The 260,524-nt window shown below is 30.9% G+C and overlaps 20 protein-coding genes, 3 long non-coding RNA genes, 1 other non-coding gene and 1 pseudogene across 73 annotated transcripts in view; 12 read left to right on the top strand and 13 right to left on the bottom strand.

Annotated features, from left to right (window-relative positions):
* The window catches only part of LOC127066066 (inhibin beta chain), a 37,829-nt gene extending 548 nt beyond the window's left edge, over positions 1-37,281 (bottom strand). Inside the window, exons 1-5 of the mRNA XM_050999323.1 lie at positions 34,681-37,281; positions 5,684-5,904; positions 4,755-4,989; positions 2,780-2,957; positions 1-1,962 (exon numbers count right to left, since the gene is read on the bottom strand). The exon at positions 1-1,962 is cut by the window's left edge and continues 548 nt beyond it. Of these exons, the coding sequence (XP_050855280.1) occupies positions 1,722-1,962; positions 2,780-2,957; positions 4,755-4,989; positions 5,684-5,904; positions 34,681-35,575 (1,770 nt within the window). The 5' untranslated portion in view covers positions 35,576-37,281 and the 3' untranslated portion in view covers positions 1-1,721. The remainder of the gene's footprint in view (positions 1,963-2,779; positions 2,958-4,754; positions 4,990-5,683; positions 5,905-34,680) is intronic.
* A 10,507-nt stretch (positions 37,282-47,788) lies between these two features.
* Positions 47,789-65,009, bottom strand: LOC127066310 (growth/differentiation factor 8). Its single transcript, XM_050999872.1, has 3 exons — positions 64,260-65,009; positions 50,872-51,487; positions 47,789-50,665 (listed from the first exon to the last, which is right to left on the bottom strand). The coding sequence occupies exons 1-3, from the start codon at positions 64,630-64,632 to the stop codon at positions 50,446-50,448; spliced, it is 1,209 nt and encodes a 402-aa protein (XP_050855829.1). The 5' UTR covers positions 64,633-65,009; the 3' UTR covers positions 47,789-50,445.
* Positions 65,010-65,698: 689 nt separating this feature from the next.
* Positions 65,699-72,194, bottom strand: LOC127066069 (uncharacterized). Its single transcript, XR_007782265.1, has 2 exons — positions 71,782-72,194; positions 65,699-71,706 (listed from the first exon to the last, which is right to left on the bottom strand). It is a non-coding gene; the product is annotated as an uncharacterized LOC127066069 (long non-coding RNA).
* Positions 72,195-74,343: 2,149 nt separating this feature from the next.
* Positions 74,344-75,800, top strand: LOC127066377 (uncharacterized). Its single transcript, XM_051000035.1, has 4 exons — positions 74,344-74,460; positions 74,562-74,782; positions 74,941-75,206; positions 75,393-75,800. Exons 1-4 carry the CDS (start codon positions 74,346-74,348, stop codon positions 75,658-75,660), a joined length of 870 nt encoding a protein of 289 aa, XP_050855992.1. The 5' UTR covers positions 74,344-74,345; the 3' UTR covers positions 75,661-75,800.
* A 253-nt stretch (positions 75,801-76,053) lies between these two features.
* On the bottom strand, positions 76,054-89,431 carry LOC127066368 (endothelin-converting enzyme homolog). Of its 5 annotated transcripts, none has more exons than XM_051000006.1 (13): positions 88,455-89,431; positions 83,484-83,597; positions 82,771-82,924; positions 82,328-82,537; positions 81,966-82,246; positions 81,772-81,870; positions 81,530-81,700; positions 81,309-81,457; positions 80,867-81,089; positions 80,194-80,653; positions 79,875-80,021; positions 79,595-79,734; positions 76,054-78,872 (listed from the first exon to the last, which is right to left on the bottom strand). In XM_051000006.1, the coding sequence occupies exons 1-13, from the start codon at positions 88,464-88,466 to the stop codon at positions 78,696-78,698; spliced, it is 2,337 nt and encodes a 778-aa protein (XP_050855963.1). In that variant the 5' UTR covers positions 88,467-89,431; the 3' UTR covers positions 76,054-78,695. The 5 variants fall into 5 exon arrangements, with proteins under 5 accessions (XP_050855963.1, XP_050855962.1, XP_050855964.1 ...); XM_051000005.1 differs by lacking the exon at positions 88,455-89,431 and adding an exon at positions 86,690-86,807; XM_051000007.1 differs by lacking the exon at positions 88,455-89,431 and adding an exon at positions 86,507-86,655.
* A 149-nt stretch (positions 89,432-89,580) lies between these two features.
* Positions 89,581-95,685, bottom strand: LOC127066371 (uncharacterized). 2 transcript variants are annotated; one of them, XM_051000026.1, is made up of 5 exons: positions 95,253-95,685; positions 94,908-94,956; positions 94,585-94,665; positions 94,279-94,499; positions 89,581-93,973 (listed from the first exon to the last, which is right to left on the bottom strand). In XM_051000026.1, exons 2-5 carry the CDS (start codon positions 94,931-94,933, stop codon positions 92,763-92,765), a joined length of 1,539 nt encoding a protein of 512 aa, XP_050855983.1. In that variant the 5' UTR covers positions 94,934-94,956; positions 95,253-95,685; the 3' UTR covers positions 89,581-92,762. The 2 variants fall into 2 exon arrangements, with proteins under 2 accessions (XP_050855983.1, XP_050855982.1); XM_051000025.1 differs by having other exon boundaries at positions 94,908-94,960; positions 95,253-95,678.
* Positions 95,686-100,614: 4,929 nt separating this feature from the next.
* On the top strand, positions 100,615-102,900 carry LOC127066375 (transaldolase). The gene is made up of 6 exons (XM_051000033.1): positions 100,615-100,793; positions 101,524-101,647; positions 101,707-101,946; positions 102,030-102,155; positions 102,219-102,355; positions 102,421-102,900. Exons 1-6 carry the CDS (start codon positions 100,697-100,699, stop codon positions 102,693-102,695), a joined length of 999 nt encoding a protein of 332 aa, XP_050855990.1. The 5' UTR covers positions 100,615-100,696; the 3' UTR covers positions 102,696-102,900.
* Positions 102,901-105,026: 2,126 nt separating this feature from the next.
* Positions 105,027-107,786, top strand: LOC127066373 (ester hydrolase C11orf54 homolog). Of its 2 annotated transcripts, XM_051000030.1 has the most exons (7): positions 105,027-105,326; positions 105,837-105,936; positions 106,022-106,120; positions 106,250-106,428; positions 106,529-106,790; positions 106,898-107,064; positions 107,279-107,786. In XM_051000030.1, the coding sequence occupies exons 1-7, from the start codon at positions 105,180-105,182 to the stop codon at positions 107,450-107,452; spliced, it is 1,128 nt and encodes a 375-aa protein (XP_050855987.1). In that variant the 5' UTR covers positions 105,027-105,179; the 3' UTR covers positions 107,453-107,786. The 2 variants fall into 2 exon arrangements, with proteins under 2 accessions (XP_050855987.1, XP_050855988.1); XM_051000031.1 differs by lacking the exon at positions 105,027-105,326 and having other exon boundaries at positions 105,710-105,936.
* A 152-nt stretch (positions 107,787-107,938) lies between these two features.
* LOC127066374 (solute carrier family 35 member G1-like) lies at positions 107,939-109,578 on the top strand. The gene is made up of 3 exons (XM_051000032.1): positions 107,939-108,356; positions 108,607-108,822; positions 109,075-109,578. Exons 1-3 carry the CDS (start codon positions 108,045-108,047, stop codon positions 109,555-109,557), a joined length of 1,011 nt encoding a protein of 336 aa, XP_050855989.1. The 5' UTR covers positions 107,939-108,044; the 3' UTR covers positions 109,558-109,578.
* A 2,733-nt stretch (positions 109,579-112,311) lies between these two features.
* Positions 112,312-120,210, bottom strand: LOC127066366 (zinc finger protein 91). Its single transcript, XM_051000002.1, has 7 exons — positions 119,989-120,210; positions 119,014-119,379; positions 116,447-117,367; positions 115,973-116,095; positions 115,367-115,603; positions 114,957-115,284; positions 112,312-114,810 (listed from the first exon to the last, which is right to left on the bottom strand). Exons 2-7 carry the CDS (start codon positions 119,340-119,342, stop codon positions 113,464-113,466), a joined length of 3,285 nt encoding a protein of 1,094 aa, XP_050855959.1. The 5' UTR covers positions 119,343-119,379; positions 119,989-120,210; the 3' UTR covers positions 112,312-113,463.
* A 605-nt stretch (positions 120,211-120,815) lies between these two features.
* On the top strand, positions 120,816-131,520 carry LOC127066369 (ARF GTPase-activating protein GIT1). 13 transcript variants are annotated; one of them, XM_051000015.1, is made up of 14 exons: positions 124,756-124,944; positions 125,288-125,350; positions 125,653-125,795; positions 125,959-126,071; positions 126,204-126,390; positions 126,494-126,624; positions 126,743-126,932; positions 127,022-127,094; positions 127,678-127,875; positions 127,955-128,121; positions 128,975-129,145; positions 129,268-129,450; positions 129,530-129,760; positions 129,848-131,520. In XM_051000015.1, the coding sequence occupies exons 2-14, from the start codon at positions 125,293-125,295 to the stop codon at positions 130,046-130,048; spliced, it is 2,046 nt and encodes a 681-aa protein (XP_050855972.1). In that variant the 5' UTR covers positions 124,756-124,944; positions 125,288-125,292; the 3' UTR covers positions 130,049-131,520. The 13 variants fall into 13 exon arrangements, 12 of the variants coding, with proteins under 12 accessions (XP_050855972.1, XP_050855971.1, XP_050855978.1 ...); XM_051000014.1 differs by having other exon boundaries at positions 124,756-125,037; XM_051000021.1 differs by having other exon boundaries at positions 124,757-124,944; positions 125,662-125,795.
* Positions 131,521-132,869: 1,349 nt separating this feature from the next.
* LOC127066367 (cytosolic carboxypeptidase-like protein 5) lies at positions 132,870-141,370 on the top strand. 2 transcript variants are annotated; one of them, XM_051000004.1, is made up of 14 exons: positions 132,870-133,109; positions 133,194-133,408; positions 133,650-133,807; positions 134,057-134,349; positions 134,515-134,853; positions 134,937-135,208; positions 135,321-135,474; positions 135,581-135,677; positions 135,772-136,078; positions 136,168-136,375; positions 136,530-136,691; positions 140,127-140,270; positions 140,424-140,673; positions 140,873-141,370. In XM_051000004.1, exons 3-14 carry the CDS (start codon positions 133,702-133,704, stop codon positions 141,133-141,135), a joined length of 2,595 nt encoding a protein of 864 aa, XP_050855961.1. In that variant the 5' UTR covers positions 132,870-133,109; positions 133,194-133,408; positions 133,650-133,701; the 3' UTR covers positions 141,136-141,370. The 2 variants fall into 2 exon arrangements, with proteins under 2 accessions (XP_050855961.1, XP_050855960.1); XM_051000003.1 differs by having other exon boundaries at positions 132,870-133,408.
* A 1,436-nt stretch (positions 141,371-142,806) lies between these two features.
* Trnad-guc (transfer RNA aspartic acid (anticodon GUC)) lies at positions 142,807-142,878 on the bottom strand. Its single transcript has one exon. It is a non-coding gene; the product is annotated as a tRNA-Asp (tRNA).
* A 4,609-nt stretch (positions 142,879-147,487) lies between these two features.
* LOC127066378 (ubiquitin-40S ribosomal protein S27a-like) lies at positions 147,488-149,766 on the bottom strand (annotated as a pseudogene).
* A 5,172-nt stretch (positions 149,767-154,938) lies between these two features.
* Positions 154,939-156,825, top strand: LOC127066376 (transcriptional adapter 1-like). The gene is made up of 6 exons (XM_051000034.1): positions 154,939-155,444; positions 155,538-155,574; positions 155,642-155,851; positions 155,948-156,300; positions 156,402-156,561; positions 156,663-156,825. Exons 1-6 carry the CDS (start codon positions 155,374-155,376, stop codon positions 156,792-156,794), a joined length of 963 nt encoding a protein of 320 aa, XP_050855991.1. The 5' UTR covers positions 154,939-155,373; the 3' UTR covers positions 156,795-156,825.
* LOC127066372 (AP-3 complex subunit mu-1) lies at positions 156,583-160,534 on the bottom strand. The gene is made up of 9 exons (XM_051000029.1): positions 159,831-160,534; positions 159,511-159,695; positions 159,195-159,429; positions 158,828-158,987; positions 158,650-158,763; positions 158,328-158,507; positions 158,114-158,272; positions 157,266-157,316; positions 156,583-157,201 (listed from the first exon to the last, which is right to left on the bottom strand). The coding sequence occupies exons 1-9, from the start codon at positions 159,863-159,865 to the stop codon at positions 157,067-157,069; spliced, it is 1,254 nt and encodes a 417-aa protein (XP_050855986.1). The 5' UTR covers positions 159,866-160,534; the 3' UTR covers positions 156,583-157,066.
* Positions 160,535-162,789: 2,255 nt separating this feature from the next.
* On the bottom strand, positions 162,790-165,979 carry LOC127066370 (protein-associating with the carboxyl-terminal domain of ezrin). Its single transcript, XM_051000024.1, has 5 exons — positions 165,396-165,979; positions 164,689-165,139; positions 164,437-164,626; positions 164,233-164,369; positions 162,790-163,955 (listed from the first exon to the last, which is right to left on the bottom strand). The coding sequence occupies exons 1-5, from the start codon at positions 165,588-165,590 to the stop codon at positions 163,015-163,017; spliced, it is 1,914 nt and encodes a 637-aa protein (XP_050855981.1). The 5' UTR covers positions 165,591-165,979; the 3' UTR covers positions 162,790-163,014.
* An 18,635-nt stretch (positions 165,980-184,614) lies between these two features.
* LOC127066123 (homeobox protein OTX1-like) lies at positions 184,615-189,296 on the top strand. Of its 4 annotated transcripts, none has more exons than XM_050999471.1 (5): positions 184,659-184,731; positions 184,812-184,901; positions 185,898-186,032; positions 186,921-187,240; positions 187,561-189,296. In XM_050999471.1, the coding sequence occupies exons 2-5, from the start codon at positions 184,824-184,826 to the stop codon at positions 187,844-187,846; spliced, it is 819 nt and encodes a 272-aa protein (XP_050855428.1). In that variant the 5' UTR covers positions 184,659-184,731; positions 184,812-184,823; the 3' UTR covers positions 187,847-189,296. The 4 variants fall into 4 exon arrangements, with proteins under 4 accessions (XP_050855427.1, XP_050855425.1, XP_050855428.1 ...); XM_050999469.1 differs by having other exon boundaries at positions 184,660-184,731; positions 184,812-184,907; XM_050999470.1 differs by having other exon boundaries at positions 184,615-184,901.
* A 5,452-nt stretch (positions 189,297-194,748) lies between these two features.
* LOC127066575 (splicing factor 3B subunit 1) lies at positions 194,749-204,677 on the top strand. 5 transcript variants are annotated; one of them, XM_051000468.1, is made up of 19 exons: positions 194,749-194,984; positions 195,306-195,484; positions 195,557-195,643; positions 195,745-195,871; positions 199,251-199,330; positions 199,651-199,818; positions 199,923-200,139; positions 200,226-200,630; positions 200,753-201,216; positions 201,302-201,659; positions 201,845-202,137; positions 202,229-202,354; positions 202,476-202,697; positions 202,788-202,970; positions 203,057-203,245; positions 203,308-203,483; positions 203,569-203,841; positions 203,944-204,160; positions 204,286-204,677. In XM_051000468.1, the coding sequence occupies exons 1-19, from the start codon at positions 194,957-194,959 to the stop codon at positions 204,442-204,444; spliced, it is 3,951 nt and encodes a 1,316-aa protein (XP_050856425.1). In that variant the 5' UTR covers positions 194,749-194,956; the 3' UTR covers positions 204,445-204,677. The 5 variants fall into 5 exon arrangements, with proteins under 5 accessions (XP_050856425.1, XP_050856429.1, XP_050856430.1 ...); XM_051000472.1 differs by lacking the exons at positions 194,749-194,984; positions 195,306-195,484; positions 195,557-195,643; positions 195,745-195,871 and adding exons at positions 197,501-198,934; positions 199,067-199,150; XM_051000473.1 differs by lacking the exons at positions 194,749-194,984; positions 195,306-195,484; positions 195,557-195,643; positions 195,745-195,871 and adding an exon at positions 197,501-198,934.
* A 699-nt stretch (positions 204,678-205,376) lies between these two features.
* LOC127066557 (bromodomain adjacent to zinc finger domain protein 1A) lies at positions 205,377-214,742 on the top strand. Of its 8 annotated transcripts, none has more exons than XM_051000439.1 (15): positions 205,389-205,487; positions 205,587-205,688; positions 205,777-205,956; positions 206,267-206,405; positions 206,596-207,081; positions 207,157-207,386; positions 207,466-208,139; positions 208,203-208,673; positions 208,788-209,281; positions 209,344-210,120; positions 210,208-210,434; positions 210,502-210,677; positions 210,899-211,012; positions 213,171-213,513; positions 214,130-214,742. In XM_051000439.1, the coding sequence occupies exons 3-15, from the start codon at positions 205,844-205,846 to the stop codon at positions 214,311-214,313; spliced, it is 4,428 nt and encodes a 1,475-aa protein (XP_050856396.1). In that variant the 5' UTR covers positions 205,389-205,487; positions 205,587-205,688; positions 205,777-205,843; the 3' UTR covers positions 214,314-214,742. The 8 variants fall into 8 exon arrangements, with proteins under 8 accessions (XP_050856395.1, XP_050856401.1, XP_050856400.1 ...); XM_051000440.1 differs by having other exon boundaries at positions 205,397-205,482; XM_051000438.1 differs by having other exon boundaries at positions 205,377-205,688.
* Positions 214,743-214,767: 25 nt separating this feature from the next.
* Positions 214,768-215,674, bottom strand: LOC127066561 (uncharacterized). 4 transcript variants are annotated; one of them, XM_051000453.1, is made up of 3 exons: positions 215,544-215,674; positions 215,002-215,176; positions 214,768-214,916 (listed from the first exon to the last, which is right to left on the bottom strand). In XM_051000453.1, exons 2-3 carry the CDS (start codon positions 215,168-215,170, stop codon positions 214,846-214,848), a joined length of 240 nt encoding a protein of 79 aa, XP_050856410.1. In that variant the 5' UTR covers positions 215,171-215,176; positions 215,544-215,674; the 3' UTR covers positions 214,768-214,845. The 4 variants fall into 4 exon arrangements, with proteins under 4 accessions (XP_050856410.1, XP_050856408.1, XP_050856411.1 ...); XM_051000451.1 differs by having other exon boundaries at positions 215,498-215,660; XM_051000454.1 differs by lacking the exon at positions 215,544-215,674 and adding an exon at positions 215,352-215,497.
* A 1,749-nt stretch (positions 215,675-217,423) lies between these two features.
* On the top strand, positions 217,424-219,481 carry LOC127066560 (probable glucosamine 6-phosphate N-acetyltransferase). Of its 3 annotated transcripts, none has more exons than XM_051000450.1 (6): positions 217,424-217,789; positions 217,941-218,199; positions 218,429-218,549; positions 218,654-218,716; positions 218,796-218,923; positions 219,011-219,481. In XM_051000450.1, the coding sequence occupies exons 2-6, from the start codon at positions 218,185-218,187 to the stop codon at positions 219,251-219,253; spliced, it is 570 nt and encodes a 189-aa protein (XP_050856407.1). In that variant the 5' UTR covers positions 217,424-217,789; positions 217,941-218,184; the 3' UTR covers positions 219,254-219,481. The 3 variants fall into 3 exon arrangements, with proteins under 3 accessions (XP_050856407.1, XP_050856406.1, XP_050856405.1); XM_051000449.1 differs by having other exon boundaries at positions 217,938-218,199; XM_051000448.1 differs by having other exon boundaries at positions 217,424-218,199.
* A 950-nt stretch (positions 219,482-220,431) lies between these two features.
* Positions 220,432-224,244, bottom strand: LOC127066559 (N-terminal kinase-like protein). Of its 2 annotated transcripts, XM_051000446.1 has the most exons (12): positions 223,909-224,244; positions 223,688-223,834; positions 223,416-223,544; positions 223,119-223,330; positions 222,644-222,734; positions 222,092-222,574; positions 221,809-222,030; positions 221,472-221,724; positions 221,229-221,399; positions 220,871-221,145; positions 220,662-220,770; positions 220,432-220,578 (listed from the first exon to the last, which is right to left on the bottom strand). In XM_051000446.1, exons 1-12 carry the CDS (start codon positions 224,020-224,022, stop codon positions 220,445-220,447), a joined length of 2,340 nt encoding a protein of 779 aa, XP_050856403.1. In that variant the 5' UTR covers positions 224,023-224,244; the 3' UTR covers positions 220,432-220,444. The 2 variants fall into 2 exon arrangements, with proteins under 2 accessions (XP_050856403.1, XP_050856404.1); XM_051000447.1 differs by lacking the exon at positions 223,909-224,244 and having other exon boundaries at positions 223,416-223,540; positions 223,688-223,830.
* Positions 224,245-224,962: 718 nt separating this feature from the next.
* Positions 224,963-229,155, top strand: LOC127066563 (uncharacterized). The gene is made up of 3 exons (XR_007782423.1): positions 224,963-225,225; positions 225,320-227,630; positions 227,778-229,155. It is a non-coding gene; the product is annotated as an uncharacterized LOC127066563 (long non-coding RNA).
* Positions 229,156-249,367: 20,212 nt separating this feature from the next.
* LOC127066016 (uncharacterized) lies at positions 249,368-259,264 on the bottom strand. 11 transcript variants are annotated; one of them, XR_007782250.1, is made up of 5 exons: positions 258,806-259,264; positions 258,518-258,581; positions 257,777-258,446; positions 252,639-257,221; positions 249,370-252,382 (listed from the first exon to the last, which is right to left on the bottom strand). It is a non-coding gene; the product is annotated as an uncharacterized LOC127066016 (long non-coding RNA). The 11 variants fall into 11 exon arrangements; XR_007782249.1 differs by having other exon boundaries at positions 258,518-258,578; XR_007782253.1 differs by having other exon boundaries at positions 249,368-252,382; positions 252,639-253,255; positions 254,666-257,221; positions 257,777-259,264.
* Positions 259,265-260,524: the final 1,260 nt, after the last annotated feature.

Raw genomic sequence — 260,524 nt, 5'->3', positions numbered from 1 at the left:
TTCATAAAGAAAAAGGAAAAAAAACGAAGAAAAAGAGAATTTAAAAAACATTTCTGATCTTTTTTCTCATTAAATCTCTTCTTTCTTTGAAATTGTTACGTTCATGCTACGTAAATTATAACATATCGATTAGCAAAAATATTTTTCGAAACTCGTACTCGTTGCGATCTAATGTCCGAGGTATCATTGTAATTAAATAAGATTTACGGCAATAATAATAATAATCATGAAAGCAATAATGACATATAATGATATAATAATAATGATGGTAATAATAATGATAATGATAATAATTATAATAATAGTAATAATAAAAATAAAAATAACAACAACAACAAGAACAACAACAACAACAACAACAACAACAATAACAATGACGAGAGAAATAAAAAACTGACAAAAAGAACTAAAACGATAATATTAATGATATAATAATAATGAAAATAATAATAATAATAGTAGTAATAAGAATAATAATTTTGCTTCCTTAGCCTTTTTGAACTCTTAATAAACGTTTCCCTTCCCAATTCGGTCCTTCCAGAAAACCCCGCCTCCCCGCCCTTGACTTGCTAAGTTTATCGTTTTACGCGCGTTCAATTATATTTATATATATAGTATTTATAATATATATATATATATAGATTTTTAATAATATTTTTTTACTTTGTTAAATTGTTACTCGATACTTTCATACGTTTCGCATAAAAAACAAGGCAATTAGATTGAGTTGTATTGTTTACACTTAGAGTTTACGCCCGTATCGTTCTTTTTTTTTTTTATTTGTTATATCTTTAAATACTTATACTCGGTTTTGAATCACCTCGCATAATTTAACGCGCGCGCGCATGTATATCTGTGCTTTCCGTGTATACGTGTACGTGTACATGTGTATGGCGTGTGCGCGTATGCGGAGTCGCGTAGATGCGCGAAATGCGGGGGCAAAAGTCAGAAATATTTTATTTAAACCCTTTACCACCGTTTTATCGCAACTAATAGAAATGATTAAGCTCACCATAAGAATTCGCACGCGGTGACTTCGTTTCCGGTACGATTAAATCACCAGGAAACGAATCGGTTGCGTGTATGTAAGTGTAAGTGTAAGGTACGTTTATATATATATATATATATATATATATATATATACATATATATATACATAATATATCTGTATGTATTCGTCTGTCACGTGTATTCGCTTATGTATAGGTATCGTCTGTATATATGTATGTATATTATTTATAATATATTATACCTCAAAAATGGCGGACACACCCGAGAGACCGACCGAGGAGGTATTCGTTTTTTTGTCTATTTTTTTTTTTTTTTTTTATTTCATTTCATTCTGTTCCATTTCGTTTCGTTCCGTCCTCCTCTAACTTCTCCTTTCTCTCATTTTCACTCCTCCTCGCTCTTCATTATGCTCTGTAATAGCGAGCACGATCGCATTTTCGAGAACAATTTTATTGACTTCGGCGAAATCTCGATCGCGCTCGCTCGTTTCGATTCCTCTCGATTCTTCTCGAAAATTTTTCGAGGAATCTCGATGGTTGAAAACGGAGAACGTAGGAAGTTCCAAACAAAATCCCTCGTGGTTGAAGGCTCCCGAATAAATCGCGATAAAGAGCAGGAGGAGGATCTTTCGCAGGGGAGGTGCCGATTTCTTTCTTTGTTTTTTATTATTCCTTTCTTTTCTTCCTTCTTTCTTAAATCGGAGATTCGAATTAAGGGCAGCCACACTCGTCGACCACCATCTTTGGGAGATCCCTCTTGATGATGTTTGAGTCTGGTCCATAGTATATTAACGACATCGGCGAAAACTTGAGGGGTGCACAACACGGTTGCATACCGGCGAGCCGATCCATCTTCCTGTACTCTTCGATCACGTGCGTGTAATAGTTTAGGAACGTGTCCGGCGTTCTGTGACCCGCCGCGCAGTCGCCTCTGCAGTAATTCGCGTAATATCTGGGACCAACAAACATTTTAAATCATTATGATGAAAATATTATTTAACGGATTTGAATTATTTTGAATTACGTCATTAGAATGTATCAAAGTGTACAAGTTACAATTTATGTAGAAACGTTTATTTCGATCATATTTCTTTTTTAAATAAACAGCGAACGTGCCGACGGGAATAATAAGAAAGAGAGAGAGACAGAAAGAGAAATTTTCAAGTATCGGAGTAATCGATGTTGTTAATTGAGAATAGCCATCGATTGGTATTTTTTAATTCTGGCACGCGGATTACGCTATCCCTTTCTCTTTCTTTCTCTCTACTCCATTCGCGCCGTGGGATTCTGTTTATAACAATTGCCTAGGATTTAAGGGCTTTCTCATGATACCTTACGAATGACTACGTGTACCGAGCGATGGCGAGCTCTCTGCAAAACTACTGTCGGCCCTGTGAAGCACAGCGACCGTCTTTCCCGACGTCTATAGTGTAGACTCTATACGATTGCCAGACGATAAGTCAACGTTGATCGCGAATATCGATCGTTACTATTATCGGATTGAAAACGAAAATCCTCTCTTTCTTTTTCTCCTTCTCTCTCTCTCTCTCTCTCTCTCTCTCTCTCTCTCCCTCTCTCCCCCAACGTTCCTGCTTATCGTGTTAATCGCTACTTGACTAGTATCGTCCAACCAGCACTAGTATCGACTAGCAATGTAAATATATTTCTCTTTTTTTTTTCTTTTTTAATCCTTTATTCGTTTGGATACTTTTGACACTCTTTAAACTCATAGTAATTTATAATTTTGCGGAAGAGATCTGATTCATTACCCTTGAGGAGCGATTATCCAATCATCCCATCCGAGCTGAGAAAAGCTCACGTAGAATCTCTGTTTGCAGCATTGGCCCTTTATCGCGCCGCTGCATTCGATCGCTCGTCTTCTTACGCGTTTCACAGCTGCGGGATCCGTACGTACAACGAGGAAAGGCCTATCTGGATCTTGAGCACCTGCAACGTATGAAAATCAATGTTCAATTTTGTTATTTATTCGTTTCATTGATAACAGATAGGGACAAGATCTACATGTCGACGAATCTTCGATAACTCTTGTCCTCCACGACAAACTTCTCGATACGCATCGCCCGAATTTTGGAGTTATCTACTTTATGCCCGAGAAACAGCTTATTGGTTAAGGAAAGCAATCTTGGGAAAGTTTATCGGGGAGTTATCGGAATAGGAGGAGAGATCGAGCGTAAGTTGGAAAAAGCACACTGACATTCGAACTCGGAACGGTTCGCATACGATATGTATGTACTTTACGTATATATGTATTTTTGTGAAAGGAATTTTTGACGAGTATGAGGAAATTCGATAGCGATACGATATACCTATCTAAGAAATTTATGATCATTGAGAAGTGCTAAAAATCATGAGTAATCTGATACATACGTTCTGCTTCAGAATCTAACTGCGGGATGTTTCTATATTCCATTAGAAAAAAAATATTCATTTCCATCTTAATTTCTACGGACATTTTTTTGTTGGTTTGTCCGTTCAAAACAGAAAACTCTTTAATGATATTGATCGAAATACTCGATCGTGGGAGTGTCGTGTAATGGAAGCAAAAAATTTTAATCGTTCGCGGTTATACGTCGGTGAGAAGTAAGCCGATTAGGTAAGCTGATAAAGGGAACCAGAGAAATAAAGCTGATTATATTGGAGCGTGCTCGGTTTGTCACATTCCACGTGTATGTATATATGCATGTATGTATGTATGTATGTATGTATAAAATATCCGAGACTTTCTTGCTTTAATTAACGATTACATAAGAAGTTTGCCGTTCTATGCCAAATGAATTTCAATTCGAAGCTTTTAACGAAGATTAAGAAACAAAAAAAGATACATCTTATACAATAACGCATGTATAAAATTCTTAATATAAAATGGAGAAATATCTTTTAATATAAATGGACAAATAAAACGTAAAAAGTATTCAACAAATTAATCGTCTGTAGTTTTACAAATATTGAAGTACGATGAACAATGTAAATTATTGATCCTGGTTGAACGAACATTTCTGTCTAATTGGTCGTATTTCAATTGAAATTAGATGTCATGTGGATCAGAGAAAAGAAATCATAGAAATTAGAATTCAAAATTATTTCCAAGTCGAAGTATTGGTGCAAGACAATCGATAATGCATACACGTAATATCCGAATAATCTCGAACGTTATATACCCCACCATCTCGTACGTACATACAATATCTCGGAAGTGTAACAACCTAGAATACTAATGCTACGAAAGGGATTGAAATAGCGGCGTGGGAACAGGAGAAAGACAACCATGTTCGATCCCAGCGAATCCATGGAATCAAATTATCATATTGAAAGAATTGTTCGTTAACCTCAATATGCCTTCTCAAATTAGTTAGCAGCGATACGAATGTAGGCTAAACGTTATTTCCATCGTATCACCTCCCAACTTTATGTGACTAGTCTTTATACTATGGAAGCCATATTAACCGGTACGACTTCGCAGTATCTCTGTGTTATGATACGGAATCGAAATAAGGTTATCTCCTGTAGATGTTTGCGATTGAATTTCATTTATTTTTGATATACTTTTCCTTTTGATATTTCTTTCCCTTCGTGTCGATAAAATTATTAAAGAATATCATTTTCGTTGTCGCGATGCTTAATTAAGACATGGAGTTATCTATCGTACTGAGAAGATTCGATTTTTATCAAGTTGAACGTTCCCGAATCGCGTGTTCTAAGCATCAGATATACAGTTCTGCTTGCCTTTTGGATTTAACGAGGACTCGATCACGTGCGGTGAGTGTCCGCCAAAGGTCGACACGTGAACGTGCGTGCCGCATCCTGTGCAATCCACCAAGAGCGTCAGTTTATCCCTCGGTGAATTCGTGTTCGCTGTGTACCAATTGCTGACGACCTTTGTTACGTCGAACTTCTGCCAGCCCAATTGACCAACGTTTACGCCTAGGAACGTCACCATTTCGAGATGCTCTCCGAGTTCCTAAAAATTGAACGATCTTTAGATTTGTGTCGTTACTTTTTTTTTTACTTCGAAAGATCACGTGATCGTTGCGACGATAAAATCTATCCTAACAAATTGATCTATTATAAGGTAATACTTTGCTTACGATTAGATAAATATTGTATGTATCGATCGATTGATCAAAGATACCTATGTATATATTTTTGAGTGTGCGCGAGCGTAAACAAGAAAATATTATTTTTCAAGCGATATCGCGGAAGCTGTACGCTCGACCGAAACCTCACGACCGCTGCGTATAATATTGGAGGGATTATTATAAATACAGCTTGAGATAGTAGATGGGATTAGTGTCGGAAAAATCCGATAAAAAGAAGTAGAAAGCTTTTCTCGTCGTATTGTATCGATATCTTGCCAGTGAAACAAACGAGGGTAGTTCTAAAGGTAGGCAGGCTTGTCAGACGTGTTAAAGTATAACACGCTTAACCCTGCTTTCATTGGTTAACATTACGATCTTAAAACGTCAAATTTTATCTGCGATTCGGTAATTTTTCTTTTATTCTTTTTTTGTCTTTTTCTAGAAGTCGAGTAATTTTTTCGGTAAACTTATTATTACTTTTTTTCTACATCGTTGTAAATTTCATTGAATATTAGAAAGAAGCAAAATATAATAAGCATCTTGGAAAAAATGTCTTTCATCGTAAAATGTAATTACCTTGCCGCGCAAATGCGTTGTGTTGCCGCAACGCACCCTAAATACCCAGAGAGTGATGTTCCTTTGATTGCTTTGACCCTGACGATGATGTTGATAGTGATGGGCTTGTCTGAATTCTACTCGTGTCCAAAGGGTTGCCCGTTTGATCCTGAGAGGTTCTAATGCCGGTTCGCCGCTGGACATTGGAAATTCCAGTAATGGTTGTCCGTTTAGCGTACGCCCTAGAACCATCAACGTAATTGATTATTATAGTAATAACGATACATTAGACGTTGAGAAACGATCGTCGGTTCGTTTTCATATAGGAAAGAGAATGTACTTTGTTAAAGCTATGCAGGTAGATATCATGCTACGATGTAAAAATGTACGTAACATAATTTTTGAATCGATCCTTTAATACGCGATTGATTACTTTAGAAATTTTTAGTAAAACGAAAAGAATTATAACCAGCTATTCAAGTGAAAATAAAGTACAATGTCATAATCTTTTTTACGAAATTAACTAAAAAATTTTAACGTTACGTCGTATACGTTCAATTATGCATTAAATTAGATTAAACGTTGTTACTCTGTAATCACATGTATTTTTAACGATTAATTATATTTATTGTTTGAGGTCAATCGAATAAATGATGTCAGAAGATTGACGTTGAAATTTATTGAGATCGTCGCTTCTCTCTCTCTCTCTCTTCCTCTTTTCATTCATTCATTTGCGGACAATTACGAAGATTCAGCGACCTCGTAATTTACGCGAATTTTAATTACGCGCTCGTCCGTGCGAATAAAAACGCCGCCATCGTTGACGTCGTCGTCTAGGCAGCAGCGTCGTCGCGGTCACGGTGATTTTTCTGGACGCTACCAGTCCTGACTATCTCTCTCTTTCTCTCTCTCTCTCTTTCTTTCTCTTTTGCTCTTCTTTTTTTCTTTCTTTTTTTTTCGTTTATTCCCTCCGGCATGTTCACCCTCGCACACGTTCACCCCACCCAATTGCAGTACGCTGCCGGGTCGGAGTGGGCTCGTGTCGTGTATTGCGTTACAATCCCTTCCCACCATCACCAACGTCGTGTTCGTAAGTGCGTTCGTATACTAGACACGCGAGAGAGAGAGAGAGAGAGAGAGAGAGAGAGAAAAGACAGAAACGAAAGAGCGCGAGTACTTCATGTTCAAGGACCGAAACTCTATACATATACGTATTATGTACCTATATATAATATATATATGTATGCATATATATATATATATACATATGTATATAGATATATAAGAGCTGACGTTGATGCTTGAAATAATTACGAGTTACGAAAGAGAAACATTTTTGTCGTTGCGTAAAGAAGAGTCCATGGGTGTTGGAGTGGGTGTTGGAACCGCCAACGAGCATGGTTTAAATGAAAAGTCTCAAAAGGGGTTGAAGAGATCGTACACGCGGTTAGAAGCTCGACCGAGAGCTCAGTGCCACGTTCGTTCGTTCGTACGTAGGAACATATGTAGGTATATTTTTTCACACCCGTTTCATTGTCTATAGACATATAAATAGAAGTGTATATCGTCAACACGTACGTGTAGATAGTATATACGTGTGTATAGTAGACGAGGGTATAGGATAGGTAGAAAAGGGAAGGATTACACGAGACACGATGCAGCGGTAAAATACTTGTGGTAGAGATCCGTGTAGCGAAAGAGAGAAAGGGAGAGAAAGAGAAAGAGAAAGATATATGCTCGTTACACGTGTGTGCGCGTAGAGTAAAAGCAGGGCGGCTTCATCCCTTAACGGTTTGGTGAGTCACGGACCGGTGGGGCTGCTCGTTCGGTGGGGATAAGCACGGGTTTGTCTGCCGCCCGTCTGCCTTCCGCCTTCCACCCCCGCCAACCAGTCAGTACTCTCTTTTTAACCCCTCTCGGTCGCTTGCTCGAGCGCGCCCGCGCGCGCGCACCCACACACCCCACCACCGAGCTGCGCTCAGCCATCGCGACTCGTTGCTGTCGCTGGACGCCAGCAGCTGCGAGATATTCAACCTGCCGGCCTCCCGACTACGCGCTTAACCTTTTAAGTGCGCCAGACTGAACGAGTGCGAGAGAGAGAAAGAGTGTGCACTTATACCGTCCGTCTTTGCGAGAATCCAAAGACGCGACACGTCTGCTTTTACTCTCTCTCTCTCTCTCTCTCTCGCTCTCTCTCTTTCTCTTTATACACACATGGAGCCCACCCGCCTGCCTGCCTGCCTGCCTGCTTTGCTTGCCTGTTGTGTCTCTCGAAGCCCTCCGCCGAGACTTCGAGTTTCCCTTACACACGTCGTCGTCTTCGCCGTCATCGTCGGCGGCCTATATACGACTCCTTTACCTCGTCTTGAACAAAGAAAAAGAAAATAGAAAACGCTTAATGCCAGCCACGAATCGCGTACCAACGCTATTCGCTATGCAAGATAAAGAAAGGTGAGGCAGACAGAGACAGAGACAGAGATAGAGACAGTGAGAGAGAGAGAGAGAGAGAGAAAGAAAGAGAGAAATAAGGAAATGGAAAGAACAAGATACGACTTTCCGTACGCGTTTCCGGTGTTCTGTTTTCTCTTTCCTTCTTTTTTATTCCTTTCATTTGTCTCTCTTTCTCTCTCTCTTTCCTCTCTTTATCTCTGTCTCTTTTTCTTTTTTGGATGCTATGCGGTCTTGCATACGAAAGTTCACTTTGGTTACGGTATCCGTGTCCGGTATGAAAGCATATTTTTGTCGAGGGACAAAGATTTAAAATTGTTGATAAAAGAGAAAAAGAAGCAATGGCGAAAGATTCTTTTTTTTATTTCTTATTTTTTCCTCGCTATTGAATGCTTCACATACGCTTGAGCCCAAAGGATATATGTGAACTGTTCTTAGGCATTTTTTTAGAATTTATTTATGTCATCTACTCTTAGGAGTGACTCGTTCGTAATCGAGTGATGGCGAAAAGCGAAACTGCGGTAAAATTAGAAAAAAAAGAAAATTGCTCGAAGTACGATAAGAGATTTTTCAATCGAAACGAAAAGTAAGTACCGATGAGAAAGAAGATGATGGAAAAAACGTTTTATACCCGTAACAGTTGATCTTATGATCTTACTATCGAAGAGAGGCAGAAAAAGAGGTCCTCTTTCTAGTCTAAACACAGGGAAGCATCAAGTGGAAAACACTGTTTATACGAAGTTGGTTTACACGAAAAGTGGCCCAGTAAGTGCGATTCAAATGGAAAGAGAAAGAAGAAGAAAAAAAGAGAAAGAGAGAGAAGATAAAAGTGTATGTGTGTGTGTATGTATCAATGGGGTGTATCGAAGAACGTACGTACGAGGAATATAATACGTAGAATACGTAACATTCATAAAACGGTTTAAGTGCTTCTCTTTCTCTCTCTCTCTCTCTCTCTCTCTCTCCCTTTCCCCCTCTCTCTCCCTCCCTCTCACTGTTATTCGGTCGCTGTACCATAAGGACGTCTCACTGGAAAAGGTCAGAACGGGCGATATTTGCTTTTAATTCATTCTGATTTATGTCTTCGATCGTTTCAATATCGTCGTATCACCATTATCGTAGAAAAAGACGATAACTGTCCGGTGAACGTGAAGTACGGTATCGGGATACAATAGCCGTAAGAAGAATCATTCTCGATCTCGTGCTTTCGAGAAGCGTTCTCGCAAAAAAACCGAGGATCGATGAGACATTAATGCTCCGTGGTTATGTCGTCTCGCATGGCGAAGCAGTGATACTGAAAATGCGGCAAGGACTATGTACTTATGTGTTTCGTTCTTCCACGTTTCTCATTTTTTCTTTTCTCATTTTATTTTTATTCTCGCTCGTTTCTACAAGAGATCATTCTTCCAATGCATCCAATGGGATCTCAACTCATTTTCATTTACGTACAGATGAAAACACATAATGTCGGTAAGTACGCACATATATTTTATATTTTTCGTCCTGATAGCATATCAAGAAATTGTGTTAAAATAAAAGTAAAATGCGAGGAGATTTATTTTCTAATAATATTTTTTTTTTTTCATTTGCTTGCTAATCTCTACGACAAAAATTTAGGTTACATTTAATATAATATTTATATGGTTTTTTTTTAAATCGATGAGGCAATTCTATCGTTTTTTCTTGTTCTTTTTTAAGTTTAAACATTCGATTAAATTTTATAATTTCAATGATAATTACTTTCAATTATTTTTAATCCTTAAATTTTCACCTTTATCCTACGTATCTTAATCATCTAACTTCCTTTATTTCATTCTTATGAAACGGTGAGGAAAACAAGATAATTTGTACGCGAGAACACGTATCCTTCGATTTTGAAATTTCTCTTAGACTTCGTAACGATAATCGATAAAGACGAGAAGAGTTACGGTCGGTATGGAATGAAATAATAGAATTCTTCTTCTTCCAAGCAATCTCACGAGACTGGAACGAGCGTACGGATATCAACGAAAGAGGACAAAGATGAAATATTGGTGGACGGTGGCTTTGCGCGTCCTTGGCGCCTGATCGACAACCGTTGATCCTCGAGTTTTAGTGGTAGAATATTCTTGCTGTTATTTCGACGTACCAAGTATATACATCCATACGTACATATAGTATACATACACACATCATACTTATCATACATACATTAATATATACATACACATACATACATACATACATACATATATATACATACATACGTATATAGGTACCTATGTACATACCATACACGCACGTGAACACATACACATATACATACATACACATACGTAACTACGTACGCGCGCGGATATGATGTTATATGTGTGAGTTTACACAGCACTGTGAGCAAGAAAAAGAGAGAAAACGAAAAGAAAAAGAAAAAGAAAAAGAAAAAGATAAAGAGACAGAGAGAGAGAGAGAGAGAGAGAGAGAGAGAGAGACAGACAGACAGACAGACAGACAGACAGACAGAGAGAGAGAGAGAGTCATCTGCCATTTCGTACGTTTTATTTTTCCCCCACCCCATCCCCCTTCATTCTCATCCCTTACACGACATAGTATCACCCTTATCCCTTTCGAAACGGTTTCGAATTTCGAAGGAACGGAGAAAACAACGACACTCGTCCGATGTAAAAAACATAATGGAGTGTGATGTATGGGCTCTTAGCGACGGTTTCCAGTATCGGTTAGTCTTGTTAGTCTACATGTATCTATGTACCAGTTTTAAGTTTGAGCAAAATAATGCATAATAACAGTTACGATTTTATGATTGTGCTTCATTAATTGACATTATTCACGACTTTATTTTTACTTTCGGATTGAAAAAAAGAAAAGAACAATACACTCGTTACTATCGTTGAATTATCAAAGAGAAAAGAAGAGAGAGAGAAAATGGGATGGAAGGTCACATTCTTAATAATTTTTTGCGAACACGAAAATGCGTTTTTTTTTATCGATGCAATTTGTTCATTTAAAAAATTACAAGACTTAATAATCGTCTTGAAAATCAAATCATGATAATATGGTGCAGTAGAACACTAAATTTTAGTTGGTCTAAATTTGTGTTTGACAGAATAATTCTTCGTTAATTCGTATTACTTTTGCTGTTTCATGCGAAATAATCTTCATTATTTTGTCATTAATATTTTATTTTATATATAGGTAATATTTTAATTTTATCACGTATATATTATAGATAATAATTTTATCTTATGTAGATAATTAATTTAAGAAATATTTATTGTTTGTGATTTTAAATTAAATATCAAACTTGATATCTTTAATAATTTGTTAAAAAAGTTTACATTGAAATTTCTGAAACAAGTTATCCAATTCGATTCGATATATGTAAATCTGTAAATAATTAAAATAATACTTCTTCACTTTTTTAAAGTTTTCTATGAAACAAGTTTCAAGAAACTATTCAAGAAATATGCAGGATTAATTTTTTGAAATTATTATAAATTATTCTTAAGCTTCTTAATTTAATTTTGTAAATAATAAATAAATAAATAAATGATTAATGTAAATTAAAATAAAAATCAATTTTTTTTAACTTTTCAAAAATATAATCATTTTATTTATTTATATTAACATCTTTGCTAAGAAAAAAAGTTCATTAAAATAAAATTTATTGATATTTACAATAATTAAAACAACATAGGCTATTAATTATTTTTCTATCAATTATACTTTCAATTTTTTATTACAACTTAATTTTTATTAATCTTAAAATAAAAAAAGGATATTACTAATAAAGTATCACTGTTTCCTTCCTCGCGAGATTATCCCTGTGCAATTAGCAGAGAAGATATATCGAAATAAGCCGAGTCACGTTAATGCATGAGTAACAATGATAAAAAGAAAAAAGGTTTCATCGTCTACAACGATTACTTTAATATACTTCAAAGATTAAAATAAATGGAAAAGACTTGCTTCGACGTAAGTGACAATTCATGATGTTGATGATGATAAGAAAAGAAGAATACTATAGAAAGGAGAAATGAAACATATATATACATACATTTACACATATACACACATACATATATATATATATATATATATTATATATATAAATATATATATACATACATACACACACACACACACACATATATATACACAGAGCGGGTAATAAAATTCGTTCGTCTCGCGGATAATCATCGATGGAATGTAGGATGAGAGAGGATGGGTTGGATGCATTCGGAATTCTCAGCCAGAATTCTCTTTCATGGTTTAATGGTCGAGGAGAGGTAGTGCCTGGCCGGAGCCGAAGACGCGTCGTCGTCATCGTTGTCGTCGTCGTCGTCGTCGTCGTCGTCGTCGTCGTTGCGAGTGGCCCGAAGAGGCGTCGTTCGACTTTCGAACGGCCTCGCTCGAGTTTCGAGTGCGTCGTGTGTCGCACTTTTCGAGGTCGGTACGTTTAATACTTTTGCCTTTCTCTCTTTCTGTCTCTCTCTCTCTCTCTCTCTCTCTCTCTCTCTCTCTTTTTCAATGTCTATCTTTCGCTATCTTTCTCTCTCTCTCTCTCTTTCTCTCTCTTTCTGTCTCTTTCTCATTCTCTCTCTATCTCTCTCCCTCTCTTCGGCAGATCCCCTTACGCCGCAATGCGACACCAACGGATTCCGCACCGGCGAACGACGCCTGGAAGAGAATACCACGATTTCAGGAAGTACCATTTTTAGGAAAAGGAAAAGCAAATTGTACCAGGAGAACGAAGATTTAGACTTTTACGCGATATAATCCTACCGATCTCTACCGGAAGAAAGATGAGTGAGAGAGAAAGAGAGAAAGAGAGAGGGAGAGACTGAGAGAAAAAAATCGCGAGAGAGAGAGAGAGAGAGACTAAAAGAGAAAAAGAGACCGAAAGAGAGAGAGAGAGAGAGAGAGAGAAACTGAAAGAATGAAAAAGATCGAGAGAGAGAAAGAGAGAGCAAAAGAATCTGTGAAAAAGAGAAAGAAAGCAAGAAAGAAAGAGAGAGGACACGATTATCGATTCGTGTTCGTCTCTCTACGACTTCATCGTTAGTCGTTTCCTGCGGCGAGAAAAGTATTTTTGCTGCCGAATAAGTTCCCATAACTTACTTTTACTAAGTGTTCATTTCATTCTTACAACCACGATGATCAGATTTCTTTGCGTAAAACTTTCCTTTAATTAAATTTTTTAATTTTCCATCTCTTCCGTTTCTTTCTTCTTTTCCTTCGAACAATCCAGTATCATCGACGTGGATACCAACGACGATCGATAAAATAAATTAATTTTTCTTTTTCTACGAAAAAAGAAACGAGAAGGAGATATAAAACATCGAGACTTTACAATAACGTTATAGTTAGGTAAGATCATGCCTTTTATCAACGGTCGACGACGATCATCTTCAGCCTCCATGCTTCTACGAATACATTAGTACGTTCTGAATAGTTGGCAAACTATCCAACTTTTCTCTATGTATTCTATTGTAAAGCAATCACTGAATTTTTCTTTCTCTCTTACGTTTAACAATAAATGTTTATGCTTGTTATAAGTTTTCGTATCATTGATGATTTTCATTGAATATCGACGAAATTTTTATTTCGAGATACATTGAATTTTATAAGAGATTGTTTAAGGGATAGTGATTATCACATTCAGAGAGACGAATGTAAGCGTAATTTATTGTCCTTCCTGTATCCTATATCCTTTGTATATATGTATATGTGTGTATGTGTGTGTGTATAATATATATATACATATACATATACGTATATATCCACTTTGTTTCTTTATTGTGTTTATCACTATCGATAAATTCTCGCTAGGATGTTTTACAGTCTAACATCGAACGAACACGATCATTTTCTACTTGCGGGCTTTTCCAAAAATGTTAAGACCTCGCGGAGAAATCTAATCTCGGATACTTGGCAAGATACGCTGAGTTTCCCTCGCCCATAATTTCTCTTCTCGTCGTAACGTAAATCTTCGACTATTCGTTCGCAACTAGATGAAAAATAATTTTCTAAAGCAACAATGTGCCGTTTATTTTACTATCATGACTCTTGTCACGGATTTAGATGGTAAAATGATCGTGGTTAATGATCGAAATCTATTATCGAGCTCGATGAAACTATAACTGTATAAATGAGAAATTATTTTTTTGGTTTTAAAAGAAGAATAAAGAAACGTTGCATGTATAGGAACACGGAAAGTAACGATGAAGAGGGTATTCATTGAATTTGTTGATTATAATTTAATATCAGGGTCTACGGTAACTTTAAAAGGTAATTAAAGGGATATTTCCTTCTCTTCTATCACTCCGATAATCCGACATTATTCATTCGCCACTTTTACGTGAACTCTAACTTCTGTAATGTCATTCTGACTATTGACTTTTTTACTTTTTCAATGCATTGTACTCGATAGACTGTTGTATGAACATATCACGAGTTACGATCATTTTATCAAAGTCTTTTCCACAAAAATTTACATGGTTTTTAACATCGCGTGTAAAGAGTGAATCGTGTAGATTGTCACGAATCAGTCTTCGCCGAGTAGAAAATATATCGAAAAAAATCGTTAATGCGGTTGAACGATTTGATAAATGATTCCATGTAAATTTGACAAAAGTTACATGCAAACTTGTAAGAAATCACGGTGACTCGGTTTGCATAGTAAACTATTCTTGAAATATATCGTCCATCAGAACGAGAAAAAAGAAAAAAACAAAAAATAAGACAAAAATACATTTACCCAAAATAATCTGTAAGAAATAATATTTAAAAGAAATATCAATTACTAATAATTATTGTTATTGATAACAGAATTTTTCAATGACGTAATTAACACTAGCAGGTAGGTATACGAACGGTTATGGGCTGATCAACCACAGCAACAGCAGAGTTGCAGTTTCCGTTAGAACGGAAAGTGGCGAGGCAACATTGAGCGATCAATCTATTAGCACGGCCAAGGTTCGAAAGTTATAGGCTTTGCAATCTTGGTTCACATCGAACGAAGTGCGATTCCCAAGGATACGTGCGATCGTTCAACCAAACGTTCGCTATCGATCACCGTCAGGGTCTCTAAGCGAAACGCTTTCTTGAGTTTGTAAAATGTCTACGATAAGAGTAAAGCAGTATTCAAAAGGGAAAACGTTTCCCTTTCCCTTTCGACTTGTCTCATAAAGCTCGTCGACTTTATTGAGCTGAGCATAAAGAGAGAAGAAAAAAAGAAAGAAAGAAGGAAAGAAAGAAAGAAAGAAAGAAAGAAAAGAAGTCATCCAAACTCGAGGCGACGTTGCGTATTAAATCGGCGAGGGAAGGAGAGAGAGAGAGAGAGAGAGAGAGAGAGAGAGAGAGAGAGAGATGATGAGGGGAAGAGAGAGAGAGAAAGAGCGAGAGATTTATGATCTCGCGAACTTTTCCGAACGTTTTCCCGGAGCACAAAGTGAAACGTTTTAATTCGAATCAATTAACGGAGTTCAAATGCATCGTATTCAAAACTGATCGTTTTGACATTCGATCGTTCCTTTTCTTTTTGTTTGTTTGGTTTTGTTTCTGTTTTCTTTTTGTCTTGTTTCTTCTTCTTAAAGTCATCGTAGAAACAACAAAGATATCATAGTCATGATTTCTCATCAGTACATATCACGGAGTTAACGGAGTTGGCAATATGAACGTAACGTTCGCATATGCCTATACTTTCTCAGGTCTTAAGCGAACACGTATGAACGGACGGAACGAAGAAACTCGTCGTCTTTGCCAACCGTTTCTATGATTTATAACGTCATTCAGTCCCTTTAAGGGTGCATCCGCGTGTACCTAAGGCGAACTCGTTGGAACGTTGCGTACGTGATAGACACTTATCTAACTTCTCATCAATCGACCTGAGTAACAATTCCATTCAAGATTCGCAATGATTTCAATCAGGATTCTTCAATTTTCTTCTTCTTTTTTTTCGCGCAATGATTTTGGTAACGCAATCACTTTTTCATTCTCAAAAAACTATAAATAATTTTCCAGTCCATACGATGTTTATAAAAATGGTAGACTTTGTGTTTATCGATTAATAATCGATCGTTAATTCGTGCGAAAACGTTTTGCGAACGGATTGTGCAGATATATCGATCCTCGAAGATAGGAAAGGAAATAAATTCAAAAAGAGAAATCTTTGGAAGGTAGAAAGGGGAAAGGTCTTTTAGTAGATTGGTATAAACGCTTTGAAACAACCTATACGTCGTTGTATCATCCGACGAGTAAGATTTACGTGCCGTTGACTTTACTGAAGAAACTTGGCTTGTATTATGTGGACAGCCAATGGCGTCGTTCTATATCATAATAATGTTGTATTTCCTCCTTCGTTTGAAAAGAAGAAGGAAAATAGAAAAAGAAAAAAGAAGGAAAGAAAAAAAAGAAAAAGGATAACAGAAAGGAAGAAAAAAAAGAAAACAAAAAGAAAAGAAAAGAAAAGAAAAGAAAAGTATAACGTAATGAGGTCAACGATTAACCAACCCATTGTCCGTCTTCGCTGATCGCCTTAATCGATCGTCTGATATAATCGAAAAAACCTATTTGGAACGAACGTCTCGGATTATTTGCGAAAAGATGCGATATACTCTCCTCCTCTTCTTCTTCTTCTTCTTCTTATCTTAACAGGAGACGTAATCGCGCGATGTTATTCCTTAAGGGAAAAGAAGTTCTTTATTTTGAAAGGACGTTTTCAAAACCGGTGAAAATATCAATTTCTCGTATCTCTACCGTTTCCCTTCCTTTTCTCCCTTTACACTGCGTTCTGTTGTTCTCACCATTTTCGCCCTGTCTCCTCGTAATCGGGGTTAGCGCGAATGCGGCTAGAACGTATCGTAAATTTTGTGCAAGCGCACGTCACGAAGGAAAAGAGAGATCTTCTCGTCGCCAAGTCGTCCATTTAAGACGCGGTATCGCGGTATAGAGATGTCGGAGGAAAGGGCGAGAAAAAGGGGGAGGTGGTGGAATGAGGTGGTAGAGGGCAATGGTGGAATAGTGGGGGTGGAGCGGTGGATAAATGAAGGAGGAATTACGAAGAGTGAAAGAAATAGATACAGGATGTTAAAGAGCAAATGTTTTTTTTTTTTTTTCATTCCGTTCGCACACGTTTATCCATCCATTTATCTAATATCCATCCATTTGTCCATTCATTTACCTATTTTATCAAATAAAAATCTACATCTACCATGATACCGACTAAGATGCAACCCTACGTTATCGACAATACCGATTCATCATAATATCGACCGAGCAAACCGCGATATAGGGTCTAATATGTTTCGGATCGATAAAAAGAAGATAGCAAAGGCCAACCGGAATTAATGAAACCAACAACGTTTCTTTAGTGACGTGGTAAAAGCGAGGAATTTTCTTTTCTTGTTCTTTTTTCGTTTTTTTTTTTCGAGAATACAAATTTTCTGTGATTTTCTTAAGCAGTAATCAATTCAATTGCGTCGCTGTAAAATCTGTGTGATGCGGTAAAAGGGATTTGTTCTTTCGACGGGCACATGTCCAATTCGCAATACTTGTACTCATCGAACTACCCGTTATGATTTTTTTGAAGATTTCTATGTCATGCCGATACGTAAATCGTTGGATCTACTCAATAGATTTGTCTAGAGGAGGCTATAGACACCTTTAATGACGAAGGGTTTTGTAAAAGTTCGATGAAATTATGATTGTTACGATGATTATAGTAGCAGTATAGAACAACTATGTGTGGTAATAAATTATACAGAGATGCATGTATACAAACTCGTAACATTTTTATATATACATAGAACTATACCAGAAAGTGGTAGATTCGTAATGTCCACGTGATCTGGTCAAGGATATGTTCATTATATGGAAATCTGCGAGTGGCACATCGCTATCGCTTTAAAATTCAATCGATCGCAGTTCAACAAACGTTGTTTTGCAAACGATGCTTAATTTGACCTATTGATTCGATTTATATATGAACGTTTTATTAGAAAAATTGACAAATGTTATATCGCTATAAAAATTGGAAGATTTTCTTTACGAGAGCAATTTTCTGGAAGAAGTTTAACAGATTTTATTTTCTCTCTCTATCTCCTTTTTATTTTTTTTTCTTTCCTTTACTTACTGAGAGCGATAAAGACGGAATTAATAAGACATTGACTACAAATTGTATGTACTATTTCATAGTGATAGAAATGCTGGGAGCTTTTCGTCGATCGTAGCTAGAAATAGAAGAGATCGAAAAAAAAAAACGCTGAACGGTAGAAGGTCGGAAGATCGAGAATTCGACCTTCCCATGAATTGTTATCGTTGGACGAACGAACGAACGAACGAAGGAATGGATGAAGAAATACTGTCAATGTTTCGTCCGAAGGGAAAGAAAAAGCTCGCTTCACAGTTTTCCAAATGAGTTAGCTTGGTAAGAAGCACTATGGCAACTTAGAGAAAGACAGATAAAGAAAGGAGAAGTATAGAGATAATGGCTTAGCTTCGGTCTATTTCACGAATTTTTATCGTTCCGATGAACGAACGAACGTACGAAGAGAATTGAAAAAATGGACGTTCGGTCTGATATCTCAATTTGCAAGATTTCATTGGATTTTTTCTTTTCTTATTTTTTTTCTATTTTTTTTTTACTTTTCATGGACATTGCTTTAAGTATTTCTACATTTTAGAATCATCGAGTTGTTTCGGCCTCGGGCCAACTCGCGAACGAAAGTACACGAATAAATAACATTGTTAAGAGTAAAATTTTATCATCATACCCACGCGATACGATCTAAAATCTTATAGAGAGGAAATAGATCTCTATTATTTAAAATACATTTAAAAAAGAAATAGAATTCTCTACTGCTTAAAATGCATTTAGAGAAGAAATATAAATTTCTCTATTGCTTATATATATGTATATATATAAATATATATATCAATAAAAAAAGAAACAAAGATATTTTCATCAGAATGGTTTTGGAAATACATATCACGAAATATAAGTTGGAAAATTTTGATTTTTCGTTCTTTTTCGTTTCTTTTCTCTTCATCAGTAGTTTCGTATTCTTTTTGAGAAATTCGCAATTCTAAACGATCTGATCTTACTTTTCTTATTTCAAGAATAATCTTATCATACAATTTCCTTTTCCATTGTTCGGAATAATCTTTTCCCGCCGTTTATTCCACTTTGTATTATGATGTTCGTTTTCGTTTTATCAATTTCTTCATATATTAATATTTTCGATAAAGAAGATTTTTACATCGATAAAAAAGTATTCTACATCGATTCAGTCAGAAAAGTTTCTTTTACGGATAAAGTAATATTAAGGAATAATTCGTAACGTTTCTGTTACTACCTACCTAAATCGTTACAAAAATCCTTTATTTGATTTAATCTAATTGTTAATTTTCTTCAATGAAATTAACATCTGAATTAAAGATTAGATTTCGACGTTAGAATCAAATCGAGACTGGTAAAAAGTACTGATCGAGTTGTCTTTATAATTTATATCGTTGTATTTCCACTTCCGGATATCGCGATATCGCGTTCTTACCAATTTTGTGGAACTTCGTATGATAAAGACATAATCCTCACGCACTATTTGATTTTTCATATGTCAGGATTAACAATGGCTGCGCGCGTTGTTTTTAATGATAAGTTGATGCTCACGATGTATTACAATCGAAGTGAAGGAAGCAGAAAAACATGATCTATGATCAACACTTCTATGATGTTAACGTCATAGATGCTAATTGATACTGCTTCGCTCGAGTCGATCGAATAACCGTGAACTTTTAAATCGCTCTACCTTGTCCTTGTGTTTTCGCTCGAAGAATGAAAAATACTCTTGTCCTGAATGAGCCAATCGAAGCTTTTCAACTGTATTTAAATTTTTCGATTGTTACTAACGAATTACATATTTTATACGTTGCATACAATAATTACTAGATGAAATTACAGACTATAAAGTAATTAAACTCTGTGATTTAATAATAAATTCCTTCTTAATTTGCATATTCTTTTTCTTTATGGGATCTATTTATATTTTTAGTATAATAAATTATGTTCTTCGATCAATATAATAAATCAGTATAATAAATTTCGTTTTCGATTAAAATTTTCAAACTATATATATATACATACATACATACATACATACACATGTATGATATATAATAATATAATATAATAACAATCGAATTTATATTGTATTAATTCTATAAGAAATTTTATTAAAATAATTTTCATAAGTAACCAATCGAAGACAATATCGTTTGTTCATTAAATTTCTAATTTTATTCCATCTTCCAACGCTCTCTTCTATTAATATCAAAAATCCAGGTATAATAAATCCAGTATAATAAATCTGTATTTGTAATGTGAATGTAAGATGGATCGAAGAAAAAAATATATTAGTAACTAACAAAGAAACGAGGGTTCGAAAAGGTGAAATAAAAAGGAGGGATGTTATATCGTGCAAGCTAAGGTCTCATCGATAAATCCGTTTAAAGTTATTACAGGTTACTCGTTGAAAAAAGACAGCGAATTTTCCTAACTCTTTCACACAGACTACACGCTCGAGGAAGGGTATATATACGTTCGAGATTCGCAAGAGGGTGTACAAATCCAATTAGAGGGCGATACGTTGACTGACGCGTGTTCAAGACAAGGTAGTACATTGATATGAACGCACAGAGACGACGTATCTCTTCATATCCAGTTTCTCAGCCCAAAGACGTAGTTCATAGGGCCGAGACGATTGACCGTAATACGCTCGGTCAAATAAGAGGGTCAGATATACCCGGTTGGTAACCCTGATCGAGATCTATCGCCACGTGGTCGCCACGTACACTCGCGACGTGTGGCATGAATCGCGTAAAATAAAGCACGTGCACGAGTCTAACAATAAGATTAGTTAAGATAACGTTGATAATTTTTACATTCAAATTCATTTTTATACTGTGTTTACGAATCATCGAAATTTATACAACTCAAAATTTGAGATTATCGTCATAGTAAAAATCAATAGGATGTATAATTAATTAAATAAATAAAAAACTTGTTTGACATTATTCATTCTTTTGTTCATTTTGATAGACAGATTTGATATCGCTCCTAATCGGGTGTATTCTACTCACAGATTATATTTATAAATGTCAAATCGTTATTGTCAATTATCAATGTGTCTAATTTTTGCTTTTTATCGATGTGTCTGAATTTATAGAATAGACAGACGTGAGTCGAAATGTCAAAGAGATTGAAGTTACGGATTTTTCTAACGAGAATAAACATTCAATGATATCCTTTGATTATTACGAAAAAGGATTATAGTTTACCACTTAGGGATTCGATAACGTAAATACACAAAAGCGATTTGTTCTAAAGAAGAAAATAGGATTTGTTCGAAAAAGGAAATAGTTTTTCAGTTAGCTAAGTGTCTCATCGCGAGACAAGGATTACGTTTTCTATCCGTATAAGAAGCCGAAAAAAAAAGAAAAGAAAAAAGAACAGAATCGTTGGGATTCTCGGATAGTACGAGACACGAGAATAGGATTGGAGATAGAGAGAGGGAAAAAGAATAGGCAGAGTGAGTCGCATCGCGGTGACGTGCTAGTTCGGTGCGCAACGTACATAAATGGCCGCGACAAGTCGTGATGCGATCTGTGGATCTTTGAGATGGTTTCTTCGAAGGAAAAGAGAGAGAGAGAAAGAAAAAGACAGAGAAAGACAGACAGAGAGAGAGGGAGGGAGAGAGAGGAAGAGAGAGAAAGAGAAAGACAGAGAAAGACAGAAAGAGAGAGAGAAAGACAGAGAAAGAGAGAAAGAGAAAGAGAGAGAGAGAGAAAGAGAAAGACAGAGAGAGAGAGAGAGAGAGAGAGAGAATAAAGAGAAAGAAGGAAGGAAGGAAGGAAAAGAGGTTTGCTGAGGAGAGAGTAACGCAACGAGAGAGAGAGAAAGAGAAAGAGAGAGAGAAGGAGAATAAAATAGTTGTAACGTTGTACGGTATGGTAGAATGTACGTGTACGCGCGTAGCGAGATACGTAAGGGATGAGGAGGATGAGGCTGAGGATAACGGAGGAGTCGGGGTGGCGGCAGTGATACTTGGATAGGAGAAAGAGAGATAACGAGAAAGAGGGAAACGAGGAGAAAGAAAGAGAGAGGGAGAGAGAGAGAGAGAATGGGTACGACGCGCTTCGGAATGGGAGAGTCAAGAGGGAATAAAGGGGGTGTAGGAGATGTACCAAGAGCGGCGCCCAGCTGGAGCCACGTGCATCGATCTGACTACAGGCGCCAGCCGTCCTATCCGTCGGCTCGTTCGTCCATGAGTTCGACCCTGCCCCACTCCAAGCCCATCTCGAACCGTTCCACCCCCATCTCGAACCACCGCCGTCAGCCTCCCAGTCCCGTTGATGCCCGGAACGAGCGAGCGAGACAGAGAGGGAGGGAAGAAGAGAGAGGAAGAGAGGGAAAGAGATAGAGAAAGAGAGAGACAGACAGATAGACAGACAGAGACAGATAAAAGAGTAGGAGAGAGAAAGAGAGGGAAGCAGCGAGGGGAGAGACTCCCTTCTTGCCACCGCCTAGAAGGTCGAGTCTTAACCCCTGCGCGCCGTGTCTGACCGGCTTGTCCCTGGGATTCCCTCAGGTTGAACGAACTCGATCCTCCTATCGCCACTCGCGGTATGCATCGATTTCGGCAGAAGGAGACGAATCCTCCAAAGCGTTAACTCTCCAATTCGTCGACCATTCTCGCCCAATATCAAAAGGGAAAAGACCTTTCGTCCTTCCTCTCTCTCTCTCCCTCTCCCTCTCTTTCTCGCTCTCTCTTTTTTCTTTTAGTATCTACGCGTCGCCATCTGATAGAACGTATTTTTGTCCTATGTGAAACTGAATTTGCCAACTAAAGTACGTCCCGATCTTTTTATTTCTGTCTTTTTCTTTTTTTTTTTTGGTAAAATGCTTGTATTACTTTTGCGAAAGAGAGAGAGGTAGATAGAGAGAGACAATTCGCTACCTGAGCAACTACCTAACACCTTATTCCTCAACAACATTACTCATTGATCATCTTTTTGTTCGGCAACATCGTAACAATTGAATGCGAGCGTTACGCAATGAGGGGTTGATGTTTAATCAGGCAAAGAGAGTAGATCGTAACATAACTTGTTCGTGCTCTCTTATTGGATTTTTTTTTATATCGAACTCTATAAGATCTATTTTATTTTTCGTCCTCTAATAAGAAAACGAAAAAAATAAAACTGGCTTTTCTCTTGACGAGCTACGTTGATAACTTTTGACAATATATTCTATCATTTCGTTAAAAATATTGCTATCGAGTTGAAAGTGAATTTCTACTCTAATAGAGTGTTTGCAAACTCACGGAGGGTTCTTTATCCTCGAAAAGAGATACTTCAATCCGCTTAGTATTAAACAATTTATTTGTAATTATCTTCTTTGGGATAACTTCCTTCCTAGAAGAGTATACGTGATCGATCTGCTAAAGGTTTCTTGAGTATCCAGAGTGAAGGAGTTCGACCCTGCCCCCCGCTTGAAACTGTCTCCAACTAGTTCATTTCGTCCTGGTTCGTCAGCCTCGATGTCGTGACCTTCTAAGACTTTTCAATACTTAACATCCATGCACGTGGATCAGCAGGATTCTTTAAGATTCGAGATTACAAAAGAATAAAATTTATAAATTTATTCCAAATTAAATTCAAAAATCGAATTCGAGAATCATAATTGCTTTTCCATATGTTTCTTGATTTTTTACAATATAATAAAGAATATTTTATTAGCCCGAGAATTTATTGACATTGAAACCATATTTGTACTCAAAACTGACAAAATTAAACTTTACTATCCACAATTTAATCCTACGTTATCATTATCATTATCATTATCATCATCATCATGCCAATTTGAAACAAATATCATCCTATTAATACTTTTCTCTCTTATAAATATAATTGATCAATCTGTAGAATTTATCGTTTGAAATTATATATAATCAAATCTCTTTATTACTTTATATCCTTTAGTGATATCGTAGTTTCCAACTATGTTTCTTCCGCATATAAAAAAGCGAGCAAACGGAGACACCAAGACGTCCTTTATTTCGTAATCCTTCACGCGAGATGACCTTGAGTACTCTATTATCGTTAAAAGCATTTAGTTGGAAGAGACTAAGGGACAGAGGAATATGAACGGGATCTTAAATTTATCCATCGCCGTTAACCAAAACAGTTCACGAGCAACGTAAGTAGTTACGTACACCGACATATCGCTTGTAATGCATTTGGAAGATTAGAATTAAGATTCTTGTGAATGTCATCGTTGTCACTAGGATACGATGGAATTCTAAGTGATTAGTTTCTAAGCTTTTCAAATGTTTTCTAAGTCATAGATCATCGACGATTTTCTCGAAATACGAAAGTTTATAGCATCGAGTAAATAACTAATGAAATTTATGTTGTAGATGGACTGTATCTTGGTGGATTAGAAAAACCTTTTTATTGTCGATATAACCTCAAGCAAGAATACGATACGTAACTATATCGATGTTTATTCGTCGTTTATTTTCTTTTACGTTAAGAAAAAAGAAGAAAAAAAATAAAAAAAGGAAAAAAAATATATGAAAAAGAACCTTTAACGTTCGTTCGCTAAATGTCTAGGATTAATTCGCGATTGAGGAAGATGCGATAATGGAAACTCACAAGAAAGTAACGGCGTTCTTTCGATGTTAAAACGGAGAACGGTCGGAAGGAGTTCTCGAGAGCCAATTCTTACATCGGTAAGAAACGAACGGGATTGCTAGTGGTGGTGGCAATGGTTGGGTTGGAGAAAAGAGGAGAGAGAGAGAGAGAGAGAGAGAGAGAAAGATAGAAAAGGATTTCTGTTCACTACGAGTCGCGAGTTATGAGCCACAGGCGCTCGAGTTTTCATAAAGAATCGCGTTGGGGAGAGTCATCGCCAAGTCCTTTTAAAAGAGAACAGTCGTCGAAGACGCATAATGGCCGGCCTCTACGACAGGAATCTCTCTCTGTTTCTCTCTCTCTCTCTCTCTCTCTCTCTCTCTCTGTCTACCTATTTATCTATACATCTATCTCTTTTTTTCATTCTTTCTCCTGCAAACGACGGATGCTTGTAAGGGAATAATGCTATTTATGTCCTCGATTTTCAAAATCCTTTTTACAGTGATTTCGTTAATAGGAACGAAATAATTTTAACGATTCTACCGTAGAAAAAAAAAGAATTTTTCAAATACAATGAAATTTTTCTTTCGAAAATCGATCGAATTACAAAAGTCATCTCTTTTCCATTTCCTTAAATTTCAATAAATACATTTAAAGAAAATCTCAAAGTAAACATAAGCTCTTGCGTCCTCTTCCCCTCCCTCCCAGTACCACTTATTTGTTAAAAAGTTGACAATTCTTTTTTGTTTGAGAGTCTGATCGTATAACAGCATATATTCATTCAAATGCTATGAAGAAAGTAAATTTTATATAGTTATATTTATATTCTTTATATAGGTGTCTTTTTCTTTGTAGTAACTATTTCGCCATGATGATTTGTTGTTTCCTGCGAAAATGGAAAATATTACATTATTTATAGGATGACCCAATAGATACGTGTATACGTGTATAGTCCATAAAAGCCTTTTATGAATGGATCGTGAAAGCGTCATAGTAACGTAGCATAGAAGCTATACTCGTAAGACGATCGTTATCGTCGGAGTCACACCGCGAAAAAACGATGCGCCTAAAGGCATCGATCGTGGCGAAATCGCGACATAATCATCTTCCGGATATATATACGTAGAATATGCACCCAAAAATATTCTTACGTTCCTTGAGATGGAATAAAAATATTTCTTTTTTTTTCGGCAACGAACTGTGTCTCGCAAATCATAAAAACTACCTTGAAATAATTAAATTAGCTACGTGGCGGTTCTCGTAAATATAAACTAAGCAGAAACAAATTGGAAGCACAAAAAATGATATAATTTATTTATATCATTTATAAAATGCGGTATTGCATACTGTCGCAGAGAAAGAAAAAGAGAGAAACAGAGAGAGAGAGAGAGAGAGAGAGAGAAAGAGAGAGAGAAAGTCCATTTTTGTTCACGGAGAAGGTATAATCGCAAGGACTCAAATGCGAATCTTTTTTGTCTTTTATTCTCTCTCTCTCTCTCTCTCCCTCTTTCACTCTCTCTCTCTCTCTCTCTCTCTCTCTCTCTCTCTCTCTCTGTTTCTCTCTACTACTACTATTTCTCTCTCTCTCTCTCTCTCTTTTCCACGTGCAAACATACTTGCAAGGCTAGAAGCAAAGAACTGCTGACCTGAAGGATCAATCATAAGTTTTGTTAAGGGTAGAAGAGGTGGCTTGCCTTGTGTAATCTATCAAGCCACCCTTCGATCTGCCCTATCTGCTGTGTTCTCTATCTATCTATCTATCTATCTATCTATCTATCTATCTATCTATCTCTATCTATCTATCTATCTATCTATCTATCTATCTATCTATCTATCTATCTATCTATCTCTATCTATCTATCTATCTATCTATCTATCTATCTATCTATCTATCTATCTATCTCTATCCATCTATCTGTTTCTCTATCTCTTTCTCTTACGCACACATAGACGCAAACAATTAAATTTTATAACATGCATTGTCGTAGAAAATTCGACAAAATTACTCCGTTACAGAGTGTGCACTTAACGATTATTATGAATTATTGCTTGGGACGATATCATTCGGCGTATAAGCGACATCGTAATGACTAACTGAAAAAGGGAAAAGAACGCAAGTTATAAGAAAATTGCCACATTATGCAGAGCTAACAGACCATCGTATACATGCCAGTGAGAAAAGCATAATCGATAAAATGAACAATCTCTATGCATTAATGAAGTTTTAACGCGCGACGAGGACAAGGAAATTTTCTGGTCATTCGTGTAACACAAAAAGAACGAGAACTTCATTCGGTATTTCATTTCCCAAAGTTACGAATCGCTCTTGTAAAACTCCATTTCCAATTCCTCATAGCACTTCCCTCTCCCCTTCTAGTCCCTCTCCTCCTCACCCTTCTTCTCGCCATTATAGTCAGCATTGGCGACGTTTACGGCAACTGTGCGTACCCGTGGCTACTTCATTAAATGGACAAACTAGAATACTGAAGTGACGCTAGAGACGAGATAATTAAAAATTTAATCGTCTTTCCGCGATCCGTTGGCGGTTGTTTCTTTTTTCTCTGTCTCCGTCTCCGTCTCTGTCTGCTGCCCGTTCGTCTGTCTGTCCCTCCCCATCCGTCTCTTCATCTCTCTCTCTCTCTCTCTCTCTCTTTCTTTCTCTTTATCTTTATTTCGTTCTCTTTCTATCGTCATATCTATCTTTCTCGCAAGATATTCAATCTTCGACGTTAATTAGCTTGAATTTGATATTAATCGATCCTCTCACTCTAGTATCTCATGCTTATAGGCTCGTCGTTTATGTGCAGCTTTCTATTCAAGAGTAACGAGAATCGTTTAATCTCGATATTGATAAATGTCGTTCTCTTTCGCGATGCAAAGCGAAGCGATACTTACTCGATATATCGAATCGTCATCTCAATGATTCATAGGACGATTTGATCGAAACTATTTATTGAAACTATCAAAGAAAATTATGAGAAGGAAAAAGTATTTATAAGAATGATTTTCAACGATGTTGATGTTGCTTCTTGTAAAAATAATTATGATGTTCATATATTGAAATGTATTTCATTTGTCACAGTGATTATGTGACTTAATGATATTTGATAAAAGTTCGTTATATGAATTGTAACGATGCATATTGTTTTTGTATAAAAATTGTAAAAGAACAAATGTCGATTGAAACAATACTTTTCTTATTTCGCAAAATTCGACAAAATCAAAATTTAACGAACATTATTTCTTTTCTCTATTCTTTCGAAGTTTTCTATTTCAATTTAATAAAAAATTAATAAAAATATAAACATCAGAAAATAAACAAAATATATCGTTTAATAAAATTCAATATTATAAAAATCGAGGATTAAGAGTTGGACGGGTTAGCTTTACGCACCAACTCAACTAATTAATCGAGGCAAATGATTCTTGGCAGGACGAGATGGTGAACGCTGTTTGGTTGTACAAGCCAGCGTACTAGCATGCGGAGAAGACTAGCTGGTCGTCTGTCTCCAGGCGCGACTGATAATACACTTCTCTTGCGCAATTCGCTGTCAGGAGTAATGGTTTCCTCTTGAACATGAAAAACTCGAGGCACAATAAACCGCCAAAATTATGACTGCAGGCTTACGGCGTCGGCATCGGCATCGTTCGGCAATGCCGTTGGAATGGGCGCCATCGTCGTCGACGTCGTTGTCGTTGTCGGGAGAAGTAGACGAAGAGAAAGAGAGAGAAAGAGAGAAAGAGAGAGAGAGAGAGAGAGAAGAAAGAGAGAGAGAGAGAAAGAGATGCTAGTCTAAAAGAGGGAACGACATGGAGAAAAGAAGACGAGAAAAGCAAATGGACAAGCATAACTATCGTGAGAGATCGAGATATATCCCAGACTCAAATTACGGACTCCGGCGACTTACTAAATTTGTGATTTCGATATGCGATACGATATAGTGGTCAAGGTAACGCGTCCTGTCGTCCGTCCTTTTACAATGCGACCGATTCGAGATTTATCACTGGCGATATTACCCAGACAAACTTTTTCCCTTTCTTTCCTCTTCCTCTCTCTTGTTCTTTCTTCTTCTTCAATTTTCCAACCCTCTTTTTGAGATTAATATCGTCTTTAATTTGCCACGCCGGGCCCACTAAAAACAAATCCGTTGTAAATTTAATGAGCTTGTATCGCGCGTTCTCGCGTGCATGTACGTATGAATGAATTAAATAACACGAACGAGTAAACGTTCTTTTCTTCTTCTTACTATTATTATTATAACAAACTTTGGAATCGGCGTTGAATTTAGCTCAAATTCTTTCCCGAATCTATATTATTTTTCATATTTCTCTTCTAATTCAGATCAGGTTGTTAGTGATTTTTTTTTTTATCAATCTTGAAACATTCTGCATTTCGTTTGAAATGAAACAAGAAATTACATGTGATCGATAGATCCGATCGATATTCTTGCCAACTTTTTTGAAAAAACAGATATATAAGAATTTATTTATTATGCTAGTTGAAATAAATTATGATGATTAGACGACTTTATTGATGAACTCCACAATTTTGTATTTAATTAATGATTATTACTATTATTAATTATTATTTATTATCTATAACTAATTTATCTATTTTCTTATATTTTCATTAATTTTCGTCACTCGCCCCTCGTGTTTTCAAAGTTTAATTAATTTCTACGTACTTATTAAACGAACATTCGCAACCAAAAATAAAAGAAAAGAAACATATATGGTCAAAAATAATCTCCAGCTCTATTTCAGTACTAATAATCTTCAGTACTATTATCTGATACCGCAATTGATAAAAGATATATTCGTATTCTCTTTTTCTCTTTTTATCTCTTCGTCGTAACGTTATAAAAATCATCTCCTCAGACAACGTAACAACACCCCCTAGGATAGTTAACCGAAGACGCATAAATTCTTACGATGTCTTATAGTTTGAGAGCTTGCAAATGGCCGAGAAAGAATGGCGAGAATAACGCAGACATTGTTTTTGCACGACTTTCAAATCTCTTACATTTAACGAATTGACAAGGAACGACGGAAAATACGCTTGATGTGTTCTCTCTCTCTCTCTCTCTCTCTCTCTCTCTCTCTCTCTATTTCTCACTTTTTTTCTCTCTCTCTTTCTCTCTCTTGCTCTCTTTGGCACGTGTGCGCGCGCGCTCAACCTGCACGCGAGCTCGCGATGTTGGTTATGGTAGTTTGTATCGATTGTAAGTACCGTTGGCTCGTCGTAACCGTTGGTGGTCGAGTGTCTCGTCAGGTAACTTTTTAAATACCGTTTATTCACTCTAGCTCGGTGCTTTACCGGCAGAGGTCCTATGATATATCAACGCCAACGTGCTCCTTCCTCGTCTTTACTCTCGCTTATTCAATCTTTCTTTTTCCTTCTCTCTCTCTCTCTCTCTCTCTCTCTCTCTCTCTCTCCCTCTCTCTCCATCTCTCCCATCTCTTTCGCTTTGATAATGAAATTAACTTATCCATTCTTTCATGCTTTTTTCTCTCTCTTTCTCTCACACTATTGCTTCTTCTCCCCTTTTTTCTTCCTACTCCCTCTTTCTCTCGTCTCTTTCTCTTCTCTCTCTCTCTCTCTCTCTCTCTTCTCTCTCTCTCTCTCTCTCTCTCTCTCTCTCTCCCTCTCTCTCTCTCTCTTATCCGTTCGATACCCTGTATAACGCGGAGTCTCTCTAGAAAGAATGCATACATCGCGGTGTTCCTCGTTAATCGAATAACATCGGGCAACGTGAACGTATCAAGCCGTCGATAGATGTTGATCCGGATTATTAAATGTATTATGGTAATGTGATAAGAGACGAATGGACAAGGAAATAAACGATAGCGATCGATAATAAATATGTAATATGATTTTTCGTTATCATTGAGGTCTGAACGAACGATGGGAATCATTTGCAGGATTGCTAAATAATTATTTTTTATATACATGTATCTATCCTTCTCTCACATGTGATCGAGTTATGTATCTACTCTTTTCCCTTTTATGATTCAGTGATAGTAATCGTGTCTCTTAGAGAGAGAGAAAATCCCGTAAAATCGTTTAGCATTTCCTTTTTCCGACGAGTTATGGCGTCGTGTAATAACATCAATTAAAAGATCGTTATTAATGACACGCATCAGGCCTGTGATGTAATTCGAGTTTCTCTTATGCGTGCAATTGGTGCACATTGTTTAAAGGGAAGGACGATTATAAGGGTATTCTTATGGCACACGACTAGCATTTTCATGTTTCTTCATCTGCATTATCTTTCATTTTTTTCTTTATTTTTCTTTCACTTCCCTCTTTCTCTCTTTCTTTTCTTGTCTCATGAATGACGAAGTGACGTATTCGACGATTGAATTAAAAAAAAGTCAATGACGTTATGAGATGAAGTCGATATGTAAAATAAGATGTATTAGCTTTTAAACATTAATTTTATTATATTTTATCGTAAAATGTCCAAAACAATTCAAAGTATCTTAACGACGAATGAAGTATAACGATACATTTCGAAATGTTAACAATTATTAATTGTACGTTGTATCAGAATACAATTAGTAGTACAGTAATAACTGAAGAGATGGTAATGAAATTTATTAATCGTCGTTATTAGATCCGTTTAATATTGTTGTTTTACAATTTCAAAGCCATTGCTCCAATAATAATAATTAAGCACAAGCATAAGAATATCGCATAAAGACGAATTCAATTACAATTAGGACGACGTTAACGATTTGTAAAATCCACGTTTCATTAAATTTCTTTCGTGTTCTTGATTTTCGATAAAGAAAGAGAGAGAGAAAGAAAGAAATAAAGAGAGAGAGAGAGAGAGAAGTAAAAAGAAATAGAGTGCGATCGAGAAAGATAGAGAAAGATACAGAGAGAGATAGTAAAAATGTTTGAAAATGTGAAAATCCTCGATCGTTTCACTTAGGTTGCTCGAGTTAAGGATATAAAAGAGGTTTATCGGTGTTACATAGAAATGTTTGATTTAAATCGCGCGTCACGATAGGTGAAATATAATAAAAGCTCTGAGAGAAGGACGATTCTTACCAACGCGATTTATGGATACGGAATAAGAGAAAAATCAATAATCGACGCGACGGCTCTCCGTACATATATGTATACATATCTAGATGCGAGCCAGCCGAACGATTTGCTAATACCGCTGAAGGGTCTGTCGCCATCGAGTGAATTGGAACTTTCATTTTTCGAAGGACGAAAACTTTTACGGTAAGAAACGATCACAATCGACCGAGACCAATCGTCCTTTTTTTTATCCACCCGAAAACTTAGCTCGGAATACATCTCGTATTTTTTTTCTTTCTTTTTTTCTTTCTTCCTCCAGTCTCAATTTATATTGGATTGAGAGGAGATAAAGATAAAGATAAAGAAAGAGAAGCAGACAGAGAGAGAAAGAGAGAGAGAGAGAGAGAGAGAGAAGAAAAGAAAAAACAAGATAGAATAAATTATTTTATTACTCTTCGGGTTCCGTTTCTATCTTCATACATGAAGAAGAGTGGTTCGGAAGAACCAAAAAGGAAGAAATTAATTTCATGAGAAATTTAAGAAGAGTCTTGAAACAATCGATTGTTATTGAGATCGACATTTTTCTTTGCTCTCTTATTATCGAGGGGAAGACTTAAAAAAATCATCTCTAAAGGGAAATCCTATTTCCTTCTCTCTCTCTCTCTCTCTCCCTCTTTGAACAAAGTATAAAAGCGGAGAGGAGGAGTAGCTTTGAAGTTTCGTAATTAAAGGACAAAGGCGATGGTGGGAATACATTATCAGGAGTCGTCGTTGGCCCAATATCGCCACGTACCACTATCATAGGCGTAACAAAGAGGAAATAAACTATTGAACGATCGAACGTCAATATTATCGAGCCGGTCGGCATTCTGGAAGACAGGGAGAGAAGGACGAGGAGGAGGGGGAGGAAGAACAGAAGAAAAAGGAAAAGGAGAACACTGAGCGTGTAATAAATGAATAACAATGTAAAATCTTAATGATTGTTGAACGAAACGCTCCCTCGAATCGTGTTTCCTTTCTTCCTACCATCCAATGTGACATTTCGAACGGTGTTTGAACCAAGTCGGACGTAATAGAAAACTCGATGACCGGCTCGCTTTCCCAAGCGAGAGTTCGTGGAATTTTCGTCTTTTCCACGTGTATGTGTGCGCGTGTGTATATATATATATATATATATATATATATATATATATTTAAAAAAGAAAAAAACGCGGTTATATGGAACGAAAAGTTTTTTCCCGGGCACCTCCTTTCAGTGTTCCTCTTCCAACCACCTCTGAACCCACGCAACCCTCTACACACCCCCTTCCCCGCCCACGACTAACGGCCGATGCACGTCGACGTTGGCGAAGCGAAGCCGGCTCGTAGTTTCTTTAGTTTCTTCAAAAAGAATGACGTGTTCCGTTGTTCCCCGTGTGTTCTATAGTGAGAGGCCGACATTAACGTTAAAGTAACACACACGTAAACGCATCGATGATGTACCAAGAGAAGGGGAATCCACGGGGCCAACGACCACAAATTCGTCTCATATTAAATCACGCTTAACTCTTCTTTTCCCTGACACCTGTGAGTTATTTCACGGGAACGCTTTTCATCAAAGTCGCAATTCGATCGAAAGGAAATATCAAACGTAACGTTTGTCGATGTTAATGGAATTTATTTCGTTATGCATATCGAATTATCTAATATTATATAAATGTCTATAATTATATAAAGTAATAGGTTATTAAAAATAAGAAACAATAAAATTCTATCGATATAAATTCTATGTACGTAATCGAACGAATATACGCATTATATCATCATAAAAATATTTCGAGGTAGGATAATGAATTTAATGATTTGATTTGATCAAAGAGAAGGAAAAACGATTCTAAAAGCTTCAGATTTTTAGTGGATGACGATGAAGAGGTGATCAAATGAAAGCATGGAAGTGTTTCGATTTAAGGAGGAGGCACGGAAAAAAGAAAAAAAAGATGAAACACGAATGGCTGATTAATTTGAGCGCGTAACGCTCAACTCGGCGCCAGCGCGAAAAGATAACACCAGGCCGTAGTGGCCCGCCACCGTCCCGGCACTATTGGCACAAGTAACATTAACGTCTCTACCTTGGGGTTCTATTACCCTTATTGTTATACTTAGAGTTAGCGAACTATAGACTGCCGCCGCGACATCGACGACCGCGGGCCACGTGGCTCCAAGCGTGTGGCCACGCATGTATTCGAGCAACTCCGACAGTCGCTACTTGCCTCTCCAAATAGAGAGGTGTCGACGTTTAATCTGATTCCGATTATTATCGAATATCTTTTATTTTCTTCCTTCGAAAGATCTCTTTGATTTCAATGCAGATAATAATAAGCTTTTTAAATTAATCGTATCTTTGGACGATTCGGAGAAAAAAGAGAAAGAGAAAGAGATAGATAGATAGAGAAAGAGAGAGAGGGTTTTTCTATCAGATCGAAAGCAACGTAATATCAATAAGTAAGAAAATTCAACGCTACTCGAAATTGTTCGAGGACGAGTACGCAACTTATTAATATTCATTTATCGAGAAATGGAAAAGAATTTGCTTTTATCATTGATTCTTTCTCTGTTAATTAACGAAAAGCAAAAGAGATAAAATCAAGCGGCAGTAGCGTACCGACTTATGATCCCTCATCCGTTTCATATCCATGTAATGTGATATTCAAACATTTTACGCGAATTCCAATGATTAGTTGCTATACTTCTTCAAAGATTTCTCAAGTCGGTATCCGACTACAGTTTGAAATCTTATAGTTTACGTTAGAGTGGACTAACATTGAAGGAGAGAAATTGTTGCTAATGAAAAGAGGATAGATGATATACGTACCGGGTTCGGCAAAAGTGATAATCTCCGATGTTCTCGCGTAAAAATCATCCATCTCCTCCTGAGGTTCGTATCCCGGCCTAGTGTCGTAATCCCCGTATCCCTGATAGGGCGTGGTGGTCTTGGAATTACCATCCGTTGTCGTCTCCTCGTTTTGCTGATCGAGATTCTTGTAAGAATACTCGTCGCCACCGTAAAGAAATTCACCGGAGTATTCAGCTCCGTGATCGTTCCGCGTTCTCTCTGGATACTGCGGCGATGCTTGAGCTTCGGCTCTGTATAGAGTCTCCAAAGCGAGGTGTCTCGGGACAGCAGCCAAGGTCCTGTTCACGTCGGGCCGTGTCCTTAATCCCAATTTCGTTAATATCTGATGTTTGATAGCTTCCAATCTGAGGTCATCGGGACTCGGCGCAGTTCCATGCTTGCTGCCACCTCGATGGATCTCGTGAAGGTGCTGATGTTGCTGCTGCTGATGAGGACAGCCAGGACAGGTCTGATGATGGTTCTGTCTCGGTTGGACGGGTGGTAAGGTCAGGTAACAGAGGAACAGTCCGATAATAAGCAAATTGGAAGGTATCAGGAGTCCGCCTCCGTATCCGGAGAACAGTTTAGGCGATCGCACGTGTAGGCGTCGTGTACTTTCGTCTCTTCTTTCGGTATACTCGAAGACTCGACTCGGTCGTTCGCAAACGTCGGCGTTGTCACCTTTGTCCCGTTGACGAGGCCGGCAACGAGATCGTTGTTGTTGCTGTTGCCGATGTTGGTATTGTTGTTGATGCCGTTGCCGTTGCCGTTGTTGGTGATGGTGCCATCGCCGGCAACATTGGCTCTCCTCTCCGAACTTGGCGATTCGACCTTCGTTCGAGGTGAGTCCCACTCCGTACGGCACCTGGTGCATCTCGGCGGCGAGTCACCTCCTCCTCCCCCACCACCTCCTCCACTTTCCTCTCTTTTCCTCTCCCTCTCGAGCGGCCGATCCAAGGAGCAACTTATCTCCTTCCTTCTTTTTTCTCTCCGAGGCGAAGATTCTATGACTACGAACGGTCCCGCTTTCGCTACTATCGCTACTATCGATGCTACCGATCCTCTTTGTCTCCGTCTTAGCAGTCTTCTTTTTCTCGCTGCTACGGAAAAGAAGGACGAAGACCGTAAGGAGAAAGGATCCCAGAAGGTGCCTATCCGCGGTGAGAGCTTTCCTTGGCTTAGACAGCTGCGAGGCGAGACTGCGATGACGACGGCGACGACGACAAAAACGCGGACGCGACGATAACGCGACGACAGCGTGCAACGACGGTGACGACGACGACGATGACGATGACGACGACGAGAAGAAGGCATCCTCGCCTAAACCCCCCATTACCAACGATCCGGTGCCGGTGCTTCGGGATCGATCTGACCGTCACGCTGGACCGCCGTAATCGGGTACACCCTGCTCGTTTTCTCGGCCATTCGCGCTCCCTTCGAATACACGCAAGGCACACGCACGATCGAGCTTCGCGATCCCACCTCTTTACGATTCGCCGAATCTCCACCAACCTGCTGAATATCGATCTTGATCTTTTTCAGTCTTCTTATTCTACTTTCTCTTCCTTAAAGAATCGTAATAATCTTATTCTTCCAAGTCAAGGACACTTGTCGTTCTTCGCATACTATGGTCGCTTTTTTTTTACTGATCCTGGTCGATTCTCTCTCTCTCTCTCTCTCTCTCTCCCTCTCTCGCTCTCTCCTCTCTCTCTCTCTCTCTCTCTCTCTCTCTCTCTCACTCTCTTTATCTCTACTAAACACGAAAGTAAACAAAAGTTTTGCGTTCTAAGGTCTCCGCGACTTTCTTGGACACTTTCTATGCGTACCTAATGCTTCACTACGACTAAGCCCTTCGGAGAAGTGCACCATTTAAAAGTTTGGCGCGGCCCAACAAGCAAGAATATCCGACGACATCAGCCGACTCAAGATCTCTCGTCTAAAGAAGGCGTCGCGACGATCTATCGCGCCTCTCTTGTGTTCTTATCCCTCGCGATAGCACGTCGTCGTCGTCGTCGTCGTCGTCGTCGTCGTCGTCGTCGTTATTGTCCGTCGTAGTGCGTCCCTTCGAAAAATTTTCGATGAGCCGGCGAGGAGCTCTAATATGCTCTCGAACGATGAATCCAATCGCATCTCCTTTTTTCTTTATATGAAAATTAAGGAGAAAAAAACTTTCGCTCTTGCTGTTATTGCTGTTGTTTTTTTGTGCTGGTATTATCGTTGGTATCGTTGTTTCTTCGAAAACGGTTTTTGAAAAATCTCGAAAATCCGTATGAACATTCGAGTGACTCCAGCCGTTCTGAGATATTTTCTACAGATCCTTGATCCTTCCCGGTTTTCGTCGCTTACGACCTTTCCCGACTTCGGTCCACTTGATTTCGCGAGGACACGGATAGACTAGCATCGACGAAGGAGGACGAAACGCCGCAGGATCTCCGTAACGAGCGAAGCACGCTTGTCGGAGGCGCGCCGGACACTGAGGGGCATCCACCACCACTACCAACACACACAGGAACACCACCACCGTTCTACGATCAGCGCTACTAACAGTAGTGGCAGCAGCACCGGCACCGGCATCACCACCGCCACCACTATCACCACCCACCAACGAGACACTATCTACCCATCCACCCACCTACCCACGACGATATAGCTACTCTACGACGCTCGGCTAAACTCTTCATAAACTCTTTATATAGGTGGTCCCCCGTATAACGCGATGGTATACCGTTCGAGATGCGCTAATACATTTAAACCTTTAGTCGTTTACGTGCCATGGAGTTTCTGCGAACACGGAAATATAGTCATGTAACATAGCCATCTCAGGGTCGGATGGTGATCTGTTCAGATCAAGAAGAGATAAATAGACAGATGGATAGATAGATAGATAAATAAAAATAAATAATTCTTTTCTTCTTTCCACCGGCACCACCTTCGCTATATAACGACCAGCAGTAGCAACCCCGCCGCCGACATCGGCGCCACCCCGGTATGAAAAGGGGAGGGCGAGAGAAGATCCGTTCGACTAGCAAACACGTGGTTCACGCGTGGTACTCTGATCCTAATTGATCATCATCCTCCTCTTCGTCCTCTACGTTCTTTTTTCGAACTCCACCAATTGAACGAAAAGCAAATTTTTGAGAAATTAAAATTCCAAGAAAGGATCTTTTCTTTTCGCCAAATCTTTTCACTTCCTCTTGTAATGGAAACGTTTCGACGTCGTCGCTGATGTTCTCGGCGTCGGCTCTCAGGATGGTGGTTAACGTGTAAAACGAACGTGGAACGTAGAAGGAGATAAAAAGAATAGGAAGAAGAAAGAAAGAGAAGCGAGTTAGCTGTAAGCATATTGATCAGGAGACAGTAGTTGGCCGCATGCCACGTGGTGATGCTGAGGCGCCGGTCTCTCCTCCTATTATGAGCCAAGACTCCTATCTTCGTCTTTTCCTTTCCCTAGGACTTTCTCATTCCTTCCGTAATAGTACTTTCCAGAGGATCCACTCCTTTCTCTCTCTCTCTCTCTCTTTGTAATTCTCTTCTTTCCATTTTCTTAATCTCTATCCTTTCTCTTTTTTCTTTCCGACCTCTCCTGTGTTTCTTTACGAAAGAAAAAAAGAGAGACAGAGAAATAACGTAATATGTCCACATAAAAATGCGTTTCTCCGAGATACGTAGATCTGTACCAATGTTACTGTATATAATTCTTCTCTATCTCTCTCGCGTCTTCTCATTCTGGATGATTTTATATCTTTTCCTTGCATTGATTCGATTCAACCGAACCTGCGTGCTCGAAAGCGTTTAAATTGAGACGTCAAGTTAACAAGCTCACCCGCGTTGCCGAGGTGCAAAAGACCTCTCTTTCCCTCTCTTTCTCTCTCTCATCTCGTATGTTCACCATAGGCTGAGACAACCTTGAAGGCAAAAGGTACGAAAAAAAGCAAAGAAGACCGCGTTGAACGCGGTCGACTTCAGAAAGAAAGGGAACCGCCTTCTTGGGTGGCTACCGGTTCCTTCCTCAATCCCTTACCGCTACGTTGCATTTCACTTATCTTTCTTCTTCTTTCTTCCCTTTCTTTTTTCCTTCTTTCCTTTTCTTTTTGTCTTTGTCTTTTTCTTTTTCTTTTTCTTTCTCTTTTTCTTTTTCTTTTTCTTTTTTTTTCCTTTCAATTTCTCCTTTTCCCTCGAGAAATTATGTCGATACTTTAGAAATCTTCCCGTTGGATCATGTTCATTCTAATAGGACAATTTCAATGATAATTACGATACCTTATCTTATGTTCGAAGAGATTTCTTTTTTATTTGCAATCGGTAAAAACAATATTTTCGCAGAATATCGATCTAAGATTATTGTATTATCTTTTGAACAGAAGTTGTCTTTCCAACAAGAGCAACAGTCGGGGCAAACGTTTTTATCATAGCAAGATAGCATAACATCAAAATTGATTTTTTAGCTAAACTTCTCCTTCTTTCACGACAGCCGCTCTGTTTTACCTTCGATCGACAATCTCGGTATTTTCTTACTTGCGACGGTTTATGTTAAGAATTAACATGGCTACCGTTGTCGCTATTCGACGTTTAATTTTATGTAATTTTATTGTTCTTTTGTTTCTTTTTCCGTTTTTTTTTTCTTTTTTATCGTTTTATCGTACTAAGATCAAGAACGAATTGATCGATAATTTGAAATCGAGTTGGGAAGATTTTCTGTCTTTAGAACGTCGTTAATTCGATCATTAGAAAAAGATAGACATTTAGAGGTCAGTTCCTAAGCAACAAATTGTTATTTTGTCAGTGGTCACGGTCGAGTTCGAGTAGGCATCGGTTCTCTAGCAGCGTGACTCTTTTAGAACGTCAAAGGTGTGACGGGGATAAACGAAAAAGAAAGAAATAGAAATACAAAGAGTAACGAATAAAGAAAGAACAGAGAATGTGACGCACGACACGCGTCTACCCATGCAAATTAGATTGATCTATCATTGTCTTGTCTGGCTGTCGTCTCGACCGTTGATTGCCAACGAGGCGAATATCATCTTCCTAGAATTCTAGGGTATCACTGGTTTCATTTACTCTCTTGCCATTTATCATTGTATTTCGCAGACGACCACGCATATTTAACAATAAAGAAAAATCACGAAGGACTTCGACAATCCGTAATTCCCACTATTATTTTTTCCATACGATTATGAAAAGATTAAAATCGAAGAGGTTGGATAAAGAATTCCTGAAAGAGTTCTTTAAGATTTGAAAATAAAAGACTGGCTGTTCCTTCAATTACATATAAAAAGGAGCAATCGAATTGTTATATCGTTGGTTGGGCATTCATTGAGAAAACGAAATCAGAAGAATTCAGGTGAGAAAATGAAATTAAGAAAGTCCAAGGCCTCACAAAGTTTGACGACATCCAACTGGAAATGGAATAGACGTGATAACAGAGGAGAGAAATGAGGAAGAAAGAGAGAAAAAAGAAAAAAAGAAGGAAGAAAAGAAGGAAAGAAAGAAAGAAAGAATTAACTTCGCCTTCGCGGTAGGTTTGATTGAATGCGGATGTGCGTGCAGCCAGTGGTGCCGTTGGTCGACAGCCACGAATCGGGGGAAAATTATAGGTAGTCCTCTTTCGTACGTCGGGTAGTTCGATGTTATCTACCTTCTTCTTCCGGGAATTTCGCAGTATAAATAGGAAGGTTGGTGGTCGTCGGGAGCGAATAAGTACTCGCGAACACTTGCGACTACTCGCGACTTTCTCGCACGTTCGCTTGCACTTTGGCACGTTAAACCGAATATTCGGCAATCGACCTTCGTACAGCCCTTCAACGAGTATACACACCCACCCACCCACACACACACACAGACACACACATCGAACGTAAGCATTTTGTCACGAAATGCTGACGTGGTTAGTGTGACCACCCCCAATCTTAGAACGCAATGATGTCCGATGTTTTTTTTTTCATTGCCATGAGACACCACCCTATTCAGTACCTCGTATTATTTTTCGAAATGATAGATCATTTTAAGAATAAAGTTTTTCCTCGTCGTGTCCATTCTATGTACTATACTTGATCTTCTCGTCGATAAAAATTTTGAAACTCTGAGGAAATTGGGAAAAAACGAATTCGTAGATTTAGATGAGATCTTTATTGGATCAAAGTCATTCGATTGGTATATATATTCGATCAAGATTTCAACATCATCGAGTATCATCGCAGACTGTCCGTCGGTTGAGTGATACCGTCTCACCAGGACAATGGGGCGGTCTAGGCGTTCGATAAATCGTGACATATCCGTGAGATAACGCCATCCCTTTTCACGTTGTTCCCCTCAGACCTTTAATCTCGGTGTAACACGGTCGAAAGAGGACAAAGGAGGTGAAGGAAGAGGCGAAGAAGAGGAGGTGGTGTCGCAGAGAAGGAGGAGGAGGAGAGGAGTTGGCTTGGCTACTTTATACTCGGAGCCTACCTGCCTGCTTGAAAGGGGAGGTATTACGGGGTTACTAAAGTATTGTATGGCCTCCCCAAGCCCCATAAGGATAGCCCTCAGGCACGCACCCCTGTTATCGTATGCGTATGCAGTTTTTTCGCTGGTGCGTGCGCGGGGACGCAGCCCTTATATGTGCAGTGAAGGTGAAGGGGGCATCGGGTAACACGGGCAGGCAGCCACCCAAACGACCGAAACCTGAATGCTCAGCCGGAAAGCGACTTCTCGCCGTGCTAAAGGTGTGCTCGATGCTTACCTCTTCTCCTTCTCATTCTTATTCTTGTTCTTATTCTTCCTCTTCTTCATCTTCTTCCTCATCCTCACTTGTCATCCAACGTACTCGAATCATCGTGATCAATAGGGGCCAACGTACGAAAACAGGTGATTTCGATGTCAAGTCAGAATATTTAGAATATTTGGAATCTTATTGTTTCCTGTAAGTTATATTTTTTTCATTTTTTAAATACTGCAACGATGATACGACTTTCAGGTTGGTAGATAACTGCTTTTCTTAATTCTCAAGATAGAGCTTTAAATCTATTCAAATTGATAGTCGAACATTTTGATTCGAGAAGCTAAGAGTGTTCAAGTTTCATCTCTTTTACGCACTCTCTTCTACTTTAATCGGATAATCACGTTTCAAGAAAGAAGACTATCTTTTCGTATCGTAAACGAGTCAATCCTCTCTGCTTTTTACTGTGTTGTCTTTCTTCCTTCATCTTTCTCTCTTCTTTCCTTGGCCCCTTAGAGCTCGTGAAACCTCGATGTTCCCCCACGTTGTGAATGCCGATACTTCATCATCGTACGGCTCCTCGAACGAGGGTCTCTCTTTTGCAACCGGAGTATTATACCGATTGTCACATTGCTTTCTTTGCGAACTTAAAGAGTCGTGCTACTGATAAGCGTGCGCGCGCGTATACAAAGAAAAAAAGAGAGAGAAAGAGAGAAAATGAAAGAGCATGCCTCAACCTACGCAACATAGTCTCGCACGATACTAGAAGATTTATATACATAGATACATATATTCATATACGTATGTATAATAATGCACAAACAAATTTGTTGGTACAATAGTTTATAAATGTTAACTGTACTATAGAATCTATCTCTCTCTCTCTCTCTCTTTTTATTTTCAGTTGATTTCGTAATTCTACTTTATCAGAATCACTTTCGATATTAATATCATTTTTTTTTTTTCGTCAAAAGATCAGAACGGAAATCAATTTAAAAGTTCGAAACATTACGAACGACTTTTTCTGATTGATAAAAGAATATTTCTTGACGATTTCTCTTGAAATATATATTTTAATTTATTAGAGTAGATATTTTGCATATTTTCATATGTAAATGAAATGAATTGACTTATCCTTTAATTTTCTACGTGGAGAAATAAGAAAAAAAAGACTTCCTATTTCAAATTGAGCTTTCAGTTTTCGTTATTGGGAAAGGGAAGGGGTCGAAGGAGATTCGATCAGGTTTCATTAGATTCGATTAGGTTCGATTTAATTCGACAACCGGATCGAGCTTCCGGTGGTGACGGAGACGCGTGCGTCCTATCTTCTTTTCTCCTACACCTACTACTTTTCTTCCTCTTTCTAATCCATCGTTCACCTCTGACTGTTCACTCGTAAAATGCAAATCCAAGTAACGGGTGTGCTTGGCCGCTTTAAGCCTACTCGTAATTGAATGGCTCGTAAAACACAACTGCGGACTACCACCGACGTTATCCGTGATAATTATGTCAAAGCCCGTGACTTCGAGAAATAATATTACCACTCGACTCTCGAAAGTATCCTCCTTAATGGTCACGCCAAGAGAGACCTTTTGTCTCTCTCTCTCTTTCTTTTCCTTCTATATTCTCCTCTCCTATATTTTCAACCCTTCTTCGATACGATCTCGACAACGCGCAATGACTCTCACAATCTTTAGCCTCTTTCCAAGACGATCGACAATTTTTTAGAATAATAAGTAGGTACCACGAGTCCACCAATGATCGATCGATATTTCTCTATAAATATGGTTTGTTGTTTTTTAAAAGCATTAATATTTATAAGTTTAATAAAAAAAAATAAATAAATCAAAGTAGAACTAACTGTAAAAGTTAGTTTTCTACGAATATAATTAACACTACGGATTCGTATCTTCTTTTCGTTATTTATAAACAAAAAATGAACTTCATTCATCTTTGATCTTTTTTTTTTAATAACAAAATTGTTCTTTCCAATCTCTTAGTAAATACGATTGAAGCGAATAATAAAGCAGCATTCAAATGTTCTGTAATAAATTTAACGATTTATTTACCAAATATTTATGTGCTTTATGATGTACTTTGAAATCGACAAAAATTTTTCGTAGTCTGCTCTAAAACGATTTTGCCGAGCGTTTAGTCGCATTGTCTTTCGGAGTGCATGTTTATTAAGGCACAGTCTCGTCGACGAGTACGTGCCGTTCACATTAGATTGAACTTCTGGCCGCTGTCATCGAGAATTCATTGCCATCGACGAGAAGCAAAACTTCGTTTCGGATTACTTAACGTTCCGTCCTTGTATAGGAAATTGACCCTCGATCCGTTCGGTCAGTTCCAAGCAGTAGAGCAAACGCGAAAATATGATTTCGTATTTTACGTTGCCCTCGTCAATATTTTTATATATCTATTGTTTTTTTTATGATCCTACGATATTCAAATACTTTTTAAAAAATGAGAGATCTAACACGAGATCTACTTAAGCTTTTAAAATAAAAATCTACAAAGATTTCAATTACTATGATATTTGTTGATGTGTTCGAACGATAACGTATTTAATTTTTTTTTGTTTTCAACAAAAGAAAGTATATAAGGCAAGGTCGACCTTACGAATTCACGTTTTGGCAAAAGGAGATCAGTAACCCGTGCAAGGACGAGCTCTTCGTAAGACCGCCGAAGAGGAACAATGAGACCGAGAATTGGAACGTCTGGCGAAACAGTTGACTGCCGTAAAGTCAACTGGTTGATTCGTACGGCCCATGCATCTACGATCGCATTATGAGCGAGTAGACTTTCGTCGTGCAGTTCGCGAAGATTCGTGACTTCTTCTAGCGCGCGCAAACTCTCGATGACCGTTCAACTAATCGTGAGGTCATCGTTCTCATACGAAACAAGTAGATATATTGTACGTAATTATATTAAATGCGAATTTTTAAATGTACAGGAGCAACCAAAAGTTTATAAACTATTTGACAATTTTTATTATATAATTATAAATATCCCAAATATATGCATACGATTACTTGTAATTTTAAATTAATAATGTTGAGTTAATAGTAAGATAGGCATGTTAATAATATGGATAATTAATATTTTTAGAGTGATCTAAATTTAGAAAATATATTTTTATAATAAGTAGGTATATATCTATAAATTATATAAAATAATATACGTTAAACATATTTGTGCAACATTTGCTATGCAATTTTTTGGAAATTACCTATATATATAGGAAAGGTTATTTTTACAATAATTTAGATAAGGACAAATCTTAGACGAATTTAATTATCTATTTATAAATATAATATACGTACGTTTGTTAATATACTACATTATATATTTTTTTTTCTATCGAAGCAAAACATCTTATCAAGTTTGCTAAAAAAAGTCAAAGTATCGATCGAAATCGAAGAAAAACTTTACGTAAAAGTATAGGTTTGTGCCTGATATCGTAAATATGCGATTGGTATGCTATAATGTTAAATCGCCATTGATGATTTATTAATGAATAAGCTAAAAACATTACCGTGTAATCAAACTCTATCTAATAACAACAACGGTATCTATCAATAACGATAACCTTACCATTTTGACATCTATTTTCGTATGTCGTCATAATCTATTTTTGACTAGGGTTTTTAATCTTCCAATCTTTTAAACTATTTTAATCCGTAACGAAAGGAAAAAAAGAGGAAACGATCGATGAATCGAAATAGAAAAGCTGTTCGAAAAGCGAATCGCGTCTCGTCGATACGGAAGCGATCGTTCTCATCGAATAATTTATCACGAATTTACTGTTACAATATCTTGTAAATGCTATCAGTAAGGAACAAAAAAGATAAATGAACTATAGATTAACGTAGTTTTATCATCGATCAATGGAATTACATGGAGATGAAATACATATTTCGAAACATCGTTCTCAATCGTCGGAAACAAAATGACTTTGTTATATGCGGGAATTGATTATTAATAATTTGTTTATTAATTATTATTAACTATCAATTTATGATTATTGATTAATTCGATATATGTTAAGAAAAGTAGCACCTTTCATTTTTCTTATGAAAATTAGTATTCTTTGCGATCACAAAAAACAGTAGTTCCCGATTTTTTTCGGAAATAGTATGTTTTTGTTTATAACAAACAAAGAATGGATGTTGAAGAATAGAGTTTTAGCTACGAAGGGTATTACTAGTAACAAGTTTCATTAGTGTGTCATGAAAGAAAACACGTTTCGATTTTGTTCGCTAAAAGTAGCATGTTTACTTCTGAAATGTGCTAGTCTCTTCATAAGACAAATGAATTGAATGCAATGAACTGAACGTAATAAATTGAACGTAATATAGACAAATTAAACGTGCTACTTTTTACAGTAGTGTTCAAAATATGTTCAAATACTATTGTTCAACAAAATCGTAACGTGCTTCTTTTCTTGATAAACTGATATGTATTCATAAGCTAATGAAAGGTATTACTTTTCAATAGTAGGTATGCAGCAATCCAACAATTGTTGATTATTAAAGGCTATTATTAAAATCTTTCTTTCACTCGATATTCAGAAAGAAAGCAAAATAATAGATTTAACGAAAATGTTTACGTTGATCAAGCACGTTATTGTCGGTTTGATAAACAAAAAGAAATAACACAGCTTGGTATTCTTTTAAATGCGCATTTACATACTTTTTAATGGAGACGTGAAGGTGTACTTGTGTAAACAAAGATACGCGTGTATATATAAATAAATATATTAGTATATGTATACGTATATAGAGACTCAACGCGTACATATCTTTCTCGCAGAGTGGCAGCTCGCTTGTAATCGGGTGCTGCACTCTGATTAATGACTCGTTAAAATGAAGCCGTATATTGTAGATAAATTGACAAATGCGCGAGACACATGCGAGGGGCAATAGTTCTTGGTCAAACATGCCAGACAAACAAGTACTCATGCATTCCACACATGTAACGGGTGGTTTGATAAAAAGGTGATGCTTCGTTGATCCAGGTGCGATCGTACTTCTATCTAACGGTCTTCAATGCATATTTGTAATGTTCTTTAAACCTTCCATTCTTTGGAATATCACAGATTAGAAATATTATTAATATTTTTTTTCTGAATTCTCCACTCGATATACTTTGACATTTTATCTATTATCTTTAAAAAGAATTAATAATTTCTTTTTCGTGGAATTGATTAGATTGTACAAGAACTTAAATAAAAAAGGATACATAAAATTGTCCAAGATTATTCGATAAGGTAATTATACTCACCTTTAGACCTGTCAAACTGGTAATTAAATTTGCCGATAGTAAAAACGAATAAATCACTACTTTAAAAGTTGTTTCTAGCTGGTTCCAAATTTAAGATAAGTACAAAGTATGTCGGTAAGTGATAGATTATGTAAATTTATTATTATTTATACCACGATATGTACTATCAATAAAAGTAAAAGTTTTTAATTCGAGCTTATCGATGATCAATAATATCGCCGTAATGTACTCGTAAGATTATAAAAATAAATCTATTCGATTAGAGTTAGAATTCAAGAAGCTCGGTAGGAAATTCTTTTGATCGTCGTTTAATCGAGAAATTGAGAAGTAAACAATTTTGAATGCAACTGATTCGATATATTCGCGGGTCAAGTTCTATCGAGTTCGATAAAAAATCATCGGTGCTTTTGACTCCGAGTTGAGGATAATGAAAATTTGATTTTCATTATTTTTTTACGTTTCTTCTTCTAACAATGTCGTTAAGATTAAGAGACCCTCGAACGACGAAAGAAATTTATCATGGAAAATTCAGCTGATCTACGATATCTTCATAACCGTTGCGAAAAATATTTGCTTCCTTCGTATTTATTTGTACTGAGATCACTCTCTCTCTCTCTCTCTCTCCGTTTCACTCTTTCTTACTTTCTGAACAAAATGCATTCAGTTTAATACTTGTAGACAAAAAAGCGGTCATCAAACAATCGCGGCCGCCTCTTTTGCCCCGAAAGTTTATCGCATTGAACGTCGCGAAATGAAACGTGGCCGCTCCATCGATTTCGATTTCGCCCTCCGACTTACAGAAAGAGGAAAGCGATTTCGTCTGAAAAATAAAAATATCAAAAGTGGCAATGAACAAAGAAAATGCAATTCAAATTTAACGTGAATTTTAATCTCGACTAAAGTTCTTCGCGAATTCAAGGAACATGCGTAAATTTATTCTTAACAAGTTAACACAACAGCCATTATATATCTTTTCGTTAAAAAAAAAGCAATATCGATGTGAACAACCGAAATTGCGGTATTCTTTTAATTGTGATAATGTACGTCGACGTATTAATACAAAAATTAAAGTAAACATAAATGAAGATAAAGAAAATAAAGACACTTGTTTCTCGAAAAAACCATTTATTTTATCGAATAAATATTTTTCTATCTATGCTTTCTACCTAAGAAGTACACATTATACATATAAGTATGCATTTTTTTTTCTTTGTCGTTCTCGTTCGGATACTGGAGAGTACACAATTCCATTACTTTTAATAATAGATACACTGACAAACAAACGAAGAGCGAAAAAGAAGACAAAGATAAAAGGACAACAAAAATAGAAAAAAAAAGAATATAAAAGAGGTGGTTGCCTTTTCGTTCGAAAGACCTTAATTCTAAACGATAGTAAGGAAAAGAGAGTAGCCTCGATAAGAAATAGTATCGAAATATTAGATCTACGAATGAATAATCCAATCTTTTTTTTTTAACAAAGCTCAAGGTTTATTTTGAAATCAAATGAAGCAAGTTTTTCACTCGAATTATTCGTTGTTGCTTTCTATAAATTTAAGCCATTTTTGAAGCAAGTGATGAATTCTGTCTTAAAAATATACAATATATCTTTGGATGCAATTAAATCGTTAAGCCATTTTTATATCTCTCATTCACTGATTGGAAGTGTATATTGGATAAGGATATGTTGCATCGTTCGGAATAAGCGGTAATCCAACAAAGTAATATCTGGTAAATATATTAGACGCCCCGGGACATCCCGCCAAAACTCATGATATCTTTAGAAGCAACGTGTGGTCTGACGTTGTCATTGCAACAATTTCACAGGACGTTCTTCTTTCCCAGTATACGGACTTTATCGTTCCAATTCTTGGCTCAAGCTGATTAGCTGACGTCGATAACAGTCCGCAGTACTGTTTTACCCGGTTTCAACTTTTATATTCCGCCAAATGCAGGGCAATAACTGTTTTTCGAACCAGTTAAATTTTCCAACCGATTTTACTGCTTCCTCAGGAATTTTCCCATCATTTTTTCGTCTCAGATTAATTGTCCGCAAGAAAGATTTTCTATACTGCTTATTAAATATAGGAAGACACTCTCACACGTTGTCAGATGTGCATTTTATCCGTCGCCATGTTCGATTTTACCAAACTGAATACAATTTGAGATTATTACATTCAGTTTTGTGTCAAATCGATTTTCACTTCTAACAACTATATGCCAACACAATATAATTGCAAAAGAAAGAGAAAATCAATCAACTTTGATATTTATTTTTTAACCACTCATAAAAATTTGGATTATTCATTTGTACACCTAATATATTTTTATACACTTTCCTCACATAATTATTTGTTGTAAATTTTGAGACGGTGCAAAGTCAATTATCTATTTTAGAAAAGTTCACTACGGTGCACATAACTTGAAAATTCGAAGCCGTAAAGAATAAAAAGAAAGGAAATAGATGAAGAGAGCGAGAGAGAGAGAGAGAGAGAGAGAGAGAGAGAGAGAGGAAAAAAGAAGGCTGAATGTATTCAGATGTATCAAAAATTTTAACGAGTAATTCGTTAAATCGTATTCGCGAATTATCATAAAATGGCGTAGGAAGGAAACCTTCATTATTGTACGATAAAATTTAATAAAAGACGCATGCCCGGGTCAGTTACATTTTTTATCTACAACTTAACCTATTAGATATTCACGTTAAAAAAGAGACGGAGCTTCGCTAATTAAATGGCTCCTCTACGAATTCTTCGATACGAATCGAAAAATTTGACAAAAGTTATGCCACACTTGCTTGGATTACTTTATGTACACATTCACGGTTCATACGCATTCTCTCACAATCACTCGTAATATCGATTTAAAACCAGAAATAAAAGAAAAGGAAAGGAAAGGAAAGGAAAGGAAAGAAAACAAAAACGAATAGATAGGAAAAAGATTATTAAATTTCGAAAAGATTGGGGGAAGAAGAATGTTAAAAAAAAAACAATGTTATTTCACTGTACACCGAGATCTTCTGGCCAGTACGTCCTCACCGATCAACAATGATCGTTGCTACGTATATCATAAATGTAAGACGAACGATGTCATCATTTTTGTTATCGTAGCAAACGCTGTAGTATTACAAATCGCTAATAGCACGAGAGAGAGAGAGAGAGAGAGAGAGAGAGGGAAAGAGAAAGAGAGAGAGAGAGAGAAATTTCAATAATCGAAAAAAAGGGACGGGATCAGTGTGCTCGAACTTCGTCGTTAACGTCTCTACGTCCGAAACGAAGGAAAGGAGAAATCGAATTAAAAATAAGAGAAGAGATGTATGGGGAACACGTAACGAGGAAGAAATCAAAATGCCTTATAAAGGTCGTTCTCTTGAATCAGGAGCAAACGCATTGGCGCCTTAAAAATAATACCGTGACTCTAGGAACTATTCGCCTTGCTGTGGATTCATCATCGAGGTTGCCCGCTCGAATTTTTTCCTCTTCCATTGATTCCTTTCTATTCTCTTATTTCCATTTTCTCATTTTTTGTTCATTCCTTTCTCTCGGCCGCCATTTTCTACGCATCAAGCGTTCAAGCGCGCGGCACCTAACACTTCCGAACAAGGCACTTTCAGTCTATCGGATGAAGAATTTTTTCTTTATTTTTTCCCATGTTTTTCTTTTTTCCTTTTTTTATTTTTTCTTCTTCATGGAGAATTCACCAGCAACGAACCAACGACACACATCTTCCTCGTTCTCGCTTCTCCAGAATGGAAGTAATGGGGACTATGAGCATCCGCATCTTTCAACGACCATGCCTGGTAGCCGCGAGAAAACTATTTGATACTCGTTGTCAAAGTAGAGCATCGTGATCTCCGAAAGCTTTCTCGGAGCACAACATGGACCCGTGTTGTTCGGCGGTTCCGCCAAGCTAACTATGTGGGTATTCGGATAGGCTGGCAGAAAAGCCATCGGACAATCGCCCGAACAGTAATTCGCGTCGTATCTGAAACAAGGAACATGAAACAGAGTTGTTTTTATACCAATCATTGTATTTCTTACGTTGCTTTTGCTTTCTTTTTTTTTCCCGCCCGCGTTGATTTGAAAAAAATTCTGACAAACGCGTTTAATCATTTTGTTAAGGTATATGTTAAATTCGAAATTACATACACGCACACATACGCACACACAGACAGACACACACAAACTCACTTTTTAGGCGCGATTATCCAATCCCAGCCGAATTTCTCGAAATCCACCGTGAGCTTGTACCGGCAGCACCTCGTCTCTTGGCTAGCCTCGTCGCAATTAAGGCCGACGTTTCTCTTAATCCTACCTCCTCTTCTCGTGTCCAATTCTTGTGTTTGCACTTCGAGATACGGAGCAAACTCAGCCCCGGGATTCGTCTCGACAAGTCTCGAATTCCTACGATGATTTCCACCAGGACCAGAAATTTTTAAAGCGACACCTAAGTTATCTCTAGGATGCTTGAACCATTCGGCCACCATTCTTCTTAATTCGATCGTGATCCAAGCACCTCTGCGACCGGTCGGTCGAGGATGTTTCGTCGTTAACGGTGGGCCCAACAGCGGGCCACCCGACTCTGTGACACCACGAAGGATCCTTTGAAGAGTGATCGTCATAGGACCTTCGTGATGAATCTCCAAATTATCCATATCAACTGAGTCGCTCGGCTCATCGTTATCCTGATTGGTACCCCAAACCCAAAGAGACAATTCTGCTCTCGTCACTCGATGCTGAATTACCTTGTCGGAGAACTTGAAGTACAACACGTCTAGACTTCCTTTTGAATGCCTTAGCCTTTGATCTGTCAACAGAAAATTAGCGTTTTTTCGTTATTTAGTTAGACATATTCTAAAAATAATGAGAAGTTATTTCAATGTATTCTCTGATGTGTGTGACTTTTTGACGAATGCATTTAAAAGTATCCTGACATTAGAAAATTCATCGCGTACTTGTTAGAAATACTTGTTATTATGAAACACGTTGAAGAACCACATTACTCTGATGTAACGCTCACGATCGTCGAAGCTGTTAAACTGGCTTGATATAATCACTTGTATACATATATACAATTACCTATTACATGCAAGAATGATTAGAGGAAAATGCAGACTGAATATATGATTTCAATCGGAACATAATCGTTCCGTTCAAACATTAATGATTTCCACTAACGTAGTGAGAATCTACACAAGGATCGTTGCTTGTCACGAGGTTATCGGGATAGAAAAGATTTGCGATAATCGATGATGTATATGCGCACACGCCAATGATTAAAATGCGAGTCTCTTGCGATTATTACGAAAAGATTCTTTCGTTATCATACGTTACTAATCAGAACAGTGTACCGTATTAATAGAAGAAAGTCGTTTGCCGACATTAAAGAAAATCGTTTCGCGTAATAATACAAAGTAAAAAAAACCTGATTTTAATCTACCAGACCCGATCTTCGTTCGCAACAATAAAAAAGTAAATGTCTAGAGCGTATTGGTAATTATTTCTAATCGACAAATAAGTTGCTGCAAAAGTATTTCATGCGATAAGATGCATTAGAAACTTTGTAACTAATTGCCGTTGAAAATAATAACTCTAAGTGATTAACGTGTTTGTAGCGTGTTTATCGTTAAATCGCGACGCATTAAAGTTTTTCTTAATTCGAAAGGAATGATTAGAGTGGAGTAGATGAATCTAAATATCGTATTAGCGAGTGAAATCAAATGGAACATTGATCATTTTAACGCTAAAAATTAGACGCTATTTTTCGTTAACATTTATTTAATGATTAAGATTTCAGAAGATATTACGAAGGAACGGATCTAATGTCAAATAGTTATACTGTAATCTTGTAGAGATGAAATAAGAAACGCTATTAAAGTTTACAAAGTGTCTAAATTATCATCTTGTTCTTCTTCTTTTTCTTCTTCTTCAAAAGAAATGACAAAAAAGTAATTGCGAGTTAATCGGTAAGGCTAAATCCAACGGAGAAACGAGTGTCGATTCAAGTCATCCGGTCAAAGGGTTAAAATCTTTGAGTGTCGTTCGTTCACAGTAGCGTTTCAACTTGGCTTGTTCGCCTAGAAATGACAAGAAAAGGCAAACTGTCGTGGAGAGAGAGAGAGAGAGAGAGAGAGAGAGAGAGAGAGAGAGAGAGAGAGAGAGAGACTGCGAGAAAAGTCACCATCCTGATTGATCGTCGTGAGAAAAACGATGCTCCGCGTAACGGTAAGACTCGCGAGGCGGGCTTTACCCTTCATGGAAGCGGTCTTGGATGGCCCGAATAGAAGTCATCACTACCGTCACCGTTTGCAGGTTTAACGGTCCTAAGAAATTTTCCGGCACTCGACCAAGAACATATCTTTCGCTTTAGTGCGTCGCACCGTCCATTAATCCTTTCGCTCCTAACAAATTGGACACCGTACGTGCGATCTTCGCGATGAGTTTGTCCTAGGCCAATGACCAACAGACAAGTGTTAAACACTCGCGAGTGTTCTCGACCGAACAAATGTTTCACGTCAACTACGTTCATGTAAATATTACTCGCGATGAAATTTTATTAACTGCTAAATTAATTTTCTCGATCGATTCAATTAATTTACCACGAATTTATTTATTTTTTTCTTTATTTTATCGGAAACATTCTCTATCTCTTTCACTCCTTCTCCCTCTCCTCATCCTCTTCTCAATCACGGTCGCGTTCGAAAAACAATTTCGAACCGGATTCCATTCTCTCGTTCGTATAATTGTATTCTAAGATTGACACTTAATCGAAGGAAAATGATTATGTCTAGGGGAAGCATCTACGTTTTATCAAATAATACACACCATGACTACTTCTTGCACGATCATAATCTCGAGTAATTATAGATTCAACATACGCTGTCGTACTCGACATTTATAAACTAATTTCTAACGACTAATTGCGTTAATCTTACAGATAGCAAGATCTTCTTATCCCCTTCGCTGGCGACGTCTTTCGGAAACTTCAGACGATCAGAATGAAGGTGGATCAAGTTTTCCCTTCCCGTCCGGTATAATCGACTTAAGGAAGACAAACCTAATCTCTTTACTGTGACTTCACCTTCGAAGTGCCAAGGATTCGTAGACGTGCACCTAGACGTCCTCTTACTCTCTCTCTCTCTCTCTCTCTTTCCCCCTCCCCCTCTCTTCCTCTTCTTTCTCTCGTTCTTGCGAATACCAACAAAGCGACATTTGTCTTCCTTTATCCATGAAATCGTGCATCACGGATTTAATCGAATAACCATTGTTACACTACTACACTTCAGCCCTCGTAAATTTGACTTCTCCCTCGCTAAACATGCATGAACCGTGTAAAACGACAAAATTCGTTCCATTGTATCCGCAATAAGTGCATATATCTGTCGTTTTTGAACAAATAAACTACGGCTATTTCATTTCGTTAAATATTTGTTTATTGGTTGCTGATCACAGGTTATAGGATAGTCCGAAAGAAAGAAACATATGAATTCGATGATTCTTAGAGTTTCAATCCGAAGAGAATTTTAAATCGGACTGTCTGGAGGTTGTCTGAAGGTTCTTGGAGTGTCTGATTTTAAACAGGAAAACGTGCGTCATAACTGAGGTGAAGAGTCGCGCTTTGACGAGCGAGAAAGAAAAAAAAGAAGAAAAAAGGGGGAAGAAAATGGCGAAAGAAGAAGCGAAAAGGAAGGAGGAACAACAAGACGGAAAGATGGGTGACTTATTTTGGTCCAGACGAACTACCGACCGTCTGGCTTGGCAAGTTCGAAGACTAAATTTAAAGTTACGCGAAAAAGGGGAAGAATTGTGTCTGGAGAAAAAGTCAAAGCAAAGTGAACGCGATTACTGAAAGGGAAACGACTGGGATCTTAAAACGTCTAAGGCACCCTTGAAAACGCTCGAAATATTCTCGACATTCGTACGTTCTTAACGCTTCGGCGATTCGATTCAGAAAAAAAGCTGAGAAACTTGGAACCGTGACATCCCCTTATATATGTACATATAAATAAATCAGATTTCTTAGATCTCAAACGAGAGTAAAAGCATGAATGAAAGAAAGAACGAACGAATTTGCTGATATCGTTTAAATAGTGGACGACCTTTTGATATTTTTTATTAGAAAATTATGTAAACTTCCTTTGTATCCCTACAAATGAGAAATACAAAGAACGATTAATTCGAAGCATCGAAAGAAACAAAGATTTTTGAAACGAACATTGATCGTTTTAGTTTTTAATTGATCTGAATATGAAATATATGAGAAATGAGGAAAACTAAAAGAAGGAAAGATAAAAAGAGAAAAAAAGAGATGATTCTGCACGTCTAAGAGATACATCTTCGTGGTTATGTTTTCGCTTAAGGCTGTCACACGACGTTTAAAGTCCGCTCAACGCCGGCACACGTGATGGTGCTTGGCGCGGATTTTAAATTTGGCGGCGCGCAGACATAAATAAATGTGTGGAACGTACACCAGCGAAAGTGACAGAGAGAGAAAGAGAGAAAAACAGAGGGGGGAGAGAGGAGGAGAGAGAGAGAGAGAGAGATAGTTAATGGGAGAGGGGAAACGAAAGAAAAACAAAAATAAGAAAAGGACAGAAGAAAGACAATAAAGCTAAAGCGCTAAGTACATCGACGTTGTGCTTTAGCTCTCTCGAGATAAATATAGTGTCCGCAAACGGAGGTCACTCGCATCGCTGGACCAGCCGGTGAAAACGTTCTCTTCTATCCTAATCGAAATCCCTTACTTTCTTGATGAGTTGATGACAACGTGATCGAGATCGAAATTAATATATGACAACTTGTTCACACTTTAAGATTAAATCAGTAAAATGATGATAAATTCTTTACATTTTATCTTTCCAACACGTGCAAAATTTAACGTATATATTTATCTATTTATATTATAGCTATAATCAACTATATAGATTAATTACAAAATTACTTAGTTGATCCTTGAAAATGTTTATATCACGCACAAAATAAGATATAATCTATAAATTTGTTCTCTAATTAACCTATAAATCTAATTTATTTTATATATTCATTATTACGAGTAGTTTACACACGCGCGCGCCCGCACGCACGCACGCACACACACACACACACAGAGAGCGATAACAAATAGATTGATTGTATACAATTCATATAAATTTATAGGAATCATTTTATCTTTACCACGAGACAATCTTATCTCATTTTTCTCTTGAGCGAGCACGTCATAACGTTCAAAACCCAAATAACGTGGGAATTTTAGTTATAAAAAAAGATAGATAAATAGATAGATACAGAGATAAATAGATAAAGATAGATAGATAAATAGATAGTGAGATTGAGACAGAAAGAGAGAGAGGGGGGAGGGAGAGAGAGAGGGACAGAGAGAGAAAAGACAGATAGACAGAAACACAGCGACACAGAGAATCAGTGGAAACTATGGAAAACAACGGTGATACCGCGATGTCGTGGCCCTGCCTATAAATAAACGAAGAAATAATTGATACGGAACGACCTCTCCTCCTCTCTCCTAGTACTCGATCGTGGAGCGCGAGTTCTCACTGCTATCGGCCAGTTCTTTAACTCTTCGGCGTTGCGGAACGCGTAAGGGCGACGACGTTTAAAAATATCATGCGACAAATCGTCTACGTGCAGCGCATGGCCACGTACCAAAGCGCGAGAGCGGATCGTATGACTCGTCGAAATTTAATACCAACCTTGCTGTTGGCGGATAGGATAGTCCGGTAGTCGAGTACACACTCGCACACCAACCAAGCTTTCGAACGTCTAACCAAACGTCTATTTCTCAACCTCCCTCAACTCAAAAATGATCATGTTAGCATTAGTCAACATCCAATCGATTCTTCTTTTTCTTCCTTCATTTTAAACGAGTGTTCAAAACTGCCTAAGAGAGATCTCGTTTCTCTATCCAAAGATTTTAATAGATCTTCTTATACAACATATTTTTCATTGATTGGGTATACATTCAAGTGTCAAAAAAAAGCATTTTATATGAACACTAAGTGTCAACAAATGTTGTGTCTATATTATTTTAGTGTTGAACCGTTTCAAAATGTTTTATCTTCATTTATAGTTTTCCAACTGAAAAGAGGAAACGCATTTAACAAGTTATGTTTATTTTATTATTCTTACGATCGTTAAGTAAGTCGTTTACGTAAGTATCTATATTAAATAGTGCATAACATTGTATTCTTGCTGGAAAATGTAAAGCAAAAGCGAAGGATTTTAGCCATCGGGTACATTTTACGAAATCAACGGGAATTCCAATTACAAATGAACGACGAGACAGGTAGGTGGTGGAAATTAGCGAAGAACGAAATTGAGGGTCGACTGGAATTCCAAAGAGTGAGAAAAAAAAAGAAAGAGGAGGAGAAGAAGAAAGTTTTCGAGAACGTTGATTCGTCGATGCAATCGGCCCGAAGCGAGAGAGCTTCGCGTGAATCTAACGAAACGATCGTACCCACCTCACCTATATGTGAGACGAAAAACATTGAACGCCAAAATTTATGTTGTAACCCTACCCTCTTACCTCTTCCCTTCATTCCTCGCTCCATCACTCCAAGCAAAAAAAAATTATCTCATCTTTCCCTCGGAGAAAGTTATCCCGTACGATCTAAAAACGCTTGATAACGTTCTCTCCAAGCTCCCAGGAGTTCTAATCGTAGCTAATCGCATGAACCATGATGTTGGCCAAAGTAAATAGTTCGCGGATTTACACGAGAAAATTATAGTACCAACTCACTGAAAACGCATTGAACGACGATCTGCGAAATGTCTACTTGGAAGATCTCCAAAATCCTTTTCGCGATGCTATGGAAAATATTGAGATTGCAAATTTTTCGTTCTCTTCTTCTTCTTTCTCCTTTCTTCGAAAAAGAAGAAAGAAAGACCGTCTCACACTCTCTTTCGCAAAATCTAGCAAACGAACGAAAGGTCGATTCGTTCCTTCTCACGAATGTGGTTGTAGTCCCTTTTCTTCGCTTTTGCCAGAGGGTCATTTATGTCGAACTGTGTACATGAAAGAGCGATGGGGTGCAAAAAGAGGCGTTCCTGCGTTTTTCTCTCGTCATTTCTTCCCTCGTGCGCGCCCACCTGTCGTTTCGAAGGGGGTGATGCGAGAGCTGTCACGAACGCACGCGATGTCGATGAAAAGACCCTGCGTCTATATGCATATGGACGAGCGAGCGAGCGAGCGAGCGAGAGAGAGAGAGAGAGAGAGAAAATGAGAGAAACAGAGAAAAAGAGAGAAAGAAAGAGAGGGTGAGTGGTAAGAGAAACGCGTGACCCAAATGTGAATTTTATCGAGTTACGCCGTTATACTGTCGAACTGTAATCGCAATTGCGAACTACCTTCATCACGCAATGGCTAATTATTTGTAGGCTCATTCCTTTTTACGTCCAGCTTTGGTCTAAACATCAAAACTGCTTCGAACGATATGATTCCTTTAAAATAATCAATCCCAGAATAATCTTCGTATCACTTATAACCGATACTTTTCGAAAAATGAAAGCGAAAAGATATCGAATTCGTAGTTTTTTCTTTTCAATATAAGAACACAGATCAAACGTGATTCTATCCAAATCACAATTTTTTTTCATGAACCGAGTTATAGGAAATCGTCCGGCATTCATTCATTTGCAAAAATGTGACGAATGTTGTACTTTTCTAATTGGAAAAAAAGATGAAAGAAAAAAGTACGAAATTTGCTCGATAATTAATTTGATACATGGAAGAGATCAATGGATCTCCTATCTACGTATCTAATACGTTTAAAAAAAAAGAGAGAAAGAGAAAAGGATAGAAAAAACGAACGAATCTGCTTGATAATTAATGTGATACGTGGAAGAGATCAATGGATCTCCTATCTACGTATCTAATATATATATAAGAAAAACGTCGAGAAGGGAGATCTCAATCGGGATTTAACGAAGATATCGGATCTATATAAATTTGGGTATAGCTCGTTAAGCAAACCGTATTACGAAAGCCATGCGTAACGAAAATATAAATAAATAACGTACGGCGATGGTAACGCGATATGCGAATCTAACTCTGTCTAATGTCGTAAACGTCGATGGAGCGGTAATACACGTTGAATTGTTATGTAATCCAAGTAGCCCTTAAACGCATTCGCGTTGCTGCGTGTCAGTGATATTTGCACTCTTAATATCTCCGAGTGAGCCGGGAACACGACAAACTGGTTTTCTGCATCGATCTATTCCGCCGCCACAGTGGATCGGTCAGAACGCGTATCGTTAGTACAAGAGAGCGCCGTTTCGATCGGGACCATCTCGGCGTTAGAATGTTAGATCTCGATTGCGCACGCAGAGTATTCAGGCGATTTCGACCGCATCTTACTATATCAAAGAGTAAGGAGGATTGGCCAATCCGATAATCCGAAAAATGACATTAATCTTAAATCTTTTCGTGCAAATCGAAATCGGAGCATGACGTAATAAATTTCGATAAATAATCTTTCACAAAGAAAAAGAATATAATTGTTTGCAATGATAAAAGAAAAAGTCGAATTCGAAGTCCGTATTATCTGTTACAGAAAAAGCATAAGCGAGCACGCGTATTCCTCGAAGGAAAAGCGTGATCATTCGGATGTCAGTAAATAATATTGAGAACCACTAAAAGTGCGGCGCCTGTCTGCGAGTATGCTGACCGCAAGTGCCGCTATCAGAACTGTCATTATTATGTATCTGTTTCAGAGTTATTCATTTTGCGAAAGCGGGTGGATTTGAGGCTGCACGCGCGCTACAAGGTTTGGAGATGAAAAGATCGGAAAGAGATCGCTCGATAGATAGACAAATATATTTTTACTTAATTATAAGTTGGGTGACCTTTACTTAATTATAGATTGGAAACTGTACTCGTACTGTTGTACTATCGTAAATCAAGTGAATACGTAATCGAAATAGAAAATAGAAACGCTGTACCAACGATAAACAACATTTAACCAAAAGTCATTGTCAACGTATCGTAACTTGTACGTCTGTATATATCAAGTATGTTTGAAGTATACATATGTGAAAAAAAAATCCGCGATAGCGATAGCATGTACTGAAAATGAGTGTTTATGTGGACGACTATCGCGATACTCGATTCTTTTAATAACTCTTCACACATGAGATTTTGATTATTCTCGGTAATCAACGAATTACGTTCAAACATTGAAAATTATTATCAGTTAATAAAAATATTATTTTTTTCTAACCCACGTGTTTCTTTTTCTATGAGCGATCATTACAGTCGAATAAATCTCGATAAGTTTAAATATTTCAATATTTCAATAAAATTACCAAATTACATGACGCAATAACGACCTAAAAATCAAATATTAAAGGGTATAAAAAGAAAAAAGATAACGTCAGTTAAACCATTCGAATATTCACTTTTCCGGCTCTTCTTGATGAAAGTTTCGTTCTCTTAAGCGCAGGACTTTACGGGTCATTGAATGACACGCATTAAATCCATCCAACGAGTTCTTAATAAGAATTATTTCATTTACATGTCATAAGATATGACGACTAAAAATATTACGAAGTATCATACGTCCCTGGAATCTCGGATACGTCTGTAAATTTGCATGAAATCGCGTTGAAAAAGACTCGTCTTTTCGGTCATCTAATAAAATTACGATAAATATAATTTGGCGTGCTAAAGATAAATTGAGGATACCGCAAAAGTATATTATCATGACGAGTCAGCAGTTATAACGAACTTTTATAAAAAATAAACAAATAAAATACTCACAAAGATGAAAGTTCGAAGTATGAGGAGAAATCGATTCTAAACTAGAAGAGTCCTAACAGCGACCTGTCACCTACTACAGACAGCTTTAACGCGATAATGAGCGATGGGCCTGACCTAGGCTGTGCATCGGCCGTGACCTTCGTTACGAATCGAGGCCAGTTCGTCGTTCGTACTTGAAAATTCGTACACGCCCGTTTCAACTTGGACTATAACCTTATCTCAACAGGTTGATGTCTCTCTCTCCCTCTCTCTCTCTCTCTCTCTCTCTCTCTCTCTCTCTCTCTCTCTCTCTCTCTCTCTCTCTGTTTCTCTCTCTCTCTGTTTCTCGCTCTCTCTGTCTCTCTCTCTCTCTCTCTCTCTGTCTTCTCCCTCTGTCTTCTCTCTCTTCCTCTCTCTGTCCCTTTCTCTCTGAGCGGCATAAAGTTTGAAATAAATTTGTCGAGAAATATCAATCGAATTTATACACTCGGAAAAAGAAACAGAAATTTGATTTATCGAGAATGTTGGAACAGATTCGATGGTATTCACATTTTTACGTTCCAGAAAATGAAAAAAATTTCCCTCACTTCCGCCGACCGCAAGCACCCCTCAAAAAAGATAGAAAATCAATGGCGAGAATTAAATAGGAAAACAATTCGTTTTTGCTATTTGTACGAAACTCCTTCCACCGAAATGATAATGTAAACGTTCGAAAGTAGCTCGTTCAGAGTCAAGAAGAACAAAGAAGTTATTTCGGTTGAATAAACGCAGGCCAGACGACAAAAACACTGTAAGGAAGTGACTAATTCGTTAACCACAAATCGCGCATATGACAGATCGTTGTTAGAATGCTTACAATTCAATTCCAAGGAATATATGTATATATCGTACGTACGTCGAAATTATTTCGCTTGCTCGTTTCGAATTATTTCTTTGCGTACACCTACATGTATATATAGATACGTATAGCGTGGTAAAAATCGAAAGAGAACAATCTGGAAAATGGAAACATCTTGTAAGTATAATATATATAGATGCGTGCGTGCGTATGTGTATGTGTGTGCACATATACATATATATGTGTGTGTATATATGTGTGTACATATGTATGTATATAAAAATTGTTGATGTTCACGCACGCACATTTGATCAACCTGCGACCGAGCGACCAAGATCGATCGATCTCTCGAGGACGTACAACAAAAAACTAACTGCCGTTTCGCCGAAGGAAATCGAGATGCAAGAATGAGGAATAAGAAGGAAAGAGAGAAAGAAATAAAGAAATAAGGAAAGAACGGATAAAGAAAGAAAGAAAGAAAATAAGAACAAATTTGTAAGATCGAGATCCAGAGATCGCGTCCTATAACAGTTGCAAAGCACTCGTAGAGTGATGTGGGTCACCCGAAGCGATAACCCCTCACGAATTTGATATTCCGTTCGCCATCGTCCTGTTCTCTAAAGATATTATCTGACTATCTTCTTCCTTCGGTGTGTAAAGCCCGTTTTCGATGTAATTAAGAAAGTAAAGAGCTTCTGTCTCATACTGACATAAACAAATCGAAGAGAGCGCACGGTATCCGTTGTATTTTTTGTAAACTGATAACAGCAAACAAAATAAAAATGTACATATGTAAAAATATAAAATATACAATAATATAAAAAGTATGAAGCAACAATTGACTTTTACACTTGTTCTTTTTTTATTATTAATATAAATAATATAATGAAGATGATAAATAATAATGAAAAAAATATACTTCTCTCTCTCTCTCTCTCTCTCTCTCTCTCTCTCTCTCTCTCTCTCTCTCTCTCTCTCTCTCTCTCTTTCTCTTGCTTGTTTTCATTTTCTTATGTTTCATTTTCTTACTTCAGTAAAAAAAATGATATTATGCTCTTTTGTGATCAATTTGCAATGTCCTATGATCGACGCGAACAAGAACAAAAACGCATGTAAAACAAATAAGCGAATAATAAGGCATGTAAAACCGCATTAACAGTTGAAAAGGATTCGTCATCGGTTCGGAAAACGTGTCTCTAAATGCTATTCGCAAGAACTTTGCCTTATTCTACTAAGACAGAAGGATTACATATTCGTTCAAGCAGTTTGCGATATGTTAATGCGCGAATAGAATAGAACATTTAATCATCGATTCTCGAAATTCGCAGAGTAGAAGACAAATCGAGCTCTATATGCAATATTTTTTCGTTTATTGCACACCTAAACAACTTTTCTCATCTACTTCATTAATTCAAAAATTTCGATATTATTCTTTTGTATATAATCTTATTGTTAATTTATTCTACGTAATACAACCTTTCTATGTTTTCGATTAGCATCACCCATCTTTGAATGACTTTGCGAACATAAAGAAGATACTGCGTTTCATTTTGCAAAACATACGTGAACGAAAGAATCTCCGAGCGAAGCTTTATCTTTTTCAAAACAAAGCGCACAAATTTCAGAGAGTAATTAGTTATCGTTGATTTGTGGCTCACGTTGACTTTTATACGTTTCCACAGACAGCTTGGACTACGTTCGCGGGTGATTCATTCTCGTAAATGTGCAACATTGTCAACGATTTAAATGTAAATCTAGAAAAAAATATTTAAAACAGTATATATGTATGTATGTGTATATATGTATATTCATATGTCTACGTGTACGTGTACGTGTACGTGTACGTATACGTGTATGTGTATGTATTTACATATGCATTTATATATTTATGTATTTACGTATGTATCTACGTACGTGCGCATGCATATGTGTATCTGTTCACCTATTACCTGTTACCTGTTACCTACGTACATGGAAATCTTTAAAATTATATATTTTTTAAAGGTTCGACGCGAAAATTGTTCCCAGCATTACGAACATGAAAAGACAACTTTCGTGAAAAGATCAAAAGAACACGTTGAATAAATGCCGTTTCGTGGAACGAGTTATACGTAATTATCAGTTACGCTATCGAGATTGATCTCGAAATTTTCAAAGTAACGCAGTACATCGATCAAGCCTATATTAAGTACGTTAATACGGCCATGAAATTCAGATTAACTGGAAGCAGGTAGAAGAAGCCGTCTGGTGGTTCGCGTCGATCATTTCTCGAGGTGTTTTTTAACAATACATTTTTTTAATATATGAATACAGGGAAGAAGAGTTAAACACAGGTTGTAAGGTAGCCTACTAACACGAGTACATGCCTTTTACCCTACAAAAGGTTCGAGGATAATCTCACTTAAAGGATTCGCGTAGGTAGAAGTAGTAAGTCGTGTATTCTTCTGAACCTTCCCCTCCTTCTTTCCATTTTTCTCGAAGGAAGAAACATGCATTATGTATGTATATTATATAGAGAGAACGTTTTTGACGGAGAGAAAGAGAGAAAGAGAAAGAGAGGCTCAATAAGTCCCATTATCGCCTTGTACGAGCCCTCGACGCCTAAAGGCAAGAGGCAAAGATCGAATTTCAAATCGATGCCGTTAGAACCCAGTACGACGAAGAAGAAGCAGATATAGTCCGATGCGTTCCACCGATTAACGATCGAACAACTTTCTTTTTAATTCGTTCCACGTCGATACGCGAATTACCTGGTCAATCCCTAGCAAGAGTATAAACGAAAAAGCTTTTGTCGAAAAAAGAGAGAAAGAGAGAAAGAGAGACAGAGAGACAGAGAGACAGAGAGACAGAGAGACAGACAGACGGACAGACAGATAGAGAGACAGAGAAAGAGAGACGGTGAGAGAAAGAGGGAGAGAGAGAGAGAGAGAGAGAGAGAGAGAGAGAGAGAGAGAGAGAGAGAGAGAACGACAATGACAATGGAGTACTCACGTGGTTGTGCCAAGGCAAAGACGCTCTCGGTCTTGGCGGCGTACTCATCGACTTCCTCGTGATGAGTGATACCAGGTTCTACGGGTTGAGGTTGATCGGCCTGCATCCCGTACATGTCCATGAGTTTCGAAATAGACGGGATTCTCGGTAAGGCCCTGCCAGTCATATTAGGTGCCTGCTTCAATCCGAGCTTATTGAGTATCTGTTCTTTGATAGCTTCGAGACTGAGTGCTCTGATCTCCTCGTGCATCCTACAAGCGTTGCAAGCATTACCGGCCATCGCGAAATACCCGACGCGAGCTCTCTCGATGCCAGGCGCGTCGAAGGCACCGAGGAGGAGCAACGAGAGTATCAGGAGCGTTCTCGTGACCATCTTGCTCCCAAGGTCACGCTCCTGCCAACGAGGAAGCGTCGCTCGCGGGCTTCCGTCTTAGGCGCGATCTAACGATCAGGCGGCCCGCGACGACGACGTCATTCTTCTTCTTCTTCTTCTTCTTTCTTCCCTCCTTCCTTTTCCACTGTACTCTCAGCGCTTCTTCCGCTTCCGAATCCTCACCTCGAAAGAGGAAACTCCACCCTCCTCGAGTTTTCCTTTTCCTCCTCCTCCTCCCCCACCTTCTGCCTCTTCTTCCTTTCTTCCGGCTGGTCGCCGTCCTCTTCTTTCTCCACCACTTTTTTCTCCACCTTCCTCTTCTCCGCAAACACCGCTTCCTTCTCCTTCGCCGCCTCCTCCTCCGCCTTCTTCTTCTTCTTCTCCTCCTCCTCCTCCTCCGCCTCCTCCTCCTCCTCCTCCTCCTCCTCCTCCTCCTCCTCCTCCTCCTCCACTACCTCCACCACCTCCTCCTTTATCGCAAAGCACCAGCTTCTTCTTACCAACTACGTGTGACCCCCGTTTCACGCTTTTCACTTCGAGAAACTTCCGTTTGACGTGTTTAGCCGTCGGTGATGTTATACCGGCCGGAATAGGCGACCACCAGCCCGTCGTAGCACGATCGCGATCTACGCAATCCAGCTTCGCTCTCTTCCCTACGTCTTCGCGGTTTCGATCGGTGCCCGTTTTACCGATCAATTACATAGAAAAGTTGGCCTTTTTTCGACACTCACGAGTAATTCAAGAGAAGATGACAACGATGGGAGAGGGTCAGTCGGTTCTCGCTCTTAAGGCACACTTTTAATCGGTCGGTAAATTTTTCCTCGGCACGTCACATCGCGAAAACAAAATAATGTACGCGTGGTAGCAAGGGTTGAAGCCAAATAGATACAATACACTATCTGATGAAAGAAACTCTGACTGGGGAACAAAAGGAGAGAAAGGATGAAAGAGAATCGAGAAAAAATGTGTGTGCGTATGTGTATGTATCTGTGTGTGTATATATGTATATGTATATGTATATGTATATGTATATATATATGTATATGTATGTGTATGTGTGTATGTATGTATGTATGTATATATATATATATATATATATATATATATATATATATATATTGAGAGAGGGTGGGAGGAGAAAGAGACGAAGAGTGCGACGAGCGGTCCCGCTGCACCCTCGTGACCTTCAGTTCCGGCCCGGTCTCTTCATCGTCGTCGTTGTCTCGAAGAATATCGCACGCGTACTCAAACTCAAAACGTAGCTTCTTCACCGATGCACCTTGGCCTGCTCTCCTATGACGATATGCATCCTCCCGATGAACATTGCCCCCCTTTTGAACGACCGTCACCGCTATTTCTTCTTTTTCTTCTTCCTCTTTCTCCAATTCCTCTCGCAAAGACAACACCGGCACGCTCGACCTTGGCAATTTTAGCAATCGTGATTCTTTCTTCGATTCTTCCTCCTTAGATCTTTCTTTTCCTATATTATGTCAGGATCGAGATGGTTCTCCAGAGACAAGAGTAGCGTACCCTCTTCTGAGTTAACAGAAAATGAGAGACGCTGATCCCCTCGTGGTGTCTATTTCTTTCTTTTCTCTGGGATGGCAAAAGAATAAAAGAAAAAAGAGATAGAGATAAATAGAAAGAGAAAAAAGACAGAGAGAAATAAAACAAGAGCGAAAGTATCACGCGTGAAAAAGGTCTAGTCGATAGGGTGGGGGAGGGGTTCAGGATTGCTGGTAGGCGCGGTACCCACAGATCCTTAAAGCTTGCTAGCCTGTCAAGCACTGAGTCAGGAGGCGCGCGGTTTCACCGCATATATGTCGAAGTGGTGGCCTCCTCCTCTCTTTCTTCTTCTTCTTTCTTTCTCCATCGTCCTCTCCTTCTACTCTCTCCCTCTGCTTCCTCCTTCTCCTCTTCCTTCACCTCTTCCTTCTCCTCTTCCTCCTTCGCCTCCCCTATATACGCGCTCTCGTTTTCTCTCCCGGCGCCTTGTTTCTCTCTCTCTCTCTCTCTTTTCTTTCTCTTTCTCTCTTTTTGTCCCCCTCCTCTTTTCCCCCTCTTTAACGCGCGAGCGTAGTATCTTACGCATTCGCGTGTAGCGGGGCCGTGCGTCTGCCCGTCGCCGTCGCTGTCGGCGCGACTGACGCCTATGGCTCGTTGCCCCCCACTCTTCCACCCCTTCCTCCTTACCATCACCATACCACTACCATCACCTCTTCTTGCACCCTCCAGCCCGTCACCTCCTTCGGCCCTCCCACCACGCTCTGCGATCCTTCATAGCGATCATCGTTGCCGGTTAAAGAATGCTCTTTCTCTTTATCTCTCTCTCTCTCTCTCTCTCTGTCTATTCCCTCTCTCTCTCTCTCTCCCTCTCTTTCTCTCTCTCCCTCTTTTTCTCTCTTTCCCTCTCTCTGACCTCCCTCTCTCTTTCTCTCTTTCTTTGTCGAGTTTGAATCTTTTTTCTGTAAGCAAGAGCATCAACGTCGATCGACAATCGATCGACGACCGATCGACCGACAATCGCTCCCACGTGCATAGAACGCCCGCTGCTGACGACGAATCTCTTTGCTGCTACTTCTTTATTTTCTTCGATTTATTCTTGGTATACTATTAACAATCTTTGTGCATTTTTTATTCTCTGAGAAGACTCTCTAGAAATCTTTTTGGCCGAAAAATATCTTCTTAAAGAAGGAAATAAAAAATAATAAATAACACGTGAGGAGTTATCTTTCTCTTTCATTTAATGAAATCAATGCTCTCGCTCTTTAGAGAAAGAACTTTTTCTTCCGATTATCTCTATACTCCTGCGTATACACACACACACATGTATATACAGTTATATGTATATACATATATACCTGGTGTGTGTGTGTGTATATATATACAGATAGATAGATAAGTGGCTACTACTTCGAAATGGAATTCACACGGCTCTACAAAATGATCGAGCTACTTCTACGCGAAGCGTTTAAAAAAAGAAAATAACAAAGAGACAAAAGGAGAAAAAACGAAAAGAAAATGAGAAATTTGAAATTCGACGACATCGACTTGCTCGACAGCGCACGTGCACCGTCTGATGCGCGTGCAATTTGATGCACGATCTCTCGAGAGTCCCCAAGAGAATTTCGATCGAATTTTTATGGCTCACGGAATCGAGGGCACGCTCAAAGCTGTCGTCCCGCCGATCGGCCAGATAGGACTACGCATGTCAGAAAGAAAGAGATAGAGAAAAAAACAAAAAAGAAACGAAGACCGAAAGACCGAGATAGGCCATCGACTTCTTCTCGTGACGTTTGAAAGCCAAATCGACTTTCAAAGCGATTCAAATCTCGCGCATTGGTCCGCGTTCCCTGAAAGATGCACACCAACCGACATATATTATATTCTAAACGACAAAATCGCCGATTCTTTCCTTCTTTTGCAAGGGTATGCTGCATATTCTTTCAGAGAGAAATCTCGATGGAGTCAAGCGAGCGAAGATGCACGGATACGATACCTACAGAATCCTGAAACTGAACCCATCCATTTGCATTTTTGATCTTTTTTTCCTTTTTCTTCTATCTTTGTTCTTCGCTAGTTTTCGCTCCCTTATTTTTCTAGTATAATCAATTTAGCGACTTTTGCTCATTTTTTTGTTCACTCCTATCTCTCTTCGTTGTAGCGATTTTTTATATAATGAGACAACTTTAGAAATATTCTGCTAACGTTCGTTAAAATCGATCTTACCTAAAATGTTGCAGAATAAACATATGGGTACTGTTCGATTGTGATCGTTATCATACAATCCCTGCGTTCGCTATACTGCCCATAATAATGCTTATTATATCGTTTAATAAAAATTAATGTCTGCTCGATCGATGAGATTCTCATTCTCCTCTCTTTTCTCCCCTTCATCTTCCGTAACAGTATCGTGGATTCGTGGTCACGAAACCGTTTATAACCATCCATAACTTGGATACTCGAAGATTAAGTGATTTTATGGTTTCTCGGAAAAAGTCGTCGCATTGGTGGTCTGCAGAATCTAAATGGACCATATATTCTTTGGCTCTTTGATCGGCCATTTCTTCTTTCTTTCTTTTTTTAATATAAAAAATAGAATACACCTTCGAATATATTCTAATCTAATCAGATTCGTTACGTGGTTAAAATCTATTTTAAAAATCATCAATCGATAAGAACCGTCTGTCGGCAAGAAAAAAAGGGAAACAAAAAAAGAGAAAAAAGGAAGAAAAGAAAGTTACTTAATAATCCGTTAACATTCTATATAGCTATTAATTAATACTTATCGTAGTTTGTTTTGATAGAAGTGTAAGTTTACGGGATAAGAGAAAAACGATTACGAGAAAGGTAGAAATCGGAGAATCAGGGCATGGGAATGCGTGAAGCCATCCTCGATTCTTCCCATGTTCCCTCTGATTGCCCCACACGTTGCACCCGTCTGTCATCGTAAGGACCAATCGAGTGGCAACCGCGCTTACAGTTGCTTTTGCAGTCGTAACAGCAGGTGGCTCCAGAAAAGGACCTTCAATCTTTTCGTCCTTTTTTTTATGGTGTCGTATCGCACTAACAAGCTACCATTGCTGGTCTTTTCACGCTGTGGTGGCATTTTTTCCCCACCCGTCTCTTTCTTTCTCTCATCTCTTTTTCTTCGTCATCGTCTTCTCTCCTTTTGAAACAAACCGATCACAAGTCATGAGAATCTTATCGAATTTGAGGAAATATCTTAATCCCGTCCGATCGACGAAACTCTCAGAAACAAAGCTTTGATATTTTATCACTGACTTTTCGACATTATGTGATCCAATTATTTTATAAGTCGGTGCTGTTCTAAAGACAAAAGTTAATTAGTGACAGTAAATTGCACGAGGCAATGTAATATATTTAAGCAAATAAAAAGAGATAATAACAAAATCATGGCGAAAGCAGTTTCATCCAATCAACTCGATGGAAGATGATCGCACGGAAAGATTGAATCGTGTTTGAAAACGTAAGGAAAAAAATAGAAAAAAATCGAGAAAATTTCGGCGACAAGAAAATAAAAAACTGTGACCTTAAGGAGTTACATACATCGAGAAAGTTCAAAAAAGATCGATTCTTCAAACAAATTTTTTTTCGACAGTATTATCTTTTAAGAATATTCTCTGAAAATTTCCTCAGAAAATTCCAAAAATTAATAAAAATACAATTGTTTCGATCCTACCGAGTTTAATATTATATATATTCTAAACTTTAAACGCTGCTTTCTCAAAACTATGTTTTTCAAATCGGTGTCAAGGTCATGTTGAGAACTATTGAGCCAATTTAAATGAAATTTGGTATGATTATTTCTCATATTATTATCTAATCTTTGTCATATGGAAATTTTTTTAAGAACCCTAGTATTTTTTTAATTATTAAGAAGCTACTGAGATTTTTTATCGGAAATCGCATGATAAATTCAATCACTCACATTTTTTTATACAATGAGTATATTAAAAATCGGCTTCGTGAAGGACTGATTTTTTTAATGTACTTCAAGAGTTCTTTCACTTTTTTCATTTTTGATAATACCCTGAGGAGATATTATTGGCACCGCAAATGCCATAGAAAATAACTCTGCTTCGTTCGACATCGATAACTCCAACAACGTAACGGATTGGTTTCATTTTTTTGTTGAAAAATATTCCTCAAAGTACACACAACCTTAATGCTCCTTTATTAAAAAAATAAATTACATGGACGAAAAAACCATAAAAATCTCCTTTTCGGGAACCGCCTAGGTGTATGTAACCCCTTCATTTTTCATAACTGTAATTCCCTCTTTAATGTAGTCAAAGTTTTTTTTCTGTATCTTACGTAATCTCTCCGCTCTTATTCTATAGCGAAACATATCAGTATGTTCGGTAATGCTTATATGTAGTGCAGATGTGACGAGCCAATGATATCTATCTAGAAGTAAGACAAAAGCCAATAATGACAGTTTTCATATCGCAACGATTATTCGATTTCTATGATGATTCCACGTAATAGGCATTTAATATCCACCTGATTTGAGTTTCGAGTCGAAAGTTATCTTTAAAACGTAAAGTTTATTTTCAATTTTCGTTATTTACAAATAATCATAGTGATGAGATAACTGATTATCATTAGCTGGTTACTTGCTTCTAAATAGATATTGACTTATCACATTTTTACTACATACAAACATTACAGAGATGCATTCGAATTCTAAGGTCTTTTAATATTTTTCTGAAAAGTTACTTATAGAATCAGAAAAATGAAGCTATTGTCATTTCTCAACTTAATTATTCTATACACGTACACATTTTTCACAACGTCTACGCCATGATTCTACGGACGCTGTGAACAATTCTTTCGGAGTCTGTCTTGTTCACTGGAAAATCGCTGATACAAGAGCAGCACGACTGGAAATTGATCGACCACAGTCTTCAGAAATTCTTCACGACGAACAACTTTGAAGTGATTCCTCATGCTCCCTACTCACCTGAAATTTACACCTAACGATTTTGGGCTTTTTCCAACGTCGAAGGACACTCTCCGTGGTCTCTCTGTTTCCAATCGTGCCATTCTTGCATCAGTAATTTTCCAATGGGCAAAATAAACCTCCTAAAGAATCGTTCACAGCCAAGTCATGCAATCATGGCATTGACTTTGTGAACAGTAAGTACGTGTACAGAATGACTAATGTCGAAAGACGACAATAATTTAAGCTATTTGATGTAAGTAGTTCTTCGGAAAGAAATGAGGAAACTGTAGAACACACCTCGTGTTATCACACAATAATGCTTCATTGTAGAATAAATAAGATTTACGTATGACCTATGAAAAGGAAAACTCGATTACTCGGAAAGAGTAGCCTCGCTAACATCGTTAATAATTACAGATGAATATACTTATATAACTATGTAACAGGGTCGATGTAAACTATGCAAAAATTCTACGAACAAATGTACGAAATATACGGAAGGAGAATACTCCTAGTGATATAATTACGAGAGAGAACAAGCAAGTATCGCTGCGTACACATTTATACTATATACGTATTTTGCGATTCGTCATGATCTCGGATACCTGCAACAAAATACAAAAAACAAACTATATAGGTCTCTTATGTACCTCTATGTGTAGATGCGTGTACATGCATACATAGATCGTATATGCTTATTTCTGACGGTACTCTTACAAAGGAATGGCCGGCCCGTCGGCCCTGACATTCGCAATAAAACTCTCTCACAACTGTGCTGGTTATGCCGAACAGTGCCGATACACGAAAATAAATAGAATATTATTGAGAAAGTTAAAAATTTCAAGAAAAGCTCAAATCATCGATCAACAAATTTGAATTCCTTCTTCGTCTTTTCCGTAACTAAACTCAATCCAATAGATCATAATCACAGATACAAACGACCGTTAAACTTTCGACGATAACACCTTCAACTACTGTCACATCGAATAAATGTTCAAATAACTCTTTCGATTTGCAATATTTCATCGAAGTTGTTCTTCTGTAACACAGTGACCTCGATATTAGAGAATGAAAAATACGTGTTGCGCATAAATCCGAGGGTTCGCGACAACTCGATTATCGGAAATAAAATATACGTCGACGATGCGTTATTCCTTTCCTTATCGTTTCTTATAATTGTATATAGGAGAAAAGAGGGAGTAACTTCGCTTAAAATAAGCGCGAAAGGGGGGCAAGTTCAGCGTTATTATCTCTTTACGCTTAGTTTACTACGAATCTACTTTGACTTTTTTTACTCGATCACTCAAGCGTATTCGTTGAGAAATTTTTTCTCTAAATTAACTGAAAATATAAAATTTAATGTAACAAATCATAGGAACGAATTGAAATGTAATAAAAATTAATTAATCCATCGTTTAAATATTCATCGCAAATCTTTTCGATAAACCAATATCTCCGTTGAAAAACTCGATTCATCTTAGCTGTGTGAATAATTAATTGAAAAGTACGACAGCCCTTGTCACCTTTGATATCCCACAAGCAAACCTGTCAATTATTGTCCTCATTAAGGCGGTAGGACGTGCGCGTAGTCGGTGATTAAAAATTAAATACACTTCGGAAGACGAAACGATTTAGTAACGAAGGTGCCCGGTGACATTCGAAGTCAGAGCATTTGAGCTCAAACTACCATGAGGAATTTCGTTTGCTTCGCGGTGGGTAATATCCTTGCTCTTGAAAATTTACGTTATTAGACAATGACAGTTATTCGAACGTTTCGTTTCGCCAAACCATTTCAGACATTGTTTCTCACGATCCAAGCGGAAATCTGTCTACGTTTGTTAAAGAATAAAGAAGAAAGCAAGATCTTGCAGAAAACTCCGGGTCGAATTTGGAGATGGGATCCGATCGCAGAAAACTTCGTACCATTGGAAACGTTAAAATCGAATAACGGGCTAGTGTGTAGCGTCGATTTTGTCAAGGACTTGGCCGTGAAATCGATCACGGTGGTTGCCGATAACGTGAGCTATTCGAGAAAACAATTTCTCGAATTAATCGAATGGAAGTGGAAAAGGATGTTATTTATCAACTAGCCCTCTCATTTGCAGATGAATCCGTACATCATAATAAATGCAAATCAGAGCCAAGTAACAGGATTCATAGGGGACGTCTGGACGACTTTGGAGGAAACCTTAAAATTCACGTTCGTATATAAACCCCTTCATTACGAATTCGGTATTAAATTGGTCGGCAAGGAGGAAAAAAGATAGTTTTCTTTTTGCTTACCCATTAGTCCGAATCGATTAAAATCGTATTATTCACATCGATTATTTTCGTATCATAGGTAGCCTTACTTTGTTTTAAGTCCATTTTTCTTTAGCAGTAAAAGATAAAGATCTCGTTGTTATCATTGTTGGCACGTAATCTCATAGAAAATCCACGTCCGTCTGGTCACGCCTTTCACGTTTTTACCTGTTACTCTCCTTGTCGATTTCATTCACGATTTGCATGCCGAGAGAATGAGAGGGTCAAACAGACACGACAACCTATCCGTACGTAGAATCTGCCTAATTTTCCGCGTACCACCCAGACGCGGAGTGCTGGGTCAAAATACTCGCATGATTCATTCGTCTAGACAGGTATAAGTATAGTATCACGCTTCGCGAAAGACGGAAAGAGAGAAAGAGAAGCGTTAACACCGTTGGGTGCGCTCACACCGTAATAAAAGCGTTTCTTCGTCGAAAATGCAGGACAATTTACCATAGAGCGGGATCGTGGGCCGGCTGGACGCTGATGAATGGTCGAGCTCACGCACTCTTGGAAGCTACGGTGATTTACTCCTACACCTCCGGTTATTACACTTACAGTATTCCGATCACGACCAACTAGTAAGTCGAAATCAAGAAATACGTAAGTAACATATATGAACTTCTATTCTTCAAAAAAGAAATAAAAAAGAAACAAAGACAAAATAAATATTATTCGCTTACTGTCATCAGTACTCTTCTTTTTTTAATATTATATACATACATATATACATATATATATATATATATATATATATATATATATATGTATATAATATTAAGAAATTTGAGATCCTTGATAAGTTTTTGTTACCGGCAGTTATGCTCTATTCGTGCAATCCGAAGGTACGAGAGTTTCAACGTGGTGGTACGCTAGTATTTTCAGTCGGAATCTATGGAGAGTAACAGGATTATTTATTGTTTGTATCGTATTTATCATTATGGGAATTAATGCATTGAGAAAAACCATCTGTGAATTCGACGTTGAATGCGACGACGAACTCTCGTCTCCTTCGTTCGTCTTCCTTTACGTTCTAAGTGGTATAAGTGGTCAAGGTACTTATCATATATAACATGTTATATATTATTTAAAAAATTAATATTTTGTCCAGACATTCTTCTGACACATTCGTTCCTTTGTTCTAATAAAAAAAAAGGTTGCCAGAAAATTCCGTCGAGCTGGTCGTTACGTTTGACGATCCTCTCGTTTTTGTTTATGGGAATGTCACTATTTTGTGGATTTAGCAGTACATTGACTTCGTATTTAACAATCGGGATAACATCTGTACCTCTTACTAGTTTAAAAGATGTTGCCGAAAAACGTACTCATTCTTTATGTGTAAGAAACAATAGCGGTGCTTACATCCATTTCACAGTGGTACGTATATATATGTATATAGTTATTTATTTATTTATTTATATATTTATTTATTTATTTATTTATTTATTTATTTATACACATATATACATAAAATTAGCGAGAGATTTGCACAATCGTAAAGATAAAAACTATAACAAAATACATTCTGCTTATAGAATGGATTAAGAGGAGAGGATTTAATGCCGGAATGGAAAGATCTAGTGAATAAAGATTGTCCTGATATGATGGACATGTTTACTATTGGCTCAAACCTTTGTACTCCTGGTTTTGTTTATTTAGAAGGACCAGATATTTTCCTATCAATTTATCAACAAGTACTAAACCAATGTCACTACGTGCAATTACCTCAACCATATTGGACCCTAAAATTAGCTTTTCAACATGCCAGATCCTCAAAATATAAAAAGATCATTGATCTATAGTGAGTTGTCTCTTTTGTACTTGCTTTCCTTTACTATAGTCTTCTTATTTTTCTTTCTTTTTATATTTATAAAACAATGAAAATTTAATATTGATGAATTATGCCTTCACAAATTATATTTGAGTACAACGAAAGTAAAATAAAATTAGAATTTCGATTTAAACGGATCTTTCTACTTTGTTTCAGCTTGATGCGTCTCCGTTCAGTCGGTATATTAGATTACCTTGAAAAAAAATGGATAAAGAAAAAACAGGACAACATTTTAGGACAGCCTCAATGGACTGACTTTCGAGCTGTCGAATATGATCATATACATATCGTATTTTCAATGCTCTCAATTGCTGCTTTATTTAGCGTACTGATATGCGTTCTTGAAAATATTTTTTACAGATGGCAAATATCGCCACAAAAAAAAACTTTGTGCGTTATTAATCGAAAAACTGCAATCCCTTGATATTCCATCTTTTATCGACATGGACAAACACCGCCAGTTTTTATCACGAAAAAAGAAATTTCTTTTTCACGCAAAACAAATTGTAGAAAATCTTCGTATTATCGACGGTTTTTCTACCTCGCGTTTTCTTCTATATCGATACGAAGACTTGGTCGATAAAGAAAATATAATTTATTAATAGATAATACTCCTTTGTTTTTTTTAACTTTTTCTCAATATTTATACGCCATGTATTTTTAAATATAATGAAAATACAAGAACTTTCTACTAGATATACCTAAGTATATATATATATATACACACATAAACACACATCTATAGGTATGGTACGTATATATATATATGTATTTGGTGCGGGAATATGATGAAAAATATAAGTAATAAAAACATGAATATAGTATTTTAGGAACATATTTTACTAATTCAAGTTTACATCTATTTTTAAAAGAGTCTTCCTTTAATAAGTAAAGAGTTATGTCGATAATAAATGCTCTACATTACCGATCATGTCATTATGTTTTTTCCTATCATGGCGTGATTCAGATAATTCTTTGTTATGTATATACTCCAAACAAAATTACACTTAAGTTAATATTTTTATTTCTTCTTTAAACTTGTATAGCAATGTACAAATATGGCTGAAAGTAAGTATGTATATGTATATGTATTGTGTATCTGTGTATTTGTGTATGTTTATATTATATATATATATATATATAACTTTTAGTGACCTTTTTTACCGACTAGAATCAACGATATAATTAATTAAGCATAAAAATATCCTCAACATCCTGTTAACGTATCTGTAAATTACGTTGCTGGCCGTACATATAACCTGCTCTGAACGTCAGATAAGTAATCATCGCTGCACAAATAGAATAATACCGCTATTTAGTAACTATCATCCTTCATCCAGTAATGCATCAACCATCGTACCGAATATACAACAACCGATAATCGTGGACAAGCCGGGAAATATCACCATGCTGTTTGACTTTTATTGTTTATAATGTTCATTTGTTCGTTTTGGCTTCCACGTAATCGATTATTGCTGTTTCATTATAAACACCACCTATCGCCTATAGATTTATCATTAGGTACTGTATTAATACTGTCTTCTCAATTTCTCTCTCTCTCTCTCTCTCTCTTTCTCTCTCGCATTTCGATCTACTTACCGATACTACTAACCTCTCACAATATAAAATAATTTATTTCTCGAACAACTTCTGTATGTTATAGTTTTATTTCCTCTGATCGTAAAAAAAATTATTTGAAAAAATAATAGCAAAGGAACTACTTATTTGGAATAAATCTATGTAAAAATTGATCGATTGCACGAATATCCATTACTTATTCTCTTTGTGATATATCCTACCTGTTAATTGACGTCTAGCAATAAGACAATTTTTCTCATGACACTTCATATTGATAAAGTAACCTTCTCTTGTATGTAGAGATCGAATCAATTTTTTGTTGCAAAGAACAAATATGCTATCATCGAAAAACATACCATCTCGCAAATTTTATCTGCAATCGTTCATATTTTACATATAAAAAAAGCGTGTATTTGATTCATTCAAACACCGTATGTATGTATTATCGAAATATATCTCTATAATGAAAACACTCAAATAACACAAATATTTTCTTCTTTTTGACGTGCCTATACTTTTACGACGTGAGCTTTCAAATTTTTCCAACATCACTAATTGCCAAATTGCTTAACCCCGCTTATATTTTATATTAGATATAAGTATTCTTAGCTTTATACATAAAATAAATTTTTTAAATATAACACTAGATCCTGCCTGCAGAAATTATGGCACCGCAATTGTATATCTCTTCCTCGGTCCATCGACAATATCGATCGCTGGGTCCGATCAAGAGCGAGTGTATCTCAAGAAAAATTGACCAATCTTCATAATAGCAAATAAATCTTCATAAAAAAGACAAAATAAAAAGTAAAACGTACGCAATATACGAAAAATTGGCAATTGTAAACACGAAGGAAGATCACAGAATTGGTATATGTGATAGTAGTATATACATATTTTATTTTTTGTGAATGTTAAAAGTCATGTACTTGTAAAATAGTAGAATCGAGAAAGTTCATTTTTCATGTGTTCTAATGCACCGAGAATCATTTCGAGTATAAAAGTGAAAAAGGATCTGTCGTCGTTTGAAAAACTTTCTTGGATCGATTTTATTTCGATGAACCGTGGACGAAAATACACTAAAAAGTAAAAAGTTTAAGAAATATTCGAGCTTACAAGGAAACTCTCAAACATAATCTGAATAAGAAGAGCTAATAATTTGTTAAAGTGGTCCTAAGCCAACTTTCATATCGATTCTCTAATTTCGAAACCGTTCCATTATCTCGAATACATAATCTAATTCTCGCAAACCAACATTACGTGAATACTACTCGATACGTTCGAATCGTTGAATTGCAAGATACTTCTCGGACAGAAGCTATCGTTATTATAATAGTTCGTCGATTTTCGACTAAGGAGTTTTTAGGCATTCGATCGTCCAATCCGCTCACAGCCAATCAATGATTCGAAAGGATCGGAATACCATTGGACGAATTTGATTCGCATGGAAGTAGTAGTAACCATTTTTAGATAGAGATTATTATCGTCAGCCATATAAACAGAGCGTTCGTCATTCGATTTGTGCCGACGTGTGTATGTGTATATATATATGTGTGTGTGTGCATATATATATACATATTTCAAAATTACAAGATTTTTCGTAATTTTTAATATTTCTTACGAGACCGCTCATAACTTTCTCGTTGAAAAATTTCGCAAAAAAAAGAACTATCGACCTTATTATCGATGATCCTGACGGTGATACATAGAAGCTACACGAATTCAGCGAATCCGCGTTAAGACGAATTTTTCGCGATTGACATTAAAGATATTTTTCTAAAAGAAAGTTCAACGATCTATTCGCATGGCGTTACATACAGCAAGGAAGATTCCATCGAACGAGATTGACTCGTTTTTTGAATCGCTCCTAATTCCAGAGCATTACCAAACTTCGCATTTCTCCTCCGGGTTCATCTTCGAGCCTATTGGACAGTCGAATTCTGCTGAGAATTCAATCATATTAGTCAGAGGTCCTATTACTCTATATTTCGATGGACAGTGAGAATCCTTTTCGATTTGGAGATTTGTCAATTCAATAGTTTCAGCAGAACACCATACCTACCGACAAAATTATAATTCAATATCTGTGCAGATTAAAAGCACTGTCGAAAATATAATTTACTTACTTATGTATGCATGTGTATATATATATATATGTGTGTGTGTGTGTGTATGTATATATACACAAGGTATCTCAGTAGTACAATCGTGCAAGGAGTGAAAAAATAATTCGGAAACGTAGAATACAGTTTTTGCTTATGAAGCGCCGTTTTTGAGGAAAATTGTTTTTAAAATCTATTCAATACATTTATACTTATTGTAAGTTTCGACTTGACAGATCTGGTTCTAGTCATGTTTGTGTTTAATAACACACGCAGTGTTATTATCTGCTTCCACTTATAGCTATTATCGTGCTTTCGTATTAGTTTGCTTTATTAAGTATTTGTTTCGAATGATCAAGTTGAAACTTACGATAAATACAAATGTATTTGAGAAATTTTTAAATAGTTTTTCTCAAAAACGAAGTCTCATATGCAAAAACTATATTCTACATTTCCAACTTATTTTTTTACGAGGAATCACTCTCTGCTCGGTTATACCACTATTCCAGAATACCCCGTATAAACTATATATATATATATATATATATATATTACACACACACACACACACGCACAGTGCAATATATATCACTATATATGCTCACGTATATTTCTATACGCACGTATATAAAAATAAAAGTAAAAATACTTTCGTTATATTATAGATACACTTCGTACCTGGGCAAAATTAACGAAAAACAATTGACGATGCGTTAAATTCAGACCAGGAAATGACAAGTGGTCCTTCTCGGATTTAAGTGCTGCTAAATAAGCGTGGTACGCTGCCTTGAGTCCGCCATTATCGGCAATATTCTCTCCTAAAAATAGAAGAACAAAAAAAATCACTGGTATATCAGAAAGATGTTGTACATTTCGTAAAAACAGTACTAAATATTATAATATTTATAGTTTAGTACTAAATATTATAATTAGGTAATATTAAAGTATTAAATATTACCTAAAGTTTGACGTCCGTTTACGTGACGACCTTGTACCTCGTACGTATTGTACTGTTCCACAAAGCATTCAGTTCTATTATTGAACTTATCTATCGTATTATTGTTCCACCATCTATTCAAATTTCCATGAAAATCGTATTCCCTACCTACGATGTTAAATTTAATATTATTTACAAAATAATATAAAGGAATACTTTTGTTTTATTTTATATTATCTTTTTTTATTATCTTTTTTGTTAACTATTGATAGATTGAATGGTCATTATTAATTTACTATTGATATAATCAATTAAAATGAATAATTTATCAGATTTTCACCTTGATTGTCGAAAGCATGGGTAAGTTCGTGACCCATAACGACACCAATGCCACCATAATTAAGACTATCGAAATTTTGCGTGTCATAGAAAGGACTCTGAAGGATTCCAGCGGGAAATACGATTTGATTTTTCGTTGGCGTGTAATAAGCATTCACCATCGACGGTGCCATGATCCAAGTGGACTTGTTTACCGGTCGATCGAGTTTCTCGAGAGTTTTCTTTAAAGAGTATTTGTTCACTCTTATATTATTTTGGAAGTATTCGTTTGGCTTAATCAAAAGATCTCTATATCGCTCATCGAGTTCGCTAGGATTTAGAATATAGTCTGGAAAACCGACCATATCAGTGATCGCGTTAGCCTTTTCCTCTGCTGCTTTTCTTGTCTCAGCGTCCATCCATTGAAGATTCTTCAAATTCTTCGTAAAAGCTCGGCGTACCTCATTGATCATTTGTTCCGCCTAAAATCAACCATTGAAGTCGTTTATCGATTTCCTCTTCGATTGTCGATTAACTTTTATTATGATTTTTGAAAGTTACTTCGTTCTTATACGAGTTACGCACTGATTTTTTTTGAGAATTAATAATAACAAGATTCGTTATATGATAAAAAATGTATAACATAAATGAAAATAAATTCTGAAAATATTTGATCGTATTTGACCAAAACGAACCTTGGGTTTACTTTTCCCGTGAAACACTTCCCTGACGAACATAGCACCAATCGCGAATCCCATCTGATTGTTTGTATCACTAACACAATAGCGCCATTGCTCTTGCCTCCCTTCTGTGCCAACAAGAACCTTCCTCAAGATCTTGTAAGCATCGCGAAAAGGCCTCGAAAGAAACGTCGTCACGGACCTCACGGTCTGCCAAACCAGATAGTTATTCAGTATTCTGCGGAAAGAAAAGGTAGAGAAGGATGGCAATACAAAAAGAGGCATATCAGTTCGCGTTCCTCTTTTCTCTATTAACGCTCAGTGAAGCAATCGCTTATTATCTATTAGAACTGCGTGTTCTTCTTTGAATTATTTTTCTAAATGATCATACAAACTGACAATTAAAGAATTCAGATAATGAAATAACGTTTACGAATAAAAATCTGAAAATACGTACATTTTCTTTTCGTTCGTCTTATTATACTCTTGCACCAGGTTCGTCAACTTAGCGAAATAATCAGGGGCAAAATTAACGATCATCATCTTGCTATTTATCTTCTTGTTAACTATACGCGTTGCATTTTGGAAGAAGTCCACCCATGATATCTGACACGATACATACGTTCGCCTTTAAGTTTCGATGCTCTATGCTATCAGACCAGTTGTAATCATACTCACAAAGTTCGCCTTGCGTTGTAATTCGCTCAAAGACATTAAGTGATAGATCTTCTCCTCATCCCGACGTTCCTCCTGAGGCGTCGTAATGTTCGCCAATCTCACCTCGAAAGTTATCACGTCCCGCATCTGTTGCCTCGTCGAATTCTCCTCTCCTCCGAGTAACACGCCTATCTACGAACGAATATCTTTACTCGATTCGGTCAAGACGCCTTTTTTGTACCTATAAAAACGCGGTTACGTACCTTCGTCATGTATTCCAAGCAAGCCGTCAATATTTTATCATCCTCGCTCACGTTCAGGTAATTACCTACCGCTGGTAAAGTGAGTCCGCCTTGATCAATCTTTAAAAAAGAAGAAAAAAAGAAACGATGCATTATTTGCAATGATACAATCACGAAAACAAATGTTTCTCATTAATTGTCCTGTCTAATACAACCTGAATTATGTATCTGCTACTATTACGATCGTCCTCATTTACCGTCCAAGAGAACAATCCGCCCATGTTATAAACGTTTTGCAATATCTGCATACTATTTTGTAGAGACCAACGTTCGATGCTGAAGTTACCGGATATATTCCAACCGCCGATAGTATCCAAAAGATTGAGCAAAGGCTGAGCTCCCAACGCCTCGATGGTCTCATTAGCGTCTATACACGATATATAATAATTCTTTGCTTTTCTCTCCGCTTTAGATTTCATTTCGTTAAAAGGCTTCTCTAAAAAAGTTAACGTTTATACGTGTCATTCGATCGTGAATTATCGATAATATTAATATTATATCGTAGAAATTATATTACCGAGTGCGTTTTTAATCGCGACTTGATTTCGCTGCTCCATATTTTCGAATATTCCCCATGTGCTCATCCCATCTGGCATAGGATTTTTTTTTATCCAACCTCCACAGGCATACTCGTAAAAATCGTCGCATGGCTTCACGGAAAGATCCATAGCGTTTATAATCGTCGCTGCCATCTTCACGCAGTGTTCCGTGAGGCAATGACTACCATCTATCATATATAAATCAATTAGAATTTGTCGTTTTAAAGTATCATAAACTTATCGATTCGTAGTAAATTTCTTATCTACTTAATGTTAAAGCATGTTTATTTGATATAAAGATATTGATTTTCTCTAAAGAAAAGAAAAGAAATATTTTCTGTCATATGATGAACGTATTATAATAATAATAATAACAATAATAATAACAACAACAATAATAATAATAATAATGATATCTTACTATCGTGAACTCCGACATGTACATATTTTCCTTTGTTCCAACTGCCTTTATCGCTAATTACTATCGACAGTACCGTTACCATCAATAGCAAACAAGCACATATTATAAAAAGAGATTTCTCTAAGGTATTCCTTGCTCTCCATAACGTTGTACCCTATATATCGATATACAAGTGATTAAATAACAAAATAAAGGAGGTATAGTCAGTGGTAATTGAGTCTGATAATAATTTGATCGCAAAAACGATTTTAGGAATTTTCTGGCTCGCTCTTTATTTTTATCTAATAAACACAATATAATGAAATAACGGAAGAAAAATAAAATCGAAGAAGGAAATATTCCGTTGTCTTCTTCGGTCTCGCGTCTACGATGAAACCGACAAATATAGAGCGAAGAATATAGAAAGCGATTGCATCATTTTCCCCGCATATAAATTACTCAATGTCCGCTTTCAATTCGATGCTAAGCTGCCATTTGTAAGAGAACAGCGCAGTAGAGCGCAAAATCCTCGCTAGTTTCGTCAGCTCAATTTAGCAAATTGATCAGGATGATAAAACGCCTGCAGGAATCAAATATCGATCGAGAATTTACTTCGTTGACGTCTAATGTTTATTCTATGATCTTTTATATCGTACTCTTGTAAGTACCATCGATATAATATATAATTAAGTCAAAATCGTCGAAATGATCATTTTTATTTCCACGAAACTTACCGAATAGTATCTAATGTGCGTGGCTGAAGTGCTGATGCCTTCGCTATTTAATGCCACAGAGCCAATGCTGCTGCTATCCTCGTCCTCGAACTCAGCTTGTTTATACCTCGTCATCTGAAAGAATTTTAATACGTAAGTCTACAATGTAATCGAATATTTTTCCGTCCTATACGAAATGAATATTCGACAATGCAACCATGTAAAACTAACTTTCGTATAATGTGATTGTATAGAACTAAACTACCGCGTAAATTACTTTCTCAATTACTCGTTCTTTGAATACGGAATAAGGAAGCTGGTCTATGTAAACAAAACAAGAAAAGAAAAGAAAAGAGAAATGAAATGAAGATACTTGAAACTCGATGGAAAAACTCTATTTATACAAAAAATACGATAGAATTCTTGCAAAGCTTTTGTTTTTCTTCGTCGATGACGATCGCAGATCCTGTAAACAAAGATAAGCTCAAAACTCGCAGTTCTATCTTAAAATAGGACGGTCGTTACTAGAACGAATATCTTTGCGATTTCTCGATACCCATACTAATATAAACTCGAAACGAAACGCTTCGCCGGGTAAAAATAGAAAAAAAAAATGAAAAATACAATTCAATCGTTTTGTAAGTAAACATTACTTCTTTGTTAATTCCGCTCGGTAAATTTGCCTGCAGTAAATTCGTGACAACAGAGTGGTGAAATAAAAAAACACACGCACACATAGGACAACAAAAATAAAAGAGAAAAAAGTGAAACGTAAAATCGAATTGTTTTTCCATACAAAAATTATTACTGAAATCAAAATAAATTTATTTCAAATTCGTTTCTCTAATTTCATACGAATGTTCGTAAGCTCTTCGAAAGACACAGATCGAAAACTCCCAAAGGAAGATGCCAGTAATGTAATAAAACCACATACGGCGTTCGTTATTTTGGCAGTTCACGAAAACGCCAAATTTACAGCGACTTGTTCTAATTTAGACGCAGTCTAAATATATAAACCTCTATATCTGCTGTAACATGTACGAGCTCGGCATACTCGATAGTGGCAGGTCGTACTTTTCAGTATTGTTGAAATATTATATTACGTATCTTGGTTCATCATCAAACCTGTTAAAGTTCAAATCGAATAGCAATTCGATTGTGCGGTTTTTTTGTCTCATTTCATCCGACCAATTGAAAAATACACACACACACACACAGAGACGCGCGCGCGCACTCACACATATACACACAAATATCGCCCTTGTTATTTCGAATAATTGCACGAGTTACGCGTTCCAATCGCTCGAAAAATGATTCCTGTTTTTCATATATACAAAAACAGTTGACAAATATGTATTTATGTTTACGTATATGTATATGTGTATACTTATAATATCGGAAGATTGCGATTTATGACGTTTCATTGGTTCGATTTTCCAAGAAATCTATTTCATTTTGTTAAATAAATATTGCAAAAATGATTTCGTAATGGATGGTTCGCAGTAAAATAGAAAAAAAAGAGATGTCACTGAGATAAAAATAATTGCTAAAACCAATTTTGCATTAGACGTGATAGTGTTCTACGATGTGCTTGGTTGAATAATATGCTCGACATTAATGCCTGATCGTTGACTAAACAAACAAGCGAGCCATGACACAGTTCCATGTGTTGCGAATAGTCCATATGATTTGAAAAAATAATCAGACAGATGCAATGTCCCGCAAGCAAAGTAACATGTTTACATTGAATGTATGTATGTACCTATTTACGTATCTGAGTGTGCAAAAATGTACTCTAATTTTTCATTTCATTGGTCTAAACATATGCTTTTTACCTAATTTTTCACTCTCTCTATTTTCATTTTCATGATCCCGTATAACTTTTTATCTAAGAATTTTTTTACCTAAGAAAATGAAACGAGTACAATCCCCTTAATACCTAACTTTTATTTTAATTTTAAACGTGTTATCTCGAAGCACCGCGATATGTTTAATTTTGCAAAGACTCATTCGTACGATCGATACGCAATCTCGTTATCGCCCGTTGTCCATGGATACCTAGATTCGTGATAGTCGTAAAAATGGAAAGCATATAAAAATGATATCGAGTGATATCAAGTACTAATAGCATAGAAACACAATATTGATGCTAATGAATACGGCAGTGCGTAAATAATTGCATTACTTTGATTATCTTATCGTTCTTATTATAAATATTATTCTTATCGAGATCTCTAAATAGAAGACAAAATTTGTATTCTTTACATTACTCGACTTCTCTAAATAAATGTATGTAAATTTGTTATATAATAATAACAATATATATATGTATAACATAATGTGTTACATACATATAACATAACAACAATAACAATAATAATGATGATGAATGATGAACATTCTAATCATATAAAATATTATTCATTTACTGTCAAAGATTTCAAGCAATTTTGTTATTCTCAATTTTTTGTAAAAAAAAACAAATCCTTCAAAAATTCAATTAATGATATTTGGATGAATGTGAGCTGTAATTTCTTTTTATCGTCCGTACGCTTTTACCTTCCTAAGTCCTTAGAATTCCTTTTAGTTTATTTATTTAGTTTTAATAATCATTTGTCATAACAAATATTAACTTCAATAAGGAATCTGCGATTGACGACTGAATTTAAATTCGAAGCTGCCGTTTCGAAATATACTTCATTATATGTACGAATGACTCCATTCGTTCTTGCGAAAAGAAACCTTCAGTTCGTGTTATATATAAATATTATAAAATAAAAAAGAACAACTGATGAAGAATCCTTTATTTATAACTTTTTAAAACAATCTAGAACTAAGCAATATTTTAATCAAATTTGATTTTACGACCTTCAAGAAAAGACAATTATTTAAAAAGTTTTTTAGTAAATATGCCAAATTTTAACTCCTTTTGGAAAAAAAAAATCGATCAAAAAATAAACTTTGTATAGCTTAATTGGAACAACTACCTTCTACCATAAATAATTACCTAAACATTCAAATTAAATTTGTATTACAATAAGAACCTTTTAATTAGAAATCGGTGTGTATCATTATAAAACTAGAATGGGTCGAAGATAAAGTACGTGATAAATGTCTTGCAAGGAGATCGATAACAGTCGAGGATGTAATAAACGGACTTTACGAGACACCGACTACTACCGACACACTCTGCCGTTTGTTTTCAAGTGCCCGCAGAAACGGTTTACCCTCGGTTCACGATCGACGAAGACCGAACATGCGGAACCCAACGAGCTCGATGTCCAAACGACGACTGCGAGCATCGAGCGACACACGCGCCTCACGTGCGTGCGAGCGCGAGATTCAATGCAGTCGCGCACGCGCCGCAAAAGAGCACGCGTGTTCTATTGCTTGCGTACGTTCATGCATTAATATATGCATATGCAACCACCCGCCTTTTCTTCCTACTAGCCTATATTTATATATACACGCGCGCGCGCGCGCGTGTGTGTGTGTGTGTGTGTGTGTACCTCACGCAAGCAGGAAACGGACACTTGTGGCGCCCGTTAATGCCATTAGGGTATTTTGTTCTCTGATGTATATATATATATATGTATATATATATTAATATTAAGTATATTTCGTACGATCTTCTTACAATCAGTTAAATTTACGCGTAAGAGAAAAAAAAAGAGAGAAAGAGAAAGAAAGAAAAAGTGGGAGTATCGAAGTAATGAAGCCAATCGATAACTCGTTCGAGTTGTGAGCTTTATATCTGCTCTTTTAAAATAACTTAATAGACAATATATTCGATGATAGATAAATCGATGATAAATAAAACGTTCTTTCTTTAAAGGAAAAATGGAATAGCTAGAAATTTGATTTCACTTCAAATATTTGTTGAATTTATACATTAACATTTGAAGTTTATCAACTTATATAAAAATATTTTAAAAATTTAAGAAGAAAGGAGTCTCATATACACATCTGTCTATTTGAAGAAATAAACGTGTTACAAATTTGCCCATTTGCGTTCAGCAATAAAATGAATTTAACGTGGCTACTTTATATAGTCACTTGAATAGCAATGTAGGACATTATTTAATACGATTGTCGGAGTTAATGCGATCGAGACTCGAAACGACACATAAAGTCTTCATTTGATTGGGACACAAATAATCGGACCTTTGATACTTCTATATGTTTTGCATCACAAAAATGACGAACATTATATATAATGCATTATTAATTTATGAAAACTGTTTTTGCAAAACGCTCTATATAGGTGTAAATTGTAACAATTTTCTTTGATATCTATATCAACATATGTATATACAATTTTCTCTTTATCCTTCACTCTTATAAAATATTTATTATAAAACTTAGACCAAGACTCATTCGAAAGCAACCAAAATTTTTCGACATATATAAGTACCTACAAAACTCTCCAACATATGTTCACGATTTTCAATTCCTGTGAGAAAAGCATATATATACATACATAGTTACTATTCGTTACACAAACATTTTATTATTTGCAGAAGGAAAAACCATATAAAATCACAAAAACCAAGAAACAGAAGAATATAAATAGAAAGAGGAAAGAAAAACGTAAGGATAATCATACAAGGAAAGCATTATGCCGAAAACAATAACGAGCTAACGTTTTCGTCGTTACGAAAAATTTATTCTTCAGAAAGTGTATCTTTGTTCGATGGCTCATAAAAGGACAATCGAGCTGACGTAAAATTGAAGTTAAGTGTGAAAGCGCGCGAAACTTAAAAAAAAAAAGCTATATCGGCTGGGACAAAATAAATGAAAATAGATAAAATGTATCGAACATTAGAATAAGTGTCACGTAATGTAGGAGGTCGAGAAAGAAAATGATTGTATCATCATATTCGACGGAGTCAACTCGTCCATTCTTTGATGTAATTGAGGAAAAAGAAAAATTTTGCAAGAAAAACATGTTTCGTGGAGTTCATCGCATGTTAACGATCCTCGAGAACTCACCTTAACCGACATCTTGGACCAACACGATCGCGCAATCACCGCACTTTGTCACCTTAATTATTGATTCACCATCGGGGGTTGAACGTCGAGGCAAACGAGCGAGCGAGATAGATAGGTAGGTAGGTAGGTAGGTAGGTAGGTAGGTAGGTAGGTAGGTAGGTAGGTAGGTAGGTAGGTAGGCAGGTAGAATAGATAGATAGATGAAGACAGAAAGAGAGAGAGAGAGAGAGAAAGCAGGTAGACAGGCAGGCAAAGGGAAGGACTCGATCGAAGAACGCAAGAAACGAATAGAAAGAGAGAGTGAGTAGGACGAGAAAAGGATTCGAGAACGAGGGTAAAGAAAGGTTACGTCCAAGATATTTGATTTCTTGCTATGGCTATGACATCTTCTCTATTTGCCAACGTGACCGCGAAAACCGTGCGCGTCTCGCTTTTGACGGTTGCTCGACGACATACATGGGGGATGCTTTTACAACAGTAACACCAGCACCACCACCGCTGCCGTCGCTACTAATAACAACGAAGCCGCCCTCTATCGCGATCTCTCTCTGTCTCTCTCTCTCTCTCTCTCTCTCTCTCTCTCTCTCCCTCCCTCTCTCTTTTTCTCTCTGTTCTTCTATATTGATTTCTAGAATGATGCTCGTCACGCCGAAGCTGCCATCTTTTACGAGGAAAAGGTCCATGTACATCCGTGAACATTAATTCATAAAGACGATTACGTCTGACGATTTACATCTTTGTGACGTTCTTCTCAAAGTCATTCGATTAATCTAACCGATGATAGAAGCGAGAATAATCTTAAGAGAATTCGATTACGTTGAATTTTTTAAAAGAAAAATGATTTTTGATGGAATAATATTTTTTAGATAGTGATGGGATAAATATGTGATAGTAATGAGGTCAGAGTGAAATTCGACGTTGAAAATCGAAAGAATTCATTCATATATCTCTCGCGTAAATTATATCTTTTCACGAATCTTGTTCTTGGCATTTGGTATTATAATTATTTGAAGTATTACCGAGATACAACCAACGTCGAAATTCTATCGAAAAAAGGATTCGAGATCGAAACATAATAAATAAATGTATATAATACATAATGTATTACATACACGCACACGCGTAATTCTTTTTTCTTTTCTCCTTTTTTATGTGAATAAATATTCCGTGTTTTTATTTCATAAAGACGTCCTTCCACGTTAGGTACAATATTTTCTTCGTTTTGCTTTTTTTTATTTTTGTTTCGCCTATCTTCTTGTCACTTTTTCGCACTCGCAGTACATTTTTTTCATGCGATACATCGCGCGACTTTTGTACATTACGATGAAGAGGATCGCCACGGATCTAGACTTGGTTTTCCTTTTTTTTTTTGCTTTTTGTTTATCCTTTTTAAAGCTATCGTTATAACACGTAGGCTACGCACGCACACAAAATATAGTGATGCTGGAAATCTCTAGGGATCCACGACCAAATTCGAGGTGCCGTACGCGATTACGCTAATGCTTTTTCCGCGCGTGTTACCTCGGTAGCCATTGGACAGACCTGCTTTGATAAATTAGGATCGATTACAAAAAATAGTGTATGTATATTTCATATCTATATGTAACACACGCGTATGTGTATATACGTATGTACGCATATACGTATATATCTTTACATGCGTGACTGTGTGTGTTTATATATGTATCTATGTATCTGTCCATATGGGTGTTTGTGTATATATATATATATATATATATATATATATATATATGTATATATATATATATTTTTTATATTCGCATTTTTTATATTTGTAAAGACAAGAACTTCTTTTTCATCGTGTCTTATACATTCGATACATTCTTATCTAAACAAACTTGACGCTATTGGCACGTATGTACGCTTATCTTGGACCGCTATTACATTCAAAAACTTAATTACAGACGGTGGCACGTCATAGCGTTTCTTTCTTCTTTTTCCCTTTCCTCTCTTCTTTTATATTTCTCTTACTTCTCTTTCTATGTTCCGTTTCGAATCCTCATCGAAGAGAACAAAACATGGCGGAACGTGGCACTGTAGAAACAGACTTTCTGGAATCGCACGATATACACACATAATACGTGTATTCCCTGATGGACATAATACTTATTTTATAATAGCGTATCTCGTATTGATATACAATATATATGTATATGTATGTATATATAATAAAATAATCAATTTTTAGATTTTTTTCCTCAGCAGTAATACATAATAATCATCGCGTTAACGTTGCGCGATCACATGTCTATTGTGATCTTATGTCGATTAGGATATCATAAGGATTTGTAAGCGAGTAAGAAATAGAACATGCGTTGCTTTGATATAAGAAAACATACTCGGACCCGTACAATCGATCGAATAATCTTTGTCCCGATCATATTCTGTTCTTGCTTTCTACATACTTACATACATACATACGTACGATCGTTTCTTGCTAGAAGCTTTCATCGATATTAGAGCTTCGCGTATCGTCGTTATGCGTCGTATTACGTATAATAGCGCAAGCAAACTAAAAATCCTTTCGTTAAAATTACAGCTTAACGCTTATATACTCCGATAATTGATTGTTTACTGTGCTCTCGTTAGTCCTTAATACTGAGACTGAAATAACGTGCATTATTGGTAAAGACTAAACTCTCATAAGAAGCCCGATTAGAAACGGACATCGTCGTCGCATGTTTGCCCATCGTCGACGTCTACGAATATTAATATAATATAATATATATATTATTTTTTGTTGCTTCTTATTAAAAAATACGACAAGATAGTCATTGTAAATTATCCTATGGATTCAAACGTTATATATGTATGTATAATATTTAAAATTTATCTGTTTCGTAAAGAGTAACGACCTGTGCAACGACGAAGATTAGAAAAATGACGTTTATCACATCGACGTAGAATATGAAATGGAGTAAATATAAGATCGACATCGTTTCTTTTTTTTTCATTTGTTTTCTTCACTTTGTGCGTAAATCGAGTGAATAATTATCAACTTGAAAACGCGAAAGCTCCGCATACGCAAGGGAACATTTTGCGTAACGCAAAGACCTACTAGTCCGCGAGCGAAAATGTTTCGCCGATTATTTACAACGAAACTGCTCAATATCGCAATGAGATTTAAGGGAAATAAAAATAAAATAATGGTATACTATTATGCGAGTCGAGAATGAGCTTATACAAAACAGATTGTACGTAGCTTATTAATTCGGACCGATCTTATATATCACTAGGGGCAGTGGTCCCGTATATATATAAGGTAAATCGTAAAGACAAAATTTCGTATTGGAAAGCTAGTAAAGTCACGACTAAAATTTCTTACATATTTTATCGGAAAAAAAAAACTATAGCAAAAACGTGTTTCATGTGTCACACGTTTAGTATATATGTATGTATATATCTATGCACAATATACATATATACGTATGCAGGGGCACACTGGACTATGCCCGAGCACATGGTAAAATATCTATGTAAGAATAAATTTACGTCCGAAAGTCGAAAAAATTACACTTACAATTTGTAATACGTCGTCGAAATGTTTGAATGAGAACGAAGGGTATATACTTAATTGTAAAGTCAAAAATAGAGAAGGAAAAAAGGAAAAAGAGATAGAAACAGAGAGAGAGAGAGAGAGAGACAGAGAGAGAGAGACAGACAGACAGACAGACAGAGAGAAAGAGAGAAACAAACAATGAGAAATAAGCTTGACATTAAGATTATGTTGAGAAGAAAGGGAATTTGACGAGCCAAATACACATGAGATAATACGTCACACAGCCAATAATATAGAATAAGAAATATGATGTAATATATACGTATGGGTTATAAACATGCATCTTTCTAAATATTTAACGATAAACAGAAGCAAACTATAAAATAAGAAAATAAACGAGAAATCAATCAATAATGAAGTTTGATAATATTGGCGAGAAGAAAAATCGTTAAATAAGAATAATTGCATAAGCGTTTACACGAGTTGCCAGGAAGTTATACGACTTTATAGAAAAATGAAAAACCAACACGGAACGCTTCTGCGTTATCCTAGTACGTAGTACATAATCAAAATAATTGAAAATTCGAAGGTCATATCTATTTTACCGGCACGTGCGACGTAAGCGACTCCTTTGAATGGCTTCAACACATGCCTCCTTTTTTTTCCACATGGAGGACGGATCGATCAGACACGACGAATAGCGTATACATGAATAAAGGATCGATCGATTAATCGATCGATTGACGAGGAATCATTCATCGGAGTGCAGATAAAAAGGGACGCGGTATTTAATCTAACGATTTCGACCTGTCTAATCTACGTTTACTTTCAAAATCAGAGTCAGTGTTCGTTCTCGTCGCGTCAAAATGTCTCGCGGCGGAAACGAATGACCCGGCTATCACATTATTGGATGGATTTGATTGAGGACTCGTAGCGACGTCCGTAAGAACGCGATTCGCGAAATCATATTTCCCCTTAGCGTTCTCGGACAAAGCAAAAGTCGTTCGCGCGAAGATCCCTTCGTGAGAACCTAAGGAATCCCTAGCTTCCTCTTCTTCTTCCTCCTCTTCCTCTCTTTCCTCTTCTTCATCGTCCTCATCCTCATCGTGTTTCGAACCAGTGGCATATCTTCCGACAAATTTGAATAATCTACCAGCGTTATTCTGGCCAACGTCGATCTCATCCGTTTTCTCCATTGTCCTCGAACGAACGGCTGAAAAAAATTCATCTACGTCGTCGCCCTTCATGTCCTCCTTCCAAAGTTGCTGACGATGCTGTCCGTATCTTCCGTTCGAGGAACAACTTTCGAGCTTCGTCTGTTCATGCACCTGAGATATCGTACAGTCCACGCCCTCACAAACGTCTCTCAAGACCTTCCGTTCTCTCGAACCGCTCGAATCGACTTCTGGCTTAAGCGTTTTACCTCTTCTCGAAGTACCGTGTACGATCGGCGGACGTTCAAAAGTATCAATCGGCGAGAGCGTCTCCAAACTCCGCTCCTGTCGCAAAGGAGAAACACAGAAATTCTGCCTGACGACGGCAGCGCTACCGACAACATTTTCCGCCGGACAGTACTGTGGAAAACGTACGTACGCTGCGTTCTCTTGCGTACAATCCTCAATGTTGTTCTGTCGTGAATTCACCGGACCGTTTGCACACTGTTGCATGGACTGTTGACCACGTGAGCCCGGATCCATCACGGTAGGATTTAATCTTGCCGGACTACACGGATAAGCGAAATACGAAGGCGCGCTCGGATTCGTTATCACATTGTTCCCTGGTACCAAATTCAATCTAGTAGCTCCTGCTTCCGGTGATGTTGGCGTCGAGGACGTCTTTCCTCGAGTTTGAGCGATCACCGTTTCGTAGCTCGGTGGTGGACCATATAATTGATAGTAGGGACAATTGGCGTCGTTCAACACCACATTCATGTTTTGATAATGCGTCGATGTCGTTGCATTACCGTTGAAATTGGGAGACGCTCCATTCCTTTGAGGACCTAACGGAAAATCTGTTCTTTAGCAAATACGTCTTCGTAGACCAACAATAAATTTCATGGAGTCTATCGAGCGTTATGTACATTCCCAAAAAGTTTTGGACTTGGGTGTAATAAGTAATAACGATTAGTAAAGTGTTCTGTGTTAAATGTTAAATCGATTGCTTTCTGAAGAAAATCGGGAAGTTTTAAAATACGATACCGTACGTGCCTAATTATACCAACGAAAGATCAATTTAAAAAATAACTTCATCGAAGTTAAATATTTGATAATCGATAAAAATGACATCGAAAGAAAATTTACTAGCCTTTCCACATACGATGTAATAGGACGGTGTTCCTTGCTGAATTATAAGAGATACGGGCTTGTTGCGGTTGACAAGCTTGACCTCGAAATGTGCTTTGCGTTCTCGAGTTGGAAGATCTATTCGGGATTGCAGATGCAGCGGCTCTATATCTTCCCTGTAACCTATATCGATACCACCAACCACCTCCGGAACACACCAGAAACATAATTATAACTAGGATCCTAAAAGAAAATTAAAAAATCATACGTTAATATGAAAGATTACTGAATTCGAATCTCGATTTATAATTATTAAAAATTTACGCACCAATAATACCATAAATGATGAAAATGAAGTCCAGGAGAGACACAGCAGCCGAAGGCGCAACAGTATTCGCTTCTAGAACACCTTAGATCGAAATAATCTTCGTAAAATTTTAACGCTTATAGTTTTCATTTAAACAAATGAAATATTTCTCGTTAAGAAAAATTTCTCATAATGAAAATCAAATATATGTAGATCAGAAAATGTATCGATCTTATGTAATTCTCGCGTATCATTACAATAAATATAAACATTATAAATCACATGCGTACAAATGAAAATCTTAAGATACATTAATTATTAAGTGTAACGTATATGTAACTCACTCATAATATTTTACTTGTTCAGGCATTTCAGAGGCACAGTATTTGGCTTCTGCCTAAAAGAATTTTGTCATTTATTATGATCTGATAATAAAAATAATAATACATGAAAGTCGATGTATTTTAAATGACACGATACGATTTGTACGATTGCTTTTAAATACTTATAACAAACCAATGCTAAACAATCATTATATTCGTGAACAAATCTCAACAAAACGGAATATTTGCTTTTTTTCAAACAAAATCTTTTTTATAAATGTCTCGATAACCATTTTCTTTGGTACATAATGGAATGACCGTGCTTGATTGATGTAATAAAATCATGTATAGTGTAATATAACTTACATAAACTAAACATTTGGACGTTCCTATGAATATCGCCAATTTCCGTTTCGTGCTACCAGTCATTTTGGCGAAAAACATTTATTCCACTTTCCCACAATCAAAAACAATACGAACTCGCGCTATGTTTTGACATAATCACCTTCGACTGGCATGTGCACACAACATCGCACACCATTTATTGATTTCAATTTCGGGACTCAATCATGACGTCATATTATGCAGTATAGCCAACATGAATAATTATTCGTACAGATTCCACTGTTACCGACGGTAAATTTAAAGAAACAGCTATCTCAAATCTTCTACTTAAAAATAACAATTGTAAAATATATAATTTTATGTTATATTACTTAATATTTATATCATGACGATTATAAAATTGTTATATTAATTACTTTTAATACTTGTAACAATTGACCACATTTAATATCTCTAAAAATATAATCATTGTAAAAATACAATATACGAATACAAATTATTTAATATACGTTTAGAATTTATATCACATATAATAACATAGTATGTTCATAAGTGTAAAATTATATTTTTATAAAATTAATTGATGTCATTATTGTTATACATACAATATATATTAGGTACATGAGTATAAAATATTGAATATTTCACTTTAATAGTGATTTTATAGATGAGATAATTGGAATAATATAATAAGTTTACTTATCATTCCACTATTCAAAAATAATTCATATAAAATATATGAATTTATCTATATGTCATGCAATTGTCATAATTTTCTTCCTAATAATTATATATTATTATATATTATATATTATATATTATTATAATAATTATAAATTAAAAAATTGTAATTATAAACAAAAAATATATACAATGTCAATACTCTGTTATAGTAAGTAATAAATGAAAAAGTTGTTCTTTTCTCTATTATTCTACTAATTTTCTTATATATTACAAGTATTTTTATCCTTTTTTATTCCTAAATACTTATTTGTTGTTGCCAATTTTATTTATGAATCAGGATTTGATTGTACTATCACGTATGTTATACCAGTATGTCTCTGTGACAATATAGAACAGATCTTCTGCATTTTATAGTACAAGCCGATGCAGCAAATCATGATTATGGCTAATATTTCTAAGATTAATATCCTGTAAACATAAAAAAATATTACTTTATCTAACAATCTTAAATCATACATTATTGTTGTTCAAAATTATAATAACAAAACTTTACTTACACCATAAAAACTATGTCATATTATCCGATAGGATAACAAGTTTCTTCATCGCAACAAAACTCCCATATATCACACAGTCCCTATGCACAATCATACATGGATGACTAGAAGACAATATTACAAAATAATGTCAGTTAGCCAAATACAATACTATGATTCCATATGCAATTGTAGGTATTATAAAATGAATACAAAAGTAATGAATTTTTTTCTTCTTTCACTCACCATTGAAATTGTTGATATCAAAATAACAAAAAGTGTAAACATATTCGTCATGAAAAACATGATCAATAACTCAACAATCATCTTTAACACTATGATATTATGTAATTAAATATCACTAACTTGGTTTTTTTATTATTTTAATCGAATCAAATTTATAATACCTATGTTTTTCTTAACATATCAACAATATGCATATACGTAAGTAATTACTTCTATAAGGTGTTTATACAAAAATAATCTTATACCTTTAATTCATCCTTATCAAATTCTATTGTATTTACATTATTTAGAAACTATAGAAACAATATATATTCAGATTAAACGTCAACGTTACAAATTAAATTTATATCATTATTATTTATTGTTGTACATACGCCTTAATAATTATACGTTCGAAAAATCACCTATAATAGCTTAAGGATAAAATACATTCCGTTGTAACTTTACCTGATTTGTCACAAAAAAAGAATTAATAAGATCTTATTCTATATACATGAATATGTGACTTGTATTTTCAGGTCAGTTAGATCCAAAGAGAATTGGACACCGTATCTGTGTGAATTGAGATTGTATGGATAAGATTTCCTTTGAGTACGTACGTGGTATTTCTTCAATCATCGATCAAAAATTAATTTTCTAAAAATGGCAATAAGCCCAAGCACAAAGCAAAAGATTGCTATTGTCTTAGATGTCAGCAAAGTTATATTTCATTGGGGTTTTATTCCTACTGTCCTCTTTTTAGGTTAGATTTTATTTTGTACCTAATATATTTGTTATAAATATTTATTAAAATTTATTACATAATATGTATAATAAATGTTTTAACATTGGTAAATATACGTTTACATATGTATATATATTTACAGGATTTAGAAAAGGTGCAGATCCTGGCATGCCTCCACTATCACTTATGAAGTAGGTTATCTTTGAATTTAATAAAAGTTAAAATACAAAAAAAAGTTGATTTCTACTAATTAAAGAACTATGAACTTATAATTAAACATATTTTTTTTTTTTACAGTTTACTATGGCAGTAACATGATTCCTCTGTTTTTCTTAATCAATACTTTTCATTTCTATTCAATCAATATTTTACATTTCTAAATTTCGGAACTAAATTTCTTTTTTATATTGCTTTAGCCAAAAAATTATTTAAATATGAAACCCATGTTTGTTAAATAAATAATATGTTTGTGTTGCATTTTGAAATAACTTCTTCTTATTACAAATATTATATTAAGTAACAAATAACGTAAAAACATATTTAAAGGACAATAATGTTACCTATGTATGTACACTTTAAATTTAAAGAAAGAGAGTCACCTTTGTGTTTTATTAGTAATTGATATCAAAAATAAAATTCAACAAATAAGTAAATAAATATTGATTTATAGTGCCATAAGAAAATGGGAAACAGTCTTAATTACATTATTGCCAATCCTTAATTTATAAAAATAAAAGAAAATATAAATTTTATAATAAATAGTTCTGTAACTTCATTTAAATGTTTATATAATTGTAATCTACTAATTGATTGGTGCATAACTAAACAATGCCATTTATTTTCTTAAATAATATTATTTACGTTAAATAATAATAATTAATATGATGTTAAAAATAATAATATAAAATAATAATATTATTACGAGTTAAATGAAAAGTTATAGCTAATAAAATTCTTTACAAATAACTATATTAATAAGAAAAGTGATATCATTAGCTATATTCAGTAATTTATAAAAAGAAGTATTAATGATAGATTCAATGCTATTTATCATTTTAGATACATTATCTAATAAAGAAATTAAATATTTTAATATAGTTTGTTCCCTTGAATTTTTTTTATTTTTCAATTCAATCTTTCCATATATCATATGAATTGAATTTATTCTTTCTTCATATTTTAATATCCTTTTACGTAGATTATATCATGCTTTTAATTTATTAATTTTCTCTTTTAAGTTCATAGGAGAGTACTTTGATAAGGTATTAGAAACAAGGCTGTAAAATATAAATAACTGCTTCTTAAGATTTATATTTGCAATAATATTTTTATTGCAATTATTGCTACTCTCTATATTATATTTATATGAATCAAAATTAAATTGTACATAGTGATTTAACCAATTAAAAATACATAAATTACATTCTATAGTTTCTTTTATATACCTTATTAAACTAAAATTTTCTTCTGTTTGCAACCATGCGTTATCAATACCCAAATGGACAATATTCACATGTTCGTAGTCTTGTATTGATGTTGATAGAATTGAAATAGAACTTTTTGATTATTTACAATTAACATTAATGAGATTAATTATTCAAATTAATTGATGTTAATTAATTGAATTGGCACTGTTTTATACACACACACACACACATAATTCTACTTTCCTTTGATTCATTAGGTTATATTTTTGGTGCTTCAATTTTTATTTGAGACCTTACAACGCGTTGAGCCTAGTAAGCGTATTTTTAGTATATCACAAAAAATAGAAACCACTAGGCAAACATATTGGAAAAACATAAAGCAATTGGTGGCGTTCAAATCTATTTGTTTTGTTGTATAAAACCTATAATGTAATTTGGGTTTAACAGTTATATATAGTAATTTTTCTGTCTTTTAACCTACTTATTTATCAACATTATAAACCAATAACTATAATATTAATTATTTAAGAAAGAACTTTATTAAAATATAAAATTGCACAACATATCTACGTATAAAACATGGTTTCATGTAACTATTTTCTTTTTCTTTTAGATATATTCAATATAAGAAGCAAAGGCAACATAATTGGTCTGATTTAATAGCATTGAAATAACGAACGAATAATTTTATTAATGTCGCAAGAAGATGCGAGACGAATTTAAAAACGATTACAAAGTAACATAAGAAAATAAAAATTAACTATTAGCAATTGATACTATTACCACGAGTTTTTTTTTTTTTTTTTTTTTTTTTTTCTTCAGATTCGTTTCGTTTCGTGAAGACAATGCACGAAGTGCATCGTATCACACTCATGAAATGAAACGCACATCCTACTTCTTATACGAGTACATCTCGCATCTGCGATTTATAGTCAGTCATACCATCTTTAAGACGAATCAATATAGTAAAAAATACCGGATCACTATAGTTACTGAATCTTTAACATCATTTAGTTCTGAAATCTTTAAATTAATTATGAAAATATAAATTCCCTACATCCATTTTTTATATATATATACAAAACCATTACACATGATTCAATAATAATATTGCCAATTTTTTATATTTTTAATATAAATATATTATTTTTTTATTAAAAATTATTTGGGTTAATAGTCTTTTTTTTTTAATTGTCTAAAAAGTTATCTTCCACTTCATTCAGCATTTTCAAGTTAGCATCTTCAAATTTTTTTTTTTCTTGTTTTTAAAAGTATTGAACAAAAATATTTAATTTGCATAAGAAAGATTAAAGGAAGAATTACCTCCTATAGATTCATTTTTAAAAGTGAATTTATATATTATTTATTATTATTATAATAAAATTTGCAAGTCATCATACGTAACCGTTTTTCCATTCAGAACTTAATAGGATAAGCATTTGAATAAAAATAATGTTATAACACAATATATATATACATAAATAGATACATATATATTCACTATTCATTAATGAACAATAAAATACATTTTGTGTACTATTTTTATTTGAGTTGATAAATATTTATATTAATAATGTAATAATCTTTATCAAATATGAATTAATGTATAAATAGATAGGAAAAAAGAATAATTATTATATTACTTGTTCATTATCTTTCTATTACGATATTGTAATTTTATATTTTACAATTAGTTAAAATATTTTGATTTTCTAACTTTGGATTTATAATTTCATCAGCGCCATCATACTATAACGTCACAGATGATAACATTCCCAAGCATTTGGCAACCACGCGCTCCAGTCGACAAATTTTCAATGTTTCGAAGTTTATAAAGGTAACGATAGAATGAGTGAGCCACAATTAAAGAAAGTGAAGATGTCGAGTTCACTGGCTCAATTAAAGGAGATGACAACAGTTGTCGCCGACACCGGTGACTTTGAAGGTAAGTAAATAAAATTCGAGTAAAAAAAATATATTTAAAGTCGTACGATTCCGGGCATAGGTGAAGGTTACCGAACTTGCTTTTACGTAAATGCAACAAACGCATGATTTGTTTTTTACGTCATATTTATGATTAATTCCTTGATGGTAGATGTGATATATCCGAATATTAATTATTCCATAGAATTTAATATCAAAAGGAATACAATTATGATTTTAAATAACAAAATACATATACGCACACACGATCACACACACAACACACACATGCATGAAAAATGTATCGATATGTTCACGCGATCAATTCAAAAATATTCGTTGCAAAACAATAACAGATATATTTATTATTGTGTGTTTCGAACACTTGGAACGGTATTAATTTTATATAACAATGGCAATAGTAAAGTTGCCATCAATTATTGTCAAACGAAATATAAAGCATGTTTATTTAATACATGCATTTTACAACAATCGTATGGAAACTAACCTTGATAATAAATATATAAAATATAATTTAATATTATGTTTTATTAATAATGCTTTAGCACAGTATCCTATATATTAATTTTCCGTAATAAAGATTATGATCATCTGTTCAAATTAAATGATTGAAGAATAAATTGAATCGTTGATTTATTATTTTATTAAACATCATTGAGAAAAATAAAGATCTAAAAAAGAAGTTAAGACTGCAGTTATACCTTTAAACATGATTTAATCTTTAATTATAGCCATGGAACAATTCAAACCGACTGATGCAACTACCAATCCATCTTTGATTCTTGCTGTTGCTAGTCAAAAGAAATATGCTCATTTAATTGACAAAGCTGTTCATTATGGCAAAAAGACAGGATCGTAAGTAAAAATATTTACTTACATTTTTCACTTTAATTAAAAACATATTTTATTATTAGGACATTAGAAGAACAAATTGAAGCAGCATTAGATTTCACATGTATCTTATTTGGTAAAGAGATACTTAATATTATTCCTGGAAGAGTTTCTACTGAAGTAGATGCTCGGCTATCATTCAACAAAAATGCTAGCATTGAAAAAGCAAAAAAATTGATTGATTTATATGAAGAGAATGGAGTAAGCAAGGAACGTGTATTAATTAAATTAGCTTCTACCTGGGAAGGCATTCAAGCTGCAAAGTAAGTGTTACTATATAAATTATACTATCATTATATTTTAATAATATTTGGAATTGAATATATTTCAATATATATTTTTATAGAGAACTTGAGGAAAAGTATGGCATTCATTGCAATTTAACTCTTCTATTTTCTTTCACTCAAGCTGTTGCTTGTGCAGAAGCTGGAGTAACTCTTATTTCACCATTTGTTGGCAGAATTCTTGATTGGTAAATGTTCTACTCAATTTAACATTTTAAAATTATAATTACTTATATTAATCATTTTTACAGGTATGTAGCGAACACAGATAAGAAAGTATATGAAGCTAAAGAAGATCCGGGAGTATTATCAGTTACAAAAATTTATAATTATTATAAAAAGTTTGGCTATAAAACTGTTGTAATGGGTGCTTCTTTTAGAAATACAGGTAAACTTGTAATAAATTAAAAAAAAAAAATAATATATAGACATTTTGATATATACAAATTTTAGGTGAAATTAAGCAATTGTCCGGTTGTGATTTTTTAACCATAAGTCCAAAATTATTGGAAGAATTGGAAAAAAGCAATGAACCTATTCGTAAAGTATTAACAGAGGATGCTGCTAAGAAAAGCGACCTACAAAAAATCACTTTAAATGAGGCCAAATTTAGATGGCTTTTAAATGAGGATCAGATGGCAACTGATAAACTAAGCGAAGGTATTCGGAAATTTGCAATAGATGTGCGCAAACTTGAAAAACTATTGCAAGAAAAATTGCAAATATAAGCATTTTCAAAAATACTTGCTCATAACTGTAACAAATAATTATTTTGTAAAAATGCTTATTGAAGATATACTTTAAAATGTATTATACATTTCTGTTTAAAATTCTACTATTTGTAAAAAGGATGGTTTATTATGTATACATATGTTATATTTATAAAATGTGTATATGTATATATTTATATAAAGAATCATATATATATATTTATACGCATGTATATCTCCTCAAAGGTTCTGATGTAGTTATTGTATAAATATTTACCTATTCTATCCTGTTTGAAATAACTACCTGTATTTTCTTTATATGTGTATGTATATTTTTACTATTTTGCAACATTTTTGTAGGGTTACTAATCATTGTCATGAAATCTTTTCCTTTTTATTAGTTTTCACAATAATATTATGGTACAATTATATAAAACAATCTCTATAAATTTAAAATTTCATAGAAAACATATAACTTGAGTTATATAAATATTGTATTAGAAACTCAAAACTATATAGCATGCTAAAAAGAATAGTTTAGGGTTTAAAAAGAACATAATATTTATTAAGTTTGCTTAAAATGAATAAAAAATTTGATTTTCATGAGATTATAAGCAATTTTTAGCTTTGACGATGACGACTTAATTGCTTGCTTTTACATACAGTATAAAAGATTGTTAGAAAAGATCTCATTATACTTTAATGTTTAAAAATAATATTATACATCTATGTTTGTTTCAATTAATTTTGGATCTTAGTCTAGCTAAAGCTTTATCTCTCAACGCCTTTAAATTTTATTGTTGTGATGATTATCATACATTTGCAATAACTTGATATTACCAATCTTGTATAATAACTACATACGCATACTTTTTTACTTTTACAGATAAAATTGCTATTATATTATATTTTGGGATCAAGAAAAAATAAACAGCTTATAATAATATTAATAAACAGCTTATAATAATAATATTAATAAACAGCTTATAATAATAATATTAATAAACAGCAGTTTATAATAATAATGTAATAGATTATTGCATTAATAAGTAATACATTTGTCAAAATTTCCATATTATTAGACATTTCTTTGTTATTTTATATTAGAATCTATTCAACATGAATGTAGAACATGTCATGATTCATGCAAAATTTCAAATCAAATTTAAAACTTACGTTTATATCAAAAGTAATAGCAAATGAATATTTTTCACAATTGTGATTACATAAGACATTCTCGCATGACGATAAGATATTCTCGCGTAATATCTAAAAATGCACTATAATCATACATTCTATAACCAAACATAAGTTGTAAATAGAATACTTTGCGCACAAGAAAACAGTTTTATATTAAATCAAACAATTATGTTTTTAATAATTTCAACGATATAAATTTACGTTGTAAATGTAATGATATTTAGAATGCTATAATAAATGCTTAAAAAAATCTCGAATGCTTTTATTGTGTTCGAAGAATCTTGGTTACAGAATCATAATTACGTAATGTTATTACACGAAGTAATCAGAAACGTGCAAAGTTGCTTTGCGGGCTTTTTGTCTATTATCCCCACCATACTGGAATATTCCAATTATATTCATTATTATTATATTATCATACCACGATATTACTGTGTGTTATTACAAATAAAGGATTTGTATGTTATGTAGATAGTTCTCATTGAATTATACACCTGAAAGATGACAAAATTTTCTAGTGATATGTTTAATGAAATACGAAACAGTATTACTATTACGAAAAGAAGACATGATTATATTAGGTCAAAAGTTATTCTTGATTATAACGAAAACGAATCTTTTGTTGATATATCAAATCAAATGTCAGTATAGAGCAACCTATTACAGAGAAACGTTATATACTATAAAAAATTAACTTTTGGACTTCTTTTGAACGTATGAATAATGTACAGGAGACAAGGCATAATTTCATTTCAATTATTAAATTTAATAAGTAAGAAATTATGTGCTTAACACATTGCTAAGATGAAAGCACTAAGTATTATAATAACTATAATTATTACCTAAAATTACGACCATAAAAAAGAACTGTCTCTTCTTCTTTTTAATGATTATTTTATAGTTTTATAAATATTATAAGATATCTTTTACACATATATATAATTAATGTAATAAAGTAGATTATCGATAGTTATATTTCTGCAATATCAACTTTGTAACGCCTTTCAATTCAGTATTTTGTAACATTCCTGCACATTTATATTTCACTTTGGTTGCATTCATTTTTGAGTATTAAAGTAAAACCTGTAGAGGGTTTTTGTAAATACAAGAACTTGCATTGTGCAGTACACACACACACACACACACACACACACACACACACGACTAATCCTATTTTGTGAAGAACAATAATATTTTTTCTTTATGCATTTACAGTAGGGAATATAGTAACGAATTTTTCTGTCTTCCTTCAATTGTAATAGAATCGATTATACCTATAACTGTATTATATAGTCGCGGTAAATGAATTTCGTATCAATAAGAAGGTTTTCTTTTCATCTACTTTATATTAATCCTGCCTTAAATCTATTGTACAAAGAAAAGTATTATTGTATGAGAATTTTGTTATGTCGAAGGTGCACATGTTTTCACAGGCATATGTACAAGCAGGTGATTGTTTTGTTTCTGGAGAAGCATGATTTTTATTTCGATATTTTAGTAGTGATTATACTAAATTTCTAATTTATTACAGCTTCTAATTCCTATAATTTGAGTAAATATTTTAATATTTTTTAGCAATATTATCTTCTTGATTCATTGTCATATTTCAAATATATATAAATGTTCTCAACTGATAATCATATTTTTTTTATAAGATAGAGTAACGTTTGTAGAAAGAGAATCTTTTCTTATCGGTGCAAAATCCAATGATACGTTATTAACCTAACATTACGTGTATATATACGGATATCTACTTCAGTGAGAAGGTCATATAATAGGAGCATGTGATTAGATAGTGTTTGCAGTTATCACCTTATAGTTATAACATATTTTCTCTTTCAGAAGTAAATTATTATTTTATAAATTATTATATTTTGCAATTTAATATGTTAAAATAATTTAGAAACTTGAATCCAGTGTATTTAATTATAACTTATATAGTATAATTTATTTTACAAGCAAAATATATATTTTAACAATATGGCAACGTTAAATGTAAAAAACTTAAAAATTACAAAGAGACCATTATATGTACCAAGTCTTCATAAAATAAAAAATGGTAAATATTCTTGACTTATTAATGATTGTATTGTTTTAACTGCTTCTTTAATATTTTTAATTTTATTTGATATATCATATTACAGTTTTAGAAGAAGGATTATCTACAAATTTTGCAGAAGTCAAAGTAGAAGTTGTAGATTGTCCAGATTTAACGCAGAAACCATTTTTACTTTCTGCTTCAGGTATTATTTTATTTGCATTTCATAATTTTTATTATTGTACTAAACATAAAGTTTAATATTAACTTATATTAATTTATATTGATGGAATTCATATATATTAATTATAAAATTATATAAAAACGTTATTAGGATTAAGTGGCAACCCTACTATTCTTGAATTTGGAGGTCCATCTTATCTATTGCCTCTTGTTCAAAGGGATAAGATATATGATATTCATCAGTTTTTAGAACACTTAAACTACTCTGATAATGCTTTCGTTATTGGTGCAGGTGCTGGGCCATGGCCATATTTAAATTGCAATTGTGAAGTAAGAAAATCAGTGTGTGTGTGTGCGTGTGTGTTTGTGCACGCATTGTATGTATATTCCACACTTATTTATTTTCATATTATAATGACTAATATTTTAGTTAATGATGAATTTAGTTGTTTCATCATCTGAAATAAAGAATGAAACACGTATTGCTTCAGTTGATAAGTCAAGTGAAAAATGTACACTTGAAACATTAAATGGAAATGAAACTAGACTTGCACTATTAGCAAATCTTTTTTTAAGTGAAGGAAAAACAGGATCCGTCTTAAAAGTGCATGTTAAAAAGCGCATTGGAGAGGATGATTTTATAGCCTGTATGCAAAAAGCACTTGCACACCATTATGAAAATAAACTTGTTGGTAAATAAACTCTGTCTGTGTGTGTGTATGATATGTGCATACGTACGTGTTAAAATTTATCATCAGTCTTATTTAAATAAGAAAAATTAGTACACATTTTTGAATAGGTATTGGTGGAACATTTTTAATAAATGAAGGAAAAGTAAAACAGCATGTTATGCAAGATTTTTCTACTACACCATTAAATAATGTACAGCAACTAAATGATTGGTTACGTTTTTATAATATGTCAACTCCTCTTATAGCTGTTGGAACATTTGTGAGTTCAGAAACAGTAAGTTCTTATTGAAATTTGCAATTTATTTACATAGAACTAAATTAATGGAGGATAAATGAAAAAATTCATAAGCTTAGTATGAAAAACAGGTATCTAGAAAATAAATTACTTTTTGGTTAATTTCTGATACAACTATTTAAATTATTTAATAAGTTATGACTTGTAAGATTATCATAATAAAATATCATTTGAATATTTTATACTTTTGTAGGATTTAGATCTGAGAGTACAACATTTTCACAGTTTCTCACATCATGGTGAAGGAGGACATTATCATATTGATACTACACCTGAGACTATAGAATATTTGGGATATTTTAACCTAGGAAATAATTTATACCGTATTGATCAACCAGAGAAGAGTTTAAAATTTGGAAAGGACTAACTTATTATATCCATATAAACTATTGGTTTGCCCAGTAAGAGTAATATCTGAATATTTAATAAAAAATATTACTGCTTTTTATTTAGTTATAAAAACGGAAAATTTTAATATTAATTATTAATCAATCCAACATTTACATAGTTTTATTGTGTGTGTGTGTGTGCGCGCGCGCGCGCGTGTGTGCATGTGTGTGAGCATATGCATAGGTGATATAACTATACTTATTGACAATAATATATTTGAAAAAAGTACGTTTAAAAGAATAGTCTAGATACATATTAAAAAATAGATATGTATAATAGCACAGAAAATTAATAAAAATATGTTCTATTTAGCTTAATCTTTTCATATCCTTACATACACTTTTTTCTTTTTATATATTTGTAGCATTATACGTTTTACAATTAATGCAAATATTCGATATCACCTCATTTCATTCCATCTTTTAGGGATTATTAATCCTTTATTAATCTTCTTGACGCACTAAGCTATAAGCTAATTGTATGCAACAGATGTACAGTAGACAGTAGTCTGTTATATGTACTACATTCAACAAAATTGTGTATAGTGAAGGTTTAGAACAATTTAAATTATGAAGTTCAGCATTGAATCTACAACTTCTTACAATAGTGTCCATCCTGCTTACCATTATAATGAACAATTTGCTAATAACATTGAAACATACCAGGAAGGTACAAAATGGCTTGGTGTCCTTTTAGCATTCCTATCTGGTACATTTTTTACAATCAGTTCTGCTCTAGTAAAAGCAGTCCGTAACGTTGATCCAATGTTATTGCTAATAATTAGAGCAATTCTGCAAATATTAGCAATGATTATTGTTGCAATTAAAACATCTAAGAATTTTCTAGGACCTAAAGGTCAACAGATGCTTATACATCTTCAGGTATGTATATTGCCATATAATCATGTATGTGTATTTTATTTATTTATTGATATTTTCTATTTATCTGTATTAATAATATCCGCTTTTATTATTTTATAAATGATTATTGGTATTATTTAATATTTTTGTTATAAAAATTATGCAAAATTTTAATATATACTGTAATGTTTAATGTATATAAACCAGTATTAGTATTAATGGAGTAATATTTTACAATTAGAGTTTTTAAAAATGTGCTTATTTTATATAGGGTTTTGTAGGTGGTATGACTTTATTATTATTATACTACAGCTTTAGAAGATTACCATTGGGCGATGCTACAACAATTATATTTAGTTCTCCGATTATTGTTATTGCACTTTCTTTCCTATTGCTGAAAGAACCATGTGGTTTGTTGCGCATAGTAGTTGCCTGTGTGCTTTTTACAGGTGTTATACTTGTAGCCAGGCCACCGTTATTATTTCAGGTAAAAATGATTTTTAAGTAAAAATGATTTATATTGAATTAAATACAGATATCTTTCATTTTAAAATCAATAATAACATGTTCGTATAATGTTAGAAGTAATGCATTAATAATATTTATAATTAGATATTGTTAATTAAAATGTTGAGTATTTAATAATTATTTTATTGAACACATTTAAGAACTTACCAATTTTGTATTGAAAATTAAAAGTACAAATTTAGAGAATTCATGTAATAATTTTATTTTGCAGATACGTAAAGCAGAAACATATGATGTTATGGGGTATATATGTGCACTGACAGCAACTCTATTCACAGCCTTAAATATTGTGATAATGAGAAAATGTCTGGAAATACACTATTCAATAATTGTTCTAAATTTATCTGCATGGTCACTCATAGCAGCAACATTTTTCTTCTTCATTATTCCTGAAAATCATGAATACAAGTTGATTCTACCAAATGACTGGTTTTCGTGGAGCAAAATACTTTCTTTATCAATAACTGGACTTTGTGGACAAGTTCTAGTGACAAAAGCCTTAAAAATTGAAGGAGCAGGAAAAGTATCTATTACCAGATCATTAGATATTATTTTAGCATATATTATACAAATATATGTTTTTGAGGAAGAACCATCACCCACAAGTATCATTGGAGCAGTATTAATTATCCTTTCTGTCATATGTATGGGTTTTGAGAAAGAAATTTATGGTATTTGTGACTTTATTCCCTAAATAAACATACAGTTTATTAAATTATTTATCTGCTCTTAACGTAAATACAGTTAATATCGTAGATATATTTATACATTGCAAAACCATACCAGTTATACTGATAATTCTGTTTCCACTTGTTTTAGTATTATGAAATTTGACTATATTTATTTCAATTAATAAATATTTGCATGTGTAATGCTTATTCATGCTATAAATTAGATTTTGTATTTAATCAAATATTTGTTAAAAAAAAAAACAATATTTTTTTAAATATTCATAAATCATGAGCTATTGCACAAAATGGGAATTTATGCAATTTTTGCCAAAATCTTATCTTTATCATAGCAGAGTATACATATACACAATGCTTATATATACGTGTGTGTGTGTATATATATATATATATATATATAATATACATTTTTTATTATATATTAATATATTGTATTATATATATATACACACATATATATATGTATATTACATATGCGCGTACACAAATGTAAGTTTTTTTTCCACGCGCACGCACACAAGCGTGCAGATATACACATACACACACAATTGACAATGATGTATAATATGCAATACCCTGGTTTCTATAAATTTGTATAGTTAAAATACAATTGAGTACATATATACATATGTACATATACACCGCAGTATATGTGTATGAATATCATCCTTGATCATATATGGATATAGATAGTTGCATCTTTAATGCAACTTTAATTTAAAAAAAAAAGTAAAACTACATAAACATACCAAATCCAACGTGATAATATATACATTTTTACTAATCATTCATTGAAAATGCAAATGCATCTTTATGAATGACAATATAAATCCAATGCTTATATATCTATACATATCTTAAATTTTAATTCGCTAATAAAGCGATTTATATATGACTTTTTATAACTGTTTAAAATTTTATCATGCAACACATTATTATAATGCTTAATTTATTGTAGTAATTTTATAAGTCTAAAGAGTCATGATTTACTTACATATGACTCACTCTAACGATTAAAAATTATACATATTTTATTGAATCTTGAATTAAGCCTTCCTGAATATTTTTTATACTAGCTGTTCTATACTGCATTCATTAAATGATTCAAACAATGTACAATGTGAAAACATATTAAAAAAAATATTAGATATTATAAGCAGGAATGTGATTTGTGTTAAATTTTGTTCATTTATGAAAGCTATATTCTTAAAATTTTTAACCAATTTTTATGATTTATGACATATATAAGTAATATTTACACATTATATTCCAGATGTTGTTTCTTTTACTTTATACATAATATGAATTATAAATTCATATTTTACATTGGTCATATATTTGTAATTTTTTAATCTTATGACACTATAATCTTTATAATAATACATGTTTCTAACTGATTTCAATTTTTTTCTCATGAATAGAAGAAGAATAATTAGGCTTTGCCAAAGAAAGTTATTAGTTGCAAAGTATGTACATTACACATATAAACATAAATTGTTATGATAAAAGTTACATTGTTAAATGTGATGTTTAATCGTGTTAATTTATCCTAGAATGGATTCTTCATTTATTCAATATTTTGAATTTTTAATCCACCATTAAAATGTGATTCATTTTTGGAAAAATAGAAATGAGTTTATAAATAGGCACTGTATCCCAATCCTGTGGACACAGGGAAGGGTATATCAAATAATAAAATATATTCATTTCTGCAAAAAGACTATGACAGAGAGTACAGAAACCTTTATCATATTCAAATACTTTTTTGCTACAAAAATACAGCATACATTATTTTTGATTGATTGCCTTACATAATGTCATTAAAATATAATGAATTTTCTTTAATCTGATGTTCTACAAATGGAAAATAATAATTTACACTTTTTAGAAACATAGTACATATATCAATACCAACTATAGTATGAATAAGAATATTGAGCACATAAAGTACACACATTAATTGTTGATTTTGAAAGTAAGTGTTCAATTTCATGGCCATGTAATTTAAGTTTATAATTTAATAGTTTATGAATGAATTATATTTTTAGTCAAAGAAGTCCGAGATATATGGTCAATTGCTAAGCTATAATAACAAGTTTACAAAAACATCAATTAATAACCGAAAATATTAAACATTAAAAAAGAATAGAAATTTATTTACTGATTCGCAACATTATTTAGTTTGTAAGTAACATGTTCACAAATCCATAGAATTTTTTGAATGATATTAAAATAATATGTAAAAAATATATGAAGTTAAAGAAATTACTAATTCTAAAATAAATCTTATAATATTGTTTTTTTTTGTCTGTTTCAAGGTGAAAGAATAATAAGAATACAATTCTAATATATGACCACTTTTATGGCAGATATAAAAATTACATTACAGCAAATTTCAATAATTTTTATCCATTCAAATATCATTATAAACCAATGAAATAGGAAAAACATATTGTTACTATTTTTGTAGAATAAAAGTCTTACAATCATTTTCATAAAATATTTTTATCATTTAGTGATATTATACTTTAGCGCTTGACAAAAATACCTCTAATTTTCACAATAGGTATTACTAGGCTTACAAATCTAAATATACAACAGAATGTACAACAATACATAACAGAATATTCAAAATAACATTTAGTTTTATAACTTTTTCATTATAATTTACACCTAGTATTTAGTTAATAAAATATAATAATATTTGCATTACATGTTTTGTATTACCCAATTGAATTATTTGAAATTACTGTCATAGATATTATTACACATACTTTTATTAAATTTTAATAACAATGCAGTGTTACCAAAATAAATGTGCGTTTATACAGTAACAATATTACTGCAATTATGACAAATTAAACAATAATACTTATAAACATTGATATATTAAAATTATTGAAAAGTAAAAGTTGTTATTTATATAAACATTGATATTCTTAATAATTCCGAGTGAAATTCACACACGCGCGCGCACACACACGCAAACATATACACGATAATAAAAATTTAATATAAATTTAATATTAACACTGCTTCTTTAAGAAAAAAAATAGTATATTTGTCATACATTCACAACAGGCTGCACTCATAAATTATTATAATAAAAATGACTTTTTACTGGTTTAATTCAAAAAATTATTTTTTGTTTTTTAAGAACAATAAAGTTATTTCTGTAATTATTGCATTCATAATAATCACAGTTATATTAAATATACATGTGTACACTATTGATGAGAAAAGAAGCACAATTTTTAAACAAATAATTATGGATTAAATTATAATGTATTAGAAACATCATATGATAATTTATAAATTTTATCTTTTAATTATACGACTTAATTCAAAAATAAAGCAAATGTACAAATAAAATTTTGTAGTGACACAAGTAACATATGTTCTTAGATCCAATTATTAATAATTGAAATTTTATTAAACTCTATACTTTAAAAAAAATATGACCTACAACTGACCATTATTATTAAATTATTAATTGTTAAATTTCAAGTTTTTTTATTTCTTATCGAATATTTACTTTCTTAATTGTGTGCATGTATATAAAATTATTTTAAACATTTCCTGTTGCTGTATAATTAAAGTTGAAATTAATATTTAAGTTTCAAGTTTTTTTCTTAAAAACATGAGTAGTATAAAATGAACATAATGTTACCCACAAATGTTTTTATGTTTTTAGAATGATACAGATTAACTCATAAAATTAATAACTTTGGAACATATCATAAACATAAAGTGCACTCCATAGAGCAACAAATAAGGGATACTTTGGCATAACATAAAGCCAACTTAAATTAAACAAATTTCATTCATTGTTAAAAATTGATTCATTAAACAAGTGCATTTAGAATAGAACAAATTTCCATACCTGCTTTCATAATATTAGACAAATTAAATCAAATATGTATTGGTACATGTACCAAAAGCTCTGCACGACTGGAAAATACCGCGGAACACATTTCGCATGTATATTCCAGAGTATCTGGTATTATAGTTTCTGGAACATCATCCACAGGTGTAATAACACTATGAACAGCCAACATTCTCTGGGGAGTAGATTCCACCTTCACACTAAGCTTAACATTTCCATTTTCAATATTATCATTATTAGTCACTGTATCAACATCAGGAAGAATAGTTTCTTCTTCTGCTGTAACAACGTTAGCTTCAAAAGCAACTTCTAGATTATTTCCATCTACTGTGTCTTCCATTAGCTGTATAGAATTAGTATTCTCTGTATTGTTATTATTTTGCGTTTCATCCTCATTTGCATTATCATTTGGTTCTTCTTTTATGAGTACTTGCTTTTGTTTTTTTATCTTCTTAAGAACAGTAGACTTTTTTCTAGATGTTTGGTCTAATTTATCACTGTTTATTTTAACAATATTACTATTATTGTTGCTATGATTACTGTCCAGAGATTTTTGTACACCAGGCTCTACTTTTATATTTGTTACCATTTGTGGCTGTACTTGTGATGACAGTTTTACAATGTCTTCCTTTGGTTTTGGAAATGTTGCAGATGTTAATTGTAATTTTCCCTCAATATGATAACTAACATTTTTTGTTCTTGGTCTGTTCCTTTCTCCCCCAGGAAAAATACCCAATTTATGTTCACTTGGCATTACTTTAGGAGTTCTTGTTACCATTGTTTTGGTCTTTTGACCCTTTTTAACACCATCACTACCCATTTCAACAGGAACTCTTGTTTTTTGAGTGTGTATCATTTTGGGTCTACCTGGTTGACACGATGTTTGTCCTTCATTTTTCTTTTCTTCTTTCCTCAGTTTTTTCTTTGATAATTTTGATTTTGCAGGATTCAGTTTAGAATTACTTACTATTGAATTTATATTTTGTAAAGAACTTTCAAAACTTTTAAGAACATTTTGATAACCTTCTTCAACATTTGATCTATGTTGTTTATTTTTTCTACCAAGTTTCCGTTTTGTATTGTCATCTGAATCAGATCCAGCTTCAAGTGTATCATAATTTTCGTTAATTCTCAACATTGTAGTTGTTTCATGAGGCTTTAATTTACGCCTTCTTTTATATTTGCGTGGTCCAGTCTGTGGTTGACGTCTTAATGCAGTGTTATCATCACAATGCTGTACTATATGAGCTACAATTTCTTCTGAGGTTGCATAAGCATCACCACACACTTTGCATAAATATGGCGTAACACTACCAACGCATTTTGGATCAGGACCTGAATGATGAGCTCGTACATGTTCTCGAAGAACTACCTATATAAAATTAAACAGTAACGGTTAATAATACCACATATTTTTATGTTTCAATTTTTAACGAAGTAAGAAATACGCAGAACAAAATTACAAATTATCAATAAAGATGCTAATGAAGTTATATTTATAAATTATTATTTCCTTACTCTTTGATTAAATGCACGAGGACAGATAGCACATCCATAGGGTTTTTCACCAGTATGAATCCGTTCATGTTTTCTTAATGTACCACCATCTGCAAATGCTTTCCAACAAAACCTGCAACCATAAGGTCTCTCTCCTGTGTGAATACGAATATGTATTTGTTGAGAGCTACGACTACCAAATGTTTTTCCACATTCGCGACAAGGAAATGAGCGACCACCCAGGTCTTTATTATGAGAATGACGATGACTCACAAGAGCTCTACCATCAGGAAATTCTTCTCCACATTCATCACATGCAACCATTTTGTTACGATGCGAAACCATATGCCTATAAATGAATCCATTTAGATTACCTTTTTGTTGTATAGCTAAACTTCATAACTTGTACAGTCCTAAGTTATATAACTTACCTTCGTAACCTAGCTTTGCTATGAAATCGTTTTCCACATTTTGTGCAACCAAATGTTTTATCAACATTATGCACCCATGAATGTTTTAATAAACTACGTTTGTCTTTGCATGTTTTCCCGCAAAGTGTACACGTATTTGGTGGCGCATCTTCTGCATGATTTTGACGAACATGCTCTGCAACTTCTGCATCATCACGACATCTCTCCCCACACAATAAGCACCGACGACTAGGAGATCTACATAATAAGATGGAAACAATTATCAGTAAGTATTAAAATAACAATGTAGTGTCAATCATTGAGAAAATGTTATCTACTTAATATTGCCTTTCAAATTTTGTAATAGAAAAGATATATGTTACCTCTTATATACGTAATTTTTTCAACTTTCTTTACAAGATTTCCATTTTATTTGAATTTGAAACTAATTTTATATCAAATATTATGAATATAGATACAGAATACTAGATACAGAATATAGAACACAGAAATAAATATTAAATAAACATATTTAAAAATAAAATTAAAAGAAAAGGAAAAAAGTTATATTGAACATGATCATGTTCACTTCTGTAATGTTTAATAATTATTAGAAATATATCATACCTAGCATGAAGTTCAGCATGTGCTAATAAAGCTAATGCTTCTTCAAACCACTCTCCGCATACATTGCACACATGATGCTGACTCGAACCTTCCATCATGTCCATTTCTTGCTTAACATGAATCCTAATGTAACCAATAGTAAAATTAAAATCATAGTATTACCACACAGAATTACAAAATTATTTTCCTGTAAATGACCAAAAAATTCAAGAAATAAAATAATTTTTAATTATTTGTGTGTTAATCATAACAATATTATACATAAAATTATAAAAATATAAATCTATAATTGTATAGATTATATGTATAATTATTAAAAGAAACCCAAAAATGATATATAAAGTATAGGCAAGATTAACAATGAAACATACTAATATATAAATATAATTTATACAAGTATTATGAATAATAAATTTTTTTTATATCTATACTTTTGGGCATCTCTTTCATTCAGAATATGTATATAAGTCTTACTTTTGATGGCGTTTAAGCAAATCTAAACGATGAAAAGGAACTCCACAAGTGTTGCAATAAAATTCTCCAAATCTTTCATCACCTGTATAAGTAGCATCATTTGTATCAAACTCCTCTATGTCTGATTGTGCAGTACCTCCATGTTTAATTCGAACATGTTCTCTTAAACTATTAACATCCCAGAACATGTCACCACAAGAAGTACATTCAAATGGACTATCTCCACCATGAATACGAGCATGGGATGCAAGAGCTTTTTCTCTTGCAAATCCCACACCACAATACTGACAAACATATGGTTTTGTTGGGTCTGTGATAGGCCATCGTGGAGGTTGTTGCTCATTTGATACTGGTGATATTTGTTCATTCCATCTTGAACTCGATGGATAGTTATTACCACGAACTGAATTTCGATTAGTCATTTCTTCTAATAAACGCATATCTTCATCCACATAATCGTAAGATTTATTAACATATTTACCCATTTCAACTTTTACATCATCATTATTTCTTTTGGGAATAGTTGAGTTATTTTTACGTTTTCTTGGTGCGTTGGATTGTACTTTCTTACGTCTACCTTTATTAGTTTCTTCTTCCTCAGGAGCTAATGAGTCATCATCGTTTAAATCGTCATCCAAACCATCCCGAGATGGAGCATAAGCATGAGTTTTTAAATGATTCATAAGATCACACTTTCGTACATAACGAGCTCCACATAAATTACAATGATGAGGACGATCAGTTTGATGTGCCACCATATGATTCATTAAATTTGCTTTTTTTCTGAATCTTCGACTACAAAAATCGCATGGATATGGACGAGTATTTGTGTAAGAATCTTGATCAATAGGTAATGGTATTTCCATGTCATCATATTCTAAGAGATTGTCATGAGAAACTTTTGTTTCTGGAATTTCGACCCTTTCATTGAAAATATTTTTGTATTAAATTTTTATCAGATGAATTATTAATTACTATAGTTTAATGTACAGATACATAGTCTAGTTTAATAATTGTTTATAAATATACCAAATGAGTTACTTAATTGATGTCCTTAAATTTGAACTATTTGCTCTATGAAAAAATCAAAAATTTACTTAACATTGAGAAAACATATAACAATGCTCAATATTTTTCCCTATTTTACTTTTTTGATAAGATAAAAAAGTCGCCTTCAGTTATTTAATTAAGGTATCAATTTGTCTTTTTCAAATTTCAATACAATCAAATATTAAATAAAAACGTATTAGATTAAATATGATATAAAATTAATATTTACTAAAATATTTGCAAGTAAATCATGTTATATTTGAAATTATATTTAATGAATGTAATTTTTATTATGATGTACGTTTAATTTGCTATTTTTATTAGATGTTAAAAAATAACATGAATTATTCACTAAACTTAGTATAGTAAAAATTATTTATAGTAATAGCATTTATAGAAGATGAAAATGTAATGAAAAGATTGTAATTAAAATTTTATATGCAGGCAAAAATTCTAAACTAAGCACTAGTATTCTATCATTTTTAAATTTTGTCTTATTGATGATAAAAATGTTTTATGATAGTTGACAACTTCAATGTGCAAAAATGCATAGTAATGCATAATAAAATTTAACAAATAAGAAATATATTATTTTTATGATAATAATTACATTATCATGGCGAATCTTATGAGATATTGAAATTAGCCAGACTAGTATTGTATAGTTCCTTCAATCTCAGAAGTATTATCCATATCACTTTTCAATGCATCAGGAATACTATGAGAAAAACTTTAAGAATAATGTACAATCTTATTACTTTTCTCTGCATCAAATAGAGAATACAAATAGTGCATTTGTAAAAATAAAATGTTTTATTCATTGACGAAGTTACAATCATAAATTACGAACAAGTTAATTTAAAAAATATGCACTTGTAATCATCAAAAAATCTTAACATTAATATCAAAGCATTAATTTTACAAAATTAACACTTAAAAATAGTAGAGTAATATAGTACTATAATACTCTACTATTTATAGTTGATAATAACATCATATTTTACAGATAGATCAATTATGGTTTAAAAGTATTCAATTTTTGTCTTAAATATTACTGTTTTTTTTTCTAAAAAATCTACTATATCAACATGTTTAAAAATATAATATTAATATGATAGCTATCTCATATATTGTAGATAGGAAACAATAAATATTACATTACAATTGTATTGATTGTAAAAGATAACAGTTCAAATATTGCTTAAAATAAAACATTTTATTAATTTGTCAGTAGGTATTAACTTTATCTCCTACCTTGTATAATACTTTTTTACTATATTTTTGATACTGTATCAAAATTTAGGAAGAAGTATTAAGTTTCCTATTTTAAAAGCTGAAGGTGACCTTCATATCCTGATAAAAAAGTAAGGTGGTAAGATCATTGTGTTATATGTTCCCTTTAATGTCAAGCAATTCTGTTGAAAAATTTTGTTATACAGCAAACAGTTTAGAGTAACTTAAGGTTGTCAAGTTGCATGATTTACTCAATATATATTTGTTATAGACAGGAATCTTACCCATCATCTGGACCAGATCTATCCCAATTATCTGCAATTACTTCTTCTGTAACTTGTATATTAAGGTAATCATGACCTTGATCTTGTGGTACTATATAAATAGAGTCCATATCACTGGTCTGGGGAACCATTAGAATTTCTGATTCTGTTGTTGGAGGTACATTGGAAACCGATTCTCCAGTTTCTTCTACTGTAACTTCTTCACAAGCTCCTATTACTTCTTCTTCGGGTGCTACCAATTCTGCTTCTAAACCACATATAACTTCTTCATGAATCACATTCCCTACCTCCTCTACCCATTGCAATGTCAAATCACCGGAAACATCCATTTTATCAAAATGTAATGTTATTTATCTTCAGAAGTCACTGTAACATATAAAGTAAATAATCTTTAAATATAAGTAATTATTGTGAATAGATAACGTTTACTTAAATTAATTATTTCAATGTACTGATACAAGTATTGACTTTTATTGATCAAAAATAGATCATAAATATTACAGCATCAACATGATCAGTAATAATTCTTTATAAAGATAGATTATTTTGTTCGTTCCATTATAAAAATATAAAATAATACTTCAATTTTAAATATTTAAACACTATTAGAATAATTCAAGTAATAATAATATATCAACACATTTAGAATATTGACGTCTAAGGTTATATTATATAGGTTATGACTTTAGAGGTTATAAGTAATCATAACATTATGTATTAACGCAAGACAACACAAATAAATAAAATAAATTATCTATCAATTGCTTGATACATTAAAAACAAAGAACGAGAAATTGGATAGTAGAATTTTACGCATGATAAAAGTAGTAGCCATAGCCTCTGTGTGCCAAGCCTTCTATCATCTAACTACAAATCATAAATTGCTCCATGTATGTACGATTTCGTTGGTCAATGTAAATTTTTATATAAGTTTATTGAAAGTTTATAGAAGCACAATAATAATGATCTACTTACTGTTAAATTTCATCAACACAATTATTAACCTAACCAAAAATACTTTATGCAGACCGAGAACAGCGTCGACCTTCGGTTGTTTTCAATTTGGAGGGGATACGTTTGGAAATAAATTTAACAAAATGGCCGTCAGATGTTTCTTCAGTGAATAAAGAACATTTTAGATAAGAAATGTCCATTGAAATTTGTATACCACTACAAATTGTCCAATATAATTTGAACCAATCACTAAGTGACTTTTACTAATTTTTAAGCTTTTGATATTGCACTTAATTGTATTGTTAAATATTCTTCATAATATTACTTAACACTATTTTCAAATACGTTTGTTCGCTTTATTAGCAATTCAAAAAACTGAAAAACGATGAAAGAACAGCCATTTTACGTATTCTATCGACAGATGATATACTATTAATAGGAATTTGTAAAAGTTTTATATTTATAACCTTATTTTTATCTGCCACACAAATATAATTTTATTCTTACATAATTAAAGAACGATAAATTCTCAGCGAAATAATTTAACTATAAAGATATATCTGCATATATGTATAAGTCTTTATTTAAGAAAATTTTCACGTACATACTCTTTTCCTTACTCGTTTATACAGGGTGGGACAAAAGTTTCTAGGTGATTTTAAAAATCTACTATAAATTAGATTTGAGACAATTTGAAAAAAAAATTAATCTAAAAAGTCTCGAAAAAGGGTAATTAATTTTTTTAATTATTTAGGAATTTTTTTACCCACCCTATATAATTGTTATAAGTTATGAGTACTCAGCTTTATATTTGTACTAAAATGACCAATGAATGTGTAAGAACATTTAATCGTTTGCCCGCCTTTATGATTCATAAAAATAAAAATTATACTTTACAGTTTAATTAAATATATTTGATTAAGTTTATGATACAAAAGTATAGACATAGATTATTAATATTAAAAACAATAGATAATTTTATACTGACAATCAATAGAAATTTATTGAATAACTTGAAGTTGAATAATTTAATGCCATTATACTTTTATATTGCAGTGAATAACAATTACGAAGTATTGTAGAACAGTTTATCGTCGGTTAGCAAGTCTTGTTCCGTTTAAATTTGTAAGATAAAATTCAGTATATTTAAAATGTAAGTAAAAATTTACATTTTTATTTGCAAATGCTTTTAAACGTTTCTTCACATCTTTATTTTTTTTTATGGTTTACTCGAAAGATATAGTGGACTTTAGAATTGAAGATAAATAAATTAATAAAATGACAGATTCTTATAAATCTATTAAAATCAGTTTGTTAATTTAGGTATGTGTTAATAATATAATCAATGGAAATTGCAATGAAAGGCTGGCATTCCACGGTAAATATATCAAAAAACATTATTATAGGTTGATTGTAATAATGTTATTAAAATATATCAAATCAATTATTTTATGAAACTTTATATATCTTTTCATTTAGGGAAAGCCTAACATGAAATCTAACGAATGTATAAAATTGCCACAATATAAATCATGGTCAGAAATATCATCAGATTGTAAAACTAAAGGTAAAAATGTAATCTATAATAAAAGTATATGAATTTTTATAGAATTTAATTAAATAAAAATTTTTTATAAGCTATTAATATTATTGTTTTGTTTTGTATGTAATAATAGTATAATTATATTAAATTTTTAGAACAATCAAGGTCCCAACCTGTAAGAATAACACAATTGCTTGATTCAAAAACAATTAATCGCAATGGTTTGTAAATATATTTTTAATTGTTATGATTTTTTACATTTCATTTATTATAAAAGTCTAAAGTTTATTTTTCTATTATATTAATTTATTTAATTAAAGCACGCAAAAGAGCACAACCAGAGAGATTAAAAAAAGTTCTTTCTAATGAGAAGAAAGTAGGATTAATTCAAAAGAATAATGGTATATTTATTATTCTATAATATTTAGTTGACTGTTTGAATTAATCATATTTTTTAAGAATATATTATTGTTATTTCTTATTTAACAATATACGTCATTTTAGTTAAAGAAAAATCACAACAAAAAGACTTAATGAAGACAAGTCTTTACAATAAACATATTCTGTCTAATATTAACAGTAACAGTAAGTTTGCTATCTTTGTTTTTTATAATAATTATTTACATATTTTGTTTCAATTATTTATTTTTCATTTACATACTAGATAAAGACATTTTTTATTATTAAAATGTCATATTTTTTCTGTTTTTAGAAAAAGATATGTCCTCTAATTTAATTAGATGTGATCGGAAAGTACGAAGAAATTTAAATTTAAATTTTGTATCTCCAAAACAAAAAATGGAGAAAAGTAGTAGTACAGTGTTACCAGAGATTCAAGAAAAAAACAAAATTTGTTCAAATTCAAGTAATTATTGTAATTCAAAAAGTTTTCTTTTACCTCCAAATTTTATAAAAAGTATGTATTTGAAGCAACGATGTAGCAAAGTTATGCCATCATCTACTGTTTCTATTAAAAACGATATGATAACGAATTTAGACATGCTTGAAGCTTCAGAGAATTTAAATATTAAAAATCCTAATGTACAAATTTGTTCTTTTATGCAAAGTACGCATGATAATTCACAAACGGAAGTTAATTTGAAGTTACAAAAACTTTTACAATACGATTGTGAAAATAAAAGAAATACATTACATAATTCTATTGATAACGAAGAACCGTTATCTTGTGATAAAAGTGTATTTATAAGAAAAAATATGACATCAATAGGTAATAAAATACAAAAAGAAGAACATTGTAATATAAATAGAAGTAATTCTTCTATGAATAAAAGTATTGATAATTTAAAAGATTCATGCAATGAATTAAAAAATATAATTTTCACAGAAGGATCAGAAGTGTCTGTAAATGATAATAGTGTAGGTTTTTCAAGGAAAGACCATTTATATGTAGATAGAAATGCTATCGTGTCTTTAAAATCCTCTTTAGAAGACTTGTTAAATATATTTCAAGATAATGCTTTAAAGACAGATTTAGTATTAAAACGTATTAACAAAATATTGTATGTTAATACTGATTCAATGGAGGAACAGGTTCATACTGTTGATTCTAATGGTAAAATAATGAGAGAAACTATGCAAATGTACCATGAAGAGAAAGCAGAAAAAAATAATATTGATATTATAAACAGCAAATCAAAGAAAAATAATAATAAGGCAAGAACAGAAGCACAAGCTGAATTAAGCGGAGCAGATAAAGAAAATGATATTTATAAGAACTTAGAATTTCCATTTGATCATAACAAATCTTTGCAACTAAGTCCACAAGTTCTTCAAATCACTATACCAAATTATACTAAGTTTGGTGAGTCAGCTTTGCAAGACTACATAAACTTAAAGTCATCCCTTAATTTTTTAGAAACACCATCTAATAAAAAGTTCAAACCACGCATACAAAAAAATAGAAACGTAGTATCTAATATTCCTAAAGATAAATCATATCTTTCTACAAAAATTTTTACAGAACTACAAAATTTATATGACGAATAAATAAATACATATGATATACATGCATGCTAATATGCATCTATGCAGGATGATTTTAAACAAATATCTTAATATTTATAAGTATATTTTATACTTTAAATTTGAGAAAAAATCTTGAATTTGGATCCACAATTTTTTTGTTTCTATGAAAAATCAATTTTGCTTTGGCATGAATATAGCTTATTGTAATTGTATAATTAATCACAAGTAATAAAAATATTCTTTATTCTTAAATACATTTAGCATTACATAAATATTTTATACATTGCCATAAAATTCAACATATTCTGAATTATATTACGTGCAAATTTAATGTTTATTTATAGTTCTTGTTTGACTGTTAACATAGCTATTTCTTATGTAATACAAAAAATATTTTATGTATGCATGTTGAAATCTAAAATCTATTCATTTCTGAAATAAGAAGTTTGTAGGCTCGTGCTTATTAGAATTTTTTCTCAAATTTAAAGCAGATTTTAAATTATAATCGTAACAAAATTTAAGATTTCATAGATGTTGTTTTTAATATTAATATCTTTCAGTTCATATCAATTTATGTCGATTGAAATGATATATATTTATACATTTTATTAGAACAAATATATTTATTTAATCTTTTATGATTATATAATTTATAAATAAAATCAATACTATTATAGTATCAAAATAAAAATGCAATGTATATTTGAAAAGGATACTTTATATCCCAATATTGAATCTGAAAAAAACAATCATATTATAAATAAATATGAACGTTATAATTAATGATTTAAAATATAAATTTATACAAATAATATAAAAGATTGTAATATACATATACATAAGAATTTTTTCCATTTAGTTTCAATAACATAAAATTTATTTACAAAAAAATACATAATAGTACAGTTTATACTGAATATGAATTTTTAAAACAATATTGGAACATTATTTTGGTCTAAGATTAATATTTTAACTTCTTAACTCAATGGCTTTTCGGTTTATAATGCTCAAATAAATAACTACATTAAAATATAAAATACTTCTATGGCATAATATACAGTATTAAAATTAAAATAATTTCTATTACTATTCAAAATATAAAATACACACATATATAATATCTACATTATATTATATGTTATTATGTATATAATGTCTAATTTATCGAATAAAATAACCAAGAGATTTTTAATTGTACAAGCAGTAATGCAATTTTTCTTTTTATTTATTTATTATATCTACATATAGATGGTGCGTAAGTAGTTATATTTTAATTGTATTTCAAGTAGAAGTAAGAACATAAGTATTTAAAATAGAAACCAACGAATTCATGCCTGAACAGACATAAAATGAGAAAAAGTAGAAGCAATTGATTATTTACTTTCCTTATCATATCCATCATCTAGCAATTCAAAATAGTTCGTAGTGATTTTGTTTGGACAAGGGTGGTAAGGAGTATATATTTTTGTTGTAAAGTGAATCGAATTGATTTTCGAAAAATGATGTTCCTTGAACTACAAAATTATTTTTATTTCATGCATGTAATTTTACTGTTTATTATGCTCGCATTACGACAAATTTCATAAAAACTATTATTGCTTACTGCAATCGTGCATTTAGCCAAGAAGACTCACGTCACGGTAGCTTTACTAATAAGTAAAATGACGTCGAGTTTGTTATTTACAGTCATATCAATAATAGAATAATTATTAATTGTTAATAATCGTTAGTTAATTATATTATATTTTTCTAGTTTACCCTAATGTTATAATAAAATGTATTATTAAATAGGAAAAATGGCTCGTCCTAAACACAGAGTGAATGGAGATTTGTGTGCTGATTGTGGAGCTGTTGGTAAGTACATTTATTTTATTCATTATACTTATTGATTTATGCTACTTTAACAAAATTGTATTAAATAACTACTAATGTAATGATAATAATATTGTTTGGAATATTCCGCATACATTTATATTGCAAAATATAATTAATGTATGTTCTTTGCATATATTATATATATTTTAAATATATTTGTATGATATAATTTTTTATCTTATGTCTCTAGTGACACAGATACTGATCTTTTGTAGACAAAAATTGATTTAAAATTTTAATCAATTTTTGGTTTATTTATATTGTATATAAATAAAAATAAGTTTATACAGAACCAGGATGGGCCTCAATAAACAGAGCTATTTTATTATGTGATGATTGTTGCGGCATACATCGTAGTCTTGGACGACATATATCACATATTAAGTCACTCCATAAAAGTATTTGGAATATACATCTGCTTAATGTTAGTGTAAAAAAAAATATATATATACATACCTACACACACACACACACACACACACACACACACACACACATAATATAAGTGATTTAAATGCTACAATTCGTAAAAAGTACTTATATTTTAGTTATAATATACAATATTTATATTATACTTATATATATAGATGGTACATACATTGAATGAAAGTGGAGCAAACAGTATTTGGGAACATTCTCTCCTAGATCCTAATCATTCTAAGATTAGCAGAAGAAAACCACAAGCTAAGGATCCAATACAGTTAGTATAAAATAACAAAATATATATATAATATTTTATATTCTTCTATAACATTTTACATAAAAATATTAGAAAAGTTAAATCTTGAGATTCAATTTGTAATTAAAATATAAATGTATAATCTGTCCTTAGTCCAATTAAAGCAGAATTTATTAAAGCTAAACATCAACATTTAGCTTTTATATTAAGGCCTAGTAAAGAAGAATGTTGTAGTGAAGAAGAACTCAGTAGACAATTACATAGCAGTGTTCGTACATCTAATTTGGAGACTTCATTAAGATTATTAGCACAGGGTGCTAATCCTAATTATTTTTATAAGGCAAGTTAGCAGTATTAAACATATATAATTTAATATTTAATATATATTAGTGCTTCTTTATATGTCTCTTTATGTTTTTTGTACTTCTCTTTTCTTTTTCTAGGAGAAAGGTACAACTCCTTTACACGTAGCAGCAAGAGCAGGACAAATATTGCAAATAGAATTATTGATTGTTAATGGTGGAAATCCTAGTATATTAGATTCAAATGGGCAAACACCTACTGAAATAGCTAAGTAAGATATTAAAAATCTAGAAATTATTATATTAAATATCTATATATAAAAATTTTAAAGCTATTATTATATATCCATATTCATACATATATATCTATATATAATTTTTTCATTTTAGAATGGCAGGCCATCTGGATTTATCAGAACGTATTAAAGAATGCATATATGAAGTTACTGATAGATTAACATACTATGTATGTTCACGGAAGCCAGATCATCGATCAGATGAGCATTTAATCATACCTGAATGTGGATCAATGGCAGAATCAAATGATTCAATTATCGAAGGACATAATAGATTGCAAACGGTGAATATTTACATTCTTGTTTTATGATAACTAGTATTCTTTTGTTCTAAATATTTTTGAAAGATGTATTGTATTAACTGTAAATGTAGCTATCAAATCATCTCTTAGAAGAACTCGCAATAGATGTATATGATGAAGTAGACCGTAGAGAAATGGAAAGAAGTAAGTTTTATTTTATACTTTTATTTATTGAATTCGAAATAGGTTGTTGCAAAACTTCTATCGTATTTTTAGATAAAATTAAAATTGATATAATATAAAAAACTCATTTTTTTAATTATTAACATTGGTCATTGATATCTACGATTTATTTTCATTTAATGGACATCTTATCAACTCCAAATGTAGCAAAAATTTCAATTTTATGGTGGAAGAATTTTAACATAAGTGCATGAAATATACGATATATACGATGAAATAACGATAGTAATTATGTAATGACCTTACAGTAAAATTATCAATATTATACAAAAATATGTAATTACAATTAAATATATAAATTTTTTATTGCATTATTCCTGAGGAAGGGTAAGTTAAAATAGATTCACAAGTATATATTTAACTTGAAAATAATTTGAAATATGATGGTAAATATTTCAAATTTCATATATTTAAGCAAAAAGAAAATGAATTAACATTATTACATATATTAATGTTAGCATAGAAAATATGTTTTTATAATTTTATGACATTTTATTGTATGATATATTAATTGTTAATTATTGTTTTTAATACTGTTATATAGTTTGGTTTTCAACTGCATCAGCACCAGAAAGATGTACAGTACCATTTTTACCTGTTAATCCACAACTGTCCACAACAAGAAATCAAGGTAGACAAAAATTAGCAAGGTTTATTCCAAAAGAATTTGCTAGACTTATTATAGATCTACTTACCGAAGCTGGTAGAAGACACATGCTTTCAAATAATATACAATTGCAAGGTTTGTGAATTTTTGTAATGTACAGAAAAATAGCATGTATTATATATAATCAAAAATACATATATATGTCATATTCAAGACCCTGTGGTATCAATGCTTCGCAAAGAACAATTTGGTAAACATGGATCACAGATGTCTGATGACGAACCATTATATGACAGTGTAGCTTCTGATGATGATTATACTTTAACATCAGTAGATAATACCACAACAGAATTATCTACTCAGTTAAAAATTGCTAATGAGGTATAATGATAATTATAATTATATATATCATATAATTTAAATCTAAATTTTAAATTTGATGTATAAAGATCTCAAAGAACTAAAAAATTATTTAGGCTTAATGATACATATATATATATATATATATATATATATATATATATATATATATATATATACACATACACATTCATATTTTTTAAAGTAATTCAAAAACACGAAATGAAAATATCTCTAAATTGTGAATATGTTTTGTTTTTCATATGATTATGTATTTCTATATTTCTAATAAGAAACTTATTCTTTATTAATGAAATTATGTACTAATATATTGAAGGTATCGACTTTGGTAAGAAAAAAAAGAACACGGAATCGACTAAACTCATGGCTGTTCTGTAAGCAATGTTATTAGACAAGTGCACAATATTATTGATGCATGTGCAAAATGTACAAAGTTCTATATGTATGTGTGTATATATATATATTTAAAAAAATATATAAAATATCAATATATATATTGAAATTAGATATTTGTGAATTGAATTATTTTCTTACAAAATAATATAAACATATTTCATATATATTCAATTCTTACTTATTATTTGTTATTATAACAAATATATGTAATTCAATATTTTCTCCAATATATATGTTAAAAGTTTATAACAAAGTTATACATACAGAGTGGGGTTATTGTTTCTTTGGTTATAATTAGCAAAAGAATATAAAATATTTAAAAGATTTCTTTCTTTCCAATAAAATTTCTTTTTGAAATATATAATTAATATATAATACTTATGATAACTTATCAGTATGATATTTTCTTATTTTACTTAATTTTGTATTTATATCTATTATATTAATTTTTTTTTAGGATGTTTTCGTTCCAATGGCAAAAGGTCTTCCATCAGTAGTAGAAGTTCTAAAAAAGCAATTAACACTTTCAGAATCTACTGTGCGAGATTTACAAAGTCAAATACATATTCTGCAAAATACTGTAGAACAACTTACACAAGAGAATGTTGGTTTAAAACAAATAATTGAGGTGACCATACACTTGATTTTTTATTTAAATAATATAAAGAGAAGATAGAAATCAATAGTGTTATTGTAAATTTTATTAATTGAAATTTTTCTTTTAAAAATTGAAATAAAAAATAATTGCAGCATAATAAAGCATCTACTGATGGTATTTTAAATGGGCACATTGGAAATGAACAAGAACCAGAATTAGAACCAGTTTTGGATATTAAGACATCTATTTCAAGAAGCAACCAACGACCTGCATCTATGTATGAGACGAGAGAAGGTTTACGAAAACCAAATTCATGGTCTACAACTATTTGTCAGGCTAGTTAATTATTTTTATGAAAAAACATTAAAATACATTATTTGTTTTATTTTTATATCATTCCTTTTTATTATACAGACCAACAGGGATACAGAAGCTTTATCTCGTACAAATACACAAAGTTTATGGGACTATGGCATTCCTACTTTGCCTCCAAGTGAAGAGGTAACGAGAAGAACAGAGCAAGTAACAAGAAGAATACAAGAATTATGGATGGCTATGCAAGATCCACATCAACGTGAAGCTTTTGTACCATGCGCCGAACGTATACGCGTTGCTGTTGCAGAATTAACAGCTATATTTCCGCAGGTAATAAAATTAAGTCATATAATTTAAAAAAATACTTCCTTACTGAAAAATGTTAACAATGCTGATATTACTTATTATTGATCGTAGAATCCTATAGAAGAAAATATTAAATCAGCTTTACGTCAACTGAATGGTAACACTGGTAGATTACAAGCGGAATGTTCTGGTCTTCAAAGATGCACTGGTGACGTCGAACATATAGGCCATTGCCTCCAGCAAGTACGTTCTTGTGCATACGACATTGCCAAAGCAACTAAGCTTCTTGTTACCCAGTTTCAAATCTCTTAGAATCGGTAATATTAATAAAAAAAAAGAAAATACACACAGCAAAAAGTATTATAACTTATCTATTTTTGTAACAATCGCGCTAAATGTAAATATTATGTATAGTGCTTTGTAGAATTTGAGAAAACAGAAATTTTTATTGGTGAAATGTTAAAAAACAAGACTATATCTTTTATTTATAATTACATAATTGAAAAGCTGCTGTTATATATCTCTTAAATTATTATAATTGTCTAAAACAACCAATTCATATTACAGAACATGAATGAAATTAACTGAAGACATATATAATTATATATTATTTACATTTGAAAAAGACTGAATGTCCATGAACCAATGAAGTCTATGAACATATAATTTAATTGTTAGATTTTATTATAAAAATACAATATGTTATTTTGATTTAAAAAAACAAAAAAAAAATAGTAACAATAACTATAGGTTACAATTACGAAATAATCATGAATTTTATCCTACACTTGCATGTTTAAAATAGGTAATATTTTAAAATCCATTCATATGTATATGTATATATATATATATATATATATATATATATATATATATATATATATATATATAATTGAAGAATAAATTCTGATATCTTTTTGTTGTAATTTTGAAAATATTATCTAAATATATATATGTATGTATGTATGTATGTACACACACATATAGATATATATGTTTTTATAATCACTAATAATGATTTTTAGTGATAAATTGTTAAATTTATTATATCTTATTTGTATTTGTTAAATCATTTTGTATCAAAAAATGTTGAAAAAGTTATATTGAATTTAGAAAATGAATTTGAGACAGTAAAAAGCTTAATTTGTTAAAGATTTTTAACATTATACATAATTATACCTCATTTCTTTAATGAATAAACAAATTTTTGCATTAATTATTAATAAATTATTATAAATACATTAAAAGAAGTGTTTATTTATCTTAGTAATAAGTCACGAATTTATTTCGATCTTTATTATAAGAATAAATTGAAGCATTTTATTTTATTAGTTATGTTACTTGTTAGATTTTATAAATTAATCTAAAAATATATTTGTCAGAAAATTTATTACAATATTTAAAAATTGTATTAAATACATTATATGTAAATTGATATATACACACGCACGCAGACACATGTATATAAAATGTATATGTGTATACATACAAACATTAACTCGTATTTTATTCTATTATTTAATTAAATTTTAAAAATGAAGTAATGTTAAATTTGTTGATAATTTAAATTTTAATTAAAAATTTAAGGCTGTTCATCATCTTTCGCTCGAAGCGTATGCGACTTCGGTGACAGATATAGACAAAATATAAACTACGAATACGAACAGAGAACACTCTACCTGCGCTCATCGTATCAATGTATAAACCTGAGTTAGTTATTCCCCTCTCACGCATATATAACAATTGGTTTCCCGTAGGTAAAATAAAAAGTACCTGGGAACTCATACTTTTCAGTCTCTTTTATGTACACCTTTTTTTGATAGCTGCGCGTCTCGCAGTGATCGTACTAGATACGACGCATTGTTTCACGATAAGTGAATAGAAAATGATAAAAATAATTGACACATACGAGAACTAATATATTTGCGACAAAAAATAAGATTTTGTCGAATGTTTTCTTAAAAATGATTGGTGAATAGTTATATATTATTTTATTTTAATACAAATTAAAATACGGGTTCACTTCTACACTGCCTACGAGGTACACCTCTCAGCGCTTTTTTTAACGCGGTTTCTTCTGTAGTCTACTCCATACCACTTCGACTACTACTATTGATAGTAATAATAATAATACAACATAACATAACATAACATAATATAATATAATATAATATAATAATAATAAAAATGTACTTAAATATAATTTGTATAGATTAAACAGTATGAAAATAAATGCATTACGATCCTAAGGTGATAAGACAAGGGGAATACGATACGGATGAAAACAAAAGAAACGTTTGGACGTATTCTTTTATTATCATAAATTACCATCATCATATGTGTCCTAATGTACATAATATAAGTATATTCTTTTATTTCATCTTTTTTGGACTATTTTTATTACTATATTATTGTATTATATTATAGTAATAGTAGTAGTAATAGTAATAATATGAACTGAACTCCTACAAAGGAAATCATAATAAAATAGCACTATGAGAAAAATCTCGTAGATAATGTAGAAACGTACTCGTGTTTTGATCTTTATTAAAAATAATATGTAATGTTCACTAATTATTAATTTTGCAAAAATAATCGACAAATGTATATATGCATTTGTCATCAAAAACAAACAAAATTATACTGTTGCTGTGTCCTATTTAGCACAGAATACCGCGAAATTCATTCATCCATCAGTGGAGGAAATAAATATAAGAGATTGGATAGTAACGCTTTATTAAATTATCAAGTAAGAAAAAAAAATAAATGAATTCATTATTTTCGTTTACCTCGATACAATAAAAAGAAATATCACCAGAATCATTTGCCTCGAACCTACGATTCCCAAATTACGAACTAGATGCTTGCCAACGTGCTACGCATTGCTCGTAGAATCCCTGTTTTTTTTAATGTATAAATCCTAATAAAAGGACTTATAAATTTTGCAAAAATTGAATAATATTTTTGAAATTCAGATCCATTGGCACGAACGATTATTTTTAAAGCTTCTTAAAAAATTCGAAAAGCAAGGTCTTAAATTAAACCTTCGTCTTTAAAATGAGGCCTTGTTCATCAAAATCGGTTAAGAATTACGCCTGTTCTCATCGCTGGCGGAAAGCCATTACAAAGCCAGGGGTGATGATGAATGGCCGCAATAGGATTTTTCCCATTCGCGTATACATATGCACGTACATATAGCATGTAGTTGATCCTGATTGGAGCACTTATATTTCCGATTGATCTCTGTCATCTAACAAAAGAACTGATATATACCAAGCTTTTATATAACGTGCGTAAATTATAGAAAATAATGGGACAGGTTTTCATAACTTTGTATGAACATTTTTCTGCTCGATGATAAAAAAAAAATCGAGTACGTAGATCCATATTTATATAACTATTCAAAGGGAAAGATCGCGGTTTTATAAATCTTATGAATTAAAATTTAAATCTACAGCAATCTGTAGGAAAGAAATTTTAGATGACTGGGAAAATACGCGTGCGTAAATTCAAAGTCAATTGTGAAGTGGACGTAATAACGATTGCCCTTCATCTCTTTCTTTTTTACTCATGTCTGCTCATATCATGATTATAATCAGGAAGAAAAGAACAGCTGACAAAAAATATTTCTATTGATGTGTCATTAGTCAAACAGTGATAAACTACAAGGACGTAAGTTTTAAATAATTTTTTTTCTGAAAATAATTTTAGATATAATGAATAAAAATAAAGTATTTAATAAATTTTAAAGTTTAAATTTTAATTTCGTAGTAATAATTTGTAAATATAATTAAGATTAAGTAACCAAATACTTAACCAATACAGTAACAATAAATTTTCAATTTTGTATTTATCCTTTGTACATATAACCGTATATTATTTTTTAATATTTTCATGAAAATGTCTGTTTCAGTTCAACATGGAAGTCAATCAGTGAATAACACAATAAAAGTAAATTGTTAGATATGGCTGAAAATATTAACTGTGGTGGTTTTGTATTTTACAATAATTTTGATTCTGCTAATTTGGCTAAAGTTGAGTTGGTAAGAGTACCAGAGATATGTAATATAGGTAATTATTTTTATCTTATAACGTGTATTTATTATAGATTCTAATATATTTATTAATAATATATTTATTATCAAACTCAATATTAAACTCATTATTATTTATATTGGCAAATTATCATCATTATCTTTAATTATATGTTATTATTGTTACGTATCTTTCATGTACATGTATATCTTCAATAGTAATGATTTATATATGTAGAGTTATATACATACATATATTAATCTAGCAATAATTGTCCATTTATAGCAATTTCTGAAAATGAAACTAGATCCTGCAAAAGTTTAAGTTCTGACGACACATTTGATTATGAATTTAATTTATGGACAAAGTATGATTGCCATGGAACAGAATATCAAAACAACAACCGAACATGGTTTTATTTTGGTGTTAAGGCATGTTCTCCAGGTATTTGTGTCAGACTCAACATAGTTAATTTAAATAAACAAGTTAGAATGTTTAGTCAAGGAATGTGTCCAGTATATAAAATAATACCAGGGCAACTTCATTGGGAAAGGATCCATGATAGACCAACATATAAAGTAATTATATTATGAATAATATAAAAATTGTTTAAAAATTAAATTATATAATATAACAATAAAAATAATAGTATTTTTTATTTAGATTTATTTTTGAGAAATACCAAATTAAAACTTATACTATTGACCGTTACTATTTACCTGATACTATTTTTAATTCTACAGGTTGATCAAACTGGTAGTGACTTTATGCTATCTTTTACTTATTATACCCCAGAAAATCAAAAGGCTGTAACATATTTTGCTTTCACATATCCTTTTTCATATACCGATTTACAAAACTACTTAAAAAAAATTGACATAAGAATGGCGAAACACTATGTAACAAGTATTGATGATATATATTATCACAGGGAATGTGCAATAAAATCATTAGAAGGTCGTAGATTAGATGTTTTGACAATAAGTTCTTATCACAATATATTAAATGTAAGAGAGGATAGATTTGATAACATGTTTCCAGAAAAACATGAAGAAAGACCTTTCAAATTTTTGGATAAGAAAGTATATTTTTTTTGTTTTAATTCTAAATTTGTATATGTTAATATTTGAATATGTGCTAATTCATTAAACATATATATTTATAGGTTGTCTTTATAAGTGCAAGAGTACATCCAGGAGAAACACCATCCAGTTTTGTACTGAATGGGTTTTTGAAGTTTCTTTTAAATCGAGAAGATCAAATAGCTCTTCATTTACGTCGCATGTATGTATTCAAGTTAATACCAATGCTTAATCCTGATGGTGTAGCTAAAGGACATTATCGAATGGATACTAAAGGAGTAAATCTCAATAGAATGTATTTAAATCCTTCTGAAAAAGATCATCCTACAATATATGCAGCAAGAAATTTAATAAGGTAGAATATATGATGTATTTTATTCTGTTTCTTTTAACATATGTTCTTTTTATTTATTTTTCTGTAGAAATATATTATCATATATTTTTACATATTTTTTGTAATATTATAGATATTATCATCATTCTTACAATATAATAGAGGAACAGTTATCTCCGGAAATAGAAAGTACATGTATAAAAAACAAAAACAATATAAAAATGAAAGACATACAACATCTGCGTACTAATGTTATATGTAATACACCTACAAGATTACTTCAACGGGTAATGCTGCATTATATTTTAATTACATCAAATTATGACAATGGGTCTGTCAAACATAACTTAATATTCTACAATATCTACTGCTTTTCATTAATATTGCCTCCAGGTAAAATTAATGACATTAAATGAAAGAGCTAAATCTGATACAGGAGTTAAATATGAATGTATGTTCACATCTAATAACTTGGATAATACATGTTGCGGTAAGGTCCAACATTGTCAATTTGGTATAGTCATTTAGATTTATTAAATTATGAAGTTTATCTTTAAAGTATAAATTCATTATAATGTATCCAGGTGAAGGACAGGAATTATCTAGCGATACACACGAATATCAAAACATATTAAAAGGAAAATATACTGATAAAACAACAAATCAAACTGAAACAAATGATCTTTCTAAATCATCCTCTGAATCTGGTCTCTATTTATATATTGATCTTCATGGTCATGCCTCAAAAAAAGGTGTATTTATGTATGGAAATCATTTTACTGATCCAGAAGATACTATTATGTGTATGCTTCTGCCAAAATTGATGTCCATTAACAATCCAAATTTTCATTTTACATCATGTAATTTTGCAGAAAGAAATATGTATCTTATGTTAGTAAATAGATTATTGATGTATTAAAATTGGTATTTGATAATTGTAAAAATTTAAAACAATAATAATAAGTTTGTATTTATTTCAGTGATAAAAGAGATGGTATGTCAAGAGAAGGTTCAGGTCGAGTAGCAGTGTATAAAATGACAGGCCTTATACGTAGTTATACTCTTGAATGTAATTACAATTCTGGTCGTTTAGTAAATATTATACCTGCCAGAATTCGTGATGGTATTAGTAAAACAACGAATCATTTGTTTGTACCTCCTAAATATACTCCAACAGTGTTTGAAGCGGTACAAAATTTTACTTCCCTTTAATTTTTATTAAGATTTTCTTTCTTTTAATATATATGCATATTGTGTGTGTGTGTGTGTATATATGCATTATATGAATTATATATATATATATATATTCAAAAATCTAATTATGTATATAATTATATTATAGGTAGGAGCAGCGTTAGGACCTTCTATCCTTGATCTTACTAATAATAATCCCAACAGTCGATTACCAAACAGTCAATATCGTTCGTTAAGAGGTGTAAGATCTTATTTGAAGTTAACGCAAATGAATAGTCTTTCGGCATCATGCAATAAATCTGCGTATAAGGTAAATTTCCGTTTAGATAATGAAAATAAAATTTTAGAAAGTAATATAACATCATGCGTTTTATCTTAATATAATTTATATATATATATATATATATATATATATATATATATATATATTACTGTATGAATAGTAATGTCAACAAATACTAGTTTATTAATAAAAATAATATAAAATATATTAATAAAAATAACAATATTAAATTCTTTTATATTTGAGTATTCAAACAAGATTTTATTTAAATAGAATTTAAAGAAATTAATAGTTTATTATTTTACAAGTTTTTGAGTAATTAATTTATAATTTCTTCAGTAATTATTTCTTATTATAATATATTATGTCATTTATATATTCTATAAAAAAATAAATTAGTCCTTGGTTCAAAAGTAAAATGCATAACAAAAAAATTTATTTCTGTTTTTATAAGAAATTTTAAGTAAATTATAAATACACAAATTTTCATAAGTTTTTATAAGTTTTTAATATATATTATGTATAAGAAATAAAGAAAGGAAAAATATATATATACATATATATATTAATTCATTGTTGAATTACATGTAATGTTTCGAATTAATTCATACAGGAGATATTGCGATTTTAAAAGTTTCAGAAATAAATAGAAGATAACCCTTTATGAAATCATAAATGAAATAATTTCGAGACATTTTCTAACATTACTGGTAGTTTCAATATAATCAATATAATTTAGTATATATCAAGATTTCATATATGAATATGCATTAGTAATATCAAAGTAAACAATGGATACATTAATATTGTATGAGAAATGTTATCATATAACTAAGATCATAATATTTATTTACTATTTATTGCTCATTATCTTTATATGTGTATATGATAAATGATATCTATTTCTTTAGAGAAAATCACGTCATAGAAGTATAAACAATCATATTTCTGGATCATGAAGATCTATTGAAGCAGATTGTATCTCAATAAGCAATCGTAAAAATCTCCTATATTTCATTAATAAAAACGATACGAAAATATCTACTGAATTCCATGAAACAAATAAAACTTGCAGAAGATAGTATATGTGTAATTATTGCATCTAGTCTATATAATCATTTTGGATAAATAAAATTTTGAATAAGATATATTAGAACGAAAAGTAATAATAGTATTATAAATAATAAATTTTTAGTAAATATATGTTTTATAAAGTATGTATGTGCATTAGAATATAACACATACACTTATTGATCATAATGTGCTGTGCAACTTAGCATACATACACTTTAAATAAAAAAGTAGCATATAACATTTCTTTCTCTGTAATCAAATATATAATATTTCTTTTTCTGTAATCTTCATATGAATTACATAACATATGAACACATGTATACACACAGAAAAAATAACATTATTTTATAATATACTTCGAATACTATTAAGTTTTATATGAATTGTTATAAATGAATTTTGTAATGTTCTCTAACATTATTATATGTTTAAATATACACACCATTGATAAAATCATAGTATTTTAATATGTATTTATTCACTTTAATTTTATTGTTATTATAAATCCAAGTTTTCTATTCTATTAAATGTTTATCATTTTAAAGTGCATTGCATAATTCATAATTATTTTATCAAAGAAAAATTATAAATACTATTTAACTATTAAAAAAGTACTTTTCAATCAAAAAACTATGTACATATGCATTCAAATATTAGTCATATTCACTTTTTAGTTTGTGTATTAGACCAGCAGAGAGCAGCATCCGAAAAAACAAAAATATCCGTCGGTAATGAAAACGAGCAATCTATTGTAATAAGATAATATTATTTTTTTGATAATTTCGTACTATTTTTGACAAAAAATTTTAGATTTTTTGTTTAATTATTCTTATTATAAGAAGTTGATTTTACTAAGGTTAACTGATTAGGTAATAGTAATATATTAATAATATTTTAATGAATATATATAATTAAACAAGAAATAAAAAAATTTATAATCAAATTTATCTTATTATTTTAATTTTAAGTATGTTTATAAATTATCATTGAATGATATAAATATAGATATGTTTTAGGCTTAAGTATCCTATTTGAGGCTAATTTATAGCAGATAATGATGCATTCGCATTATAAACAACATACAAAAATACAACAGAAAAAGCAAAATAAATTATTTAAGAGATATAGCTTTTTCTTCTCTATGCTCCTCTGCATGTTACTTGCTACTGTTCAACCATATTTAGGAGGTACTATTGGTATGCATTTTTAAATAATAACATTTTATCAATAGTTATTTTTATTTATTTATATATTTGATTATAAATATGTTTATTTTTATTTGAATATACATCTTAGAATAATGATAGATAAATAGAGAATTAGATAAGGTATATATTATAAAATTAAAAAAATAATAAAAATATAATACTAACAATAAATTAAAAATCTATGACTTATATATATCAGAGAATGTTAAATTTGAAAAACAGTACTAATTATCCTTCAGCGGATTCTTGCTTCTATCACATCACAGTCTCTAGTAGTTCTTTGCTATTGTTACTTTTTCATATCACTATATTACTATATTTATATTAGTATTACTCATTGTAATGACTTAATTATGAAAAAGCTAAAGAAATAGGCATACTTGGAGTTTTCAAAGTAATGCATTAGTAGTAGGGATAAATAAAGACAATAACAGGAGAAATATTTCTATAATAAATTTGAATATTCTTAATTTATATAAATTTGGCTATTATATATAAATAATAAAGATATAGTTAAATTAGATTAACCACTGTAAAATAATTTTATAGCTGTATGTATTTAGTAGGATATAAATAATATGGATATTATGTTCCATTATAGGTATAGGAAGTGGGAATTTTATTGTCTGGTACTTTGCAGTGCCACTAACGTATTTAGAAGCAGGATTATTATGTACTCCACATTCTCTTTATATGGCATTAAAAAATGGTTACCTGATATTATTTGTGATGGTTTTTATATATGGTGTGATGCCCTTTTTAGCTAAGCTTGGAACATATTTATTAATACATTCTAAAGTGAATATATGGCTTCTTAAAGGAATAGAAGTAAATATCAATGAAGTTCATTGAGTTGCATGCACATTATATAATTTGGCATGACAAATTTCACATAATGTAGGCACAATTTATTTATAAAAATCTATATATCATGGGATATGTGCATATTCAAACAAAAAATAAAGTAAATAAGATTATTATTATCATCATCATCATCATCGTCATCATAGTTATTATTTCTATTATTGTTATAATTATTGTTATTTTTGTTTAAACAAAATTATCATATATAGTAATATTTTATTATAGTTGAATGATATATTGGAAGAATTATATAAAATAAAATATAAAATGTCATAAAGAAAAGTTTAATATAAATAAAGCAATATATTTTTTGCAGGTACTTTATTGTATGCCTCCGCCATTTACTTCTAGTCTAGCACTTTGTCAGCTAGCACAAGCTGATCTACCAACTAGTGTGGTTACTACTTTAATAGGACATTTTGGGGGATTTTTCTTATCTCCAATTCTTCTATATTTTGTGGTAAATCCTATTCTCATAAATTTCTTTTCTATTTCACTTTTAAAATTGTACAATTATATGATTATATATTATTAATATTACAAGTAGCATAAATACAAGTGAAAGATCAAAGATTATAACTTGTAAGATATAAATGTATTTCCTATGTTACAGTTAGGAGCATCTACTCCACCTTTAGTTGGTGTTAATGTTAAGGAGATTATATATAGTACTCTGTTACCTCTAATTATTGGAATGGCATTACAGTTTTCTGTAATAAACTCTAATGTTTGCTCTATAATTGGTATTGGACGATATTCTCGAGGATTATTATTAATCATAGCATATTACTGGTTTTCTGATGCAGTTTCCGCAGATGTGTCATCCTTGCAAGCTATAGATATATTATTATGTATATTAATTGGTATGTTGTTATCGAAAATATAATTCAAATTATATATTAAAATTTCATAAAAATAAAAAAAAATATAAAAATAGTTATTGTTTTAAGTATTATTCTTAAAAAGCAGTATGTATGTATGTATGTATGTTGTGTGTGTATGTATGTGTATACATACATTTAATAATTTTATAATATTGTTCTTTTTTTTTCAATATTTCAGCTTGCATCGCACAACTTTTCACATGCTGTTTATATTGGGGTTTATGTTCTCGGTGGTTACCTAGAAATATTCTTCTAGCAGCATTATTTGTTAGTACTCACAAATCAGTAGGTCTTGGAAGCTGGATTTTACGAAGTACATATCATGGATCTGCTCAAGGTCCAGCAGTGAATTTACCACTTTCAATCTTACCTGTTGCACAACTCGTGTTAGGTACTTTATTGGCAAGTTGGATTGCCCCACAGTATTCATTACAAAATTAAAAAAAAAGACTTGGAACCTTACTCATGGTTTAAACAATATATAGTAACAAAGATATGAATATTTATTTTCTTTCTATTAAACCTTTAAGAAATAGCTCCTATTTATATAGTATTTAAAAATTATTTTATGTATTAAGAATACAATTATTAAAATAATTTATTTTTAATATTAATCATAAAAATATTAAAAATCACATAATTCAACTTCTAACTTGAATATTTATATTTCTACAATGTATCAAATGATAAAAAGAATACTAATATTAGTATAACAAAATGTTAGTTGTCATTTAATTTTATTAATGACAATTAACAATTTTATAAATTGTCATGTAAATTTATTAGTGAAACATTTGTATGAATATATAATCATTTAGGCCTATATTCATAATATAGACATATACATTTATAGCATTTAATGAATTAATTTCTTTGCTGCATATTCATAGTAGTTAATATCTATTAGTATTTATTGTTATGCGAACTAAAAAAAATAAATCCATTGTTTTATTACGACTATTTTCATCAATATATGTAAAAGTATATATATAAACCGATTGATTGATCTATTGATTAACGGAAAAATTCAATATTTTCGTATTGGAAAAAGAATAGACATAAACGATCGATGTAATTCATTTATGGCTAACATTATTTTAAATATTCCTAAATGTACAATTTTAATTTATTTTTATTTAATTTCATTGCACATCGATTTTTTTTTTATAAAATAAAAATTTTTTGAAATACTTACTATGTTAAAATTGAAAGCTAAATTGAATCTAATTTACTTATGTAACTTCGCAGTATGTAACTGTTGGTATAAATTTCAAGTTAATTTATTCATCTTATTAGACAATAGAGTATAAACACCACGCATACGTACACACGCTCTTATACTTTTCGTCGTATCTAAAAATGTAGTAAAATAAATAGGGACATATAAATGTATAGTAGAAAACTGTACAATTATTCTTTTTAGATTAAAGAAGAAATATTACGAATTATAATTATATATCAATAAAGAAAAATAAATTAAAAATTTGAATACTTTCTGTCATGAAATTACATGTGAGTATACTAATCACTTTTTTTCTCTTTTTTAAACATAATATATATATTTCTGCTAAAGAAATACAAAATTCAACAAAAAGTATAAAAAGAATAACAGCATGTTACATGAAAGAATAACAAACTAATGGTTCCGAAGTAAGTGTCAGGACAATTATTAGGATTATTATTGCATGCATTGCTACGATTTACGTAGGTACCAAGATTAATTATCTCTGGTTATACTTAGTCACAGAAAACTGTTTGCAAAAAATGTATTGACGATATATACGAGTTTTTGTTTTTAGGTATGGTTTTTAATTTCTTTAAATTAGCTCTAGATTATATACTTGTGAATATATGTGCGCTCATCCGCACAAACATATATTCAAACCGCGTATTTACCATCTATCTATACATATGCATATATTACACGCTATGCATTCATATATTCATTCACATGTGCACATACAAATATACTTATGTACATATTCATACATGCTTATAATCTATATTTAGCTGTGAATTTAGATTAATTTATATATATACTGAAATAAAATTAAAAAAAGTAAAATATAAGAAAGAAATACAAAATAAATATAAAAATAATAAAAAATAACCCTCCCCGGCGGGGAATCGAACCCCGGTCTCCCGCGTGACAGGCGGGGATACTAACCACTATACTACCGAGGATGAGATTATCTAAACTTGATCATTTTTATTATATAAGTTACATCAAATATATTATCCACTATTTTTAATTATCTAAATGGTATAAAGTATTATATAATAATAGTTTTTCTATATTTTTACAATATTATTTCGTGAGTATAAGAATGACAATCCTTTTATTTGCTTACTTATATAAAAAGTAAAAGTTCCTATTTATTTATATAATTATTTTTAATGCTTAATATATGATCATATTTATATCCTTTTATGTATTAAACCCACCAATATTTCTCAGTATTTTCTCTATGATTGTTACTTTTGTCTGTAGATAATAATTTTCAATATTAATTTTATTTGAATTTTCAATATATTCTACTTTATTTAAAAATAAATGTTTCAGACGGAATATAACCGATGTGCCCTATTGTTTCGAAATATTACGGATTTTTATATATTGAACTATAAATAAGACTATTTGAATTTACTTCGTAAACATGGACCCAGTGATTTCTAATTAATTTTAAGATGAATAAATCTATACGTATCGTCTTTGCTTTTTCGTACAATTTATGTGTGATAATGTATTTGGTGTAATTTAATTCTAATAATCTATATTTACTTAAAAATACTCTAAGACATTTTCATTCGAAAGATCTGATTTTTTGTATCATCGAGCAGAAAAATGTTCATACAAAGTTATGAAAACCTGTCCCATTATTTTCTATAATTTACGCACGTTATATAAAAGCTTGGTATATATCAGTTCTTTTGTTAGATGACAGAGATCAATCGGAAATATAAGTGCTCCAATCAGGATCAACTACATGTTATATGTACGTGCATATGTATACGCGAATGGGAAAAATCCTATTGCGGCCATTCATCATCACCCCTGGCTTTGTAATGGCTTTCCGCCAGCGATGAGAACAGGCGTAATTCTTAACCGATTTTGATGAACAAGGTCTCATTTTAAAGACGAAGGTTTAATTTAAGACCTTGCTTTTCGAATTTTTTAAGAAGCTTTAAAAATAATCGTTCGTGCCAATGGATCTGAATTTCAAAAATATTATTCAATTTTTGCAAAATTTATAGGTCCTTTTATTAAGATTTATACATTAAAAAAACAGGGATTCTACGAGCAATGCGTAGCACGTTGGCAAGCATCTAGTTCGTAATTTGGGAATCGTAGGTTCGAGGCAAATGATTCTGGTGATGTTTCTTTTTATTGTATCGAGGTAAACGAAAATAATGAATTCATTTATTTTTTTTTCTTACTTGATAATTTAATAAAGCGTTACTATCCAATCTCTTATATTTATTTCCTCCACTGATGGATGAATGAATTTCGCGGTATTCTGTGCTAAATAGGACACAGCAACAGTATAATTTTGTTTGTTTTTGATGACAAATGCATATATACATTTGTCGATTATTTTTGCAAAATTAATAATTAGTGAACATTACATATTATTTTTAATAAAGATCAAAACACGAGTACGTTTCTACATTATCTACGAGATTTTTCTCATAGTGCTATTTTATTATGATTTCCTTTGTAGGAGTTCAGTTTATATTATTACTATTACTACTACTATTACTATAATATAATACATATTACTATAATAAAAAACAGTAAAACATGTATACGCTATTTTAACGATACAAAAGAAATAATAACACACAAAAAAACATTATGAAGAAGATGGTAGTAAACAAAACACCCTCATGATAAAACAAGACTTAATCAAGCGATCAGAAAATTGAAAGATCTATTACAAAAAAGATGAAATGAATTTTTAGAAAAATTTACTTTAAACAAAGACACGGAATACTTGTTATGGAAGTCTACAAGAAATTTAAAAGAGCCAGTAGAAACCATGCCATCAAAGAAACTGGGCAAAACCAGAAACAGAGAAAGCCAAAACATTTGCCACATATCTATTCAAAGTATTCCAACTGATAGCAAATCAAATAAGTGACCAAGAAAATGTTAGACTAACAGAGTGTGCAGAAGCACCACAATTACACCCAATCAAATATTTTTCACCAGATGAAATCTACTATGAAATTCGCAAACATATCAGCGTAAAAAAAGTATCTGGCATCGACCTAATAACGGATAAAATCTTAAAAAAACTCTTTGAAAAAGCAATCATGTTATTGATCGTAATCTACAATGCAATGCTTAGAATAGACTATCTACTGGAAAATAGCACAGATCATACTAATTCCCAAGTCAGAGAAACCACCAGAGGAAGTAATCTCTTATAGACTACTAAGTCTACTACCAATCGTTTCCAAGTTGTTTGAAAAACTATTCCTTTGTAAACTGAAATCTGCAATTAATAATCATAAGTTGATTTCACAACATCAATTCGGCTTTCAACAACAACATACCATAAGTGAACAAATCCATAGACTGGCCAATAAAATTACGAAACATTTAATGACAAAAAATATTGCTCTGTAGCATTCCTGGACGTATTATAGACTTTCGACTAAGTCTGACACATCAGTTTATAATCAAGATTAAAGAAGTTTTACCAATGTCGTTCTACTCCATATTAAAATTATATCTCAAAGTACTTTTTAGGTCAACACATAACAAAGTTTGTATCTTCTCTTTATACGATTAAATCAGGAATCCCACAAGATAGTGTTCTAGAACCACTGTTACATACTTTCTATATATCAGACTTCCCGACAACAATTCACCTTCATGTCACTGTCATTGTCATTTTTGCTGATGACGCAAAGAATATTAGTCTTTGACTAGAATCCATACGAAGCTTCAAATAAACTATAACAACACCTTAATAAAATGGAATATTGGTTTAAAACATGAAGGATAAAATCTACTTTACAAAATCCACACATCTCTTCTTCACTACCAGAAAACAAACAAGCTCTCTTGTTAAACTAAATAACGTCATACTATCATTAAATACTATATTATATAAGAAACAATTAAATATCTTGGAATATACTTAGACAGAAAATTCCTATGGAAAATGCACATCCATAAAAAATAGAACAATAAACGAAAAATATAGAAAAAATCACAACTAACAATTTATAACAAATATATAAAACTGTTCTCCAATCGATATAAATGTATGCCTGTCAATTACCGGGCACAACTTCTAACACAAATATAAAATCAATTGAGAAATGACAAAATAAAAAACATCTTGAACGTAGAGCGGTATATCCTGAACAAGCAAATAAATAAAAAAACTGGTATACTCATGATAACAGAGAAAATTGCTAAGCATAGCAGATCATACCAACAACTACTGAAAAATCACACAAACAACTTGGCCACAAAATTATTAGACACCACAGATGAATGAGAAAAAGTAAAGAGATGTCACTTCTTACATGTACCATATAGATTTAGCGACATAAAGTAAATTTAGCTTTAGTAATACACTACTGAGTGTATTCACCTTCATGTTAACATAATTCCCACAATTAGTATTAAATATCATTGCATAATAAATAGCACCCACGCAAAATATTAAAAAAAGATTTAATAGATAATAGTTTTACAGATTGTGTATTTTAAGGATTCGAATAGATTTTTTGTTTCTATCGTTCCATCTTAAATTCTTTTTTGCAATTACTTGTCGCGGTGTATGCTGCGATTATAAGAAACCTTAAATTATTTTGTAAACTTAATTTAATAATAGTATTTTCTAGCACTATTCTTTATACAATTTGGGTAGTTTAGTATTTGATATTTTTGCATATTAGTATTGCGTATTAGTATTAGGTTCCTCTATCTTATTTAACTTTTAATCTATTGTTTCTTATTAAGTAGCAATTTCTAAAGTTTACTTACTTTTTTGTTTACTATAAAGTAGGTTTTTTATTACAGTCTACTTTTTCTTCTCTGTTTTTATTCATAAGCGCTTTCTTCTCTTCGATTTTCTGTTGCATTTGTTTCAGTTTCGGACACTTTATAGGAAGTTGTGTGGTCGAAGTTTCCGCAATTTACACAATACGAACTAAATGCCGTTCCATTTTTGTTTCCTTTATTTTGAAACACGGATTTTTCTGAGTTGTATCCTTTAACGTATCTATATTTTAAATTGCAATTCGACGCTACATGATGCATTGGCATCGTTTACATTGATTTCTGCCTTTTTTAAATAATTTCTCCCACAAAACGATCAAGTAAAGAAGCATTTGTTTTGTTTGATATATTCAATGCTACTTTTAGATAAGAATTAGATTAAGAAAATGGATAGATTTCTGCCCTTTTGGAACGAATTTTTTACATTTCAAACGAATATGTTTTTTATTTGTTTTCTATTAAGTGTATCAAGAATTTGCGGTTCAAATTCTCCTTCAAAATTTTTTTAGAATACATTAATGTTTTTTTCACTCTGAAGTGTATATATGAAGTATTAGATTTTATAGGTTTGGATTAAATAGAATAAATAGGATTGAATTCAAGCATTGGATTTTAAGATTGGTTAAATGGTGATTGTCTATATCCAGTAATTTAGCTTGACACTTGATACTGTTTTTCTATATCCTTTTTGGATTGGCTTTTATTTAATGATTTTATATAATTTTTTGTAATGATTTTATATAACGATTTTATATAACACATGTTGATAACTTCTTCTTCAATTATCATGGTTATTTTCTCGTTATTGCATTCAAGAATATTAAATTTGTTTTTTATTTCAATACTTTTTATATTTTTATTTGTGGTTTTGTCTCTTCTTTTTGTAGCTGTTGTTATAGATTTTTTATTATTTTGTTTAGATTTTCTAATAGATTGAGCAGATCAACATAAGAGAGATTTGCTTCCATTTTCATTAGTGACCATTTGCTTTTTGTAGCAGTACCTGATTTAGCTACGTTCTTCATAATTTTTGATTTTTTTTAAACGAATCAAATGCTGTAATTTCTCGTTTAATTAAATTTGATACTGAATTCAGTCTTTTTCATATACTTGGTTTTTGTAAGTTCTTGTTTTAATAAAAAATCCGATTGCAGATAGAATTTCTCATTATTTATTGATATTTCTATCATATTTGAAAGTTTTGTTTTTAATATTTTAATGTCTGTCCTTATTGTTTTCATATTATGTAATACATCCTTTAATTTTATTTTTATTTCTTAGTGAATTTCCGTTTTTCATATATTGCACTGCACATTTTTCATTAAGGGATTTCATATGAATTATTATCGTTGTTGTATATATTCAATAATTTTTTTTTATTGACTTTGTTAACTAATTGAATCTTTCTGCAATAGAACAAAAAGAACATGCGTGACTATGCTTTTCATTGGCATATTGACATTATTACTAAATGTAATATGATACGTTACTTAGCTAATTAAGAATCTACAAAATTCTATAATTTTTTAATCTGTTGTTTTTAGGTCGTTTTTTTTTTTTTATTTTCATTACTGTTCACAAAGGGTTTTAATGTTTTCTTCTTTGCTATCAAATAAAATTTTTAGTACGACATCAGTTATTAAAACACAAGATTCCAAAATAACAATGACTATATTTAAAAATTCTACAAAATATATGGAATAATTCAATAATAAATATTTTAATATTTACCATTTATATTTGGAATCAATCTTCTTTTTAGTGTTATTAAATATATATGTATATTTCACACAAAAAGAAAAAAGATGATTAATTCTGTTGTACATGTGATAAACTAGATATATCTAACATAATATATAACGAATAGATTACTATTCTTATATGACTTTGCTCTATTAAACATCTATTAGATTAACTAAAAAGGATTAACTAGATCACTCTCTAATTGTATTATTAATTTTTATATTAGATATAAAATTTTGTACAAAAATACCAAAGCAATATACTTCAATCATAAATTTTAAATAATGAAACATGGAAGCAAATTATAAAGCTATATTTAGAATTAGCTATACATTAAGATAGTATATACTTGTTCTTTTATTCTATTTTATTTTTAATTTATTTTTTACTTCTAATCAAATTCTTAAATTTGAGAATTGTAATATTAAGTTATATATTGATGAGATTCATATAATATCAAGAAAGTTTTATTATATAGTATTTATAATACAAGTATGTTAGAAAAAATAAATCAAAATTTAATATTTGCCAAGTATTTATATATAGATTCTTGAATCAAATACAGTGTTTACATATATTTATCATTTATTTACCTTCTGGTTTATTAAATACAAGCATGTATTACCCACATTTACTACATAATGACGATCTTCCATTGCTGCCATGAAAAGGCCAGCGCCAGATTGCTCCATAGGACACTTTCGTCTTAACCGATAGATCTTTCCATTCTTGTCAACCTAAGAAATATTGATACATATACCATTAATACTACACATTATTATTATAATAATATTTACATAATATATTAATATATATTAAACATGGTATAATAGAGATCAATAAAAAACTATAGACCTTAATACATACTTTGTAAAATCTTAGCACAGAAAGCTTGACCTTCTTATGCTTGATTTTTTTAGGCACTGAGGAATTCTTCTTCTTATGTTTCTTTGCTCCTCCTTGTAAACGCAAAACCAAATTCAATGTAGATTCTTTCTGAATATTGTAATCTGACAAAGTTCTGTCATCTTCTAATTGTTTGCAAACGAAAATCAATCGTTGTTGATTGGGTGGAATTCCTAATAAAAATACAAAAAATTTATTTTTACATTTAACCTTGTATTTTTCTTTTATATATATTTTTACAAAATATTTAACAAATTCATCAAAATTTACCCTCTTTACCTAGAATTTTAGCTTTGACATTTTCAATAGTATCAGATCCTTCTACCTCAAGAGTGATGGAGTCTTCTCTGTAAGTGCTTTTACAAAAATCTGCATGACGATAATTTCCTATAATGTAATTCCTGCAACAGTAACAATTTAATTACATTTAAGAAAAAAAATCAGTAAACTAACAAAAAAAAATTATAAGAATTATTGTTTGAATTTACAAGGTTTCACAAAATATTCCATTTAATTTAAAATTTTATGTATATTAGTAAAATGAAGATTGTAAAAGAACTTGTATTTTATGAGATATCTTCATTACAATCATTCTTTTAATGGTATACAGGAAGAAAAATAAATTAATACGTTATAATTATAGCAAGTTATGCAAAGTATCAAATTTGATTAAACAAGTAATATGGCATTAATAGTCATGATTTTCTAAATTATTTATGTAAATTAAACGTAATGTTCTAAAGTATTTATACATATTTATCTTGTACAACTTTACTAAATTGCGTTATAAGATCTAATTCAGAGATATTTATTTTAATAATAGTATATTTAATTAATAGACCTAAATTTGTGTATATAAGAAATTTTAAGTTTCCTCAACGTCTATAACCAGTAAACAGAACATTACTTTTATTTTTGGATACCTGACATGTACTTTTTTTAAAACATAATGCCATCATAATGTAATAAATTTCTCAAATTTAGATGGCTTTCTTGTAAGAGTTTGAATGTAAAATTTTCAATATAATTTCTAGCAAATGTAACTTCGATGATCATTCTTCTCCAAAATTTTCTCGTTTAGGCTATCCACTTTTCATTACTTTGAAAATTTCAAATTGTGATTGAGCTTTAATATTAGATATTGGTATATCCTATTTTATAACCTTTTTTTTTTTGATTAATTATATTAGATAATATTTCTGCTCTTTTAGTGAAATCTCTGTCAAGAAAATATATCAGAACAATTCTAAAGGATCCGTAAAATGTTGGGTCATCGGGTAATCTGGACCGTGACTCAAACCCAGGTCTTCTGCTTTCAGCACAACTATTTTAACAATTCAATCAACTCCAGTCAACCTCTCCACAAATGACTATTTATATGAAATAGAGTAGTTTGCTTCCACAATTCCATCTTACAAATTCTCTGATATTTACTCTTTTTTCTTTACGGATCTTGATTTTTTTCTTCATTTTAATCTTTTCATTGTGATGTTTTTTATTAAGGATTTTAGTCTTGATATCACATGATATACGTGCTTCCTCTACTCATTTATAAAACTCTCTCATTTATAAGATATATTTCTTATTTTCTTTTCCTTTCTTCATAATTTATACGTCATTTATGTAACTTTCGGTATTTGAGGATATATTCATTCTGTGATATCTTAATTGCATTCTTTCATTGTTTCAAATATCTGTAAAAAAAATTATCGTTCTGAATAATGAAACTATCATCGCTATTGAATTTAGAAATAGTTTATCTTTTGTAAACAATATATAGTAAAGTCTTCAAATTATCTTACAACATAATTCATAATTATGATAAACAATCTCATTGTATTTTATGAACTACCTATTATTTTTTAATTTTAATTAAATAATAATTAATTATTATTCAGATAAATTAACAATCAATAAAATGGATATAAAAACGTATTTAATATGCTTGTTTATTATCAAATTCATTATTACTACTATATCCAATACTTTGTTGATACATTAACATGCAATGTATCTTAATTAAAAATGTTCATTATTCCTTGTTTTATAATGTTTTACATCAACAGTGAGTCTAGGCATAACTTTTGATCGATTTTAATAAACTAATCTCATTTTTAAGATGAAGGTTTAAACGAGGACAAGATTTTTTTTAAAAAACTTTATTTTCTTTAAAAAGATTGTATCAAGATATTATGTTTTATGAAGAATAGTTTATGCATAAATATAAAGCTTTTTCAAAGTTTTGGAAAAGTCATGTCACTTAAATCTTCATCTTTAAAATAAAATCTTATTCATCAAAATCGGTCAAGAATTACTCCTGGACTTACTGTTGTCGTAAACAGTATTTTTGATATTTTTTGTGAAAAATAATTTTTATTTAATGGCATCTTGAAATCTGCAGCAACAGAGAAATTCGTACTCTAACTACTGATTGTCATATAAACGCTTGAGTGATATGAAGCACATGATTACTTGCTTGTTTGTATACATAAACCAATATTCCAATTTTTTGATTCATTCTAAACATAAAGAAATGCATTTCGTAATGTTAGCATATAGAAGCTACCAACTTTCTGAAGCATTTCAATAAGTTTTAAATAGACAATTCTACAGAAAAAATAAAGGAAAAAAACCTGGTCAAGCATTTATGTTAACAGGTCTGTTTCTGAAAAATTGTTAAATTTTAGAAAAATTTGTAATTCTCTTTATATTTTATATACTAAAGTAGAAATCTTATTAGTAATGTTTAGCAGAATTATCTAAATTTATAATTCACGAATCACGATTGAATGATTCCATCCGATCTTTTTTGTATTGATATAAATGAATATAATCAATTAATTTATTCTTCCTACAATTACATTTAAATCTTAATTAAAATTCAATAAAAAACTAATCATTTATCAATTTAAAATACATATTAGTAGTTTTATATCCCATGGTTTTGTATAAATGTGTGTTCATGTGTGTGTATGTATATGGTGTATGCATAGCAATAGATTCTTATAACATATATTGAAAGATGAAACCAGATATAAAAAATGCTTAAGAAGGTCCTTAATGGGTGTTTATATAGAATAATAGAAATAATATTTAAAAAGAATAATAGAAACAATATTTAAAACTGGAAAAAGTAACTTTTATATACCTATGGTAGGTATCTGCTATACATTTTCAAAAATTTTTTTTAATTTTTCAAAATTCTTGGAATATATCAGTAAAATTATATTTTAAGCTGATAAGCAATTAAATAATCTTTTTATACATTTCTTATACTGGAAGCTGAAATTTTTTAAAATTCTTCCTTTTTTAATGATTAGAAGGACGTTATTAAAGTAAATATACATTATTCAATCATATTTATCTCCATCATTAATGATTGACATGCGTTTCACGGAGATCCTAAATAGAACATAACATCAGATGAATTTTATTTAATGACAAATACATACAAAATTAGTGAATATATATAATTAATATATAATTATTCACTAATTATTCTTTTTTACAAAATATTTGATAATTATTTAATAATTCTTATTTTTTGTCCCAAATTTATACACTAATTATTATGTTTATTGACTACATTTATTATTATTTATACATATATATTGTAAAACAAATGCATACCGTCACTAATAATATACTAATAATATCTAGCACAAATCACTAATATCTATCAAAGACACACTCCATTATCAAAGAATATAAATATAAGGTTGAAAACTGTAACTTCACGGTTCATTAAACTACCTATCTACCCTAACCCAACTATGTTGTTATATTATGGGTGAGGATATAACCCACAGCTTATACACCGATACAATAGATACATGGCGGGGACAATATTTCTCGCTTGCTTATAGTTCATATTTTGGCATACCTATCACTGAAGTCCACACATGTTACGAATAAAAAATGATAAAGTTAATGTATTAAACGTGTGCAATAATTTGACGGGAAACTTAATTTTCCAACGTCATACACGTGTGTCATGTCAATAGAAGTTTTAAGTAAAGCGATATTTGACATTAATTGAAATACTTTCGTTTAAAATAATTGTTTACGTTGACAATTGGATCGAATATGCTAATTTTAACTGTTAGGTAATATAAATAAAAAATGAATTAAACCATACCTTCATCTTACCTCGAAATGGAAGCCCAAATGTAAATAAAAGAAGCGTAATTATTATATAAGAAGACAAAACAAATTTTTAAAATATTAATGTACTATCTATTGTTGTAAATGAAGATTTATGATGTTACGTCCACGTAGTACGGGTCTCGGAGAATTAAATTCCCTTCGAGGAGTTCCTACGACCTGAGATCATGTGCCTTTTGATCTTTATCTGCTGTATGCAGTTCTATGGCACGAGACTGGCACCTGATGATATGTCAAACGAAGTACGCGAGTCAATAAGGTAGCACCTGCCTTAGGGTATAACGAATAGGAACGTTGCGATTTATTTTAGAACGAGAGGCGTCTTGGCAAACAGGATTGTCCGAAGGGGACTCGTTGCTGTGATTCGCTGCTTTGATTAGTAGATTGAATATAGTTACCGCCGTATTGGCTTTATTTGTCCTCGACTCATTCGGCTGGATTCTAGAAGAAAGTAGAGATAATTAGCGAAATAGCACGAAAGAATTTGTCGACTGTGCCGTGATGTATGAATTCTTTGATCGCGTTTAAACAACTTGTAATCGAAGGAAACAGAATTAAGATTTGTCTCGATATGAATTAGGAAAATGAGTTGTTTCTGTAGACACAACCGGAATTATTAACTTAGACTGCTTCAACAATATTTAATTTATTCAAAATAGCAATAACAAATAGATACAAGAATAATGATCCGTTCAAGACAATAATAATAATTAAAAGATAAGTAAAAATAAATAATAACTAAGAATAATCGTAACAAAAACTGAGTCGAATAAAATGTATATCGGAGTGATAATCTAACATTGCGAGAATCTATGAGCAAAAATCGTAAAATGGATGTATGCAGTCGGTTAAATAAAGAACGTTGACCAATCAGCGAAAGGTAATTTGCTGCGGTGTCGCCATTGGTTCGTGGTGGCTCTCCCCTTAGCAGGCGGCAGGGATGTCCAAAGAGATTCCTCCTGATACTGCGGATGTTCAAGGTACTACGTACTGGTGATGAGGATGAAGATCCATGGATTTGTCGCATGTATTTGCGTATGTGCTAGCGTCCGTTGTTCCTCGCTCTTTCTTTGTTTAAGTTGGCCTTAGTCACGCCGCCCTTAAACAACAACTTTTGGAAGTATTTCATGTATATTTAGGCTGGAACATTATATCTAATTATTATACAGTTTTAAGGTCGATTCCCATTTTAATTCTAATTCATTTTAATCTACAAAAAAGAGGTGTCCCTTATTTATAGTTACGTCTAGAGAATTTTGAAGTCTTAATCTATAGTTTTATTTTATAATCCCGGGTCAGCGCAGACGTGACAATGGCAATCCTTTTTCTTAATTCTTCCTTTCTCCACCAGGTGTATTATATAATTACTAAAAGTCTATGTTCATTGGATATCAGATAAATAATTTCCTATGATTGATTGATTTCACTATGTCCGAATTATTGTCTATAATTTATATAATTTCTCCACAGTGCATTATGTTTATATTATCTATTAATTAAAAAGCAGATTACGCATTATGAACCCCATGGATCTGATGCCAATAGAATTGTACAATCAATAGCTTTCTTTGTTTTTTTCATAATGGTTTAATGAAGTATAAAGAATATTGCTAGCATGTTGATTATATTTAAAATCCCTATTGTAATATCAACTTCAAAACTTCTATTGAACTAGTATATCGTAAATCTTAATCTAGTTATAGTGTAACACTGCGTTATGCATGGCTGCATAATAAAAGATTATTGACTTTAGAGCTAATATATGTTTGATTTTTTATATTTAACTTGAAATAACTACAAATATCGTTATAATTAAAAGAATTAATTTTAATATTTCTATAAATATGACTACTTCTAAAGAATTAAGTTTAGCCAGAAAAAATCTTGCAGCTTCATTAGGTGATAATGCAAAAATGTTAGTTAAATTTTATATAATAAGTATTTTACGTATATTATATATACGAATATATTTGTTTATATGTTATTTATAACTTTGTTTGATTGACAGATATTTTGAGAAAATGAAACTTTGGTTTCAAATGAAGGTATGTTAATTTTTTAATAACAAATATTATTAGCACTACATGATTTTGATAGTAATTTTAACTTTAGACAACAAAAGAAGAATTTGATTGTGAAGCACGTAACATCATGACAGAAGATCAAGTTCATTTGCACAATGAATTTTTACTTTGTTTATTCAACAAAGTCAGAGGGTTGGCTGTAGCTATACCAAATCGTAAAACAGATAAAGATAAGATTCTTAAAGAAAAAAGGCTTAGGTTAAAACGTAAATATAAAACTGATAAATCAAATTTCGAGGTTTGTTATATCATACTTCATAAAAAAATTATATAGTTTACGATATAAATGTATATGTAATTTTATTTTTATTTTTTTTACTTTTTTTTTAATTAGCCGGCAGATATTTATGCAGAGGTACTAAATCAAACATCATCACCAGTTGGGGATGAACCTATAGGAGCAAATAGATCTAGTGCTCAAGAACTTGTGTTACCAGATCGAACATTTGTACTAGCTAGACTCATGCTTGCTGCATGGGAAAATAACATGGATGGTGCAGAAGAAAATACTGCCCATATTGTTATTGCTGCTACTCAGATCTTTGTGAAGAATATACTTACTGCAATTCTAACAAATAGAAAGGAATTCAGTATAAAAGAAGGATCATTTATTCATGGTATAGGAAACCCTGTACCTAGTTCATGGAAACGAAATACAGCTTATATAATCCGGTCTTGTGATTACAGGTAATTATAAAACATTTAATACAAAATATATATATACATGTGTGTGTATGTGTGCGCGCGCGCGTATGTGTGTGTTTATATATATAATATGTTTTGTACAGTCCTACAGAAATAATAGATCCTTATGGACAAGTTCCATCTACAAGGCAGAATTTTGAAGAAGCTGAACAAGCAACTGCTTTTTCATTTGCATGCTCCTTACAAACTACACCTGCCTCTTTGAGACCCGTTAGTATAGCTGATTTACAACGTACACTAAAGGTATTAAAATTAACACATTAATATATTTAATTTAATTAATTTAATATCGTTAAATTGTAACATTGTATATATTATGTTCAATATTTTATTGTTTTACGTAGATCCATAAAAATCTCATCAGTAACCATACAATCTATGCTACAAATATGGAACGCTTGCACACCTATGCAACACATCCAACATGGGAAGATTTAGAAGCTAGGAATTTATTAAAACAAAAATGTAGAACTTAAAATAATAAACAACATTTCATTATACATGTAAGTATATCGTATATAAGTCAATTAAATCATATGTATTTAAATGATAATATATAAATACTTCATATATTTGAAGTATATTTTAATCGTATTTATGATATTTTCTGGAATTTATTTAAAATAAAATAGTTAATAATATACTTTCCTTATCTTTATATTACAAATTACAGAATTGAAGCCTGTATATAATTTATCACAATCTTTTAAAAATGTATCCTTCAAATTTATATATTTACATACTTCTGTTACATTCTTATTTGAAATTTTCCTGCTTTAGTGATATATTTAACACCTTTGAAAGGTTTATATTTCTCACCATACATATCTAATCGATTTACTTTTAATCCTGAAACTGCTAGCTGATTAATAGTAAAACGTACCTACAAAAATATATAACATTTATTAATCAAAAATTAATAAAATAATATAGTAAAAAATACATACATTAATAGCAGGATTAGATTCAGTTATGACTGCAGAATTTTGAATGGTGATCTGAAAATAAATTACTCTATTAATTACTAAACAACTTTACTACCATGGTGACCACCTATCTTTTAATTGAGGTCATGATAGTCACCAATGATGAATACTAATAAATTAAAAAAATTAATTATTATTATATTAAATTATGTGTGTAGATATGATTGTCACTGAATAAAAAGATTTCAATAATAAAAATAACTAAACAAACATGTGTTAATAATAGCCTTATAACTATTGACAATAGTTTATTATGCAATAATAAATTACCGAATGTTTTTTTCTAAATAAATCATCTAGATTTGAATAATTTTTTAAAGTCTTTATTGTAATATATAGTATGATCGATTATAATAATATATGGAATACAATATTGGCTAAATGAAAGCATAGCTCTTTTTGTATGATATCATCCACTTTTCTAGATTTTGTACGCATTTTCACATAATAATCCGAAGAAAATAATCCAACGTCAGAAATCACGAAATTATGTCAGTTAATTAATATCTCTATTTCGTGTAAGAATTTTGCTTCTGAACTTGAACTTGTATAAAATTGATCTTATCATATGTTATATAATTGTAATTGATCATACTACATATTAAAATAAAGGTTTTAAGAAATTGTTTTAATTTAAATGTTTAAGTATGAATTAAAAAAGAAATCTTTGATACTTATCGAAAGATTTTATATTTTTCTAATAATGAAAATTTTGTAAAGGCTTCCAGGATAGAATATATAAAATTCACGTGACAATCAACGTGTATTAAATATAATTTTATGGGAATAATCTGTTATGTTTAACTTACAGATCCTCTTAAATTTGGTAATTTAGAAACATCTATCCTTCCAATGTCCCAAAGCAATATCTTGCTAACAGGGTCAAAAGAATATTTTCCTTGATTTGGTGTTAATGTACAATTTAATACTATTTTTGGCATTGGTATTTCTAACACTACATTCTCCACCTAAAATAAAATACGATTCATTCTTCTTAAATGCTTTTCACAAACAAAAACTTACAGTTCTCCCAATAGTTTGTTTTGGTCCAACAGTTATATCTAATCTACCTCCACCAGGTTCTTTTAGGCTGATATTATGTCTCACATATATTGGAATTGCAACAATATTTTGTGATCCTATATGGTAAGAAAGAAGTCGAAAATTACCATCTGGAGGAATAAAGGACAATATTCTCTCTGACTGAAATGAAATATATGTGTATATATATGTGCTAAATATAAAACAGCTATATTTGATATACCAACATTAAATAACAATTTCACAGCAAATATATCATATATGTCACATATGTCATGTTTTATATATATATATATATATATACCTCCCAACGTTTAAATCTAACACAAGGATGAAAACTGACATCATCAAATAATCTTGGATTTATAAAGGAAAGCGTTAAGTCTGGCATACCACTTAATTTTATACAACAGTCAATCTGAAATATTAATGACAGAAAATAATATTAAACTTAAGAAATATAGACAAGTTATCATACATACATAGCCTTGTATTTCTGCGAAAACTGTTGATCCAGTTTTATCAATTATAGCATCTACTTCTTCCACAACATCAAAATAAGCTTCATTATTTGTATATTTAACTCCTGTTCTTCTCCATGGAACATTAGATAACTGACTGCTTGGTAATGTTGCACTAACACTATATAATACAATGTAACTTATTAACTAAATATATTTTTTTATAAAAAATATATTTATATATTACAAAAATTTTATATACAAATTTTATATACAAATTTTTGTAATATATAAAAAACCAAAAACTATAAATCGTAGAAGTCTAAAAACAAAAGAATATAAATCAAACCAAAATTTGATATTTTGAGTCAATAATATTTTTACTTACTTTGATTTACCGGTAACAGTATTTGCAATAGTACGCAAAATATTAGGAGGTTTAATCAATTCTTTCAAAATATTGGATTCTGTTGCCAATGGAAACCCATTATCTAACATCTCATCTAATAACTCATATACTACTACATAATTTTCTTTAATAATAGATTCTGTGCATTCGCTGAAATAATCTTCAAAAGTATCAACTACTCTATGTAAAAATTCAATGACAAATAATGGTGGAACTGAAATATAATTCTTAGGTTATATCTTTTCAATATTTAGAATTTCGTTGATAGATTTGTAATACTAGAATTAAGACTAACCTTCTGTCATGCATACTGCTACAAAAAACATATTACACCGATATATGCTAATAAGATAATGATGAGGCGTAGCTATCACAGGTGGTGTATCTTCAAGAGAAAGGACTCTTCGTTGTTGATCAAAAAAATAATCGCATAGTGATCGTGCAACGGCACTTTTCCAATGTTTTTCCATAAACACATCTCTGTTTAATAAAATATTCTTCTATATTATTATTATATATATAATAAACAATAAAATCAATGAAAAATGAAACTTGTTTCTTTCAACTATTTATGTTATATTAAATTCAATTGCGTGAATTAAAATATTTACGTACCCAGCAGAATTAATAATAAAAAGACTATGTATCATTTTTCGGCAGTTAGAAACTAATACCGTCTAATATTTAATTTGTAAACAGTACTTATACTGTAATTTTACACAATCACTTGTAGATTTTTATGTACTTCTAACCTATAATAACTTATGATAGATCCGCCATACGTTATATATTGTATTAATAGACACTATAGCCACGTTTTAACAAACTGTATAGGTCACGAAACACAGCGCATCGTGTTGAAATTTTTTTCGTGGTCCTATATTTCGCCGATATTATACTGCGAAGTTTCAGTGCATGATTGTAATATTAGTAGGATTATTAAACATGCGATAGTCTCATGATATTTATTTCAAAACAAGTAATGACATCAGTTCTTTCCGTTATAATTATATATAAATAATAAAAACAGTAGGTAAAATTTGGTATGTATGCTCTGTGTGTATTTAAATTTTTTATAATTGTGTTAAAAAGAAAATTTAAAAGACCTAAACATAAAAGTTTGTTGTTAAAAATTCAAAGTTTTAGAATAGAGAATAGAGAAATTAATAAAGAACAGAGAATTTAAATAGAGAATTTTTTGTTCTTTAAAACGTTGTACGGGCTTCGACCAACCTCGATAAACTTTAATCAACACACTTTCCATAACAGTAACCGTAACATAAAAGTTCCAAGCACATAATGTTCCGTAACTAAAGTTATTGCGGTACGTTACCAGAGCATGTTTGACTTCATTTGTTGTGGTATAGATTATAGAAGTGAATTATACGAAATATTTGGTTAATTTTAATAGTAAATTTATCAATTGTAGAATAGATAAATTTTTTATTATATTATCTTTGGATGAGTACAAATTTATATATTTATATTTTATTATAGATTGATATTCGATCGGAATAGTAAAATAACAAATTGATTAAATGAAATATTTAATCTTATAACTCTTCAGAGTCCATATAATATATTTTATGGTATGATCCATTTTGTGATTTCATTTCTATAATTATTTGTTATTTTCAATTTGATATTTACTTCAATAATTTCTGCAATTTACACGGTTAGTTTATCGCGCCGAACTATATCAGATAAACTTACAGTCTGATTGGCTATCTGTAAGAACTGTAACAGTAGAAATCCATGTTGAATTTTTCGATTACTTCTGCATGGCTATTGTTATGGCGATTGAATCGAGCAACGCGATTGGTCGAAATTTTACTGTACTGTAGAGAAAGTGGTAGCCATAGGCTGGAAAGTGTGCTAACCATAGCACATTTTCAATATAATAGCAACTATGTCATCTTTAATCTATATTTTCCTGATATCATTAACTATTTAAAAATTGCATACATAGTATGGAACAACAATATTAAATAAAATAAGTTAGGACAATACATACATATATGCATTTCCATATCATGTATAAAAGTATTAAATGCTTATTGATACTACGAAAATATAGATTATGAACACAGTTAAAAGTTTTGCTTTTGATTACGCTGCTGATCAAGTTAATTGAACTTGGTTGAAGTGGCTCACAGAGTGATGAATTTTAATTGTTTCAAATGTAATGTTTGATAGGCGTATTTCTATTGAAATTATATAGATGCAATTTTTAATTGATTATGACAATAAGATGCTTTTAAGTTAATTTTTATAAAGATTATTCGATTGTAGGAGATCGGATAAGTATCAATTTTACAACGGTAAATTTTGTGGAATTTTAAATTCATTCATGTTAGTCATATTTCATCGTTAGATAAACAAAACGAATCTAGGAAATATTAATATTTATTTTTATGTTATAATTACAATAATATAAAAATTTTATTGCATAGATTTCGATACTTTTACAGATTTTAAAAAATTTACACTTTCATTTGGTACTAAATTAGTATATAAAGTCTTCCATATAAAAGTAGACTCTAAAGGCTGTGTATCATTTATATATTATCTAAACAAAATAGAGTCAGGAACAAAATTAAGTGGAGATACTGGAAATAGATAATGATGAAGTTTAATTGAATTAACATAATTGTTATATACTTGAGCTTTATTTATTATGTATCTCTATGATACATTATTTAGTAAAAATTTGAAATTTATATTTACATTTTTATGTAAAAAAGCCGCTCTTAACTATAATATTAGCTGTTTATTGTGAGACAAAAGTAAGTGAACACTTGGTTAAAATGTTATTGTGTAGCAAAGAATATAGATAAACGGTCACAGTTAGATGCAATGATCCCAAACATTTCAGTACTAATCCAGACTTTATGAAAGTAAGATTATTTGTAAAAGATTACAGAATGTTAAAGAAATTTCATTTTAAATTTGCTATTTAATTGTCTCGAATTGCCATAATAAATTAAGTTATTGTATGATAACATATAAGTATAATATATCTAAAAGTGTAATAGAAAAAATTTATAAAAAATATCTATTACATAATAATGTAAAAAATTTTTAATGTTGATAAGATCCAACAATTGCTTCGAAAATTATTGCAGAAATGTTCAAATTAAGTGTTTCAACAAAAACAATAAAATGAAGATTGCACAAAGCTGATATGAAATGTCGCAAAAATACAAAGTGTTGATGAAAGTAAATTTGAATTGCAGGAATTAAAAAAAAAATTAGGTATAGGAAAAAAGAATTGATGTGTAATGTATCATATATATTATTTGAAATGAGTTAAAAAAGCATATCTTTCTAAATTATATAAAAGACTCAACTAATAGAAATTAAAAATTAGTAATAGACCTGCCATTACATAAATGTTTTTGAATCATGTGTTATCATCAGTTGAATGAGTTGAGAATCATATCTCATATTTTTACGAAATTCATTGGTGCACTGTTAATAATGGTTGCTAGTATAGGTAATAAAAAATCATTATAGATTTAAAAAAAAGAAGAAAAGTATAGATAGTAAAAAATATTGATAATAGAGATTAATGTTTTCTATCAATGTGCTATTTATTTAACTAAATTAATAGGGCAAGTTGATATTTGACTTTGACAATAAATACATATATCTGTGTACTATATTATTTGCATTTAAAAAAATAAATTTTATAGTAATATTTGTAGATTTAATAATTAAAAAGCTTTTTATTAGATACTAGGTAGGTATTAAAATCTATCTATAACTAAACATTCTCTTATAATTTAAAAATATTTTATTAAAAACTTAATTCCTTAGTATCTTCTATATCCCAGTCACCTAAATGCTCGCTCCATCCATCATTATCTTCAGATTCTTGTAATGTTACATTAGACAATTTTACATCAAATATGCTTTTTGAACATGTCGATGGAATCTCCTTCTCATCTTGTACATGTAAAATATGTGTCTTTTTTATTATAGGTTCCATATCCATGAAAAAATCATAATCATCTATTGTACTCTTCATTGATTTTGAATGTTTTATATCTAGTTGTGAAATATCTGACATTTCTATTTTTTTTATGTGTTTATTTACTTCACTTTTCGTTATACTTGATGGCGAGTCTGATACATTTGCCATATTTGGAGTTGCTATTTGTGTTATTTGTTGCATATTTTGTACATTTGATTGATGAGAATCAATATTTGCATCGTGTGCATCCCAATCAGACCAAGTACTTTCCTCATCAACAAATGCAAATGACGACTCCTTTTTATCTTCTCCACCATCTGGAGATAGACGTTCTGGTAAATGCAATTCTATTTCATTCATATCCATTGAAGCAATTGTGTCAGAGTTATTATTTTTAATAGTAGATACAATCTTATTTTCTTTTTGTTCTTTTATCTTATTTGGTCGTCCATCTGTAAATAACTTTGCTCTTTTTCCACCAATTACTGTTGCTGCTCCTAAGATAGATACCACTTCAGCTAATGCCTTTAATGTGGCACAAACAAGATGATCATTGGTATCTTTTATTCCAACTAATAATTCAGGTAAAATTTGAGATTTCAATTCATCAGTTTGAAATGTATGTACAAATGATTTGAAATGTAATAAAAGTAGCAAGCGGATAGAAACATCTCTTATACAAAACATTTGTAAAAGTCTGGGTATTAAATAAGTCTTAAAAACTGGTGTAGAAAATACACTGTTTTCTATATCATCATTTTCATCTGTAATATTATAATGAAATCTGAAGTTATATATTTGGTATTTGTATAAAATAAAAATTATCATATTTTGTAGCAGCAGTTCTCAATTATAGCAAAATAATATAGAATTTGAGTAAAAATGATAAATCCTTAAAGAGAAGATTATAAAATAGGATAAACAATAAACAGATATTGTTCATGTTTAGCGAACTGCATATCATTAAACATTCTAAATTACATAATGCTGTTTTACAGTATATATTGAATAAAATAAAATAAAATTATAATGAGTGTTTACCTCTTGGTTTTAATACATAGGGCAAAAATTTCACTTGAGCTGTTTGATCTAATAAAACTATTCTTGACAACAAAGAACGACCAAGTTGTTCAGCTACAACATCTTCGGGAAAAGCTTTTAAATCATTCACCAAATTTCTACAAAAGAAATAAATATATCAGTTTTGTTATGCCTTTGATATAATCATTATTTAGAAAAACTTACGTAAAAAAGACTTCTTTTTCCTCATTAGTTTTTAATGGTAATTCTTCAAGAAAACCATGTATTTTTATAAAATCATGTGTGAAAAAAGGATGTTGAAGAACTGTTGATAATTTACATCTTAAAGATGCATCTGAGCTTTGTAGATTTTCTTTACAAAACTCTTGAAATTCAGTTAAAGCTGGTATATTATCTACAATAAATATTTACAATTTAAAATCTATAAAATAGTATCATCTAATTCTTAATTTTTACCTGCATGTTTTAATTTTAAAATATCTTCAGCTAATACCCCAAATGCATAAACATCAATAGAAGCAAGATTTCCCGAATCAATTAATGCATTTATATCTTCATTGGGGCAAGTTGCTCTTTCATATCTATAATTTCTTATTTTTTGATAGTAAGTTGACGTTGCTTCAGAAAATTTACATAGATATTCAAATCCACCTAGTTTCCAACATCCTTCTGGTGTTATATAAATAGAACCACTGCATACATTGTTATGTGATGTTAATGCTTTTTCATGAAGAAATACTAATGCACAAGCAATGCTATATAAGCCAACACAAATTTGAAGAGCATTTTGTGCATCGATTACTTGTATCAAGGGCTTAGCTTCTTCCGTACATAAAAAGAATTTACTACCTTTATGCCATGAAGAAATATATCTTAAGATACAAGGGTGCCGATGTAACATCAAATTCTATAAAAAAAAGGGAACAAGGAAGTTATTAATTTTACTATTAAATAACAAAAATGAGTATAAAAAAATATTTGTACTAATATATTTATTTATATACTACTTTTTTTTTTATAATTTATGTAAATACTTATAAAAACTTTAAAAATAAAAAGATAAATTTTTACTGATGATTATTATAATTCAGATTAAAAAAATATAAACATAATAAATTGATTGATGTCATGATCAATCCTTTGAAGTGAACTGAAGAACTAACTTTTGCAATTCTTTCCAAAGGGGTTGGTCTTCCAAAACTTGCAGTATAATGTAAAGATGGTTCACTATTAAAAACTGATACTTTCTGAGAATTATAGTTTTGAACATTTGCACTATATTGTGTCCAAAAATCCGTGACTTCAATAGCTTTTTCATCTATCTCAATCCCATTGAGAGCACTTTTTTCATTCCCCATTAAATAATTATAGTACAAAAACTTTTCACTTATAACCGTTAAGATAATAAACAATAGTTAATTACGTTTTATAACAAAGTAAAAATATATTTATATAATTATAATAATTAAACAATATTTAAATATTTCTTGTTATGACAAATACAATAGAATACGTTAAGATATTTTGCATGTAAAATGTGGCTTTTTTGTAATAAACAACAAATTATAACAATTTTTTGATTGTTTTATAGCAGTTATTATTTTGTTATTATATTACTTTTAATTACTATTAATTGCGAACTTTTTATTATTATAAAAGCTTTAAACAGCCACTAAATACATTAGTATTTGCAGTGCAACTAATGCTCGTGACATTTCTTTAAAGTTGAGCAGCGTGGAATAGTGGTAAAGCCTGCAACACCATCACAGGTTATATTTCCCTAGTGAGAACATATAGACATTCGTAAAAAAGAACTAAACAAAAAAGTAATACGTTGTATAAAATAGCATTTAACAGATATAAAATTGATTATAAATTTTCGATTTGATTTATATAAATTGTCATTAAGAAACTTTTTTGCTTTCTATTAATATGATTATATGTTATTACATTTTCTACAAAGCATAATAACAAATTATTTGACATGGAAATGATAATATTTTGGAATATTTTTCGTAGTTTACTAATCACACATACATAAAAGAGAGAGAGCGAGGGAGAGCAAGAGAGCGAAAGAGAGAGAGAGAGAGAGAGAGAGAGAGAGAGAGAGAGAGAGAGAGAGAGAGAGAGAGAGAGAGAGCGAAAGCAAGAGTGAGAACGAGAGCAAGAGTGAGAACGAGAGCGAGAGAGAGAGAGAGAGAGAGAGAGAGAGAGAGAGAGAGAGAGAGAGATAACAGATACATACATGCAAATATATAAATAATTATTAGAAAACGTAATTTTTTTTTCCGAATATAACTGTATTTTTTTTCACAATAGTTTGATATAGAATTTTTTTGAAATTGTTTTTTTTTTAATTTTCTTCTTATCTTGTTAAAATCAAATTATTATCTTTACAAAAAATAATATTTATATAATCATATTTATATAATCATAAGCGACATTTCTATATACAGCTATTTATTATAACTAAAATATTATTTATAAATAAATTATATATACTCGAAGTTTTAATGCTATATTCTATTATATTATTATCTTTTATTCTTATATTATATAATATTATAATATAAATATAAAATATTATTGTTAAGCATATAGCATTATATAAATAGCATTATATGGTATAATAGCTTACACTTTGCTATAATATTATTTTGTTACGTATAAATTTTATTTATGCTTATTTTTATTAAACTTAAGGAATTTACAGACTGTACATTTAGAATTAAAATAACTTACAATATCGATATGTTCAATGATGAAAGATATATATAAAATATTTGTTAAAAATTCCATTGAAATCAGAAAGTTTCTAAAGGATGCTAATTTGTTGAGCTCATTGCGACAGAAATTATTTTGTGAATTTAAAGCAGACTTGGTTATATAGTATACAGCTGGATTTCCAGAGAATTGCAGCCCTGACAGCTCGACTACCTCACCGCATTGCCGCGGAAGGGTGGTTTTAATTACCCCTTCCATTGCAGTAAAACCAACCCCGTTAGTGGATTTATTTAGTCACATTACTATCTCCATTCCTCCTACCAGACATCCTAGTGTATAAAGTACATGTGCTTCGCATTCACCCCTCTCATACTTTTAGCTCCTCCTCTTCGCTTCTTTGACTACCTCCTCTCTAACTGTCCTCTCTTACACTCTGTACCTCAATTTACCTTTCTACGTATTTTAACATCTCTTTTTCTTTTGTATCGCTTTATCTGTAGTTCTTGAATTAAATATTTGAGTGTATGTAGATCAATGTAATCGAGAATCACATTATTCAATTATCAAAAAAGATAAACATTTTTGTCGATCAAGTTTCTAAGGTACAATTTATTTCCATGTATTTTTTCTGATCGATATTCTTCGGTTGCTTGCACACTCATGAATATTATGCAATATTTAATATAAAATAAATTTATTTATTTTATAAATTAATCGATTTATAAGCAAAAAAATTTTTTTTTTAAAAGAGAAGTTTTCAGTACAACGGAATTATTTAACAGAATTATTTTTAACACAAAATTAAAACTTTTTTAAACGAATTAATTCTTCTAAGCCCTTCTTTTACAGTTTCGAAACATATAATTGTATGTCTTAAATGGAAATTTTTTCTAAAGAACAACACTAAGAAAGATCGAATAGCTAAAAACATCACTAATGGCGGTTTCTTGCAATTTGGTAACTGCTATTTCATGGAATGCCTATACGGTATAGAAAATGCGGTTTCCGACTTGAGAGCGTCTTTAAGCCGAAAGATGAACTTTCAACGCGTCCTTTGCTTCGATGCCGGTGAGATTGGATGCGTTTAATTACCAGTGAAATAACGTTAATTAGTTGGCCGGTCTTCCCCTTTCCTCTCTTTCTCTCTATCTGCGCTTGATGCCCTCAATACCTATTCGCGGTCAGAGTAAAGTTCGGTCTTTACGAGAGAGAGAGAGAGAGAGAGAGAGAGAGAGAGAGAGAGAGAGAGAGAGAGAGAGAGAGAGAGAGAGAGAGAGAGAGAGAGAGAGAGAGAGAGAGAGAGAGAGAGAGAGAGAGAGAGAGAGAGAGAGAGAGAGAGAGAGAGAGAGAGAGAGAGAGAGAGAGAGAGAGAGAGAGAGAGAGAGAGAGAGAGAGAGAGAGAGAAAGCGGAAGATAGATAGATAAATAGAGAGGGAAAGAGAGAGAGAGAGAGGGAGAGAGAGAGAGAGAGAGAGAGAGAGAAATATAGGAAGAGAAAAGAGAAGCTTGCAAGTTCATGGAAAACGATTCTCTTTAAAAAGACCAACCAATATAGGTTCTTTCTAGCCACTCCCACCGATTTTCTATCTTCGTCTTTGTAACTCTATCTTTCAATAATTATCGATCAAGAAACGCATTTTCATTAGCTGGTGCTCCTTACGAAGAAATTCTTGGTTGTTAAAAATTAGAGTAAAATCTAAATATGAAATTGAACATATTTTTTGAAAGAATGGAGTATAAAAGAATCTGATTAATTAATTCCGTTTTGTAATCGATAAATGTATGAATTATTTATGTTAATTTGTAACTTATCATGTAACTACAATTCATTATTCTTTTTATGAAAGAGATCGAAATAATGTTTATATAATTCTTCATAAATAAGAAGAAATAATAATTCGATCATGAAATATCCTTAAAATAGTATTTAATTTCAACTAATTATAAATTTTAATTAAAAGAAAATGTGCAAAATTTAGGTATTCGATAAATGGATCCATACACGGTGAGAAAAAGGATGAAAGAGCCATATGAAGTCAAAAAGAAGCAAGAGTATATTTTTAATTTGGTTCGTCTGAGTCAGTAAATGAGATCGGTTTATCGAATTCCAGTGTAACATGAAACTGTGACCAGTAACATGCCGGTACTCATCTACTCGGGGGCACGCTGTGCAAACCACTGTGCTTTTCGGCGCCACCCCAGTGGCCAACCCGTGTAGTCATTCCCATTCCCACATCCCGTTTTGCTATCTACCGCTAACTCCATCGAGTCCCCTTCTCGATGAGGTCGAGAGAGATTCTAATTAATCAGCTAGCCACCGTGCGCGAATCGTTCTGGACGCATGACAAGGTGTATCTATAACTCTCAACCATTGGTCTAAAGCAGTGTTCAATATACTATGAAAGCTGAATATGTATGGACAAACGATATTCAAGAGCGACGGAGGAAACATAAGAGTCGTAACTAATTAATGAAACATGAAAAGAAATATCTAAGAGGACGAAAATTGACTTCTACCGTAACTTTCATTAATATCATTTTTAAAGAGAGTATCGAACTATTAAATTTAGTATTCTTAATCAGAAAATGAATATAAATTCAAGGTATCAATCTATCAGATGCCGTTATCATGGAAAAGTTATCTATTTTTTTATTTTATCAAAACTGATATTTTGAAGATTCGTAACTTTTTTCTTTCTTTTTATCATTGCATGATTCTTAATCGATACGCAAAATGTGGTCAGCTATTAGCAAATTGAATTCCACCCAAGAGCATATTTCTAATGTTATAACATGTATTATGATTTTCAATGACTCAAGCCCGAACCATTGGTCTGCATCGTATCATTATTTCCACCTCAATTAATATTTTAATCAAGCCTCTATATACCACGTTGTTCCATTTACGGGTTCCTGAACATTTATCCGATCTTCTCCATCCCCAGTATTTCACGTGAAGTAATAACAATACCTACACTGGCCCCTTTCGTGTATTATAACGATCTCGTGCGTTCGTTGATAATAAAAGGTATCAGCCGTATAAAAACGGCAAGGCGCGGGATTGGCGGTAGAAAATTGATCGCTAAGCATAGCCGATAGATCGACCATGGAATATATTAAACTTTTTCATATAATATTATTTTAGATAACTATATAATATTATTTAAAAAACAATTATGTCACCTTTAGATCATCATTATCAAATGCAATGATTTAATTTTTCTAATATTAAATCTTTTTTTATTCTTTGAATGTTACATCTATATTTCATTATTTTATATTTTATTACTACAATATTTTTCATAAATATAACATGATAAAATAATTGATCGTTCCATATTGAATTAGTGCATTCAAATTTAATCATAAGAACTAAAAAATATATTTGACCCAAAAGTTATATTATATATAATTTATATGAAAAAACAATAAGAGGTACATATGTTTAGTTTATAACAGTAAAAAGGACGCCGATTCTACATATTATATTCATGACAATAGTTTTGACTATGTACTTACAAGGTCTTCGGTACAAGTTCGCCAAGGGTACCTCATCTCGTAATGGAGTTGGAGTCGGAGCCGTTACAGGATGTAATCATATAATGACCGTGTGTACGGGAATAAGGAAGGGGAATGACTATGAGAGGTATGCTTTTTTCGAATAAAAACATATTTATCCCTGTACATGAAACCCTCGTACCTGTAGCACAATGTAGAGGGTTGCACAGCCAGTAGACTGACTGTGAGTTAGTAAGAGAGGAAGAATCACGGATGGCGAAGGAGGAAGAGGAGGTGGAACTGGAGGGAACTGTATACCTTCATATCGTTACTTTCTATGTATGTACGATGTGCACGTGTGTATATGTGTGCGTGACCAAGAGAGAGAAAGAGGAGAGAGAGAGAGAGAGAGAGAGAGAGAGAGAAGGGATAGAGGGAGACTAGACTGCAGGCTGACTGCAGAACTGTACAAAGTGAACTCATAATGTAATCTCTTAATGGGAGAACCAAGCATGGATGCTGCCTACATTACGTTACCCCGAATAACCTTGTTTTTTCTCTCACTTCGTGTTCACAGCGCACAGTACGGTTATGCATGTATGGAGTGGATTTCGGTTCTGATACGAATGTACGATGTAGTTTCACATAAGTGCAAGATCTAAATTTAAATTTGAATTTGATTATACGACTATTTACATGCATACACCTATAAATTTTGTATCACAAATTAATTCTCTTTTCTTTTATTTTTTAATTTATAATGGGATACATCACTATTCGATAACATATAAACTTTTGATTAATCTACGTGATGTAGATTCTTTGATAATAGAACGGCATATTCCAAATCAGACGCAACTCACTAACGATTAAGTTTTGAACTTGTCATTAGGCATGGTCGAGTCAAAACGTGACTTGCCAGCCGTTCGATGTAGAGAAATTACACTGTTTCGCTTCCTAACTTTACTTACCTAACTTTTGATTACACCGTTAAAATGATTTTATATGATTCCAAATATCTTTTAAATCATTGATCATTTTAATTTTTGTCTATGTAAATTATAAAAAGTAAATTAAAATGTCAATGATAGAAAAAAGTAAGTAACTATCTCGTGTAGAGGTATGTATTGATAAATAAGAACACAATACTGATGATAGGAAGAAACGATAAGTAAAAAATAGTCATGTTTATTAACAAGCAGAGAGGATGTTTTGGGATATATAGATAGAAAGAAGAGAAGAGACAATATAATTCGTACTTTACAATACCATGTGACACATTTGCAAGGGTGGAAACGAGCGGATAAGAGGCGGGTGTAGGGAGTCGTAGGGAAGGGAGCACCCTCGTTATACAACGGGGATGAGAAAACATTAATCTAGGCATGTTTTGCAATCTCCCCGTCCGCAGTCTACCTAGATATAATGGAACACTGTTATTGCTATGTCACGGCATGCGCACAATGTTCGCTCCGACATCGTTGCCTCGTCTTTGCATATTTGTGTGCGTGCCCTTTCGTTGGGCCGTGTGTACGTGCATATCTATGAGAAACAGATTGAAATTAATATTTTCGAGATAACCAAATGAACGACCATAGACGCTGTAGATATTACGTATGAGATATAGCGTAAGACAATTTTTTAACATCTATGTGTTTTATTGTATGTGTCTACTAACGATCGATACATTTTACCATGTTTTTGTATTAATAATACTACGTGATCACTTTATATAGAAAACTGATCTATGGATATTATTAATAGTACTATATAAATATGGATGTATATGTAAGTACATTTATGTTTTAATTTCATTTATAATTAACTTAACTAATGATTTACTAATTTTAGTAACATAATTATCAATTTTAGTAACTTAAAAATTTGTCACATCTTAATAAATTTATGAACTTATAAGTTACATTTATATAATTTTTTAATAATAATGATGTCTTTTAGCTTTAAGCTTCAGTTTAGATTTCAAAGGAACTAGTTACCGAATAAACGATTTTTCCAAATAATGTCTAATTTCTGTAAATGTAATGTAAATGTATATTAACGTATTAATTTGTCAATGAAAAAGAGTTGATTGAAATTCTTTTAATACAATTCGAACATGTTTATTTTTCCACGTTTTTGTATTTTCTTCTATTTAATTAAAAACTCATCGTTATATCCGAACACACTCTGCTTTTATTCCATCCTTTTATTTAAGTTTTTTTGTAGCTTACAACATAATTATGGTTTTTATATCGTCTTATTTATAATAATAATAATAATAATAATAATAATAATAATAATAATAATAATAATAATATATAATTTCAGGTAGTATAAATAAAATTATATACAAATATCTATTCGTGTATTTTTTTACATTTAATATTATAGATTATTTTCCGAACAGATCACAAGAATTATTTTTTTCTGAAATCAATCATACTGAAGGGACATACTGAACAATAAGTCATGCCTGCAACTGGACGTATTATCCTTTCTTCTTCATAGGTCTCCCCACAGTCCCGCCCGTGTAGATTGATATAAAAGAGACTTCTTAGAAAAAAAAAAGAAGAAAAAAAAATCATGACCACTTACCACCGTCGCTACCGATGATAGATACGCACGCAGAATATATATGTTCACACATATGTACATATACCTACATGACATCTCTGTGATTCGCATCCGTATTCAAAAACCTTCACCAAGCGTTGCCTTATTCGTCACCACTGAATAGACGAGAAAAGAGGGGTTCGACGGTTCCAATTCATTTAGCCGTTCGTTGACTAACGTTAATTGACTTTTTATTCTACGTCATATAGCCGAGCGACCCCGTTACACGGTGTTCGTATATTGATCCACTCTCTTCTAAGTTCTTTCTACGGCTTTTCAATGATCGCGATCAACGATTGTCCTTCATTTTAATGTCTGCGTCTTCTATCACAAGCCTATCGGTGTAATCAATTAATGTATTCTTCAATAAAACCCTTTTATCCAGCACCCATCTCGTATCTTCGATTTGCCATACTAATCTCAGTAAAGTCATCGATAACATCGTAAATCTCTATTCAACAGTGTATAAGAACGTTTTTGTGTATTGAGTATTCTTCTAATGCTAAATTATAAACTACTGAAAGTGCAGATGGTCTATACTACAAGGCACAATCATCAAGTACACTATTGCGTGATCTTTTTATTTTTAATTTAAAAATTTCTTAACAACGCATATTTTGGTTGATGATTTGACTTAAAAGTAATTCGTACATTTATAGTTAACTATTAATTATTAAAACTGAAATTGTCATATACTGATCGTTGCGTTGCTCATATTTATCTGTATTAGTTCTACCGAGAAGTTTTGTGCGTTTTTAAAGTTATATATACATATACGTTATATATACATATATAAATACATGTACATATATACATATATGAAACAATGTAATAAATGGAAATACTTTCTCTGTTATACTCGTACTCAAGCAATATAATAGTATCAACGTGAAATAAATTTGCATTCGTCATTAGCTATTTTTCTTGCTTGTTATATTAATGATACTGTGGCTAAGTCGTCTGCAATTAAAGTAGTCTATTTAAAGAGATGTTTTTATTTTACCGTAAATAAATAATTATCAAAAGAGATAATAGATATCCTTATTGGGAAATTTTTTAATTCATTTTTTAATGCATTGATGCTAAACGAACGTGGTAAATCTTATTTTATTTTAGTTTTTAGAAAATCTTTCCAACCTCGCTAAAATAAGATTTCATATTTCATGTTTATATCTTTTCTTTTTTAATTTCATATATTTCATATACATAAATTTATAAATCTATACGTTTTATTATTAATATTGTACAAAATATGTATAACAAATAAGATATCAAATCAAAATTAAGATCCATTGAAAAGAGTTAAAGAATACATCGTTTTCTGATCTTAGCGTTTATCATGGACGAATTAATTCGTTTTTTATTATTAATACAGTTTTCTTTCAGTTCTCTTTTCGAATTCATATATTTATAAGCATGCATTAAAATTTATGCATGTATATACAAAAGACACGTTTATAGCCAATTGTTCTCAGCTGGTAGTGGTCGTAGAGCATTTTATGGCTACTTTACGTACCCTCTGATTCATATATGCTCTTTTTTAGTAACCGCAAATGACAACGTTCTTTCTACCGTTTTCTCTGTCACAATCCTCTCATACTTCGCCCCACCTGACCTTCTTGCTCTTCCGTAGCCGCATGCAATAATGATAATGAAGATGGTGTTCTCCCTCTCTTTTATATTTTCCTTTTTTTCCTTTTCTTTGCTTCTTCACACTATCGCGATGTGCATACAAGAGAAAGAACGATTTCCGGAAAGAGGTGTCCGCGCGTGTTCTTCTGCATCCTCACCTTTCTGAATGCAGGAGTAGCGGATCTCCTAAGATCAGCTTGATGAACGTACGTTCTACGAGTAAAAGATGAAAAAAGAAGAAAGAGACCGCGGAAGAAGGAGAGCAAGCTACGCGGAAGCGTGAGATAAAAGTTGAGGCTTTAGGGGAAGGGGGTGAAATGGAAAATAGAGGAAACGCCATTGTGCTGTCCGAAAGAAAGGGAGCATTATTTGGAAAGTGACGTTTCGAAAGAAGAAAGTTCGCGGTAGAGGGAGAGTAAACAAAAAAAAGAAAAACAACATATAACGACTCATATGGCTGATAATAATTTATCATTATTTTCTATCATATGATCTAATTTTAAATCTCTAAAACATAGCAAGAAGAATTTAAAGTTCGTAAAAATTAAATTGTAAATGGAACATATCTCATTGCGTTACGTTACATATTTACAAAATATAAAATTCATAAGTTCAGTTAATACTCTGTTAAAAGGAATGACCTCATTTACACATGATGAGAGAGTGCGCGCTTGATATACTTAAATAATTACGTATATATAGGTATATGCATATGGTTCATGAAATTTAGAAAAGTCAATTCTCTCTCTCTCTCTCTCTCTCAATTATGTATTTAAAATGAAACAATAGCGGTAGTATATACTTTTATAATAAAATGTTTTCTTTATTTAAATATGTATTTCAAAAAATAAAATCTCACATATTCTAAAACTTCTCTAACATTTCATTAGTATGTAGATATTTTAATCTTTATACTAACAAGCTAATAGTTGCATTCGTTTTATCATTATAATAAAATTTATTTGGAATGCGATATTCCGGAAAACGCAGAGAAAACTAATCATAGAAACCTATGTATGTGCGATGATCTCTGACCTACGCTTTTATCACGTCCTATTTCTCTTTTGGCTTTCGTCAATATCTATTTTACGATTCGTTCTTGCATGTCTATTTAACTCTCTTTTTTTGTTTCGCTTCTATTAAATCGAGCTACGTATCTCTTACACATCATGATAAGAATATACATCGTACAATTAACGTTACATATTATTAATATAATGCTTTTCTTCATTATTCACATCAGATATTCTGTTATAAACGAACTGCTGGAGACAAGAATAAGCTTAAGAATCCCTCGATATTCGACGTACTCAGGACAATAGAATTTACAATCGGATGTTGCTCTAAAAAGGATCATTACTATAAATGGAAAGTGATATAGAGAGCGGAAGAAAGAGAAAGAAAATGAACGAGCAAGGACGTTGGAGAGGGACGCCACGAAGAGAGAGAGAGAGAGAGAGAGAGAGAGAGAGAGAGAGACAGACAGACAGACAGAGAGAGGGGGAGAGAGAGAGAAAGAGAGAGGGGGGGAGAGAGAGAGAGAAAGAGAGAGAGGGGGAGAGAGAGAGAGAGAGAGAGAGAGAAAGGAACCGTAGAGAAAGGAGAAAGAGAAAGCGCAGAGCAGACCGACTCACGGAATTCTCTTTCATCCGCATTATTATGGTAATGAAACTGAAAATCCGAGAAATGCCAGGCTTTTGTCACACAGGGATTGTCTGCCTGGTCCATTCATTGATTACGTCGGTAGACGAGGGTGCAATCTTTACCAACCCTAGCTAAAGATAGGAGGTAGCGGTTCGTGTTTTCCGTCATTGTTTTCTACTATGTGAATATTTCGTGTAAGTGGATAAAATATATTTTCTAATAAAACATTCATCTAAAGCGGACAGTTTCTTTTCAATTCATCAGCTACTTTAGTTTATCATTTAATGATTATATCTAAAATTTATTTACGCATTTTTTGGAGAGTCATAATCAAATTAATAAGGCTATAAAAATATAGAATCCACGGAATCTTGGAGTTTAAAAGCATAAATATATGGAAAGCTAAATTATTTAATGTTTCGTCTTATAAATTAACTTTTATTAAATTAAATTAAAATTAATCTCTAAATAAATTATAGAATATAATTTGAAACACGTTAGACCTCAAATGAATTAGTATAATGTTCTCCTTCTGTCTAATATATACATATACACGTGTAAAAGTATAAAACTGCAAATACAAACGTAGTTGAATACTAATGGGAAAAATATTAAATATATGATGTATTCTTCTGTGCATTTGTTACTATCCTGAAAAGTATATAACCTTTGAAAAGTTGAATAGAACTTTGTCTCTCTCTCTCTCATGAAAATTTCTTAGAAAGTAAGTATAGATCTTCCAGGTTTTTTCTCAGTTTCTGTTTTTTCAAAAATACCTATTCATCTCACCAATTCGATAGTTGTTGTCATTTTAAAGCAGAATCTTAATGACTTGTAAAAATATCATCTGCAATTTACATGTTTGTAAGTTCGTTAAGGAAATTAAAATCAATTGTTCTTTTGTTCGTTCGTACGTTTCTTGGTTCGAGAGAAAGAGTTAAGAAAAGATTTCTCGATTTCGGCAATACGATTGAATTATTTATTATTTTTAATTTTTTAGGAAAATCTCCATTTACTTACTGACTCTTTTCTCTCTTTTTCTCCGTTTCGACCGTCGTGCTAACCATTAACGCTGATCGTTCTAGCGAATTATTCTTCGCCGCGAGTAAACAATGGCTATTGTCCAGCATATCATTTTCACTCATCTCTGCTATTTCCTGTCCGGCAGAGTTTTCGACAAGGCTTCGCTAGTTTCGACTTAGTGGAGGCGGAACAGAAAGTCGAATACTGTTCGCTCGAGTTTTGGATTTTCATTTTTTTTTCATCCGATCCACTAACCAGTGCTTTCTCTCTCTCTCTTTCTCTCTTCTCTCTCTCTCTCTCTCTCTCTCTCTCCCTCTTTCTTCTCTCTCTCTCCCTCCCTCTCTTTCTTTTCTCTCTCTCTCTCTCTCTCTCTCTCTCTCTCTCTCTCTCTGGGGCACTCTCTCCCTTTTCCTCGTCTTTTTCTTCTTCTGCTACATCTCCTCCTCTTATCCGTAGTCGTTTTCAGTCGGTGCATTGGTCGATCCAGTGGAGTGCATCTGCTGGACAGAGCCCCGCTACAATACCTTTTGTTTTCACCAGTAGCAGTGTGTATACCACGATCCATTATGACTGCATTCAAACAGCTGATTCATGAAAACCGTTTTGATCAAGCCGAAATTATTGTACCGACAATGGCTTGTGAAATCAGTATACCACAACTGATAATAGTATCGGAATAACGATGGAACAACCCTTCTTTTTGTTAAAAAATTTCAATTCGAAAAGAGTATCTTTCCATTTTTTAATAAGAAATGAATAACGATGAAGAACAAAATTTAGTTAAATAATTCACGTTCAGCTGAGTTCTGCCTATAAACAATTACATACTGAATATCGAGCGTTCTAATCTTAACATATGGCGTGTCAATTAACAATATAAAACTATGGAAAATTAGAATTAAAAACAGCAGTATGCAGTAGCAGTATGTATGTCGTTTCAGTACTAATGTCTTGACATTTTCTATACTTTTATTCATTTCTTTCTTAGGATATGAAAATTACCATCCACGAACGAAAATTTACATTCTCTTGCTTTTCATAAAGTTCAAAGAAAATTGTCATTAAACAATTATCGGTTTCATTTTAAATTTATCGATTAAGATAAATAAAAAAAAAATCGTATTTATATGTATAGGAAAATACATGTAAAATCAACTCGGAGGCGAATAAAAAATAGATAAACAAAAAAAAACAATTAGTTTTCAATTATTAACGAAACTCTCGTAATTAATTAGATGTAATCTACCATTAAGTCGAATTTGAATTTCTATCTTTATAAATCAAATCATAATGACGATATAATTTTCCTTTATAATTTACATGACCGATAATATAGCTCTGTCAAAAAAAAAATAAGAAGAGCGAAAATTAAGGAATAGAAATAATGATAAGAAATTTCAACAATGAAAGGAATCTATATATATCATAAAATATAATCAAAGATGATAGCAAACCTTTTTCATAGAGAAATATAGAAAAATTCAGTTCAACGTGTACATATATACACTGAATGTACGATTTTCGAATGGACAATGTTGAAATGTGCTAAAGCCTTTCTCGAGTAGGATGACGGAAGATAATTTTGACATACGTAGGCATATACGTATACGTTGGTATATAATAACCCCGAGGCTGTGTTCACATCAGAGAAAGAGAGAGAGAGAGAGAGAGAGAGAGAGAGAGAGAGAGAGAGAAGGAGAGAGAAATAGAGAAACAGAGACAGATAGAAATAGACAGACAGAGACAGAGAGACGGAGTCGTGGCGATACAAGTGAGTAGCTATATTGCACAAACGGAATACCTACTCCAGCCTATCCTAACCAATCCCGCCCAACCGCCCATTGGCATTAAACCAACCACCAACCCCTTCCTCTTATTGCGTGATTGTCTCCTTCAGTCATTTCTCTCATCTACCGGGTGACACCTCTCACACCTCTTCTTTCGATCATCTTTCGAATACAACGAATGAAATTTTTAGTTTATATACTTTTTAGTTATATACCATCGCATTTTTTTATTTTATGAATTTATTCTAATATTATTTATTTATAACGAATCAATTGACTTCGATCTGTTTTACTAGATTAGTATATTAATATATTTTTTCGAAGAAAAATCTTTAAGTGCCTATCATATTTATATGTAATAAATATAATTTGCCTATAGTTTAAAAATTAAACAATAATGGTCTTATAAATTTTGATCAACTTCGAAATTTGGAATAAAACTTTTTTCCTGAAAAACATAAAAACCTGTATTTTTTAAAATTCGTCCTTGAAATATTTTTCTGGATTCGACGTGAATGAACTTTGTATTGATTTATCTTCATTGTATGTATAAACAGGTATAAACAGGTATAAAGATATTCATTTTTGAAGATTAAAATATTTCAATTTCGAATACCAACAGGAAGATTCAATATCGACGCATTGTAAAATAAACATATGTAATCGTTTTTCATTTTCTCTATATACAATAACAATTTCCGAAGTATTGTTTACAACATTCGATCAATTTATATAAAGATAATTCTTGTATATTAGAAACCGTTACGATAGCTTAAGAAAACAAGAAGAAATACGATAACTTCTTCTTTTATGGCGATTTATTTGTTTAGTAAAAAGAAGGAATCAATGAATTTTTTGCGTCTGTCACCCGTTAGCCCGTACTAGAGACGGATAGTGCTGATGCGACAAAGAATTGATATGTTCCTTTCCATGGCGCTCCTATATCTCCCACCCCCTCCCACGCCAAACTCGCGGCATCCACATCTCTCTCCACCTACAGCCGGCAATGCGCCTATGGCCCGACAATGGAAAGCGGCGCACATCTGTAGGTACTGGGAAACAATGAACTGAGAGCTGTATGCGATTGTGGACCGACAGATAGTATTGTATAATATAGTCTGTTGTTTCAACCCCCTCCGCCTACCCCTATCTTTCTCCCCCTCTCTACTATCCTCCTTCCCCGCAGCCACCTTTCCATCCTTTCAACCCCTTCTCCCGAAAAAGCTGGAGACAGAACCTCCTCTTCGTTCGTTTCTATCTTTTCGTCTGTACCAACTTACATGCGCGCATTTACGCAATACAGAGAAAAAGAAAGAAAGAGAGGTAGAAGAAGAGAGGAAGAGAAATATTCCTTTTCGAAATGCGATTTTTATTGATCGTCATTAATCAAAAACATATTAGAATTGGATCTGGTCGATTAACGGGATTTTAATTAGCTATTCTTATCACGATTGATACGTACAAATGACGATACAAAATATTGCGAGAAAATTTAATAAAAAATAATTTTCTTTCTTATAAATGTAAAGTACTTTAATTTTAAGGGCAGGAGATATTGCAAATTATTCAAACACAATTAGAAGAGAATATAGAATATAAATTCAATATCCTCGTATTGCCGATAATCTTATCTTACATTTTATGTCCGTGACGAATCGATTGCTTCGTATTTAAAAACGGACTAAGAAACATTCATCATTTCTATCCTGAGACAAGCATTCTTCGGAAAACGATTTCGAATACATGGCTTGGGATTGAGAAAACCCGGTATATGACATTCAGATATATTTATTCGCTCTTTATAATATATAAATATACAGCGTATGACATTAAAATCTTCTAAAAACAGCCGTTATTACAAAGATGTTCATTCGAAGAATGCTTGTCTCAGAAAATTCTATTGCAAAATAATTTTTAACACCTTGTTAATCGCAAAACTTGCTTTATTCTGCTTTTGGCGATTTTTAAAAGTTGACGATTGAAAATAATAACATGAAATGGGCGATAGAAAGTAGTAATAATGAGTGTATAGTCGAAAATAATGATGATAAGTGTACGGTAAGAAATAGAAATGATGAATGTTGAAAAGAAAATAATTTCTGAGAAGAAAAACAAAAAAGGAAGAGGATGCTTGCCTCGATTAGTGAGAGGAGATAGGAAAAAAGTCTTAAGAAGGATTTATTCCATAATAGAAGGTTGCGTTTGTTCGAGGATCGAGTAAAGCACTAATAACAATAAAATAATGATAATTATTTCATATATATATATATATATATATATATATATATATATATATATATATATATAACACACAATAATAATAATATGACTATAGACGATAATAACACGACTTTAGGCGAACTATATTTTAAGGAGTAAGAGGAATAAAATGAAACATTGAATATGTGTTGGCTATGTGAAAATGTATAGATATAAATATAAAATATATATGTGTGGTATCTTCATTTATAAAAAAGAAATATGATGAATTTCAATGTTTGATGGGTAGAGTAAATAGGTAGTAGGAATCATAAAAGATAAGAGCATTGTGAAAGGGGAAAAGAAGATTTGGAGGAAGAGGGATGTAGAAAAAGAAGCGCGCGCAATCTTTTTAATTATGAAAACACGACTTTGTGTTCCATTTTGTTTTGTTGTCAGAATGCTATTCTATTCAGTACTCTCTTTTTCTCCTTCTCCTCCTCCACCTTCTTTCTCCGTCTCGCCATCTTCTTTTTTTATATTATAACGCAGCGCGCGGGTGGCTGATGGGTCAGGGGCGGAGGAAGACTGGTGGCAGAGTGGAGACCAGAAGGGTGCCAGGGTGAGATTGCTTTAGTAATGAATTACATGGCTTCGGGCTATGTGCCTCTGTCTGATGTGCTGCACGGCCAGCGAGCATCGGAATCTGTGCTTTCTAGCCTCGGCTTCTCCGAACTTTTCTTTTTTTTCGTTTCTTCCTTTTTCTGTCGTCTTTTTTTAAACTCTCCCCATCCTCCTCCCTCTCTCTTTCTCTTTCTGCTCTTCCCTTTTACCCGCTCAAAACAAATGCGTCATTTAGAAAAATAACTTCACATCTGTGGACTACAGACTGCGTTATATATAATATGTTGGCGCATATTTTCACTATACTCGTTGTTCAGGAAAACTTTAAATTTATTCGACTCATATTGAAATTTTGAAAAGTCCCTAAATCGATTTATAAGTTTGTACGTGCGAAATATGCACTGTTATATGAAACTGTTAAAAAAATATAATATCTAGTATCGTTCGTATCTATTTATTATCTATCTTTTATTAAACCCGATAGAATCAAATCTTTTTTTATCTATTAATTTTATTTACATTAATGTTTTTATACTTTGTTATTATGAAGACACGTAATTTTACAAAAATAGTATCGAAAAGAACGATCGATGAAATTTAGGTATTGATGACGATAACGTTAAACGACTAGAAAAGAAAAAGTGGTATATTAATGTTATACATATAGTACTTATATTATACATATATATACATATATGTACTTATACATATAGTAGAAAAGCGTTCTTCTTTAAAGAAAGACACGAAAAGAGAAGCTGATTAATTACGTGGGTTATACTCGGACGACGTTAGTAGAGCTCGCATTGACGCAGAGTGGATTTTGAATCGCATTGTTATGCAGACTGAATGTAGATAACGAGATGAAGAGCGTTATTCATTGGGCACAATGCCACCGCCCAGGATCCGCCTCTACGAGACACCCCTCGGTCTTTTATTAATTTACCCTTTGCTCGCATCGTCGTCGTCTCTCTCTATCTCCCCCACTTTTCTCGCAATAACCACGACGGATAAGGTGGTGTGGTGCTTTCCTCTGCTCGTTTTAATCTCTGTTGCCACGCCCAAACACTAAGTTTCTCTCTTTATTTCCATTTATCGACTGACGCATTTCTAAATAATCAAGACTACCTCGTAGGAATCGAAGATTAATAACGTGGAAAGAGGTTACGTCTCTGCACCAATGTACGCTACCAAACGGAATTTCTCGATCATGTTCTTCGTCTCACATGAATTTTTTGTTTCGACGAATATGGATCTACGTTAACAACCAAATTCATTCGATCTTTCCAAAATACTTGAAATTGTTAAAATATACTTATATAGGTTTATATGGATGTGTTTTTCAAATTTTCTTTACTTCTAATACAGAATTATATCGGATATACTATTGGATATATAGATATTATATCGGGTAACGCGTTAAAATGAAACATGGAGATATTTTTCCATTTCTTAAAAATATAATTTAACTTTAACATAGCATTTCTGAAACATTGAAGAAGTGTTATCGGTAAGTTTGAGAATATGCTTATTTAATAGTCGAAATATCTTTTTCATTACATCACTTTATATTATTATTTAGGATGCACTTCATTATGTGGTAACAAAGAACATTTAGATAAATGTAGAAAACTTTCGAAGTAGCATTGACTTAAAATCACGAAGTAAATTCAAACTTATTGAGTTATCATTTCTCTTCATTTCTAACAATTTTAGATTATGTATGGATCGATTAAAACAGTACATATTTCAATGTACCAAACCCTCAACAAATTCTTACGCAACCCTCTATATATAACGTAAAAAATAAATATTTCCCAGAATATACTTTGTCATCCTGAAAAACATATAGTAATGTTGTAAGAAGCTAAAAGAATAACACATGTTAAGAAGTAAATGTATAAGTTCTTACTATATATAATCAAGGAAAAAAATTGTACCTATAAGCAAACATACGATATCGATAATAACATAAGAAATCTCAAATCAATAATAACATGAAAAATAAAATGATTCATATTCAAGTAGACTATAACAATGTACGTTACGTTTGTTAGGTCAATGTACGATCAAAAGAGTACTACGAAGAGAGACTATCTGTTTAAAGAAAGAAAAAGGAGATCGCCATACGACATCGATTTTGATTATCGATTGCTTGCTGTGAGCTCGAAGTAAAAGCATTCTTGAATGAGTGATCGAACTGAATTTTTACAGATCGGGAAAAAGCATAGTATCGGGAAAAGAAAGAAAAAAGCAAAGGATAATAGAGTAAAGAAGGACAGAGAAGGCCTAAATGAGCGCGTATGAGAGAGAAAGAAAAAGAGAGAAAAAGTGGAAAGAGGATGCAGAAATAAGAGAAGAAAGAGGAGGTAGAGGAGAAAGAGGAGAGGACAAGAAGGGTGGAAAAAGGAGGACGAGTTACTAGGCGAGGAGGGAAGAGGAGGGTAGAGATGCAAAGGGAGAAAGAATGGTGCGCGCATTACGATTTAGTGGACTTTCCATAACTGCAGGAAGGGGTGTGTGCATCCTCGTGCAACGTCGGTAACGCCCCAGAACTGCGCAGCCAATAGGGAACGCGGCCCGTTCTCGCAACACCCCCGCAAACGAGGGTAGGAAACAGTCGCTTCTCGTTGTTGCTCGCGAACTCACAAGCTTTACGGGCAGTTTTCCTACCACCTCCATTACGAGCGAAACCAAACCAATCCTCGTTCGTCGGTTTCTTCATTTTCTTGGACTTTCTACACACGTCGTAAAAAGAATCGTAAGTGTCGTAATTTCTGGTATTGGTCCACAACACTTGACTGAAATCCCCGAAAAGGATCACGAAGGCTCACGGTGCAGGTGCTCATCCATATGGCCGGTCCTTATCTCTCACCCTTAGGGCCTCAGGCCGATCTACTTACCGAATATATGTTCGGTCGTCGTCGTCAGGTCAGTGTACGTTTCTATCTTATTTATTTTCTTTCGGCACGTAAAATCCATCTAGTTCTTCATGGCACGTATTTCATTCGAACGTTTTTAAAGTTCTGCACATTGTAAACTCAATAAAACTTACAACAAGAAAACTATTTAAGAGAATCTTATTTCTTTCATAAATGTTTATGTTAGGTGGAAAATTGATTCTTATATCGTCTACGTTGATATTTCTTCATTAAAAAGCAAAAACATTTTTAAAATATCTTTTAAAAAATCATATCTCTATAGAATGTTCATCATAATTACTTCCACCGTGATTTTTTATCTTCTCAAATTGGTAACTTTCATTTTCTATATTGTCGTGAAAAATATCTCGACACAGATACGTATTCTGTATATTTTGTTTGTACACTTGTTGCCAGTAAATACTTTTCCATAATCAAACAATTGATAATAAGAATACTAAAATTGTAAAGTAATATATGTGATGATATCGACGATAACAATATTACATTGATCGATATATACTAAAATTGTCGTAATAATAATAAAAAACATAAAATTTGTTGCACAGAAGAGTATCCATATTATTTAATGATTTTTCTTACATTCTAATCATTGATTATAAATTTTCATAACAATTTACAGGTTTGATTTACAGTTAATGAAGTTAACATATTTATTCGTGAAAAGTTTTGGTGTCTTCGTGCAAAAAGCGAAAGTAAAATTTTTGTGTAGAAACAAACAAAGAAGTTATATTTTTGGCTGCATAAGAATGTGTTTCTTGTCTGTTATTTCGCATACAGAATTTTACATAATTATAGATATAGACGCATGTACACATGAATATTGTTCACAGATTGCCAATTATTATAATGGAAAACGAATAGCAATACTTTATAACCCGTATTTACACTTAACAAAAATACGTTAAAAATAAATGTATACACGATATTCAAATAGAACGAAGAGAAACTTAAATATTGAATTTGTTACGTATTTTTCATTTAGAGGCGTAATCGGACAACATTTACGCCGCAGCAATTGCAAGAATTGGAATCCCTATTCCAAAAGACTCATTATCCAGACGTATTCCTAAGGGAAGAAGTTGCTCTTCGAATTTCACTCTCGGAGGCACGCGTTCAGGTATGTTTCTCTTGCTGAGAAAACTATGGGTAGAAAAGAGAAAGCACGATTCGATTCAAGATTATGTCTCCGAAATAATTTTATTGGATTTATTGTACGATTATGATAATTTATATCTTTTTGGATTGATATTTATATGTTGGTCGATGTGTTTCGGTGATTTTTTCAAACTTGCGCTTTTTCGATACTTCATAGAATACAAATGAATACAAGTTGCAATGTCTTTTTTGATAAAATAAAGATAAATTTTTTTAATGGATTAGTAACAATCAGAATATCATTTAACAACTTTCATCTTGTTTGAAATAAATTAGCCTATGCATTTTTTCTAATAAAGTATAATATTTGCAGGACACGTATCTATTTATGTTTGAGCAAACTATCATTATTACGATTTCTTAAAGAATCGGATTATATAATTTAACAACGTTTTTCATTATCTCTTCAAAAAAATTTATGTTCTAAGCACGCATTGTATCGTATTATTTGTTTTTTTACGACCGACGAAAGGATATATTTTTAAGATAAATTCTTCTAGTAATAAATTATTTTTTTTTCCTTTTATTTCAATATCTGCAAATACTGTTCCATTTCTCAAAAATATAATGCGTTATGAGCCATTAAGTATCTACAAGTTTTTATACTTCTTTAGATACCATTTAAGATACCATTAAGTATCTACAAGTTTCCATACCTTTTTATATCTACAACATGAAACTTATAAATCATATTTAACTTGAAATTATTAATAAATAAAAGTGATACTTTTTATACAAATATTTCCCTTCGACTTCCTATTATATAAATATGCTTGACCATAGTAGTCATGATACTGAGCCCAAGATAATTTAATGTATAATATTAATTATAATCTTTTTCTTTTGGAAGGTATGGTTTCAAAATAGGCGAGCAAAATGGCGAAAACAGGCTCGTCTCCAATTACTACAAGATGCATGGAGGATGCGTTGTTTAGGATTAGGTAGTGCCACACCACTTCTTTTGAGACCACCGCCGGCAACAGGAATGGAAAGATCAGATGCTTCGTCACCACCACCGCCGTCGGCCTTATCTGAACCCTCTCTTTCTTCTTCTTCTTCCTCTTCTTCTGCTGAGAAATTGGTCGAAACCGGTGCGGCCGCGGCCGCAGCCGCAGCCGCCGCTACCGTACCAATTTGCAGAGACTATCGTTTACTTTCTGCTGCTCATGGGTATGCATTTTTATATATAATAATGTTAAAATCTTGTTATAAATTCAATTTATGACGATAATAAGATACATACAGCATTTTTATCGTATAAGATTCGCTTCAACATATCTACATATGTTAATGTACGTTAAGATACGTGCTCGTATAGTAAAAACCTTCAAAATAACGGCAAGACTCATATTCATACATTATTTTTAAACTTTTGATTATAACAATAGGATATCAACGTGTTACTTGTTTTGCGAATCATTTGAAATATAAAAAACGTACCTTTTTCAGTGTTTTAAAATCATTTGCTGTATATTCATATTACCTCGCAGTTATTCCATGCATTGTGACAAATCGAACGATAAAGTCAAATGCGGATGTGGATCTCCACCACGGATTTGCAGTAGTTCTCCGGAAAAGGATATAGAACAGAGTATTAGAGAGAGACCTCAAGAGGCTGAGATTGATTTAACGATGAAAGGCCCTCATACCTCGAGGCACGTTCAAATAACAACGACGCCGTTTAACATGATAAGCACATCGCAGCAAACTTTGAGACATACCGAACATGTGGATGAGCCGTTGGACGCGAGACTTAGTAGTAATAGAAATAATTAAGATAATCGTACCTAATGATATTCATATTTATGTACGCGAGACACACAGACTTTTCGCGTAACAATAACAAACATTTACAATATCATCAGCGTAACTTTGAGGACGTAGACATTTCCGCAAAAAATACTTGAAATTAATACGATTGTTGTTCGATTGAACATTCATATTCAAATGATCGATCATAAAGCAATATATGCATGTCTATGTATATTATTATTTCATTGTTTATGAGCACACTTTTCAAGATAAGTTCCCATTATAAATTAAAATACCAAAACGTATAAACAAAGTGTGATAGCTCATACCTCGAAATATGGGAAACCCGAAACTTGTTATTTTTCTCTTATTCATAACACTATGTGTAGTTTCAAAAGATGTAACATTAGAAAAGCTGTATGAAAGCTTCTTCTTCAATTTTATACTATCGCTCGAATATTTAAAAAGAGATAATACATGTATTTCTACTCTGTTTATTCATGTTCACAAATTTGATGTGACTTTTGAATACTATTAAATCTTTATGATAGTTTCTTGGATGTGCTTCAATAGAAAAGGCAAGATCCTTGCATTTAGTATCAGGAATACTTTACAAATTTTGATCAATAATAGAGCATTGACATAATTTATACAAACAAAATAAAATTTTTTAAATGCATAAAAATTGGTACAAGTACCTGAATCGAGTAATATTCGTTGGAAGATCCCTATACCAAAATATTAACGCATTTTAATGACATTTTCTAAATAGACTTTGATATTTGTGAGATGTATCTTGGTTTTTGTGAATACAATAGATACAACAGAATTTTTAACATTACAAGCCATAGTCATGTACACATTCATTTTCTCTCATTATTATAGTTTATTACGATTTTTCAAAAATCTCTAATAAAATTCGAATGATAATGTAATGTAAATTTATTAAGATAAATATTTTATATTATATAATATAGTACTAAATAGTATATTTATAAGATATGCTATTAATAATTAATATTATATATAGTATTGAATAGCTTAAAGTATTGAACCACTTAAAATTATAGGCAAGAATATTTTGGTTGATGATGAAACTTTTGATGATAATAATAAATTTTTGGAGAATATAATTGATTTGAAAGAGTTGATATAGAAAGAAAGAAATCTTTTGAAAATCATTTTTTCCAAAGTATAAAAGTCATTGATATTACTTTAAATGAAACTTGATTTTACCGACATAAATACTATAAAGTACATTTGTGCTATTGTGATGAACGTGAAAAGAAACTTTATCTTTCAAATTTTATAAATGTTACAAACCTATTTACTGTATTACTTGTTATAAATATTCAATGGTTATCAATTTTATGTTGTAATTGTATTTGTTATTTATCAAGAATTCAAATTGATATTCTATTTCAGCTAAAAAGGCTAAAAGCTTTTTTTATCTAATTATAATGTAATGTGTGTTATATAAAATTTAATCTAAATTACAATTTCAATAAACTTTTAAACAAAATTTAATCTAAATTACAATTTCAATAAACTTTTAAACAAAATTGTAATATTATCGTCATATAGATTATATTATTGTATTTATATCTAAATACGTAGTTTTCCTTCATGTTATATTTCATTTTTCAATATATGTTATAAAATAAAAAACTATAGACCAGACAATTCTTGATAAATAAAAAATGCTATTATAATATAAAAATAAGAACAATTTAATATCTTTAATAAGTAATATCCTAAATAAATTTTCAGTATTTCCAATTTCGAAAGGCGATATTTCAGTTTCCAATTAAACTATATAATTACAAATTTGAAATATTTCTAATTTGTTTTGATATACATTACAACTTTTGTATAAAAAAAAAGATTAAATAAGTTTTCTTATTTAGAAACTTTTGAATATCAAAAAATAATATATCTATTTTCTCTTTAAATCTTAAGTAATTCATACGGTATATTATATATATACTATTTAATATTATTTTATAATATAAAATATTACAGAATAACATTTTAATATATTTTTATTCCTCTTTTTCATTTTTTTATTATTATTATTTTTTTTTTTTTAATAATTCCGTGCTATCAAGAGATATTCTCTATATTCTCTAAACTACAATTATAAAAACATGGAATAAGAATGTGTGTGTGTGTGTATGTAATATACATTAAACACATTAAGTAGAGAAATAGAACGCATATCAAACAAATAATTATATACTTGTGTATAATGTATTTGTAACGAACTTAATGCAATTAAAATTATAGTTATTTCATTTAACTCTGTGAAATTTATTAAATTTATGTATTTCGAATTTTGAGGAAAATTAAATTTATGAATGTGTTGTGTGTGTGGCGCGCGCGCGCGTGTGTATGCATGCGCTACATATGTATATATATAACAATAATATATATAATACACATATGTATATATATATGTAACAATAATATTGATCACCCAAACATTATTACAGTTCTTTAATTTTATTTTACACATGAAAAAACTTAAATGCTCATAAAAAAAAGCAATGTCATTCGCTGTATTCTATTATCAATTATAATTAAATAATTATTTAACAAAAACTTAAATAATTACTAGCTGTATAATATTTATTTTTTTCGGAACAAAAATTGTAATGTAAATAAGGTATTGTTATCCATAGATATTAATAGTTAGAAATATAAAAATATAATAATATACTATCGTTAAAGCAACAATGGTGGAATGATTTTAATATTACAAAAGAAACTATTAATAATTAAAGTATTATATTATATTGACATTTAAAACTAATAAAATGTAATTGTATACTTTCCTTTTACGTATTATATTATACAGAATACATCATAAATGCAGTAATACAAGCAAAATAAGGTAAAGTCTATATGGAAAAATAAAACAAAATTTGTGAAATAAAATGAATTTTTCAAACTTAACTCTGGATATGATAAAAAAAATTTCAAAATCCATCCAATGCGCCTTTATTTGTAAGAATAATTTGCGAACTTAAAAATTTTAATTTTAATAAATCTTTGTAGTTTAGTAGAAGTGTTCGACGGGTGAATAATTGAAAATAAATAAACAGGTGAATAATTGAAATAAAGCAAAATATTATCATTTTACGAAGCTTTGGACCTTTAAAATAGTATATTTAGGATTTAGTATTCATCTGTTTTTTTCACAAAACATTTTCGTAATGCTTTATTTTTTAAAATTGGACAATACTGGAAATTTTATTTTACATTTGATTTTATATTTAAAGATATAGATGTTCATTTAATTTTTTTATCTCGGAAGGAAATTTATTTCTAAATGTTTTACATTTTTATTTCCTTCTTTTAAGGTTTATTTTTATTTTTATCAGTTTTAATACCATACAAAAATAATTTATTTTAATCAATATAAAATAAAGTAAAAATTATTATAAATTATATTTTAAATGCATAGTTAAAAAAAAGAAGTTTTTTATTTTCATTTTTAATTTTAATAGTTAAATATTTATTTTAAAAATAAGACTTGTAATAATAATAATAATATTAATAATAATAACGATAATATTCATAATTTATTGATATATGATATTATTATCTTAATTTAATATAATGTAATATATTATGTATAGCGTGTGTTTGTGTACACATATATAATCAATATAACTGCAATCGTTATTTCCTACCGATATGCAAGTAATTATAAGTAGCAGATAAAATTATAATTTAATACAACTAAATATCTGTTTTATACCGATAAATATCAAAAAAACTATATATTCTGTAGCTCATTTTAAAAATAATACATATATCAAAATATCTTTTCCAGAAGAAAATTCTATGATTCAATATGCCATCATTTGTAGCAAAACCTTCGGTTGTTAAGGAAGAGTCCTTATTTATAACAGCAAATGTAACATAAATGTGGTGATAATTATAATAAATGAAAATTAATAACAGTAATATACATGCATGATCATGATAATAGTGTAAATAGTTTTTATGGAGGGTATAAGAATTAGGATTATTTTTCTAAAGAGAGAGCTTATAAAACAATTTTATTTGATGTTTAGTAACGTTACAAATAAATATAGTAAATAGGAGAGATAGAAAAAAAACATTAAACAAAATATTCACAGAAGAAACAAACATTGATATTTATAAAAGAATTACTTGATTTATTACAAAACTACTTCATCATATACTAAGGACTTTAATCTAGAAAAAGGGAAAGATATCAGCAATGAAAATAATGTTTTTCAACAATTAATTATGTTCATTTGACTTTTATAAAATAAACAGTAATAATTTTAAGTCAAAATTGTATTTTTTCATCTTATGATTGAGAAGTTAAGCGAAAATAAATAAATGTTTTATAGAACACAGACATATCAAAATGACAAAAAACATAAACACAAAAACTATCAACAGAAATTCCTAAGAAAACAACTAATATATTCACAAGTCATATAAGACAAGTATAGATATAAAAAATAGATAAGTATAAAGTAGAGGGGATAATTTTGTCAATGAAATAAAAAAAAATCACAGAAGTGATTATTATGATATCGCAACTATTTTCTTCCTTGTTTGCGGCAATTTTGATTAAAAGCAATATAAACACAAAGTCACAAATCTTTTTATGAAAAAGAAAACTGAAATTTTAAGAAAATGAAAATCTTGGAATATGACTATTATATAAAATTTTTCAATTCATTTAGGCTTTAAAACATTAAACATTAAGACAAAAACATTAAAGGCTTTAAAATTTGGAAGAACATAATCAAAAAAAATTTTACATTAATCAAAATTCATGTAATATAGAATATATTTCCTATGTTATATTATTCTTATTAATTTATTAAAGATCAACAATAATAATTAGTGTTTCTCTTTGCTATAATTGTATTCTGTAGGAATCAAATCGAAAGCATGTCAGTGAGTTCTGTTTAACTCATTAAATTGTTTTGATGCGAGTAATATATAAGCCTGGACAACAAAGATGATGGTACGAAAACTTTGTCTGCCTACAATATTTCCGTTATCTATAATAATATGGAGATGTATTACATATACAACTTAAATAATATGAAGGAAAATAATATAAATGTGATGTAAATATTTTTTACGTAGATGTAAACATAGAGAAGATTTCAATCATCTTTTTCTTTTAATGGGATGCTATATTTTTTGTATTGCTGTATAATAGCCACTATTGTATTTCAGCATGTTAAGATTAAAGGTCATTCAAAGTTAAATGTGATAGAGAAATAATTTTTTTCACATTACAAAAGATATTCGAAACGTTGACCATTTGTGTTGACACAAAGTTGTAATTCTTTTGCTGGATTATGAGAATGTTTTATTACCTTGAAACTTGTTTCAGCATATACTACAGTAATTCATTCTCTCATATTTTCCATTATAATTGATATTTTTTGTTAGATAACATTTTTGAATGCTTCTAAGAAAAAGAAATCTAATAGGGTTAAGTCTAGACAACAAACTGATCTCTGGTTCTCTATGTGCTATCCATCAATGTAGGTAAAGTTCATTAAATAAAATTCATTTTAATTACAATGCTATTTGTCACAGCAATCAATTGATAATGACTACCGATATTCCACGAAATGTCCTAAATTGCCATAATGTTTACGTTACAATGTATTATTAGAACCTTCCTCTTGCGATAAAACCATTTACATAAAAGTAAACATTTGTTAGAATCAATCTGGTGATGTAAAAATTACAATTTTTCAATTCAAAAGTAATAATAATTGTTTTATGATCTTTAGTAATCTAAAATAACCTTTAATGCTAGCATGCTGAAATTGTCACAATAGTGGCTATCACACAATATAAAAAATATAGCATTCTATTAAAAAGAAAAGATGATCTTGAAATTTCCTCTATATCTCCATCTACGTAAAAATTATTCCATCATATTATGTCCCCCTGTATATCATTCAAGTTTTATATATAACATTTTTGCATATTTTTACAAATAACGGAAATATTTCAGATGAACAAAGTTTTTATCCCACTCCACGTACTTTGCATCAAGTAAATTGACGCATATCGATAGAAGTTATACCGAAGCATGGATACAACGACATCGTGTACGAAATACAAAAAAACTTCAAAAGAAAGTTAAAGCGAAATGAAGGCAACACAATGGTTCTGGTTAAGTGTATTTAGATTGGAATAACTATTAATTATCCTAATATTATCAATATATCCTATAACTATTAATATATCCTATAAAGACGAGGGAATTTATATTAATAATTTGGAAAATATCTAAGAAAACAAAAAGGGACTATATTTTATTTTCAATTTAAAAATAATTTTAATTCTACTTTTAATATCAAGATACCAAGATCATCAATTGATTTATTTTCTCCACGTCAGATTTGTTTCGTTTCAAGACTATATGAGCACATCATATCGAATTCATAACCGAACGCTCTCATCAATGTCAGAGCATTGATACGCTTGCTGTAGGATATGCGCGCGCGGGTACGTAGATAGTGTATGAATGTACAAGAGAGTCGAATCGAATCCTGTTCTTCCTTTTCGAAGTTGAAAACTCGCGTGTGTATCCAGCAATGGGATTGGTGAAGGACACAACTGTACATTTACCAATCCAATAGCAAAAACGTCGAAATGCCAAACTCCCGCAGTGGTTTATCTTTTTCTTATTACTCATCCAATTATCAATATTACAAACCGATAATTGAGTTGCTAAAATTTCATTGCTTAAATATAAAAACAATAACTTTATTAAAATATAAAATTGCACGCGTGAATACAATTACAAAATATATTTCCACGAGTTCTTTGACGAGTAATTGTTATATTGATTATCTTCCTTTTTCTCTCTAGTTCTTTCGCATTTTCATGGTTCAACTGCGCCATCTCCAAGGCGCGTCGATATAGCAGGAATTACTAATTTGCTACAATCCAATGGTCATCTGAGCTACTCTATCTAATATTCTGGCCTATATGAGAATTTTTCTTTTATATAGTAAAAAAGTTAATATGGTGAAGTATTTCTGTACGTATTGATACTGATTGCTATAATACAGTGGATTTAATACAATTTATTGGACCAACACTATTGCAATGGATTCCATTCCACGTACGCATGAAGGTCTGTGTTGTTATAATTACTTTCTTTTTGTATTATATACATTTATTATTAGATTAAATTAAATAAACTTTGTGGATTTTAATCAACAAATCAATGATTGTTGTTTTATTAGGTTAGAAAGTATTTTGAATGCGTATAAGTAATAAAGATTTCTTAAATTATAATATGTATATATTTTATTACCATCATATAACACAATAATTTTATTTGCATCTGCAATTTTATATTTTAATTCATCTATTGTTATGGTATCAGTTTCTATATGTGTGTAAAATAACATAACTTTCTTTTATTAATATTTATTAATATAATGTATTTTAGATATTGAAGCTCAGATCCGTGAGATACAATCCAAAAAAAAAGAAATTCAAAATGCAACAACAGAAAAAGATCAAGTAGGACTGGGCAAGACAGGTTTTTATGATCAAGATATTTATGATGGAAGTAATAACAAATATGATGGTTATGTTACTTCAATTGCTGCTAATGATGAAATTGAAGTAAGTAAATTTTATTCATAAGTATATTGTATTCTGTATTAAAAATTAAGTAAATATAATTTCTTATTTCAGGATGAAGATTATGAACCTAATACATTTGGTTCAAATAAAAGAGCTGGGTATAATGCACCTGCAGCTCTTCTTAATGATGTGGCACAGGTATTTCTTCCAAATATTTATATAATGTTATATGTATTTAAACTTATTTTTGTTATATATATAAAATGCAATTAATATGATGTTTTTTTAATTTTAATCAGAGCGACAAAGATTTTGATCCCTTTGCCGATAGACGACGTCCTACTATAGCTGACAGAGAAGATGAATATAGACAAAAGAGACGAAGAATGATAATCTCCCCAGAACGAGTTGATCCTTTTGCAGAAGGTTTGTATTCTTTTTTTTATTGTAAATATTATACAAAAATCCAATAATTATCAATTATTTTTTATAATATACTAAAAGGTAACAATCAAAAATATTAAAATATCTTTTGGAAATAGTACATTTTTAGTACTGATAACTGATAAAATATGTGATTGTGTAATAAGTTTGCACATAAAGATTTTATATTCATTATTATATGATTATGTAAAATATTACAAGTTTTATTTCTCTTATTCTTTTATAAGATTATTATGCATGATTTTATTCGGGAAATTTAAATTGAGTCGCAAGCAATTTGGTGTTTATAATAATTCTCGGTATATTGTTTTTATTATGTTATGATGATAAGTGATATAATCCAAATCTATAAATGTCAGCAATTTTCATATGACGTACTCAATCATTTTTTATACTACTGCATAATGCTTAATATTGTTTTCACTCGTTTTGTATTTTAGATGACAATAATAAAATTTTCTATTTGTTGAAATAATCATTTCTGGACCAATTAAATTGTTTGTTATTATGTGTTATAATTTCTTATGGTATTTCTAATACTGAATTATGAATAAAAGGATTTATTGGGTTAGTTTATAAACATTGCTTTCTAGTAATGACCTCCTTATTTATAATAGCACTTATTTATATATCAATTTAATCAAATTTCAAGTAGTCAGTTTTGATATTGTGTAGTAAAAACATATAATATATCAATTTACTTCTTTACTTTAAATCACATGCTGTCAGTTCTCAATTTAATAAATTGCTAATTTAATAATTAGTTGCATTAATTATTTTATTTTGGCGAAGATGTCTATATTATGATTGCTCTATTTCATCAGTACACAGCAAGTTACTGCCAGTTAATGATACTATACTTTTGTTAAGTAATAAATATTAATATATATTATAGACAATATTGTCTACTTTTAGTTTTTATAAGGGAAGATCCTAAACTTGGAAATTCAAGAAATTATGAAACCGAGAATATCTAGAGAATTTTGTCTCGAGTAAAAAATTATATTCTTTTCTATTCATTTTAATCTAAAGAACTAAAAACTCTCTAACATTCTTTTTTTTTCCTCAGAGAAGTTTCCATTAAAAAAAGTTGTACATCTTAGTGCATTTTACTGTAAAAAAAAAAAAAAATTATTAAACAATTGGGAAAGTTATAAACACAAAAGTTTACAATTTCTTTTTTAAATTTATAAATTTTCTATATCTATAGAGAATGCTTTGTCGTTTAAAATATAAATATATTTAGTTATCATTTACTATTTTAAAGATTGAGAAATTTAAGACATGTTGAATTTATCTGAATCTGCTTTTATAACTTTTGTATAAACAAAAAGTTAAATTCATTTAAAAAAAGGTCAATGATCCCCATATTTTTAAAAATATGAGTTTCAAAAAAAATTGATTATTATATCAATTTCATTGAATTAAACATATCTTTTTCTATAAACTTATTTATATCATGAAAAGTAATTAAAATATTTATATTTTTAATTTTAGATGATTTAATCAGTACATTAAAGATACTTTGTTGGCATGTTTTTTGTTTCTATTATCTTTATATACTCTAACCACAACATATAATTTCTATAGTAATAAAAACTAGTTAATTTCTTATTTATTTTTTAAACATTCTTTATTGATATAAAAAATCTCAGAATTTTAAACTAATTTTTAAAATATGTAAACTTTTTTGTTCATAACTTTTTGAACTTATTTAAATAATTTTTAGTACTTTTTTTATAAACTGATATATTACATTAAGATAAACAACTTTTGTTAACAGCTTTAAAAAAAAAAAAATAAAGAATAATGGAAAGAAAACTGAAATCTCAAGAATGTTATCTCCATAGATAGAATATTGATAACAAGAATTCTTGTGTCTCAATGAATGATCTATGACGCTATATATATTGACAAAATTCCATAATTTCTTGTAATTCAAATTTGAAATCTACCCTTTTAAAAAAAATGTAGTTGTATACAGTAGTTATAAAAAAAACGAAATATCATGATATAAGTATAAATGATAAAACGTAAATAAAAAATTATTTTGACATTTAATATTGGATTTGTGACATCTATTCCTATAGAATGTAATATATTTGGAATTATATAGTGTGTGTGTGTGTGTGTGTGTATGCACGAATGCGTATGTGTATATATATGTATATATAATCACAATTGACTTATAATGTTATGTCTTATCAAAACTTTAATATCTTCGATATTATCATAAATTTTTTTGAAATGATAATATTCTGAGCACATGTGTATGACCATATTTAATATTTTAGACGCAAGTGTAATATATATTGTGAAAACTGGCATGAATGAAGAGAGTGAATGTGTTTCTTTTGAAAAATATACTAATATAAACATTTTTTTCCAATCTTAGTGATGGTCAACTTAATGGAATCAACCACTAACTGAGGATACTGTATTGAAGGTCAAATAAGATTGAATTGTTGAGGACAAAAATAAACTTTTGTTCACTATATGGTACAATGAAACTCAGTTATATTATGGTAATTTATTTTTTATTTTTCTATCATATTAAAATTAAAGTAAATTCCAGTTATGATATGATAATTTTATATTTCAGTAATGATAGAAAATCAATTGTTAGTTGTAATAATTACATATATTCCTATTTAGATTATAAATAATTATTTATTACAAAAGAGAAATGATTACAATATAGTTATCATGTAATATTCTTAAATTTTTATGTAAAACTTTTTTTGTGGAAGTTGAACGAATAAACAAAATCAAAATTATTTTGTATTAATATTTGCTTTTTTTTATCTCTTTTTTTTTTTTTTTTTTCTTTATTTTTTTAAGTAAAGTTCCATGTTTTAATTCTATATATTGAGTTTCATTGTGTCAAATATGTTAAAGACACAAACTTATTCAATGAAACAGTATGAATGGTATGAGTGCAAATATTATTAATGACTAGAATGAGTTAATTTCTAGATGGCTAAAGTATTTTTCAATATGGAAGACTTGAGCAGGACAATACTCCATATGGCAGAAAACATTCACGTACGTATGCTATATGCCACCTACTGTTGCAACTCTCTGAAACTCGTTGCAATAACTATATAGAATGAAACCCTAGTATGTTTGGATGCTGTAATATTTCCAAATTTTTGACAAATACTATCATTCGTGCAGCGCGGAAATGAGAGTCAATCCAGTAGTTTACTTAGAATATGAACAGATATTCTAAGGGCATTAAATAAAAATTATTGAAATGAAGTGAGTAGGACCAATCATAATTAAAAATATAAATGTAAGAATTTTTATCAATAATAGTCTAATAGTTGCGCTTTGCGTTACGTTTGATTCGTGATTACAGGTGGCAAAACTCCAGACATTGGTTCTAGGACGTTTACTGAAATTATGCGGGAACAATTGCTGAAAGGAGAAGAAACTGAGGTTTGTAATAACAATTTCAAATTCTATAATATGTGTATATAATGTGTATATAACAGAATTATACATTATACATATATCATTAATTTCTGATATTCTCTTTTAACTACGTTATTTTACCACATTGGTTTTTTTTTGCAAAATAATTTTACTAATTAAATAATTATCTAATAATTTATAATACAATACTCTACACTTTTAGTAATATATTTATAAAATATCATATTACTATTTAACTATACTTAATATAACTCTAGTGTTTTACTCATTTTTATTATATTTCTGAACATAATGTTAACCTAATTTTATTTGTAAATTTTTAGTTAAGAAAGAAATTAGCAGAAAAAGCCAAGGAAGGTACTTTAAAAGCAAATGGTGAACCTAAACCAGTACCTAAGAAAAGAGGACGTTGGGATCAAACTGATGATGTTCCTACATCTAAGAAAATATCTGGAACTTCAGCTACGCCAACTTCATGGGATAATGCTGATGTGAGAATCACAATAGTTTTAAATAAAACATTTTTTAATTTATTTAATTTTATATACTTTATATACTAATTATGTACTATTTATTTTCCAAATAAATTTTGTAGGTAACTCCGGCTGCTATTAGATGGGATGAAACTCCTGGCCATGGTAAAGGAGGAGAAACACCTGGAGCTACGCCAGGAATAAGCACTAGGATGTGGGATGCCACACCAGGGCATGCGGCTCCTGGTGCTGCTACTCCTGGTAGAGAAACACCATCACATGAAAAAACTGTTTCAAGTCGTAGAAATCGTTGGGATGAAACACCAAAAACAGAAAGAGGTAAATTCAAAGTAAATGTTAAAATGAATCATTGTTTCTGAAATGGTAATAGAATAAATTATAAGTAATACAAATATTAAAAATAGAAACACCTGGACATAGCAGTGGATGGGCCGAAACTCCCAGAACAGATAGAGTAACCGGAGATTTAATTCAAGAAACACCAACACCATCAGCCAGTAAAAGGCGCAGTCGATGGGATGAAACGCCATCAAATCAAACGCCTGGGTCCATGACACCGCAAACACCTGCTACTCCACTTACAACTCCACACCAAGCCACTGTTTTAACTCCAAGTGGAGTTACACCCACAGGACCTAAAGCAATGGGTTTAGCAACCCCAACACCAGGACATTTGATGTCTATGACACCAGAACAACTACAAGCTTACCGTTGGGAAAGAGAAATAGATGAAAGGAATAGACCACTTTCTGATGATGAATTAGATGCTTTATTCCCACCTGGTTATAAAGTTCTACAACCGCCTGCAGGTATTTTTGTATTTTCTGCATTAATAGTAAACATGTAAATTAAGCCATATGTATATATAGTTATATGTTTTTAAATTGTGTATATTTTAATAGGGTTAATAAATTGTTTATATTTTTAATAGGATATATACCAATACGTACACCTGCAAGAAAACTCACAGCAACACCAACTCCTATTGCTGGTACACCCCAAGGATTCTTTATCCAGACTGAAGATAAGAATGCAAAGTTTGTAGACAATCAACCAAAGGGCAATTTACCATTTATGAAACCAGAAGATGCTCAATATTTTGATAAACTCTTAGTTGATGTGGATGAAGAAACTCTTAGTCCAGAAGAACAAAAGGAAAGGAAAATTATGAAACTACTCCTAAAAATTAAAAATGGTACACCACCAATGAGAAAGGCTGCTCTAAGACAAATTACAGATAAGGCAAGAGAATTTGGAGCCGGACCACTGTTCAATCAAATTCTGCCTCTATTGATGTCTCCTACTCTTGAAGATCAAGAAAGACATCTGCTTGTAAAAGTTATTGATCGTATTCTTTATAAATTAGATGATTTGGTTAGACCATATGTGCACAAGGTAAGAATATTGTGTCAATTAAAATCAAATACGTTATTTACTTAGAATAATTATAATATATAAAACAATATTTTATTTTTCATAGATTTTAGTTGTTATTGAACCTTTGTTAATTGATGAAGACTATTATGCACGTGTTGAAGGTAGAGAAATCATTTCCAATTTAGCAAAAGCCGCAGGTTTAGCTACTATGATTTCCACAATGAGACCTGACATCGATAATATTGATGAATATGTTCGTAACACAACTGCTAGAGCATTTGCTGTTGTTGCTTCCGCCTTAGGAATTCCTTCACTATTACCGTTCTTAAAAGCTGTATGTCGTAGTAAAAAGTCTTGGCAAGCAAGACATACAGGTATTAAAATCGTTCAGCAAATCGCTATTCTTATGGGATGTGCTATATTACCACATTTGAAAAGCTTGGTCGAAATAATAGAACATGGTAAATATCAAATTATATTATATTATACTACGTTGGCTAATAAATAATATCAGAATTTTCAATATTTTATATTTAAATAAATAACACTATACTTAATATTTTTTTTACTAAAAATTTGGACATTACTTATTGGCCAACCCAATAATATGTTATTTACTTACAAAGGTAAATCATCTTATTTGTAGGACTGGTTGATGAACAACAAAAAGTTCGTACTATCACTGCATTAGCTATAGCAGCTTTAGCTGAAGCAGCAACACCATATGGTATTGAAAGCTTTGATTCTGTTTTAAAACCATTGTGGAAAGGTATACGGACACACAGAGGGAAAGGTTTAGCTGCATTTTTAAAAGCAATTGGATATCTTATACCTCTTATGGACGCTGAATATGCTAATTATTATACTCGCGAAGTGATGTTAATTCTTATTCGAGAATTTCAATCTCCGGATGAAGAGATGAAAAAAATAGTCTTAAAAGTAAGATATAATTTAAATACTTATGCATTTAAATTATTTACATTAATAAATTTTCTTCTTACATAATATATAACTTCCAATTTATAATTAGGTTGTCAAACAATGTTGCGGAACTGATGGCGTCGAAGCACAATATATAAAAGATGAAATTCTGCCACACTTCTTTAAGCATTTCTGGAATCACCGAATGGCATTAGATCGTAGGAATTATCGACAGGTATATTTTGCATTATATATATATATATATGATATCTTTAATCGAACAAAAAGTGTGTGTATGTGTGTGTATATGTATATAATTGTATAAAAGTATAATATAAATATAAATTACGTTATAGCTTGTAGACACAACCGTAGAAATAGCAAATAAAGTTGGTGCATCAGAAATTATTAATAGAGTAGTAGATGATTTAAAAGACGAAAATGAACAATATAGAAAAATGGTTATGGAAACTATTGAAAAGATAATGGGTAATTTAGGAGCAGCTGATGTCGATTCTCGTTTGGAAGAACAACTTATTGATGGTATATTGTATGCATTTCAAGAACAAACTACAGAGGTATATTATATTTTTCTAATCGTAATACGTTTTTTTATTAATCGTAATAATTTACAGACTCAATGTATAAATAATTATTTTTCATTATAGGATGTTGTAATGCTTAACGGCTTTGGTACTATTGTCAATACATTAGGAAAAAGAGTTAAGGCTTATTTACCTCAAATATGTGGTACCATATTATGGAGATTAAATAATAAATCTGCTAAAGTACGGCAGCAAGCAGCTGATCTAATTTCACGTATTGCAGTTGTTATGAAAACCTGTCAAGAAGTAAAATTAATATTCTATAAATTTTGAAAACAAATAACATTATATAAATTCTTAAATATAATAAAATAAATTCTTAAATATTTTAGGAAAAACTTATGGGTCATCTAGGTGTTGTACTTTATGAATATTTAGGTGAAGAATATCCAGAAGTTTTAGGCAGTATTTTGGGAGCTTTAAAGGCTATTGTTAATGTGATAGGAATGACTAAGATGACTCCACCTATAAAAGATTTATTACCACGACTGACTCCTATTTTAAAAAATAGACATGAAAAGGTTATGTTACTTTTATAATAAACTCAGATTATTACAAAATTATTAAATTCATTATTTTATAGGTACAAGAAAATTGTATCGATCTTGTAGGTAGAATAGCAGACAGAGGACCCGAATATGTTTCCGCTCGCGAATGGATGAGGATATGTTTTGAACTTTTAGAATTATTAAAGGCACATAAAAAAGCAATTAGACGAGCAACCGTAAATACTTTTGGTTATATTGCAAAAGCTATTGGGTAAATACCAAACTAAAGAATATTACAAATAATAATAAAAACTAATAAATAATAAAATTAAAAAAATATATATTTACGTTTTCAGACCACATGATGTTTTAGCCACACTTTTAAATAATTTAAAAGTTCAAGAGCGTCAAAATCGTGTATGCACAACCGTAGCTATAGCCATAGTTGCAGAAACATGCAGCCCATTTACAGTTTTACCAGCATTAATGAATGAGTACAGAGTACCTGAATTAAATGTCCAGAATGGTGTACTAAAATCTTTATCTTTTCTTTTTGAATATATTGGAGAAATGGGAAAAGATTATATCTATGCTGTTAGTCCATTATTAGAAGATGCACTTATGGATAGGTAAGTTCATTGTATAAATATATACTTCTGTTATTATAAAAACTATTGCTATAATGATATATCAATTTTAGTATATTCACAATTAATTTTATTATGCAACAGGGATTTAGTACATAGGCAAACAGCTTGTGCAGCTATTAAACATATGGCACTTGGTGTTTATGGTTTTGGCTGCGAAGATGCACTAATTCATTTATTAAATCATGTATGGCCCAATGTTTTCGAAACTTCACCACATTTGGTACAAGCATTTATGGATGCAGTTGATGGTTTACGTGTTGCACTTGGCCCAATAAAAATATTGCAATATACATTACAGGTACATTAATATATTAATATATAAAGTCCACTTAAATTTTATGTATGTAGATATTTGTTTTTTTTTTTTTTAGCAATATTAATATTATTTTCTATATATACTTTACTTTGTTTTTTTTATTTTAGGGTTTATTTCATCCTGCTAGAAAAGTTCGAGATGTGTATTGGAAAATATATAATTCTCTTTATATTGGTGGACAAGATGCTCTTGTTGCTGGTTATCCACGAATTATGAATGATCCAAAGAATCAATATATAAGATACGAATTGGACTATATTTTGTAATAAATAAGTACAATGTGCAAACTATGTAATATCTATGACAATTATTACAATCAATTTATAATGCATTATAAAAAATGTGTTTCGTATTATATTGAATCAAATTAATATAGCTACGATATTTATTTTTTGTTTGCTTTATTCAATAAACCATATAAATAGTTTAAGAAAATTTCTATTTAAGTTAGTAATTATGTTTATTAATAAAATTGTAAAAATAAAAGCCTATCTAATAATTGTGTCTAATTGATTTTGCAGTAGTATATATTTTTGAATAATTATAATAGTACAGAAAATGTAATTTCGAGCACGTTGAAGATATTGTATGAACATTTGAAATATATTTATCTGCACAGTGAAATTAATACTGCGATGTAGTAATATTCTTAATGTTTTCTGTCTTGTACATGAAAAATTTCGTATTATTGTTGCTTCCATTAATAATTCTAAAGACACTTGAATCGTTGAGTGCATTTTTTCTCTAGTTATTTTCAAAATGTTTTTTTATTGGAAAAAGAAGGAAATTGTAACGATTAAAGAAAATAGACACAAAATGACTTGCGTAAATCTATTTATGTAAATTCAAATTCCAACGAAGAAAATTCTATTACAATTACGTTTTACAAAAATTGTTCCCGCCAAATGATTCTTACATGTAAAAAAAAAACTTAGACATTGCCAACTTTATAAACCGAATACGTATTCAAATATATCAATCAGAGCACTTTTATATTACAAGACATTATTCAAAGAGAATGATTCCAGTTTAATAAATGATATTTATGTAATGATAAGACAGAAAACAAATTGAAATGTTTCGTATTCAATCTCTATAAGAAAGATTTATATATAAATGTGACAATCAAAGCCACGAAATCATTGTTCGAAAGGTCGATTTTTGCTAAGTTGGCATAATTTGTCCTTACGGTAGTTTCCGGTCTTCACGGTGTATGCCAGGTGTGAATGCATGCATTTTCATAAGCCGCCGTGAAAAAACGCGCTTTGTCAAGAATTGATGAATCTTTATGTGAATTAAAATTGGTATGGTGTGTATAATAATACTTGGAATACATTGTCGATTTATATTATCATAGCGGAATAATAATAAACTACGGTCAACTGTTTTACATTATTATTCGTGATAGCGTTCACTTACTACGTACGTGCATCATCGGTTAAAAAACACATCGGTTTCTGTATTCATGCCAATTTGTCATCGTTGTACCGTCGTATCGTTCAAAAAGAACGTAAGATCAAATAAACCGTCCAATCTTCTTTGTTTTTTGCTTTCTTCTCTAATGCATAAAAATAAAAAGAAAACTCCTTGTTTGTAAGATCGATTATCAAGCAATAAAAGCCGCAAACGAGCGGATGTTAAGTGATCTTGACATCAAGCGTTGACATGCCGCTTCTTCGTAAGCAGCCCTTTCAACGTCTTCACGTCTCCTCCGACTTTAAGGACGACGATGAGGTTTTCCATTGTGAAGTTACTAATGAAATCTTCAAGGACTACAAGTAAGTTAATAATACTAAGAAAAATCGAGAGAAACATACCAATTTTATTGTTCATTTGGATTTATTCGCTTTATAATGTTTGTTTCAATATTTGAAATTATGCTCACATATTTTTTAATAGCATAGAATTTTGTTTTTATTTATTTATTTATTTTTGAACATATGCAATTTATTTAGTTTTGATATGATAGCAAAAGGACTAATCTATTTTGTAGTCTTATCTTTCAAATAAATATTATATAGCTATTACTATTAATAATTCTTTACTTCAGAAGTTATATGATTCATTTTTTAATATTATATGTTACAGTGAATTTTGTGAGAGAATTATTCTATGCAACTCTCTTATATGGTCATGCAGTATCACAGGAAGAACTAACATGACATATGAAGAAGCGTTGCAATGTGAAGAAAATGCTAAAAAAAGTTTGAAGGAGTTTCCAATGGAAGTATGATATATTTATATATTATATTACCCCATATCATGTTATTTGTTTTTCTATTTAATGAGTGATAATGACAGTGCATTAAACAGAAGTATTTAAATATACTTTTGACTGTGTTATGCATGTAACACTTATTATTTGGACTGTACTGTTCCATTACTTCTCTTATATCTTAGAACCTTATTTTTCATAGTTACGGATTCCTATATTATACCTTGCCAGTAAAACAAATAGATCATCTTTTAACGAAATGGTAGAGGATGTTTACCAATTTGCAAGAGATCGATACTTTGTTGGTGAAATGGTTGAAGCAAGTTTTACTGAAGAATCATGGTGTGATTGTCATGTTCTTCAGGTTATCGAACCAACAGAGCAACAACTTAAACCTTATATTAAAGATACTAGCAGGTACATATGTTATTTCTATATAAATATTCAGATATATGATCGATTTAATTATAATCATAGGAGTCCACAAGAACATCAATATCATCCACCAGCCAAGCTATTTCGTTACGAAGTAGAGCAATTGGATTGCGGAGATTCTGATGTTAGTCAACTTATGATAGTAGAAGCTGGACAAGTAAGAAGACGAAAACAACATTATAGTAGGGAACGTAATAAAATATTTCTCCGTCAGCTCTGTGAACAAAATGAAAATAGTATATGGATAGTTAAGGTTAGCAGAATATAACAATTATTATATTTGTATTTTCATAAGATTTACTGTACTTTCATTCGTTATTTTCCTTAGGAGAGTGTCTTACAAAAATATGGTATCAGTAAAGTACGTTTTGATACAATATTTACTGGACCTGCACCTGATTTTTCTATGCGTACCAAAAAAGTAGTAAAACATAAACAAGAGTCTATAGAAAAATTTCTTACTTCAGATGTATCCAAACATAGAACCTTTGAAAAACCTGATCCATTAAAAAAAGTGAATGAAACTGGAATAGTTGTAAAAAAATATAGAAAACCAAGGTAAGATATGTTTATTATATTTAATAAAAAATTATATCATATCTTAAGATTTTCTTAATGCTTTAAAGTTTGTCAACAGAACAAATGGTAAATTTAAAGAAGATCTTAAAGCCAAAGCTCTTGAAGAAAAAGCAAAACGTAAAGAGGAAAGAGTATTGAAAAGTGAACGAAAAAAAGAGGAGAAGCAAAAATTAGCAGCTCTTGCTGCATATGTAAGGCAATGGAATAAACCACGAGAAGATCTCGAATGTGAAGATCTTCGTCCTATTCCAGAATCTGTCCCAATTAATTCTAGTATACCTAATGAAAAGTTTGGTGATTGTGCATTTATCTTAGAATTTCTGGAATTCTTCAACGAAGAGTTAGAAGTCTTTTCATATTTTCCTAGTGGCTTTAACTTTGATTTATTAGAAAGATCAATGTTAACCAAAGAAGCCTCTGGACCATGGAGTGATTTATTGCAGTTACTACTGTCAAATATTTTCAAATACCAAGCAGCAGAGGAAGATGAAATTCATGCACATGCATCTAACTTAGTAGTTGATATTAATATATACGAAGGAGTATCATCTATGGAGAAATCAGTAAAATTAGCAACCATAGCTTCTAAATGGTGTCAAACACAACATGGATGTAAGTTATCAGAGCTTACATTAGATCATACAACATTAAGTGAGATTTTAAGACAGCATCTATTAAGTTCTGGTGGTCGAATAAGCGAAGCTGCTTCAAAATGGCGCTATTCTCAACGAGGTATGAATTAAATTTCTTTTTGTATTTGTGATAACATTATAATAAAATATGATTTATTATTAGGTGGATATACAAATCTTGATGATCCTGCACTTCTTTTAAGAATAAATGAAACATATATTTTAAGATTGTTAGGGCATCGGAGTGTTTGTGAATTTAATTTAGATGATAAATTAAAATTAGTAACGTGTCTCATAAATCAATTACTTACTTTTGCTTCGATACGTGATTTTATTGAAGAAAGACATGAAAAACTTCATCAAGCAAAAAAAGAATTAAAATCATTTATGATTGCTGAACAAAAAAAAGGAAAAGAAGAAAAAGAAAAATTGAAAGAAAAAGAAGGGAAACTAGATGATGAAGATCAGAAACCGAAGAAAATTACACGTGGTAGTTGCGAAGAAGAAAAAAAAAGAGAAGAATATGAATATAAATTAAAAGAATTACAGCAAGCATCTAAAGATGACAAAATGATGGTATATTTAGGTGCAGATAGAGCTCATAGGAGATATTGGAGATTCTTGTCAATACCAGGTTATTTTAAATTATGTTAACAAATATATTCATAATTATAAAATAATTAATTTCGTGCTTCTTTCTGTAATAATATACAATTAGTTACAAAATATATTATCTTTTCGCATATAGGCCTATTTGTGGAAAATGATGAATGGTGGCCAGGTAATTGTCTTCCTGAAGGAACTCCATATAATCCAGAGTTAAAAGATAGAGAAGCAACATATGCATATTTAAGAAATAAATTTGAAGATGAATTTAGTGACAAAGAAAACAGTTTTAAAAAAGCTAGAAAATCACCAAAAAAAGTTACATTTTCTGAGAAAAATGGTGTAAAATCTCCTAGAAAAGATGTGAGCCCTAGAAAAGATTTTAAACATGAGTTAACAGATATTAGACATAATTTAATGGCGTGTACAGGAGATAAAGATTGTCCTATACACTGGAAAAGATCTGGACCTAAATGGAGTTTTTATGGGAAAATAGAAGATATAGAAATTTTAATAAATTCTCTAAGTAAAAGAGGAATTAGAGAAGGTGAATTACGTAATAACCTAGAACATGAAATGTCTAGTTTAATTTCTGTAATAGAGGAATGCCCTAGACACAAATTGAATCCTGAAGTTGTAAGTATTTTGATTGTAATTATGAAATAGAAGATAATATACAAATTTATTGTTTGTATTAGTTTTCAGAACCTGTAAAAGGACAGACCAATAAGACTGGAAAGAAAAATAAATATGAAAATGCTAATCTAAATTTTCCTACTGATTTGTCGGTTGATAATGTAATGGAAATGACATTAAGAGATTTTATTTTAGATTTTGAGGAAAAAATTAGAGGTGGTTGTTTGGGAAGTTTAAAAGTTATTAATCGAGATGCATGGAGAAAAGCAATAAATAATGAGAGTTATGACAAACAGTGTGAAAAATTAGTATATGGTATAAATGAGATCGATGCAGATGTTGCTCCTAATATTATATTGGATAAAGTAAAAAATGAATCCAAACAAAGTAGACCTGGTACTCCAGATTCAGAAATTAGTGGTATTAATATAAGAAGTTATAAAGATCCTGGAAAGTACCTCGGTCCTCCTAATGAAAATGAAGTTTCTCCAGATCCAAAACAACAAACAAATATTAAACAAATGGCTTGTGCTATTTTACAGCTATCTCATGCTATAGAGCAACGGTACTTAAAAAAGCCATTAGGTACAGATGAAAAAGATAAAAAATGGTCTTGTGAAGAAGCTCGAGACAAATGGGAACAATCTCTTATGGCTTCAACGAGCTGGTCTCAATTATTTGTGCACTTAAATACTTTAGAAAATAGTATTGCGTGGGGTAAAAGCGCATTTAATGCTCAATGTCGAGTATGTCGAAGACGAAGAGATGCCGAAAATATGTTATTGTGTGATGGATGCAATAAAGGCCATCATCTTTACTGTTTAAAACCAAAACTAAATGTAAGCCTCTCATTCATAATTTTATCATTTTTTACTGTATTAATGATATCATTATATATGTAAAAGCAAATCATGTGTATTTTTTAGGCAGTACCTGAAGGGGATTGGTTTTGTTCTACTTGTAAACCACCAGAAATAAAACCAAAAGAAAAAGTTAAAAAACGAAGAAAATTTGAAGATGAAATTGATGAAGATTTAATTTTAACCAAAGAAACTCGACATAATCGTGCCAAACGTATTCCTGAGAGCGAAGATGAAGAAGATCAAGATAAAGATCATAAAGATGAAATGGAAGAAGGAAGTGATGAAGACATGTAAGTAATATTATTAAAATATAAAAATAAGATTGTAATTATAAATGAAATTTTAATTATTTGGCAGAAACAAGTCAATTAATGTATGTTCTTCATGTAAAAGTGGTGGAAAACTCGTCAGTTGTGATATCTGTTCAAATCATTTTCATTTGGAATGCATTGAACCTCCTTTGTTGAGAATGCCAAGGGGCAGGTGGTCTTGTATAAATTGCAAAGAAAGAAGAAAACCTATTTCTAAATTTGGTAAGAATTCTTTTAAACAATGTTACAACAAACAATAAATTGGTTAATCTTGCTGAAGGATGGTAAAAATTAAAAAATAAGTTATGCACTGATTGCCATTTTACTATAAATTTTGGTATATTAGGAGTAATCAAAATCTAATAAGGAAAAAATATATGGATGCTTTATCATTGTAATCTTAACAGTGTTTGAAGATTTCTTAGTTTTTACTATGTTCTTAGTGAGGGGGCGTGAAAGGGAAAGAGACAAGGAGAGGTTGTGCGCAGCAGCAGCACGCTCTCGCATCCATGGCTTTGCCAAGAGCCTCCTCACTACAGAATCTACAGACTGGGATGGTCTGTATCATATTCCTTTTCTATAAATGTCTAATTTTTTCTAAAGATGCTCATAAAATACTTTTACAGATAAGTAGTGGCATTTCGTAGCATTTTTTAATTTATAATCATTGTTATATATAATACATACACAGAATGTTTCATTTAAAATTAAACACCTAAATATTTCCCTTGGATTAAGTAATACAAAAAAATAAAATCACGTTTGAATAGGAATGGTAGCATTTGGAATGAGTGCTTCAATTCAAATGACATATTTTTAAAATCATACTTGCATAAATTGTTCTATAAGAGTACATTATATTGTTTATTTATTTGTTAAATTAAATAACAAATAAATAAAAAAAATTGTTAGATGTTTCATTGAGATTGTGCTTTACTGTTTACCACAAATATCCTACTTCCATTCAAAATATGAAAGGATGTGTTATTAGGATATATGCTATAATCACAATATTAATACAAGAAAACATTATTTCTTATTTATATCATTTATTTATTATGATTGATGTACTATTTGAAATGATTTTTACATTGTTTCCATTTAAACATGATAGTGATTTTTTTCGTTCAAGTTTATCTCTTGTTCAAAAAAGCTATAACCTCCGAATATAATATTTTATAAGCTATCGTATTACAATGACAAAAATAATATTTCATTTAAAAAAATCGACTATAACCTTGATACCTCAAAAAGAAGGAATAACTTTGAAAAAATTATCTATATTCAATTACTCCCCTTGAACATTGCACCTTTGGCCTATTATATTTTTTCATATCATCCGATTCAAAGAATATATTTAAGTGTTCGATTTTAAATAACATACCCCATATATACATATTAAATCGGAACACTCTGTTATATATGATTTTATAAAAGATGTCCTTAAGACTAAGTTACACTGTTTGAGAAGACACATCTGACGATGAAAAGAATTTTTTTTCAAAATAATTTTTTTATGAGATTTTAAGATCATCAGTATTTTTTTAAATAAAGCCCTATGAATATTTTTACATGAATTGATTTCTCATGTTATTCTGAATAAAAAAAAGTACAAGGATACAATGTCGAAAAACAATTAACTAGCGAGGTATTTTGAACAAATTTCCAGTAATTAAAACAATTGTAACAAGTCTCTTTGATTGAAGTTAACTAAAAATTTTAGAGGAAAAAGATGGGAGGTTTAAGATGAATTACATATTTAAGATCATACATTTTCCCCAGTGCATTATATACACATGCATGTACAATTAAAATAAATAATGCATGTGCATGAATATTTGGAAAAAATAATGCATATGCATGTGTATTTAGAAAAAAATAATACATGTCATTAGACATTTTTTCAAAATACCTCGTTAACTAATTATTTTTTGACCTTTTAGCTTTATGCTTATTTATTCAGAATAGCACGAGAAATCATGCAAAAATCATTTGAAATTTATGCAAAGAAATTCATAGGATTCCATTTTTAAAAATACCAATAACATTGAAATCTTGTAAAAAAATAAATTTGAGAAAGAATTCTTTCCATTATTAAATGTATTCTTTCAAATAGTCTAACTTTGTCTTAAGGATTTTTTTTCCATAAAATCATAAATAATGGAGATATTCAAGTATTCTGATTTATATGACCTACCCTGTATACGTTGAAGCATATAAAATGAATTGTGTTTCAAAATTGCATTGTTACAAAATTATAAATATATTTTTCTATAATTGTTTGTGCTTTAATTGAAGAAATAGTAGCTTATAATTTAAAAATTTTATATTGTTTTATTGATTTTGCTTGTAATGTATGTTTAATTTTTACCATTTTATTATGTAGTAATTGCAGTTATTTATACAAAATATTTGTTAATAATAATTATATGATAATATATATATATATCAATTAGAAATATATTTATTTATCATTTTTTGCAAATGCTGCATACAAAAAACTGTTGATTGCAAATATAGTACTTTATATGTTACTAACTTGTATATTACTTTTTGATGTAGATAATATTTAACAGTTAACTTTATACAACTTTTTATTTCATATATATATTATTTGATTAATATATAACAATTATTTTAAGTATTACTATAATGTTAACATAATATAAATAGTATTATATTTTAATAAATGAAGATATCTATATTTTTCTGCAGATAGTAATTCAGATGATACAGAGCCAAGGCAAACTCGTAGAGCAACAAAAAGAGCTGCAGAAAATATCCAAGAAGATAAAACAGTTAAAGGATATATAGCAAAGTTACAAGAGTTATTATTAGATATCAGACACCATAGAGATTCGTGGCCTTTTTTATCTCCTGTCACAAAGGATGAGGTTCCAGATTATCATGACATTATATCTAATCCTATGGACTTTGGTACAATCAAATACAAACTTGGAAATGGAGGGTATGAAAACTTGCAACAATTTTTTGATGACTGTCACTTGGTCTTTGAAAACTGTCAAGCATATAATCAAGAACATAGTTCGGTTTATAAGTAAGTAAAATTAAAAACGAAATAAAATATTTTATATTAGTTCGGATGCCAGAGATTGTGAGAGTAATAGGCAGGAACTTCCACTGGTATTATATTTGAATTTTTTAATAATACAAATGTATGTATGTTATTCTTAAATACACTGTGATTATTCTTATTAATTAGAAGTTTCATAAATTTCTAAAGATATTCATTTTTATTATTTTCATAAAATTTTAAGTATTTTTGATTTTCTATGTTAAAAAATTAAATATAAAATCTAAAATCATATTCAACATATATATAAGTACAGGCATCTTATTTGCTCGATGTATTACATGTTATACTAACTAATATATAGAAAAAGTCAGGTAAAATGAGCATACATTATTTTGATAGTTTTTAAAATTTAAGCTATGGCTATGAGATGATAATTTAAGATGGCAATTATGTGTGTGTGTATGTATTGTATGTTTAATTTGTATTATATATATTTAATATATATATTGTATATAAATATTAGTTAAATAATTCAGGTTGACAACAACTATACTAACGAAGAAGGAAGAATCTTTGGCCTCCGAACATATGAATTAGTATATTTAATTAGAGTAAGGCTATGTCCTTTTAAAAATAGTTATGTTTACAGGGCAGGTTCACGATTATTAAAGTATTTTGAGAAGCGATGCAAGGAAATAGGATTGAATCTGGAAGATGACACAGGACAGTCAATTGCTAAAAAGCCAAAATTAAACAGGAGTGATACCAATGAAAATGGCATTGAAAACGAAGAAAATTTCGAAATTTTAAAAAAAAGATAAAAGCAATGCACGTTTTGTTTTACTCTAAAAGATTGAGTTTGCTTATTTAAAAATGCAACATTTAAGTATTTATAAAATATTCAACTGAATGCTTAGATAATATAATAATGATTACTATCTACAAATTTACACATCTGAACAGTAGATCTTGCTAATTCAGAATACATTATATTATGTGATAAATGTGTGGTTTTTTTTTTACAAAATTTTCAGAAATTACTATAATAGCACGTTTTTTTCTTTTTTTTTTTTTTGTCAAAGATCAGCTTGTTTACAAATAATTAAAAACTTTAGGCTGGGCCTACGCAAATATATGGTACAAATTATTATTATTCATTACACTGTACAGCGGTCATTGAGACAGTCCTTTGTAACTGTGTATGTTTTATACAATTAATTTGGTAATAAACATTTTCAAAATCAATCAAATGTTCACATTTATACAGATAAAGGATTATATGAGTATAGATTAATTTATTTTTGCTTTTACATTTAATGTTACAACATGTTATGTACTAATTGAAGTTTTTTCTTAATGGCCATGCCCTTCAAATTCTTTCTTCCTCTTTTCATTCCATACCTTAACATTTTCTTCTGCATAGGCTGAAATTTTAATATTTTATTCAAATTTGAATAATTTAATATAACATTCTTTCAACTATATCTCTAAGAATAAAATGATACATACATAATTTTTGAATCTTTATAAATAATGGTGCACAGACAACTATAGCAATCATCCAGTATTTCATTAACCAACTATGTTTCATATAATGTCGATATGGAAACTGTGCTATTTGCGCAGCTGTTGTATATGGGTATTTCATTGGACGAGATTTAGATGGTGTATCAGCCATATTTTACTGAAAAATGAAAATATTTTATATTAAACGTGTATATGTGTATGTATGTATAATACGCACGCATTATACGCAATTCTTGCAAAATATAATACAGATTCTTGAATATTATTCTTCTTTATTTTTTAAAATAAATTTATACTCATAGAAAATATACTGTATAATAATTATGAATTACACTTTACTGAATTAACTCGTATAAATAAATTAATTATTGATCACAACTTTTGAAAAAGAAATTATCCAATATTGCCTAATATATCCTTTTTATTTTCTAATACAAATATTTAATATTAAAAAACTTTAATAAAAACACAATTTTACATTATATAATGCCTTCTCTTCGTACGATCGATCAAAAGTAACTCACGACTACGAATCTGAACCACGAAACAAACAGTTCTTGAAAAGACCTTATCCGAATAGATTGTACAAACTGAACGTCGATTGATGTCACTGTTCAGCCGTGTGTAGTTTTCAATGGTACTACAAATATTGCAATGTTATAATTCTCCGCTAGACGTCGTCTTGTTCTTACTTATTTCATAGCGTTTGTATTCGACATCATTGGATAATTTCTATTAAATACGTCAAATTGGGTCGTTTATTAAAAAACACTATCTAGATTTTTGTTGAATCTAGTGTTACGACTTACGCTGGTCCTAGACTTAAGATAAAAGAACCTATGTAACCATGAATTAGCAATATGAGAACCTACCTTAACCGATATAAAAATTCGCATATATTTAACATAAATGTGTACGAAGTTCCTATCATTGTATAAAGAGAGACGTGCTACAAAGGAAAACGAGGGAATAACGAACGTCAAACAGATGTAAGACATGTTGTGTGTCCACAAAACTTCATCCCCACCAGCATGCAGTATCCCAACCGCCCGCAGTCGCCATTGGACATTTCCCCAGTTAGGAGAGAATTACGACGAGCAAATGAGGACATCGCGGCAAATATCCCTCGTTAATTGGGCAACACTCCTTATTTAAACGGCTGTACACGCCGTCTCGACGTAATTACTAAGGTTTTTCGCTGTACTAATCATCAGGTTGTTATTACTTAGATCATTTCCCTGTACTAATTACTACGATTATTGCTCAAGTTATTGCTTAGTTATTGTTCCGATGTACGATTTATTCGACTCAGTCTTTATTACGATTATTATTCGATTCTCAGTTATGACTATTGTCTTGAACCGATCATTATTCTTGTTCAGTTATAACTATTGTTATTGTTTTAAATAAATTGAGCATTATTAAACAGTCTAAGTTAGTAATCCAGGTTGTCTCTACGGAAACGACTCACTCTTCTAATTCTTATCGAGACGAATCTCAATTCCACCTTTATTTTCAAATCGCTTAAACGCGATCGAGAAATTTATTCTCCAAGGCACAGTCGACAAATTCTTTTGTGCGACTTCACCGCCAATCGATTCTACTCTCTCTGGAACCGAGCCAATCGGGCCAAGACAAGAGAATCGGCCTATCCGGCGGTAAATATATTCAATCTATCAATAAAAGAAGTGGATTTCAACGTTGAGTCCCCGTCAGCCAATTGTCATCACTGAAAAAGAGGTAAACCTCAGTATTCGTCGAAAGTAAAGGTAGATGTCATTTGATTGGCTTGTGTACGCCGTGTGACATATCGTTAGGTGCCAATTTTGTGTCTTAAGTGCACACAGCAAGGCCAAAAAGGCACATGATCTCATGTCACAGGAACTCCTCGGAGGGAATTTATTTTCCCATGGCCCGTGCTTCGTGAAACGTAACATTAGTTAAATGCATAGGGACGTTACAAAATACTAGGTTGAAAGGGGTTCTTATATATACCTCTGATAATGTAGAAATATGTATCAATTTTAATATCTATCGGAATCCGTTGAACAAAACTATAAATTAGAAAAACCATATCATTTGCTTATGATATCATAATTTGTAATTAAATAATTAGTCCATTATTTTTTATTGTAAAATTAATAATCATAGCATCCTTGATTATGAAAATGATAAATAAAAATTTTATAATTTCAATCAAAAATTATTATTTTATAATAACAGTAAATTATATAATATATTAAAAAATTTTTGATTTAAATAAAATAAAATCTTTGATAAAGGGAGAAAGAGAGAGAGAGAGAGAGAGAGAGAGAGAGAGAGAGAGAGAGAGAGAGAGAGAGAGAGAGAGAGAGAGAGAGAGAGAGAGAGAGAGAGGTAGATCCTCTTTCAATCTATATCGCATTACCCTTCAAATGTACAAAAGAAACATGAAATTTGTTGCGACGTTTTATTTATATAATGAATGTGCATGTGTTCAATGCGAAATATGTATTTCATAATGCCTATTTTTTTTAACAATTATTCCACAATATAATAGTTGAATAGAATAATTGAATCTTAATATATGATGACGCGTTATTGAAAAAGTTATTATTTATTAAGCGTCAAATGTATCATACAGTATATAGTAAAAGTATTACTACATATTACAGTTATTTTGAAATAATTACATCTAATAGTATTATAAGTGAATTGAAAAATATATGTAATTTAAATTTACACTTATTAATGATACTGTCACAGAAAAGGCTATTAGAGATAAGAATATGTAAGCATATGTATAGAAAAATTCGAATGAGTAAAGTATTCGGTTAAATAATTTTTGTATTGATTTTATTATAATGTAATCTAAACAATTTAAAAAAAGAGAAATGGCAAACGAATATTCGTGATGTAATGTTTTTGTTGTGTTCTAGTAGGTAAAAATACTAGTTAACGGAACAGAATATCTTGAGGGAAATGTATTTAAAAATACGATAAAAAATAGAGATAGCCGCGGGCAATTGTGTGAGAGTGTCGTTGCTGGAATGCCACGACAAAGAATTTTTTTGACATTATATTCCGAAGCGAGATTAAAATTATCAACGACTGCCACAAGTTGGTTTTCCTTAACGAATTAAAATAGGTTACAACACATTTGTTTCTTCACAATTGCAATTAAAAATGAATTTACAACAGGTTATACTTGGTTTTTTAATTTTTTAAATAAATTATTATTTACCGTCGTTTTATATTATTTTTAAGTTTGTAAACAATTACTAATTTTATAAGACTTTCTTTTCGAAGATGAGTAAAATGAAGATATTTCTTTTTGTAATCGTTATGGCAACATAAACAATTAAATTTTCGATCTTTTTAATAACAGTCTGTTTTACTAGTATGTATAATATGTGTAAATATGGTTTAGGATGTCCATCATACAGGAACAGAAATTGAACTATTCAATAAAAATATATTGGAACGATTAACATTACCACATGTTGAAGGTTTACTGTTACGACCTCTTAGATCCACTGATTATGATAAAGGTATGTTAGTTTTATATAGATAGATCTTTAATATTGTAGATATAATAATAAAAAAGATATAAATATATACATGAAATTTTTTACTCAATTCATTAAATTTATAGGATTTTTAGAACTTTTGGCACAATTAACAGAAGTAGGAAAAGTAAATAAAGAACAATTTCTAAGTAAGTGATATTAATAAAAAAATAGTTTTCAAAAAAACATCTTGTATGACAAATTGATTTTAATATAAATTTTTTATAGGCAAGTTCCAAAGTATGAAAAATGCTGGGATTTATTATATCATTGTTATAGAAGATACACATAGTACTAAGGTAATTGGAAGTGCAACTTTGATATCAGAGCAAAAATTTATTCATAACTGTGCATTGGTATGTATTATCTTTTGATTGACTATTGTATTATATATATAGGTACAATCATCATAAGTTTGTATGTATATAAAATATTTCTTGTAGCGTGGACGTTTGGAAGATGTGGTTGTGAATAATAATTATAGAGGTAAACATTTGGGTAAATTACTTGTTAATGTTATTTTACAACTGGCCCGTTATTTACACTGTTATAAAATATCTTTGGATTGCCGAGATAATCTCATACCATTCTATGAAAGTTTAGGTTTTAAAAGAGAACCGAATAATGCGAATAATCTTAATATGAGATTCTCAAATGAAAGTACTACTGAGCAATCTCATTTGTGAATAAAGTACTTAATTATTATCTTTTTATTTTAAATAAAATGTTAATACTTTTGATCTTTTGTTAATTATCATATTTATCATATAAATATTAAACTGTTATAAATGAAAATCCACGAATCATATAAATTGTAATTTTATTATTATATCGTATCTATGGAATTAAGTTTCTATGTAATAGAAAGTTATATGGTATATTAAAATATCAATAAATATAACATACACATAACAGTTGGATATGTTTATAGTATATCGAATATAAATACTAAATCAAAAAAATGATTCGATTATTAGACTATATTTTCATGAATTTTATATGACTTAAAAAGAGTATATTGGTTATATATTTAATATATTCAGCAAAGTACATACACACACACACACACACGATGTTACGAAGCTTTGGGAAATCGCTTTAACAGTAGATTCTGCATATGAAAACAATAAAAAAAAGTTCATATGAACATATGTTTTATTTGACTTTGTTTTCGACTTATAGCGAATTTTATATTGGAATAATTCTATTGAAAGATGAAAGTAGTTGAACTGCTAGTTTCACCTACCTATTTATGAATACAACTCAATATCTGACGTTGAACCAATGGATTATTACTTGTTGGATTATTTGAAATCTGTCATGTACAGATCACCCATTGACAGTGCTGAAATACTTCGTTAGAGAATTGAATAAAGTTTTTAGAAAATTTAAAAATCTGGATGTCTGAAGAAACGAAGGGGTTAAAATAATCAGTAAAATGTCTCCAAATTTGTATTCAGATGCAAGGAGGGGCCATTTTTACACCTTTTGTTAAGGTAAACGGATAGAGTATATCAAAGAAACCCGATATAACAGGAAAACAAGGTCAAATAGGACATACATTTATATGAAGTTTCTTTTATCGTTTCCACGTTAAAATTTCACTGATTCAGAAATTCCCTGAAGCTATGGAATTCTTTGCTAAAGTTATTGAAAATAATTATAGATATAGTTAGAGACTACTAGATACGCAAGTGCAGTAAGTGTATGTGCACACAAATCACATACAAGTCATAGATGTAATTTAATAAATAATATAAATTGATCTCTTTGATCTTCTTTTAGTTTAAATAAAACTTTTTATATAAAAAGTATTATTAATTTAAGTTATTTAAGGTATAATTAAGTACCATTTTCTGGGGAATTTGATATTTTAATTAAAGTTTTTTATTAATTGTATTAGTTCTTAATTTTATAGCTCTCTTTGCTTCCATTTGTCTTTGTCTAGCTAATTTCCGTTCGTCTCTTTTTCTTTTAGCCTCTTCAAATTTATTGTTTCCACTAAGTATACCTGTAAATTGTAATATAATTATTATTATTTAATATAATTATATTGAGACAGAATCTTCGAAAACAGAAAAGTATTGAGATTACCTATCTGTTCTATAGGTTGTACATCTTCAAGTGGTTGAAATTCAGAATCTTCCCAACCTACTTCAACAATTTCATTTTTATCCTCTATTCCCTGTATTGCTTCTTCTTCCTAAAAATAACACCATTCACATATGAAATCATTAATATTAATTAATGATATGTATTATTTATATTGTATTAATCATTTAGAAATATCATGCTATACAAACCGGTTCTTCTTCGAGACTTGTCCATTGATCATGGGCTTTGGGGGAATGAGAAGATATTGCAATATTAGTAGCTGAATTAGATGGAACAGATGTTGAAGGTTGTTGCTCCATGTCGCCCCAATTATCAGCATCCCAACAATCCCAATCACAGTCAGAATTTGTGTTCGTAGTGTTAGGAATATCATGTTCATGATCATGATCAAGAGATGTCATACTTGTTGCACTACTTGTTGTAGCAGTTGTACTTGCACTACTTTGTGAACTGCTGGCTTGTTCTGCAATTTAATAGAATTCAGAATATTGAATATATAATTATATTAAACCTATATTATAGGAATATATTCAGTTAAAAACAAACCTAGAGAAGCAGGTTTATTTAATAAAATTCTAGACGTATTGTGAGAGTTTGATGATTTTGGTGTATCCGATTGACTACGATAAAATTTTGCAGTAACTGCAGCTACAGCCCATCCAGCCCATGTTGCTGCAGCATTGCTCAAACTAGGTGTAGCAGTATTTACATCAGCCTCTATAGTAATGCAAAAATGTTACATTTATATAACAATATATTAAAAGAGAATTGTATTAAAAGTATATTTACCCATTGATTCGCGAAGTCCAGGATCTTCTGAAACCCTTTCAAGTTTAGATAAGAATCCACGTATAGTTCGAAATGCATTATCTCTCACTTCCTTATCAACATCTGTAGTAAGTGGACATAAAGCAGGTAAAATCCGATTTGCTACTTCTTGTAATAAGAAGTATTGTTGTGTTGCTGCTAAAGCTAGTATACTTGCAGTTCTAGCAGGAGGAAATGAATCACGTGTACCTCTTATAAATGCGCCTATTAAGACCTGTACATATATTTAAATGTAATGTAAGAATTTAGGTATTATTAATTAATTACATACTCTTTGTATTTAATATAAACATTTTACCTTTTGTCTTATCTGTGGATGGAGATGTTGAGCAATTTTTCCAAGACAAACAGTTGTATTTGTACGAATACCACCCATTTCATCCTTTGATTGAAGTTTTGCAAAATATCTTAATGTTTCAACATTAAGATTATTATAATCTAACTTAGGAGCTAAATGCAGAACGGATTTTATAGTTTGTTCTCTAATTGCCGGATTCATATCCAAAAAGCCTCGTGCTACCTATCAGAAAAAAGGTATATCTAATTTTATGACAGATTAGGCAAGTATGATAAGTATATACCTGCGGGAAAATAGCTTCATTTACAGTTGCTGGTTGAAGATGATCTATATATCTATCTAATTGTTGCAATAATCGTAGTCTAGTTGCTCGTACATTGGATGCAAATAATTTCACAACACAAGGTACTACACGACGTTGATATTCAGCATCAGGTAACTGATTACCTAATTGTAATAAAGGAGGCAATACTGCACTCCCAGCATCTCCAAACTCAAAAGCAGCTAATAATTGTGGTAAAATCTTAAATCTTCCAACACCTTTTGGAAATAAATCTAATTGACCAGCAAGTTGTGAAAAGAAACGTCCCTTTTCTCCTCTTTCTTTCATCTGAATTTCTTCTAAAAATAAAAGTGCATCAACAAGATTGTTTTTGAAAAATCCCCCATTGCTACGACAGCGAGCTATCACATCTGCAGGATTTGGTCTTCCTTCTGCATTGTCGCCTGTTAGTTCCTGATATACTACTGCTAACTGTTTCGGTATCTTATAAAACAAAAAACATATATTTCTAAATACTGCTTAATATATTAGAGTAAATAAAAATATACATACTTTACTAATATTTTTAAGTTGAGTAAGGATACTAAGTGGCCCATTAAATGTTTCCCAGATCAGGCAGCCAAGTCCCCACATGTCAACTGAGCTATTTTTTATTCATTCATGAGTTTCAGTGTTAACATTAAACCTAAATGTTTAGATATAGAAAGTACTGATATTGTAAAATATATGAATTTAAATACTCATTATATGCAAATTGATATGAAAAAATAAATATCAAAGATTTTCCAATTATAGAAAAACATGAAGTTAATGCATTTAATGCAATTTATTAAATTTTACCATTAAAAAGATAAAATAACCTTAAAATTAAAAAAAATTGATATATATGATTAATATTTTCAAGTTCTATTAATATTTTAACATTATAAAATAAATAATTATTTTAACATAAATATATAATTATTTATTACTTGCATTAAAATCGAAATATTTATTCTATTTTTTAATATTCCACAATAATTTTTACCATTTAGTAGCTGGCTTCGCATTTTCTTTAATTTCTGGTGGTTGATATACTTCAAAATTTGAAGGCAATTTTGTATATATTGTATCCACAGCAGTCATGTATTCAACTCCTCCAAGTTTCCATTCACCACTTTCCTCATTTACAAATACAGCCCACAAATTGACATTGTTGTGTCGTAAATTACCATCGTTATTTAAGAAATTCAATGCTCTCTATCATCAAAACAAATTGCTATAATTAGAAGATATAAATTAAAATGTTATAAATGACTTGGAAAAAACAAAACTTCATACATACTGTAACTTGAAATATCCCCCAAGAAAAATACAAATCTATCTTGATAGTATCTTCAGAATCTAATTTGCATGAAAGACGATTCTGCAATGGTTCTACTCTTTCAGTCACTAAATAAACCATTTTATCTGTCTAAAACAAAATTATTACTTTAATTATTATATATATAGAAGATTTAGGCATTCTTATATTTTTATATTCCTACTATATAAATACTTAAGTTTGCCTATTATAAATAGAAAATAATTTGTACAAATATCTCAGCATGTTAATACCTCAAGACTATCAATATACGCAAGTATACTTGGATGTCTGAGTGTTTTAAGTCTTTTGACTGCTGTGCGTGCAATGTCCAAGAAATGTTCTCCACCATTTTTGACTTCAAATACAAATACGGATACATCTTCTCCCACAGTAGAACCCTTACAATGAATTAAGAATTTCTTTATCCAATGATTTAAATATGATCATAATAGATCATAGCTTCTCTTATTACCTTTCTTTTAGCTTTATGTAATGTCCAAATACTTTTATTTTCTAAACCTGGAACAGGTTCTCCAATCTCATACGGAAAATCCTTTGTAGGGTCTCTCGCAAAAAAAGACCACATTTTAACATTTAATTTCTCATTTCATTATAAATCAAAATGATTTTTCGACACTTTATAAAGAAATTAAAATTACATATAAAAGATTTTAATTAGATCGAATTAAACTCAATTAATGACAAATTTTTGACGTTTCCCTTGAATCTACTTGAATTACTAAATGAATTGATGAAATATATCGATATTTATAATACAATTCTTTAGATAGATTGCTCATCCCCAGGGTTGGGTCACTGGTCACTATTGTAGTGACGCTAGAAATATACGCATAATAACAAAGGTTGGTGATATGTGTACAGTCGTCTTATGATACTAGTTACCAATCAGTGTGCGATTTCGTTCAGCCAATCCTGTTCCAGTAATTTTCGTGCTGTGGATCCTGATAACGCGGGAAACGTTTAAGTTTTTGTCTCTTTCTTGAATTGTTATTTGTTTATCTAGTTATATACTTCATGTTATTAAACTTGTATTAATATCAAATATGTTCATCATTTTATTAAGAGAAAATTGGAGTGTTATCTTTCTCAATTAGAATTAGAATCAACTCTATAGTTCTATTGATCTCAATGTGATGTACACGGATTCACAAAAAGAGAATAATGTCAGTCGAATGCTCGCCGACACGCAAACAGGTGCTCAACGAGCTAATGTTCCAACATCTATCCCAATCATGTCTCTACGTAATAAAATGACAATAATAATAAAAAGACCTCGAAAGATTCGTGAAAATGTAATCAATGTAATTAGTGATCAGTTAACTTGACCGTACTGGCATGACATAAATGCCTGCATAATGGTTTGCTCTCATAGATGCTCTATTTGCATTGATCACTGATGAGACCAAAACTTATATATATTGATTAATTTAAAACTGCTACTCTTTCTTATGTGGTGAATATAGTAACTAATTCACCAGAATTGGAAAAGTAAAACTCCAGTAATGCAACACAACATTGCCTTTTAGATACTAGGGAATTATAAATTCTTATCTTTTACACTTCTATCTAGATTTCGACATAGAGCGATATGACGTTATTACAGCGAGTTCCCTTTATTTTATTTTAATAAAGTGAAGTTACCTGTTACCAATGGTTAATTTTCTTTATGCATAAGCATTCAGTTTACGCATAAGGTTCCGATATGGTAGGAAAAAAATCGTGGTTTCTAGAATATTGTAAATCGACATTGAAAGAGAAGCCACATGAGGTAACTATTGATTAGATGTGAAGCATTAAATCGTTTCAAATCTGAATAAGTAGACAACTTCAAACTATATATGACGATTCTTTTGTTGCCATAGGTTTTGTATGGAAATATTGAAGACTAGGAATTGGTTTGAGACTTTATTTTATTCCTTTCCATATAATTTGAAAGAATAGTTCTTCCTGACGTCCTTTCGTAAAAATGGATCAGTTTATATATCTTATTTTAACTCAAAGATCGTTCAGTTAGAAAGAAACGAAAAATCGAAAATAGAGGATGAAAACAAGGAATTGAAAAAAAGAGAGCGAGTCCAAATAATGGAAAATATATACAAATCAAAAAAGAAATAGTTTTATTATAGATATAGCCTTTGTGAAAAAAATAACAAGTTAGAGGAGATAGGAATTGGAAGAATAGGCATTATACCCTCTTTTAAAACAAAACATTGTGAATTTGTAAAGATCAAACGATGTTTCATCAAACATTGATAGAGCTGATTGTTTCATCTATTGTTTATTGGTTCTTTTGGATATAACAATTTGTCTTGGTAATTCAAATTTAGATCAATAAGTGGTAGGATTGATATGGTTTTGAAAATTTTGTGATGTGTTTTAAAATTATTAGAGATTTAGATTTGGATCATAGTATAAAGTACTTTTTCTGAATTAATAATATCAGAATTATAATAATCACAGTAAATGTTAGTATAGGATTATATGATTTGACAAAGTAACTTATGTAATCTTAATTTATAACTAATTCACAAAGTAAAAAATAAAACGATATTATAGCCAACATATTTCTTACAATGTATTACCGATTCATATATTATTTAAGGATGATAATGTCTAATTATCTCATATTTCTGACTAAGTCATCTAATTGTTTCAAGTATTGTTGGTAGTGAAAGAAAGTTTAATATAGAGTATTATTTAGGGATGGTGTGTTTAATTTTTTAATTTCTTTAGCTAATTCGTTGCTGTTATATTTTACTTAGAATATTTCAAATTTGTTGTAGATTTTCAAACTATTATAAATAAATTTGAGAATAATATTATCAATGGTACTTATATTTAAGATTCAGTGTGAATATGCTTAGTTTTTTTAGGTTTGTGAGAGACATGTAGTAACAATATATGGACTTTTGTTCTGTCTGTACTATGATATAACCAGTTATTATTGCTCTTTAAATTACTAAATTAATTTACCATCTGCCATCTACCATCTACGATCTTCCATCTATCATTTACCATTTACCATCTACCATCTACTATCTACTGTCTACTATCTATTATCTATTACCTATATTATATATATACACCTCTCATAGACATTAAAAAAATATACATACATATATGAATTATTACTATTACTATTGATAAACAAAATATTGAGATAGTTAAATATTATATAATAAAACTATCAGGAGAAACATACAGTAATCCTTCGAAAAGATAACTAATAGTAGATAGTTGTTCTTTTAAGGTACAATTTGTGTGAGCCTCAACAGATAGCTTCTGCTTCATTTTCCTAATCATTATTATAAAGCATTTCCTAAATGTCCTAAAGCATTCCAAAATATAGGAAACATCTATGCGCCAAAATAGGCATATATTGCGAAAAGTGTATCATTAAAGAAATTAACATAGCACATTTGGATTATGAAACTAATGGGCTGACGGTGATTCTACAGTAAAATTTGCGATATCGGGTTGACGCCACTTATCAAGAATTTAGGCCCCAACGCTAACTGAAGGAGAGTCAGTCTCCGCTTATGGAGTAGAATGTTGCAATATCGGAACTACAATCATCACTATTAAATACGACCAGTCGTGCTTCCGAATTTCGAGTAATAAAACGAAGTCCACGATAAGATTTCTAATTGCGCCTTCGAACATTTGCACCTATATTTCGCCGATGCGTGCGTGAGTTTAAAATGACAGCGCTCTAATATTATCTGCGATATTGGGATGAACTTATCGAGAATTCAGGTTCTAATGCTAACTGGAAGAGGATCAATCCTCGCTTACAGATAGTAGAACTATCACACATTGATAGCTTGATACACCATTCTTTTACCGATCTTTTATTTGAAATTTAGAACAATAAATCATAATCCATGGTAGTACTAGTTCCGTGCTACGTGTGTCTTATCCTGTCCGTATAGAAGAGAAAAAGAGAAAAAGGAGACAAAGAGAAGGAGCAAAGGAGAGAAAAAGGAGAGACCCGCTCAAAGGTCTACAAAGGTCCAAGCGCCTATCTGAGAATATTAGAACTAGAATAATTAATCTAATATAATTGTTTAAACTATTATATAACTGTTTTTCAATAAATAGAGATAGTTTATTTATTTCTGGATATACGAAAGATCATTCCTATTAAGTACATCCTGTAGTCTGCCAATCAATGTGAGTATCCTATCTAATTTGTCCAACGTGAGAAGAGAATTTCGTTAAAATCAAATTTGTATGATAAATGGATTTATTTTTTTCTTTGTAAAAGTAAAAAAAAAAGAAATGAGCAAAAAAAACTAATAACTTTTGTTATCATTGCAGATGCAAGGAAAAAAATAGAAAAAAATAAATCATCATCTGTGTAACACATCTCGTTTAAAACTTAAAAAAGGAGACTGATAACAAAGAGGTGCATCTTGAAGATAGTTACATCGAAAAAAAATTTTCTGGTGTGCTCGGTTCAGCTTTGTGTGCACATTAGTGCAATGCACTTTCAGTGGTCTCTATAATTACCATATTTAATATTTTTCGTAGCTGTTACTTTTCTATAGAACTCGATTTTATTAAAATAAAATTAAGCATTTAATTCTACTTTAGAAAAGAGAACAAGTAGAAAATTTATGTTATGATTTTAATAATAAAAATGCATAAAATATGAAATAACTTTATTCGCGTACGCGTGGCAAATTGGGAACGGAGATAGAATGTTACGTCATTTCAATTTTTCTAATCTCGATTAATCTAACTACACCCATCATCATAAGAGCATTTTGAATGACAGCATGATAAAATTAAAAGTTGACTAAGAGTTATTCTTGAAAGGTTCTAGTAAATCTACGAAAATAACTCTATAGCTTAATAATTGTTCTCTTCAGCCACAGTTTGTGGGGATTTCTTCGGCATATCATCTTTTTCGTTTTGTGTTCTAATTTAACTGGTCGTCATTCAAAAAATGTAATAACGAAATCCGATTCCAGATTCTAAGATATGGAAGAAAAATATGCAACTCTAACAAGCCTCATTTCTTTGAATAGAAACTAATTACTATCTTATTGAGATATCTTTTCGCAGCATATACTCAATCGTGATTTAGGTTGAAATTGAGGGTGAATGATTGATAATGATTAGTTGTAATGGTTTATAATGAGGTAAATTGACATAGTTGTAAATTAAGATGCTTTTTAAGGATGAATTATACGTGATAGTTATTTTTTAACGGACGATCACTAAAGAGTCTGTAATTTACACTGTCTTTTATAAATACAATCTGTACGATTGTTAAAAAAACAATAAACTTTGCGAATAAATACTGACTCTAACGACTGTATTGCACATAATCGGTGTAAGTTCACTTGTTGTTTATATCGCGAAACGTGAACGACGCTTCTACATAGAACTTACTACATAGTAAGCGATTTTTTGGTTTCTGTTTTAGTGATAGGAACACTCGACTACATCATTGCTTCACGTACATTCTGAAACAGAAAAACTATTAGTTACAAATTTCTAATATGAAATAGTATATTCCGACAACATTTTAAATTATTTAAACAATTCTAAAATAACCAAAAATATGATTTATTTAAGCTTACTCGTTTGAAAAGATACTTCATCGATCTTTACTTATTAAAATCCAAAAGAAAACTCTTTCAATAACAGTCAAAGTTAGTAAAAACTTAATTTCTGTTAATTTAAACAAGTAACGGCCACGCGTTTAAATTTTAATTTTATTTAAATATTTATTTAATTCTATTTTATATTTAACGCATATTTCGATCTATGAAATTTATAAATAAATGTGTTATTGTTTAAATATTAGTTTGTTGTACTCCGTGCATGTTTCAAATTTTATAAATAATTCTAAAATAATCGAAAGTATGACTAATTTTAGCTTACCCGTTTGAAAAGAAATTGCTTCGATCTTTACTCGTCGAAATCTAAAAATAAACTGTTTCCAATTTAATTATACTGTTTAAAATTTGTTGAATTAATATTAAACCTTTACTTATAATTAAAAAATAAAAAATAAATATGTTTAATGAAAAAAATATTTATTTATAGAAATCCTTTAACTAAAATTGCTTTAAATTCTTTTTAATTACCAACTCCTGTAAATATTAAATATTGATGAAATATTGTTTCATTTTTTGGTCATTCTTTAATTATGCAATTAATCTTTAGAATTTTTTCATCTGTACATTATTGCTCATCTATCAAAATAGCTTTTCATAAAGTTATTCAAATCATACAAGACATACAAGACATCATATTTTACATAGAAATAAAGCTTTACTTTTGTTTTTATTTGTTTATATTCTACGAGGAATTTATTATCAATCTTTTAATGTAATACATGAATTATTGTTGTAATTTTTCTTTTAAGTATAATAACTGCATTCCTTGGATATGTTTTTCTTGAGGCCAAATATTCTAAAGAGTAATCGTAACTACAAATTTATTATCTATTATTCTTTATATTCAATTCAATTTAGTTGAATGAATCTGAGGAGGATTTGCAGTTGACTCATTAATCTTAAATCGATTTTATTTTTTTCATTTTATTTTATCATTTATTATTCTTTTCTTAGTTATTATCCATTTAATATATTTACATGAAACAGGATCATCTAATCCTTTAGGACTAAACAGAAATTTATACAAAATTTTTTACCACGCTTATAAACGTATAGAATGTATTTAACTTTCAGTTGAAAAAAAAATAAAGATAAAAAAATAAAAAAAGAAGAAAAGTAATGAATAAACTGATAATCATTGAAATGTTGGTTTTCGCAATTTGTGCAATGATGCAATGCACATAGTTTGACGTTTCTTTTCTTGTATTTCTTTTCATAATTTTTCTGTTTCTTTTTTTTCTTTTATCACGGAATATATTCTACATTTTAATATCATTTTTTTAAGATTGTCATTTTTATATTATTATTATTATATTATCATTTCTGTCGAGTCGTTTTTCATGAGTACGCGGATCGTATCTACCATATATACATATATATATGCTTATCACATGAAGGTATCTATTTGTTCATTGCAGCTTCAATACGTGCTCGGAGAAGTATTAACAATAAAACTTTTCGCGCGGTACGTCATTCTGAACGACAATTTACGACTATTTTCACAACGATCATTGTGCTGCTGTCATAACGGGAGTTATAAAAGTGCAGATGAGGAGATAGTTAGAGGGGGAAGGGGAAGAATCGTAAAAAAATTAAACTTGTTTCTGTTTGTTTGGGTTGCAAAAATACTAATTATTATAATATTAATTATTGCAGTACTAATTATAGTAGTTTTGATTATATCTTATTGTAGCAGTACTAATTATAATAGTTCTGATTGTAGTGATTTCAGTATATTAGTCTCAAACAACTGGATTTGTCCAATTTTGCCTGTATTTGCTCTGATTTTACAGGATTTTTCCAAATTGTCTCGATATATCCAGATTTCATCAAATTTGGAATTGCTGTGATTTGTCTGAATTTACCTGGATTTGGCTTAATTTGTCCGGAGTTAGTCGAATTTGTTCGATATGCCCACATGCTGCCCAGTTTTCACTAAATTTATTTGGATTTGCCATGGAAATTTACACGGACTTGTATAGATTTACCCGAATTTACTCAGATTTGCTCAGATTTATGAGAATTTGCCCGGATATGTTAGCATTTTAGTGACCACTAGCCTATAATCGGCATTTTGTCGCCAACGCTTACCGATCGCTAGCGTATTAATAGGTTTTTTATTGCCGACTCTTACCGACCGATAGCTTCGGTTCATTGGTTTTTTTGTCCTCGTCGCTGAATGATATTGTACTTTAAAAAAATATTAAACTGTTTCTTATTTAAAAATAAAATAAAAGAAAAGAAGAAAAAATAAAAGATTTTATTAAATTTAATTATTCTATAATAATAGAAAGTGGACAGTTTTATCTGAGCATAAGAAAAACACAGATATTCCCGCATGACAGTCTAACCGAAACAGAGCCAGCGCCAGGCTGGATCTGTGCTCGAGTGGCCGTTTAGACGTACGTATGATGTTGAATCGCTACTTGTCGGTAATTTTAGGATTTGTCTAGATTTGCCTGGATTTGTCTGAAATTTCAGAGGTTTCCTGGATTTGCCTGGAAATGCCCAGGTTTTGCCAAATTCGTTAGAATTACTTGGATATGATTAGATTTTGACAAATTTCTTCGACTCTTCTCAGAATAGCATATGACCAGATTTCACCAAGTTCGTCCAGATTTACTCAGAATTATTCGAATTTGTCCGAATTTGCTTGGATTTACCCGAATTTATCTACGTTTCCCGGATTTACATGGACATTCCCAGTTTTCATCAAATTGATTGGATATGCCCAGATTTTATCAAATTTGCACTGATTTATCATGTCACCTTGATTTTTCCTGATTTTTCCAAATTAGACTGGATTTGATAGATTTGCTCGGATTTAAACGAATTTGGCCAAATTCGTTTAGATAATCCCTGATTATGCAACAATTTTTCGAATGCGTTTGAGTATATTAGAGTTTGTCAAAATTTGCTCGAATTTGGTTATATATTATCAGATTTCCTCAAATTTATCTGAATTTACCAGATATTATCTGAATTTACCCGATTTATATGAATTTACTCGAATTTTTCCGGATTTAAGAAAAATTGGCCGAATTTACCTGTATTTTTCCAAATATAAATGAAATTTAACAAACACTGCTTCAATTTGCTCGAAATTATTTGAATTTACATGAATTTACTTAAACGTACCCGAAATTGTTGATATTTGCCAGAATTTATCCGAATTTAGTTGAAATTATATAAATTTGCCCGGATTTACCCGGTCTTATCAGAATTTGTGCGAATTCTCTCGAAATAACACGAATTGATCCGATTACATTCGAAATTTTTCGAATTTACCCGAATTTATACGAATATATCGAATTTAATCGACACTAATTAAATTTGCTTAGAATTAGCCGAATATACCAGAATTTATTCGAATTTACTTGCCTGCATTTATTCTAATATATTCGAAATTGCTTGAAGTTAACCAAATTTACCTGACTATATCTGAACATCAGAAATTATTTTAATTTGCCCGATTTTTACCAAATTTGTCTGAATTTAACTGAATTTATTTCGAAATTACTCGAATTTACTTGAAATTGCTTAAATTTAATTGAATTTAACTGTATCTATCCGAAATTGCTTACATTTGTTTGAATTTGCCTGAATTTACTCGAATTTATCCGACTTATCACAAAATGCATAAATTTGATCGCAATTCGCATTTGACCTTAATTTTCGCATTTACCCTAATTTATCCGAATTTATCCGTATTTGTTGTACTTTCTGAAATTTGAATAAATTTAACCCAATTTACACTAAATTGACTAAAATTTATCTGAATTTATTTGAATTTACCTCAATTTAATCGAAATTACACGAATTTGACAGAATTTACCCGAATTTTACCAAATCTGACTGAAATTACAGGATTTTACCGAATTTAATCTAGTTTGTGCGAATATACCTAATTTTGTTCGGATTAAGCCGAATATTCCCACATTTGCTCGAATTTACCAAAACATTATCGAATTTTCCGAATTTCTACGAATAATCCCGCATTGGTTCGAATTTATGTGAATTTACTTGAATTCATCTAAATTTGTCTGAACGTACCCGCATTTTCTTGAATTTATGTGATATTGTCCTAATTTTTTCGAATTTACCACATTTTGTACGAATATACCCAACTTTTCACGAAATTTCTGGAATACCCACGAATTTACTAGAATTTTATTGTATTTACCAGTATATATACAAATTTATCTATATTTTTCTGCATTTGCGAATTTTCTAGAATTTAGTCAAACTTTCCGAATTTACACGAATTATCCCAAAGTTGACCAAATTTGCATGAATTCACTCGTATTTGCCCAAATTTGTACGAATATATACGGATTTTCACGAAATTACCCCAATACTCACGAATTTAACAGTTTTTGACCATATTTACTTGAATTTACCCCAATCAGCCCAAACATACTGGAATTTGCGCTGACATGCCCGAATTTGCGCTGATATACCCGAATTAAACCACTATATTCCCCAATTTTGCTGAATCTGTCCAAATTTAACAGAATTTTGCCGAATTTTTTTGAATTTATTCGAATGCACACAAATTTGACCGAATTTCCAAAATTTCTACGAATTTTCCTGATTTTTACAAAAATTAATCAAATTGACTGGAATTTAAACGAATTTGTCCGACTTTACATTTGGCCATATGCGCGAATTACTAGAATTTCTCCGAATTAACCTGAATTTATCTGAAAATTGCCAAATTTATCCAAACTTGCCTGAATAAGCTCGATACTGACTACATTTATACGAACTTACTCGGATTTGTCCAAATGTACCTGAATTTTGCCAATTTTACACGATATTATCCGAAATTACACGATTTTATCTAAATTTGTATGAATATTCCAGAATTTTCACGAAATGTCGAGAATACACACGTATTCACTAGAATTTAACTATATTTACCAGAATATGCACGAATTTACTCGGTTTGATACGAATTTAAACGTATTTGTTCAAATTTACACGAATTAACACGAATTTAACCGAATATGTCCGAATTTACTCCAATTTACCCGAATTTGCTCGAATCGGTACGAATATATACGAATTTTTTATGTATCAAAAGATGACCGAATTTATCCGAACCTACTCAAATTTGTCCGATTATTGCTGAATTTACTCGAATATGATGGAATTTGCTTGAATTTACTTTGGGAGAATATATCCGAATTTGATCGCATTTACACGAATTCTCAAAAATATATCCAAATTTGATCGAATTTATTTGATTTTGGCTGAATTTATTCGAATATGCACGAATTTACCCAAATATGTGCAAATTTTCTTGAATTTGACTGAATTTTCTTGAATTTGTTTGAATGAAGCCGAATTCGGCCAAATTTTCCATGAATTTTACGAATTTGCCCGAAATTAATAAATTAGCCCGAATACATTCGAATTTAGCTGAATTTACTAGAACCTGTCCGAAATTGTTCATATTGGATCAGATACACCTGAAAATGCATAAAATCATTGAGAATTAATAAATTTACCTGAAAGAACGCGAATTTTGAACGACTTGAACTAGACCTGTTCAAAATAATTAAATTAGATCGAGTATAAATGAAAATGTCTACATCCATCCGGAAACACGCGAGCATAGCCGAATTTACATGAACTTGTACGGAATTAATTTATTTGCCTCGAAGTAGTCAAATTTTGGGTCGACTTGAGAAGAACCTGTCCGAAATTTTTAAATTAGATCAGGTACAGCCGAATAAAATCACTCAGAAACACCCGAACTTAGTCGAATTTACCCGAACTTGTACAGAATAAATACATTTAAATGAATGAACACGAATTTTCGTCAAATTGGGTCGGAAATGTCAGAAATTTTTTAATTAGATCGCGTAAACATGAAAATGCATACATGTACTCGGAGATACTCGAACTTAACCGAATTTTCCAGGACTTGGCCGCAGTTGAAAATGTTGCACGGAAGCTACCGAATTTTGCCATAAATGAGTCTGACATGTCTGGAAGTTTTAAATAAGATGTCGTAAATATGAAAATGCATAAAACCACTTGAGGACACTTGCACTTATCTGAATTTAGAAGGACCTGTCCTGAGTTAAAAAAATTGCTTGAAAGTTACAGAATTTTGGCCAGTTTATGTCGCAGCTGTCAAAAATTTTTAAATTATTTTATGTTCTCTCCTAAATGTGCAGAACCACCCGGAAACAGCCAAACTTAGACGAATTTAACCGAACATATATAGAATTAATAAATGTCTTGAAATACCAGATTTTTGTCTAAATTAAATCGGACCTGTCCGGAATTTTTAAATTAGATCGCGCAAACATGAAAATGCGTAGAATCTCTCGAACTTAGCCGAATTTACAATATCTTGTCCGGATTTTATAAATTTGCGTGCAAGTAGTCAAATTTTGTCCAAATTGAGCCGGACCTGTTTGTAATTTTTAAAATAAATCTCGTAAACATGCAAATGTATAGAACCACTAGAACACTCGGAGACATCCGAATTTAGCCAAATTTATGCGATCTCGTTCGAATTTAATAAATTTGCCTGGAAGCACATGAAATTTTGCCGAATTAGTTCTGACCGAAACTTTTAAATTAGATCGTGTAAATATGAAAATGCATAGATTTACTAGGAGATATTCGAATTTAGCTGAATTTATATGAACTTATCCAAAATTAATAAATTTGTTTGAAAGAACACGAATTTTGGCCGAATAGAGTTAAACCTATTTATAATTTGTAAATTGTCGCGCAAACGTGAAAACGCATAAAACAACTCGGAGATACTCGAATTTACTCGAATTTCGCTGGACTTGTTCTAAGTTAATAAAGTTGTCGGGAAGCTACAGAATTTTGATAGAAATGAGTCTGACGTGTTTGTATATTTAAATTAGATCGCGTAAACATGAAAATGAATAGACTACTCGGAGATGCTCGAATATTGTCGAATATACAGGATTTTGTATATACAGGATTTAATAAATTTGTGTGTAAACAGCAAAATTTTGTCTAGATTAAACCGGAATTGCCTGAAATTATGAAATTATAACGCGTAAACCTGAAAATGCACATAACTACTCGGAGACATTCTAACTTAGCTAAATTTACAGGATTTGGTTCATATTTAATACATTTTCCTGGAAGCAGCCAAATTATGTCCGAATTGAGCCGCACCTGTTCTAAATTTTTAGATTAATTCTCGTAATCGCGAAAATGCATAGAAACACTTGGAAACACTCGAATTTAGCCTAATTTAGCAGGACTTACCTCTGAGTTAAAAAAATTGCTTACAAGGTACAGGAATTTTGTTGAAATGAGTCTGAATGTTCGAAATTTTTTAATTCGATTGCATAAACATGAAAATGGATTGAAATACTTGGAGACATTCGAACTTAGTCGAATTTATCAAGACTTGTGCTGAGTTGAAAAGTTTCCTGAAAGCTACAGTATTTTGGCAGAAGTGAGTCTACATGTCCGAAATTTTTAAATTAGATAGCGTAAGCATATAAATGAATAGAACCATACGGAGACTCTTGAACTAAGCTGAATTTAGAAGAACCTATCCTGACTTATAAAAGTTGCCTGGTAACTATCGAATTTTAGCTAAATTGTATCGGACCTTTTAGAAATTTTAAAATTATTTCGGGTAATCCCGTAAATGAATAAAGCCACTCGATACATAGCCAAGATTATCCAAACTTGTGTAGTATTAATAAATTTGTCTGGAAGTAGCCATGTTTTGCCAGAATTGAACCGGACCTGTTCGAAAATTTTAAAATAGAACATTTAAAATAGATGAAAATACATAGAATCACTCGGAGAAACTTGAATTTAGACGAATTTACAGGATCTTGTAAATTTGCCTAGAAGCTGCTAAATTTTGTCCGAATTGGGTGGAATCTGTTTGAAATATTTTAATTATTTCGGGTACTCGTGTAAATGTATTGAACCACCTTGAAACACTCGAACGTAGCAGAATTTACCCAATCTTGACCAGAATTTATAAATTTGCTTGGAAACATGCGATTTTTGGCCGAATTGAATCGGACCCGTTAGAAATTTTTTAATTAGATTACGTAAATATGAAAATTCATAGAACCAAACGTAAACATTTGAACTTGTCGAATTTACTAGAAATTGTGTTCTAAGTTAAAGAAGTTGCCTGGAAGCTACAGAATTTTGATCGAAATGGGTCTGATCTGTCCGACATTTTTAAATTAGATCGTGTACACGTGAAAATGCATAGAACTACTCGGAAACATTTAAACTTAGTTGAATTTACCAGTACCTGTCCTGAGTTAATAAAGTTGCCTAAAATTCAGAATTTTGGCCGAATCCAGTCGGACCTGTTAGAAATTTTTAAATTACTTCGAGTACTCCCATAAATGAATTGACTCGGAAACAGACGAACTTTACCAAATTTATCCGAATTTGTCCAGAATTAATGAATTTGTCCGGAAGTAGCTAAATTTTGTCAGAATAATTAATCCTGTTCGATATTTTTTCACTTGGAAAATCTCACTTAGCCAAATTTACCTGAGCTATTCTGGTATTAATAAATTTGCATGGAAGCACCCGAATTTTAACCGAATTATGGTCGAATTTTACCAAACAAATATGAAAATTTTTAAATTAGATCGAGTACAATAGGTAATACATAAAACCACCCGGAAACATACGAACTTGGCTGAATTTTCCCGAACTTGTCTGGAATTAATTAATTTGTCTAGGAGTAATCGAATTTTGAACGAATTGAGCCGGACTGGTCCAAAATTTTTGAATTAGTTCTAGTAATACCGAAAATTCATAAAACCAACCGGAACCAAGCCCCTATATCTCTAGACCAAGTAATACAATAGTATGTTGGAAGGCAAAGTCTGTTTTTGAATTCAAGTTAGAACGTCAATGTATTTTTTGAACATTCTATACTCGCCGTTTAAGTACTCTTTAGATATGTCTTGTTCATTCCTATTTTCTTTCCACATTTTCCTTGGGAACATTATATTTTATTAACACACTTGCCGTAAAGTTGACTCCACTTTTTGATTTAAAAAATTTATTGCTTCTATGTTCCAGTCACATTTTTTGTACATTTTATGAAAAGGAAGACTTCTGAACTAATGTGTGTGTGCGTGCACGCGTGCGTGTGCGTATACAGAGAAAATGTATTATATATATATAAATTTTTTATATATATTTATATGTGTAAATATATATGTGTATGTGTATGTATATATATGTGTGTATAAATATAAAGCGTCTGTTCTGTATGATCGGTTATAATTAAAAATCCACTGAATGGAATTTGAGCAGTAGTTTTCATTGTTGAGTTTCTTTTCTAAATAGTTTATTTTTTATGCTGAGTAACATAGGTGATAAATAATCCCGATTAAAACGCAAGACAAAATGCGTCGATAAAACATGACAATGATAGGTGCTGATACATATCGATATGATCAAACAAACTTATTCGACAAACAGATATTAAAAAATGGATTTTCATTCTTTACATAGTACATTCCATTGTATGTATTCAATAAACATTAAACATTACTGACATATACTTTATAAGTATATATAATGTCTTGATATCTAATAATACGATTTATATTACCTACATATGCTTTACATTTATTGTATTTTTATACGTAAATAAATGTACACTTTATAATTTTAATTCAATATGGCTAGTTTTACATATTTATAACTTGCGTTTCATTTTTTGTTATCGCAAAGTATTAATAGGTCGGAAAATCAAATTAGAAAAAAATAATTTTACATGAACGAGGGTCTGAACATTACTCGAAATCGGAATGAGTTATTAATGAAAAGTAAACATGTCTAAGTAAGTAAATAAAGTTAAAATGATATGAAACATATTTTTACTGTTGTTAATGATAATATATATTTGTATTAATATACTTACTAGTTTTGTTTTATTATCTGCTATACCTATATTTTTTAAAATATCTATTAATGTTATATATTTGACGCTTACAAATACTACAAAGATTTCCTTCAGAGTATATTAAATATTCTGATTGTGAACTTTCAAATTCGTTCAATTGTATTTTATTGATATTTTCGCCTTCCTTTGTAGAAGAGAAAATTGTTGTACGATGATTATACTGTCTACTTTCAGATAGATTATAAATGAATGGTATTATCATATTGTTTCTCATTTTTAAATAATTATATGAAAAACAATGTTCCGCGTTTATTTTTTAAAAATTTTGCACTTAAAATATTGCCTTTTTCAATTATAATTATATTCAGAACAATATGAAAGGTGTATTCGTCTCTGTTTATAATATCATTTTGTTAAATACTTATTCTATTGTAATACAATTTCTCGTTACGATACATTATGCTATGAAAATTGGCATTTGTATGACCTAAATCTTGTTTACTTCTCATGTGCTTCTCATTTGTTCTGAGGAGATCTCTGAACGAATAACACAGGTCAAAAGCGGAATCTCTATTTGGTCTATCAGATTCATAAACTAGTTCGTATGCATTAATAAATGACGTCACGTATACGTTTGATCCGTTATATATGATCATGCATTCTATTGCTTTTCTTGAAGAATAATATTGGTTTTATTGAGAGGTCCGTATACATTAAACTGCATGCGTTATTTTTAAATGAAAGGAAAGTTTCTTTTTGGTTGCTTTTTTGTAACATTGTAACGTAAGTGTGCTATTTGTTTAATATGCTCTTTTTTTTTTGACTCACCAAAGTAAATACGATGGCCCGACAAAATGACTTACGACCATTATTCGTTGGCTGCTGGGTAGCAAAGTTCAATTCATCTTGTGTTTGACTGTTGGGTGACAAAATTTAATTCATCAACGATCTCCTTTTTACGATATTTGATTTGTGTTCCCTGAATAGGTCAAACGACTTCTGTTTTTTTTTTTATTACATGTATCATTTCACTATTTCATTTTTATGAGAGTATAGAGATATTGTAAGATTGGGAAGTGATATGTAAACATGGAGAACGAAGTCAACGTGTTCTTTTAGCACCATTCTTCATAACTCAAAGGTTCGCGAAAATGAAGAGCAGAGAGGTGGAGTAAGTATTTTGACCAATTTTTGGTTTCTTTGTAGAAACAGGAGTAGTGTGGTTTAGGATTTAGAGTATATTATGTACGACTGGACAGGATGAAATGTTGTTACAATTTTAATGACAGTGACGATGATGTTAATAATGATGAGGAGAATATACAATGATAATAATAATATTATATAATAATAATAGAAATTTAGTAATCGTATAACAATTTAATAATCATATAATAATAATAATGATAATAATAATTGTATGCGAGTTTTAATGAAACGTAACAAAGAATAATACGAAGAAGTTCGAAGGTTTCAAAATAAGAAGCTTAATAAAAACTTTCACAACATTTACATTTGCACGTTTCGGTCGCTTATTTTAATCGATTTTGTTAAACTATATTATTAATGTTTAAACTGATTTTTTAGCAAAGAAAAGCGTCCAAATCGTCCAAAATTTTTTTAAACTAATTTACATATAGACAAAATGGAGAAATTTTTCTGCTATGGAAAATTTGTCTTCCCTTTCTTTGCTCAACATTCCACAGGTGTGAAATCTGTCTGAAAACTTTCCGACTACAGGGAGGATATTTGTAGTTAGATAAGCTGTGTTAAAAAACGATTAATTAGGAGAAACGAAATATTAGGAGAAATCTTATACACTATTTACAGTGTACTCTGCTAAATCCCTGCCATAGTCGACAATGGTACGCGGTTAGATAACGATAATAGCACCTTTAAATAGTCCTCTTTGGAAATCACACCCTTATTCCAGGATTGTTTCTACATTTTCAAGCATAGCTGGAACCCAGTTTTCGCAATACTCAATAACTGATTTCTTTTGCTTTTTTCAACTACGAGTGAATGATAATGGTTTCTTTATCTCTCATTTTTTTTAAATGGTACGAATAGAAATATGATATTGTATATAAACATGTTCCATGAATTGTGAGTAACGATATTAACGCATAATTACATCCAACTAATGTGAAATGAAATTTTCTTGTAGCGGCATAGGTAAGAATCGTTTTGCATATTCGGAAGCTCTCGAGACCTCGTCTTTCGCAAAATTAGGAGAAGAAGAGAGCTGATGGTATGCTATTATTAGTATAGCTGAAAAAATAGAGATAGAGAGAGAAAGAAAAAGAAAGCCTTATATTTCACACACTTATAAGGGTGAAAATTGATATTCTTTTGAGTTTAATTTGAGACTCTATCGTCCACGTTTTTGCTTCTCCTCTCGTATCCTCCCTGACATCGTTCATAACTGAATTATTTATTAGAGTTCATAATATTTAAATTAAAATTGCGAAATAAACTATAAAAATAGATAAAATATACAAAAAATTTATTGCTTCACGAAGAACCGTAGACATGTGTATACGTACGTGACGTTTTCCATTCTTTCTTTTCTTTTTCTTGAGTACGAGAATTTCTGTTTACCATGAATTTTATGATTTCAATTCTTTGATAAATTTATGTTTATGCAGACAGGAAAAAGATCACGGAGGATTTAAATAGTTCATTATACGATTAATTAATGCAATCGGTTGTGATGAAAAAATGAAGTGTTTAGGTTGTTTCATTTTCATCGTATTTTTAGATTACGTTGAAATCAATAGACAACTATACGTGAAGCAAAATTATTTATTTTATAACTATTTACGACTTGTTTTTCATTTTATTCATTTATTTGAGGAAAGAATTATTTGATTCTGTTATAGATCAATAATGTTTTCAAACTATAGATGTCGTATCGAGAATTTTCGTTTGCTTTGTGCGTAAATGTGAACGAATCAGCAGGTATAAGAATATCATTAGTCGTATCGGTCCACTTAGGAATTTCATTTGAATGTTTGAATGTGTATGCGCGCGTATGTGTATGCATGAGAGCGAAGATTTTGGTTCTTGAAAGAACAGTTTCAAAACGTAGCAACTAAGACGCTATTTAATACTTCCTTTTCTGCAATATTTTTGTCAATTTTCTTCAATAAATTTTTTATTTTATGAAAATCATTAATATTACATAGATACATTATTTATTTTATAGCGTATACAATTATATCGGGAAGTTTTCCAAGCATATAATAATGCCTTTTAAGCGCAATTATCGTAAAACGTAAAAAAAATGCTATGTAACGACGAATGAAGTGAATTACATAAAATAAATACGATGCCAATATTGATTAGACGGCTTGAGAAAAATTAATTCGCATTCTTCGTTAAATAAAATAAGAAATAGAATGAGAGATTAATTAATAGGAATACTTCTTTAAAAGAAAAGGAAAAGAAATAGAATAAGGTTATATAGAAAAATATTTTAACAAAAGATTTTTATTTATTGATTTTTCAAAATTTTGTGATAAAATAATACATTTATTTCTTCAATATAATATAGATATTTTTATCAAATACATGATATAATAAACATAAAAAAAATTACTATGTTAACTTTACAACTCCTTCAAGTATATAACAAGTATTGCTTTATTCTCAAATATCGTAGAGAGGGAAACTACATATATTTAAATTGTTAATAAAAAAATTTGTATTTTTGAAATATTAAATGAAGTTAATTAGCATATATTTCTTCAATGTAATTCACAAAATGATACGTAATATAATAAAGACGAAAACAATTGCAAATTATTAATGAATTATTGGGTATTAGACGAAAAATTATGGGAAATAACGAATGAATTTTGGAGAACAAAATATGTAGACTAAATTTGTATAAAGGATATTTGCGACATCTTATGGATGTTACCATTGTTGAAATATGTTTTATACATTTGCTCTTGGTAAATGTTGTCGTAGGCCGTTTTATAAAAGCGAAAAAAGCAAAACGAAAGAGATATTGAAAATGAAATGAATGGAAGTAAATCATTCCTCCTGATCGAATGAAATTTCTTCAAAAGTTGATGCAATCGCAAGCGATGCTGGAATTTCGTATTGATGATTTACGCCTGTTCGGTTCTTCTTTCTTTCTTTTTCTCTCTTTCTCTCTCTCTTTCTCTCTCTCTCCCACATACACACTTTCTCTCTCTTTTTCTCAGACATATACAACCTTCCTCTCTTTTTCACTCAGCTCTTTCTCTCTTTCTCATATTCTCTCTCTCTCTCTCTCTCTCTCTCTCTCTCTCACTATATCTATTTATTTATTTTGGAATTTTACCTTGCATCTGTGACCGCCAAATGAGCTTCATTCAAGTACTATCGCGAAAAGTATCTTCAAACTATTGAAAGTAATTAAACTTTTTAATTCGTTTTCAAATTCTGTATGAGATACAAGGTTTCGTCAATTGATTCGAAAAATTGGTTTCTGTAAATATTTACGAATACGAATATGAATACTTGCTATGAAAATATTATGGTGGAAACATTATTTTTAATAAATTTATTTTAACACATTTTAACGGAAAAATTTCTCGATATTATGCATTAAACTTTGAAAATAATGTTTTAAACAACTAAAAAAAAGATTTTGTAACTAACTTTCATAGGATATGGATGTAGTACGAGATTAAGTAAAATTTTAATTAATACAAAATGTGAAAATAGTTTATTTTTTTTTCCGACATCAAAAATGGGGCATCCAGGATCGTAATTAGATCATAAGGGAGGATCACAATTAAAGCATAAAAATGAAACGAGTATAGCTATTATGTAATATTTCATAATACGTGACAACCGTCATATCTATAATATTAAAGGTTTTATGACTTTAAAATGCGAACAATTGTGAATTCAGGAAACAAAAATAAACAAATATTTACGACAGAACATATTCATGTAATTACTTCTTTGCTTTTTATAAATAGAAATTTATTTTTTGTTATTTTCTTTTAAGTCGAAATAATTGCAACTCATAACTTCATTTGAATCGTTATTAGGTAATAAGTAAAAAAAAAAAAAAAAAAAAAAAAAGATTGGTTCGGTCAATAAGTAATGAAAGAATTTTAAATACATAGAGGGTTAAAAATCATTAGGTGATTTTAAATATCAATTATTCTTTTTCCAAACTAATTTTAAGGCTAATTTTCTTTTTTTTAGTGTGTAAAAGTACAATCATAGGAAACTTCCTTTCGTAATTTAAAAACCTAAATTAACCTAAAGAATGTTGAAGAACAGTAATTGATTTGAGAAATCATTTAGGAACTTTCGGTTCAGCCTGCATTAAAAATTCCGACATTACAAATTGAACAACCTATATAGAAATGAATGAGAGGAAAGAGGAAATGAATAATATTTCATTTTCAATATGATTTTTCTACAATTAGAACAACAAGAATAATAAAAATTCTTGTTTATATTTTCAGTGAGTACTATAAAGATCTTCAAAATATGTGTATAAATGTATGTGTGTGTGTGTATATATCCAACGGATGATATTATGTATACAGAGTAACTTGAAAATGAACCGATTGTAAACGGAAATTCGTGGAACAGCTATGTTACCGTTCGAAAAAACTATAAGTTAACAGGCTTATTCCTTTTCGTTTTTTTTTTTCTTTTCATATCAGGATCGCTTTCTCATATATTGACTATATTCTATTTTTCATGGATATTTGCAGGAAATACGTATGTATATATATATATTCGTATATTGTATTTATCTTTCTATTGAGATTTACGTATTACAATCTGTCAGATACTATAGGATAAAAACAATGAAAATTATATAATATTAATAATTTATAATCTAGTCTATAACTAATACATGCGCACACGTCCACACCAATTGATAAAAACGAAATATATTTATATATAAAAACATATATGAATAAATAAATATATATATATATCATATATGTTTTTATATGAATAAATAAATATATATATATATATATATATATATATAAATATATATATATATATATATATATATATATATATATAATTGTAGTAATATATCAATTTACTGTGAATGAAATGGATTTTATAAATTTCTTTAATGCAACCGATATTACAAAATAATTCTTTAACAGAAAAATATCAGAAAAATGTGACAAAATTAATTGGCTAGAAAAATTTTTAAATATAATTTTGACCCAATCTTTTCTCAACGGGACCATAATAATTATAACGCTGCAAAATTTTCAAAATAATTACTGTAAGTAGAATTTGATAAAAAATGAAAACTTATCAATAACAGAAATAATTTGATAACAATGCAAAATAAAAAACATAGACAACGATTAATAATTATTATTAATAATTTTCATTTCTATTAACAAATAGAATAGATAAACTTTGAATAAAGAAAATTTATATTAGTTCATGTACATGTTAATTTTATTTCAAATATTCTTGATCATTTCATTTATTTTCTCTGGTTTCAAAGTTAACAAACATATTTTACAAAAATTAAATTTTCTGATGTACTGTTTTATAGCAGCATAAAGAAAAGTAAGACTTGCTATCGCAATCCTTACAATTTTCTATTATTATATTATATTATAATCTTATATTATAATTTCTATTATTATGTACAGTTTATATACCGAAAACATCGCTGAAGCTGAAGAGTTAACTGACTAGCGAGTTGTTAAAAACAACCAAATATTTAATCCGAAGCAGCGTACTTACACATCGCTGTAATAATTTATTATTGTAAGCTAATAATAACATAAATTTAATTATCATTCCTAACATAAAATTTACGAAAATCCTGCACATTTCAGTAAAAGTGTTAAAAATAAATAATATACTCAAATCATTCATGAAAATAAATTGAAATATCTCAAAAGAAATCTATTGTTTCCATTACGTTTCCTTCTTTTCTTTCGATTACATTACATGTTTACTACCATTATCATATATCTGTGACTGATCCGTATTGAAAGTATAGCATCACAGATATGTGACAAAGTCAATTCTTATATTATTTCTGTATAAATAAATAAAAACATGCAATATACTTTGTAGAATTTTGCAAAAAAAGTACTGGGCTGTGGGCGAATTTTTTCTCTGCGGCACAATAGCGAACGTGTTAAAAATTTTTAGACGGTCTGTTTGAGACTTTAATTCGATTCTGTCTTCATCTCTATATCTCTAATATTCCATATGGTACACTTGAGTATCTTTAAAAGGTCCGCGATTTCCTACATTGCCTTTTTTTTTGTAATGAAACGTTATTAATTAGTGTACGTCGAATGATATACTATGCACAACGAACAAATCTTGATGTTCAGTGGTTAATTTATAATTACAGGTTTGACACTTAATAGATTTCAAGTTGTAAATGAAACAAAAGGTAATAGAAAATAAAAACTATATTATACGACAGTGATTATACTGCACTAACTAGACAAATAAGGAAAGATAACTGTGTAGTATCTAATCTTGAAGAATTTAAAGAAAATAATGAATATAATTTGAATAAAGTGAACTAGTACAAACTTAAAAAATACTTAGCAGTACTTATTGCTAGTAATTTAGAAAATAATTAGATAAAGGAATGCTCCAAATAAAAAGTAACGGTTCAAATTCAATTTATCTAACCAGTACCAAAAAAAAAGTAAAAAGTAACAAACTTCCTCTTTGTAAACTTTCCTTGGAATAACTATATTTGTTCCTTGTTTTCTCTATTTTTATCATCTGTAATGTTGTAATTTCTCCAGCATAGAATGTGAAGTAGGACATTCTCTCTTTTTATTTCCTTTATATTCTTGGTATAAGCAAGAAGCAATTTCAGCTTTAATATATAAGAAACGGTATTGACGTTTTCTTTTTACATTATATAAAAAACAATTTCTTTTATATAAAAGCAAACTAATTACTACTGTTAACTGCAATAAATAGAATACGATGCAGAGATCATTTTTTTGATAGAATTTTTATTTGGTAAATGTAATTAGGAAAATAAGTCTACTCAATATATGGATTCATTATATAATTTTACTGTATTAAAGCTGTTATAAATTTTACTTATTAATTACTGTATTATTCAAGGTCAATACTTTTTTAGGTTTCTTTGCCACATGTCTTTATTGTATTTGTTAGTTATATCATGTCCACAAAATATACTTCATAAGTGTATCCACTTATTATGATACTATTTTATTATTTTTATGGTCAATTCCATTTGTATTTGTGAAGAGTATATTAACCATATATTAACCATCTATATATTTTTTTCATTTCTTTAAAAGAAATCAATACTTATAAATCAATTGTCAAATTAAATTAAATGAAATAAATTGTTTTGCACAGTTCTGGACTATTTTATAACTACATTTTTACTTATCTCTGTGCCAGGTAATTGGACAACATGTTTTATTTTACCTTTAATTTCATTTATCTTTACTTTATTTTTAATATTTATTTTAAGATTATGTATAATTCCAGATGAATTACATTATAAGAAAATTTTGTAATATCTTTCTTTGGGTTTAGTATACTTTTTTCGAATAAAATCATTTATTCATTAACAGAAAATTTTTTACTTATGAAAATACGATTAAAATTTGGAAGTAGTCTATTAAATAAATTCATATGTCTCGTAAATTATCTACTTCCCTTAAATTATTATTTCAATGAGCATGTAAATTGTTGCAAAATTATATTTTAGTTTTAATTACTTAGCATTATAATAAATTCATTGTATCAGAAATAGCTATCATATCTGATTTCCAATGAATAACAGATTTTGTGGCTAACCATAATTGGACGCGAAAAATTCTTAATTAACACTTCAGTTTCCATATTTCAGGTCTATAATGTTATAGTAAAATAAATTATATTAAAAATAACATTCTATATACTACCTAACTATAGCTTGATATGATATGAAAGTTATAAAGCTATGTTATGTGAAAATAGCATTAAAATCAATACAAAAGTACAATAAAAAAAAGAAATATTATATGAACCTTTATATAAGATATTGACTTTCATATAAGGTTTGTGACCTCAATGTTATATGCTATTACAGAAAGTTAACATAGGAGTTGAAAGTAGATAGATTTGGTCATGTAACAATCCATATATCATTTAAGTTATTTATTAGTTTTATTACTTATTCGTTCAAAGATAAACAACAGATATATGTGCTAAAAAATCAATCTAACATTTAACTTTTAGATAAAGATAATTCTGCATCGTATCAAATATGACAAAATAGAGGATAAACCAGAATTATTAATCTTGTAAAAGTAGGTACGTGAAAGTAGAATAAGTATATTGACAATATTAAATGAGTAAAAGAAAATAAATCTTGAAAGTTTAAAAAATTTTTAATGTTTACAAAATCTAATATTAATTATTTAATTCAATGTTCTTATATATAATTTTAAAAAATTTGTAGTGATTGCGTGAAAAAGAGTAATTCTAAATTAGTCAAACTATAAATATCAACAAAATCACTATTATCAAAGAAAAAGAAAAAAAGAGAATATTTTCTCAACAATAATAATATTAAAAGAAAAAATATGTTTGGTTTGAAATTTTACCGATGAAAGTAATCTTTAATAGTTCAAAATGTATTATTGGTCATAATGAAAGTGAAACAACAAATCATAAATGCTGTGAGAACGCAATAAATAGTTACAAATCATTATCTTCAGTAAACATGATTGATCATCGTAAAGAAGAATACATAAAGATATCTATGATGAAACGAACTACTAAATAAAATGAAATGTATAGATTTAAGAACATTTTACGTTGCTATGAAAGAGAAGTAACAAGAAAACATGTTTTTGTCGATTGTTTATAAGATTATTTTTCTAAAATGAATAACAACACTTGTATCTTACAACTCTTTTCATAAACTGACTTCAATTATCCGACACTTCTTTGAATTATTCTTCTTTGATACTTCTCGTTTATCGTTCATTATCTTTCTTTAGGCTGTGTAGATGACTTTAAGTTTTGTCATTTTATTTTTGAAGAGACTATTCTATTCAACTAAGTACCTAGATTTATGTCCTCATATTCTATATTTATTGAGATAAATAAATAAATAAAGAATATAAAAATATGTATAAATCTTATAAAATATAAAGATGTTCCGGCATCAGCAATTAATATTATTGTAATATAACTTATTCATTTATTCTAACAATGAAAATAACATACCTATGTATATTATTAAAAATAGATATTTTTATATTAAATAAATAATATGTTTCGAGTTGTGTGTATTATATAGTATATTACTATGTTATTATTATTATATGAAACACACACACACATACAAATACAGATATTAAGTCCTGCTTTATTATTTATATTGGCCATATTATTTATATACATATATCTATATTGACCATTTAATTATAGAAATACTTACAATTAGTTAATAAAAGTACAAATTAAATAAGTGAGAGTTTAATAAAATTAATGTTAATAAAATTCTATAAAGTATGTAATATTTTAATGAAATAACAAATTAGAAAAATTATTAATTTTTTTTAAGAAAAAATTCATGCGTCGTCCACTAATCTTCAACTTAGCATGTCTTTTATGTGGTCTTAACAACGTAAATATTATTTTATTTATTCATATTAAGACTTTTTTCATCGAATAACTGTCTAAATTTTAATATAATACAAATGAATATATAATAAAATATGTATAAATGAGTTTTCTTATATTATATTAATATAAATAATGGAAGTCTTTGTCACATACATATATGAAATATATTTATTTGTTATATATTATAAATATATAAATAATTATTTATATATATTATAAAATATATATAAAATATAAGTGATATATTAATTTGTGCATATTATAAAACTATTAGAACAGTTACTTTTACTATATTTAAGATTATTTTAATCTTTTAAACATTATTTGTATTTATATATCCTCTTTTTACGAGCAATTCTAGTTATTACGTGCTCACACACACACACTATTTTATCGTTTACAGATCTAATAAGAAGCTAAATCCCATTAATTTTATAGTAGTTAAATACATAATTTTATTAGAATATAACAAACTGTAAAAATTAGTATTTTTTATCAGTATTTTTTAAAGGATCGTAATAAATCTGTAAAAACTTTTGCGTCTTATTTCGTATATTAGGATCAGTGCATCATAGAAGATTATCATTAACGTAATACTTCTATATAAGAAGTCTGGGTTATTATTGATAAAAGGAAGGAGAAAATATTTCTTTTGAAAAAAAAAGAAGTCGAATCAGAATAATTTTTAAAAGATAAAGAGTCTGTAGAATTATAGACTGTAGGATCTAATAAGATCTCTGTAAGACAATTAATTTTTAGTTCAGAATATACATCTTTTGAGAAAGTAATTTATTAATTCCCGTCGAATTTTTGCGTATCTACGTATCTGGCCATTTGTTATTCGTATGGATAAAAAAGGGTTAGAATCGGTTTAAGTTTGGATTTCCCCATTTTTCATTATTATTAGCGCATTAGTAATTGTATACGGTGCATTATACATCTTATGCTTGTCGCTATATTAGATAACGGATTATACATACATTTATTTTTATCTGAGATTTTTCACTTTTATATACCTAGAAAAGGTTTCATTATTTTGAATGTGAAATTAACCACATGGTAATAAATGCGAAAATATTCATTTATTAGTACGCTTATGCACTATTATCGAGCGAATAAATCTACCCTTTTTACGCAGAGACAAGTAAATGTACCGCGGGGAACTAGACTTGATGCCTAATACTGTTCTTCAACAGTTTAACTGCTAATTATTATTTGTCCTACGATGTCAACATGATGGTCATTTGCTATTAAAATCATATTTAATAAAAATTGCTACTATGCCTTCTTCACATAATATCGTGTAAACACATACATACATGCATACATACTCGCGCGTGTAATAAATATACAAAATATGTATATATATCACTTTATTAGTTAATATAAATAATTAGAAAATTGAGACATTTTTTTTTTAATTTTTCTTTTGAGTCTTTTAATCCTTTTATACCGATTTTTTGTTATATCTTATAGATGTTCATGAACAATATGAATGTTTTAATTAATGACTTTTTTTTGTGATATCAATTCTTCTGTATTTACTATCTCCTGTTGCTGCCATAGATTGCTTCATCAGAATATGTTCTTTTATACTGCTTGATTGAAAATTGTGCCAGGAATAAAAACATTCATTAATAGATAAAATTGAAATTCTATTTACTATTTTAACTATTACTATTATAATTATTATAACTATTATAACTTAAATTGCACAAATTAATTGGCCACTGTAAATATAATATTCGTTCAAGTAGTTCTGTCCTGCTTAGAATTATAATCGTATCCATTATGATTGTAAGAAGTAGAAACATTCAACCAATTCAACATTAACAATTACTATTGAGAAAAATTTAACCAATGTTCTATTTTCTGGAAGTCAAATTCCCACTTTAGCAAATAATGTTCAGTTTTTTACAAATACAGTTTTTGTACAAAATTTTTTTCTTAATCTTTTGTAACGAAAATAAAATCAAAGGTAGAGTTATTGTTAAGAAGTTCAATACTTGATTATGATGTTCGTAATAGTACTTTAGTTAGATTTTATAAATATGTTTTTATTACGGTGAAATATTAATAATTAATTAAATAGAAATATAATAAACAAAAACTGAGTTAGATTTTCATGCGTTGTAGTATTTACAGTGTTGAAAATATTTAATTATAATTAATTGTAAACTCAACATTAAATTTTTCTCTTGTGCAGTGGCGTAAAATCGGAGCAATTATATTTTTTATTAAATGGGTAGTCTTTAAACAGGTTTCAGATAACATCTAACTCACTTGGAGTTCTTACAATTTCAGGGAAAGAGTAATTTCCTGTAAATATGTGATTTGTGGTTGGAACAAAATATAAACTTATATAAATTATCACTAGAAGTTGGCTGAAGTTGTGGTTTAAAAATTCAGTTTTTAATGCATTTTTAATAATAATGTTCTTTACTTTTATTTTTTATCTCAGAACTGGAAAGAAAGTTTGTGGAAATTTATAGAAAGAGTTTAATTTTCTGATTTGCAAAATTTGTAGAAATGTAATTTTTCTTACATCAATCTTTCCAATCTTTTGTAGCGTCATTTACTGCAGTTAAAATTTTAGTTATTTTATTCCATAAATATATGGAATTTTTTTACAATAAATGAAGATATTAACTTTTCTTTTACTAATTTCGGATGTTTATTCTTGTAATGTTCTTTGTTCACATATAATTTTTGTATATCTTTCTTCTATACAAGCTATCTATCTGCAATACAGAACAAAATTTGTATAAAAAGATAATGAATATGCATTATCAGTAGTAAAATTTTATTTTTAATAATTTGTAAATGCCAATCTCTTTCCAATCAAAATTTGATGCAAATAGTACGAGTTCCTAAAGGTCATATCTAATATGAAGAGAAATATTTTTATATTTTTTTGTACTCTAATACATTCAATTAATTTTAAATTCATATCAGTTTTATAACGGCCTTGTTAAAATTATAATTGATAACACATACCTGTTTTGTATAAGGTAACTTCACGCAATAATCTGTTTTATCCAATCTGTGTAAAATAAGGGTGAATTATTATATGTATATAATTAAACCATAATTTCGAACAGAAACTCTGTGGAAAATTGAGTAATTGTTAATATTGATTGTTTCTCCATTTTTCAGTTGATATTTCTATTTCTTATAAAATAGGTATAAGTTAAAGAAAAGATCAGTTTTCTATACGAAATAAAGATTTTTGAAACAAGCTTTTAATTGTGTGAAAATTGCTCTTGGAAATTACTTATTTGCAGACATGATTTTTGCAAAGAAAATAACATTTAAAAAAAATTGTGCACTCTTATCTGGTCATACTCCTCCGTTTTTTCCACTCCTTTCCATTTTCTGCTTACCTATGTTCTGTGGAATCACGTTACTTATTATATCCGCATCGCTGTTTGGTTTCTGATAATCTCTCCTTCCTTGTGGATCTTAATTCCTGAAATTATCAGTTTTTTCGTAACTCCAACATTGTGGAATATCATTCTCTATTCTTGTGTTACAGATTCATCCTCTTGTCACGTGTTGATTCTTGTGTCCTTGAGAATTTTTTAACATCAGATATTCGATGTTCCTTTTCGTTCCTAAAAGTGGAATTATTGATTGATATGTTTTTCAGCGAATATATAATACTTAATTTAAAATTTGGCACTTAGAGATAGTTAAAGCCACATTCTTTTTGAGATGAGGATCTCGAATAGTTTCAATAAAGCCTTGACAAGCCTTTTTGTCCTTGTGCCTGTTCGGATAAACTTCTAGAATCAAAATCCCTGTGTTAGTAGCGATCTCCTATAAAGTCTCACTTGTTTTTGTTCATAGTGCTCCAATTTTAGAAAAATGCTACACTTTTACTTGTCACTATACTTTAGTATGTGACTTCAAATTTACATGACGTTATGGAGGGTTAACTCGTCATCGCAGCTAATCTGATTAAATATTCGTTTCAATATGTGTATAAAATTAATAAGGCTATATCTTGTATCATTATACATCTAGTTTTATATACATATATGGAGGTATAATACATAGTTTCATAGTGAAATCCCGTACTATCTTACATTTGTTTTTTTTTTATTTAATTTCTGGTGTTGGCAATTGATTTACAAATATGCATGGCCAAATCATTTACAATAATCCAATGGAGGCTCAACAGTGTCTCTCGTCAAGAATTTTTTTTTTACATGTTTAGGTATACATTAATTCTGTTTATAAACAGATGCTATACGGATATATATAATAATTTTAATATTTATTAGTAATTTGGTGCAGGAAGATATACTTAAAAATATAGAATATGTAATGTAACAAAATATTGCTTATACTCCTAAATAGTTTTTCTTTATTTTTTATAGTTTTTTTTTAATTTTATTTATTTCATTATTTCTTGTCAAATAATTTTTCGTACTTTCTCAGTTATTTTCTTTCTTTTATTTATTTCTGAATCGTGTGCATTTGAGAAATCAATTTAATAAAGGATTAAACTTCATAATTACATTCAAAGAGAAATATGAATGATAAAATAATTATTTTGATAAGAAACAAAGAAGAAAGAATTGAACACTTTCTGTAAAATTTCAAAAAATGAGTTTCTCTTTTTTTTCTCTCTGTTTCTCTTTCTTGCATTAATCAACAGTTTCAGAATATTTATAATGCATCTTGCATTTTTTACATATCAACGTTGAACACTTATTAGTGCAACGATATGCATATTGGTTTTTATGATTGTATATTCGCACAAGGCGTGAATGCAAACTTTATACACTCCAATGCTTATCGGATCATTCTGCTCTTTCTTTCTTTCTTTCAAATATCGTTTATTATCACGTATAACTACAAAGGAGTTATTATATTTTTGGTATAGAATGATTCTTACAGCTAAATATTTAAGGAATTCTGATGCTTCGTAAAAGTAATATTAGGTTCTTATTCTTCTATCTCCCCTAGTCCATTGATTAAAACGTAGTTGAAAGGTAGCTGTCCAGTGGATACTTTACCTTAATCTTCTTTCATTTGGTAGTTTTTGAAAACAATCGAGTATAGTGAGGTTTGGATGTTTTTCTAATCTTTCCCAGTAACGTTCTCAATATTTAATAATCTCAAAATTGATTGAGAGTTGCTTCTATATCATCATCTCAATTGATTGAGAATGCAGTCTCTATGTTGTTGGTACTGGTTCCCCAAGGGGCGTTTAGTATTTTTTTCATAACATTGATTTGTAACCCTTTTATTTTGACTTCATTGGATTTTGCAACTGTGCTCCATAATGTTATATCATATGTCCATTTATTAAGACTTTATACAGTTTTGTTCTTAGTACATAGTCGGGGCTAATGCCATATGAGTCATCATATTTTATTAAGTATTGTGTAAATTTTCATTCTGATTAGGTGTATGTGCGGTTTTCATGTAAACTTTTTATCCAAGACCATTCCTAGATACGTAATTACAGTTTTAACCGGAATGGATTCATTGTTTAGTTTAATAAATGTTGGGTCATTTTTGTTGCGAGTAAACTGTACGTATCAACTTTTAGTCGTATTAATTTTAATACCCTTACTAGTGATCCATTCTGGAAATTGGAGAAGGTCTTATTGGAGCTTTTGTAATGAGTCTTGGTTGTTTTCATTATGTATACGAATCGTATCATCTTCAAATGTGAGGATATTATTTCTTATTTAGGATGGCGATTATATAGATAAAAAATAGAAATTGGGCCAATACTTTTCTGTGACATTGTCTATTGATATCTACATACGTCCGATATCTTTTTCAGGGCATCAATGAAAAATATTCTATTAACGAGATAGTTAATTATGATTGATGATATATCCACTAGTAATTTGTCTTGGAGGTCTTGGATTAGTTTATCATGCAGTATTTTGTTGACAGCTTTCTCTAGGTCAAAAAGGACAATTGCAGATCTCTTTGTTCAAGAAGGCGTATGCTATTTTGTTGAATACTTTGTGGACTTGTTCGATAGTTCCGTGGTATTTCCTGAATCTGAATTGATGGTTTGGGATGATATTTTGGTATTTGTCATTATATTCTTAAAAAAATCTTTTCCAGGATTTTAGACATAGTTGAAAGGAGAGATATGGGTTTATAGTTAGCCAATGTAATTGGTGATGTCCTGGTTTTAATATTAATATAATTTTTGCACATTTTCATGCTGTGGGGAAGTAGCTTAGTTTTACATTGCATTATACAGGATGGTTAGGTATCTACTTGTTTTATCAGTATATAGTTGTAGGAGTTTTCCAGTTATTAGATTTACTCAAGATACTTTCTTGGGATTAAGCTTATTGACTAAATCTTTGATTTCCTTAAACATTGTACTTAGTTGTATTATTTCAGGTTGATATTAATAGCCAGGATTTCTACTATTCGTATAAATCCCTAATTGAATATAATGTGCTACTTTTAGAATTTTTGTTGAATTGGTGATTCTTTCACCATTTCTGTCATTCCAACTAGGAATGCTTATCTTTGGTGTTGTGTTTTGAGGTTCTTGATAGTTCTCCACAAGGTTTTCCTGTTCATACATATGTTCTAAATAGTATTGAAATGTTAGATTTCAAAACATGTGCATGTGTTTTCTTCTTTGTTGTATTAAATAGTTTATTCTTGCTTTATCATGTCTGTTCTTATTTCTTTTCCAAAGTTTAATGGCTAGCCTCCTTTCTTTTATCGATTGTAAAATATGTTTGGGAATTTTTCAGTTTCATGTACTAATTGTTTGGTAGCTAGTGTGTTTCTATATACAGTCGTTTGAAGAATGATCGTGAAATCTTCAAGTGCAGTGTTAATATCTTTGGTGGTTTTAAATCTGACATTACAGATAAGTGTGGATTCGATCATATCTCTGAATCCATCCCAGTTGGTTAGTTTTGTAATTAACATGGTAGGTTGTTTATAGGGTAGTCGTAAGTTAATTTTCATCAGAACCAATAAATGATTGTCAGTTGTGTGTATTGAGGATACTAGTGTTCTGTAATTTGCTATTGCGAATTTCAATGATATTTCTAATTACAAAACCTCTTGCTATTACTAATCTAGAACCCCAATCTGTGTACTTGCCATTGAAATCGCCGGCGATTATGTATTTCCTGTGTCATAGTAAAAGAGATTCAAAGTTCTGTATTGTGACCTTTTTAGCAAGGGGGATGTAATTAAAGATGAATGTTATTTGGATCTTATTTATCATCACTGTTATAGATGTTGTTTGCATCTAATCCATTTGTGTGCTGTTAATCGGCATGTATGTAATTGTGTTTCTGATGAAAATAGTAGTGCCTCCACATGCTCTGCCCGTTGCAGAAGGAGTTATATAAGTCTGGTATCTGTGTATTTTGTAATAGGATTTATCTATTTTATGTGTCTTTAGTAGCAAAAATATATCAATGTCGTGGATTGAGAAAAATGTTGTTGAGTTCGTCGATTTTTAGCTGGAGAATATTACAATTGCATAATATTACTTTGAACTTATCCATCTTTGGTTACTAATTTTGTTAGAAGTTCCATGACTAGTTTGAATTGAGTCATCATTTATTCTATAAACAGAAATATTTTGTTAAATCATTTTTTGGCCAGTGCGTTGAAACTGTTATCTATAGCTATTCTGCTAATATTGATTTTTTGGTAGCATTTGCGTAAGATTTGTTAGGATTTGTGGTTAAAGAATTTGCTGAGGGACTTATAATGTAGCTGCTATGCACACTATTTTTGATGTTTACATGTAGATTATTTATTTGATCTTGGGTTTTTGTTTATTTATTTTAGTTACTAAATTTTTCCTCACTTAATAGTTCATGAGCACCTTTGCAATTGCTGTAGATAAGTTTATCTAGTTTATTTCTGTTGGAACAATTTTTAGACGCATGTTGTTTAGCACATTTTATACATTTGTATTCTTTATTGCAATAATTGTGTATATAATTTGGTGTGTATGCTTGGCAACATGAGCATTAAGGAATGTTAGTACCTGTAGTTCTAGATTCAATTTATATTATTTGTGTGAGGCAGTTTTATGATATTAAAAATTTTTTTGTTGTATTTGGCAGACTACAGTTCTACTGAAAATATTTTTAACTAATTGTATTACTCACGTGCAATGCTGTATGTCCTTGAAAATACAGCTCTTGCTTGATTTGTTTAATGGAAGTGGTATAATGTAAACCTTTGATCCTTCCCTTATACCTCCTTTCCTCTTTTGGTTGAAATATATAGTTGCTAGTATTTTGAGTTTTTAAAGTTTTAATAATTTAACAATATATATCCATGACTGAAGCCTGTTTTTTTATCTGTTGGTTATTGGTTTTATAGTTATATGTATCCTTGACAGATTTGTTAAGAACTTCGATTAATGTATATACAATGTTGGCTTGAATAAATAGTGGAGGAGTCTTCGCTTAACGGTTCTTTGCTTAAGAACAAGTTTGTTTCACTGTTATTCGGTTATATGTTTTATGAAGTATTGCATCAATTGGTGAATAAGATATTGGAATTTATTAACCATTTTTTAGATGTTGATACTTTAAAGATTGTTGTTATTCGTAGTAACTATTGGTATTACTTTTTTTAGTAGTAACTTTCCTTTTCCTGAGTCTTTTGTCTGACATTCTGGATATTATAGATATCTCTGCGTCCGTTTCAATTATTTAGCACAAGTCAACTTGCATTCTGATATCGAATATAATACGATTAATTTTTTGTTGTACATAGTCATTTCCCATAATTGGTTGTATATTTTGCTTCATTTCCATTTAGATTTCCTTGCTGCACGGGAAGTATACACTAGCTATAGTATCTATACTTGAAAATTATCGTAATTGTGTACTGTATATCACCTTCGAAGTGTGAACAAAATACATCTGCTCTTTTTGAAGGATAACACTGAACTGGATCATTCTGCTTGGTATATATAAATATATATATGAATATGTTTGTACGAATATTTACATACTACTTACAGATATCGAAAAATTGAGTTGGAAAAGAGTGAGTTTTTCATAAATTTGTGAAACTAAACAAATTTTAGTTATTTTATTAAAACAAAGTTCACTTTCTAAGTATCGCTATATATTTGTAAACTTGTAGTTACATTGTTTTGTGAAAGAGATGTTTTATTTACTTACGTTTCTTGAAATTGTATAAACATTTTAGTTATTATTAGCCATTATGAGAAAATTGATTTATATTTGTAATATTGATAAATACTTAAAGTGAATATCAGCATTGATTATTAAACACGTACACATATGCGTATATAGGTTTTGTGCATTCAAGTTAATAAAAAAAGCGGAAATATACTCAATTTATTTATCTAGTTTCAACATTATTATATTTTCTCTTATGTACGTGTGAGTATTTAAAATTAATATTATTTTTTCTATAATGTGCGTGAAATTTGCGTGGGTACGTTTTTAACATCTCTTATTTATAAATAAATAAGAGAAGAGAATATTTATAATGGCACTATTTATTTTGTTATTTGAAAAATTGTTTACGTTTTCCTCAAGGTACATAAAAACAATTTTATTATTAACTAAATAAACACATTTCTTCTTAGCTACTACTAACGTTTTCTCCTAGTGCAAAATATATAGCAGGAGGCAGAGAAATTCGATCCTCTAATTGTGAATGAGTGTCAGTGTCGTTCGGTCGCGGTGATGGAAATGCATCATGATCATTTATCAGATATCAGCAAAATGTGCATGCTTATGTTGATCCAATGTGCATTCATATATATTCACAATTAGGTGCAAAAAGAAAAGAAGATAACATTTACATTGAAACTATATATAGTATCATTTCGAAATTTTAGTATTATTTCCAATTTTTATGTTAACAAAAATGAGAAAAAAAATATTTTAAATGAAATTATTATAGCATTACTTCAAAGATTATTATAAATTTTCTTTATTAATTATTTATTTCTAATCATTATTTTAAGAGTTATATAAATATGTATATACATACTCGATACGTATCTTCCTCTCTCTCCCTCTCTCTCTCTATCTCTTTTTTTCTCTATTTCTTTCACTCTCTTCTTCTCTTCTTTTTTTCTTTTACCAGGAAATATACGTATATTTTCAAAAAGATTAAAGAAAATATTTCAAATTGAGCAATCTAGTGTTCTTTTATAAATTTTTATTTCTCTGTGAAAGTTTTTCATTAATTAAGCAATTAATATTGCAATTTTGGAATACTTTTTTAGTCCATGTGACTTAACAAATAAAAGTAGTAGACATAATGAACGGTAAATAGAGTGTTTAAGAATGTAAATTTATGAAATAATAAAGATCGTGACTAATATAATAATAAGATAAACGTGACTTAAAGAAGAAAATAAGTATCCTTGGAAATATCAGTAGCAAGAAAGATGATGAAACGGTAAGAAAATTCGTTTAATTTTATCCATCATATAGCTCTAATGTTTAACGTATATGCTTACTCCGGTTTATACAATTTTAGTTTATGGGTCACAAATTATTGTTTTTGAATTATTACAAATTATGCTACTGTACAAAATTTCAAATAAATTTTTTAAAAGGTTTTATAAAAATTTCTCGTTTCGGAGAGAAATATACAGAAATTGTTTTCTTGCAATTATTAATTGGAAAGTTTAGTGCCAGAAATAGTAAATTGATTTTAGCTGCAATGACAATATCAATAATAAGCTATCAAAGTTGCGCAATTGATATAGACGATACGTTTGATAAGGGCTCAAATAATTTAAACTGGGGTTGAGATAGTAATGACAAATATAATTCGAACAGTTGTTTAATTAACGTCATTGATACGAGACTAATATAAAATCACAAATATATATGTAGTATCGAGAATTTTAGTCG

Source organism: Vespula vulgaris, chromosome 9, assembly GCF_905475345.1.
Source record: "Vespula vulgaris chromosome 9, iyVesVulg1.1, whole genome shotgun sequence".
NCBI lineage: Eukaryota > Metazoa > Arthropoda > Insecta > Hymenoptera > Vespidae > Vespula > Vespula vulgaris.
Note: the sequence above shows the minus strand (reverse complement) of the source record. Positions and strands in the feature narration are given on the sequence as shown.

What these genes read in the sequence shown, in the direction of transcription:
- LOC127066310 (XM_050999872.1), bottom strand. Translation starts at nt 64,632, where the DNA reads ATGGTCACGAGAACGCTCCTGATACTCTCGTTGCTCCTCCTCGGTGCC. An exon ending in CTTTGCCTTGGCACAACCAC is followed by an intron (nt 51,488 to 64,259) that starts GTGAGTACTCCA and finishes TTCTGTTGACAG; the next exon opens with ATCAAAGGCTAAGGCATTCA. An exon ending in TGGATAATCGCGCCTAAAAA is followed by an intron (nt 50,666 to 50,871) that starts GTGAGTTTGTGT and finishes TCCTTGTTTCAG; the next exon opens with ATACGACGCGAATTACTGTT.
- LOC127066377 (XM_051000035.1), top strand. Translation starts at nt 74,346, where the DNA reads ATGGGAATTAATGCATTGAGAAAAACCATCTGTGAATTCGACGTTGAA. An exon ending in AAGTGGTATAAGTGGTCAAG is followed by an intron (nt 74,461 to 74,561) that starts GTACTTATCATA and finishes ATAAAAAAAAAG; the next exon opens with GTTGCCAGAAAATTCCGTCG. An exon ending in CTTACATCCATTTCACAGTG is followed by an intron (nt 74,783 to 74,940) that starts GTACGTATATAT and finishes TTCTGCTTATAG; the next exon opens with AATGGATTAAGAGGAGAGGA.
- LOC127066368 (XM_051000005.1), bottom strand. Translation starts at nt 86,764, where the DNA reads ATGCTCGCAGTCGTCGTTTGGACATCGAGCTCGTTGGGTTCCGCATGT. An exon ending in ACATGTCGGAGTTCACGATA is followed by an intron (nt 82,538 to 82,770) that starts GTAAGATATCAT and finishes TATATATGATAG; the next exon opens with ATGGTAGTCATTGCCTCACG. An exon ending in TTTTCGTTAATTTTGCCCAG is followed by an intron (nt 78,873 to 79,594) that starts GTACGAAGTGTA and finishes TTTTGTCGGTAG; the next exon opens with GTATGGTGTTCTGCTGAAAC.
- LOC127066371 (XM_051000025.1), bottom strand. Translation starts at nt 95,330, where the DNA reads ATGTTTTTCGCCAAAATGACTGGTAGCACGAAACGGAAATTGGCGATA. An exon ending in CGTCCAAATGTTTAGTTTAT is followed by an intron (nt 94,961 to 95,252) that starts GTAAGTTATATT and finishes AAATTCTTTTAG; the next exon opens with GCAGAAGCCAAATACTGTGC. An exon ending in CATCATTTATGGTATTATTG is followed by an intron (nt 94,500 to 94,584) that starts GTGCGTAAATTT and finishes ATTTTCTTTTAG; the next exon opens with GATCCTAGTTATAATTATGT.
- LOC127066375 (XM_051000033.1), top strand. Translation starts at nt 100,697, where the DNA reads ATGAGTGAGCCACAATTAAAGAAAGTGAAGATGTCGAGTTCACTGGCT. An exon ending in GTTGGCAGAATTCTTGATTG is followed by an intron (nt 102,156 to 102,218) that starts GTAAATGTTCTA and finishes TCATTTTTACAG; the next exon opens with GTATGTAGCGAACACAGATA. An exon ending in TGCTTCTTTTAGAAATACAG is followed by an intron (nt 102,356 to 102,420) that starts GTAAACTTGTAA and finishes TACAAATTTTAG; the next exon opens with GTGAAATTAAGCAATTGTCC.
- LOC127066373 (XM_051000030.1), top strand. Translation starts at nt 105,180, where the DNA reads ATGAATTTCGTATCAATAAGAAGGTTTTCTTTTCATCTACTTTATATT. An exon ending in TCTTCATAAAATAAAAAATG is followed by an intron (nt 105,937 to 106,021) that starts GTAAATATTCTT and finishes ATCATATTACAG; the next exon opens with TTTTAGAAGAAGGATTATCT. An exon ending in TTATGAAAATAAACTTGTTG is followed by an intron (nt 106,791 to 106,897) that starts GTAAATAAACTC and finishes ATTTTTGAATAG; the next exon opens with GTATTGGTGGAACATTTTTA.
- LOC127066374 (XM_051000032.1), top strand. Translation starts at nt 108,045, where the DNA reads ATGAAGTTCAGCATTGAATCTACAACTTCTTACAATAGTGTCCATCCT. An exon ending in AGATGCTTATACATCTTCAG is followed by an intron (nt 108,357 to 108,606) that starts GTATGTATATTG and finishes TATTTTATATAG; the next exon opens with GGTTTTGTAGGTGGTATGAC. An exon ending in GGCCACCGTTATTATTTCAG is followed by an intron (nt 108,823 to 109,074) that starts GTAAAAATGATT and finishes TTTATTTTGCAG; the next exon opens with ATACGTAAAGCAGAAACATA.
- LOC127066366 (XM_051000002.1), bottom strand. Translation starts at nt 119,342, where the DNA reads ATGGATGTTTCCGGTGATTTGACATTGCAATGGGTAGAGGAGGTAGGG. An exon ending in AGATCTGGTCCAGATGATGG is followed by an intron (nt 117,368 to 119,013) that starts GTAAGATTCCTG and finishes TTTCAATGAAAG; the next exon opens with GGTCGAAATTCCAGAAACAA. An exon ending in CTCGTGCATTTAATCAAAGA is followed by an intron (nt 114,811 to 114,956) that starts GTAAGGAAATAA and finishes AATTTTATATAG; the next exon opens with GTAGTTCTTCGAGAACATGT.
- LOC127066369 (XM_051000015.1), top strand. Translation starts at nt 125,293, where the DNA reads ATGGCTCGTCCTAAACACAGAGTGAATGGAGATTTGTGTGCTGATTGT. An exon ending in CCGTAGAGAAATGGAAAGAA is followed by an intron (nt 127,095 to 127,677) that starts GTAAGTTTTATT and finishes ACTGTTATATAG; the next exon opens with TTTGGTTTTCAACTGCATCA. An exon ending in TAACAGCTATATTTCCGCAG is followed by an intron (nt 129,761 to 129,847) that starts GTAATAAAATTA and finishes TATTGATCGTAG; the next exon opens with AATCCTATAGAAGAAAATAT.
- LOC127066367 (XM_051000004.1), top strand. Translation starts at nt 133,702, where the DNA reads ATGGCTGAAAATATTAACTGTGGTGGTTTTGTATTTTACAATAATTTT. An exon ending in GCAGCAAGAAATTTAATAAG is followed by an intron (nt 135,209 to 135,320) that starts GTAGAATATATG and finishes GTAATATTATAG; the next exon opens with ATATTATCATCATTCTTACA. An exon ending in CTTGGATAATACATGTTGCG is followed by an intron (nt 135,678 to 135,771) that starts GTAAGGTCCAAC and finishes TAATGTATCCAG; the next exon opens with GTGAAGGACAGGAATTATCT.
- LOC127066376 (XM_051000034.1), top strand. Translation starts at nt 155,374, where the DNA reads ATGACTACTTCTAAAGAATTAAGTTTAGCCAGAAAAAATCTTGCAGCT. An exon ending in CTGATAAATCAAATTTCGAG is followed by an intron (nt 155,852 to 155,947) that starts GTTTGTTATATC and finishes TTTTTTAATTAG; the next exon opens with CCGGCAGATATTTATGCAGA. An exon ending in ATTTACAACGTACACTAAAG is followed by an intron (nt 156,562 to 156,662) that starts GTATTAAAATTA and finishes TGTTTTACGTAG; the next exon opens with ATCCATAAAAATCTCATCAG.
- LOC127066372 (XM_051000029.1), bottom strand. Translation starts at nt 159,865, where the DNA reads ATGATACATAGTCTTTTTATTATTAATTCTGCTGG. An exon ending in TCGCAGAAATACAAGGCTAT is followed by an intron (nt 158,764 to 158,827) that starts GTATGTATGATA and finishes TTAATATTTCAG; the next exon opens with ATTGACTGTTGTATAAAATT. An exon ending in AACAAACTATTGGGAGAACT is followed by an intron (nt 158,273 to 158,327) that starts GTAAGTTTTTGT and finishes ATTTTATTTTAG; the next exon opens with GTGGAGAATGTAGTGTTAGA.
- LOC127066370 (XM_051000024.1), bottom strand. Translation starts at nt 165,590, where the DNA reads ATGGGGAATGAAAAAAGTGCTCTCAATGGGATTGAGATAGATGAAAAA. An exon ending in CTTTGGAAAGAATTGCAAAA is followed by an intron (nt 165,140 to 165,395) that starts GTTAGTTCTTCA and finishes TTTTTTTTATAG; the next exon opens with AATTTGATGTTACATCGGCA. An exon ending in CTATGTATTAAAACCAAGAG is followed by an intron (nt 163,956 to 164,232) that starts GTAAACACTCAT and finishes ATAATATTACAG; the next exon opens with ATGAAAATGATGATATAGAA.
- LOC127066123 (XM_050999468.1), top strand. Translation starts at nt 184,824, where the DNA reads ATGGCCGGTCCTTATCTCTCACCCTTAGGGCCTCAGGCCGATCTACTT. An exon ending in GTCGTCGTCGTCAGGTCAGT is followed by an intron (nt 184,908 to 185,897) that starts GTACGTTTCTAT and finishes TTTTTCATTTAG; the next exon opens with AGGCGTAATCGGACAACATT. An exon ending in TTACTTTCTGCTGCTCATGG is followed by an intron (nt 187,241 to 187,560) that starts GTATGCATTTTT and finishes ATTACCTCGCAG; the next exon opens with TTATTCCATGCATTGTGACA.
- LOC127066575 (XM_051000468.1), top strand. Translation starts at nt 194,957, where the DNA reads ATGGATTCCATTCCACGTACGCATGAAG. An exon ending in AACACCAAAAACAGAAAGAG is followed by an intron (nt 200,140 to 200,225) that starts GTAAATTCAAAG and finishes TATTAAAAATAG; the next exon opens with AAACACCTGGACATAGCAGT. An exon ending in ATCGTAGGAATTATCGACAG is followed by an intron (nt 202,355 to 202,475) that starts GTATATTTTGCA and finishes ATTACGTTATAG; the next exon opens with CTTGTAGACACAACCGTAGA.
- LOC127066557 (XM_051000438.1), top strand. Translation starts at nt 205,844, where the DNA reads ATGCCGCTTCTTCGTAAGCAGCCCTTTCAACGTCTTCACGTCTCCTCC. An exon ending in GAAATCTTCAAGGACTACAA is followed by an intron (nt 205,957 to 206,266) that starts GTAAGTTAATAA and finishes TATATGTTACAG; the next exon opens with TGAATTTTGTGAGAGAATTA. An exon ending in ACAAATTGAATCCTGAAGTT is followed by an intron (nt 209,282 to 209,343) that starts GTAAGTATTTTG and finishes TGTTTGTATTAG; the next exon opens with TTTTCAGAACCTGTAAAAGG.
- LOC127066561 (XM_051000453.1), bottom strand. Translation starts at nt 215,170, where the DNA reads ATGGCTGATACACCATCTAAATCTCGTCCAATGAAATACCCATATACA. An exon ending in TATAAAGATTCAAAAATTAT is followed by an intron (nt 214,917 to 215,001) that starts GTATGTATCATT and finishes TTAAAATTTCAG; the next exon opens with CCTATGCAGAAGAAAATGTT.
- LOC127066560 (XM_051000450.1), top strand. An exon ending in ATCCACTGATTATGATAAAG is followed by an intron (nt 218,550 to 218,653) that starts GTATGTTAGTTT and finishes TTAAATTTATAG; the next exon opens with GATTTTTAGAACTTTTGGCA. An exon ending in TTATTCATAACTGTGCATTG is followed by an intron (nt 218,924 to 219,010) that starts GTATGTATTATC and finishes TATTTCTTGTAG; the next exon opens with CGTGGACGTTTGGAAGATGT.
- LOC127066559 (XM_051000446.1), bottom strand. Translation starts at nt 224,022, where the DNA reads ATGTGGTCTTTTTTTGCGAGAGACCCTACAAAGGATTTTCCGTATGAG. An exon ending in CGTATATTGATAGTCTTGAG is followed by an intron (nt 223,545 to 223,687) that starts GTATTAACATGC and finishes ATTTTGTTTTAG; the next exon opens with ACAGATAAAATGGTTTATTT. An exon ending in AACTTAAAAATATTAGTAAA is followed by an intron (nt 222,575 to 222,643) that starts GTATGTATATTT and finishes TTGTTTTATAAG; the next exon opens with ATACCGAAACAGTTAGCAGT.